Source organism: Coturnix japonica, chromosome 17 (genome assembly GCF_001577835.2).
Source record: "Coturnix japonica isolate 7356 chromosome 17, Coturnix japonica 2.1, whole genome shotgun sequence".
Taxonomy (NCBI): Eukaryota; Metazoa; Chordata; class Aves; order Galliformes; family Phasianidae; genus Coturnix; species Coturnix japonica.
The window spans coordinates 5,929,759-6,201,417 of record NC_029532.1 but is presented as its reverse complement, the minus strand read 5'-3'; the positions used below and the strand labels follow the sequence as shown (position 1 = coordinate 6,201,417).

At 47.7% G+C, this 271,659-nt stretch overlaps 2 protein-coding genes and 2 long non-coding RNA genes across 10 annotated transcripts; all 4 read right to left on the bottom strand.

Annotated features, from left to right (window-relative positions):
• Positions 1 to 70,382: 70,382 nt before the first annotated feature.
• OLFM1 (olfactomedin 1) lies at positions 70,383 to 97,629 on the bottom strand. Of its 2 annotated transcripts, none has more exons than XM_015879357.2 (6): positions 97,017 to 97,629; positions 87,215 to 87,364; positions 82,317 to 82,472; positions 79,798 to 80,017; positions 75,012 to 75,118; positions 70,383 to 72,213 (listed from the first exon to the last, which is right to left on the bottom strand). In XM_015879357.2, the coding sequence occupies exons 1-6, from the start codon at positions 97,080 to 97,082 to the stop codon at positions 71,539 to 71,541; spliced, it is 1,374 nt and encodes a 457-aa protein (XP_015734843.1). In that variant the 5' UTR covers positions 97,083 to 97,629; the 3' UTR covers positions 70,383 to 71,538. The 2 variants fall into 2 exon arrangements, with proteins under 2 accessions (XP_015734843.1, XP_015734842.1); XM_015879356.2 differs by lacking the exon at positions 97,017 to 97,629 and adding an exon at positions 89,037 to 89,517.
• A 1,664-nt stretch (positions 97,630 to 99,293) lies between these two features.
• On the bottom strand, positions 99,294 to 109,761 carry LOC107321689. Of its 2 annotated transcripts, XR_001558627.2 has the most exons (5): positions 109,466 to 109,761; positions 106,185 to 106,312; positions 103,348 to 103,614; positions 101,665 to 101,806; positions 99,294 to 101,279 (listed from the first exon to the last, which is right to left on the bottom strand). It is a non-coding gene; the product is annotated as an uncharacterized LOC107321689 (long non-coding RNA). The 2 variants fall into 2 exon arrangements; XR_001558626.2 differs by lacking the exons at positions 99,294 to 101,279; positions 101,665 to 101,806 and having other exon boundaries at positions 102,513 to 103,614; positions 109,466 to 109,757.
• A 6,434-nt stretch (positions 109,762 to 116,195) lies between these two features.
• On the bottom strand, positions 116,196 to 132,878 carry LOC107321692. Of its 4 annotated transcripts, XR_004309162.1 has the most exons (7): positions 126,428 to 127,239; positions 125,365 to 125,545; positions 124,557 to 124,596; positions 124,374 to 124,460; positions 123,480 to 123,601; positions 120,793 to 120,929; positions 116,196 to 117,935 (listed from the first exon to the last, which is right to left on the bottom strand). It is a non-coding gene; the product is annotated as an uncharacterized LOC107321692 (long non-coding RNA). The 4 variants fall into 4 exon arrangements; XR_004309161.1 differs by lacking the exon at positions 126,428 to 127,239 and adding an exon at positions 132,724 to 132,878 and having other exon boundaries at positions 124,374 to 124,596; XR_004309160.1 differs by having other exon boundaries at positions 124,374 to 124,596.
• Positions 132,879 to 134,285: 1,407 nt separating this feature from the next.
• On the bottom strand, positions 134,286 to 255,530 carry COL5A1 (collagen type V alpha 1 chain). 2 transcript variants are annotated; one of them, XM_015879297.2, is made up of 66 exons: positions 255,299 to 255,530; positions 231,303 to 231,470; positions 226,329 to 226,542; positions 225,564 to 225,726; positions 205,417 to 205,548; positions 203,450 to 203,596; positions 203,063 to 203,311; positions 199,027 to 199,173; positions 198,699 to 198,755; positions 195,624 to 195,665; positions 195,277 to 195,339; positions 190,514 to 190,588; positions 188,887 to 188,979; positions 186,421 to 186,477; positions 186,236 to 186,289; positions 185,924 to 185,977; positions 185,127 to 185,180; positions 183,799 to 183,852; positions 183,051 to 183,104; positions 181,669 to 181,713; positions 179,646 to 179,699; positions 178,543 to 178,587; positions 178,024 to 178,077; positions 177,406 to 177,450; positions 176,206 to 176,259; positions 173,912 to 173,956; positions 172,329 to 172,382; positions 171,118 to 171,162; positions 170,025 to 170,078; positions 168,547 to 168,654; positions 168,207 to 168,260; positions 166,793 to 166,846; positions 163,370 to 163,414; positions 162,938 to 162,991; positions 162,023 to 162,067; positions 161,417 to 161,470; positions 160,791 to 160,844; positions 157,274 to 157,327; positions 156,061 to 156,168; positions 155,787 to 155,876; positions 155,657 to 155,710; positions 154,932 to 155,039; positions 153,797 to 153,904; positions 153,168 to 153,221; positions 152,480 to 152,533; positions 152,183 to 152,290; positions 152,034 to 152,087; positions 151,840 to 151,947; positions 151,396 to 151,449; positions 150,975 to 151,082; positions 149,843 to 149,896; positions 149,527 to 149,580; positions 149,013 to 149,066; positions 148,528 to 148,581; positions 147,701 to 147,808; positions 147,200 to 147,253; positions 147,048 to 147,101; positions 146,612 to 146,719; positions 146,094 to 146,147; positions 145,700 to 145,735; positions 145,160 to 145,213; positions 144,584 to 144,842; positions 144,108 to 144,220; positions 142,717 to 142,785; positions 139,249 to 139,482; positions 134,286 to 137,237 (listed from the first exon to the last, which is right to left on the bottom strand). In XM_015879297.2, exons 1-66 carry the CDS (start codon positions 255,396 to 255,398, stop codon positions 137,091 to 137,093), a joined length of 5,508 nt encoding a protein of 1,835 aa, XP_015734783.1. In that variant the 5' UTR covers positions 255,399 to 255,530; the 3' UTR covers positions 134,286 to 137,090. The 2 variants fall into 2 exon arrangements, with proteins under 2 accessions (XP_015734783.1, XP_015734782.1); XM_015879296.2 differs by lacking the exon at positions 142,717 to 142,785 and adding an exon at positions 142,840 to 142,908 and having other exon boundaries at positions 255,299 to 255,529.
• Positions 255,531 to 271,659: the final 16,129 nt, after the last annotated feature.

Here is a 271,659-nt window from a genome sequence, read left to right as displayed (position 1 = left end):
CATTTTGGGGTTTTTGCAGTGAGGGAGGGATGCTTCATGCAGCCTGGCTCCCGGCAGATGGTCCCCCAGTTCCATTACATTGCTGGGATGGTGGGAGATGTTATCCTGTAAGTCTGCTGTGACATTCACAGCACAGATCTGCCAAATGGTGTCTCAAGAAGAGAGAAGGAGTGCGTTGTGATGCTGCATACATTGCTGCAGATACATCTGATGTTGCATTTCATGGCGGGGTGAGGGGCAGCCTTGTGCTTGGACTCCACAGGGTGCCCTCGCTCCCATTGATGCTCTGTGCCAGCAGACGTTCCCTTTCATGGCAGTGCCCATTCTCTAAGGAATTCTTCCATTTGCTGCTGCACCCCTGAGACCCTCTCACCCAGACAGGCTCTGGAGGACATTGACATTCCCCAGATCTACCAAACCCCAGAGGAGGAGATGTGGACATTGGGTCTCAGCAGAACACATGGCAGTGAGAGGCTGAAGGAGTGCAGGAGAACCCATGTGACCCTTTGGGGTCCCTTGGGCTGCCCAGTGCCTGATCCCCAAAAGGCTTCAAGGGAGCCTTTACCAAGAGATTGAGGGGCAATTTACATTGGATATAAGGGAAAAGATTTTTGCAGTAAAGTTGGTGGATGCCCAATCCTTGGAGACACTGAAGGTCATTGAGGAGATGTAGGTGTCCCTATTCATTGCAGCGAGTTGGATCAGATGACCTCCAAATGTCCCTTCCTACTCAAACAGTGCTGTGATTCTGTGATAAGAGCCATCTGCAGCCCTAAGGACACCACAGCTCATTAAGGGATATTAAGCACACCGGGGAATTTGCTCCAAACTCCAATGGAGTTGCAATGATTTCACGGAGAAAAAGTTAGCTCTGCTTTTCTCCCTGCCCTCTTGTGCCAGGATGATGTGTGTCATCACGAGACGCCGCAGAATCATTTCCATAAAGACTGGAAAAAAAATAAATAGCTTCTGTTCATCACTGTGCTTTGTGCTAATAGCCTGTGCTCTTTAAAGAGAGAGCATGGCCAGGGCTGTTCCCACTTCCATCTTGTAGAATAAAGGATCTCTTTACACTCTGGTAATAACCTCTTTCATCTGACGCTCTCAAAGTGCTTTTGGACATAAATTAATTAAGCCTCACAACGCCCCATTGAGTTCAAACTCACTCAAGGGTTTTCATCATGTGTTCAAACAATCCATTGCATCTTCACATTGGCAGTCTATGGCAGCCCAGGGGTCACATCCAGCTGGGGTGGAAGCAGGCTCTGCTCCACTATTTGTCCCATGTCCCTGCTCCCACCCAGGGCTCAGGCTGCCCTCGGGGTTAATGGTCCTTCTATGGAGCCTGATCACAAAGCATCTCACACCCCTGAGAGCATCCACATGCAGCCATTCAGTCTCACCCCAGCCTGTCAGCAAGCATTGAGATACCCCTAGATGTGGGATTTTTTCCCCATATTTCATCACTTTGGGATCTATGATCCTCTATGTGCCTCTTTGGCATTACCAAGTCTGTGTCCAGCAGAGCCCCATCCCATGCAGAGAATCCCCTTCTGATCTCAGTTATTCCACTGCAGGTTCCCATCTGGAGATGCTTCCAAAAGGCAGCTCAGAGGCTGAACCCAGATGGTGAGGATCTGGCCTCTGGAGGTGCCCCCCAGCTACATTTCCCTTCTTTTTCTCTCCATATTTTAGAGACGTGGTTTAGTGGGCATGGTGGCAAACTGTCAGTGGTTGGACTTGATGATCTTAGTGGTCTTTTCCAACCTTAATGACTGTATGATTCCATATGGGGAAAAAAAGAGCAGATTGGCTCAGCTGAAGCATGCAGGAAAAACCCATGGGGAGGCTGCAGGGCACGAAGCTGTGGAGCTGCACCTCAGGATCCCTCCTCTCCTTTTCTGATACTTTCACCAGGTTTTATTTGTTTATTCCCCACAACTGAGGCAAAACGCTTTTCAGAAGGGGGAACGTGCAGCGACAAATAACTGAAGGTGGTAATTAACGGCACAGCCAAGCGCCATGTAAAATGGAAGGAATACTAAAGGAAAAGTGCCACTTGCAGCTCCGTGATTTAATTAGGTTTGCTTTTTTTCCATGGGCAGGCAGAGCCCGCAGGCATGGGACTTTCTGGTGCTGCTAAAAATACGAGGGAGGTGGAGAAAGCTCTGCAGTTGTTCCCCAAGTAAAACTGCACAACCGCCAAACATTAAAAGGCAGAAATTAGCAAAAGGCCCTTTTTAATATTTTTTTTCCCCCCTGAGCACAGAAGAGCTTTTTGAAGCAGAAACCTTCAATAATTAAAACAAGAAAAGAGGAAAGATAACGATTGTCGGTATGGGAAGCATGTGAAAACAGATCATTGCTCTGAGCTGTCACCTGCACTCGTTACACTGCTGCTGGTTGGAACCTAGATAGCAAAGAGGCCACCAAGGTCAGGGCAGAGCCTGGCAAGGGTGATAGGGGTCTTCTGGTGACCACAGCTCCAATGGGAGCATTGTAGCGCTATAAATCATCCCCCTCCCCAAAGGAGGGAACACATGCATAAATATGTAGATTCAGGCTCCAGCCCTCATGACTTATTCACCAGCAGCATCATCATATTGTTTCTAACTTCGGAGCAGTTCCTGGAAACTGTATGTTCTTCAAATTAAAAGAAGATAGATGGCTGTGCTGGAAGAGCTCTTAATGCTCTCAAGAAAATGCTCAGTTTGCTGAGCTCGGGGCACTCGGTGCCATCAGCACCGCCCTCCCCTAAAGCCCCACTGCAAGCAAAGAGCAGCAACGTGCTCCTGGAGGGTGGGAGTGAGATGGGGTTGAAAGAGGTTGATGGGCTGATGGGCAAGTGCTACCTGTCGGCTCTGTAGCCATTTCCAAGTAAATGAGCAGCCCTGAGAAAGCTTAACTACAGCAATTGTTGTACATCCAAAAATATCACGCTTAATAGACTCCATCAAGTAAGTATTATCCTAAATGGTTCGGAGTGAGGAGGGGGTGGAGGCAGCAGCGATGCGGACATGCCATTTGCAGAGAAATTATGCCTTGTTGGGATTTGTTGGAGAGCTCAAATTGCTGTTAATAAAACCTGCTTTTGCTGGCGCAAGAGAAATTGGTTTTCTCCGAGTCTGGAGGGATCCAAGCAGAATATCCTGGGTACCATTTCCTGCACAGCAGGGATGAGTGCTCCTCTATTCTCACATCACTCCCATTAGCAGCACTGGGATGGTTCTCTGCCTTTGAGGGCTTAACCCCCTTGGACATAACCCCTTATAATATACATCTCCAATGCATTGTAAACTTTGCTCCATCCCTAGAAGACCCTCAGGAAAACCCTCCATCCTCAGCCCCCATTGAGCTCATTTTGCCCTACTCCTCTCCTCCTTGTCTTCCTGCTCTATGGCTGTGTTGCTTTCACCTGCCAACATCCCACATTTCACAACACAAATAAAGAAGCCAGCCCGTAATTCTTTTGCTGTGCTTGTCTTATTTCCCTTGCCTAACTGCATGCCTGATGCATTCAGAGGAGCGGGTGCTACTGAAAATGCTGCGATTTGATTTGGGAGCCATTCTGCTCAGGGGAACCGCCAAGGAGGAGATGGAGATGGCTGGCATCAATAAATTATGACACACAGGGAATTTCACAGCCCTTCGTAGAGCATCACACAGTGTGGGGAGGGCACCCCCAGCCTGTCTGCAGCAGGCATGGAAACACCCGAGATGGGGAATTAATATTTATTCAGTTTATTTGCCTAAGAGGCAAACATTTGCCTGATGTATTCTTGGCAAATGGAGGACATTAATTACTGGGTACCAGCACACTGGAGTGCCTGTAATCCACTCCACGCCTCGGTGAGTCCCTGCTCTCATATCTGCTAATCCAATGTTTGGAAGACAGCCTGCACCAGGAGCATCGTGCAGCCGGAGGTTGTGATTCCTGATGATGCCTTGGCATGGAATGCTCTGTGCTGGCAGCAGGCACCCACCTCCACAGCTTGTACCAGGGGCTGGAGGCTCCCAGTGTCCGCTGCATCACCCTCCAACAGTGGCAGAGATCAGGAGGTGGCTGGAAAATTTCAGAGCAGAGAAATATCCCCCCTCCCATCCCCTTCTCACTCAGATTGAAATGGAGATTGAAGTCATTCTGCAGAGCTGAGCCGCCCTCACCACCACTGCCAGCATAGCAATGACTGGGAGAGATAATTAGTTGAGCATCTCCAACCTTGAGAATTAATTGAACCCCTCCAACCTGATAATTAACCGAGCCCCTCCAGTGCTGATAATTACTTGAACCCCTTCAACCCTGATAATTAATCTAGTCTTTCCAACTCTGTGCTTAAGGACAGCATGCCCCAATGCAGCACCTTTGCATGGAGGGCACAAGAGGGGATTTGGTCTCTGCCCCATAAGGATCTTCCTGCACCAGCTCCTTCCAGACAGCCCCCAAACAGCAGTATATTTGGGATGGGATGAGACAGGATGGGATGGAAGCATCCCTCCTGCAGCCAGAGCAATTTTGGCCAGGTGCTCAGGGGTGGTGGGGCATTTGGCTCCATGCCTATTCCTGCCTAACTGGAGCTGTCAGTCTCTTCATTTCTTGCTCTCCCAGGCTTTGCTGGGGCTGTGGTCCCCTCTCACCCTGCAAGGGCTTTCAGCAGTTTGCTTCACTTTCATGGCTTTGATCCCATAATGTGCTGTTATGCAACAAGACAGGCTCTTTCCCGTCACTTCCCTGACTTCAGCCAGGCCTTTTGCTGTAATAGGCACAGCCCTGCCTTGAAATATTAACGAGTTTTACCTTAATTACCTTTTGAAATTCTCAAGGCTCTCTTCATTTCCCTTCTCACGCTCCAATTCCAGCGACAAGCAGAGGGGCTGACTCTCCCCTCCCACCATGGCCCATCCAAAAAGGGGTGGCACCATATTTTTTGGGGGGGTATTTCTTTCCTCACAATAAATTACTTACCCTCAGAAATCCAGTTGTGGAAAAGACCATTTTCCTGATGTTTTGGACAAATTGCCCCAGGTTCATGCTCCTGGCCTAACAGGTTTTTCACCCTATGATGCTGCACACAAAATGGGGATGTGGCTGGTGTCCCAAGCTCGTGGGGTTGTGTTTGGGGTCCTGCTGGTGTTGCAAGCATTGGGAGCAGTTGCCTCAGCCTGCTTTGACTCAGAAAAGCGCACAGATCAATACGTTCAGCATTAGATTTTTTTTTGCTCTGTGCCTTACATGACTTCTTCAATAAGAGCTTCTGTCGGGGTGATGTAAACCTGCCCAGGAACAACAGCACTGAGAACTACAAACAGCTACGCTCAGAGGGAACCAAGCTGCAAGGGGAGAGGACAGAGAAACCCCAATGCAGGAACAGCAGCATCACTGTGGTGCAACGCACCGCAACCAGACCACCAGAACACATGCATGAGTTAAACATTCCTCTGCAGCTCCTGAGCAATTGTGTCCCAAAGCCCCAGATCCATGGGATGGGAAGTCAGGAAGGATTCCTCTTGGACCAAGTTGAATTTTGTTGGAGGAAAAGACACTGGAGCCATATGACATGCTGGGGACATGCATTGGGTCCACCAGTCCCAAGGGTCTCCATTGGCCCCAGTGGACAAGGAGCTCCCAATGCAGCTCAAGCATCAACTGTCAGGTCTGGGGACACAGCCATCACTGCTGCATCTCTTCCACATCTCCCCATCTTTAAAGCTTCTTTTTCTCTAGCAAATTTTGCAGCGAACAAATGGGCAGCATCTGAGAGCACACTGCCTGCGTGCTTCATTAATTACTCAAGTTATAGGGCTATTACAGCCAAGAAATTTCATTATTAAAAAGAAATCTCTGCAGACACTTCAAATGCGTCAACCTATTCAATAGCTGACACTGGGTCATAATTAAACGTAAAAAGTATGGGCCAGAAGGGGACAAAAAATGGCAGATTTCCTGAATATGGCTAATGGAAACATTATTAACATTAGGAAATTGCATACGAGAAACTACTGGCTCCTGGCCCAGTTTAAATATGCATAAGGCTCCTGACGTGTACCTATGGTGATTAATTGCATTAATGAAAAAAAAAAGGTAAATTAAATTCATCAGGCTAACTTTAACAGCCATGTCCGTGTGGGGATCATAGACTGAAAGGGTCCTTTGTCCCCTTCATCATTCTGGGTCCCCCCCCAACTGCCCCTTGGCTTCAGTGATGCCGTCACTGTGCTGCCCTTGGCCCCAGCCTGGTGGTTTTGTCACCACTTTGTTCCTCTTTCTTTCCACCCTATGAACATCACCGTGCATCCATCTGGCGTCAGGCCTATTCTCCACCTAATATTTCTCAATAATTTATTATCAGTGGTTTAATCCTCATGGGAGCTCCCTCCACGTTAGCAGCCTGTTGTTCAGTCCAGTCATGTCCTGAGCTGGAAGCACTTCCAGCCCTTTGATTTGTTTGTGTTTTATGCTTTCATTGGGAGAGCAGTCAAAGATAGGATTTTTTTTCCCCCTTCTCTTGAAATTGATTTATCTTGGTTGTTTCCTTTATTCTCTTCAATTGAACCATAACTTCCTGGCTCCTCTCATCTCCCTCGGTAGCAGCCCTGTTGCATATGGATACAGTGAGTTGCCAATAGGAAGTGGAGCATGGCCATGTATACTGGATGTGCCTCTGGGGACCACACTGAGGTGTCACCCAGCTGTCACCTGGCCCCCTGTTTCTCCCATCTCCAATGTTTTCCAGCCTTTGCTGCACTTCTTTGCCTTGCTTGCTGATGAATGCAGCCTCCCTGACCCCTTTCAACCCAAATTTGATTTCAGAAGCTTCAGGAAGGAGTTCTGAATTGGAGCTCCCAATAGTTAGGGTGGGCTTGTATGTGCTTTTGCAAAGAGACTTTTCCTTATTGAGACAAACCCATCACTGCCATTGCTGCAGTTGGGCTCTGGTAGGACCCCAGTGCTCATCTCACTTTTCCCAGTTCCAGATGGAGTTAGGACGATTTGCAATGATGATCTTAGTGGTCTCTTCCACACTTCATGATCCTATGATTACCAAAACGAAGCTAAGCAGAGATGCTACCAAGCTTTTCTGCAAGACATAATTAAAACCAGTTACAGAGAATGATATTAATCAGTACTGCCACCCCAGGAGGAATTAAGGTGGACATGTTCTCTGTACTGCTCATCTTACAGCTTTAAATCCTGTTTGCTTTAGGCAGGATAACATCATGGGTGCATCCACACTGTGAGGAAGTCTGTGGCTACAGCAGATGAGGACGAGCCCAAATACAGCAGCCATAGATGTAGAAACCAAGAGAAAAAATTCACTTACCTTTGGAAGGTGTTAAGTAGGCAGGGATCGCCCATGAGATACACTCACCTCCACTGCCAACCCTTAAATGAGGTCTGGGCAGGGGTGGATCCTGACTTCAGCCCTTCTGGTTACTCAGTACATTGCATACACCTGAGCTCCCCTGGGTTGGCCCTGCCTTCCCACCAGGTGCTCAATCACTGCTTCAAGATGCGATTTAGCAATCCCACTACACTACCTTTCCACCTGCCCTCCATCCCCTGCAGCCACTCACACCAAAAAGGTCCATTTCTAGGCTCCAAGAAGGAGAATTGTTTACCCCCATATAAAAGTAGAGCCAAAACAGTGAGGTAGTGGCTGACAGGTCCAACCCATCTAACTCCAGGCTGCTGATACACCGTGGTTATCATCTGGAAAAGCAGCACAGGCACTGAATGTGGCACCAGCAGGGGCTGCAGTGCCAACCTGTTTATCACATGCTTTGCCACGTTGGTGATGGTGCAGAGACCACAGGGAGGGTGAAATGAAAAAGCAGCCAAAATAAAACAACTCAGAAAGACTTTCTCTCGTGGGGCAGCAACTCACCCCTTGTGCCTCTGCTCCCCCAGGGATGTGTGTGCCAACCGAGCAGCTCAAACCAGAAACAGGGGCAGCTGGCTGGAGATTTCCATATGAAATATTGAGATCCTCAGACCTTCCAAGTGGAAGGCAGAGCCAACGCGGCTCCTGAATAAATCATTGGAGCTGACACACGTGCTTCCTCACAGTGACGTCTTCGAGGGGAGAGTGCATGTGTGCGTGGGGACTGGGAAAGAGGAGAAATAAAGCACAATAAAACAAAATAGAGGGCACTTGTTCCCCTAAGAGCTTCTGTTAGGGAAATAATTAGCTCATCTCAGCCTCCCATAATGTGTCAGCCTAAATCTGTTGGCTCGTTTGTCTCTCATCAGCTCCCCATCCATCGTCCTCCTTTGCCTTGTGGAGGAGTGTGCCTGGCACTGGGGGAACATTGCATGGCTCTATGGAAGTGGGGGTTGATATGGGGAGGTCCTGGCTCTGTAGAGCTGCCCAGAACTGGGGCAGATCCAGAGAGGAGCAACAGCACTTGATTGAAAGGATGTTCTGAGGTTTGCTCAGAGGATGGTGAACCTTAAAACCCATTCAGTTCCAGCAATTGTGGCAGAAGTGAATATTTCATTATGGAATGGAGAAAACTGCCTGGCTGCTGATATGCATCAGCATTTTGCTTAGGAGTGAGAATGGGAAACAAAGCTCTGCAGGATCCTGGCTGCTCCACTTCTGCCTGAAGAGCCCAGTGCTGCTTCCCAGGGCTTAGGGGAGAGATGGGAGCATTTCAGAGCCCTCTAGGGAAGCGTGGGGAGGAGAAAAGCAGATCTGGGCTCCAGGGGGTCATACGGAGCCTGAGGAGGGCAGGTGGTTGGTATCAGGGAGTTAATTTTTGTCTAATTAACAGCCTGTGAGGTCTACAGAGGACTGGTTTCAGCTGCTCAGCCCTCCCTGGAAATGATGTTTTCCAGAATTTCTAGCATCTTCCTCAGAACTGTCTCTAGAGTTAAATCCTCCAGACAGCCTCTGGTTCCTAAAAAAGGCATCGCAAGCGCAGCATCCTCTGCACCATCACATGAGCAGGAAAGTAGGCCAGGCACGGCGTGTCCCACACCCTCCCACCCGCAGGAGCAAGGCTGTTGGTGTAGGAATCCCTGGGTCCTGTTCATCTCTGATCCACAAGGATCACGTTTTTGGATACACACAATTTGCTGCCAGCACTCTCACTGAAGGATCTCTGTAAGCTGGCGGGGTTCATGCTGGGGAGAAGGTCCAAAGCTCAGCACCTCATGCATGGAGCTCGAGCATCCTATGGCTATTAAAAGCCATTGATGCTAACAGCCCCATGCTGATGTCTGCCAAGAAACAGTGGTTGCTGAGGACTGACATGGGCCATGCAATGTGGCCACAGACCCCTTAGGGGGCAATGGAAGGAGTTTGGGAAAGGCTGCAGGCTCCTGTGGCTGTGGGATGGGGTCTGGGCAAACCTCCCCCATCAGGGGTAGAGCCAGGAGATGCAGGATCACTCCTCGCATCCCATCCTAAGCTGTTGGTCAAACATTTGTCTCTCTGGTAACTGGGGACGTGTGTTAGTAATGCTGCAATTTAGACTGAGGAAATCACGGAGAAAACAAATGTTGGGCCCCAGTCTGGCCATTTGTAACACATCCTGCTCCTGACAGCCAAAAAAAGCTCCGGCCTTGAGATTTTTCTAGTGCGAAGATAAATGAAGGAGATTCATGTCTCTGTTGGTGCTACATTGTTTTGCTCAGCTGGCTGCAGAGCAAATAAGATACCGTGCTGCATTGATTTGTAGTCTGAGAGCTGTCCTCGCAAACGGATGGGCTCGGGAAAACTTCATTTGTGACTTAAAGCAGAGGAGACAAAGAGTTGGGGGGGGCAGAGCTGGGATGCTCAGTGCTCACCCTGCCCTTGGGGGCTGTGCCCTCCTGCAGCAGAGAGGTCCTGATTGGTGATGGAGAGCTCCTGGCTTAGAGGATGCCTGACCCTATCTCTAGAAGGGAAGATGAGGAGGATGCTCATGGGCTCCCCATCCCACCCCAGCATCCCCCAGTGGATCCAATGCTTCCAAATGAAACCGCCGTGCCCTAGTGGAGTGGCAGCCCACTTTATAGCACAATGCAAATGGGAAAGTATAAATAAACAAGAGCTCACAAATAAGTGCGTGCCTTTAATGAATATTTCATACACAAAAGAAGTCATTGACATTTTGCTGGATTGCTTCAATTAGCTCTTAAGCCTCGTGTTCATGCAAATAATAAGCTTGCTTATCATAATGCTTTGTTAATCTGTTTCATAGTGTGAATTTATGCAGTAGTGTATCACACAGACCTCCTGCTGCATCCTTTATTGGGTATAAATGACTTAGTAATTGCTATTGATCATTAAAGAAGTGCGATGTTATTTTGGAATTAGAATGTGGGGGGGCTCAGGCAGGCTGTGGTTTGTGCAGACCTGGTTTATATTCACGGTGCTGATGGATGGATCCTTGGGAGGAAAAGCCAAAACGTGCCAAGATTGAGTCTGGGGAAAAACACGACTGAAGTCACTGCTGCCTTCACATCATGAAGCGCTCCAGGCTGTATATCCACAATATACATCAGTACACTCCTTTTCACACGTCGATCCACAATCTGAGTCAGGCTTTGCCAAGATTAGCCTGGAAAACACCAGGGCTGGCAATGAACAACAAAGCGACCTCTGGGAGCCCACCCTGCAGGCAGCTCTGCAGCCATCACAGCACATAGTCACCCGATCACAGCCCTGACCCCAAACTGGGGGAGCAGGAAGGTCTCTGTTTCCCCCAGGGGGAACTTCCTTCCCCCTGCTTGCAGGTTGTCTCCCACTTTCAGACCTTCCAGTGTCACCAAGTTAAAATGAGAAAAAATAAAATAAAATCAAGCCAAGCATTTGCCTTAAATTTATACTTTTCATGTCAAGAAAAACTTCTTCCCTTCATCAGAGCTTTTGCTTTTCTTCCAAAGCATTTCCACTGCCATCCCATCTGTTTGCACCAGAGAACCCCTCACCTGTGCTCTGTGCTCCCACCCAGAGCCCTCACCCACCCCACAGCCCCAGGGGGACACCCAGCACTGAGGATGGGGCACTGCAGCAAGGTTTGACGAACACATCCATCTGGAAAATAGTTGGGGGCATTACCTCTTTGCTGCCTCAAAGGAGTGCCCTGGGACTCGGTTAATTAACTTCTTGAAAGGGTTTTGAGATTCCCTCCATGACATTGCTTTTATTAAAAGCCTATATGCGCATTTTTCCCCTTCCAATTTACAACATTTCCCCCCGGAATGTACTTTGATTTTTAAGCAATTTATAAGTCCTCAGGCTTCGCCTGGAAGGTAATTTATACCCGTTCCTGTTTTTTATGTGTGTATACATGTGCTGCAGCTCATCGGGAAGAAACAGAAAAAGCAATCAGCTCTGCAGAGGCTGCTATTGATGGAGGAGTGATTTGCAGGGGCTGGGAGCTCACTGTGTCCCAAAGGGCTTCAAACAAAGGAAACCCCAGGTGAGCTATGGGAGCATGGATGGCCTTCCCTGGACTCAGCATGGGTCATCCAACAGCTGTTCCTGTGGGATGCAAATAGAGCTGATGGCATTGTGAAATGCTCCCAGAGTCACCACGCTGCCCCCCCCAGGGCCAGTCTGATGTGATCTTTAATGCTGTAGAAGCAATTTGTCTCAGGGAGTTTTATTTATGCAAATGCTTGGCGATATTTATGGCATTCCCATCTCCTGAGACAGGGCTTTAATAAAGGCCAGGAGGCAATAGGGTCACACTGATGGGAGGAAAAACACCGCATAGGATGCAACAGCTCTGAATCAACCCATGCATGCTGGGGCTCTGACCCCAGTCCCAGCTGCTGGAGCTGTTTGCATCTCCAAGGTTGCTCCTCAGATGCATAACCTTTCTCTTTCTATTTGTGTTTCAGATCAGACTGCTGCTAGACCCCCTTCTGTTGCAGCCTCCATACCCTGGGTGTCACACTCGTTTCCTCCTTGCGCAGCTACCTTTCTCCTCACCTGCTGCAAGCCTGTGGATAAATTACAGCAGGAGAAGATGATGGGAGCTTGGGGAGCCTTTTCTGGGCTCATGGGCTGTGGCAGCTCTTTTTCCATGGGAACAGGCAGAGCTGATGCTGTGCCTATGGAATAGGATGACAATAGCAGGGTGGCAAAGTCTCTAGCTACAGCAAATGAGAATGAGTCCAAATGCAGCAGCCTCAGATGTAGAAATGAGGGAAAAGAGCTGCTTACCTCCAGGTATACCTCAGGTATTCAGGGATCTACAGCAAGAGACACCCTCACCTCCACTGCCAACCCTTAAATGAGGTCTGGGCAGGGGTGGGCCCTGGCTTCAGCCCTTCCAATCACTGAGGTACACTGCATACACCTGGGTTAGCCCTGCCTTCCTACCAGGTGCTTAATCACTGTTTCAGGTCATGACTTAGCATTTCCACTACAGCCTGTGACACGACCTCCTTTAAGTATTTGTAGATAAATATGGAAGCTTTGCACTCGAGTGCCCAAAGGAGGCTCACAGCCCAGCCCAAAGTGCAGGGCATCAGCACCCAGATGACAGCAGCTCAACCCTATGGATGCAGCAGCCAACCTGTTGGGTCATTCACTGCCATGTTTTGAGTAAAGCTGGTGTTTGGCTCTCCAGGAAGGGGCAGAAGGGGAGAGCTGATCCTATCCAAAGCCCCAAGAGACACAGAGGGTCTCATGCAGGATGGTGCCCTTTGCCCTCCTCCAAGAACTGCTGTCTCTCTCCCACATCCACCATGCTCCAGATATTGGAATTTCTCAGCTCTCTTCTTCCCATCTGTGGGCACCAAGTCTGACTCTGTGACCCGTGGTGGGGAAGAGAAGGATGCAAAGAGGACACCAGTATCCCCCAGTAACAGAGAGCCACCGCCTCCCAGCGATGGGAGAGAGAGCGAAGGAGGAGCTCCGGGGCTGATCTGCATTTAAAAGAGGAGGAATCAGCAGAAGGGAGGAGAAGAGTGAAGCAAGGAGGGGAGCAGAGGGGGGAGATAAAAGGGAGAGAGGCCTGAATTTGCATGTTGTTTTTCCTTATGGCAAAAATCATTTGAAAGCTGATGTACTGCCAATAGGAACAAAAAGAGCCCCATTGGCAGTGCCCCAGGCTCCTCATTTACTCTTTTATAACAAGGAATACTTATAAAAACTGAATAAAACATCTAATAAGGCTGTTTAGGATTCCTTGAAAGATGTCTCCATCAAAGCAGCTGAGGTCAGCATGGCTCTCATGGTACCCACACACCTTCCCAGGGCTGTGATGGCTGTGTAGGGCAATGTGTGCTCCCAGTGGGATGTTCTGGGGGTAGTGAGTCCCTGTTGGCCTCCTGGTTGAGTGAGGTTTCCCAGCCATGAGGATCTGATGCTGGGGCTTTGGCAAGAAGCCTTGGCTGTGGTTTGGGGAAGATGCACCGCGGGTAGGGTTGGTTTCCACGTGGTGCAGGATCCAAACTGGACACTGAGTCCCACTGTGCTGCTCACAAGAGCCAACCAAGGGGAAACCTCTCTCCCATTGTTGGCTCTGCTATATTAGCCAGAGGGGTTCATTAACCAGGCTTAATTAAGTAGGGATGGGCTGTATGAGCTGCTTGCCAGCTGTGACAATGTCCAACCACCCCACATATGTGTGCATATGTCCCCAGCTGTTATTTTTTTACCGCTTTGGTGAGTGTAAGAGCTATTCTTGGCCCTGCAGATCACCCACTGTAAGAAAATGCCTTTTCCATGCTGGTTTCTCTTGGCACAGTGCAAACCTCCACTGCAAAACACCAGCGATTCTCAGCACTGCATTCAACTTGGGAGCTACCACCATGGTTGCAATGATGGAGATGTCCAGCAGCAAAACTACCCAGGCCATAAGCTGCTACTGAGCACTTTGCTGTTTGTAAAGTATCCTGTACAAATGTGCTCCTGAATTCATCACTCTCAGGGTTGGAGTGGGGCTGGGGAGGCAGAGAAAGCACTGCTGTTAATAGGAGTAAATATTCTGGAGTTTTTAATTAAATATGAGAGCCATGATGGGGATGGGAGCAGAGCCATTCTGGAATATGAATTATTGAGATTCCGCCCTCCCAGATGTTCACTGTTTCCACCCCAGCCTGCAGGCGTTTCAGACAAATAACATGGAAAATAAATCCAGGCTTCATATTAAAACAAACCCCAAAACCAAGAAAACAGCAGACACAGCAGCCCTGTGTGGCCTTCGTATGAAAAAGGAAAGCACAAACCTGCAAGGGGAGTAGGTACCCAAGCAGGGGTGCTGCCCTGTGGCCCTGTTGGGTGTGGGCAGCTGGCTCAATTTGCATTAACCCAGCATGGTTCCCTGCTACTGCAGGGCTCTGACTGAGCGGCCTCGTGGTGCTGCTGCTCAGGTAGGAGCAGTGCTTCTGTTCTGGGGCTTTAGGAAGAGGCACTGAGGATGCTGCAGCAGGAGGGCTGGCACACACAGCGCAGCTCCAGCCAGCTGTGCACAATGATTACATGGGGCCTCCCGAGAGGGGATTAAGTGGGTGCAATTGGCCAAGATTGACCTCGATGGATCTCTCTTGATTCACACCAGCTGGGGAGCTGATGCAGGGCGTGCTTGGGCACCGGTTACACAATGCTTGTCCTCAGAAACCAGGGCACAGTTCTGATAGCCGCTTCTATCCAAGGGGGAGCAGCATGCGGTGTGAACATAGATCATAGCAAGGCAAAAATTCAGCCCAGAAATCACTTATATCACTTACCCTCCCCCCTTGGGACAGATGTGTGCATGTCAGAGTGATCTCTGCAACCAGCTCAGCTTTGCTGGCAAAGAAAGAAAAACTGCAAAACTCATCCAAAGGTTGAGAATTGAGAATTGAGAAGGAAGAAACTTGGTTGCATGGAGGCCAAACACAAGATCCATTGTTCTTCCATGCCTTGCAAATTAATGTCTGGGTGATTAACAGCACTTGGCACAAGCTCTGTGCTGGAGCTGGGGGCACTGCAGTGCAAAACGGGCACAGCTGGAGCCATGGATGCTGCAGGAACAGCTGCATCTTCCCCTAGGAAATGCCTCACCTCCTGCATGGAGCTGGAGCCTGCAGCATGTGAGGGTTCTAATGAGGCCATTTGGCAGCCCAACATCCATTATTAGCCTCCTCACTAATGGACTTCTCTAATAAGAGTGCCCTTAAGTGACCTCGGTGAGCATTCATCTACTTCTAATTAGATTTATGATCGTGACCCACTCCTGTATAAGCCATAAGGAACAATCAAGCATCATCAGAAATATCTTTTCACCTCCTGCACAGCTTCTGAAAGAGTTGGTGCTGCCCTGGGGATGCTCCGGACAGAATAAAGGCAGTGCCCCAGCTGCCGTTCCTGCTCTGTTCTACCTGTGCTGGAGCTGTAGGGGCCTTTTGTTCCTCCCCATCTAACAGATTGCTGGGGTGATCCCTCTTTGATTTTGTGGCAAAGGGCTCAATGCAGGGCAGCACCTTTGGTGAGCAGCTGACCCTGGTTGCCTCCCCACCAGCACGTCTGATTCCCTTCTTCTGTAATAGCATGGTTAAAAGAGCTGGGAGTTTTAATTGCTGAAAGCGGCCTGGGGGAGTATTCTTATATTTGGAGCATCCGTAGTTTGGTCAATAGCCTTCTCACCTGAGAAAGTCAGTGCAGCCTGGCTTCCCAGTGGTAGTGATTTTCCATTAGCCTTTGAAGCTGAACCAGCTCCAGAGCTGCGTGGGGATTCGTTATGGGCTGTGTTCCTGATGAATCTGCATCCTGGAGCAACGAGCTGAGCTCTCCACGAGAGGTGGGTTTTGTGGGGATGCAACTCATTAGCTCCCTCCTGAGGGAGGAAGAAGAGGGAAGATGAAGGCATTGGGACAATAATGCTGGGTTCTCAGAACTCTCCAGTCAGCCTTGTTTCAAACTGCTGGTGTGTTTACCTGCACTCAGGTGCAGCAGCAAAGCCCTAAAGGTGAGATCCACATCTTCAGAAGAGGATATTGGAGAATCTCTGGGTCCTGAGTCCCTCCTGAGCTGCCCCAGCCATGGCAGAGCGCACCCACAGCCCCATTGCACTGCACAGCCCTTGTGCAGAAAGGGTTTTTTTCACATGAAAAGCCAAGCTGGCTGCTGCAAGAACTGCCAGCCAGAGCAGACACTGTGAGCTCAGTGCTATTAGCCCAAATGCTTTGGCTCACTTCCTTGCTTTCTATTTTTTTATTCATGCTGTCGGCAAGCAAAATCAACCAGCTCCATTATGTATAATTTATTCTGAATTAGATCAAAGGAACAGTTTACGAGGTAGGTTTGGGCATTTTTTTTTTAACCTTTTTCTATTTTTTTAGAAATATATATTTATTCTCCCCCTTCCCCCCCCCCCCCCCCCCCCCTTTTCAAGACACACACATTCCCTATTGCATTTTTCCATGAGCAAACTATAAATTATTCACCATCCCGTACCAAGCAAGTGCTTTTCAGAACTGGAAACCAAACCAGCACCATCCCCAGCAGGGGGGCAATTCTGGGGGTGTGCAAGGGATGCTCTGGGGGCTCAGATCCTTCCAGGCTATCTAAAGACATGTCTTTGCATCAGGAAATCAGGGTCTTTCTGACAGCAGGGCCATGGGGGAGCACTTAGCTCTCCTCACCTCCCACCTCAGGGTTGCAGGGTTGTTGCAGCCTGAACCATTTGTTCCCATAGCTGGTGAGGGCTGTTTATTGCACTGCAAAGGTGGCTATAAAGCCCTGCAGAACTGTGTGTTCTGGGAATGGGATTTTGGTACGGCAGCCAGTTTGCTGGTGCTGTAAAACCTAATGCTAATTGAGCAGGAAGCTGATCTGGACAGGCATCTGCTCACGTCCAACACCATCATCTCTCAGGATGCGTAGGAGCTGCTCGCTCAGATGAGGCATCAGCTGGAATGGAGCAGCCAGGGGGAGGGGGGAGAATATTTCCTCTGGACCCCAGAGTGGCTCCTTTCCCATTACCAGACCTGGGGGCTGCTGATGGTGTTCTACAGCACATGTTGCTTGTCTGCTTGCTTTTTACTCTTTGGTGATGCTGCTGAGAAAAATGGAGCTTAAGCACATCTGGAAAGCAACAGGGCATCAAGGTGCAATTGTGTAATTCCACAGCTCAAGGGTATGGAGTGCTTGGTCTGCTCATGTGAACCTCTGCCTTTCCCACATATGGAATGGTGTAAAGCCCATGTGCATGTCAAGTGAGCAATGCATGACAAGTGAGTGCCCTGAGAGAGCCCTAAGCCCTGCTGCCTTTCCCCTTCTCACTTTGGGGGGACAGAAAGTAGCACTATTCCAGAAGTTCAGCTAATTGAATGTCATGGTGCAGGGCTGGTTGTCAGGCAGAGCTGACAAGGAGAGGAACATCATCCATCAGGAGGTGCTTCTCTATCCCACGAGCATTGCTGGGTGGAGCAGCTTCCCTGAATGGCTGTAATCAGGGAGCTAAAGCCAGCCAGAGCCCATGTTTAAGGGCTGATCCAGCATGAAGCCATGAAGGATTTCTCTGTATGTAAGGGAAACAGACCTGAATTAGCCCTGATCATGAAGGTGAGCTGCTGCACTCCCTCCCCATTAGGCCAAGGCTCAAAGTGTGCCCCAAACCATCCCTCAGTCCACAATGGGGATGAGCCAACCCATAGGGATCAGTGCCACCGCTGTCCGCAAGAGTTGCTCCTATCCCTTCCAAATAAAAGCAGAGAGGGACCCTTCCAGGGCTGCCTTCACACTGCATGGGCCAGGCAGGCAGACTGAACCCACACTCATTTTCAGGATCAAAAATGGGTCAGAATATGGCAGAAACATCTGCCATTGATCAGTACGTCATGACAGTGCCAGCACATAATTGTCTCTTTGAAAATCCATTATCACCTCCACCCTCTTTTTAGCTAGAAGCTTTCAGAGCTGACAAGGGCTGTGCTTTGAGTGCGGGTGGTAAATATAGCACCATATGGCCGAGGTATTATTATTGGGCTCCTAATGAAATGCCATAATTCTGCTTCTGCATTAATAACTGCTGCATCTTTGGTTGGTATGTGCTTGCATGCACAGTACTTGCTTATTTGGAACCCTTCCCTTCCACGACACATTGCCAAAAGCAAACAGAGCACCACCAACACCTCCGCTGGGCCCACCTGGGCGCGCAGAAGGAATGCTGAGCTGTCACAGTCTCCATTCACCTGGACTTACAGAACAATAGAGTTGTTAGAATTGGAAGGGACCCTTAAAAGCCATCTGGTCCCATTCCCTGCAATGCACAGGGACACCCACAGCTCAGCTGGTGCTCAGAGCCCCATCCCCTGACCTCAGGTATCTGCAGGGATTGAGCATCCATCACCTCTCTGAGCAACCTACTGCACTACCCTCATTGGAAAAGGACTTTTATCTCATATCTAATTGAAATCTACCCTCTTTTATTTTGAAAAGGAGCATCAGCAGACCCTGCAGCCCACACAGGGCTGTGGTGAGACCTCTCCTCCCCATCTCCCTGCTTCAGCAGCACCATTTGTTCATGCTAAAACCGCTTTCTCCTCTGAATGACAAGAGCAGCTCATCCTGGCGGCAGAGGCAGGAAGGCTGTTCTGGGGCAGACAGAGCGCATTCATCACTGCTGGGGCTGAGCCCATCGCTCACCTGACACGTTGCCTTGGGCTCATCACACCTCTCTGCCTTCTTCACACTCTCCCTCCCCCCTTCCTCCAGACAATCCCACTTACTGAAGCATCCCCCGAACCTCTCTGAAATGTGACAGTCATCTCACTGACAGTTGCTGTGCAAATTACCCTGAGATTCATTGTCGTGGCGAGGGAACGGCTTTAGGAAGATGCTCGAACATTTCTCAAGTGCAGGGTTTAATGTGATTGGATTTACAACGGCTTTTTGATCGCTTTCTCTATACCTATTTGCAGTCATGGGGGACATCTCTCTTCCTCCCAAAGATGGAAATGTCCTCTGTGTTCAGTGCTCCAATGAAGCCATGGGCTGCCATTGGCAGCTCAGTAGGAGTCTCCTGATGGGGGCTCATAGAATTACATATATTGGAAAAGACCTCTAAGGTCATCAAATACCCTCATGTCAATTGCACTTCAGAGTAGTCCCTAGACCAGGGCTCTGCTGTGCCTTGCAGCACAGAGCTGCTTGTTAAGTGGTGGCATCTCAGTGGCTTTGGCCATCAGCAGTAATGAGTGGGGCTCCATCCATGCCCTGCACTAGTGGCCTATCAGTTATTGAAGCCATGCTGTACTATTCTGAGCTGATGTGTAACCAAAAGGACTGCTGAAAATCTGGGAGAAGCCATCAGCTGCTCATTAGGTATTGATCAAATGACATTAACAGCTGTGCCGCTTGTTAATGGAACAGCAGCACCACCACCACGCGGAGCCTGAGGGTTTCACAAAACCAAAACTAGGGGGGAATACCAGGAACTTTCTTAAACTTGGGCACATCTAAGCTATGAGAGTGGCTGAGCTGAGAGGTGGCTGCAGCCTGGGAGCTCCTGCACTGAGCTACCCTCATCCTTACCGCCTGCATGGCTGCTGGTGGGGGGAACATGCAGAGGGGCTGCGGGCTGAGCAGAAGAGGGATTGAAACTGATAGAAATATAATTCCTGAGATATACATATATATGTATATATATATTACAGGGGTATTTAACTCCATAAGAAAAAAAAAAAGGGGGGAGGGAGGGAGGGAGAAGAAAAAGAAAGGTTTTTTTTCTTTCATCTGACAAGAAGCAGCAGATTTTCTGTTTCTTCTCCCTACTGGAATCCATTGCCAAAATGGGATGTTTGCAGGTGGAGCTTTGGGCAAAATCCAACAAATTCTTTTATAAACAAGCAAAGAAATGAGGTTGTTTTTTTTTCTGGTAGAAACATGTTTGGGGGTTGGGGGAGAGCAGAGGTTCCAGGGGGGTCACCCTGTTGCTGTTGCACACAATGTTGCCTTCATCCGTGGCTGCCCGATGGAGTTTGATCACAGCTGGGAGCCCATAAGCCGCCTGTAATCCCGCAATATACATAAATGAACGTGCCTGCCCCAAAGCCTTTATCCAATCCATTTTTATCCAGTGCTCAGGGAGATGCTGACACCTTGGGGGCTGTCAGCCCTCTCCATGGAGCAGGCTGCTCTGAAGACAGCAGTATTTATTAGGGTTGCAGAGCCCATGTCCCCATGTCCCACCCATGCTGGGGCTTTGCCCATGAGCCCCGGGCTGTGGGCAGTGAGTGGGCATGAAGGGAATCCCAGCAAAGCCACAGCCACACTATAACCACACATCATTCTGACAACGCTCCCCATGTAAACGCTACTTAAGATGTCACTGGTGATTGATCTGTTTGCTAATTGAGACTCTCGCTTGGAGTGATTGCGGTGGAATTTCATTTCTTCTATTATTTTATGTTATCTTAAGACTGATGTGTTTGCAGTAACGCTTCTTTAGGCTGTGTCAGTGAGTGCCGCGGAGAGGTGGTGTTCAATGCATGGAGCCCAGCATGGAGATGAGCTGCTTTGGTGCCTTAATGCGAGCACCCATGCCTCCCTTTCCTTCCTGGCAGAGAACAGCTCAACTGTCTAATGAGACAATGCACTGACAGCTGACGATGTCCTGTTCTGCTGCAGAAGAGCAAAGCCCTGCTGAAGGGCAGCACTGGGATGGGCAGCAATACTTGGTTATTTTTTACCTGGGGGTGGGGGTTGTTTGGTCAAACAGCTCATGCAGCAAATTAACACTTCTGAAATGCTTAAGCAGAGGATGTGGGGAAGCTTCTGCTTCCTTCGGATCTCAGAACAAATTAGATTTGGCTCCAGCAGTCCAGGTCCATTGGAGGATGCTGCCCAATGCCATACCCATGGCTCAGTATCCAGTGCTGGTAGAATTTTCCGTCCCTTCCCAGGCAGCACCATTCTCGCTGTGCTGGTGGGGCTGCTTGCATGGCTTGCATCTCATCTGCCTAAACAAGGGTAGGGACCCAGGCAAGTGCCCCAGAGCTCTGTATTACAGCCGTGATGGGCAGCAGCTGCCAGGGCGCAGTCGGTGCCCATCTGGTGACCAAAATGATGGTCTCCATCTGCCTTCCTGCCATGCAGAAAGGAGAAATGGATCTGAATGAATGGGGGAGAAAATCAGTAAATAAAGCATGGCTGCCTGAGCTGGGAAGCAAAAGCAATTTTCTTTCATAACGAGCCCATCTGCCACACATCCAGAACACAATCCTTAAAGAAAGAGTAGGCATGAAGGTGGCAGTGCCCAAGTGGTGTCCCAGGACTGTGCCAGGTAGACAGTTGTGCCCACCCAGCAGTTCCCCATCCTTCTCCCTTTTGCACCCCATGATGCTTACCAGCAATCCAGCTCCCTGCTACGCTGCCAGCACAGACCTTCCCCACTGATGGCTTTTCTCTGCACAGTAAGGCCAATAACAAGCAATAAATGAGACATAATGAGGCTTGGCGTGCCCTTGACAGCATAGAGCAGCCAGGCCTTGTGCACCAGCTGCAAGACTGAGCAGGGAACAACCTATAAGACTTTCCCATGAGCAAGGAATGGGTTGGCAGCAAGAAAGAGGAAGAAGAGGAGGCAGTAAGTCTCTCCAGCAGGGCAGCAAGCGTGCTATCCCAAGCATCCAACACCCTGACACTGAGTGGTACCGACTGCCACCACTGCCTAATCAAGTGCAGCTGATAAATGGGGAGTGGGAACTTGAAGGCTGTGCAGCTCTGGGAAGGAGCAAGTTGTCATGGTGATGCCAGGTATTTTTTTTTCCCTTTCCCTTCTTTTCCCACTCTTTGGGGTTGGACAGGAGGAGGCTGGCAGGCTGCATGGGGGATTTATTAGCTCCAAAATGGGTTCAGGAATGGGGGTGAAATACTGCTGCTGTGAGCAGCGTGAGCGTGGCCCTGATGTATGAGCTGTGCTCACTGAGAAGGGCATAAATCAGAGCTGGGCAAACACCGGGGCAGAGCAGAAGCAGCTCGCTTAACTTGACTCCTCTGCAGAGGGGATCAGTGCAAAACTCCTCCAGGATTGAGTGCAGCTGCCAATGGACAACGAGTAGGTAAAGAGGGGAAGAGGAGGGCAGGCAGTGTAAAAGCAGTGCACAGCAGGGAATGACCCTGATCTGGCTTTGGCTCTGCAATGCTGGGTGCCAGCCCAGAGCTATTTGAGGGTCATTTCTGCACAAGATCTGCTGGGGTTTGGCCAAGCCTTTCTGGTGTCATCCTGCACAGACATCCTCTGCTGAGCTGGGCAGGCACTGTGCGTTGTGCTGGGTGCTGGTAGGGGCTGTGCAGGGCAGTGAGGTGAGCAGAGACCCAGGAGGTTGGGTTGCTGAATGGCTGCAGTGCAGCTGAAATGCTCACAGCAGGCACAGGGCATAGGGAGACCATATAAACAGCATCAAATGCCCTAAAGCAATCAAGCAATCAGAGCACTCAGCCAGGGTGCCCACAGCAGTGCCATGGATAGAAGTGGTGTGCCTGGGGTGTGTGATGATGCAGGAGCTCAGCAGGTGAGCTCTCCTAGCAGTTGAAACCAGGGGAGTTGTAGCAGGTTACAGATGGTCCTTCCTGCTGAGAACCACCCCCTTGTCTCTCCTTGGCATATTTCCTGTCCCTGAGGCTGGGGAATGTTGCTCCTGACTGCTCCCCACCATCCTCCTGCCCAGGCCATATCTCCATCTCTGTGCCTCCCTCCCCCAGAGCTGTTCAGGCTGTGCAGCACCATCTCCTCAGCGGCTTGTTTTTCAGCTTGTAACAGTGCTCTCGAAATAATTAGCCTGAGTAGACTAATGAAAGGAAACAAGAAATCCCTCACGGACAGCTTGCATGAAGGCGGTGGGTAGATGGCACTTCCTGCTGCCTTGTTGGCAATGAACCCAGCTCGGGGGGTCCGTGCCATCCCTGCTGCCCCACGAGGCACAGGGTCTCAGCACAGAGTGTGGGATAGCACTGGGACCTGGTGTTCTTCCAGCCCCATATCCCTGTGTTCCTTGACAGCTCTCAGCACGGCTCCAGCACTGCAGCTGCCCTTGTCCCAGGAGGTAGGAACAGACATAAAGGAGCTTTTCCTGCATGAAGGAGAAGGTAACAGGTAGATAAATGGGTTTATCAGAATGCCGTGAAGTTTTTATTCTCTTTTTTTATCCAAGGGCTGGGAGGAGAAAATGCTGATCAGTCTTGAAAGAACACTGTAGAGAAGAAGGGAAGATTACTGGGGAGGATGCTTGAGGATTCACAGCCACGAGCTGGTGTAGATACGCGTAATGCCTTACAACTAAACTGAACCTCTTCCTAATCACCAACTGCTGGAACGCATTTGTTTCAGGTTCCCAGGTTGGCTCCTCTCTTGCAGCTCAGTCACAGCTGCCATGAGTTTGCAGTGATGGGGCCTTTTGTACCCACTGGAGTGCAGTCACTCAGCTGCCATCTGAGACAGTGGCACTCATTGGGGCCACAGTGGGGAGGGGGGATCTGAGCACCTGTGAGATGTTTGATGGGGTGTGTGCTCAGCCCCACAGAGGGATGCCGGCACTGGTATGGTGTTGCACTGTTTCTGAACCACATTCTTCCTTACATCACCACTCCTCTTTCTTTTTCCTGCATTATTCTACTCATTTTCAGCTCTTGGAGTGCCCCAGGGCTGGCTCATTACACACAGTGAGATGCGGAGTGGGGCTGCAGGCTGTAGCGGTGCAGTGCTGAACCCGACTGCTGAGCCAGCCCAGCTCCTGGTGTGAGCTGCATCCGTGGCCCAGAAATTAGTGGAGCTGTGTTGATTTGCATCAAGCCCAGAGCATAAGGAGGACCAGGCCAGATGGTAAACTGTGTGTGCTGCTGAAAACAACAGTAATGGATGCTGGGCTTGTGACGGGCTTTGGTGATGTTAATACATCTCTGAAATGACCCTGCTTGCAGCAGCTCAGACACCAGCCCCAGTCAGGTTTAACTAATAACACCTTGGGGGGAGTAAAGGGAGGGGTTTGAGGGGGTTGGCAGAGCAGGACATGCCCTTTCTGAAGCCACCCTGTATCCATGAGGCCAGTAGCTATCTCTGGAGCTTACCAAAGCATCACCCCGATGTACGAGTCCACCTGTCGTAGGAGCATCACCAGCATCCTCGATGGGTCCCAATCCATATTAACCACTGACATCCCAGGGATGGTCTCTCCCTGCAGAGATGAGCCCCTGTCTCACGGCACAGATCCCCCCATTGCTGGAGGACCACTGCCTAGCGATGCCTTTAGAAGATGCAGAACGCAGCCTTTTGGCTCTGCCTTCCCCTCACTGGTGTGCAGCATCCACAGGTGGGCATGGGGAGCTCTTTGTTTCTCCTCCCTTTGCTTAACCCAAGGTTCATGTGTCCCATCCCAACCCCTGGCTTTGGAGGAGATCCAGGCTGGTAAACACACACATAAACAAACAGCCAGGCTGGGTTAGTCATTATTATCCTTCTTCTCCCTTTGATGAAATCAGACAAAGTCACCTCTCTTTTGCACCACGTCTGTGTTGTTTTTGCTTTATTTCTTATTTGTTTCTTTCCTTATAAAACTCATGTGAATAGGCCAGATGCAGTTTCCATAGCAACCCTCACTCTTCCAGCAGCAGATGCTGGAAAAGGGGTTTTTGGTTTAATCCTCCTGGAAATCTCCCCAGCAGAGGTTGCTGGTATAGGATGATACTAAGAGATGCACAGCAGCAGAGGTTGGCGTATATTAAATCCTGCATGCTTCTTTTAGCACGAAGAGCCTGCCCTTTTACCCTTTGGAAATGGCACACATCACGGGAAGAGCAGCAAATGGATCCTAATGCCTCATCTTATGTTTAATTGGAGCATTTCCCTGAGTGGCTTCCAGAGCCCTTCAGGGCTTTTGGGATAGGAGAAGCCCACCCTATATCGCTGTGATGGGCACGGGGCAGGGCAGCTGCTACAGCCACACCTCCCTAGATTACCCCTGGCTGTCAACACACAGCTGGAGCTGCATGAATGAACCAAAAAACCAAACCAAACCCAAACAAATCCAGAGTGCTTGCCAGGAGTGGCTTCCCATCACACATCCATGGGTCTGATGCAGTCCTATTGCAAGAGAGGAATTCAGTGCTGTTTGTCACCAAAGCGGACCCATTCAGGTCCCATGTGCTGTTTTCTGCTGCCTTGAGTGCAGACACCTGCTCTGTCCCCATCACTCTGTTGCTCACCCGGGGTTGTGTTGCTGCGGCTGCATCAATCACACTCCTTAAGAGGATGGATGGAGGAGGCAGGGTTGCAGCCTGGCTTGTTTAACAAAGATATATCCGTTGGAAATAAAAAGCTCTGGAGCAGAAGCTGGGATGTAACTAGTGCAGAACAAGCTGTTCAGCCTCTCTCTTCAGAAAATAATCCTGTAAGGATGTGACAGACAGTAATAGCCGTTGTATTTCCTGCCCTTTATTTATTTATTTTTTCCTTTAACTCCTTTGGTTTAGGCACAGCAGGCGAATTTGCTCTGATGGATGTTAACTCGGTTTAATTAAAGGAGTTGAAATGGAGTCAATTCCCCACTCTGTAGTACAGAAACACAACGTGCTGCTTCAGGGCAATCTGCCCCAGTAAGGCATCTTCTAAAAGGATGATTTTGCTTGTGTGGTGCAATCTTGGCCTCCTTCACCTCAGATCTAACTGGGGGCAGTGGAAAACACATGTGGTTGTTTCATGTCTCCTTCCAACAGAGTTACATGGGCACCCCTGCGGGTCTGTGAGCTCCAGAGCCCCTCCAGCACACAGAATGAAGGCACAAGGTGTGGTTGCTCTCACAGCTGTGGGCTGCACGATTCCTTTGCAGGCAGAGAAACAGCAGTGGTTTAAGGACAGTAACAGGGAGAAAATGGGATTGAGGACTCAAATTTCTGCAGGAGTCAGACGGTTTGCAGTTCAATGCAGAGCTCCCTTCCTTGTTCTTATCTGTTTGCTTTCCATCAGAAGCAACCACCTCCTTGTGATTAAGATGAGGGAGGAGGGATCTGCACTCCTGGGCTCTGTTCTTAACTCTGCCATTAATTTGATGTATTTCTTTGGATAGACCACATACAATGAAATACCCGGAGCTGGTGCCAGCTCAAAATTCCCTCTGACATCAGGGCAACAACAGGTACTCAGTGCTGAGTGGAAAAATCCAGCCCTCAGCGCTTCCTTTGCCACAGCTTCCCATCCACAATGCAGGTCCACCTCGTGCTGTGGATTTAGATCCATGGAACCAGCAGTGCCTGACCCCTGGCTATAGCCCACAGGCTTCCCCTGATGAAATCCCTCATGGGGAAATTGCATCCACTTTAAGCTCTGCTCTCTCCTTTCTTCTGTGTTGTTCTTGATGTGGCTGCCTGGCAGAGGTGCAGTGAAATCCCCTTGTCAAAGTGATGAGCACAGAACAAATCCTCATCCAGAAGCCCTCTATCTGCATGCCTTGTGTTCAGAAATGGCAGTAGGCTGCTAAGAAAACATTGCCCTGTCCTTATGGATGCAGTCTCCCTTGTTGCTCTTTCCTGTAGAAGGAGAAAGACCCAGCATCTGTATCTGCAGGGAGACGACCATCACAGCCCCCAGTAAAACAGCTCCTGCCTTTGGGCAGAGCAGGACTGAGGTAATGTGTAGCATTGTGCATGGGGAGCATCCTTTGTGCTGAGCATCCCAGTGGCACCCAACCCTGTGCAAGCCGGGGCTGAGCACCCCCCACGCAGTGAGTGACTGAGAATTAGAAGAAGCAAGAAAGGATGAGTGCACTTTCCCAATTAAAATCACATGAAATTAATTTGTATGAACACTGTGGAAGTCCCAGGAAGCTCCCCGCTCCAGATGGCATCTGTGTTTGAGCTCCCTGGGGTGCACTTCGACCCACAGCTCTGAGCACCATTTGAAAGATGCAAACCCACGGTGTAACTAAAGAACAGACCAGCAGAACCTTGTGAAGGAAGGCAAATCTTCCTGCTTAAAAGGAAAACAATTGTGAAAAGCTACTTTTTTTCCATATCAAACCGTACTCCATAATCCACATTTCTCATCCAAAAAGGGGAAGAAAAAAAGAAGGCGTCAGCACAGGGGCAGCTGTAGCTGAAACACGCCGCCAGCTCCCACTTAGCATTATTTATCATCAATGATCTCCAGGCTCGGCCACGATGCATAATTCATTTTCTGTGTCTTGGATGGAGCTGAGTCTCGCGCCTCTCTGCTGCAGCCGAGCTGAATTCCGCCTCCTTTAAAACCACACCGTGGGCATCTCGTTGTGCAGAGCCCTCGGCCTCTTGGTGCCCATGTGCATGAGACAGTCTGGCGAGCCTGCTGCTAAGTTTATCCCTACGTGTGTTACCCGGTGCCTTTCCTCCCCTCTGCATTGCTTGCGATTCGGGCACCGCCTCCCGCTGCTATGGGGAGGATGAGAGAGCCACACTGAGTTCTATGGGCTGAGAGGTGTAAGAGGGAAGGAGTAAAGCTGTGTCTGTGTGTATGTGGGTTGGTATGGGGCTCAGCATCCCTGGGAGCTTGGGGCAGAAGAAGGAAGCAGGCAGACGGAGCTGGCGGCCTTTTATTGTGGGGCCCACTGCAAACGTTCTCTAAAAGTCCGATAAATAATTAATAGCTGCTATCAGCATATTGCAGACATGGGGAGTTTTTGCTGCAGATGGTCATAAGGATGTTGTCAGCAAGCTATTGACTGGAGGGCTGCGTGGTCCATAGCCATCGACTGGCTGCTTATTAAGACATCTATTCATTAACTCTTCGTGGACAATGAGCAGAATATTCATATAAAACAGAACAGTCACCACTTGCCCAGAATAAATAGCTGTGCTTTGCATTGGGGAGGAAAAGTTTCATCTTCTAGAGCTGGGAAATGGGAAGCAAACATGGAGGATGGGGTTGATGGGCAAAGTGCTCCAAGCACTGAGTCAGGGCCAGCAGCCAGAGCCTCTGTCTCCCTCCGGCGCCATCAGGGGACAGGTGTTGGTGTATCCTTCCACAATCAATCAGCCTTCACTTAGCTTTGTCTCCTCGGAGCAGACGTCTCGTTCCATCAGTGGCGATAAATATATCCAGCTGAGCAGGACTGAGGAGTTTGCAGAGGAGTTTGCAGAGCTCTGCTTGGGCACTGGGTATAATGGTTTGTATGTAACTGGTCATTACTGGTTTCTCTGCCATGTCACCAGTACTGCTGGGCAGGTTCACATAGTGCCTGGGGTGCCCATGGCTGAGGAAGGGCTCCTGGCAGTTCCTTCCCAAGGCTTAGGAAGACACTGATGATTTATTTCACTCTGGTTCTAAGGTAATTTGGCACCTTAAGATTTCTTTTAGCATTTCTTTCCTCCTTCCAACCAGAACAGCCCATTTGGTTCCAGCCTAGCAAATAAATCTGTATTTACACATTTTATTAAGATGGGTATTACTTCCCCTGAAGACTGGCATAACTCTTCTGCTCTGTGTTTTATGTAGAAGTGCATTTGCACATTAGTTTATAATAAATGTGGTGGGTGAGATGGGCACCCTGGCGCTCAGGGGACATGTCCATAGCGGGACACACAGCTCTGTGTTGGGTGGATGAGGTGTCCTCAACAAAAAGAAATCAACATTAAAATGTCTGGTCAGCTGGATTGATATGCACGGTCTGTATTATGTTAATTTCAACATAATGTCTAAAAGCTGTTTTACTGCAAGCCTGGGTGCACTTGGCACACATTAATAGGTAATAACAATTAGTTTTGGAACAAAATGCAGCTCTGACACTGGCCTCTGGTGGGACAGGCAGCCGTCCATGTGCACACACACAGCTGAGGGTCACCCATCTCTGCACCTCCATCATGTAACACAGCAGGCTTGGGGAATCCCAAACCTAACCAAGCATAAAAACCTGGGATCTGAGGTGTCCCCAGGTGATGTTTATCACCACCCAAATAGACTTGAAAAGAAATAGAAGCAGGACAGGGAGGTGCAGGCTGGGTGCTGGTGGGGACATGGGTTGCTCATTACCCTGCTCTGCCAATGGGGCTGTGGGCTGCAGGTGGCACTGCCCAACTCATGTTCTCTTCCCACATCAGCTTCATGCATTGAGATGCCTTGAACCGAGTGCTGGGTTCCCATACCCCATCCAGTTCCCTCTCCGCTCTGCTGGCAGCTCTTGGCCCTTGGTTTCCAGAATGGTTTTGCTGGAGCAGAGGCTGCCCAGAGCCTTCCTGGTGGAACACCTTCCTCCATCCCTCATCCCAGCAAAACACGTCCATGTGTGCCTGGCATTAAGCAGTGCTCCTGCTGGCTTTAAGGGGACTATCTAATCTCCTTTAAATTAAGCATATGATTGGGTTTTGGCTAGACTGGGGCCTTGGGCCTTAATCTCTTTACGCCCCACTTTTTCAATCTGCAAAATAGTAATTACCTGCTTCATGGGGCTAAATTAATTTCCCATATTTCACTGGCGCTTGCATTGGCAATAGGCAGGTTGCTGTTCTCCCAGTGATTGCAATTTGCACGCTGCTCGGCACAGAATGTCTTATAGACCTAGATACACAAATGTGAGCCTCAGGGGAAAACACCTGAAGGCTGTGATGGCCGGGGTGGGATGTGAGCAATAACAGTAAGGATAACAAAAATGCAGTTTGGGGATTCGAAGGATTTAGTGGCTGGAGAGTGGTCTGAGATGCATAAAAAGAAGGGAAGAAACTCAGCAGAGTTAAGAAGTAATGAAAGGACTAATGAATATCAAACAGGATGGGAGAGCTTAATTAAGAATTAACTTTTTTTTTCCTAGTCTAGCTGGGAAACGCTGACTGCTATCAATGCAAAGAGTGAGGAGAGGAGCAGAGGTGTTACTTTTAGCCCATCCGTGAATGCTGGGGGAAAGGAAATGGCAAAAAGATAGTGCAGATGATCTGCTGTGATCTATGTGGGGTGAGGGGGGTCTGGAGAGATGCTGTTTGTTTTTGGGAGGAAATGTGAAAATGAGAAGGATTTGCCATTGCCAGGATGTGAGGGCATGGCACAGGGTGCTGTTCTGTACTGGTGTGATGTCAGAACTGAGCTGGGGGCAAAGCAGATGGAGGTAGGCTGTGGGAGCTTGGGGTGCTGGGTTCTATTGCACAGTTTGCAGGGGTCTGACACCTGGCTGCAACATACAGAGGAAAGAAATCCTTCCTGGGATGCCTCCATCACGCCTCCCTCTGCCCCATCAGCCCTGCTGCCATGGCTCCCCAGAGCTGCAGCATGCAGCCCGGCAGGGCCTGGTGTGGTTTGGGTTCTACACCTGCCACAGGGATAGTCCTGCTTTGAGCCAGGCTGCAAATAAGCACAGGTTGCACTTGGGATGATGCACCGGTGCAGAAGCGTTGGACAGATTCAATCTTGTTTCAGCGTGGCTCTGTGTTGCATCTCAGCACCACTTTGTAGAATAATGAGGTTTGAAAGGCTGCGAGCTGGCACTCACTGGAGCACTGATGTTCATTAAGATAAAATCAAAGTCAGCCTCCTGCTTTTAGTTTTCCAGAAGGACTCCTACCATAGAAAGGTAAGTAATAACCAGAAAAGCCCTTACACAGCAATCCTTGTGGGAAGCCGCTGGCTTTGCCATCCCAGTTCTCATTTTCTTTGTCCTACTGCAGTCTGCAGAGAGAAAAAGAGCAGAAAGGAAAAGGGAGAAGTCAGAAAGTCTCTCAGCAGCACCAGGCAGTCGGTTCCGATCCTTTGGCTCCATGGGGAGCAACGGGATGAAAGGAAAGGGAGAAGAGAAGCAAAATAATTGAAAGGAGTAATTCAATTTGGGAAGAATTATTCTCCTAATGATTTATGGCTTCATTAATGACTGATTGAATGAATCATTTTTTCCTCTTTCTTTCTTTTTTTTTTTTTTTTTTTTTTTTAACTTATTAGGGATTAAGGCTGCTGGCTGAAAGGTTATTGGATGTCACAGCTACAGAGACTCATTTGTCTCCATTTAAATACTTAATGATCTCTTTCTTTCTCCCCCTTGGTCAATGAGATCTAAAGAGATCTGATGCAAACTTTCCTGGCTTCATACAAACGTGACCTGGTGTTGCAAGGAATGGGTGAGCATCCCTGCAAGCCACACAGTGCTACAGAGATCTGTACCCACAGTCACCCATCCCCACGGATGCATCCATGTGTCTTCACACAGAGTAACTCACTGCTGTGTGTGTTTGATGCCTCACTGTTAGAATGGAGATGCAATAAGTGCAGAGCAGGACCAGCTCACAGAGCACACATCAACACCAACATCTCCTGATTGCAAAAACCCTCTGGGTGTGAAGCTACTGGGTTAGCAAAGCCATTTAAAATTCATTATCTCTCATCCAGCGCCCGGATGCCTACAGGCTCGGCAGTGCCTGCCCGAACCATTGCATGTCCTCCAGATCTCTTCAATTAAGCAACCTCCGAAAGTTCAGGCTCTATTAATTGGTCTCCAACCTGCATAGTGCTGGAAATGGAATTTCTCACTGAAGTGAGTGTGCTGAGGGGGAGCAGAGGAGGGGGACAAACTGCTCCCTTTGGAGTGGCCCTATTAAACCCTAAGTGCAGAATCTCCATTGTCAACCACTCTGAGGAATATCCCACACCACACAGTGGGAGCATGATGGACATGGTCAGCAGGCGTGGTGGGATGGGCTGGGGTTGGACCTGATGGTCTTAGAGGGCTTTTCCAGCCTTTATGCTTCTACAGTTCTAATCAGGTTCTGGAACCCAACTGCAGCATGTTCCCATTGCTATAGAATAGGGCTACAGACTCTCTACAAAAGAATTGAATCTGTCTGTGAGAGTGGTATCTCTTTCCAAGAATAAATTCACTAACAGAACTCATTGCTCTCCCACTCCTAACTTATTTATGTCAAATAAGTTCCTTCGAACAGACTACCAGAGGGAAAACTGGGCTGCGTATGTGGGACTGCTGCTGTGATACAACAGTGCAGCTGTTATCTTTCCTTCTATATAATGCAAAACTTCTGCTAAGCAGAGAGGGAGCTTGCATAGAGGCTGAATGAAATGTCTTTGGTAATTCTATTTTCCATAAACGCAGCTTTGGGGACATCACTACATTCTGCACATTCATGGCAAGCACAGACTTCTTTCTCATGGGAAGAAATGAAGAAGGGTTTTCCCTTTATGAAAAAAGAGTTGAAATTGCTTTGGTAATTTAACTTGAGCTTTCCTTTTCTTTCAGGGTAACTCCTTTTCGTTTGACAATAGCAAAATATGAATTCACGTCACTGATAATACAGATGACTGAGGTCAGTAGAACCAAGGGAACCCCAATGCATCCCAGCACTGAGCTCCTGCAGTGGCTGCTGCTCCTCATCCTCAGTGGCTCCCAGGGTTGAAATCCCCATCAGACCAGAAGGAACAGCAGGGCGGACCTCCTGGTGCCAATTTCCTTGGAGTGGATTTTATTAGTGCTCCATAAATATTTGTCCTAGTGATTACTTCTCTCCTCAGGGAAACGCGGGAGGAGAAATGTCACCAATGTGTGTTTATGCTGCTCAGAGAATGAAGACAGCACAGGCAGATAGAAGGGGGTTTGTGGGACCCAACACATCCAGGGGCTTCTCCTTCTCTCTGTGTGGGAAATTGATAATCACAGCCTGAACCTCTGATTAATCAGCTGAGGCAAGTTTTGGGTCAGCTGTGGGAGCACAGGTGAGGGTAATTCAGCTGTGCTCCAGAAGGGGTGGAGCCTGACTCCATCTCCTCTAGACCTCATTTAAGTGCTGACCACCAGCCCTTAATATAGCATCTCTTTGAGATTATTCCTTGGTGGAGATTGCTTCAGTGTTTTCCAGCAGACTGAAGGCCTCTATTGGGTGAGTCTTTCCTTTAAATAACCTTTTGGATACTTATCACCACCTCTCTTGTACCATCTTCGCGTTATTGTCGCTATACATCACTGTAAATAACTTTTATTTTTCTTGCTGCTTTTTGGCCATGAGATAGGATAGCAACCCCAAAGGCTGCAGGGATGAGCATCACCTCCCGGTATCTGAGGCAGCGCTTACCAAAGCAGTGTGGGAGTCATGCAGCACACTTGGCTTTTATCCCCTGGTTGGCTGGAGCACTGCTGGGTCAATGGGACCAGCACTGAGCCTGTGAGCCAGCCATAAACAGACTGGACTTCAACGGTGCTGCCAACAGCAGCCCAAAGAAGTGCTGGCAGATGGGACCTTTGGGGTTGAAGTTTTGCTTTTTTGATCCTTGAGCCAAATTAGAAGATTACTCTTCCCCTCAATAAGCAAATTCCCTCTTCCCCTTCCTGCTACCCAGACATCTGCCCCTCTACAAAGGACGTGCACCACAGAGAAATGCCTCCTACCATGTGTCCTACTGTCCTTTCTGTGCACTTTGATTGGGATCCTTTGTGCTTTCTTTAGATGATGCAAGTCAGACCCCATGCTCAGATGTGATAATAATACTGAGGGTTCTCACATGACTAAGTGCTGTTAACCTTTTGCTATTATTTGTCTTAGTTTTCCCCGTGTGCTGCAGATACCTCTGTTGCTATCAGAGCGTGAATCCTAGAGGAACGCTATCAAACACGGCAGGGAGTGCACAGCCTTCTGTAGTGGTAATGAGCAGCTGCACGTACCTGCAATCCTGGGGTTAATGTCTGGAGTTTTGCAAACAGGAAGGATCAGAAATGTTATGAGAGATGAGTTTGGTAGGAGTCCAAGTGCACGGCCATGAATGTGCTTGGAAGAAGACCAATGGGTTGCATTGGTTTTGCAGTGTGGGGTGTGGGATGCTCGCAGCTCTCAGTGCTGCAGTTTGAGCAGAGGATGGGGCTCACTCAGCCTGGATACAAAGTGAATCACACATTTACCCTCCAGAGGTGAAACTCTAATTCAACTATGGGCTGGATGCCCAACTGCCCACCCTGGGCACAGGGGATAACTTCCATCCAGTTGGCTTTAATTTCACTACAACTTTTCCAGCTTCTCCTTCAAAGCCAATAAAAATTCGCAAAGGATTCACTCTCCCCTTCCCAGTGTCTTCTTCCTCTTCCCAGAGAAGAAAGAAGAGCAAGAGTAACACACAGACTCCAGAGCAGACCCACATCATACGTTGGGGAGCAGCATCCACATAGAATTGCCAGTAAGGTGGCATGGGGTACATCCATATTCATGGCAGTCTGCCTCCAGTCAGATTCATTCTTGACCCCCTGAAAACAGCAAGGAGAACAGCCAGTGCACCCTGCCCTGCCCAGGCAGATGGAAGGCAGCAGCTTTTTAATTATTTAAATGAGTGCAGCCTTAAAAACAAGCGTCGAACTTTTGGCTTTGCAAAATCATTGCTTTGGTGAGAGAGGCAGTAATAAAATTAACTGACAGAGAGGAATAAACAAGTGGCACAGATGTAAATATTATATAATCTGCATTTCCTAAAATATCCCCGGCTTGGCATCAGGCTTTGGATGTAGAAGACAAGCAGAGCAAAGGATGCTGATAGAAAACAAATAATAATAGCAGGCAAATAGCAATTAATCACTCTGCGTATGGGTGCCCGTGTTTGCAGCCACGCTTTGTGCCAGATGCTGTTGGTGTTCTGCATCCCCTCGGTGCTCAACCCGGGGTCCCAGGGGCTGTGATCCCCTCCACCTTCCCGTATCTGAAGCCCCGATGGGGAGCGGTGTCCCAGCCGTGAGTCACCGCCTGCTGCTGTCACCTGCGGGGCTCTGTGGGAGGAGCGGTGAGTAACGCACCGGGGTGACACACTGCAGGGAAACGTAAATATTGTCTTTCATTATTGTGCCTGCTGTACCTCCAGAAGGAAACCGGGTTTCTTTCCGTTTGCAAACATGAGTCGGAGCGGCTTTGCACTGCCTGGGTCGGAGCTCGACGTGTTGGAGGTGATGGGGCGGTGATGTTGCATGTTGCTGCGGCGAGGTCTGCCCAGCCCTGCGCTTGCAAACCCTTTCACACCGTCCCAGCCTTGTGCTGTGCAGCAGATCTCTGCCCCCTGCCACAGAGCTGCGCCTGGGATCGATACCCCAGAAATGAACTGCAGCCCTTCTGCACCGCTGCCGTGCCCGACGCTGCTGATCAAAAGCCTTTCCTTAAGCCGGGAGACAAGCTGGGAAACTCGTTGACGGCGATCGATGGGAAATTAACTGCGCTTTCGGCCTGATGCCTCCAGCGTGAGGGGGATGCTGCGGGGGATGAACTCATCCCGCTCTGCGCTGCTATCAAAGGGGTCGGTCCCGGCTGGCTCCGGCTTCCTTTTTCCTCTTCAATCAGACTTTAAGCAGTTCTTGTAGCTGAAGGACACCTGGAGCAGAGGTGTGAATGCCCCGCTACCCCACCATCACTGACAGAGAGGTGGTCAGGATGTGGGAACTGAGCTCCAACCTTCCCCTCATAACCTCACCTGCATCACAGAGGGGTCATGGCTGGGGCCATGCCGAGGGTGATGGGGATACATTTCCCAGCCTCATGAGCACCCCTCAATCTTGGTGTTATTCAGATACAGGGCTACAGGCAGGCACGTGTTCTGATGCTTTAAATACTCTTCCAGTCCCATGTCAGACACGTAATCACTGCACATGAAATAGGTGAGGGCCGTGTTCCCCCAAGGCACGGCCTTTATCACGAGCAACCTACGAGCGTTTAGCATCAGAGGGAAAGTGAAATCAAAAGGATGAAAATAAGTAAATGATTATAGGGTGCAGAAAATCTTTTTGCAAAATTGTTCCAATTGCCTTTGAAGTTTCAGCCAGAGAGACGATTTCTTTTGGTATTATTACTGTTTTGAAGAGAAATCTGTATTCCTCACAAAGCAGGTTGCTGCCGTACTTTCTCTAAATGCCTGCAATCTCATCAGTGCCATATTAAAGCAACGTCATGAATTCAAACCAACTACAGAAGTGGATGAGCATAGTGGTAATGGCAGGAATCAGGCAGCAGGGCACAGGACTGAGGCAGAGCTGATTTACGACACCCAGGCAGGAGCGATCAAAGGCATCTCATCACTCCCCACCACCCTGCATGCACCTATTTGCATTTTAATCCTGCTGGTTGGATTTTAAGGCTCACTTCTCACTCTACCCATTGTGACCACACTGTGTTGTTCCCATTCTGCTGTCCTCCCATAGCCTGGAAGCTCACTGGAAATCCCAGAGCAGCATCCTTGAGATTTTTATGGCAGTGTGCCACTGAGCATAGAGCAGATACTAAAAGGTATATTTGACCCTGATGGCCTCACATTGTTGGCACTGAGGGCTCCAGCATGTGGCTGCTGGAACAGGTTTGCTTTCAAAATGCAGCCTTTGGACTTCAGAAATACACTGCATGTCCAATCCTGGTACCAAATTTCTTTCACCTTGTGAGGTGCATTGCTAACCAAAGGGAGAATGAAAAATAGGATTGTTTTACATTCTCCCCTCTCCTGGGGCTTTCTTTTCATGCAGGGGCAGAAGCCAATATTTGCTCTCTGGGTTCTCTCGTGCTCCTGCATGCATTTCAGGCAGCTTTGCCTTTTGCCTGCAAACAAAAGGGAGGTGACACTTGTGCGGTCCCTCACCTCCATCTCCCACCTCAGCCTCCTTCCAACAGCCTGGAACTCAGTATGTGAACAAACAAACACGTGTGGTTCAGCACTTGGCTCTCCTGCTGCTCCAGGGTAGAAGCGATGCTATGGCTATCAGCTTTGCCTGGAATCATAGAACTTTTAATGTTGGAAAAGACCCCTCAGATCCCCACCCCGCTGTACCTACATCTCAGTGCCACATCTGGGCAGTTCTGAAACACCTCTGGGATGGTGACTCCACCACTCCCTGGGCAGCTGTTTCACTTCATCACTGCTCTTTCTGAGAAGAAATAGCCAACCTGAACCTCCCTGGTACAACTTCAGGCCATTACCTCTCATCCTAAAAAGGGTTGTCGGTCATCGCTTTGCCTGCCCTGTGTCTCTTTTCCCTTTATTTCCACCTTCCTAAACCTGTCCCACCTCCTCACTCACGCACACAGATCATCACATAGTGTTAGAAACTTCAGAGGGCCCTTAGATTTTAAAGGATCAGTGGGAAAAGATGCCAGGCACCCGCTGCGTACTCAGGCTTTGACTTCCAGGCTCCATGGCGAAGGGCATGAACCCAGCCTGGGGCTCTGCCACCCGTTCCCTTTGAGAAGTGGGAGTGAGGGAAGCATTTGAGTGCGTTATGTCTGAACATCAGACAGCCCTTGATGTGACTTACAGGCTGGGCTGTGTTGGTTCAGAGATGCTCATCTACCCACTTCTGCTGCCGTGCATATGTGAGAAGCGATGGCACAGGGATTTCTCCTCCAAAACACCCCTGAACAAACTCTTTGTCCAGCAGTGCCTACCCCCAGCAAAAGTACGAGGACATCAGCATTCAGAATGAGCAGACAATTAAAATGACGTCCTTATTTCACCGAAAGGAGAAATACATTCTTTCAATGCACTCATCAGTGGGACACAGGCTCATTTGCAGGCACAAGGAGATCCGTCACGCGGGGCAATGTGCGCTGCTCAGCAGTTCTGCAGGAGATGGGGACAGCAGGGGACACTGGAGGTTGTTGTATCGGCTGCAGGAGGAAGAACAAGCTTCCCTCTGGCTCTCCTGTACATGAGTAGGAGCACAGGACCTTGAATACCAAAGCAGGGCTCAGGATGGGTTTGGAGGTTCTTGGCCAGGCATAATGAGGGAGAAGACACAGCAAAGGGAGCTTTTGTGACTAATAAAGGGAAATGTATGCAGAAGGCTCCTGGAAGTCACACCGCAACAATATCAACCTCAAATAGCAGCTTCCTGATCCGAATCACTAAGTGGCAGGAAATAATGCATCCCCCATCCTGCCACAGAAACAAATGTACCTGGTGGCAGCAGCAATATAACAACCACGTCCCATGCTGGTCGTGTGTCAGGGAGGCTGAGATTTGCAAGCATAGTGGGACCCATAGAACTGGAGCTTGGGGACTTTGAGGGGTGCCACATCCCTGAGCACACAGTGTTGTTTGTACTGAACCCAAGTCAGGGAGAGGTGGTGCCTGCAGCCTTGCAAGCAGCTCTTGCACAAGGGTGCAAGAAGTAAAATCCATCCAAAAAAGGACAGTCTGCATGGGGACACTCCAACACCAGGTGGAAGGAAATCCAGGGCAGGAGGCCCCTCTCAGAAGCATAAACGTTTAATCAATTCTTGCTTAACTCGGCCAACCTTTCTCAGATAGAAGTTTGAGATTATTACCTGGATCAAGATAGCTTAATTAAGCAATTAGGATGTAAAGTTAATGGCCCTTTCAGAACAAGCTGCAGTGCCTTTATTCCAGAATTGCTCATGCATGTCAGAGAGTCACAGCTTGGGAAAAGCCTACCTATTTCTTTTCCTCCTGGCCACAAAACATTAACAACAAATTACAAGGCTGGGTCACATCCCTGGTCACTCAGAACGCTTTTGCCTGGGTTTGGATGCAGCACATCACAAGGTGCAGCAATGGATTGCAGGGAGGCAGTGGCTCCTTGGGGAGCTGCAGCAGACAGGACAGCTCAGCATAAGGCAGCAAACAAGGCAGAAAGATGACTCCAGGGAGCGATGTGCTGCTCCACAGTCAGCACCTACTGAGATCAGCCAGATCATCCTAAGGATTTTCAGCCCCTATCAGGAAGGCCTGAAGTGCATCCCTGGTCAGGGTTCTGTATTCAGGATGGATGGGCTGGCAGTGCCTCATTTGCAGTGCTCTCCATCTTATTTAGGGACACTGCACCCATTGCAGGCCCCAGTCTTGGCAGCACAAACACTCCTCAATCACAGCATCATGAAATAGCAACAGGAAAGCAGTGGCACAGACAAGCCCCCCATTCCCTGTGGCAAACCTGCCTGAGCATGCTTTGAATGAGCCACCTTGACGCTGCGGCCAGCAGTGCTACATGACACAGCTCCTATTGCTGCTGGGTTGAGGAATGCCAGAATTTCACAGAATAAGCCTACTGGGTTTGTAAGCTCCTTAACCTCCATCTCTGGTGACCTAGAAACACCGTCGCTGCTTTAGCGTCCCATGAGCCGCATCCTTTCCTGCCCACGGATGGATCTGACAGCTCCTGATGCTCAGAAGACAGGCTGAGCCTGAGGCTGAGCTGAAGGAGTGGAGCATGACTGAGGGAAGTATAAAGCTGAGTGATTTTGGACTTGGGTCATAAAATCTTTATGGTAAGTAAGAAGAACCCCCTGAGGCTTGAAATTGTAAAATTCTGGTTCCAGGCTGTTGGTCCTGGAAATTAAATTCCCATTCTGCAGTCTTAGATGTGCCTTACGCAATGCTCAGCAGTGCTATGGGAGCAAGGGGGGGATACTGCTGGCCTGTATCCTGCCACAACCCCAAAAACAAAGCACATCCCTTGGTCCAGCACCCACAAACACAGAGGAGACAATAGATTTGGAGCTTACAATAACCACAAAAGTGCTACACTCTGAGAAAAGGAATATTTCTCTGTTACTTCCACTCCTGTAGTCAATGGCATGAGTCCGACACATCCAGTCATGTGTGCCTTGCTCCAATGCTAACAGTGCTGCAATTGCTTGGATGGGTCATCAGCCACACTCTGCCTTTTGGGGTCTGAGTCAACAGTAGCAGAAGTCAATGGGAATCTTACTAAGAGCAATTCCACACCCAACAGATGACGAGAAGGATGAGAAAGAAATAGGCTTCCCTTTGTGAGTGTTAATCCAAACGGTTCCCTTGGGGCTGTCCCTTCAAAGGAGTCTAAAATCATATTTAAGACTGCAGACACAAAACACGGCTTTTTCTTAATATATTTGGGTAATTAAAGCGTGACAGTGGGGGAGGATTAGCACGGGTTATATATAGTATTTCAATTTAAGATTTTTTTTTCCCCCTGATCTCTTGGAGTTTCTACTGATTATTTTTTAAAGGAACTTTAATCATGCTACCGCAGATTTGCAAATGAGAGCAACTGCAGCAACGAGGTGCGCATGGTGTGATGCTGACATGTTTGATTTGGAAGATAATGGGCTGACAGGAGCTGTGAGGGCTGAGGATGTGGTCAGAAAAAAACAAAGATGTGGGAAAACCGATCTCGACCGGAATTAATGTTTTGAAAGCAGCGGTGCTGAGGCTGAATGAGCTGAAACTCCAAACCCAGAGATGGCCCTGCCAACATCACGTGCCCAAGAGATGCCTCCAAAGCAATGCACAGAGCCAAGCTGAGACCCAAAGCAGAGATATGCTTTCCTACTGTGGATAAGGAGAGAACGGCTTGTCCCAAAGCCATCATACAGATGGAGCTTTGGGTGGGAAGAGAACAGAGGCTTTAAGCAGGAAAGTCAGGACTTCAGTGAACTGCTGAGCAGTTTGGAAGCACAAACAAAAGCTTGCAAAAATAGCTTGCAAACTTACTGTCCAGAGGTGTAAAAATAGGAATGAATGCCTATTTATTGCTGGAATAAACACGCTCCTAAGGAATGCCCAGAAGTTGGGGTGCTCCAGGACAGAGCAAGGAGCTCCATTCTCTCTAGTCTTAATCACATGAGGAACAACAGCCTGACATTCAGCAGACAATGATGAATCCTTTTTAGGCTCCCCTGATACAAAACCACTTGAATAATCTATAAGGCATGCTTGAGTCAATAGGGGAAAAACCAACAACAGTGCAGAAGCTCGAATCAGCGCTCAATGGCAGAAAGCGTTTGCTTTCTGCAATGATCCTCCCGGACCGTGCCTGCCTCCCACCTCACCTCAAAAACATCACAGACCTCAAACATGGCGAAATTTGAAACAAAGCACTCAGATACCCAGTGGTTACCTTGGGGGGATAGCAACAAGCACAGTCATTTACCAGCAGGCATTCCAGCTAGAAATAAAATATCAATTGTAATTTACCATGCTGAAAATATGGCATCATTTTTCATTCTCCGTTCCCCTTCTTTCCACCCATCAACAAAAGTGGGTGGAAGTCAAAACTGCTGAGCAAAAATATAATGTATGTACATAAGGAAAGGAAGCCAACGAGAGGGATTACAATTTATTGCAGATACCGTAGGAGGCGTATGTGATTGCACACAAGAAAATTGCCAGAGATGCAGATATTTTGCAGAGCTTCTTATTTACTTTCTTTTTTACTTTGCAAGTAAATAAGACACTCAATAAGAGATGGCAATTTTCTCACTGTATCCTACAAGCAGCTCACTATTTCTGATGATGAGTTGTAATTCCAACGCTTTGCCTTCAAAAGCAGCACACACACAAACACCCGATCTTCCTCACCTTGTGTTTTCCTAAGGGAAAAGGTTTGGTCATGGAAGAAATTTACCCTTCATTTACAAAAACCTTTTGATTACTGAAAAACAATATCACTGCTGAGCCACACTGATGTATGGTAACATGTTTCTGAAGTACCCCAGTTCAGCCTGAGAAATCATTGGGTTTGATAGTCAGATGGCATCAGTGGGTCCTACAAGGACTTCTTCTCATTGATTTTTGTGTTCCTTAAGTTGCATGGGACTGGGAACATCTGAAGCCATTTCTTGGAGGAGCAGTGCAGGGGCACATCTGTCACCCCCCCATTGGGGTTAATCCCACCCAGCTGCTGGAGAAGCCACTTGCAAAGTGATATTTCCAGCTGTTGTAGGAACAGGACAGCACCAAGATAACCCAACACACTGCCAACATCAGTTATCAATGATGCTGAGCCATTGCCAAGAGGAGCGTTTATCTTCTCTCTTTCTCAGAGGAGACCTCCAGGGAAGCCACTGAACCACTGCCACATCTGTAGCAGCCCTGGTGTTCTGGGGCTGTGGGCCCACTTGCCAAGCATATACTCAATGCCTTTATCTGGTTTTAGGAAGCAGCAGCCTGTCACTGCTGGTTCCAAACAGGCCTAGGTAGGGGCTCAGGGCAAGGCTGTAAGAGCCGAGCAGCAGCTTGATGGGTGAGAAGATTGCTGCTAGAGCAAATGTATAAGATGAATGAGATGCTCAACTTGGTTACTTCAGTATTTTTTAGCCTAGAGAAAGGATGCTCACATGGTACAGAGGTGCTCACACAGCTTTCTTTCTCCTTTCCCAACTCTTCAGCCCATAGCTGACCTCAGCTGATGCTGGCACAAAGCAGCCATATCCACAAAGATGAGCCCAATGCCTTGAGCAGCAGGAGCTGAAGCCAATTATGCCAAGCTGTATGCCCAGGCTGTGCCCTGCAGTATGGAGAGCTACCATGAAGATGCTTCCCAGGCACAGCATTAGCTTCCCCCAGCTCAAAAAAAGGCAGCAAATAACATTCTGTGTTCATTTTGATGTTGGCAATCTGGCTGTCATCCAGTTTATCCAAATATTGCTATTTTTGGCTTTGTTTGACTTTCCTTGCTGCTCAGAGGCACATCCCAAGTTCCTGGTGCTTTTGATCTGGAAAGTACTGAATAATTCCCTTTAAAGAGCAATAAAAGAGGAATTTTTTGACACTGCAGCCATAGCAACGGCTGATGTCATAAATGCAGGAGCGTGACTTCATGCAGGACTGGAGATCAGAAGGAACTTTTGCTCATGAGCAAACATTGCCTGTGGAACAGCTGGGAATAGAGAAACCAAGCAAACGTTCACTGCTTTGCATAAACATCACACAGCTCAGTGCTGCTGAGGATGGACACCCCTTCCTGCAGCACCAGGCCTGTTGTTACAGGTAAGGTCCTGCAAGAAGATGCAACTTCGAGACATGATATCTTGGAGATGTCTTTTAACAGGATGAATGTGCAGGCTGTGTCTGCAGCAGAAACTGTCCTTTTGTGAAGGGGACATTTGCACTGGGTTGCATGCAAGTTGTATGGGTGCATAAAGCTGATGGCTGCTGCAGTGGAAGACTCAGCTCCATTTGTTCCTCACTCATCCCAGGGACAGCTTGCAGGATGGGCTCTCTGCCGCTGCTCCTAAAAGGCATTCTGGCCAAAAATAAAATGTACCGAGGCATTTTAAATTCAGCCTGGAGGCGAACTCTGTCTGCAGCCCTTGGTTCACATCACCATCTGGCAGGAGGAGCTGAAATCCATTTCTATCAGCAGGGCTGCCAGCAAGCAGAGAGGAGCGAAGGTGGGAGATGGTTCCTCCAAGAGCCACTGCTCCTCCTGAGCTCCTCCTGTCTGGCAGCCTCCCAGGGCAGCACCAGGGGAGCAGGAGGGGTTGATGCGAGACAGAGCTGTCACTGCCTAAATCTGCCTCAAAAAGCAAACTCAGACAGGGCTCTGTCTCTCCAAGGTTGGGATTTGCTTTCTGGGGTGCTGGCCAAGGCTGGCAAAATTGAGTTGCTCATGGGCTCGTTAGTTACAGAGCAGCAGAAAGAAGCCTTTACTGTTATACAGCAAACTCAAATTTCTTATGAGGTGGTTCCTCTTCCTGAGCAAGCTGAAAACTAGTGGGGACAAGGGCCAAAGCCCCATATCCCGACACAGCATCCCCATGCACAGTATCTGTATCAGAAAGAAACCAGGGGGGCTCCTCTGGATGCTCACGATGTGCTTAAATCCACCCCAAAACGAGAAAGAACAGAACACGAGAGAAAATCCTCTAAAGATACCGTGCACCCACACACATATGTCAGGCAATGTTGTGTCACAGAACACGGTACAACAGAGAGCTGTGTCTAAAGGCAATCCAGTTTCCCTCCATGGCAGAGCCCGACTGCCTGCCAATAACAAATAGATTCATTTATAAAATCTCTGTCACTGTCACCAGGCAGGTTTCTGCAGGGCTGCTGAGAAGCAGGACCCAGGCCAGGCTGCACCATCCCAAATCTTCCAGAGCTATTATTCACATTCACCTAAGGGTTGTGGAAACAGGTTTCCAATAGCTTAACAAATGCCATCTTTGGAACAAAGGCCAAATCCCTTCCGCAGTTCAACAAAGGAATGGCACTGATAGGTGATGCTGCAGTGCTGTGGGCTTTCTGCCTAAGCACAGGAATGAGCTGCTGCCTTACTTTGGGTTTTGGGTTGCCTTGAATGGCCTATTGTGGGGAGGGACAATCCCTCCCCACAATAACAGCATTTCTTCCACTGAATGGAAACAAACGGTCGGACACCAATCTCACATTTGTGTGACCTCCCTGAGATTAAATATCCTGAAATAACAAAAAGGCTGAAGGCAACAAATGGAATTCTCCTGAGCTCTCAACCTCTCAGTGAGAGCTGAGCAGCCCATGACATCTTCCCCTCATGAAATACCAACCTGTTGTGAACAAGGAAGGATGGAAGAGCAGGCAGGAAGGTGCTGGGGGGTTTCCATGTTGCAATAGGTGAAGCTTGTGGCAAAAGACACATCCATAAGGAAGCTTCCACCATTGGGCAGAGGGGAATGGGAAAATTGTTGGGTTAACCCAGAGATTTAGCACCCAGCTGTTGTGCAGTTGGCAGGTTTAAAAGGATATTGCACTCAGAGGTCCTCTGCTATAGAGACCAACCATTTCTGCTGCAATGGGGCTATAGGGAATAGAGACTGTGCTCTGTGGGGCTGATATATGGCTCTACAAAGAGACAAGATCTCTCTATTTTCTCCATGAAGGGAGAGGGCGGTGCACAGCAGGGCTGCAAGAAACTCCATTTGAGCATTCAGGTGTTCCAACATAGCAAAACTAAAGGCGCCTTATTATTGCTATTAATTATTGCTATTATTGCATTAATTTCTAAGGCATCAATCTCCACGCTATCTGGGACCCGTGACATAAATTTAGCACAAAATTAGCATACATTAGTTAAATTAATGTAACGTACCATATGTGGCAACAAAAAAAAGAAGTAAGGTAACAACGTGGAATAAATTACAATAATTTAACATTGACTCTCAGGACTTGATGAGACTGTAAATCTTCTTTAAGAACCAGGATTAAAGCAAGAAACATGAAAAAGTGGATTTGTTGGTTTTTTTTACAAAGGAGCAGCCTTTGCAAACGCAGCGTTTTGAAACACAGTTAATTTAACAAAAGGTTTCATCCAATTTGCTACTTAATGGCATTGCTTTGCAACTACAACATTCCCTTTCACCCAAAGCACCTGCAACACTTTGCAAGCAATGATCTACTTGCGCCACGTCTTGCAAAGCCACTGGAGCGCCAACACTCACAGTTTGGATGTGGAATGGAAACAAAGCATTCCCATTTCCTCACACTCCTCATTTTGGTCTGACCACTGAAGGAGCACACGGGCACACAGAGCAGCATTGCAACCTCTCCACTCACACCTGCTGGGACACAGCAGTTGCAATTCCCCCTCCATGCAGAGCGTTTTGCTGCTATTAGCGCTGCAGAGCTGCGACCCCCGGTGTCCCCAGGGGATGGGCAGAGTCACAGCTCTGCCCTTGGAGCAGGCAGTGGGAGTATATTACTCATAGGAAATCTATTGCTCAGGATGATGAATGCCTTTCCCCACCGTGCTGCTGATAGTTTTTTTTTTTTGAATTAAAACTCAGACAGGTGTTGCAGCTCTGTAAGGACTCTTGTTTACACAGCACATGGCACCGGCCCATTGGAGGGAATGTTGGTTCTTAGTACCAAACTAACCCTGCACCCACCAGAGGCTGCCGGGAGTGGGGCAGAACCATCAACTGCCCCCAAACCTCTCACCTTCAGAATAACAAAGCGTTTCAGTCCAAACCCAAATGTCCTAAAAGTACAGAAATTCAGACTGGTTTAGACAACCATTTGAGTTACCCCACATTCTTTCATGGTACCAACATTGGATTTTCCTGAGGAGAAAAGACTTAGAGTTTTGCTCAAAGTGTTTTCAATATTATGACAGATTCTAAGGCTGTAAAGATGGTGATGAAGGGATATTAACAATATTCTGAAATCAGTGGTGAAATACACAGGTGTTGCTAATAAATCACAGCTGCTGCTCCCACCATTGGGATGGAGGATGGATCAGGGCTCCTTGGCAGACATTTTCTATTGTGCTTTGCTGGAAAAAGTAGAAGAGAGGCTAAAGGCAGTGACACTGTGCTGGAAAGAGCCTGAGAAACTCAGTAGTGATTCATCAACTTAAAACAATGCAGACAGCGACTGAAGGAACTATTATAAACCCAGGAAGGGTAGCATAAAACCTCAGAATTATTCATCAGTCCCCAGCCCAGGCCTCTGCTTGAGCTTTTCATCTTGCAAATAAGATGTCAGATCTCAGGAGGCTTAATTCAGTCTCTGCTTCCCCAGTTTGGAGGACCACATATAATGATTCGCCATTAAATACCCTACGTTTACAAATTCCTACATTCATTGGCTTCGTTTGAAGACATCACGCCTATCCTTTTTATGACAGGAGGAGATATGACAGAGCTCTTCAAAGAGAACCGACTATAAAAGGTGCTAATAAATAAATCAATCTAACATTACAGCACATATTTAGAACTAATTCTACTTGGCCCCCCACACCCCCAGCAGTAGACAGCACACCTAATAACAATGGGATCATCTGAAAAGCTACAGCCCTTGATTTAAAAACTGATGTGCATCAGGGTAATGGGATTAAAAATGAATTGCTGCTCCTAATAGCTTCCCACCAGCATCTATCCTCACTGTCAGGGCTTCCCAAACAACCCAACACAAAAGCTCAGCCTGAAATTAGCTCATTTCATTTTAAGACTCTTCTTAATGGTCTTCCAAATGAATTCTTGCTATTCTGCAACATAATCTTAGAATTAAATATCGGCTAATTTTTTTTTTGTATACACTGATAGCACACAGCGCGTTCCTCACTTAGCAACAGTGCCTTGCAGATGAAAACAGAGTGAATCCCTGCAGTGAAATTGGGCCCTGGGTGCTTTCCTTGCTGAGTTAAGGGAGAACAACAGCAGCAAGCCCTTCCCCATTCCCCAAGGCAGAGCCCAGTGTGGGATATACCATGAACTCAATGGAAACTGGAACTCCCACACATGGAATGCTTCCCCATCTTATTCCCCAATCTGAAGACTAAGGATGCACTGGAGCAGCAGATAAACCCAAAGCAAATGAGGCTGTTGGTTCAGTTCTCGAATTTATATTCTCATGTATTCCAGCACACACTCTCAATTGATGGCTGTGTCCTGTTTTTAACTGCAGCCTTGACACCACTGTTTCTTCAGTGTACAAATCTGTCAGGGGTACTGCCTGAGAATGAACATGAAAGCACTTTTTTCTCCCCCATTTGCTTGAGTCTCAGAGCTTTTACGCATCCAAAGAAGAATAAAAAGATGATGAGTCTTTGATACTCCACGACACACGTTGTGCAAAGATCACTTGGTTCCTTCGTGGTGTCAGCATCCAGTTCCAACAGCCCACCTGCCATTTGAGCAGGGGAGGTGGCTTTGCTCCTTGTGCAGACGTCTCAGAACAAGCACAGATGGAGACAGATCCAAAACAGACACAGGGCTTTGCCTCCCTGCCTGGCACCTCCAGTATTAAAGGAGCTAATTTCAATATCTGTCTTCTAAGGGACTTATTTATAAACAGTGCTGGGAAATATCCTCCTCCCAGCTATGACAAATATCTTGAAGGTAGAGCGTCCTTTTAAACATTAGAAACCTTATTAAACCTAAATTAAATGCTCACTAATGGGCATTCATTGACAAAACACGTTTCCAGAAGTAATGAGCAGGTCACCTCGCTGCTGTATTACTGCTCGACCTTGGCTTCCCCAAGAGACAGCCTCAAATAACGCACCAAGTGCTTGGCTGATGAATGACTGACGAAATGCTCTTGACCTTAGGAGGCACTCCAAAGTGATGAGCAGTTAATGATGAAAGGCTCTGGAAAGAAATTGTTTTAATTTCTGGCCGTAACATGCAATTTTCAAGCCATTGCTTGGGGGAGGGGAAGGAGAGAGGAGGCTGTATTTCAGCATTTAACAGAGCAGCGCAATTGAGTCACTGAAAGGCTCTGCTTTCAGCTCATGTATGCTGTGAGGGATGCACAACACTTCCACCTCTAAATGCTTTAGACATAGCAAGTCTTCCCCCCTCATCTTTGGTGGGTGTTACTTCTCCCAACACACGCTCACCATCCTCCAAGCCATCCTTGTAGAACCCCAGTTTATCCAAGGGGACACCAGATGCTCAAACATCTTGCCCCACCCCTTCATGCTGTGCCACTGTGGGTCCCTTCCCCCCAGCCTACAGCATCAGCCAAGGAACCAAGGAGTCCAACACCTGTTCATCACCTGAGCCCCTCAAGCACTTGTTTTTTCTCACATTCTGAAGGCAATAAAAGTAATGAGAAGACTGATTGTGCCATCTGCTCCTAAGGATTTTCACCTGCTCTGGCAAGGCAATTTGTTTCCTTGACTCCATTATGCACCATCCCTGGGCAGCAGCAGGCAAGCCCAGCAATCTCGGTGTCTTTTCCATCCCAGATGGGATTTCCCAGTAGAGATGCATGCTAGAGACTTGCACCATTTTACATACCATGATAAGGAAGAGCCATCAAGGTATATCCCTTCATCTGGATGGAGAAAGGGTAGAAAAGTTGCTTCTGAGCTGGACATGAGACTGAATCTGGTTGAAAACTGCTTTGTGGCTTTGGGTGACACAACCCAAAATACATGACACTCAGTGCTGTGCCAGTATTGATATTCAAGGAGTTTCCAGAGAGGGATGTGGAGATTTCATTGTCCAAGAGAAAGAGGTACGAAGAGAATGGGCTGAGAGTGGTCACAAAGAATTTGTTCTCTCAGTATGGTTGGCTGAAAAATGAATAGGCAAGGGGAAAAAAAGAGGATGATCTGGCCTCAAAAATCAAGATTAACTTAAAGTGGCTGCAAATACAGTGAAACCTCTATGAAGCCAGCATGGAGCAAAGCTTGTCAGAGCTACAGGTCCCCCCCATGGAGCTAGGCTCAGTGGCAATTGCAGTTTGCATTCACCTGGGGCACTTCATGCTCGGGACCCAAGAGCTCTTTGACAGACACTGTTGAAACATGACAGCTTGCCTTGTGAATTTTAAGCCTGTATGCTTGATATTCTGCTGCCCTCAGGTACTGAGATCTGGGAGTCTCACTCATGGACCCAGAGAGAGACAGTGGTTGCTAGCAGTGGGACCCTTCCCGTCTTCCCCATCAGCTGCCAGCTCCCACTTCATCCTTCTCATCAAGGAAATGAGAGAGATCTCTTTTCCTCCCTTGTAGTTGAATGCAGCAAAGATCTATTGACTCAATCTAAAGGTGCAGCAAATAGTCACAGGGCTTTGGCTCCAGAGGGATTTTCTGCTCTTTTTTTATACCAGCTAATTACATTAAAACAAGTTCTCACTGTTGAGAATGTTGGAAAGTGTCGACTCCAGTTTTTGTCATCTGGCCACACAGTGGCCCATTCTGGCTGGATTTGCTTAACACCTTCATCAGCCTTTCAGGGCATTTTGCTTATGAAACTGTCGGGGGGGGGAAGAACGCATGACTTGGAAGCTTTTGTTCGGCTGCAGGTCCATTGGCCAGCGTCCTGAGTTCTGAAGTGGAACATGCAGAAAGAAGCCTGGGTATCTATGCCCACCCATCACAAACCTGAACCCTCAGGGTGGGATGAACTATATTTATGCTTCTCTCCCCCCAGGAAAATCAAGTACTTTCTTCTGTACTTTGTTGGAAGGACAGGAGTTCATCCTATTCCTTAAGTCATCCAGTCCTTAAAGAAGGGAAAATGAAGTTGTGGTCCTTTGGATGCTTCTCATAATACAAACTATAGGCACCTAACTGAAAACACAAATCATCCTGAGATAGAGAGCAGTAGTGAGAGAGAAATAAATGCTTCCAGAGGGCCATTCTGAGCCACAGGAGACAGGAGGGAAGGACCTTGAATAAAAATCATCGAGCACTGAGCCCATTTCCCTTCCTCCAGGCAAAAACAGCTCCACCAAAACCACTCCTGACAGATGTTGGTCTGATCTCCTCCAGAGTTTCTTCTGCTGCTATTTTAAACCCATCACTTTCTGTGAACACAATGAACTTGTTAAAAAAAATAACAGTGAGAAAACTGAAGCCTCTACTTCTCCATGGAAAACCTGAACATACCTGGTGAACTGTCTTTTCCCTTCAGCCTTTTCTTCTACAGAAGAAACAACCCCTGTCCTACTTGCTTTCCTCTATTGGGGTGATGCTCGGACCATTCCAACTTCGCTTGATGCTATCTTCCACCCATTCTTACTGCCTGCCCTGATGCTCTTGACTTTCCACTGTGTACCCCTCCAGTTTCCCTTCTTCAAGGGTGAGGAATAAAGACAAACATCCCCTCTTCTAAATTCTTGCATGTAAAGGTATGGAAAAGGGAAAATTGAATCAATGCCCTTGAGAAGGAAAGGTTTTGTCTTGTCCTAAGCAGAGACTGGATGGGCAGAGGGCTGACTGTTGTGTGAACAAACAACAGGAGCAGCCTTAGTTCTTGCAGCCCCTTCCACATGTCATCCCCTAACCAGAATAAAGGCAACACAGCTGCTAAAAATATGCAGGAATTTACTCTCTCCCACACTGTTTTCCTCTTAAAAGAGAAAAATCCTCCTGCTAAAGGCTTGTAATCTCTCTGCCATTCCTTGTGGCAAATAGCTGGTGAGTCTCAAAGGGCAGAGGAGCTGACTTCTGCTACTTTCATTCCCGTAGATGGGAAACATTGGCACTGACAGCTTGAGCTGTGCAATGTGTTTTGCTCTGGGAGGAGAGAAGATGGTGCTGCAGGAACAATACAAATTAAACTGCAAAGCAGAGCAAGCCACCAAGCGTTGTCCTCATCGGTCCCCAGAAAACAACCTGACCACTGTGCCCATCCAAGCCACCTCTTGTGCCTCTTCCCCTCTGCAACAGTGGGAGGGATCCAAGCATCTGGAGACGGTGTTGGACCTCTGCCACAAGAAGGACAAGATACAAGAAATCTCCTCCAGCAGGACATGGAGGCAGCCATTTGGCCACTGTTCAGCTTTATATTAATATCCCAGGCTGGGGGAAGGGAAAGCTGCTCTTCATTTCATAGAGAAAAGTGCTGGGAGGAGGGAGAGAGCTTTGTTCGAGCTTTCCTCAGCCTTCAGGCTCTTGCTGCCCTGGAGGGTGTCTTGCAGGGATGTCTGCAGGTCAGCAGGAGGGCTCAGAGCTGTTCAGGTGGTTGGACATGTGTGTAAAGCTCCTTTTTTTCATCATATCTCATAGCAGGTGGAAGTGAGAGGAGGAAGAAATTTGTTTGCTTGATTATTTATTCTTAATCCCAGCTTGTGGAGGTGGCCGATGCTCCAACCAGAGCAGAGAAACTCAGGCTGTTCTGGGGAGTTCCAGGATGAAAAACACTTCTCTCTGCTCCTTCCACAGGGCACAGCAAAGTGGCCAGCAAAGGAGGTATCACCCCCCCAGGTCTGCTCAGCCCACTGTTCCCCACAGGGACAAATTTGTGCTCTAATTGGAGCATCTGAGCTTCATAACATCACCTTCCTGGCAATAATTTGTTTGCAGGCAGCTCAGATACCCCAAAGCTTCTCTGAGAGATTTGAAGTGCAAAGCTACTGGTCAGAACAGAAGGGGGACTGCCAGAAACAGCACCAACAAGGGAGAGCTGGGGTAGGGACACACTCAGTGAAAGTTCCAAGGGTAATGGTTATTTCCAGGCCATTTTTAACCTTTTCTTTTTCACTGAGGTTGGAGGTAAGGCTCTCACAGATGACACCATTAATTTGGATATCAGGAAAGCCCTCCAGGAAGATCTTCAGTGACAGCTCTGCTTTTTATTCAGCTACTGGAAAAGCCAAGGAAATAGCAGAGAGCCCCGAGGGCACAGTAGGATGGACTCACAGCCCTGGACAGCCCACGTGCAATGCATAGAAGGAGAGCTCAGACCTGGTTTGTCTCCATGGAGCATAAATCAGCACGACACCTGGGAGGAGGCATCTACCTTTGGAAAATGTCACCCTCATTCCAGGAGTTCTACGCCTCCTGCACGAAGCAGGCACAGAGCACAGCCCTTCACAAGGCTTTTGCAGACTGATTTAATTTGCCTTTCTGGGGGGGAATCAACTCTTTCTTCCCTTTCTGTAGCTTTGGATGATTAACCAGTTGAAACTTACACAGTGCTGCAAACTCATTCCTTGGGTCCGTAATGGACTCTTGCTGAAATGAGGTTTTTACATCCAAAGAGCATTTAATCTGGGTTCAATACATCCCCCCACAGCTAAATGCCTCACCTTTATTCTGTCACCATCAGCAGCACTGAGCATTTTCCTGCCAAAGCTCAACTAAAGCCACCAAATATCACAAACACAGGATCTTACTGAGCAAATAACTGGAGCCCAGCCAGCTGAAGCCCCAGCAGTACCCAGGCAGCGAGAACGTGGTTGTGCTTATAAACAACTTGCAGGGAACACACAGAACAGCCCTTTCTGAACAGTCTGCTGGAACAGGAGCACATTTTCTGCACCTGCATGTCCATGCCTGTGGCAGGAAAGGGATGTACCCAAGGCCAACTCATTGACCACACCATTGAGTTTGTTCTGACCGGCAGCATCTGCATTTAGAGCTACTCAAACACAATGGAGATGCTCAGCTGATAGTGTTAAGTAACAGAAAGCCAGGCAGTTCAAATTATACAGTCTTTGTGACTGTGTTTCATAGGGACTCTCCTTCAATTGCTACTATTGGCTTTAATAACTGTGATTCCCAGCCCATTCCCTGTGTTTTACATGATATCAGAACACACACAGTTTCCTTCTGACAAAGCCTTGAGAGTCTGGGAAGACAGATCTTGGGGACTGTCAACAGCATCACCACTATCAGAATGCCTTATCAAGCAGGTTTTGTATTGTGCTTTTGCTCAGTGCTGAGACCCCAAAGCGATCAGCCAGGCACCAGGCTGCAGCTATTCCTGCTTGCAAGGAAAAGCAAACCTGCTTAGCAGCAGCCAATACAAAAAAGCAGAATCTGCCCAAAATGGCCCATCGTACCAGCAGAAAGTTTGTGTCTAACAGGGCATAAAAACTACTTCTTGCAGATATTCTCTGTGCCAAGCTTTAAAAATGGCTTCCTTCTCCAAACATGAGACACATCCCTTCCACAGGCAAGAGCTTCATTTCCCAGCAGCGCTCCCTCCTGCTCCCACTCTGCCCACTCTTTCCTCTCCAGAAGGTTCACACATGCCCACCACATTCTCATGCCCATCCCCTGCCAGCCCATCCCTCACTAAGTACACAAAACCCACCACTGCTCTGACAGCATGAACATTTGCAATTTAACTCATGGGCCTTCCCACCTGAGTCCTCTGCCCACACATCTCATCCTTCAGTGCTGCAGTGACCGCTGTATGTATTTGCCCAGTCCATACAACTGCACAGCCCTGCTGTCTGCTCAGACAAGGCTATAGGCTTCTCTTCCATGAAATAAAGGAGCTTACTTTCCTACCCTGTGAAATCACACTGATTGCACGAGGAAAAATGTCACCAGGTCAGACCAATCCATAATAATTAACAGTATTTATCAGGAGCCATGATTCAAGTTAGAGAAAGCAAACCCAGGAGTCAGATAAAAAAGGAAAACAAGCTAGCAAGTGTGTTCAAGTCAACTAATTGAACAGCTCAATTGCCAGATCTAGTCCTTGGGTTCCTTCCAATCATCACCTCCTATAGAAGGAGTTGTGGTCTCTGGTGCGACTACAGAGGACCACAATCGCCCAGTCCAGCAATAGCAGTGCCTTCTGCTCTTGAATACTCCCACAGCTGAAGGCACAGCATTCCCATTAAGTGTCCTCAAGAGCAGCACAGCTGAAAGAGTGAATTACAGAAGCCAGGAGAGAGCCTGGGAGAAGCATGCAGGAGCACTCTATTAATACCTGCCTGCAATGTCATTGGCTTTAATCAGCACTAACAATCCCTCACTGTCAAGAGCCTTTCCACTCAGCCTCTAATTTTAAATAATTATTATAATAAGGATTCTACTAGAAAACATTAGAAACAGCTTCCTTGTCACTAAGACTGTGCCTAGTAATTGAGAAACAAACCAGCGAAGGATTTATCAACCGCACATGCAAGAGAAAAAGAACATTAACTACCGTGCTGCAAAACCCTTTACTTGTCATAATATATTAGGTGTTTCATTACACATCCTGCTGAAGCTGCAAATGCATGGAAACCCATCTAGTGTGTGGGAAGGAAGGGCCTGAAGAGGAAAGATTTGCCTGGCCAAATAAGACTTGTTAGCGCTGTCTTCCTGGAATGAAACAGCTGTCAGAAGGACAGAGCTCCTGCTCAGGAACACGAGGGTTTCTGGGTGTGTGGAAGCCACCCACACTCAGCCACATGCAGCTCACGAGGGTGCGAAATCCTTGACGCACATCAGCATCATCCATAGCTGAGTTAATTTTGTGCACCGACTTCCCCTCGTTACATTAATTCCAGTGTGGGGAGAAACTAGGACACTGTTGCCTTTGAAGCTATCGCCACTAACACAGCTTTGAGACTCTGGTGCTGGAATTTTTGCACCAGTGCTGAAGTGCAAGCCTTGTTAAGACAAAGGAAGAAATGTTGTACTCTCCCTGATCAATTAATGGAGTTTTTGTATTAGGTGGTGCACTGATGGGCACTGCCTACATAGATGGGCATGTGGGCTACCCAGGGAAGTGCAGCAGGAGCTCAGGACTGATTCCATACTCAAAACAACTGCATGAACACAGTGTGAGCCACAGCCAGGCCACCCAACAATACCAATGCACGGTGCAATGAGAGCAGGAGAACAGCAATCCTGGGCTGAAGGAGGAGGGATGGAAGTGCTGGGGAGCCTTCCCAGCACAGTGCCTGCTCCATCACCCCACCTCCACTGCTCAGCAGCACGAGGATGCTCATTTTAGGAAACAAGTGTTCAGCTTTACATGCTTTACAACCGCAGAAGTGGAAGAGCTGCTTGGTCTCTATTCCTCCCCTCACCCTTGGAAGTCAGAGTGGAAAACGAAGCCAATTAATTGCATAAAAACAGAAGTGCGGCATATATCTAGTTATTTTAAACCTGTAAAAATAAAACCAGTGCCTGTTAAAGCTGCTCTCTGCACAGCAGAGGAACTCTGCCACCAGGAGTAACCACAACATATGATTCTCTACCATCCCTACCCAGGTTCTTCAAGTACTTCCCCCACTCAGCACAGTGGCAATATTAAGAAAGATCCCCCTTCTCATTTCATTAATCACAGTTCAGAGGGGACAGCGATTTGCTTATAAACAGGAAAAATTAGGAAAAGACACATAAATCTCACCTCTGTCTCCTGTTTGCCTTCACACAGGCTCAGCTCTGTTCCTAAAGAGCTGCTCTTTATGTGCCACCAGATTCTCCTCTGCTTTTTACTGTCCTTGAAAATGAAGATGCTGAGCTTCGGCTTAAATTTATTATTGATAATAAAATAAATAAGCAATCATTGCAAAAAGCCCTAAAACGCTTTCATGCTTAATTTAAATGCACCAATACCGCATTCAAGATTATCTCATGAGCAGATGTGGGAATGAAGATCACGTAAAATAACACCAGCAAATTATCTAGTCGCCAACACAACTTTGTGATAATAAAAGGTAGCTCAGGACAATTTACCATTGTTTAAGCTAATTTATTTATCCGCATATAACAGTGACGCAGCCTTAGGGGAAACATGGGGGAGGGTGTGGGGGGGAAATAATTGGAGCTGATTTATTTGTATTTATTTGCTTTGAATTGGAACAAAGCAAGAAAAGGTGGAATATTTTATAGCAAATCAGCTCAGGAAAAACATTCTCTTTGGAATCAGCCATGGTTTGGTTGTACACGAGGCTGAAAGCAAATTGGGCAGCAGCAGCCCTATGGGCTCTGGGGAGTGGCTATTTCCACCCTCCCCCACCAGTGGGGAGATCCATTCTTTCCTTCAATAAATCCATTTCTTCCTGCTGAAAATTATGATTTCTGTGAAAAGGCCATTTTTTTGTTCAAATGCCAACCCAATCTGGAAATAACAGAGGCCCCAACAGTGGAAAGCCTGAAAAGGTTAAAGGAAGTCTGAATGCTATTTGGAAACGTGGCTGCCTCTGTGGGGAAGTTGTGTTGTTTCAGAGGTGGAGCAGCAGCACCTGGTCTCTGTGTGAGATGTTTCCTGAAGCAGGCAGAGATACATGCCTTGATGTAGGCTTGACAGCAGGAGATTTGTGGAGAAGAATGGAAAAGCTCAGCCCATACCCAAGGTTTGATGTGTTGAAGACATCTACATGCAGGGAGGCAATTCTGCTGCTTAGTGATTCACCGAGCGATGCAGCTCAGCCCACAAATCCTAGAGGGTTTGCCTGCACATATCAAGGCTTGAACTGATTCCTGAATTGATTTCCACCAATAAGAAAGCAATAAAAGTGATTGCTTTTAGCTGGTCTTGTAGCTTCTAAACTCAGGTCAGATTTAGACTGAGAAAAATACATGCATGAATTTCAGTGAAGCAGAAGGCAATGCTCTTAATTGCCAAGCTGGGAATGTGGTGACAAAAACCAAAAAAAGAACAAAATCTGACAGACCATTTTGGCTCGAAGCTTAGCAGAAAGACTCCTGGTGAGCTCCTTGCTGCAGAAGTTTGCTGTATGAGTGTATTTCATTGCATGGGAGCTGGAAGAGATGCTGTCAGGATGATCACCAGAAACCGATGGGAGAACCAGTGAGGATGGAGAGCTGCTGGGATCACTCTTGGCTCCTGGGTACCCACTTAAGCTTAATTATTTCATGGCATATCCTAATTAATTATTTCATAGAATACCACAAGTTGGAAGGGACCCATAAGGATCCAAATCCTATTTCGCTTCAGCTTCCCTTTTGCACTGATATATTCATGCAAGCAGTAAGACAGGAGTCTTTTAATTCCCATATTATTGCTGGTGTTTCTGCCCCTCCCAGCCCACCACAGAGCTGGATAATGGCCAGAGGGGCTTTGCTCTCTGCATTTTCAGGGTCCCCACAGAACACCCTTTCCAGCAGCACACAGCTTCACTCCAGCTTGGTTTCTTCAGCTGCGCTGTGCACTGAAGAACTGCAAGACACAAACCTTTCCAACACTATGTTTGTTGTTTTCCTTCCTCTGTTATCCATTTAACATCTTTATACATCAAAGCAGCCTATTTATAGTTGCCTTCTGGAAGATCTGAACAGCTCCTTTGGCTGTAGCAGGAACTCTTAGCCAAAGGCCACATCAAGCAAGCACACAAACTGAGAGAGATCTGTCTTTGTTGCAAATAGGAGTGCTCTTTCAACTCTGTCTATAGACAAAGCCAAATGGGAACAAGGCACCCAGTTCTCTCAGGGATTCTCAGCCTCGTCTGTCAGAACAGAGTGCCTCACATTTCCCCAGCACTAGACAGTGCTGCAAGTCTTTTTTTTGCCTTTGAATGAATAAGAAGCAGCGTTTCATTGCCAGACTGCTATGGCTGAGATTGCAGTTATGGGTTTAATTTAGCTTTTCAGATCGTTTGAGTCTAATTATTCCACTAGGTGGACCCAATATTGCTCTCAGTGCTCTGTGCTACCAAGGGCTGATGAAGTTCCCCTGGGACACATTTGGAGCAGAAGGACATTACTGACACAGAGCACTGCTGGACAGCCCTGCCTTGAAGGATTACAACACCCTAAAACACTAAAGTTCCATTACAATTCCTTCTTGCTCCCACATCAACATTACATCCATGGGAAAATGATCCCCTTCAGTCCTTTGCTTTAAAGGAGTGCTACAATAGTTTATTTAAGTTAAACTACAGTAAGAGACTACAGCTTCATTCAATGCATGATGCTCCTCAGGGCTGACTCTCACTCTTGTATTATGGAAGGAAAAAAATGACAAGTAGCAGGAAAAAAAATGGTATTATCCAACTCCTCTGTCTGCCTCATTGCCCACTGTCAACCCAGACATCATATATGCACTTTTCATGTGAACATCTGCTGTGCTGCAGGATGGATGTCCATCCAAACAAGGCATCAAACTCTGTTGCTTTTGGCGTGCAGGTCCATTGGCATCCCTGCTCTCCCATCCATCTAAGAGCTGCAAACAGCATCCCTCTTCAATATTTTATTGACCTCTGCCACCACCTAAAATCCCCAAGCAGTTTAATATCTGCTTTACTAAGTCTACTGAAAGGGAAAGCGCACCCAGAGAGATTTTCAGCCAAGATGACTCAAGACAGAGTCCTCAACTGAACTCCCCAATGGCACAGCCCTTTTCAGCTCCTTTTGCTTGCAAGTGCAGATGAAACAAAGGGACTCATCTCTCAGAAAGGATGGTAGGCACAGCTGATCTCTGCCAGTGGGGTGTCTGGGCCCAGTGCTGGGGAGAGATGATGCTATGCTGAATGTTACTGCATGCAAAGGCACAGTCAATTCCTGTGATATCCCACTTCCCTTCAAAAGAAACTAGAAGTCCCAGGGAGCTGGCGTGGCCTTACTTGCAAGTTAACTGCAGGCTTCTTTCAAGTCTCTTAGAGAATTACCAGAAAAATAGCAGTGCTTTATCTAAAATTCTTAGAGAAAAGCAGCCCACTACATCTAATACCCAATACTATGTCTTGAGCAGAATTAGAGCACTTGTAGTATTGTTAAGCATGAATAAGAGATTGTAATTATAGAATCATTATGGTTTGTAGAGACCTCTCAGATGCCCAACCCCAGCTCACCCCCTCTGAACACATCACTTAATGCCACATCTCCACATTCCTTGAATACTTGCAGGGAGATTAAATTGCCATACCCAGACCAACGCAGCAAGAAGGCATTTCACACACATAGGCTATCGCTCATTGACTAGGAATGCATCACCCAACCTGCCTCACTGCTCAGCATCCTCCAGCTATGTTCACAACAAACACACACCCAAACTGGAGAGAAACCAGCCTGCTTGTTACTGCAGAGGCAACCTTTACCTGTCCCCAGAGGTCACGTCATCACCAGTGACTCATGGACAGAATGCTGGATAGCAGACTCCAAAAATGGCCAGTTAGTCCACTACCATAACCTCCACAAACCCAATACAGCAACAGACCCAGCACTGATGAGCTCTGCCCTTCAAACAAGGGCTCTCACATCAACACAGCAGCTTCAAACCCAGAAAAGCAAAGCAACAACACAACCAAGACCACTCAGCTGGCAGAGCTGCCAGGTACTCACCCAGAAGCATCTCTTCTCCTCGCTCTGGCCTGCAAACAGCAACCAGAACCACCCCCCAATCAGGATACTTATGGCTTGTTGCAGGTGGAGGATAATTAGCCTTTCTCACTCCTTTCATTCTCACCTGTTTCAATTAGCACCTTCTCTGCAGGTGGTGAGGGTGGTGGAGAAACCTTGCAGAGATTTAACCCTTTCTTGACAGCCTCCATCTAGGAAGATGCTTTTCTCTTCCCTGTATCCATGTGCTGGTATCAGATCCAGATGCCTCCTTGCCCATAGTGATGTTTCCCCAGTTGCAAAGCAGTCTGAGCAGATGCATTTCCCAACCAGCATTTACTGCTTAAGGCAACAGCTATTTTCCTGCAAATTCACCCCTTTTTTAGCCAACATGAGCAATTATGTGCATTGTCAGATTTGCGCAGCATCAAACAGAAGGTTTAGTGCAGAAGGAGCTGGAGAATTGCTTGATCACACAGACCTCCCTGAGATGGCTGGACAATAAAAGTGATTGTTTTCTTTGCTTTATTTTGACCTTAACAGCTTAAGATTCTGCATAATGTCTGCTGATGAACAGTAATTCATGGAAACCCCCTGTGATTTAATCTACAACCTCTACCTACATCTTGAGCTCTGCCAATAGGAAGAAATGCTGTCTGTGCCATGGTGGAAATTTACATTCATGGGGATGTTCTGGGGCATCCTGAGTCATCTCTTCTTTATGTACAACTAATATATAGGCGGACATTTTTATGTAGCATCTTCCTCTTTTTGATAGGTTGTAAAATTATCTTAAGCAGAGCCACCAGGACCCAAACTGAACTCCCTGCTTCCCCTTGAAAACCTGTGCGTGCTGGTGCTTATTTGTCTGCAGTCACAGAATGGCTTAGGTTGGAAGGGGCCTTGAATATCACCGAGCTCCATCTTCCAATTATTCCAGTCTCTTGCCTGGAATAATTATCTACGACCCAAAGCTGATCAACAAGAGGGTGACACGGCCCAAGAAAAAGACACAGCTGGAGATGTACCAGTATGCCTGATTCCTCCAACTTGCATGATAATCCTACATCATACTTTATAATGATGAACCCTCCAGCTGTGTTTTTGCGCTCCTGAAATATATTAATGTCAGCTTCTTTGCCCAGCGTTAGGCATTAAAGGCGCTGCTGGATTTGAACTGTAATCCTTGATGCAGAAGTGTAATCCAAGCAGGACGAGTACACGCGTGTATAACTGGCCAAAACACCAGATTAAAGGAGCAGCATCTGCCTCTGAACCGCCTTTGGAATTCCTGTGCCGCTCAGTGCAAGGAGATGAAACAACTCAGGGGTTTAATTTCCATTTCAAACCAACCCAAATCCTCATTTCTCATCTTCTCTCTGAGTTTTGGGGAAGATTACAGAGAACCCATCAGGGTTCTTGCTTTGCCAGGGACACGAGCCCCCGTTCCTCCCCCTCCTCTTACATGGGGTGCAATGGAAGACACCGAATGCAGGGGCTGCTTGCTGGCGCTGCCACAGCCCTCCCAGGCTTTGGGTTTGTGGAGGAGCTGTGTGTGAGAAGCTCCTGCAGTCTGGGGAATCTGCAGGACTGAGTGGAACAGCTTTCAATTATCACGAGCCTCACACATAGTAATGAAAATAGCATCCTGCAGAGCTGCAGTCACTACCAGCAAGGACAGCTTCCAGTGCAGGCAGCAGCCTCTGTTTCTCTCCTGTGTGGCTGAATATCCAACCCACACGTTGTACTGTACAGGCAGTACGAAGGACAAACTCCTTGAAGCAGAAGGGACGAACTCATTTGTACCAGCTGAGGTCTGGCTGCCGGGTGTCATGCCCCTGCTCAACATGGAAATTGGTGACTGGTGCCTGGATCTTTAGGAACAGATGCCAGCCTGTGCTGGAGGCATTTGCACTGAGCTCACAAAGCTCCTCTCTCTCCCAGCATACAAGTCAGTTTGCCATCTCTGCTGCATGCTGTTCCCCCAGTTAGGAGGTGTAAACCACGGCCCCAGAGTTGAGCTGCTTGGTTTGATGTGCGCCTTCCCCACCTCTCCCACCACCCCGACTGCTGTCCTTGGTCAGAGCACAGCAACAGAAGGACCCATCTGCATATCCTCACTACAGTCACTCCCCCTCTCCTTCCCCATGCTCCTCCCCGCACTTTCATTTGCAATTTTCACATGTTTTTGCTCCATCTCCCTGGACTATAAATCAAATACCCGAGGAAGGCAAGCTGGGCTGACAGAAGACATCAGCAATAAGCCAGGCAAGACAAGAGATACCATGGCAGCAGAAAACAGGACAGTGCTTTAATAATAGCATCTATTTTATTTATCATGCCATCTAAAAGTTCTTGCTGCCTGCGCCCGAATGCTCAGTGCCAGGGGATGGGAGGGACAGATGGAATATAATAAGAGCTGACCTGAGCTGTTGTGGAGAGCAGAAACAAAAGATGAATGGGAAAGAATCTGTAGGATAAAAAATAGCCCCAATAAGGCAGGTCTTTAGGTGCTGCCTTCTCTTTCTCACATCTTTCCTGGTTGATATGCAGTAACACAACCCATTGCTGGGTACATCTCCCCATATGGGGCTGACACAGGGTTACCAGATTCTCTTTTATACTTGATATTCTTACTTAGAGCTTAGTATAAAATGCCACCAAGGGAACCTCCCACATGTTTTTCATGGAAGAATAGGACAACCCAAAGTGCCATGGTATGGCAGCCTGATTCCTTAAGCTTACAAACCTTCCTGGAAGGATGTGCTCCTCCAAAGCCTTGTCCTCACTCAAGCTTTGTTGTTGCCTGACACACAGCAAAGTGGAACAGAACCTTCTAAATATAGAGTTTTTTAATGGCTGCGAGTGGTGAAAATATCCCAGATCCATTTATCTTTGCAAGGGAGCACTATGGGGATTTAATAATTAAACTGAGAGCATCCAGTTGCTATGGAGCTTTTACCAGTCCCTGTATCCATCATCCAAAGGAAAGTGGGTCAACATAGCTTTTTGCATCCACCACTTCCCAGACCTGGTTCCTCTCTTCTGGAGCAGCTCTCAAGCCTGTTGTGTTGGCCAATCTCACTTCTCATCATCTCCCACAACAGTGAGCGGCTCTGCAAGTGATCCTTTGGAAGAGTTGCTATTATAGACACAACCCATCCCAGCTCCTTCCTTCCTTTGAGAAATCCACATGCATTTGTTGAGCACCTTTAACTGGGTTTGCAGAGAAGGTCACAGCAGCTGCGTCCTCCCTGGATCCAGGAGAGGAAAAGCCAAAGCAGACAGCCGAGCAGCTGTCCTCAAGGTGGTTTTGACCTTATCAGATGTAGGTAATGCAGGAAAGCGCATTAAGAAAATATTGCTGGTGCAATTAGGCAGATGCCTCTGAGGCTGGGACAGGGAGAGCTCCCGCATGGCCAGCATGGGCTGCAGCACATCTGAAAACCAGCAGGCAGTGGCAAGCAGCGGGATATGTGCATATATTACAGATTAATTATAATCTCTCAGACCCTTGTTTGGAGGAGTTACCATTATGTTCAGCGCAAGAACTTTAAGATTTTCTTTAATTGGATGAACCTCCAGCAGTGATGAGCACTTTGTTGTCTCAGAAATGTGGGAAAGTCTGTCCTGAAGTAATACATGGGTCTCACAGAGCCACCTGCTGAGCCCATCAGCAGTGGAGACAGTGCCAAGATCCCACCTCCATGCCACACAACAGCTTCTATGGGGCAGCAGCAGCCCTGCCCTGTTGGGAGGGCTCTTCCCTTTGCTTAGGGCTCAGGTGGCCTTAACAGAGCGCTAAGAAGAGTTGTATGCAGAAGAGGAACACCAAGGGATTTGTTTCCTTACGAATACCCACAATTCCTCACCAAGATGGTAATTTATAAACCTTGTTATGCCATAAAAATAAATCGGCTGGATGCTCCGAAGCATCGCGGTTTTGATGCAAACACAACAAAGGCCTCTTTTGGATGTTAGCAGTAAGAGCTTGAAGAGGAAGAGGGCCATAAAGGGGTGATGGATGGTGCTGTGGCAGGAGAGCCTTCTGCTGGGTGCACATCCAGCTCAGCCTGAAAGCAGCACTGAGCTACTGCCAGCAGCTTGCAGAGTCCCACACCCAGACTCTCGTTAGCCACAGAGCTGAGCCAGGGTCAGGCTGAGCCAATCGCAAAGTCTACTTAATAAGGCTTAATTATAATGCAGAGCTGGTATCGTCCTGCAGCTGCAGGCACATCAGCTTTGTCATTAGTACTGGAGGGTGCTGGCAATTAGCACAGTGCTGGCAATTGCTTGTTTGCTGCTTGTGTCAGGCTTGCTGCTGTTCTTTGCTGTTCGGATGATGGCTGCAGACCCCACACACTTCTGATTGCTCTGATTGAGCTGGAAACTGTGCCTAGCTCTGGGTTATGCATGGAGAGCTGGCCAAGGTTCGGTATGCTCAAGACACAGGGAACTGCAGGGAAAGAGTGCCTAATTTCAGTGTAAGAACCAACAGAAAAAAGAAATTGAAAAAAACAAAGAAATCCTTCTCTTTGATATTTTCTAAACAAAGGGATGGTCCCAGGGGTGAGCTCAGGCCCCACTGGAGAGGAAGGAAAGCAGATTGGGCAACTCTGAGAGTTTCCAGCACTGTTCTTTGCTCCTGAGGTTTTACCTTGTACATTTATTTATGTGCCACCGACTTAATTAGCTGCTCTCCCATCTCATACAGCAGTGAGATGAATCAGCACTCCTGTGCTGTGCAAGGCCTGAGCTCACAGCAACCCCATCCCTGCCAGGAGCAGAGGCTGTGCTCACCCCATGCAGGACCCCAGGGTCAAGCAGAAGCTGCAGCTCAGGCTGAAGAAGTCCAAGACCCAGAAGTGACAGAGGGATGTGAGCAGAGCTGGTCCTCTCCATCCCCTCACATCCAAGGGGTTCATTGCAGATCAACTGGGACTTATAGGGCTGCAAGTTGCCATACAGAAAGCAGCTGAAAAGGCTTCTTGCCCTTTGCCTTCACTTCTTTTTCTCACGTTGATACTCCTCTCCATCCTGCCCACTATCACTTGAACACATAGACAACCTCAACTTCTGAAATAAGCATCACATTCTCTAAGTCTGCTGCACCCATCCTGCTCTTTGCAGCAGTGTAGCTATTTATCCCATTCCCACCCCATCCATCACACTCAGGTGTGCAACCCACCCACACCTGCAGAGCTGCTCTGTGGACCCAGGTGGGTTGGAGCTGGGGGACATTTGGGTCTGGAGCTGTGCTGGGTAGCACCTATAGCTGTAGGACAGGGCACCCTGAGCACGTGCAGCCACTGCACAGCTTCTTTGCCTTTTCTGTTGCCTTTTGCTAAACCTCCAGCAGAACAGATCTCTTGCTATTTCTTATGTGCTATGCCCACATGGTCATGTTCAAAGTGCTGCAAGCCTGAATGAGAAAGTTTTACACATTTTCCCCATGGTCTGGCTTCACTTTTCATCAGTATTTCCCTGTAGCACTGCCAGAGTTGCATTATGGAGCAGACACATGGCTCTGTCAGCTGAATGTCTGAGCTCCAGTATCCCAACTTGCAATTCCTCCCTGCTCTAGAGAAGGGATGGCTTCCAATTCCTGCTCCAAAAACATGCAAGGGGCACAAAGCACTGAGTAGAGCCAGTGCCTATGGAATGGTGCAGGATGCAGCCACTTTCCCAGCTCTCCCTTCCTTTCGTTTGGACAGGCTTTGTAGCTAGCAGATGGGAGTGGGCTGCAGCATTATTTGATTGCTACCTATTTATGGCAGCCTCACAATATTCTGTTCAACCAGGGCAAGAAACCCATCACAGGGGTTGGACATGTGTGGGAAGGTGTTAGGATCTGCTTTTATTCCTCTCGGGGATTATGCAACACGGGATGAGGCGACCAATGGGCAGCACTTGGCTGTGGGTCTGTCCCATGAGTGTGGGACTGTTATGGGGCTGCAAGGGCTGTGCCACCCCATGTCAGTAGGGAGGTGGGCTCCTCCAAAGGACAGAGCCTCCTGGTGAACCCCACAGGGAGAGGAACTCAGAGGGCTTTGCATAGCCCTGAACACTCCTATCACCCACATCCATCTACCCACGGGCAGGGCAGAGCAGAGATTGGTGTCAGAGCAGCCCTCACACAGCACAGGGACTGCAGCTTTTATTACTTCCACAGCAGAGGCAACATGATTTATTGACGCTTTTTTTATTTCCCAGTAGCTCATCCAGTGCTGTGTGTGTAAGGAAGATAAACTGTCTCATTATTGTCCTGATCTCTAATCATGTCACATTTTCAGATACGCCGCGGTGACGGTGACATGTTGGTGTTTTGGTCTGCTGGGATGCAAAACAAAATACCCCCAAAACCTCAAAGAAAATAAAAGAAGAGGGGAAGGAGGAAGGGAAGGAAATGCAAGAGTGTGATAGTGACCCCAAACCAACACTGCCTTGGCCTTGAGTTGAGGACCAGTGCTACCCATGTGACTGTCTATGAGCGCCCGTGGGCAGCAGCAGTGCTGGATGTGCTGGGGGTGCTGGGACATTGCTGGTGTGGATCTGTGGGCTCTGGCTCACCACCCGCCTGCAAAATGCTTTATATGTAGGGCAAATGCTCCACTGGAAACGTTTGTTGTGTGGTTGGTTTGTTGTTTGTTTTTTTTTTTTTTATGCTATCATTAAGCAAGGGAATAATATGACCAGATGCTCTGCAAGAGACTGCTGGATTCATCAGCGAACAACAGAGAAGCTGTAATGATTAAACATATTAGATAGCGAAAGACAACAGAGGATTAATTTCAGCACTTAATTAGAGTACCTCTAATCTTCCCCTCCATCATGATTTTCCTTCTCTTCCCTTCTCTCTTTGTCCACATGTGCTTCCAGAGAGCATCCTTCGGGGAAGAGGGAGGTGTGAGATATGCCAGTGTTTATTTTAACAGCTCCTTTTTTTAGGGCTCTGCTGTGAAGACGCTCCTCCTGTCGCTTGTTGCTATGGGGTAAAACAATCCACATTCCCTGGTTGGGTGCTTTTTCTCCCTGGAGGATGCTCTGGGAGCTCCCAAGGCACTGATGTTGCTTTGGCAGAGCCTGAGGGTTCCTGTGAAGTCTACAGAGAGGTGTGAGCATTTGACACAGGGGAGTTCTTTCAACACTGGCTTAACAGATGGGAATTACAGTATTAATAGCACATTTAATGTTTAAAATGCAAAACATGTTAGGACGACCCCAAAGTCTCAGGTCTGGTAACCTGCTTCCAGCAGCAGTGAGTGCTGTGTGCTTGCAGCACGAAGCACTGCAGCTCCTCACATTGCCCATCAGATCACAACCCCCCTAGGATTCATCTCTAGGTCTGTAGGATGACCACCCCTTACACAGCTTTACTCCTACATAGTTTAACCTCAGAGCTATGCCCAAGTGCTGGAGTGTTTTACTGGAGTTCTTAATCCCAGAGCTGTGCTGGGGATGCTCTCCCTGGCTCTAAGACGGGTGCAGACAGCACTCACCTGTGCATGGGATGTGAGCATCTGGCAGGCGTGGAGCATCCTCTGTTCACTCACATTATCATAACAGAGTAACGACGCCTGGTAATTAAAAGTCTGACAGTTATTTTCCTGTGCAAAACACCAGTTTATTGAGTTTTTGAAAGAAAAATGTTATGGCTAAAATCTGGGCACAGGGCCCTGCTCATTTCCAGCAGCTTTCCTCCCCTCTGTCATCCCTGGAGTGATGGATACGCTGCGAGCACCTGCACTTGGACAGTGAACACATCTGGAGCAGTGCTTCAGGATGCTGTGTAGGAAACTAGGATCTGTAAAGCACCTGGGCTGCTTTCCCTGTCACTGCAGCACTGCTGCAAGCCAGGCCCCTGCTGGCATCCCCCTCCCTATCCCATGCCCAGCTAACTCCACACTTGCCCATCCTGCAGTCCCCATACTGCCACTGCACCTACACTGAGCCCTGTGCTCACAGCTGCCATCACCAGCAAACCCACGCTCAGCCACTAATTTACAATCCCAGCACAGCCACCCAGGCTCACCCTCGCGGCTTCACACTGCGGAACTGCAATAAAACTTTAATTGAATGCCTCCTTCACAAAGGGGACCTCCACAAGCTGATGTCAGCCCCTCCGAGTTGACCCTTTGCAGACACAGCGTGTCTGTTTTATTATGGCATGCCATGGCCAATTTGATGGGAAAAGGAGACTGCTCAGGCCACGGAGAGGAAACGTTTTAACATTCATTCAAAGTGACAGTGCCCTAGTGCAATATGACTGGTAAATGCAAAATTGCCACAGATGGCAGCTTTATGTTTCCTCTCCCCAAGGTCCCTTCCCTGCCTCGCTGGGGGCTCACTGAGGAGGGACCCACTCTGCTGCTGCAGGTGCTGCTTGCCCCCCACTGGGGCTGCCAGCACTCCCCCATGCTGCTCCCTATGCCAGGTGAAGGGCTTCTTAGGGCTTCTCAGTGCCCTTTACCCCCATGCACAGTAAAGTCATGGAGCCACCAGGACCCGCAGTGCTCACGGATGCCTGCGCAGCAAACGCCTTATGTAAGCACTCCTTTGCATTCCTCCTCTCGTTCCTTTTTTTGGGTTTTATTTGACAGATTTGCTTAAAAAACAGCGTGGGAATACAAACGACATGTTCAATACAGATCAGCTCGCAGCTTTACAACATCCCAAAGAACATAAGTACCATATTATCAAAAGTCCTCGGCGCGGGCTGAGAACAAAGGCCCAGCGCACGTCGCTGCAGAAAGGTGATGCTTGTCATGCACTGCACAGAGCCGTCCTCGGTGACACGTGTCCTCCTGCAGTGATTGGACAATAGCCACAATTCTGTCCCACCTGTGGGCCTGGGGACCGCTCTGCAGGAGGATGGAGCTGTTTGTGGTTGGTTGATGCTCGATGGGCTGATTCCTGCTGCAGACGGGCTGCATCCTTCTGTGTGCTTGCAGGATGCGACATGGAGATGGCCATTGCTTCCCAACCAATTGGGACACATTTTTAGGAGGTGTTAAGCAAAGTGCTTAACCTCTCTGTGTTTACCTTGGGATGAGAGCCACTGCGGCTCCAGAACCGCCTCTGCCCCAGCTCTGCAGATACTTGGAACAGCTCAGCATGGGTTTGTTGAGCAGCCACCCACCTACCCCTTTTTTGGGCCATCGCAGCAGCTCCGTCTGCAGACACACCAAGGAACCCAAAAGAGGCATGTGCAGCTCAGTGCCTGCCAGGAGAGACCTATTTTTCTTCTGTGTTTGTGTCTCAGAGCTGCAAACAGCCTGCACGGCACAGCGACTGTAATCCATGCCCATCTGGCTTTTACTTGTGCGTGAAGGGCCTGATCCTGCAACTTGCTGCCAGGAGATGCTGAGCCTTGTACTCTTGCTGCCCCCCAAATGGAGCATCTCAGCACAAACCTCACCTGGCAGGAACACATCTGAGGCAAATTACTATAAAGAGGGATGTGTACAATTTGTTTTTATAGTTACAGCGCAGTAAAAGCGGAGTTATTAGGAAGTCAGCTCATAATTGCCCTCTTAATGAGCCTTAGTCTTTTTCATTCATTCAAAGACTGTCATCTCTTTCGTATCAGGTATATAAAGCTTCATTGACATGGTTTATGACTTTATTAAACCCAAGGATTTCGTATTAATAACGATCAGCTCCTCAGCTATATTTCCCTGGTGAAGGAAATGTGTGTATTTGTCTAGGTCCAAGATAATTTGTAAACATAAAGTATTAAAAGGCTCAACAGTTCCAAAAAGTTTTAATTGGAAACTCAACAAATTGCTTTGCAACATCTTAATCCTTCAATATGGAGCTCCCAGATAATGAGAAGCTAATTAAGGGGCCAAGATCTTTTTATTTTTTTTTAATGATAACTGTCTCCATATGGGCTCTGCATTTGGTGCTTGCAGAACTAATGAAGGTCAGAGAAGTAACAGCAAAGAGAGAAAGAAGGGAAATTCTGAGCTCTTGCTGTTGTGACAGTGCTAAGCAGCAGCCAACCTTTCTGCCTAGGCTGTATGCAGGAGCTTGAGTGAGCTCCCAGTAACCCAATGGGACAGCCTGGCTATAGGCAATCCCAGTGCTCCCATGCCCCAGAGCTGTGCAGATGTACTATGGGCCAAGCTCTACAGCTGCAAAGGGGAGACTTGTCTTAGGGCAGAAAGCAGCAGAACTGTGAGAGTTGTGGGAATGGAAGCCATCTCTGTTTGTCCATGGTGCTTCATTCATCCCCAGGCAGGTACATCCAACTCAAAGGACACAGGAAAGCAGTAACTTGGCCAGCAAATTTAGAGCTGCTCTGTTATTTGCTCAGCTTCATAACCAAGATGCATGAGGGCTGATCCTGAGCCCTACAGAGCCCTACAGAGCCCTCTGAGCACAGCACTCCTCATCTGACCCAAACACACATTGACACCTCATCAAGTGCCCTTCCATTAACACATAAACATGCATACAAATATACAGTCAGATGTTTCTCTCAAGCATCTCAATGAGTCCCATGACTAAATTTGGACCAGCAAACCCCATGCAACAAATAATTAAGTTACAAGCTATAGAAAGCAATCCTCTGGGACGTACTTGTCTTTGAATGGCTCATCCACTTGAAAAGTAATGCATACCATTAACTGTATGACCATATGGCATCCATTTATAGAACATTGCACTACAGGCAAATAGGACAAAGGTACACCCCTTAAAGCACTTTTCTCATCTCATTAACTTTGGGTACAAGTTACAGGAAAGCTGCTCTGCCTTTGTTGTGTTCAAGGACGTTTTGTGCTGTTGAGTCTCGTATTAAATGAATTGCACTAGGAAAATTAGAGTCTAAATGTAGCTGCGCCCTAAAGCAAACAGCATTATTTTGCCGTTTTGTAATTCAATTTACTTTTTGCAGATCAATATTTTGAAGTAAATTTGCTCTTTTGTCCTCAAACCTCGCCTAATGATAGAAGTGACTTTGGGTAATTAGGCGCATGAAGAGCTGCGCCGGCGCTCTGCCATTGTGCCATGCCTTGTATGTCAGCATACCCAAATAGTCACATCCATCTCCCCCTAAGTGCACAGTCTGGCTTGGATAACCAACAGGAGAGCCTACAGAAGTCCAAAAGAAGACCCATCAAATGCACAGGGAGACGCACACATCTTGCAAAGGGGCAAGAAATAGAGTATGCAAAACCCCATGGAGCCCAGTCTGTCCTACAGCTCTGACCCAGCCCTACATACAGGCCATGCAAGCAGAGGGCTCTGAGCTGGGAGCACACCCAACTTGCTGCAGCCATCACCCCAAAACCCCACAGCGACTCCTCTTATCCTCTCCCGCTGCACCTGGTTGCTCGTGCACAGAACACATAACGAACAAAGCGGGGAAGTCTCCTAATATTTTTATTGTTCCTTAGATAACTGTGGATAGTACAAAGTTTTCCTCTTTAAAAAAAAAAAAAAGAAAGAAAAGAAGTAATTACCTTCACACTTCCATAAACTGGGCTTCCCATGGGAATCTGACGGCACAGAATTTCCACACAGAAGCTATTTCCAACCACCATAATGCTATGTAGATATTATAACAGTAAGAGAATATTCTTGTCATTATCAACATGAAATTGGTTATCTGTGTATAAGGGTGAACACTGAGCTTTTTTTTTTTTGTTCTTTTTCTTTTTTTTTTTTTTTTCTTTTTAGAAACAAAACCATCATTTATTAATCCAAACTACATCATTGCATTTACAACATTCATTGCATAAACTGGACATACAAAGTTTCGCCACCTCTGGTAAATAACAGACATACATTATACAATATATTTGCTGAATACATAAGTTCAAACAATATGGGTACAACAACTTGTTCATAATACATACTTAAACCATCGTGTTTAATAGTTACTAAGACACAGATCCATGAGCTACTTCGGGTCTCAGCACAGTTAATCTAAGTGACAAGAACACAGTTGAGAGACAGTAGCTGCAATGGAAGGCGAATAAAACTAACCTGTGATAGGTCTTGTTCAGACAGCGAGAGCTCCTCACGGGTCAGCTTTCTGCTTAGAAATACAAATCACACATCCATCACAGCTGCCCGCGATGTCGGAAAATGTCCATGCAACCCCCACACAGAAGAGATCGAGTCTCCCAAGGATAAACTTCCAACAGTCATTGCCTTACTTCTTTTGTATGCGCTATAGGTTTGCTATCGGAACAGAAACAAAACAAAACCCCAAACTGAAGTGGTTCTCCAGGTGCAGTTCCAGCTGCAAGTACATGGTTAGTCATGAGTCCATAACACGGGGCCAGACTTCTAGAAATGTAGAGGTAATGCTGATCTGTCAGGTCTATGCTGAATAATCCTCTACAATGTTGGTCTTAATTTTGGCAGCTGTTTGTTTATTTACTTATTTAAAGTGTGTTTCCTCAATATTAGCATTTCTTTTTTATATTCGTTTCTCCCTTTTTTTTTTTTTTTCTTTTCTACATTTTTTTTTTCGTGTGTTTGTTTTCCTAAATCAGTTTCTAAACAAGGATGGACTACAACTCATCAGACCTGATGACGTGGAAGAGGGTGACATTGTAAAGTATTTGGTGCCCGTTGTTCCAGGCATAGAGGGCACGATCCTTGGGGTTGTAGTCCAACATGGAAATGTGCGAGTACTTGTTTTGGAACGGGATGTCGATGTATTCATAGGTAGAGGCATTGGTCTGGTAAGCATAGTGCACCTTGGTGCCTCCCGAATAGCCATTGGTGACATAGAGCGTGCCACAGATGATGAAGGCCTCCCCAGCGCTGCGTTTTGGGTAGCTGGTGTTCCAGGTCTGGAGGCTCTGCAGTGTGTTGGGATCCAGTTTGCTGATGACAATGTTGCCCGCATTCTGGTTGGTGGCATAGACAGCCCACAGCCCGTTCTCATCCACCATGAGGTCGATGTCCGAATGGCCGCCCCAGGCGTAGTGGTACATGTTGTTGTAGCCGGCATAATCCAGGCTGCGAGTCTTGAGAATAGTCTCTGTTTTCAAGTCAAACCTGATAATTATGTGGCTTTGGTATTTATTGAAGTAGATAGAGCCATTGTAGACCACTTGACCAGTGCCTGACCACGGGTGAGGGAGACGGTGAGAGGTAAAATTGTCGGTATTCATGAAATCCGCCATGGATTTGTATTCGCGGACAAAGCGGTTGTTGTGGTAGCTGTCCATGTACCAGACCTGGGCGAGCAACAGAAACACGTGGGGTTAGGGAACAGCTGAGACCTCCCATCAGAGAGGCAGTCATTTGCCTAGGATGCTAAACCCATAGTGAGCTGCTTGGGGCCAACCTCACTGAGACACGCATTGGAGAACAACACACCCAAAGCCTCCTGTGCCCAGAACAAACCTCAGGCTGCCGCCACAGACTCATTAGGGAATGGAGAGAATAGCACAGCTTTCCTGGGGGTAAGCTGGCATAGCCACAGGACCAACACTGTCCCTCCAGAGGGCAAGCAGCACCTTTCTGCAACTAAACCCTATGGAGATGCTGCCTTCCTCTCCTGTAAGCCCCATTACGATCCCACTCAGTAAATCACAGCAGCTGCTGTGCTGAGCTCTGTTAATTTGGCATGCAGGAGCGAGGAACACAATTGCTCATTGTCAGGGAAATGCAGGCAAAGTCCATATTGGTTTAAAAATCACACACTTCCCCATCAAAAGCTTAAACCAACACCGCTGAAAGACAAGACACAAAGACATCAAAAATGTTGCTATCAGGAGATGGGAGAGAGATTTCAGATCGTGATTTAAACGCCAGTTCGCCAGGGACACTGTCTAGACTCCTTATAAAAAAAAAGCTTTTGTCATCTGAAACCAATTCAGAGGCAAATGCTAAAGCGGTGCAGTTAATATCAAGAAGAAATATCCGTCCGGTGAGTGACACCCTGTGTGCCTTTGCTGCCTAAGAAATAAAGAAGATAGCTGCCTTCTGTTATAAAACTGTTTAGGAAGGAAAAGAGGTAAACGAAATGGCAGCGGGGAATGCCTTTAAGGATGCAGATTTCAGTAAGGCAGCAGAGAACATACGCAAAATGTGATCACAGCAGCTCTGCAGTACAGCTGTCTCCAGGGTCCATTAGAGGAGCAGACAAACATTTACACACAGCCTGTGCATCCTGGCTTTGGCTGCAAGGCCAAATGAGGGCTGCAGGGAACTTCAGGCCCCACTCAGTCCTGCACTGGAATGCAAAGAATGAGTGTGGCAAATTGCTCCCATCTCTCCACTCTCTGTGAGGAGGGCTGCAAAAGCTTGGGAAGGAAAGCATGCGTGGCCCTGAGCACAAGGCAGAGATGTGCCAGAGCATGGGAGAGCTTCCATTGATGCACGTGGGGCTGGGAAGCATCCTTCAGTTAAAGAAAAGCCTGAGTTCAACTGAACCAGTTTGGAAGATTACAAAATAACCCTGAAACTCATTGTCTCTCTGCTGCTCACATTTCATCACTTGGTATTAAATAATTAATACCAAACATTCGTTCGGTTTTTAGAGAGGGGAAGAGAAGACCACAAGAGAAGGAAACCTCGTTATCAAGGCAGCGGGATCCAGAGGAATTCATGCTGTGGAGAAGCAGAGGTTGAGGGATGGATGGCCTCACATTGCTGGCTGCCTCTGAGCAGCTTCAGCTGCACTGCCCTGCCAATATGCATCAATCCCTGCACTCAGCATCCGCCGCCGGGCTGCTCCTGTGTGACTTACAATTTTGCCCAGTTGTGTTCAATGATTTCATGACACGAATAAATGACCATGAAAACCACCAAACACCTCCTGGGGTTTGGCAATGAAAGATGGATATGACGAACTGCCCGGCCTCTCCCCACCACCACCAGCTTCTCACTCAGCCAATGGAGTTCTCACAAGTGTGTATCTGTAACACAATTCATTTCATACACACCACACGGTTGTGAAGCCTGAGCTACAGCCCAAAGAAAGCTGCTTCTCTACACACACACCAAGAATCACCTGCAGAAAAGGTCAGGGGCAAAAATAAAACTAATTAAATACTGGTTTGAGATGAAACTCTCTGAAGACATGGGAAGATCATTAGCACATAATTAATGTACTTTGGTCACCACAGACCTGGCTCTCCCTTTGCAGATGTATAAGTCACACCTAACCCCATTACTGCCAAGGGATGCAGCAGACACAGCCCAAAGGGACAAGTCTGTCCCTCTCTCATGAACCAAACGTGGGCAAAACCTTCCTGTTCTACTTCATAATTAGGACTGTCTTTGTTTAATAACCATAGAAGACAGAGGTGTCATACTGGGGAGCCAGTGCCAACCAGCTGGCTGCTGGAGAGACCTCACCCGCCATCTCACTGCTGTTTCACTGCTGCACATCCCCAGGCAATGCACCACGCTGGGGTGGCTTCTGCAGAGCATCCCTTGTGCTCATGGCTGTACAGAGCTGGTGACAAGGCAGGCTCTCAAAATAGCTGCCTCAATAGAGCCCGTGCTGGTGCCTTCAACCTTTGATGAGGGCTGCTTTGTGCGGCAGGGAATTGCCCTGCAGCCAAGGACTGTGGTTTTTGTTATGTCTTGCTGCCTGCAAATCCGCAGCAAGCACTTGAGATATTTTCCGTTCCATCAGTCATGGGAAGCCTGGATTGATTTTCAGCCAGTTATTGGCTTCCTACCTCCTTGGGATCAAAATTGAATGGTCTGAATGAAAGGAAAAACAAAACAAAACAAAAAAAAACCAACAAAAACAAAACCCAAGAAAAAAGACCAAAACAAAGCAAGACAAATCCCTCTGGAAGCAGCCAGTTAATTCCTCACTACAGCTCAGGTGGAGGATGGAGGACAAATGGAGTTTGATGACGTTATCAGGGATGCTGGCAGCAGAAGAGCAGCAATGGCCAACAGCATGGGCTTCTCTACTCCTCCTGACTGCCAAACCCACGCAATACTTGATTTTCCTTCCTAAGATCTCCTGGAGACACCCAGGACCACAGGGATGGAGCTGCCGTGTTCTTACCTTGTTCTCTCCCTCTGGAGCGAGAGGGTCCGTCATCCACGAGCCGAAGCGAGACCCCGAGGTTTTAATTGTGATTGGGTCACTTATTCCTGTCAGCTTGCCACAAGCTGAAAAAGAGTGCAAGGCTGGTGAGCACCATTCCCAACAACACCACGTTGCTTGGGCACACGCTTCCTCACGCTGGGTCTTTCCCTTCCAGACCCCATTGCCCCTCATCCCAGCACCCTGAGAAGCTGTGTTGTTATTTAATTAAAGGTAATTAGGCTGAGAACAACTGCTGGGTGGTTTATATGGTCGTTTCACATCTCTTAACAACAACTGTCCTTATCGCACTGCCCCAAGAAAACAAGCCTTCCCACAGCAGCTGCATGCTCATGCTGCAGAATAGGAAATGAGAAGAGTTAGCCAGGGTCGAGCAGCCAGGTGGAGAAATTAGCTGAACGGCTCTGCTCATTTCTGCTATAATAGAGTGGGTGCAGCCAAGATAAAAAGACAGCGGTGTCTATTCCAGCCCTGCTGGAAGCAACACATTTGTTACAGGTTATGCAAAGGAGAAAGGAGGAAAAAAAAACCAACAACCAACAGAAGTGGGAGATTATAGGTGATATAAATCTCTCTTCCGTGCAGAAACCATCTCAGTATTCTATCAGCCACCTGCCCTGCTCTGATGTGTCTGCATGCTCAGGGGCTGCTGAGGAGTGCCCCTCCTGCACCATTACCACCCCCAGGAGCCAGATGCTTATTTTCCTTTCTCCTTATTTTTACTTCCTTTATTCTTTTTAACATTGCTATCCCCAAACTTCCACCCAAGCTGCCATTCTGTGCTCCCCAGACACCATCATTTTAACATGTGTGCACTCCAGAATGACAGGCGGAGGCACACACAGCGGGATGCAGCAGGATGGGCTGTGGTCAGCGTGGAATGCTCTGTTGCTACGGGAGCAATCATTGAAAACCCAGACACATCCAGCACAGAGCAGTCCTGCAGCAGCACCTCCTGCAAGAGACAACAATGTCTGACAGCACCCAAAGTCCAGCATAGGTTTCCTGATTTCTCCCCTAGGATCTCATTCTATCTGGTGCACGCAGAACCACTCGGCTTGGGATGAAGCACTGACAAAGGGATGCAAAGGGTTACAATAATGAATGCTTAATGTCTGGTAAATTCCCCTTGTAGAGGAGCCCTAATCACAGATCTGCTCCTTGCTGCCTTCTGTTATCACTGCCCCACACTGCTGTCACTTTATCTCTTTCCTTCTATTTCCCCGGGGAGAAAGGTTGTATACAAACACATTGATTAAAAAATAAGAACGTAAAAGGGGGGGGAAAAAAGCAGTGTCAGCTGATAAGGGTAAACTAGTGTTGTCTGCACCATCTCATACATGTTTGGCACATTCACAGCAGCTCTCCAGCAGTGCAAAAAGGCTTCTCTCACACAGGACAAGGCAGTTACTCAGCATAAACCCACCAGAGGCATCAGATACAAGGGAAGATGTCCAAAATGGATCACAGAACCAAGGGCTTCCTGGAGCCCAGGAGCCAGGTCTCTGCAGCTCTCATGGGGTTACTCCTGGGGATGCACAGCTGCAGCCTCTGTGACCCTCCTTCCTGTCTGCTCCCACTGAGGTGCACACCACATCCCTAACACCATCAGCTTTCTTCCCTCTTTCTATGGGGATAGCAACCACCAGTAGAAGGAATATCACTGAGGGCAGAGAGGACTTGGTCTGCTGCTGTTTCCTTTGGCTGTGCTGCAGTTCAGTTCACAGCAGCAGCTCCCAAGCTTGGATTCTCACATCTCCTTGCTCTCAGACTGAGTCTCTCCAATATTTCACTAAAGAGAAGGAAGGCAAAGACTGTATTCACAGCTTATTTTCCTTCTGGGACTACTTTCAGTGCTGAAATGTGACCAGTGAGTCTCTCAGGGATGAATGTGCACCAGGGAAGCATGCTCTGCTGCCCATTACTCGAGTCCATGAACTGATGGGAAGCTGTGGACAGCAGTTTAGGGACACGCCTGGAGGATCTGCTTTCACTCCGTTTTCCCTTACTGGAATACCCAGAATAGAGACCCACAGGGATCTGGACGTCCCTTCTCCTGAGAATCAGCACAACTCAGCTCCTTTTGAGGCCTTGCAGTCTGTCCCAGCTCCAAACCACCTTCCTGCAGCTCCACAGAGCAGCAATGCAACGCAATACAACGCAACAAACACACACACAAACCCTTCCCTTGTCCACACCAGCAGCAGCAGGCAACACATTTTGAGCAAGCTACAGTGCCCACCACCACCCTCCCAGGATGCCAACAGTCCTACTCCATATTTTCCATGAGATCCAGCCCACCAGCAAGTGATGTTTAGCAGCTTGGCAGCAATTTACCACCAACACAGCCACCTGTGCTGTGCTGCCAGGCTCTGCTTGGGCAGCACCCACCTGTCCTCCCCACCTGCTCCCAGCACTGGGGATGTGGGATCATGTCTTACCCTCGTCTCCATCATCCAGCCCATACAAAACACTTTGGGCACAGGCCAGCAGGACCTGGCTTTTCCCAAAGGGGAAAACACATTTGCTTTCTCCATCTATTACGGGCTGGGATTTTGTTGCAAGAGTTTGGGAAAGCTTGTGCCATTGGTAAATATGAGTCTACAGAGCTCAGCCCAATGAAACCCCCCTTGATTCAATGAGTGACAGCCCCTTCCCTCTCCCAAGGCTCCTCTCAGGGTAATGGAAACGTTAAAATCCCTATATAAATAGTGATCTTTAAGAATGTAAACAGCATAACAGATTGAATGTGCTGTTATTGATTTCTTTTTTCCCCTCACACGCACACACAACAGGGTCAGGAAGTGTTTTCACTATTGATCCATCAAGAACGCTTAAGAAACCCTAAATACAAAAAGGACCTTGTCTAAAGAGAACGCTGCTGCACTGCTGAGCATCAGCACTCCCTGGAGAGGTGAGGTGGGCAGGAATGTAGCACATGCCCTCTGCCTCCTGGTCCCCAGCCCTGTTCTAGCAGGTGAACGCAGGCAAGCAGCCTTGCTGCCCCATGCAGGAACAAATGAAGCTGAAATGTGCTACGTGAGACTTCAGTGCATCCCTCTGAGCAGATAATTTGCAGCAAACAACAATCCTCAGCAAACAGGGTCTTACCATGTGCCAGCAAAGTGGCTGCGAGGTTGTTGCCTGAATTTAACTCAATTAACTCCTGTTTGCACTGGTTTGTACTCTGGAGTGATAAACAACATTGGGTATTCAGTCTGTGCTGTTTGTTGCTAAACGACTGAATAAATCACCCCCCTGGTGAGCAGCAAAGCCTCCCGGGAGAACCCTTTTGCAAGAGTCAGAATTGGTCTCTGTGAGCACATAGGGGTGCTGCAGATCCGCAGGGCACAAATGCTGCCCTGAACCACCCCACAGCTGGAGGAGAAAGGAGCAAAGCCAAAACTTCCAAATAAAATCTAAGTAATAATTTAAAAGGGCAACAGAACTTGCTAGAAAACGTTGCCTGCAAGACCTCTCCATTCCAGCTGCCTCAGCCTTACCTGGGCCGCTGGCTTGGTCAGATGTCCCATTGGGAGGATGTGAGCATGGGGGGGATGCAATGAGCCCTGAGCTGAAGGGGTGAAAAAAGCATGGGCAAACTCAGTGTTTTTGAAGCCCTGAGGTCCAGGATGGTTCTGTTGAAAGACCCCATCCCAAGGTGAGCAATCCCACAGCCCACATGTAGATCCCTGGTACTGCTGCCATCCCCTCTCCTCACCACCACCAGCAGCTTCTCCTGCTACCCAAGGGACGGGCTGAAGGTGTATGTGCTCCCAGGGCACCATCTCCTCCCATAAAGCCACCTCTGTGCCCAGGGGCCTCTCCAGAATTATAACAATAGGGGAAGCTTGGAAGGGGAGCAGGAGGCAACAGGATGGGAAGGCAGAGAGGTGGCTGCCTGCGGAGATGTGGGGGTGCCTAGAAACAAGCAAAAGCAATTCCAACAGTGGAGACACGTGAAATGAAACGTTACCTTGCCAAGGGTATACAGTGCTGAGAAGAGATCAGCTCTTCCTTGAAGTTACCTGAGAGTGTAATTTCATATGTGCTACCAAAATAGACTGCAGAGCAGTTAATGTGTTTAGATTACCTAAATTGCTTAACGAGAAAGTCAATAATGGAAGGAGAAATTAAATCAAGGCAGCGCGAGGGCAGCAAGCAGCGGGAAGATGTGCAGTGGGAGGCAGCCCCCTCCCTGCCCCTCTGCCCAGTGCTGGGTGCCCCATCCTGCCCAGCTTCCCAGCCACGCCAGCACGTCATGCTCTTCTCAATGGGGGACATTTGCAAGATGCAAAAGGAACAAAGAAAACTAATTTTGCAGCCTGCACACGCTCTGCTTAAAGCGGGGTGCAGGGACATTTGCTGATGCGCCAGGTCCAGGTAGCAAACAGCTTAGACATTGATGCATAAGCAGAATGGGCGCATGTGTTTGCTTTGCATAAGCGCTACTTGCGTTTGCGCACGTCGCCGTCCGCTTATGCAAACGCTGCAAAAAGTCACATGCCTACTTACGGGCCTGATCCTGAAGCACTTGCACCGTGAGCAACATCAGGCATGCAAGCAATCCCCAGCAGGACAGCTGGCAGGGTGAGTGTTGCTCGCAGCACAGGTGCTTGCAGGATGGCGCCCGGCTGCGGGGCTCCCCTTGGAGATGGCCAAGCCGCATCTCTGCCTGCAGCCGGGAGGTGTGTTGGGACATCGATGGTGTTTAGCCAGTGCCACCATGTTGGTCTGAGCCTACCTAATTTTTGCATGCATGCACGAAGCCTTTCTTCAAGATTTGACACTCTGTTCTGAAGCTCTTCGTAGTCATAGGCGCCAATCTCTTCCTGGAGTTCGTTTAGAACTGACGTCAGATTCTGGACCTCCTCTTTAAACTGCAATACCAATTTTGCATCGGCTTTGTACTCTTCCAACACTGGTATCAAAGGCCTAAGTTCCTCCATTTTCGCTTTTATTGCCTGCAAGGTTAAAATAAGCTCGATTCAGTGCTATGCGTGCAAAAATCTGCAACACTCTGCCTTGACCTGGTTGCTTCCTACGTGAGTGCATCGTTCATATCCCCACAATTATTATCATTAAAATTACTTTAATCGTTATTTTGGTCCGAATGACGTATTGGAAAGAACATATTAAACAGGCTGCAGAACACCAAAATATTTGGGAAAGGCCTTTATTTGTCATTTTTAGAATGCAACATCTTAGGGTTACATGCTTCAGATCACATACACAAAGAGTTCTTTTTTTTTTTCTCTTTTTTTTTCTTGTTTTTTTCTTTCCAAAAAAATCAAAGAAAAAGAAAATAAGATATATATATATATATATTATATATATGCATCGACAAGGGTTTCAAACTATTCATGAAATGCATCTACAATTGCATGCAAAGGAAGATCTCGGTTGTGTGGTTCAAGGTTCCTTAGTGAGATATGGCGCTAATTTGGAAAAGAATCCAAAAATAAATAAAATAAATAAGTAAATGCATGGTGCAAAATGCTCTGTGGCCCTCTTTTCATGGTTACATGGGAGTGAACTGCTTCTTCAGTCACTGCAGCATTGAAAAAACTTGCTTTTAAGTTAGCCCTGTAAGCAAGAAAATGAAATACTGTTGAGGATCTAGCTCGCTAACCTGCCTTATATAGATAGCCATTCATAGACAATACGGAACTCAAGAGAAAGAACACAAGATCTCCAAACCACTCACATCTCAACACTGGCATTAGCAGGAACAAAATGCTGTGCTGTTATTTCAAGTGATGCTTTGGCAGCAAAAGCTCCTGACCGTTTTCAGACTTGCCATGAAAGGCGTAAAAATCCAGGTCGTTATCAAGTTTATTTTGCAGGAATTAAAGCTTTGGGTTTTTTGTGTGTTTTGGCTTTTGAATCAAATGGAGGCCTGGTTTAAAGGCACAGTATGCAGCATTTTGTTGAAGATGCTTTGCTCCAGCAGCTAATGAGCAGACATAAATATGCATGCACCTACCCGTTAATGAAGCATGGCAGCATACAGCATATATACCTTGTGCTCCTGTCCTGACCCCATCCAGAGCAGGGCTCAGACTCTGCCTGGCTGCTGAAGCAGCTCTGGGACTGAAGGGTACAAGTTGTCCCTCTGCATCATTTCTTTGCATCCCATCCCCTCCTATTTAAGCTAAGAGGCTTTCCCTTCTGCACTCTGCACATGGGAAGGGATATCTTTATTTTCCTATTTACTATCTGCTGTTAAGTTCCCTGGCAGGCAATGGGGAGGGTCAAACTCATCAGGAAGGACAAGGAAAAAGGAGAAAGGATCTCATGTTTAACTCTGTAAGATGAGCCTGGCAGGCAGGCCAAGCAGAGGGTCCTGCGGATGGGTAGGGCAGGAGTTGGGGCTGGTGGGAAGTTCTGAGAGCCTTTTATTGTGCCACCTTGGTATTTAACATACTCATTAAGAAATAGTTGGCTTAACAGATGGGTCAGCCTAGGCAAGAGGATGGGAATCAGCCAGTGGGAAGCATCCCTGGATTTCAGTGGAAGTCTCCACCATTTGTGTTTATGATTAACCCAAAATATTACTACAATTTGGCACAAGTGTTACTAACAGCCTCTTTCTGGTAATTTCACTTAGTCTCAATCATGGCACTGAAGGCTTGCTGCAATGGCAGCATCATTGAGAGGGATGATTTTTGCACTCCTAATCTGCACACATCGCTCACTGCAAAGCACTGCCAACACCCTTACTTCCAAACTGGATGTTTGCACATCTTTCAGATGCTCAAAGCTCACAGCCATCCTGAGGACAGCCCAAGAGCTGTAAATTCCTTTTTAAAGTTATTTTCGGTGGGGTTTGTTAGCTTGGCTGATTGCCCGATGGATGCAACCCATGCCAAGGAGGGCAGTGATGTGCTGAGAGCCTGGTGTGGTTTCCTGTGTGCTGCAGAATTGCTTGCTAAGGCTCAGCTGCTGGCTACTGCAAACCTTTGGGTTGTGGTTCTTCCTAAGGAGAACAGGAGTAGGGATGGGGGTGGGAGGGTGCCTGGCTCTGCCTGCCCTCATCCTGTTCCGAGTCCTCCAACAAGGAGGCAGCCCTGCCAGCATAGGAATGCTGAGATTTAGGCTTTTACCCTATAGGAAAACACTCTCTGGCTGTGCTTTGGGTAGAAGGGGGCTGAGGGATGCTGTGAGCACAGCCTGCAGCTGGGCTGCAGCATAGCAAGGGCTGCCAGGCTGGGACACCGCGCCACGCTACGCCTCTGTTAGCAGGTTGGAAAGCAGACATACCTTAAACTGCCTTGCCAGGTGCTGCTTGTGGCTTTCTTCCACTTGCTTAAATTTGGATTCCAGTCCTCTCATCTGGTTTTCCATCTTCTCCACGTACTGGAGGTCTCGCTGGGTCCTCCTGTCCAACACCTCTATCGACTGAGACATGTTTTGCACCTGCCAGACAAGAAGGGACGCGTTACATGGGAGCTGCATCCCCAGCAGTGTTGCAGTGCTGAGCGCAGATGCTGCCCTTTGCCTGGAGCCAACATAGCAAAAGGGTAATCAGCAAATGCATTATTTACCAGCTCATCATCAGCATCTCTCAGCATTATGACTCCATGCTCTAAAGAAGAGCAAACTGGTTTCATCATCATGTTCTCTGCCACACTGCAGAGAATAATTCCACAATCACACGTGCAAATAAGGGCTGTAGTCAACTATAAAGTGCAGTAATGGCCTCTTTGATAGGCACAGGACCATAGAATCACAGGATGTCTGATTTGGGCAAGGTGAGCCCGTAGGGAGCACACCTGACTATGAGAAACACTTCTGCTGAGGTGCACATTATCATTTCTTCATGTGAGTGATGCACACTGATTGCCTAAGTGCAAGCTTTACTCCCAGCTAGTAAAACTTCATCACTCCAACAGCCTCGCTATTTATACAGCATCTGCCACAAGCAGTGCAGCTGCGGGCTGGGGTGGCTGGAGTGTAACAGGTGAAGCTCATGCCCCACTGGTGATGCAAGGAAGCTGGTGGGCTTCTGCTGAGAGAGCTGCTGGTGCCAGAGGGGCAAGGAATAGAGGGAAATGGGAGCTGGAATGACCTGGTTTTGAAAGCTGGCTGTCAGCTGATTAACTGAAATATTTGCCTCTCATTCTCATGCTGAGAAGGTAAACGAAGTGCTGACTTAGGAAAGGACCTACGCACGTATCTAGCATTAAGCAATGGAAGCCACTGATCATCAGGGGCTTTTGTGTTTGTACTGCACTTAGTGCCATCATGGGGCTCAAGGAATAGCTCCCACTGCCAAGGTGCCCATAGAAATGCCCCCATTGGCACTGTAGGGCTGATGCCCATGTTGGAAATGAATCAAGCATCCAAACCTGGTGCCCTGACATCCTCCTTCAAGCCTCTCTGAGCATTTGAGCAAAGCCCAAACATGATCCCAAACAGTCTCTAAGGACACTCTCCAAGCCACTTCCCAGAGCCCATGTGTCTGTCTACTTCCATTTCTGTCCCTCGTGGAGCCAAACGCAGAAAGAAATGGGGAAAGATGTGCAGGTGCAATGCTTTGTCCTGCCAATGGCATTGCTCTGCTTACCTGGAGGGGCAGCACAGGGATGGCTTGGGACACCCACACTGGGAACAGCGCAGGTCAAAATCCCACCTGTGTATCTGCATCTCCGAAGTCATCAAAACGAGCCCTGCCCACAGGCAATAAGAAAACTATCACAGGGAACCATTGAAAATGCATGGACAGCCTGTATCTCAAAGGCCAGCAGTGAGAAAAGCTTTTGTATAACTAGTACCACTGCTCTAGGCTCCCAACAATTGGTCTCAGCAGAAGTGGAGGCATTTCTCTGAGCCCCAGTACATCGCCCAGGCTGGATTTAGGGGGCTCAGAGACCTCTTTGTGCCCCCAGTGGGGGAAGAGGAAAGGCCTTGGACAAGCACAGCTGATCTGCAGCCTCTCCTGATAGATGCTCTTGTGCCAATAATCCAGACCACCCTCCTCTGAGTCACGCTGCATCTACACAGCAAAATTGCTTCAATGAGCTGAAACAGGCACGACTGGTCAGGATCACAAAAAATTGATCTCGTTTAGTCCACTAATGCCCAACCCTGACGAAAGGCCGAGCTGTAGCAATCAGACAACAGCAGTTCTGCATAGATAATGTTGATACACAGCAGCACCCTGGCCCTGCAGGTCCTATCAGATAGAAGCAGACTGCAGGGAATGAATCAGCCCCCCAGCCAGGCTGCTGCTCTGAATCACCTCTGGAGGAGCCTGCCTCTCCCCTGACTGCAGAGGAAATGAGCTTCCTCACACGTCTCTAAACTGAGACAACTAAAATTAGCTGCTGTGCTATTTCAGGATGAGCTCCACAAGTTCAGCCTCCCCCTATTTGCTGCCCGTATTGTTTTCAGGCAGGCAGGATTCTGGCCAGACTTGTAAAAACTCATCTCCGTCATTCCTGATCCCTGACAGCAATGTGTGCTTCATCATCTGGAGATCTACTCATTTTCCCTCATTAGCATATTAAGCCCTTGATCCAGCAAAGTCCATTGGCACACGATTAGATTTCAATGAGACTTCTCCTAGCTTAAACTTAAGCACGTACGTAAGTGCTTTAATCAACTGAGACCCAAGGATGCTGTCTCAGATTCCCTCAGCTCCATCCATTACTTTGCTAACATCAGCCAAAATGCTTTTTGCCCCACTGGTTGAGCACACACTCTCAACATGAAACCTCATTCTCCATCGAGCTGATTAGAGAGACAAACCCACCTCGGGGAAAAGAGTCTATTTTAGCATTCAGAACAGAAAACTGACACAAACAAAACAGCCAGTTCTGTTCTTGCACTCTTGGTTGGTATTGAGTTGTTACAGAAGTAAACCAGAGTAGCTGAGAGTTGGTGTTGGCCTGGTGAGCCTTTGTTGGGTTCACATGGACAGAACCTCATTGTTTTTTAGCTCTGCTCAAGCCTCTCTGCTGATCAGCTCTGGAAGGGTAGCTCTAAGCCCACTCTGGGCTTTGAAAAAGGATGAATGTTTGGCTTGAGCTTGGGATAGCGGGACAACCAGTGGAGCCATAGCAGAAGGCATCTCGAGGGAGATTTTGGTACTCTATAGGAATAGCTGGCAGAGATAGCTGATAGATCGGGACGTGCAAAATCCTTGCTGTAAGGATTGCAGAAGGCAAAGTGAAGGCTGAGATCATTACGTACCTCAGAGCGAATATCAAAGGAACAAGAAGAGCTGCCTAGGCTGGAGATAAGTGCTGGCAAAGAGCAAGCGTTGGCAGGAAACGAAAGCTGGTTCAACTGTCAAAGGAGGAAACCCTCCCAGATAACAAGGCCAGGGGAGAGAAAAAAAGTAATTCTCTTTGAAGATAAAATATAATCTGCTCACGAACAGGATCCCAGTGATGTGTTGGTCTGGAGGCAGGCCACGATGTGGCCTCAGCACCTGACGCACGCAGGGCTCAGCACAAGCCGGCCAATGATGCCAGCAATGAGCTCAGCCACGCAGTGCTGGGGCTGCACAGTTTGTGCATGGCGAGCAGCCCACTCTCACCTCCGCTCCTGCACCTGCTGCTTTTCTGCCCTGTCCCAGGTGACCAGGATTCACCTGCAGCTCCCATGTGTGCTGAAGGTCGATGGGGGTCGGGAGCTGGGAGCCTTCGTGCAGTGATTTTTGCTCTGAGTCATTTGTGTACACAGCTTTCTTCTGGCCCCTAGAAGCATCGCCTTATTATTTCTATAGGTGAGTGCCAGGTCTCCTACTTCGAAAATCCAAGCAGAATTGCCTCCCTGGCACATTCTGTTCCTTCATCTGCTGGCAGTGAGAAATCCGGAGGTGAGAGCTATCACAAAACTGGAGTGAAAATGTCAGGAGGGGGAAAGAGCATCCAGGTCTGACATCCTCCCTGGGGAGCTGAGAGCTCTCCTCTGCGGATCCATTTTCCCTATAGAGAGATTTTCATTCCAACCTCGATCGAGATCAGATGTCTGGCACCAAGAACCCACTCTTTATTCCGGGGTTTTCATATAGGTTAGCGTAGGAGTGAGCTGCAGACAGAGCAGCAGGCAGGTAGCACAGCCCAGAACACACCGCCCCTCAGCCCGCTCCTCCCTCACTTTACTCATTGGCAGCCACAGAGCTGCGTAAGGGAAAAATCCCCTAGTGCTCCCACTGTGCTCTCTGCAGCTGCTGCTCCTCCAGGGCTGCCGCGCTCAGCTCAGCCTGCTGTTAGCAGAGAGCATCGGGTCAAAGCCCACTTGGTTTATGCATGTGAGCAGCTCTAGGAGCATAGCTCAGCTCCAGCACATCACTCAATGCCTTGCAGCCAAACACTCTGCCCGCCCCATTGCTGCTGGTGCTCAGCTGGAGTTTTGGGATTATTTTTAGAAGCCTGTGGCACATCGGAAGTGTTTCAGGGCTAAGTGTTCCCTGGCTGAGTTTATTGCCCTTATTGCATAGGAGAATCAGCTCTGTGTGGGTCTGCTGTGGTGATGAGTGATAAAGCAGCTTTGTGAGAGCACCGAGGTACAAAACATTTGGTCATGCAACACATGCATGAGGACCCCAAGGAGAATTACAGACCCAGAGCACGGGTCCACTATTATGTTAAAGAGAAGAGCATCCCTTTCACATGAAACAGCATTTCTCCAATGCAATTTATTACCTGCAAAGCTTCTTGTTATCAGGAACATGTCCCTAATGAGATTCTTTGATCTCTTTGGACAGCGGACTATTAAAAACTAATCAAGCGGATGTCAACGTTCGAAGATGACGACCACAAACTGTCATCTCTCTGCTATCGGATGCCGACAGCTCGCACCGTTCTGTGCGACCTTTTCTAACATCACTTTGGCTGGGAGTGAATGGGCTTCGTTAAAGTCTCACTCAGGCTCAATCCCCGTGTTAATGTAATGAATAGAAATCAATACATCACTATGCTTTTATTCGTCTTATAAACCAATGGGATTCAACATCGCTGCTTTCGTCTCAGGCCACGGGCTCTTTTCCTTTTAGAAACACTCAGATATCATTCTCCTGCCTGATTACTCCCTGCTGCACCCACTGCAGGGCTCTGCCTTGTCTGGAAACGAAGGCTCAGCCCATCTCTGTCAGCTTTTCACCCCATTCACACCACTCCAACCCACCCCCGTTGCCCAGAACACATTACCTTTTCTAATAGTTGTCTCAGCTGCTTTGTCCTGGCATCACGCGAGCACATCGTCTGTTGAGGTGCCACCACTGTGCATATACAACGTCCCTCGCTATCCTGGGCAGAGCTGTAGACCTGCCAGCTTTCCTCTGGGTTGGTAGGCAACACCTGATTGACACAGGGGAAAAAAGGGGTTAAGAAAATGGGGGGCGGGGGGCTCAGTGGGGGTGGATGAGGAAGAGGAGGGAGAAAGCAGCATAGAGTGGATCCTGGAGCTGTGCATTGAGAGGAGGGATGCTCTGAGGAGGAGTGGGATTCACTTGTAATGCAAAGATATGGATTGGGGACAAAGAAAGGAAGGGTCTGAGAAGAAGAGATGGAGCACACAGGGCAATGCAAGAGGGGAAGCACGGACACGGGAAAGCCACATTGCAAAGGCTCAGCACCGGGTGCATCGGGTGCCAAGCCAGCTGGCAGAGCCCACGGCTGGGCTGTCATTGCCACACACCCAGGGTCTCCTTGACACCAGGATGTGCCCAAACTCACAGGGAGGGCACGGCGTCCTGGCTGAGAGCTGAGCTGTCACTGAGCACCTGCAGAGCTCTCCTGGAGCCAGCACCAGTGATGCGATACGAGGAGTCACATTTCCCCCATCCTCTGCCTGTTCTCACTGCCCCTATTAGACCCATTGATGGGGAGCATAGGACAACCATTGCCCCCCAGATGCTCCATAGGTCGGGACCCCTCAAAGCACACAGCAGCAGAGCATTGCAGCCCAGGGGGGGCAACCACCACAGCCACCAGGACAAGCTGCAGCCCCAAATACTCTGCCCCCCCCATCCTCCCTGTGCCCCTGCTGTTCTCCAAACCTCTCTGATCTTAATTTCCCTTTCATCTGCCAGCACTTTGCAAAATACATTATTTAGCCACCATTCAGCGTCTGATCACTTTGAAGGTACCACTGTTTTGCCAGCCAGAAGGGAAATGTTCTTTCTGCTCTTTCAATGCGTTACAAATAACCTTGCAAACACCCATGTGCACAGGCACACACTAGCGGACAGACGAGTCATTTGATCGAGCTAAAACAACCAGGATAAGAAAAAAATAGGGTCTCATTTAGCCCTGATAAGGTGGAAAAATCCCAGCTTCATTCACAATCAGCAGAGGCACTACGGGAAGAAGCAGCTTCCAAGCAGCAGAGCTGTTAATCGGTGGCTCTGCTGCAAGGCACAAGCGTGCAGCCTGCAGGAGAAAAGGACACGTTTCTTCCTGATGTAAGAAGACAGATACAAGGATCGTTTCCCTTTGCTGTTTCCAACGTGCCCAGCCCGGGCTCCGTCCCAGCCCTCCAGCAAAACAAGGAGAGCAAACATAAGGCACGACCGAAATACGCCGCAACTGCTCGGCTGCGTTTTCCACCCCATTAACGCCTATTGATTACAGGCAGGGAAGCAAACGAGATCTTGAGGGACTCGCACCTGCCGTCCCAAACTGCTTCACACAGCGAAAACAGCCGGGAGGGAAACTTTACACTCTCCTGGATGAAGACGTGGGGAGGCACCAGCCTCAGCCCCGGCACCGGGGATGGATAACCCCGCATCTCCTACCACCCCTAAACGTACCCCGTCATCCCGAGGGACTGCAGCGCTGCCTCTCCCCGTTGCAGCAAGAAGCTCGGAGGTCTTTAAAACGAGACCCACCCCCCTCAACCAAGTGGCCGGGCTGATCCCGGAGCAGGGGGGCAATAAGGCACGGAGGGATGGGGGTGACCCGGGGGTGCCCAGCCGCGGGAGGTAGGGATGCTCCGGGCCAGCTTCCCCCCGCCGCCCCCCACACTTACTCCCGTGCTGCGGTCCAAGGTGCCGCCCGAGGCCGCCGTGAGTTTGGTGGTGTTGAGCCCCACGAGGGAGGGCAGGGTCTGCGACATCCAATTGGTGATCATGGCCATGGTGCTGAGGACGACTCCAATCTTGAGTAAAGGCACAGACATGTCTGCTGGGGGGGGCGCCAGGCACCCTTCATTCTGCACCGGCGCCGGGCTCCATGCCGCTGGGGACGGGCTGCGACAACCGTCCGACGGTCATCACCACCACCGCCGCCTCTCGCCGCCGGCCCATCGTCCGCCTCCTCGCCGCGGTCCTTCCCGGCACTGGGGATGATGCTGCTGCCGGTAGATGTGATGGAAGCGGATCGGGGCTAATTCCCTCCGCCCGCCGCCAACGGGCGCGCCCCAACAGGAGCGGTGCGGAGCGAAACGAGAGGATGCAGGAGGCGGGACGGGAGCGGGGAGGGAGGAGCTGGGGGGGGTGGAAACCCTCGGAGAGCTCAGCCAGCCGGAGCGGAGGGTAGAAAGGGGAGGAGGGGGGAAAGAAGAGAAAGAAGGAGGGGAAAAGGGGAAGAGCAGCGGGGCGGGGGCGGCTCCCCCGGTGCAGCGGAGCTCCGCTGCGGAGCGGCGTTATAACGCCCCCTGGCGGCCGCGGGTGGCGCTGCGGCGAGGCGGGGCGCTGGGTTCGCAGCTCCGGACACTCGATGGGAGATAACGCTTGTTTCTTCCCAGAGGGACAAAAGGAGCTGCTGACAGAGAGGGGGTGCAGGAACAGAGCTTTTCCAGTCATGCTCTCTGCTTTGTGGTCTGTACACTGCCGACTGTGGTCTGTACACTTCGCCCCATCCAGCTCATCGGCAACAAGACCTGGCTCGTTACCATTTGCATGTTCAGAACTGTCCCAGTGGCTTTGAAACCGACATCTCAGCCAACACAGATCTGAGAGACCCCTTTGCGTGTCCTCCTCTGAGCGAACCTTCAAACACCCCGTGCAAAACAAATGATGAGATTATTCTGTCCCTCTGCAGACGATAGGAATGACACCACTTGCTTCAATGCTTCAACAGCAACCTCAGCATGATGAGGTAGCCACCAAGGCTGTGCTGCATGTCACACTGCACTGCTCCAAAGCCCCAGCACCCCCAGCATGTCCAGCCCCCCCAACTGGGGTCTATCAAACCCCAAATCTGCTCCCTCGGTACAGTTCCTCTCCTGCAGGTTGTGGGGTCACAGCTCCCTCCCTGCAGGATGTGAAGGTGCTGAGGGATGCCCCGAGGCTGTGAGCCACCAGCATCTTTGCCATACAGCATCCAGGTTGGTGTGCAGAGCAAGCCCCAAACAGCAGGGAGCTGTGCCCTGAAATGCATTCACTGCATAGAGAGCCGTTTCTGCACAGAGTATGAGGCAGTTTCAGAAAAGCACTGACATGAATGCACATTCAGCAAGTCCACCAGGTGGAGGAAAAGAGATGAGTTGAGAGTGTGAGCAACGGCACCAGGTCGGATCCTGTTCCCCCCAACAGTGTGGAGCAGAACCAGACACTGTTCATGCCACAGGCTGCAGCAACCCAACTGCCCTCTCCATCCCTCGCCCCCAGCACTGCTACCACTGTCCTTTTCCCCACTGCTCAGAACAGTGCATCCCTAACTCAGGTGAGGCAGCCAGCAAACAGATCGACCTGCTGCAATGACATCCATGAGAAGACCCCTCCTGCCTCTGGGTCACACCCTGTCCTACTCCTGAGCAGCCAAATGACCTCCATCCCATGAAATGGGCTTCACTCAGCCCTGATTGCCCTCGAGTTTTTGGGCATCTTTCTCATGGTAAAGCTGCTTTCAGCACATCCAGCATCGTATCTGCAAAGTGGCCAGCAACAAGGAGGTGTTTCAGGCAGGAACAGCTTCTTTAGGCAATAGCCTCATAAGGCTCTGATCCTTTAGAAAAACAATCACATCTCTCATTCTGCTCCAGTTCAGCTCAGGTGCTCGTGCTGTGCTCAACACGGTGCTCAGACCCTGATTGCAAACCTGATTTCATGCCGTGTAACAGTGGAGTGCTATACTGAGATCATCCTGATGTTCACTCTGAAATTAGGTTAGCAAGAAAAGTTTGTTCCTTGTATTTATCAACTGCAAGCGCATGCAAAGTGCATTTGACCTACAGAACCTTCCTTGTTTAATTTGCATTCAGTGAGAGGATAAAAACCCACAGCTTTGCTGCGGATTCCACCAGAACTAAAGACAGATTTGATTCCTTCCATTGCACACGGATGATTTCACCTGTGAGATGCTGCTCTTGGCCCATGCTGTGCTGCGGTCACCAAAGCCTCCTCCTTGCTCCCGTGGCTTTAAAAGCATGAAAACAACACCAACAAAAAGACAACAGACCCCAGCAAGAGCAAGAAGCTTATGCAGAACACCTGGCATTGCCTTCACCAATGCTAGAGCAAATCAGGAGCAATCAGGGAGGACTGACAGCACTCAATGATAGGAATCAGGGCAAAGCAGTGACACATGTTGTAACCACATTGCTAAGCTTGCTGCTATAGCGCTGGTTTTGCTGAGCTGGCTGAGTTCACCTTTATCCTGATTGCTCCATTTCTTACTGCACAGAGCACTGCATTACAAAAGAGGCACCTGATGGCCCTAAACTTTCCCCATCACGATGCATTTGCTGTAAGAGCCCTCCCTGCAAGAGCAGCTGAGAGCAGGCAGTGAGCAGCAGCAGCAGAGGAACTGCTGGGGAACAAGAGATCCTATTTGCATGCATAAATTCAGAATGCAGAAAGAGGAGGGGAAGCAGATAAAGGCAAATAACAGCCTTCCAAAATAGCTGCTTAGTGGAAAATTCCACTGCTTGGAAGAATTGCTTTCCCGGTGGTCGTGCAAAAAATGCCGACCCGCTGGGGTCAATATTTGCCAATGGAAACACACGTGTGTGAGTGTGAGTGTGTGCAGCACACGGCGGTCATTGTCTCCCTCTCCTGGTTGGCTCAGAGAAGAGGTGTTGAAGTTTTTCTATCCCTCCCACGCTTACACGGAGCTTTTTCCCAGTCCCTCAAGATCGGGGTCTGCAGATTGCATGGCAAGAGGGATGGGGCTGCTTTAAAATACATACAGCTGTACTGTAAGCATCTGCTGGCTCCATGCATCTCTCACCCGCATCCTGCCGGCCCCTCTTCCTGCCCCACCTCCAGGTGCTGTGTCGAATAGCAGCACGGGCAGCCCAAAGGCAAGTAAGCAGCGAGGAGGAAGGGACCCCATCACCTGCACCAGGGGTAGGAGGTGTCTGAAATCCCTCTGAACACAGACCTGGAGGGCTGTGAGGAGCCCCCAGCAGAGGCGGCACCCAGCCCTGGTGGGGACAGCATCACACTCACAAGGCAGCACACAGCTTTGAAGCATGGGACAACCATTTGATGGGACCTCAGCAAGTCAGGACCGCTGCAGCAATAAATGCTGCTGAGATTCCTCAATCTTTGAGTCTGACTTCCATACGTCCTCACCCCTTTGGTTGTTTTTGTTGCTCTTTGTGCTACCATCACACACACAAACCTCAGCTCTGGGGCTGGACCCCATCATCCCAGCACTGCACCAGTGCAGAGCTCATTATTCCCCTCCCATCACAGGCAGGATCTAGAAAGCCCACTGCAGCTGCAGGAGCTGGGACCCCTCCTCCTGCACACAGACACCTCATCAGTCTTCCCCTTTTTTTGTCCACCCAGAGAGTAGAAAAACCCTTCAGCAGGAGGAACACACTCCATGTGTCACAGCTGAACAGCCTAAATCCCCTTTACAGGTCTCCACGTTGTTAAATCTGCATTTTGCTAAAGCTGCTCTTGCCATTAAACCCATGCTCTAACAGTGAGTGCCAACACATGTCGGAGCCTCTGGGCCGGATCAGAGTCCATTAAAGTCAGCACAGGTTCTGCAGGCATTTCAGTAAGTTCCTGTTACTCGAATGTTTTGGTTGGGAATGATGATTTTTGTTGGCATGTTTCCCTGGGTCGGTCACACGCCTCCAGTCAGAGAGTGCCTTTACACTGACAACTTGCTCCGTGTGTTCCTTGCTAGGAAACACGGTGAGGTTCTGGGCTCGCTCATTGCTGCACATTCCTTGACCAAAGCTGTGCTAACCCCCTGTTGCTCACCCATCCTGAGACCTTCTGCATTTGGGCTGATTTGGGATGCTGACTTCCAGCTGAGATGGGGACAGGCCTAACAGACAGGGTCTGGGTCCTGAAAAGGGCTCAGACTCCCATAGAGAGACATCATGACCCGGCCTCAGCTTTGGGATAACAGCAGCAAACACTTGTAAAAGAGGGAAGATTCAGACTTTAAGGTGCTCTTGAGGTTGGGATTTGGTGGTGCTAAAGGGCAGCGTGGACTCTGTGATTCAGTTTCCCCAGGTGAACCTTTCACTTTTTGGAGGACAACTTGACCAAGTCAGGTCATCCCAAAACACTCACCTGAGTCACTACAGGCAGCCAGCCCCAAAGGGATGCTCCACGCTCAGGCATCCCCATCCCTGCCCTGCTCCCTTTTGTTTGTGGCATCCTCACAGCAAAGCCAACACTCATCACTCATAACTCAAGAACTCGCTTCTTCCAATTGCCAACGCAACCTACAGCCTTCATCTATCTAATTCACTCAGATAGTAATTAGTTTTGTATTACTTTGTACAGCGATGCTAATACTGATTACAGGGGCTGATAACTCGAGTAATAAATACAACCCAGGGCTGAAAATTACCTTTCTTTTTTTTCTTTTTTTTTTTATTGGTTAAAGCTGAAGTTAGTGAAATGAGACACAAATTGGTTTATGAGATAAGGCAGCTGCCTCCTGTTACAGGCTGCAGATTTGCTGCTTAATCCTACCAGGTTCCGACAGCAGAGAGAAGAGCCCAGAGCAGGGAATGGGAGGAGGTGGGCAGAATGGGTTAAGGGGACACACGGCTTTGGGAGGGGAGCACACGGTGCAATCCCAGCTCAGTAGGGTTGGCAGCTTCTCTCCCTTGCCCTGAAAGCAATCCCAAGAGACCTGCTGTGCTTTTAGGAAAATCAATGGCATTTTTGGTCTGTTTGTTTGATTTCTCCTGACCCTCAGGAGCAGTAACTGCTTAATAAGTCCCTGCTCCAGGGGTGCATTTCTCCCTGTGTGGTTTCAGTGATTATTGAGGAAGCAAATCTGAGCATCAGCTGCATTGTGAAACTTTGAGGAACAAGGTTTCTCTGGATGCAGCCCAGTAAAACCAGCAGCAAGCCTGAGGTGCGACAAAGAGATCAGGTGCATGGACACACAGACAAGCACATAGCAAAGCACATAGCAGCCCGTATCCCTCTCTGCCAGCACTCCTGGCTGTAGTATGGCAGCCAAAACTCTCTGCCCTGGCAACTCTAATCTGCACAATACAAGCAGACAAGGGGGTGGGGGGACAGATCCTTAGAGAGCATAAACTGTCCCTGCTGCTCACAGCCACCAGGAGAGCTGTCCTGGGCTCTCCTGGAGAAGAAACCTGGTCAGTTTGCCTAGGAATCCCTCTGCCTTTGGCAGCAAGGAGTCCAAGAGCATCAAGCAGGTCCCTCTCCTGCTGCCCCCAGGGTAGGGATTTATGCAAAGGGCCGGGATATGGGGCAGTGCATGAGGGCAGCTTCCTCTTTTCTCTCAAAGACAAAACCACCATTACTTCAGGCAGGTCACAGAGCCCTACATGCTCCCAGTTGGAGAGTGGGGGGGACCACTGGAGGATGCTGCAGTGCAACCCCCCGCTGTCCACAAGAAGTTTTCCCAGCACAGTTCTGGCTGCAAGGACAGCCATGTGCTCCCCTTCACAGATGTCCCTCTCCCCATTTCTTTGTTACCGTGGGCTGGCCTGACAGAGACACTGCAGGGAGGGAGAGGAGGGGATGGCAGCAACTTCTGCATTGACAGGGAAGGCTGCCTAAATCAGCAACCTGCCTCCCTGAACCTCAATCCCTCCTCCCCTGGCACAGCATCTCTGTAGGGGATGGGAAGACGCCACACATGCAATGGAGATGTGAATCTGGCACTGAATTAAACACTGAAGACACCGAGCTGGGCGGTGCCCGAGATGAAAGGCATATTTGGGGATTGCATCTGGCAGCTGTGCTACTGAAATGAGATGCTAAAACTCTGAAAGGGCTCTGCAGTGCCAAGCGAGGTAGCAGGCAGGATGGCTGTGTGCCGGCAAGCAGGGCCTGGCAGAGCAGCTCCCTGCAGGCAGCAACCCAGCACGCAGCCCTGGCTGCATTCAGCCCAGCACAGCCACAGCTTTGGCTTCCAGCAGGTCAGGCTGGGAGGTGACTGCTTAGAATCAGCCAGCAGTGCTCAGCCCTGCCGTTCTGATCCCCCAATGCCACCCTGATTTAAAGTCAGGTGCAAAGTTGGTGCATGGTGTGCACAAATAAGGGATGCAAGGAAAGGAAAGAGAAGCCAGGCACAATGTGAGACAGACTGTCTTTGAACAAAGCACAGGCACAGAGCGATAAGAGACTGACAAGGCCAAAAATAAGGGGGCAACAGCACCTGGGATGATGCACCAGTGGGGCCCATGAGTGAGCTGACCATTTGTGAGGCAGGAGGTGATGCTGGAGAGGCAATGAGGAATGGGACAACCCTGCAGTGCTGCTCAGCTACCCCAGGCTGCTGCTGAGGCCCTGCAGGATGCTTCTTTTTGCAGGTCTGCAAGCCATGCTGGCAGCTCTCTGGCTGCTTTGTCCGGCACCACGCATGCGCAGTGCTGCACACATCCTCACACACAATGGGCTTCTCATGGGCACTCACTTGCAGTTCTCATTCCTTCTCACTCCTTCTCATCCCCAGCCTGAATGTCAGTGCCCATCCTATCCATCCCCCTCCCTCCCACCCCCTCCTAATTATTTCCATCCCAGACCTCATCCGGAGGGCTCCATGCAATTAAGGCAGCTCTGACTTGAGCCATTCCATCGAGGGGAGGGGGTGTGGGGGGGCAGCAGAAATACTCTGAGGGTGCAAAGCCCTAAAGGAGAAACTTCAGCAGTAGGGCAATGACAAGAGAACACTGTCAGCTGGAGAAAGCAAGAGATAATCTACATGCAGCAACCAGGATGAGAGCTCGGCCGCTAATTGCTTCTACAAGAAGCAGCCTCTACTCCCCTCCTATTTTAGCATCTTTTTTCTTTCTTTATTTTTGCTTCTAGGCAGCACCACAATTAAACCCCCAATCTAGAGCATCCTCCTGCAACTACTTTTCTCCTTTTCCCACTGGCTTTGAAAACAAAGGAGCACCACCTCTCTGCCTCCCTCTCTCCCCAGCGGTCTTAAGGGAGTCAATAGGAGTTTGATTGCCACTCGCGAGGGATGTGCCGGTGCCTCCCCCTCTCCTGCTCACTCCGTCCAGGGGCCAGGCAAGTAAAAGCAGGCATTAAAATCCCATTAAAAAACAACAAAGAAAGAAAGAAAGGGCGGAGAGAGGGGGACGTACGAGATGCTCATCTCTCCCACGAGCCAGAGATGGAAACATTGAGGGGACATTTAAATGTCACATCAATCTATCTACCTATCTATATATCTATATCAGCAAAAAACTACCCCCACAGGAGCAGCTGGGGGGAGGGGGAAGGAGAGCGGAGATGGGCACCGCGGGGCGATGGGACGCACCGAGAGAACTTCGCCGAGACGGGGTGGGGGGTGGGAGGCACCCACGGCCCCCACAGCCCCGGTTCAGGGCTGCCAGCATCCCAACCACCCCCACCAAACAACCCCCCATCCCCCCCAAACCCGCATCCCGGCCGCAGCGTTTCAGCACCGTGGGGATGCGGGAGGAGGAAGGAGAGAGGGGGGTAGGGGGGGGATCACGGAGGTGCGATTTGCTCTGCACGAGGGGGTTTTTAGTGCGTCTGTGTGTGCGCTGTCGAGGTTTAACAGAAAATGGCGTTGGGGAGAAAGGATGGGGGGTGGAGGGAGAGGGTGTCGGAAAAGCAAGAGAGGCACCTACTTGAGTGAGTTCTGTGCCCATCAGGATGAGGAAGAAGAGGGTGAGGAGCTTGCTTGCCGGTTGCATGTCTCGCGGGCAGCCCTAAGCACCTTGCATGCAGATCGCCGCTCCGCCGCCCTGCGCCGATCCCCTCTCCTCGCTGCCTCCTCGTTCCCTTCTCGTCAGGGGGGATTATAATTACAATTAAAGAAAAAAAAACCAAAAACAAAAAAACAAACAAAGGAAAAAAATAAAACAAAAGAAGAAAAAAATAGACAATAAAAGGCGATTAAAAAAAATAAATCAAAGCAAAATAATCAGGGAGATTCTCCGAACGACTCTCAGCACCCCCGAAAAGCAATGCAAGAAATCTGCTTAGCAGAGCAGCCTTCACTTTGCATATTTATTGGGATCCCGGTTTCAATCCTTGCCGGCTCTCTGGCAATTTGCTTTCTTTCTGTTTTAATTTAATGGCTCCCCCGATCGGAAGGCATTTGAGAGGAGATATTCAGCGGAGCACGGAACGATTATCTCCGCTATTGCCAAAAGTTTGCCTTGAAAAGGGGGGGGGGGTGATGAGGAGAGGACGGGGATTTAAAAAAAAAAAAAAAAAGAAGGAATCGGTAGGGCTGGCTACTAGCAGGGATGGCTGTGGAACAGGATGTGACATCAACTAAGGCGGGGGAAATTTAACTAAACACGGTGAAGGGAGAGGGGGAAAAGGAGTCCGGGGAGCGGCGGTGGTGGAGAGCCGAGGGCCGCGGGGATGGGTGGGGGTTTAACCCCCTCCGTGCCGGCCGGGCCTCGGCTCCACCTCCGCTCCACTTGGGCTGTGGTCGACCCGAGGGTGCTGGGGGATGGAGGGTCTCATGCTGCAAGTGCCAAAATCCCAATGTAAAGGTCCTGCCCAGAGCAAACCCTCCCAGAGGGCTCCGAGCAGCCTCTGCTGGAAGGTTCACACCCAAATTGGTTCAGGGCAGCAAGAGAAAGAGGGTAACCCTCATCTTTTGCTCCCAATACCCCACAAAGGCTCTGTTGGTGTACCAGAGGGAAGGGGACCAGAGGCAATGCCTACCCCACACTGTGTGTGCCCATGCCCTTCCCAGTACCCATGGGGATGATACACCCAATTTCCCCCATTGCACACACTCCAAATGCTCTCCAACTCACAGCTTTCCCAGGACCTCATGGATACTGTTAAGTCCCACAGTAGCTGGCAGCACAAGCTGACAGCACCATCACCCCTTTTTCACATGATGCAGAATGTCTTCCCTTAACGAGTGCCTTAATAGAAATCACTTGCCACTGGCCTCCAATTAGCAGAGGTCTCACAAGACGACTTTCCTCCCTAGAGTGCTCATTGTGAAGCACTTGTGCTGCAGTTCTATGGTGGTGGTCACTGTTGGAGTGGGAGGTGGGCTCCCTGTGTTCCCCATCAATCCAAATGGTGGCAGGCACAGCATTTGCAGCCCAGTGATGCTAAGCTGGGACTCAGCAGGACCAGGCTACTGAGATCAAACTGAACAAAGGCAGTAGGTTGCCATCAGTGAGTGCCCATTAGTTGTGGCTGCAGTAGGACTCAACAGCACCCTGCATCTCCATGGGAAGAAAATCAGATTAGTTTAGAGAGAGCTCAGAAAAAAAAGCAGCTCAGAGAGCAGCTGCAGGAAAGCTGGTGTGCCTGGCTGTCCCCCATAGGCCTCTCTTTAATATACTTCCCTCAACATCTCCCTTTAAGGTCAATGCTTTATAGCCCATAAAAACAGAGGACCTTTAAAAAGCATTAAGCTCCCCTTGACTTTATCAAGAACACTGCACTGAGGCCAGAAGCATCAAGTGTGCAATGAGGTCTGAACACATCCTCCTCTTAAGCCTTAGAAGGCTTTTTTTTTGCCATAGATATTATCTTCCCCCAGCTGGGATTGCAGCAGGATGCCCTGTGTGGGAATGGGCTCTCACCCAATATCAGGGGACAGAGAAGGGATAGAGGGGTGGTACCAGGTTTGCCTGTGAAATTACCCCTTCTCCAAGACAGCACATCCCTCAAAATGGGCCTGTTTTCACACTCTCCTTTGCTTTTATACACATCCAGCTCCATTGACCTTCATAGGTCAATTATGGCTTGCACCTGGGTAAATGACAAAAGCATAAACTCTGTCATTGGTTTTAATTGATTCCTCCTTTACAGCCTTTTGTAATTAATGCCAAGAACGCTGTCACAGAGCCCAAGGCTCCCATGGATAAGGCCCTGTCCATGGAGCTTCCCTCCCAGGTGTAAATCACAGAAACAAAGAAATGAAAAACTGCCCATGGTGACACAGCAATGTAAGTTGGGTCTTATAATTCCCATGGTGTCTTGCCTTGATTCAGAAAACACCTGCAGGAAGTTGGAAAGGACTCAGAGCTGTGAGGTCTGGAGATGCTGCCATGGGGCTGAGAGAAGGGGGTGCAACCCTTCCACCTGCAAAGGGGAATTTCTCTATTGAAGTCAACACAAAGGAAGGCAAAATCTGTCATTTCTTGGGAAATTGGCCCAGTCTGGTAGAAGATGATAATGTGGACACAATGGGTGGAGGCACCTAGACAAAGATGTTCCACACTATACATCCAGCCTGCCAGTGTCCCTTATTGCCCTTTTTCATCCCTTAAAAAGTGAAAATACTTTGGGAAAATAGTTCCCTTTTGCTCAAGTGTATACAGCATATTGTCCAAAGTGGCTCTAAGCCACAATCAGACACAGCTCCAAACAGAACATCTAAAGGAACATATTTCCTCCTGCTTCATTACCAACTTCTGAGGCTTTCCTGGTGAGGATCCCAGCTCAGCTGGGCTCTATTTCCATAGGGAGAGGCACAGGAGAGAGAGATGTGCTCCTTTAAGGCAGGGCTTCATGCACCTCGGGCAGAGCATTGCCGTAACGTGATGCGGCAGTTGCTAAGGTAACAGCACCAACATCTTTTTTCATGAATAGCAAAGCAAATTGTCATGGAAGAGTAAAACCCACATGCGTTGCCAGGATATGTGTTCTGTTGCCCTGGGGTTACAAGTATTTACAGGCTGTTTCTTTTTTTTTTCTCCATCTTGAAAAACACTCCTATGCGTGCCCATGTACTACTGATATCCAGGAACACCTTGGTTGGAGCTGCCTTGATTCACTCCCAACACAGACACCAAATAGAGGTGGTGTGTTTGGCCAAAGCACAGCAAGGGGACTTAATTTGGGTCTTCCAAATTGCCCCCATGTGTGGTTCTTTGCTTCACTCCTTGGCTGACCATGTGTTTATGCCCCCTAATTGTATTGGGTTGCATTAGGTGTCCAAAAGGCACCCAAAGGACTGAGGAAATAGAAAAGAAAAGCAAGATGAATGTATGGATCTGAAAAGATGGCTTGCTTTTTACTAAGTTTTAGGAAACAACTCATTCCCTGCAGCACATCACGTCCCAGCTCAGAAGCAGGTGGAGGACTCAGAAGCAGGAAGTCTGACAGACTCTGCCAGACTTCAATCCATCCCCTATTGCTTGGGGGATACCAGGCAAGAACAGGTCAGCAACCAGCAGTGCTCATCAGGAATGGTGGGAGCCAGCCTCTTGCATTATAAACCAGAAATAAAGGAGCAGCTGAAGAACTGTGGAGGTGCAGAAGATGAATAGGAAGGGAGCTGGAACAGAGCACAGTGTGTGGTTGCAGGACCTTCCTCCAGCACAAGCCATGGGGAACTTCCTCATTAAAACAATGTAGATAATGTTCCTCAGCTCTCTGCCACTTGTTTTGGTGAAGAGATGAGTCCATTCCCATTGCTGCAGGAGTCTGGGATGACCCAGAGGCACAGCCAGAGCTCAGCTGCAGAGCCCCAGGCAGTATGGGGTTGGTTACAGCTCTCTCCTTGTAATTTGCCTTGAGTTTTCTTTTCCTAGTGCAAACAGAACACACACTTCTTGCCTTTGTGTCCTATGAATTCCTGGAGCCTTCACAGGTGTATCCAACATTTCCAGGTGGTAGCACAGCTAGTTCCACTGGAGGCATTGCCTTTCCCTTTGTTTTTTTGTGTGTTGTATTTTTAACTCATCAGATGCTTCTGTTCGAGCCTCACAGTTGGAAATTCTGTTGCACTGCTTTTAAAGAGCAGAACGAAGCCTTTTCTGCTCTGTTCATTACTGAAATAATACAAGGACTTGAGCAAGAAGGATAAAACCTCAGCCAGGCCACGCACTGTGCAAACATCCCTTCCATCCTGGCACTTAACAATGGCTTTGTGTTTGCTTCTTTTGTGCACAATAGATTATCTGCAAAAGAAAAGCAAATCCATCTTAGCAGATTTGAAAGGGTTGAACTCGCCCAAGGATCGATGCTTGCTGACTACTGTCCACTACTGTCCCAGCCAGGCAAAACCCCCAGCATGGTCTCAGTGTTTCAGGCACCTGGAGAGAGCCCAAACTTTCTACACTGTTTTGTATCAACAGTTGGGGTCAAGGAGGGTAATAGCAAACATCAGAGTCTCATTGAGCACGATTCACACTGGGAGGATTACGTCGTGCAGCTCAGTCTGATTGCTTCAAAATAGCACAAGATTGTTTGAGCTTCTTGAGAAGCCACTTGCTTTGTGAGAGCTTTCAGGGAGAAAAAGAGTGGCTGGGAAAGGTGGGAGTCGCACCGTTGTGCAAAGTTTACCTTTCCATTCATTTGCAGCACGAGGATAACAGACTGAGTGGTGCTGTGGAGCTTCTAAATGCCCTCTTGCATCTTCCATGGAGGGAAGGTGATAGCAGCCCTTGCTGCTGCCCAGGGCTCTGCTTGCTCAGGTGTTCTGTAGCTAATGGGAAGAAACCTCATTAAGGTACAGAGATGAATCAAATAGAAACAAACAAGTAAATAAATAAATAAAGAGAGAAACAATGCACTCCTGAAGTGATATTGACTCACTGGGAGGAAAGTGCAGACAACAGCTTATGTTGCTAAAAAAAACCCAAGTTTGTGCTGTTTTGGGTTCAGCATTTTAGCCAACTGTTAGGAACTTCAGAGTAAATCTCAGCATTTCCCAGGGCCCAGATTGCATATTGGACCATATACCCTGAAATGTTTTTATTTAATTTGAGTCCACATTATGCTGCCTACATATGGTGACACACACATTTCATTTTATGTAGCAGATGCTGCTTTGCTATTGAGAATGTAATATACTAGAGTATATTATAGTATCATTTGGTTTAGGGTAACTGCAGTGTTTTTTAACTCTGATTAGCCTTAATTTTAAACCTGATTTCCTGAGGAAATGAAGCTTATGAGATCCTGCTCTCCATGCATGTGGTGTGTGATGTGCATCCCTCTGCTTGTCCATCATTCTCCCATTTCTTTTGAGTTCACCGACCATTCTCAAAGCAGGATGGGAAAACCTGCATTGTTTCCTCTAACTCTGCACAAAAAGACTTCACAGGGGAGATGGAGTTCACCATCCAGGCACACGAGTCCTGTGGAACTGAGCTGACAGAGCACTTTCCCCTAAACCTTAAGCACTTCTGAAAATTAAAGAGCTGAGAGTAATAAGGCCACACTCCCATAGCACCCAGAAAGAGGGATCAGTAGAGCTGAATTGTGCTGCTCTGCACAGAGGCAAAAGCCCATCTCAGTCTTAATTAGAAGCTAATTAAAAACTGCAAGTGATTTTCTCTTCTCTGCTCTCCCTGCTGGCCCAAAGGTTGAGCTGCAGATGCTGGATCCCCATTCTGACAGCATTCACATTGCTGCGGGGCAGCCCCAGATTGAACACCAAACATGGTGCAACTTGGCAACAGCTCCGGCTCCATCCTGCTGCTTGTGTCCAACTCATCTGCTCTCATTTTCAGATGTTATTCCCAGATTTCACTCTTTGGTTGGCTGAGAACATTTTAGAGGCAGCAGGGCACAGATGTGATTGAATTGCACCACGAAAGCCAGACGGCATTTTTAAGGTAGGCAGTGTTGGCAGTATTCTGTAATTCTCCATCACTTCCCAACAAAATATCCTGTTTAGCATGTTAAAATAGCACCCTCTCGCCCTAGGTGCTGCACGGCCCTGCACGCGTGAACTCTTGTCTTGTTACAGCACCAATTCTGCCAAGGAGGGCCATAAACAGCACTTAGTGATGCATAATATATGAAAATGGCTCACGCTGAGCTTTTAGATACAGAAGGATTTCTTTTTTTCCTTCTTAATACTATTACAACATTCTCCTTCAGCCATTCAAGTACTGTCATAAATATTTAAAAGCTTGTTTAAAATACCCAGTCAGTGTGGAGTGAATATTTATGGCCCCCAACCCCCTGACCTTTAGATTTAGGGTATAGCATACATAAACCAGCCTCATTAAAACCTACACCACGGGTCAGCCTGCGGGATCGGATCAGAACTCCAAGCTCCTTCAAGTATTTATCATCGCTGAGGTTCCCAGTGGTAAAGAAACAATGCAACAAATGGAGGCTGTGGTTGGACCTGGACAATATTCCCACTGCTGGGGCCGGCACAGAGATGGGTAGAGCATGGATCTCCCTCCTTTTATTTCCTTTCCTTTGGGGACGGTGACAACCCAAGTTGACCCAAGAGACGGAACAGCAGCACTGAGCGGCCCGGAGCTGTCCGTGGTGCTGAAAGCAGAGAAAACTTTTCTCAGAATATGGCTTTAAGAGCTTAAGGGCCCTTCAGATCTTTATAAAGTCAGAGGTTTTAAGTGTTCTACTGAAGTATACCCATATTTAAAAATAAAGAAACACTGAGAAGATAAACGCAAAGGATTGGAGCACGGTATGCAGTGAGCTGTAGAATCCAAAGAGCAACACCTAAAGAAATCCCATTCAGGTCACTGAAAAAGGCAAATGCTATGAATGTTATATCTGTTCAATATGCCCTGGGGACATAGCAGGTGTGCTGGGTAGCCCCAGATCAGCACTGCGTGTTGGCAGGGCCAAAAAATGTGACTTACGGATATCAATACCCAGTGACTTTCTATAATTCACAGATGCTCCTGGCAAAAATTCACTTAATACCCTTGGCAGCTCCATCCTGATGAAGGTGAGGGAAATCTGGCAAAGTGAACAAGAGTTTAGATTTCTGGCAGTTTATGCTCCAGTTGGACCATGTGGCCAGAGCTTATGTGTTAAATAACCCAAGCCCAGCACGAGTGAGCAAGGCTAAAGTGCCACTTAAAGCTTAATGGGGTTGATAACAAGTGCTGGTCACTCAGTTTGGGCAGTCACACTTAACACTTACTGCAACATGAAGTCAGATGAGCACCACTCAGCTGCCTTTTACCATCCTGGGGGGAGAACTGCTGCAGGGAGCACTTGCAGCCAAGTTTTGTGTGTGCTGCCATGCCTCCAAACACAATTTTCCCATCTAGTTAGTGGTAATCAACACAGCAAAAGTACTTCTTTTGCTTTGCTAATGATGGGCTTCCTATTATTCACACCCACTTCTGGGAGGTGCTCCTGGTCCCCTGCCATATCACTGCCCTAATTGCCCTGCTACCAGTAAATATCATCCAGGCACGTGCCACAAATGATCCATGGGAATTGAACTTCATCTTCTTTTTTTCCCTGATATTCCTAGCTTTGTTAGCTGGAATTGATTCTGCTTCTACATTAACTGGAAAATAAACAAAACCCCAGCCAATCTGGCCTCATGCCTATTGCTGGGAACCTGCTGAAAAAAGACGAAAGATCCAATATTGCAATTAATAGGTCCACAGGGGTGCTTTGAGAAGCACTTCAGTGTCCTCACATTGCCACAACACTTCACAATACCTTCAGTGCTCTCTTTCAGGCCCTAACAAAAGCTGCTGCAGATCATCCCTGCACTACCCAGACACGCTCCCTGTGGGGCCCCACCAGGATCTGCCTTTCTCCTCCTGTTAGTGTCCTCCCAAGGCTGCTGACAGCCTGCAGAGTCACAAGGGGAAGTAGGGACATCTCTCCCCACTCTCTGTGTCTTGGTTCCTGGTTTCCTGTACCTTGGGCAGTCAGAGAGAGTAAAAGCAATGCTAATTTCTTCCTATGTAAAGAGTTGGGAAATGCTCGGATGGGCAGAGTTATACTGATCACAGAAGGCTTTCATGGGTGGACTCAAGCATACAAAAATGAGTGCTGGCTCTGTGGAGTTAAGACTTGTTGGGATCCAGCTCTCACTTGTGGTGGCAAAAGCAAAGGCAAAATCTGAATCCTTGAAATTAGACCCAGTGATGTTCCAGAAGAATCTCTCCCCTCCTCATGCTTTTGGGAGCCTCTTCTTTGCCAAGGGAAAGGTTTTCTCAAAGACATACAAAGGGATGCCCAGGGGAACCCTTGGGAGCCCCTCTGGCTGCCCTGGATTTGTGCTTTCCATGCTCCAGATCCCGAGTTTTCAGTGCCTGCATAGGAAAGGGCAAGGAGCTGATGAAATTAAGCCATTTGCAGGAAGGCAGAAGGTTATGTGCATCAGAGCCAACCTTTATGGGTGTTTGACTAGCAGCTTTTTGTAGGCACTCAGCACATTAACAAGGTTGCTGCTGCTTATTATGCAATGATCACTTTAAACCCTCTCCTTTTATTCCTCTCACACCACAAGAACCCAAATGGAGCAATAAAAATTCCACCTGAGGGTGACAACTAATCACCTTTACCATTTGTCCCTGAGCCTGCTGCTCTCCCTGCTGGGAATCCAGCACCCAAAGCTTGTCTGTGCTCCATAGGGTGATCAGCACAGGGACACCCCACATCTGCTGCCCCTCAGGGTGGCAAAACCCCAATGGAGGACTGAGGGGGACAGCTCAAAGCAATCCTATTCATATCACTGGACAAAACCTCTCTGGATTGAAATCAGCCCTACTTTGCTTCTCTGTCCTTGGGGGATTCCAGAGCCAGGCTGGTGAGGGAAGTTAAACTGTTGTTTGCACTGGCTGAAAGGCTCTCCAATAGCAGTGGTTTTTAAAAATTAAATGATTGCGTCCAATTGTATTTGCATTGTGTAATGTCCTTACCCAATGCAATCACTTCAAATCACTGTTCTTCAAATCCTCCGGGACATCTGCCGTGAACAGAGGGCCCAGGTCAAGTATAAACCTTCTGGTTTATTTGGGAATCTGTGTGTCAGTGCTACCATTGCATTAATGAACCATGTAAATCACAGCCAGTTGTTAAATAACAGACAGGAGGAGGAGGGGAAGGCAGAAGGGAGTTTGTACCTTTAACAGGGAGAGTTTTGCAGTGACAAGAAAAATCTGTGTCAGTGTTGCAACTCGCCAGCTTGGAGGACATAAGTTTCCCATCCAAATATTGCTTCTTCAGAGGCTCTTGTTGCTCCCAGGAGATTCTGCAGAAATTTGTAAAGCTCGATGTTAGCATACTTTTAGAAGGGTATTGCAGAAGGATAATATGAATAGAAATCTTAGATGGTAAAAAATGAGAGGCAAGTTGCTTGTTTCCTTCTTCAAGCTGCATTGGGATGTAGAGGTCAGACTGACATTCACTGCAGCCTTGTCCCTGGTTTGTCAATCACTCTTTGGTTTGCACATGAACAAAGTCCAGTCCTGAGAGGGGATATCTTACATCAATGTAATATACAGTTATTACTTTAATATTAAAGGAAAATACAAGGGGAAACTGGACAATCAGGCATGTTGCTCAGCTGCAATTGTGAATCTTCACTGTTGCAGATGTGCAGATATAGCTCAAACCCACTCCTCTTCCTGCTCCCCTTCTCTGAGAACGCAAAGCAGGTCTGTATAAGGCAGAACTCTTACTTCAGTCACCATTCTCCTAAATCACCTTCACATAGGAGATAGTGAAGGAGAGAGCAGCAGATGAAGGTGAAGCACTGGGGCAATGGAGAACCCAAGCTCACTTGGAACTTTCAAGTTCACCAACCCTTTCCCTCAACAGGTGAGCTGTGTCATAGGAAGGAGAGGGAGAGAAAACACAGAAACTGCAAGAGTGCTTTTGCTATTTTACCCCTTAATTACCAAATGCTGCTGGTACACCAGCTTCCTATAGAGAGCAGCAACCCCAGCTTGAAGCCTGAGAGAACCCACCAGCACAAATGCCATGAGTTGGGCTGCCCTAATTGCCTTCACCCATGGCAGAGCCCTATTTATTTCACTTCACATCCCTCTAACCACACAAACTCACTGCACAAACCCAATCCGTTTCCATCCCCACTTGCCCATGGCGTAGAGCACTGCCACACGTTTTTCTTCCTGTTTCAAAGTTGACACTTGCAAATGCACGCATTTATACACCATACCATCTTCTGCTGAGGTGTATTTTTCTTTTTTTAAACCAAGTTAAATTGAGACAGATACTCATTTTTCTATGTAATAGTGAGATGCCATCAACGCCTCAAGTTGCACATTTTGCATCTGCAGGAGCCAAGCAGTTATATGCTGTAATGATGAACTATCAGCTGAGACATTGCAGAGTGACAGGGATATTCTGCCTTTTACAGCTGTTTGAAAACAGTCCCTGGTCAATAAGTACTGACTTTCTCAGGAGGAGGAGACCTTGTTTGCCACTGATATTTTCAGGGAAACAGCAAGCTTGGAGCTGGTGCAGTGCTGGGCAGCAGCACAGGGTGAGATGTCGCTGTGCTGGAAATTGCCAATGATCTGTTCCATTGATCCTCACCTAGATGTGGCTCACTGGGATCTGGAGTTGGAGAAGTGTAATAATAACAAGATTTTCTATTTTCTCTGCTGAGATTAGCAGCTTTGGAGCTCTATTACCTTACTTCTTCTCCATGATTTAGCTTTAGCTTTTTTGCAGCAGTTGATGTTGTATAATAACCCAGCGTAGGGATCATCATGTACCCCAGAGCACGCAGGTGGAAGAGGGATGTCACCCAATGGCTCTCTGCCTGTGGAGGCTGGACTGGAACAACAAAGCTGGATGAGACCCAAAATTTTCTCTGCCTGAGTGATTCCAACACTTTCAATGGAGCAATAGGAAGCGAGCTTTCCTCAAACAACCCTCAGAGCTCCTCTGCTCCCTCCATCCCCATGAGGCTCAGCCTCATATTTCATTGAGAGAAGCATCAGACATCGGATTCACTCTTACCAAAACAGCTGAATTTGTTGATGAGCTCTTTCCAAAAATGTAACATTTATTAAATCTAAAAGTAAGTGGGAGATGTTTTGAAATGTTTGATAAGAAACTAGTTTCCTCCAGGCTGGCAAGGCTTCCCTTCATTTTCACCCTCTGTGGAAGATTTTAGAGTGGTAAGGATATTAACTACATCCTTATAATGCAGCTTCAGACAGCAAAAAGGATTAAAACTTGACTCCAGAAAAGGAAAGGAAGTCAGATTACTTGTCAAAATTACATTTGCTTTTGGATGCCATTACTTTCTACATTAAAAAGCTCTGGGGATTAGGAGATAAAGAAGCTAAATCCAATCTGGAGACAGGCTCAGAGGGAAACGTCAGCCAGCCAGTAATCCCAGCTCTTTTCTTTAATAGGATCATCCCAGAGTCAAAGAAAGTGAGAACAATTATTTAATGCCATTTTGAATCCTAGTTTCCTTTTCCAACTGACTCAGCAATGCTGTCACAGTGGTAAACCAACCTGTGGGCTGGACCTCGCAGCTCCATGCATATTGGGTGGTTATTTTTCATTCATTTTGTGTACTTTGTTTTTAAGAGTAATAAATAAAACAAACAATACATGGAAGAAGGCAAAGTCACAGCCACGGAGAACAAAACACAGTGTGCCCCAGCATCCCAGCATCAATAAGCCAGTAACCATGGTTGCACCGTTCTCTGCAGGGACAGCTATCCACACAGACACAGATGCATTGACTCAGAGAATGACTTAATTCTTCAACGTGGTACAAAAGATAAGAAAATCTCTATGCTACCCAATTCACTGATTAATTCACAGCAAAGCTTCCTTTAACCCAAGCACCAGACAAAGGTCTTCAGCTGCTACAGCAGGCGGACATCAGCAGCCAGTAAATGAGTCCTTTACAGCCCAATGAGAAGCCTACAATGGAGATAACAAAACACTAGCACATTCTGTCCCAAGAGATAGTGGATGCCCCACACCAAGAGACATCTGAGACCGATGGACAGGGCTCCAAGCACCTGGTGGAGCTGTGGGGTCCCTATTCATTCCAGGGAATGGGACCAGATAACCTTTAAAGGTCCCTTCCAAGCCAAACCATTCCATGACACAAGCAGAGGGTGTATGCTCTAATTATCAAAGACAGGGAGATCAGGGCAACAGTGGAGGATCTTGTTTAATGAAGACCCTGGAGTTCAAGAGATGAGCAAGAAACAAATACCCAGTAAGAGCTTTACTCATAACAAGAGAGATGAAGAAATCATGCACCAGAGTTCAGCTGAATGCATGTGTAACACAATGGAAAATGCATCAATGACAACAAAGCAGCCAAACCCCAGGCTACAGTGAGTGAGGATCCACTTAAACACAACAACCATTAACACAAAAAGAAGGGAATAGAGCTACTTACATTCAGAAGGCCTCAGACACACAGGGATATCCAGAGAAACATCTTTGCTTCTGCTGCCAACCCTTAGATGAAGTCTGGGCAAGGGTGGATCCTGGCTCCAGCCCTTCTGGCCACTCAGTGCATTGCATACACCTGAGCTCCCCTGGGTTGGCCCTGCCTTCTCACCAGGTGCTAAATCACTTCTTCAAGCCCAGACTTAGCATTTTCACTACAATATGCAAGAAACTGTGGGTCAAGAACTATTCATCTAGAAAGTCTCTTCTACTCTGAAAAAGAATAAATAAATTTAAAACAAAAACAAAAACCGCAAAAGCCAGACATAGAAAGAAGTGATGGTGCTCCATCAGGAAGGAGAAAAGCAAAGGCTTTACTATAGCCCAGTAACTTCTGTTGCTTCCTACTAGGATGTCATAGGGGTCTGCAGGGGCAGGGCTGGCAGCTTCCACCTGGCCTTGACCACCAGTGCTTGCCATCCACAATTGAAAACTTGTCTGTTTCCTTCACATCACCAAACCCATGCACATGTATATCAAAAGGACAGCAAGGCCAAATGCAGCATCTTCAGATGCTTGAGCCTGGAGGTATGGTAATTTAAACAAATAACAGGGGGCAGTGAAGGGAATAAACTGCAGTAAGGCCAGCCAAGTGGATGCACTTGAAGGGCTTCTGGAGCTGGCAATGCAGGTTTCACAGCACATTAAATGTTCTGGGTGATACCATGCCCTGGGATGCCACCTCCAGCTGTACCAGTGCCAGTCCTACCCAACAAAGCCAAGGAAGACCTTCATGCCTGATGCATGCTTCTTTCTTCCTTTCTTTTTTAAATTAAACTAGCTGTAGGGAAATATAGCATTTTCCTTCAGTAATTCATTGCCACGGCTCCCCTATTTTGTCATTTTAATTAAAGCCAGACCCTGCCACAGTTTGGATGTTTGCAGCAATTAGCACTAAATCAAGCTCAAGCCTTAGGGACTGGTCCATTTTCTGGCTGTTTTTGGGCACTCACAGCCAAAAAACAGGGTCTGGGGCAGAATGCCTGAAAAGGGTAGAGCAGCCAGCATGGGTGTCCTTGACACTGTCCCCATCCCACATGCAGTTCATAAGTCCAGAGAGCAGCACCACACCCCAAATTCAGCCTAGGCACTCCCATAGCTGAGCTGAATTTTTTTGCCCAGGTACCCTGACTATATTTTCCTTTGGAGAATAGCTGTTTTAATTGCTTCTCATTAAACCCGCTATTATCCTTCATCTTACATACGCAGAGCAATAGACAATTGTCACTACTACAACATAAAGGAAACAGTGGGATCTTGACTGCCCGCCCCAGACTTGGCTCTGGTCGTCCTTCCCTCCTTAGCAATTGTGCTGTTTTGCAGCTGGGATTTTCTTTAGTGCCCAGCCTGACTCTGCTTTTCTTCCAGGTTAAACAAGTTGCCCAGAGCTGCTTTGATCATTGTTGCTGTTTTAATCAGGAGTTGTAAGGTATTCAATGTTTTTGTTGAATGTACATCTTCAGAGAGAGGTAGTTGCATGGGACTCGCACACTTCACCTTAAATAAAGCTCTCATTGTTAGCTTTTATAGTGTTAGAGCAAAGGTGGAAAAGCACGACCTATGAATCAGCTAATGGCTCAGAAATGGAGAAAGGAAGAAAAGACAAAAGTACCCAGGAAAAGGTTTGTTAAGTCTTCTTTTTTCTTTTTTTTCCCCTTATGGTTGAGTGCTTTTTCTGCACTCAACTCAGAGATTTTCCAAGTAGTGCTCAGTGTTTTGGACAACGAATGGAGCCTGGAAGCTCACCATTGCCATGTCTTGAATTTGGCTCCCAGCTGCAGGTTTCACAGAGGGCCAGCACTGCCTGTGAACCCCCCAGTGTTTTCTGTCTCCGAAAGGATCCCCTGGGGCAGCACCCACCCTGCAGCCCTCTGAGGAATCGGCTCCTTTTAATAACACCCCAATTGTTTGGGGAGAGAAAGCAATGGAGACCAACCCTCCGATGCCCCTGTCCATGGTGCTGAAGCAGGGGAATATAAGGCTGGGAGAACGCAGCTACACAAGTAATAAAAAATAAAATAATAATAAAAAAGATAAGAAAGAAAGAAAACATGCATTCACACGTGTACAACTATCTGAATCCAGCCCTCCCCCCCCTCCAAGTCCTCCAATTGCCATGACAGACGGGCACGTCTTCCGCAGCACAGGAGGATGCTCGGAGCTCCGCTGCGGCACGGAGCAGAGCGGTGGCCAAGGGGGGAAGCGAGAAACGGGCAGTGCTGCCAGCCCCGGCTGCTGAGCCCGAGCAGATGGAGGAACAGGAGGGAGCACTGCAGAGTGAGTGAAGATCGTGATTTTGTTCAGGAGAAAACAGTTCTTCTCAAAAGCAGGAAAGAAAATAAAAAAATAAGGTTATCTCATCAACAAGTCTTCAAGATTGTGGCAATTGCAAGCCTGCTACAAGCCAAAGCTATGGAAATGTGGAGTCATACAGCCAGAAACAGGATTGCTGTTTTTTATTTCTCATCCCATACACACAGGCAAAGGAGGAAAGTCAGCTGCAGCCACTCTGTGCCCTGCTCAGGCTTTAACAAAGCACAGGTGAGGGGTCACATCCAGACACTGTCCACCTACCTCACCTTGACACCTAGAAAATGGGATCATTGCACAAAAAAGCACTGAAATCTACTTACCAAGACCTCAGAGAAATAGCAACCAGTTCTAAATGCCAAACAAGGAAGAAAAAGAGAAAGAACAAAATGATTGCACTAGCCTAGAAATGCAAGAAAAAAAACCAAACCCTTCTCCTTTCTTCTACCCAGGCTTCTACAGCCTCCTTGGTAATTACTTGGTACTTAATTAATAGTTGTTAAAGTTATTAATCACACCTGACTCAGGCTTGGCTATGACAAGCTGTGGGGGCTTACTACAGAGGAATGTGTTTTAACCATTTCTGTGCCCAGCACTTCTGAGCTGCTCCCTGCTCTCTGGGATCTGATTGATGTTTGTATTGTGAGCCATACATCTTCCTGTGTCCTCTGGCTGCATCTCATCCACCTTCCTGCAAGCCATGACCATAGTTGGGGCATTGGAGCTTGCAAAGCACTGCGTTAGAATTCTTTTCTGTTATTATATTTCCAGGAGCAGGCAGTTCTAGAATTACAGGGGGAAAAGCTGTTGCTAATGGGGAAGATGCAATATCTCTCTGGAGTATCTGCTCCTCTGCACGCTGAGGTTGTGATCCTTGTCTCTGTTTGCAGTCCTAAATGGAGCAGCAAAGATCTCATGACTGCAAAGCAAACTTCTCATCCCCAGGTGTGCTGTAGCTGGGGTTGGGAACAGACACATGTCCATAACCTGCAGTGCAGAGCTGGGAATGCTGTGGGCTTACAGTGAAATGACCTGAACTGAGCAGGTAACTGTGCCGGCATTCCTGGAGCTTCAGGGTGAAGGGCTGTACGACACACATCTACACAGCTTTATGTGAATGCTACAGAGATGCCTGAGAATAAATTAAATGCATCCAACTCCCTGTAGAATGATGAATCAATCTCATTTGCACATCTCACCCACAACTCTCAGAGTGCTGATGCTGTGAAAAAGTTCCTCCAAGTTCCTTTTTCTTTTTTTCTCCTTGGCTGTTCTCATAGACATACACCTTCCCAGCCTCCCTGAGGGTGGGTGGGCAGCCCTGTGCCAACACTGTGCTGGGAATCCTGGTTACTTTATCACTGGGTTATCATTCCACTCTAACCCTGTAATCTTCAGCCACCTCCGATAAGTTAGATATTTCAGTGTTTTCCCATCTACCACATTAACAGTGTATTGTGATCCCCAAATCAGCTACTAAAATGAATTCTGCAGAGATTTCAGCTGTAGGGACTCTGGGCTCCTATGGTTTATTACAAAGGAATCCGTTTTGCATTACAAAGGCCAGCAAGGAAACCCTTTTGTGCTGGGTCTGCAGCTCTCAGCCAGGCGCTAAAATGAGCTACAGGCTGAGCTGACTGGGAGCCTAAAATATTAACGGCTCATCCTCCTGCTGGCCACGTGGAAGTAATTGCCACGGAGTAAAACAGAGAAAAGATCCATTTATAGCTCTCAGAGAACATTTCTCCCTGAAGGAAGTTACCGCTTCTCCCCAGATGGGTAAGGTTCTGTCTCCTAACATAGACATGATGCTTCTTTTCTCCTTCATTCCTTTTAGAAACAGCACATCTGCTGGGCAGAGAGGAATGGGGGAGAGATGCTAAGGAATGGGATGTGATGTGCATTGCAGCTCTCTGGGACAATGCAGCTCTCCATTACCCATCGACAGAAATCTGGAGATGTGAATGCATGTGCCCCTAAGGAAACAACTCAAGGTTAGAGCTGAGACTCCTTTATTTAGGTCAAGTACATTTCCAGCCTGGAATTGCTCAGCCAGCAGCCGATATGCCCACTGAAGTTGGGAGATAAGGAGATAACAGGGCACAGGGTGAGGGTTGCTGATGGGGTTGCCAGCAAGGGAGCTGGGCAGCCCAGTGCCATGCAGTTACATGCTGCTTTCCACTATTCACAGGCAATGAATGAAAAAAGATGATGTTGTAGCAGCTTTACGGGCTTGGCTCACTGGTACAGAGTAGGAGGAAGCCTTCAAACCCCAGTGCTCGTTATGAGCCATACATCCTTGGCTGTTGTGCGTAATAGTCTGTTCCTAATGAAGCTTGAACTGAAGCCAGTGAAATTGTACAAATGTAAGGGAGAGGAAAACAACAAGCCTTGTGCATCAAGTCTGCATTAAATCTTGTCTGCCAAATAAATATTAAATATTACAGATTGTTTCACACCTGTGGGTGATGAGAGACAACAATGCTGAGCACAGCACCTGTTGTATTTCATGTTCAGGGCCAGCACACCACCAGTCTAAGAGGCATGCATTGGAGAACACATCTCTGCACATGCTGGTAGACATGATCTGCATAGTACCCTGTTTTTCAAAGGTTTTACACAGTCTGTTGATCCGCTGTAATGAGGAGGAGGAGCCTTTACACAAAGCTTCCAGTTTATGAATGTGCCATTTCTATGCAAGGAGTATCAGACTAGATACTCCAGAGTGTATTGGAAGCAGTAAATCACTGAGTACATCATCTCCAAAACCAAGCTTAATGAGACCCCAGGGAACAGGGCAGTCCACGGTCGCTGCCTCCGTCATATCCTTTGCTCTTGACATTGGTTCTTTTTCAGTAGTTCACATGGCAGTGGTGCTACAGAAGTATCAGTCCCAGACACTGCATCAGCTTCCCTGCAGTTATACCCACCAGATCTGCAGAACCTGGTAGAGCAGAGCTGCCTGGGGATGCGCAGTGCTGTTTGTGTCTGAGGGTGAGATGCAGGACTCTGTGCTTTCTCCTACCCATTGGTTCTTCAGGTGAGGAGCAGTCAGTGCATAATCTTCTGTGACAAACGGATTTTCCCCAAGAATCCCATAAAGGACTTGGAAAGGACTTTTATGGCTTCATAAAGCACTTCACTAATGACTTACTTTACCACTGCTAAATCAACTGAAATCATTTAGCACTGTCCTCTTGTAGCTTTCCACATTCGGTCCGCAGAGGGGAAAAAAATTAAGAGTGCTGACATTTGCAAAATACACCTCAACCCATATTAGATGGTGTTAATTAAAATGACTTGCCGGGTAATGAGCTACAAGAGAAGAAAAAAAAGAAATCAATCAGAGTGTTAGTACAATTAAAGCCAGCTAGCCCAGCTCTGTGCCAGCACAGCAGATCCAGTGCTCCTGGCAAGGGGCAGCCATCAGCCTACACAGCTTCCTTCATCTTGGCCAACCTGCCCATAGATCATCCTTCATGCCATCCTATCCATACGGCATCCTCCATCTCAGTCATCCTGTCCATACAGCATCTTTCATTCCTGAGCTGTGATGAAGTTTGTGTGTTTCATACTGTAAACTTGTGCCAAGTGGCAGCAATGGTCCCCACAGCCCTCTCCTTTCTGCTTTCCTTGCCCTCTCTCCAAAAGCAAAGCATTTCATCATAGGTACACACAGGTGAGCCCTGTGCCCCCCTCTCCTCCCAGCACAACCTTCAGGACCTGGCTCCAATCAATATCACTGGATGCCTTTAGAGAACAAGAAAAAAACAATGAGAATAAAGAGGGGGAAATGTGCTGTTTCTTCCCCTAGAGGTGCCTTTCTGGAGCTGAGGTTGCATCACAGATTAACAGCAAGGTGAACGTTTTGTAATACCATTGCAAGCACTCTGTGTGTTCAGAAACTGAATTACAAAATGAAATGTGACCCTGTCTCCAAAGTGGGCAGTTTCAGTTCTGCATCGTGGAGCAGAGCTTGGCTGTATGTTCTCAAAGCATTGTGCAGCTTCTGCTCCAGAATTTAGGTACATACCTGCCTTATCCTAATGCTTCCCTAATACCATCTCTTTGCTGAGCAGGGTTCTATTTCAGAAAGCACAGTACGTGGCTTCTGCCTGCTGAAGCTCTTGTTAAGTATCAGAGCAAAATGAGCAAAACTCACTAGTAAAAGGAGCCCAGCTGACAACAGTGAGAAAAGTGCTTTGACATTCATCCTCTGAACAGGTACATTCAAGGCAAACAGCAGTAAAAGCTCTGCTTTGCCCAGCCCAGCCCTGCAGGACAATGTCCAAAGGCAGAGAGTGAGCTCAGGCTTGCAGACTTCCTACCATATCCCTACAGCTGTAGCAGATAACCATAATGGGCCTTTTCACTCATTCTCTCTTGTGTTTGCCTTCTAGCCCCTACAGTGTGGAACTGCAGCATGGATTTGGGGTGAGCCTGCAGCCAGGAATGCAGTTAATCTCTGTTTGGTTGGGCTCTGAGCGCTGCACAGCCAATTCTCTTATGTCCGTATCCATTTCCCAGACCATCATGTGACACGTTGCATATTGAGTCCAAAGCATTTCACCCTTGTGTCTGAAAGAAGAGAGGGAAGAGTTAAAGTGGATTGAGATATGCCATTTTCTCCTCTCTCCAACTCTCCTCACCCCCAGTGTGTTCAGAGGTACTGCAGAGCAAACACACACTGCTGATTTCTAAATAAATAAGTTATTGCTGCACAAGCACCTGGGTGCCCTCTGCTCTCCCCTCCCTGACTGTTTCTTACTGGGAGGCAGCTCAGCAGGCAGCTAAATGCAGAGCAGGCGGAGCAGAGCATCTCCTGTTGCAGAGCCATCGGAGAGCTTCTCCCATCTCCCACTCCCTCCCATTACTCTGCAGTGTGATGGCTGTGCAGGAGGAGCAGCCCTGGGTGAACCTGGCTAAGGAAACCTTTCTCCAGTAAAGGACAGGAGGAAACTCCTACTTGTCCCCAGCAGCAAAGTCTACATGATCAAGGGGACCTGAGATTCCAGCTGTCAGCAACAACCAGTGTCGTGGCATGGAGCCTTTGCTTCATAATGTGGACCCAAATAATTGATAAGTGCTGCCAGAAGGATCTGAGCAAAGGCAATGCTGCCCTTCCTTATTCCAGCAACGTCTCTGGTGCACGACCCCCTGAATCAGAAGGATGGTCACATACATCCTTCAGCTTTAATTTTCTTAAGTAATGCATTGTTAGGAGGGATGGGAGCTGGGGAAGTGCTTCAGCAAGTCTGTGTGCAGTGATATACTGACTCTGAAATGTCATCACTGTGATACAGCTCTTCAGAGGAAGGGGCAGATCATCAATCCAGATTTAGGTCCATGTAAAAGCAGATCACAAGCAGCAGCCGTCACAGAGAAAGGCAGAGACAGAGAGACGAGGCAGGTCAGATCAGGAACAAAGTGGTTGGGGTTTAAAAAGGAAAAGGGATCCAGCCAAGCTGGGATGAAGTGTTGTGACAAAGCTCCATACCCACACAGCCTAGAGTGTGGCTATGTACCCCCCCAGTGCAGCATTATGGGGATGGAGATGGGTGCCAGCTTGCTCCTCACACCTCAAGAGGGCTGGAGCACCTCCCCCACACTTTCACAGCCAACAAAGACATTCACATTTTGTTAAAGGAGAACTTCAAGCAAACAAATGAGAGCATAAGCAATTCATCACTGTCTGAAAGTGATTCTCTTTGATTTGTGAAGCTCTCAAAGGGTGAAATGCGGGAACGGGCACATTTGGTCACACCTGAGCTGCTCTGCTTTGGGGATGTGTGAGTATTTTTAATTATCTGAGCTGAGAGAGTACGTTTGTGTAACAGGAGGAGAGATGGGAGGATATATATAAACCCCTTCTTTTCAGAATGAGCTTTTGCAGAAACCGAGCCAAGGCTTGTACACAACATCACTCCCATATCCAGACTTGAAAGACTCACACAGGAACACGTGCTGAGGGAAGATGGGAGCTCTTGGCACCGAGCTGCACCTGGGAAGAATCAGACAGACTTCTTCTGCCTCTTCTTCATGGCTGTGAATTCTGTCCTGAAGGGCCATATACAGCTCTCTGTCCTTCAGGGCAATGGGCACTAATGCTGTGAATTAAAAGAGAAGAGACATACATATACACACACGCTATATATATATATAAACTTGTAAACTTGGTAGGACTCTCCTTAGTAAAAAGTACATTAAAAGTGCCTGTGTCATTAAAAAAATATGCATGTGCGAAAGAAATAAGAAGTACGGGCACCAGAAAAGCCTGTTGCCTTCGGAAAACACTTATCAGCATCTTTGCCAGAAAGAAACCTTTTTTTTTCCCCTCTTTTTTGATAAACTACCAAAGAAGATGGGATGCAGAAATAAATGATGAATGAAAAGCCTTAATTAAATACAAACCCAAGAGGGACTTTGGGGCATTGTGCTTTAATTCAGTCCTCTGACAGCTCTTCATAAGCCTAAGGACAGCAGCTCACATTTTGTAATGCAAATGAACTGCTACACCAGCAACCTTCACTCCTCAACAGAAGAGATGGGAGAGTTGAAAGCTTTGGGAAAAAAACACCTCCAAGGGGCCAAGTGGGAAGAGGAATGATGCAGTCAGCAGTTTTCCCAGGACTCAGAAATGGAATCCCAAGAGCATCCTGGCCAGCCCAGCCAGGGTAGGGGGGCCCCACAGAGACAAAGGCAGAGGAAATTTGGCCATTCCTGCAGTATGGAAGCATAGGATGTGGGAAAAAGCACTGATGAGATGGGCTTCTTGTGTCAGAAGACAAGTCCTGCCTGCTGGCTGGGTCCGACTGGAAATAGGGTCGCATGGCTCTGAGCACATTGGTCACACACAGCTGTCAGAGCATCATGAGCTGGGGTGAAATGCAGGGAGAGTACAAACAGGAGGGGGTCACTCAGGTTTAGAGGGACAAAACCCATAAGAATGGTGAGAAATGTTTTCCCAAGCAATTTCAGAACCCTTCATAAATGCCACCTAAAACGCTGAGCCTATAGGCTGGTTGACTTGAAGAACTGCTTCTTGTAGCTGAGAAGGTGGAGGCAAGAAGAAAAGGACCAATGCTGGAATCACCTCCTATTAACATGCAGGGGCCAATTAAAATATCAGTGTGGGCAGATCGTAAATGCATCTCCCAAAGTAATATTTCACCTTCAGTCCCCGTCACATATTGTGCTGTGGGAGAAGAACAGAAAGAGCATTCCCTCTGAGGGCTTTTTTCCCTTTTCTCTCTCTACCACTCCTTCCAGATCTAATAAACAGGGCTAATAAGACAGCTACATCCAAAGACTTACTGCATTTAAACCTGACGTGAGGATCCGGAGGTGGAGCCCTTAAGAGCTGCTTTGTATTCAGCACGAGGCGTTAGCTTGGGGAGCAATGCCAAAGTCGGCACTGAAATTCCTGATTTCACTGTGGAAGACTTGAAAGGCTGCAGGCACAGCATCCTAGGGGAAGGCTTGAACTCACTCATGAGTTTTTTAATAAGACTCCCAAGCTCTCCGCTTAGGTTAGGGGAGGGATTATGGGTTGTGAGAAGAGCAGCTCAAGACATTTTATCAGCAGTTCAAATGGGAAGAGAATAACATTGAGAGGGACAAATGGCAGCAGCCAGAGCTGGTGACAGCGAGCTGACACCCATGGAGCCATTTGCTCCTGTCTCAGAGCCCCCTGAATGGGTCTCTTCCTCCCCAGAAAGGATGAAGAAGGAGGATGCTCATCCACGACCTGTTTGTGTTCTCATTCCCTTTCAATATTTAGAGCCTTGAGGCAATTCAAGAAGCCTAGAAATGTTCCCAAGCCTTTGTCTTCAGTGGTGCTATCAGGATGCAGAGCTCTTCCCCCATACAGCTGATGGAGCACCCTGAGTTGGGTGCAGGTCTTGCAGAGCCCGCATGGAACAACACAGTGAGCGCTGCCCATCCCTGCCCACAGCCATTGGACAGACATACTGAGCTCTCCATCATCACCGTTAATCAGCTCATTTACAAAGGTTTTTAAACCAGTCCCTAAGATAAGAGGAAGGGAATGGAAAGGAAAAACAAGGGATGGAATCTGCAAACTGATCCATTCTCAGGATTGTTGTGCTTTTGACTATAGATTTCTTTCTTTCTTCCACCCAGAGCAGGGTAGGGTGAGACCTGTGCAGTTAAGCAAACCAATTGATGAATTGTCTCCATGACATTCAAGGGCTGATTCCAGAGCTAATCGTAAAAAGGCACTGCCAAGGGATTTTTCATAAATCCCTTTAATTAAGTGATATGTTTTAGAATTAAATTATGATGAAAACTATAAATCCTTTCACAATGAATGGAGCTCAGTGCATACAGAAGGAACAGGGCATCCCTCTTCTCTTATCTTTCCTCTTTCCCTCCCCTTAATACAACAGGATTCAAACAATTAATTACCAAACAATACAGGAAATCGTTCCATTTATCACCAAGCAATCCAGCCTTTTAAGAAGTGAGATTTAACCTTGCACTAGCTAATCCTGTGCTGGCAGAAGGGTTTAATGGCTTTTTTTTCCTATCCACTGCAGTGCTCCAGGGCTTTGCTCCAGAACAGTTCCTTATGGCCAGGGCTGTACAAAGGCATGTAATCCCACCTGGATGTCAGCAGTGGGATGTCTGGAATGCATCACCTCTCTGGTATAAGCCAGATCTATGCCCTCAGTCAGTACAGGGAGACCCTGACCTGGGGCAGCTGAGAACAGGAAAGAACGTAGGTAAATGGAAATCACCCTGGAAAGAGAGGAAAAAAAGGATAGAGCACTGTGCTTGAAGCTTTACCTGCACAATGGGTTGCTTGATTGTTGTGCAATGCATGAGCTGCCCTAGTACAGCACGGAGAGAGTCGATAGGAACTAGAGAGAAACTTAACAGCAAGAGAGATTGCTCCCCAAGACACAGCAGCTGCAAGCAGAGGCTCTTTGTTAACATATTTACCTTGCTCTGTGATCATTTACTTGCTGCATAAATAGAACTGTTCATTTTCTTCTCCCAGCCAGCTCACTGTGTTCTCTCCGTGGGGACATCAGTGCAAACAGGGTACTGGGCCATTGTAATATCCTTTTCCAACAAGGCTGCCAGTGATCCCAGGGATAAATAGAGAGAAGACAAAATATTCAGCTGAAGAGTTGCAATTAGGGCGAGAGAAAAAATAAAGAGAATAATAGAATATTGAGATATTAATAATTATAATAAAACCCTAATAATAGGAATTTGGTTAATTTTAACTTCCCTGTAGTTGCATTAAAAGCAGTTCATTGCTACCATTTCTATAATCCACAGAGGTTACACCACCAACAGTGGCACTTATCACACCATCACTTCTTTCACTTCCCAAAGCACTGCTCTGTCACTGAGCAATTTGCCCCCAACCAGGCAGCCCACAGCCAGATGCATTTTATCTCTCGAGTCTCCTTGAGAAAGAGAAGAGACTCAGAGTCAATAAACACAGACAAATTTTCATCTTAATAAAAAGTTATACATTGATGAGATTTATCAGTTTCCAGATCCTGCCAGCTCTCAACCTTCTGGCTCACCTCCCCTTGGATTCAAGGCCAAATAGTAATCATAGCAAGCCAACACCAACGCTAATCCCAACACCAGCATCAATGCCAACCCCAAATCAGCCTGTAAAAGCAGTGGCTTTTTATGTGGCAAAAGAAACAGGGGGTCTCACCTGGTGAAAGCCTTGTTTCCTACCACGAATTTAACCCCCTCAAATTTTGGCAAATAAAGCAAGTTTTGAATATTTCTCAATGGGAAAGAGGCACAGGTAGCACTGAGGTATCTCACCTTGGGAAAACCTTATGGCTCTTTTCATTGACTTTGCCATGAAGTCTACCCTTTATACAACAGGAGTGTTTTGCACAAGGACATTCAAACGTGTCATCTGTGGGTGGCATCTACATATGCTGCCTCTTTACTGCCAAGCATCCCATTGGGATCATCTTTCTGTGTTTCTGGCCAGACACAAAACCCCACTAGAATTATGAGAAATGCTAAAGCAAGAGAAAGAATTGTATCTGCTGTTTGTTTTGTCCTTAATGAAATCGAGAGTCATAAATTTCCCAGTTAAAACTCACTTGAAAGGTGGCAATTGGTGAAACATAACTTACTGCTGGTAAAACACGGGCATTTTCAATAATTAATACACAAGATACCTCTAAGAAAGGCAGAGGTCTTGCAGAGTAGAAGGTGCAATTATTGTTTCATTAAAGATTGATTGCATGTGTGGCCATTCATTTGAATAATGGCTCTTCTGACACCTTAAATGGAATGATAAATGAGGTTCGGCGTGCTGCTGTGACTCGATGCTCATGTTGACTCATGGACGCCAGTGGGAAACTGCAGCTTCTTCCCAGCCCCAAAGGTCACCTGAAATATTAACGAGCTGAAGATCAAGTAACAATGAATGAGGTCAAACAGAATGTTACGGTGACAGGACTGAAATTAATTGTGTGATAATTGTCCTATGTTTTGGCATTTATTTTCAGCTTGTTTTTGTTACTGAAGGAACCCAGCAGCATGGCCCCACTTTGAAGCAAAATGCAGTGTCTGCCAGCCACAGCAGAATCATTTCTCTGCTTGGAGAGAACAGTGAGGTGCACACTGGGTCCCAAACCCCAGCAATGGCCCTTGTGGTTCATCCCACTCCAGCATTCTCATCCCAGCCCCAAAAGAAGCTCAGAAAGCTCTGGGTGTGATTGCTGAGGGAACTGATGCTCTCACTGGTTGTGCTTGAGACAAATATGTTACAGCCAGATTGTTGTAGGCTTCACACATGTGGGTTACCTGGCTAGAGAGACCTGGATGGCTTGGAGTATTCTTCCCCATAACAGGGAAGGGAACAGCACTTGTGCAGCCAGTGAGGTATGCGGGGCAGGTGTTACTACAAGACAAACTGCATATTGGAAGAAAATACCTTGATTATAATCATGATTGGTTTTACTCTAGTCTGCAGTACTAAGGAGACCTCCTTCTATCAAAGTCAATTAAATGGATGCTATTCTCCTAAAACCTGGTAATAAAACAAGGGCTGTACATACCCATTAAATTGCAGCACACAGCCATTAAGCTTGCTTTTGCTGCTGCAGTTCATTTACTGCCAGGTTTTGGTGTGATTCTGGTCTAATTTACATGAGTTTCACCCTGGTGTAACAGCAGAGGTCTCACAAAGTTGGGCCAACTGATTTACTACAGCCAGGTACATATATCGACACAATTACAGAACAGATGAGACAGGTATTTTCATTTCAAGGACCCACAAAATCTTTTTGTGCATCAATAAACCCAAGAGATCAATGGTTTGCTAAGCAGCCAGGTTACTCTACACACACCCACAGTGGATGGGCTTTGGGCAGCCTGCTCTAGCAGGAGGTATCCCTCCCCATAGCAGGAGGTTGAAACCAGGTGGTCTGTAAGGTCTCATCCAACCTAAATGATTTTGTGATTCTGTTATTTTATGACAACCTTGGCCGAGCGTCCTCTTGTGTCAAGAGCACTAATGTCCTTCTGGCTTAGTGTGAGTCTTATCAGACACCAAAAGCTTTGCTGGATTTGCTACATCCCCACAAGGCATGGAGCACAGCAGCAGGAAACTAAGACAGAAACCAAGGAGTTCTCACCTGGGATGATGCATTTGGTGTGCATCTGGGCTGACCCGGCGTTATAGTTTTCATCCACCTTTAAAGCTGCTGCAAGCACAAAGCAGTAATGCTTCCTGGCAATAAGCAGGACTGTAATGAACCTGGTTAAAAAAAAAAACACAAAAAAACCACAAAAGGTCACCACGCCCTTGTCTATTAACATGGCCCTGCAGAAAGACCCAGAGATTAATTAAAACTGTGGGCTTTGCAGCCAGGAATACTAATCCTTACACCTGCCCTAGCCTTAATTATCTACCTCCACGTGCTTCCTCATGGAGAGGAAAAACAACCTGTGGTCAATCTAATTGGCTTAATTTTTATAACTGTGTTCCCCCTGAGACTCGTTCCTAAAACCATTTGGACCGTTCCTTAAATATCCTTTTTGTGGCTCCTTATGATCACCTCATTCATCCTCGCTCAGAAGGGGGACCCACCAAAGGGAGAAACTGAAACAAAAAGAAGGGTCTTATTGGTTTTATGTAGTGCTCAGTGTGAATTTCCTGACAGCAAATCTCCTAACAGCCCTTCAGCTCTGATTTTGCTGCTGTTTGGCTACTTGGGGTCAGGCAGCCCCGCGGCTCAGGCTGGACAAGGAGTTTGGGGACCAACTCAAAATACAGCAAATATCTCAGAAACCCCCTAAAAACCTCAGAGCTCGTGGAGGGCTTCAGCCTTTCTTGCTCTCCGCTTTAGCTTTAATTATTAAAGACAAAAGGGAAAAATAAATAAATAAATAAAAAGAAAGAGAAGGTGAGAGCTCTGAGATTTATGGCACCCAATAAAGGCTCTGTACACCGTGATTTACACAACCCCAGCATCAGGCTGAGTCCAGGAAGAAAAACGAGCAGAACTGTTTGATTTATGAACACCCACCTGGCATTTCCAAACTTCTCTAGCAGCAAACGGTCAGGTCAATGATTCTCTTAGTGATCACCGTTGGGATGAGGTCAGGCACCAGACCTATTACAAATGTTTATTTATTTGTTGAATCTGTGTTGACTGCAGTCCTTAGCAAGGGCATGAGTTGGCACTGGGGATGCTCCTACAAGCTCTAACCTTGCTCCCTGGGCTTGCTGCGCTGTGGCTGTTGGCACACCTGTTGTAATTGACAGCATGTTAATAAACTATTGAATAAGTTAAACTTCCCTCGTTCCTTGTTTCCACCCTGGAAAATCCCACCACATCTTTGAGTTGAGATGTCCTAAGGCAAAGCAAATCTTCCAACCCTATTGCTATTGCATCCAGCACAGAAAATGGGTTCTGAACCAAAACCCTACCAGCAGCTGAACCCTCCAGCACCTTTCCTTCACAGGAACATTTGCTTCATTCAGTTTGTTTTATTTTAGTTCTGGTATTTATTTGTTCTTCAATAGACTTCATTTTTCCATAAGAAGGACATGTCAGCAAATGCCACACACAGACTGAGGGTGCTGCAAAGCTTCTGTTGGCTCCCATGCTGCTCAGGAAGTGCTGCTTTCCCTCACAGCTCAATTTAAGTGAATGAAGGTGCTCTTTTCTCGTGCAGTATTTCATGCTGAATTCATTGCTGAGGATGGGCACTAGAGTAAATACACTCCAACCCTCAGCCTCTGAGGAAAAGAAAAAAAAGCATCTTCAGGTGAAACTGATCCCTTCATTCCTTAAAGCCTTTTATTTCACACAGGTGAATAATCCAGCCTGGTCTCAAGCACAGCTGGGGACAAATGCAACAACACAGATGGACTCATATTATTTCTGCTCTGTGCAGTCATTGCTATGGACATGGAGATGTCTTCAGAGTGTAACACTGAGCCTGGGACTGGGGAGCACAGCAGCAGCCCCAGCCTGGTGGGCCCTATGATGCATTTATCCCACTGTTACTTACAACATGATGGGAAAGGCTCTGCTTGAGTCTGTTCTGAGGAAGGTGCTGGGGTTGACCAGTTAGGAAGAGAAAAACCAAAGCTGTGCAGACACCAGCTGCAGCAAATGGAAACTTCTCACCAAGTATTCTTAGAGACGTGGATGGCAAAGAAGCCACTCATCTTCGCTTGACTGCCTGTCAACTGAAATTATTCATCGTGAGTGATCAGACATTTGCAAAGCTGCACTTCTTTGGGATTTAAACATATGGGCAGAGGCTCCATTACAGCCATAAATGAACCTCGCCAGATTTAGAAAAGCAGCTAAGCCCCAGATCTGGGCAGGGACCGGTGACTTATTCCCATCTCTAGAGAGGATGGAGGCCATGAACAGCAACAAACACATCAACACACCAACCCAGATATAAACTGAAAGAGACGTTTATCCCCTGCAAAATCCCCGCACAGCTGGACCTCCTCCATCCTCCTGATGGGTCAATGTCAGCCCTGGGAGGGACTCACCTCCCAGCCCTATGGTGCTGCAATCCTGCCTCTGAGAATTAAGGGATGCACATTCTCACGCTGCTTGTCTCCCCACTTCTCATGGGTGGGACTCATCCCACTTCTTCCCTAAATGAGTGTGGTCAAACAGAGACCACAAGCAATGAGGCTGATTCTATGCATAGGATCCTTGCCTTAATTGGTGCAATGGGGCATGGCCCTGCAGCAGAACAGAGAGTGTTGGTGGTGGGCAGATCATGGTTTAATCAAGAACAGTTGAGAGAGCATTAAGTGATCTTCTCTATAAATCATCTATACAACATCCATAAATCTCATCAGTCAAAGGAAGCGATATTCAATGACTTATTTTTACAGCTGGCTGAAAAATTTGCTTCCAAGTATCCTTTCTAGGAGCAAATGGCTTTTTAACAACATGGGGATCTGGAAAAGTTTCTTGCTTTGAAAACCTTCCCATCCAGAAAAGAGCTGTTTGTGAACACTTGCAGAATTGTGAGGACAATGGAATATTTTGTTTTTGTTTTCTCCCCCACCCCCCCTTCTACACAAGAAAATGGGTAAATATACCTTCTGATTCATTTTGCATTACTAGTTATTCTTAGGGGATGGCTTTCAGGGCTTCCATAGCGTTACACTGATACAGGAAGATGTCTGACCTGGGGAGAGTACAGTCAGGTCTGGCATAGAATGGACGAACTGTGAGAAACAGAGGCAAAAGTAACAGGATGAAAAGGCTGCAGGGAAGGAGGGGGTGTTAGATGGGACCTGAGCACACACTGAGCCTCTTTATACACCTCAACCTCCTCATACCTGTGGCACTGTCTCTTAAACCTCCCTCTTTCATGGCAAAAACATCTCCCAAACTTGCTGTGGTCAGAGGTAACGCTGCTCCTACCTGCCTCCTGTTCATTCTTGCTCTAGTAGCTCCAGTTTCTGCCTCTTTGTCCCCACATTGGCTCCTGTATTCAGCCAACACCTTTCAGTGCTGCTGGAAGACGTGGCAGTGGTCACCACCTAACGAGATTCCTATTTCCTCCCACCTACGTTTCATTTTCAGCCTTGATTACTGAACTCGGATTTCAGGCAGATAATTTACGCTCTCTTGGCTGCAAACAAATGGGCAGCTCATATCTACAATTGGCCTTTCTGAGAGGACAGTACCTGCTCTGGTACCAACGGGTTCAAGCAGTGGCTTTTTTTGTACTTCTGAATGATATTTCTAAGCCCTTTCCTAGGCGAGGAGAGATAGCATGTTGGTTATTGATAGAATTTCCATTTAAATTGAGGATGTCACTCAGTACAGCATGTGTACCAGTTAAAGGCGACTTTCCTCCAGCGTACAGCAGCAATTTATATGATGGGGGGGGGGGGGAAGGCAGGAAGGGAGGAGGAGAGAAGCACAAACCTTGATTCTAAGCCCAGCTGGGTGTATGTCTGCAATAAGGATCTTAACACGGCTGTGGGTAAGGATGGGATTACACACCCAGCTCTATGTGCTATTTGCTCATCAGCAGCTCTTTCTCCTGCATGCTTTCTCTGCTCACCAATCCAATTAGCTCTGTGGAAAATTAGAAACAAAACAACACGAAACCTTTAGCTTTTAAGAAATAGAGATGCAGGCAAATAAATGGGTTTGGACCTACCCCAGAAGAGTGGGAAAATCTCCATGGGATAGACCTTTTGGACGGCATTGTTTTTTGGTCTTTAGTTTTGATTTGCTCTGGAAAGCAATGGGAATGCACTGGGGCTTGGGCATCCCTCTCTGCACTGGGAATAGAGCAATATCCCATCCTTGGAGGCATTCAAGGCCAGGCTGGATGTGGCTCTGGGCAGCTTGGTTTGGAGGTTGGCGACCCTGCACATGGCAGGGGGTTGAAATAGGATATTCATTGTGGTCCTTTTCAACCCAGGCCATTCTGCTGCTTTCTAGGACTGCACTACTGTGCTATGTACCTCCCAGGCAGCACACAATCTATACAATAAGCTCTTTTATTTTTTTTTTGCCATTTTCAGGGTCACCCCTGATTCTAAATCACAGGTGTGAAGTAATCGGCTCCATATTGTACGTTGGCGGTTGCTATGGGGGAAGAAGTGATTAATTTATCGCCCATTCTGAGAAGTGAAGAAAGAAAGATAGGAAGGAAAAGGGAGAAAGAAGGAAAAGAGGGGGAAAAAAAATGTAAAAGAAACAGTCCCAAATAATTCTCCCTGAGCCACACGGGGACATTATTTATAGCCCCAAACTTCCACCACCACTCTGAATGCAAAGCAGAATGCACAGAGCTGATAATGCCATGCCATGATCGGATGGAGCAGGCATCAGAGAGAGGGCAATAACTGCGTATTTTCAGCTATCTGGGGAGATTGCAAAAGGATTTTAATTTCAAAGATGCTGAACAAATTGTAGATGAGACTCCACGAGAAGAAATAACGTCTGGTCATAGATCAGCACAAGTTGATTTTCTCCCCTTCACAGTAAAGCATTATCAATCTTCAGAGGGGAGTGAGTTAAAAAATATAAATACCAAGGTAGCAAATGAATTATTCCTCAGCCCAAGCAGAGGAGGATAAAGCAAAACTGCGTGGTCCTTGATGAACAGCCATAAGAAGATAGGGATGCCCCATAACCATGCAAGCACTGTCTGCAAAGGGAGATGCTGCAGCAGTTGTTATGTGTGGGTTCCTGGTTGTTTTTATCTGCAGCATTTCACACAAATATTTTGAGCCCAGAGCGTGGCTGACCTTATTAGTGGTGCCTAATAGCAAACAGCTGGCTTTCAACCAAGGGTCTCAAACCCCAGTGAAAACATTTAGCTAATTAGATTGGAAAACACTCCACCATAGAAATGGCTGTGTTTTGCCAGACACGAAATGAGAGGAAAGAGATAAGGGAGAGAAATATGGAGAAGTGAGTTATACATCCCCCTCAGTCCTACTAAAAATACACACACCATTCCTGGAGTTCTCTGGGCCCTGGAAGAGTGCTAATTAATCCCTGGAGAGCTTTCATGTGGCAGGCTGGAAGCATTGCTGGTCCCTTTCTTGATCTGTGTCAGGGTTGGTATTGGAGCTCCATTGGCAGCAATGGGACACGGTTGCCTGATGCAATTCCTCCTGGTGCAGGGAGAGGAGCTTGGTGTAATAAACACCACAGCAGAATGGGTAGGAAAGCAATTAGCTCTGAGGATAGAGCCCATAAAGACAGAGATGAGAGAGGCCATCTGGGACTGAATGGCTTTTCCGAAGGCATTCTTCAACCCTTATGTTTTCTTACACAGAGCATTGAGGCTTTGGGCTGATTTGTGATTTCTCTTTACTTAATGGATGTGAATGAAGGGAGACTGCAGGGTTTTGTAGCAAACAGGGCTGCAGGAGCAAGGGGAAGGGACAGCTGCACCAGTGCATGCTCAAGGACACAGGTTCCTACTCAAAAATATCGTTAATATTCCTTAGCAATAGAGGGCTGCTCAACAACTACACTATGCATAAGCACTGTCTATCCAGGCCTGCAGGCATGCTGGGCAGAGCCTTCACCAGAATCAGCCACAACACAGAGCTAGGAAGAAAGCAATGGGAGGGGAAAGAAGTTATTTGTATACAAGAAGTATTTAGCTCAGCTTGATGCTTCCTCTTGAAGAAACTGATATCAGGGATTAACTTTCACATGTTCTGCTTGTTCTGCTCATGCCCTTCAGCAAGGTTAATCTCTGCACAATACAAGTTTGAAAATTAAATCCACGGAGCTATACAAACTTCCCATGTAGTTGGATTCAATTTCTTTCATTCACCACCAAAATGATATATGCACATCGAATCCACAAACACTTTCCTCTCCAGGCAGATAACTCACAATCAGGCGCTCCCCTCTGCGCTTCTCCCTGTTGTGTATCTTAATTAATGTTCCAAGCCTGGCAGCTTTTTGATTTCCATTTCAACAGTCTCTCTGATCAGCCTGCTTGAAAGGCAAAGCACAAAGAAGGACATTGAGCTTTCGGGTGGCTGCTCCTGAAATTCAGCATTGCACTTGTGGCCATGATCTGCCCTGCAGTGGGGATGTTTCAGGTCTTGGGTGGATGGGCTAGAGGAAGGCATGTCAGAATTACAAGAGCTGGAAAAGTCCATCTGGAGATCATCCAGTGCAACCTTCTGCTAAAGAAGCTGTATTCAGGGGAGGGGTAGAATATCTTCAGGGAAGGAGACTCACCGCCTCTCCAGCAGCTCCCTATCTGCCTTGAGCTGGGGAACCCAGCACCAGGCCCTGTGCTCCCTGGTCTCCCCAGAGCAGAGCAGGAGGGAGGAGAACTCTCCATCATCCTGCTGGCCATGCTCTTTGTAATGCACCCCAGAGGTCCATTGGCCTTCCTAGCCATGAAAGCACACTGTTTGGCTTGTGGTCAACCAGGATGCAATTGGTCTTCCTGGACACAAGGACAAGCTCCTCTCCATCAGGACATCCTCTACTGATATCCTCATCCCGTACTGATGTTTGTGGTTATTCCTCCCTATGTGCAGGGCTCTACAGACACTCCCATTGAACCTCATCAGGTTTCTATCCACCCAACTTTCCTGCCACATCTCCAGGGCAGCAGCTCAGCATGTTTATGTGGCACAAGACCACGACTCAGACACAATAAGGGAGATCCCCAGCATCCCATAGCGGTCACCATCAGCACAGGTACAATACGAGAGAAGTATGATGGGGTATGAGGGTATGGAAAGAAGATTCTCAGAACTAAAGAGCAGCTGAAAAAAAAAAAAGAAAAGAAAAGAAATAAAAGCAGAACAACGCTGGAAATTTCCTGCAAAGGGGAACATCTCTTTGTCAAATTAACATAGTAGTAATTAGTCAGAATGAGAACGCTAAGTCCCAACGCAGGGCTGGCGGATGGCAGATTTGCTCTCTGCGCTCAGCTGTGTCGAGCAGTGATGCTGGGGTGCCTCTGAGCGTGACAGCCTGTGCTGTACAAGATGTAATTTCAGTGCTTCAGAGCTCTCTTGGTTATGCATCTCTTTAAAAAGAAAACAAGCTTGTTGGCTTCTCTCTGAAGAAGAAAAACAGCTTCTTCTTTAGGGTTTTCACATGTTTGATTTCTTTGGGGTGTTTAGTTTTGCTCTGGGCTATTTGAGAAAACCTATTAAATACAAGCATAAATTGCTAAGTTTTGTTTGCTGGGAAGGTAGAAACACACAGGGTCTGTCTGAGCTATTGAGTTTGTGCCTCTGGAGAAAATCACTTTGCTGCCATGATGCCCCAGGATGGAAAAAACCTGCAGCCAGAAGTTACAAGGAATAAATGAAATAGCAATAGGTACCATAAATAAAGCTACAGCACATTAATGCTCCTCTCTCTTTGGGGATCAAAAGCAAAATAGCTTTCAGTGTAGTGACATAAGGAAAACCCAGTGAGCAACCTAAATCCAGCGGGTTGATTACATGCCCAGAGAAGGTGCTGGGAACAAAGCTCTCCTTGCATTTACACTGGGAAGGGTACAAATGCAGCTATTCTGCAGGAAGGCTGCCATCCCCCCCAGGTGGAAGCAGTAGCAAAGAGATGGGTTGGAAAACAATTCCTCCTAAGTGATGCCTTCTGGTTGAATTCAGACATTGAATTAAGCCTCAAAAAGCTCCAAGACTTTGCTATGTTGTGCAATGGCAGGAGAGCAGCTGGCAGATGTTGAGAACAGCAGCCCAGGTTGGCTGCAAGGGCTTCCAAGCAGCGACCTCACTATAGCCTAAAAGTGGGCAAAAATACATGGGAAGAAAATATAAAAGGGAAGAAAACAAATAAAGATCCCACTGCAATGATGATTTATGGACAATTCTATGTTGAAGCATTGCTGCCCACCTGTTGATTTTGCACTGTGCAAAAACAGAACTGAAAGGGAGAGCAGTGGGCTCAACTCCAGCCTCAGCAGCAGAGCCAGAATGTGGGACCTGGACACAGCGAAAAGCTCTGTTGTGCAGCTCTCCAGGCACTCAAGACCTCTGAAGTCTCTCCTGCTCAGGACACTCGTGAAAAATCACAATAACTTGGAAACCACGCAGATAAACAAGCAGAGCAGAGAATTGCAGCAGCACCTTCCATGTGCGAGGGGCTAAAGGGGAGGGGATGCATCCTTATGGGCACAGAGAGGGCTGGTTTATTTGTTCCCCTGGAGCTGCGAGTCAGCTCAGTTCACAGATCATTTGATTGAGCAGTTATTAGAAAGAAATCAGGTCAAAGCTGGGGAGAAGACACTGGACAGAAAGATGCTGAACACTGGGAGTAATTCTAGTTTGCCTTTTACACCACAAAAACCTTATGCCCAACAATTCACATTCTCTCCATGCTGGAGCTCTCTTCTTTCCCTCCCTGTGACTGCCTCCCACCTCTCTTTGCTGCTTCCCTCTTTCCAGGAGGGCTTTGGTCACACTCAGGAAGCCCAACCTTTCCATGTAAAACACCCATTCACAGGTTTTCTCCTACTTATATATATATATTTTTTTTTTGCCCAAACTCACGAGATCATAGGGAACAAACCCCCAGGATCTGCTCTCTAAATTTAACTGCAACCAACAGTTCTCTTTTTTTGCCAGTTGTATTTTTACCCATCTCATGCAAACGTGGTATTTAAGGAGCTGGGAGCAGCATCTCTCCCAGAGATAATAATAGAGCAGCAGGGCTCAGTGCAACTGATGCTGGCATGTCTTGCAATGAGCAAACAGGGTGTGATCGTGGTGGTGCAGATGGAACTGAGCACACTGAGAACTGGCACACTGCAGTCCCTGCATCTGCCCTCACGTCCATCCCTGCTGAGCACCAGGGAACCGACAGACACAAACTCCAACTTTACCCATAAGACAAACCACAATTAATGCTTTACCTTAAAAAACAGCCTGATGACAAATGTCTGCATCCTCATGAATGGGTAGCTGAAAGGAAACTGCTCTTTAGGCTGTACCCAGCTCAGGCTCAGCTCTTTTAATGGCAGCTGGCAACTCAGATGCTCTGGGTTAAGTGCAGCTCTTGTGCTGGGGTGGGGGTAGAGCATTGTATGCAGCACCTGTGAGGGGCCCATTGCCTGATTCTTTCCTGGTTTCTATTTGCACTGATGAGGTCACCTGGGACAGAGGGAAACCTTAGAGCACAGGACAAAACTGAATGATCTTTGTGCTTCAGTGACCTGCTGCTTTCTGTTGTGGATCTTCCGAAGATTATCCTCCAGCTGCACTTGGCAGAATTACTGCCCTGTAGCTCTCACACCAAACCACGGACTCTTTGTTATGCGAAAAGAGGTGAAAAACACGCCGTGCTTTAACGTCTGGCAGCTCCACAAACAGCCGATCCTCGCTCAGGTCTCTGCTTTTTCCTAATGGCAGATCAAAGCTGCTCTCAGCAGCGAGACCCCGAGGCGCTCACGAGAAGCGTTTGCAACGATCTGATCTATTGCAGAGCTAAATGGGAAGGCAGCCTGGGAGAGGTGAGCATCACCTTCAAACCTCTCAGCATTTGCTTCAATCTTTCAGGCTAGGGCTGTGTAGTTCATGCTGTTTTCTCCCAGGTTTCTTCCCCCAGCTGTGGTATCACTGCATTTTTTGGGGTCTGTTTGGATGAGGATTTGGCCATAGTACGCCAAGGTTTCCCAGACAAATCCTTACCCAGACAGCCCTCTTTACCTGTGATTTACATCTACCTGCAGCCAAAGAATGAAGGGGAGGCACTGATGAGACCCAGCTTGCCACGGTCATTGCAAACTTCTGTGCACAGAGCTGGGTGCATGCATGTGCTTGCATTTCTTGCGTACATACATACCTGCTGCATTGCAACATGTGCAGACATCTCTCCAACCTGCAAACCAGCAGCACCAACCCAAAGGTCTTTGCATGAAGAACCAGAGCATTGCACAACTATCAGCTATGGCTGGTGCTGGTGGACAGATGCACAATTTCCTCCAGCAGTTTCCAAAGGAATCATCATCATTTTGTACATCCCAGGAGCACAGATTGCAGAGGTGCACCCATGCTGCTTTCCCCCACGTGCCAGCAGCACCCGCAGGCAGGACTCTGTGGCCAAGCAACTCAGCCAGCACCTGCAGAACCATTTTGTTTCCTGGCTTCACCTCAGGGTGCAATGAGATGAGGACAGGCTGCGGTGGCAAGCAACAGCTCCTCAGGTCCATTGCTATAGAGCAGAGAACCGGTGGCCAGTGGTCACAGCTCTGGTGCACAGCCCGAAGCTGAAGTCATTCACCTTGCTGGGTACGTCCTGACTGAGAAACAGCATTCCAGGCCTGGGAGCTTTCCCTGTGAGGTCTTTCCTTCCTTACTTTACAGCACACGTTCCCTTTCATCGCCTCCGATGAACTCTTCGTGCATCACCAAGCTCAGGGGTCAGGAGGGAAATCCCTCTGCGACCGACTCCAAGAAGACATTCACATCACGTTGGTTTAGGTGGAAACAGTAAACTTGATTTATTGAAAAAAAAAAAAAAAACCAACCAAAAAAACCCCAACTATTACATTTATTCCTTTATTACACAGGTTTAAAATATTTAAAAATAGCTCTTAACGGGCATTACACTTAAATTTTATGACATGTTTATTGGACTTGGAAGAAATGTACAAGATGTCGTTTGACGGTATAGTTTAAAAAGGGCCTTATGTACTACATTTATTATTTATTATTATTATTTTTTTCCATAGGTTTTATTTTTCTTATCAACATTTGTTCAAGTCAATATATATTAAGGGAAGAGGGGAAATAAAATTACACGAAAAGAAGGTCTGCAAATACAAGTAGTAATTTTATTGCAATAATACCGTAGGCTAAGTGGTCTGGGGGGAATCGGAACAGTTTGGAGCTCAGTACAATTACAACACTGTGGAACTCAACAGAGGATTTATTTATTTGTTTGTTTTTTCTTCTTCTTCTTAAAGCGAGGAAATAAAAGAAGAGGGGATAAAAAAAAAAAAAGAAAAAAAAAAGAAAGAAAAAAGCTCCCTTGATGAGAATTCATCAGAACAGAATCACATGACCTAAACGTGACTCACACATGCGTAACATACATCGAGATATGGCTTATCTGTTGCAGACAGGAACGTGCAACCTCTTTGACCTTCCCACTGCTCCCAGCCAAGGCTCGTGCCGAGGTGAGCAGGAGCTGAATTCGGCACCAGATCAACCGTATCCTTGTTTTCACTGCTTTGCTGCTGGAGTCTGCAGTTTTTTAGGGTAGCACCTTTTGAGGTTGTTTTCCCCACTTCTCCCCTCCCACCCCCCCAACGCCCCGAGTGGAAGAAAAATAATAAGAATTAATGGTAATTCAACAGAACACAATACAAGAAGGGAGATGGATGGACACGGCTCTTGCAGACCCGAAAGCACCGTGCAGCATTGCAGCTCCTGCCTCGCTCCCTCCCCGCTCCAACCCCTGCGGGTTCTGCTGCTCTCTGCTAGGGAAGGAGAGGGGAAAAGACATCATATATTGCCTCCTTTCACAGTAAGTGTGATGTCCTTTCCTTTATGGTGACAGACTCCCCCACCTCCCCTCAGCTCAACTGTAATACTCCAGGCCAAATAATAATAATAATTACAAAAATCCCCTGCAACATCAATTTTCCAGCCAAGAGATTTACACAAGGAAACAGATGGGGAGAAAACAAAGCAACACATGGAAAAGGAATGGGGCAGCAGAGGGTTGTGATTCAGAAAGGCTGCATGGGAAAGAAAGCCATCCTGGGAGCCACCATGGGAAGAGGAAGAGAATGGCACACGCAGCTCCTTCTTCACAACAATTACATCAATTAGCACCACAAACATTCAGCCACCGATACAACCTGGTGTGATCAGCATCGTATAAATGCATGAATACTTTTTGACAAGGCATAAGCGCTTTTAATACGTCCTACACAGGCCATATAAGCTCCCATAATACAATGAAGGAAAAGAAGAGGTCTTCTGCATAGCAAATATGAAGCTGGCATGCATTTATAACCAGAGACCGGAGCAGAAATGTGCAGTCTGTGTTGGAAGCAGCGGTCAGTGGGAGATTGGCCAATGGCAGAGTCCAACCAGTGTAGTATTAACATTACTTGGATAGATAGCACCACGAAGAGACATGTAAAAACAAAACAGCACCTTTTGTCTTTTCTCTCTATTTTTTTGTTGTTGTTGCTTTACACTCGATATCCCAACAGGACAAAGGGATTCTCCCCTGCCACTGCAATCTGCCACTGGGAATAGATTTTTTCTTTAATTATTATTATTTTAAAAGAATGCCGAAGGAAACAAGGAGGCAAGAAGAATTAACTTAAAAGACATACGTGAAGGTGAAAGCAGGGGCACAAAGAGGCAGAGATGCAAACCACAGCCTGCTCGTAGTGCTCTGTAGCAAAAAGAGAGGCTTTGCTTTCCTTATGTTGGAGCATATCATTCCAAAGGCACCGGTGGCTGTGGGGGTACGGCCTCAGCTGCAACCCCCGGTGGGATGGCAGCGGTCAGGTGGGGTCACATGCATGTTTTGAAGCCAGGAATGTGGGAACATTTCAAATAATATACAATACAAATATTTACTTACAAACATACAAAAATATAAGCACCTTTAAGACATGAGAAAGAGATGCCCGGGGTGGCTTTTAGCAATCAAATCGGTCAGGTTAGATTTTATAAGAAGTGAGATTAGGTGATTCAATGGAGATATTACAGATTCTGGAAATGGCCATTACATCTGCTTGCTAGACCTGATGCAAATCTCACAGAAGTCAATGAGATGACCATGAGAACTTCAGCAGGGTTCGCATGAGAGCCAGGAATTCAACGTCAAGCTGAGCGCGGGAGTTTCAAGTTATTATCCTTTTTTTTTTCCCCTTAGAAAGGAACAAAAACCTGCAGAGAAGCACTTGGCATCATTTGGTGGAGAGAAGAAGTCTCGGATGCGTTTCCATCTCTGGACACGCGGGACAGGTCCGTGGGCCACATGGGCAGTGTCAGGTCATGCGATTCTGTGCGGGTGCCGCGGCACAGTGGGAGGAACTGGGGCAAAAACGAAGAACAAAACAAAACGAAGAGGAAAGAACCCATCACTGTCCAGTTTCAGAACGTGCATGTGACGACGAGGAAATCTTTTTGTTTTTTTCTCCTTTTTTTTCTTTTTTTTTTCTTCTTTTTTTTTCTTTTTCTCTTTTAATTAATTAAATGGCGCAATGAGGTTACGAGGTTGCTCATTTGGAGACTAGTTTTCATCAGGTGGCTCTTAGCCCATGAAGCAAGCTGGTCCCACCTCGAATCCAAATTTCTGTGATGCTTCTCCGAAGTCATTGAACATGATGTCAACGATAGGCACTTGCTCGACCTTGGGCGTGTTGATTTCCAAGACAGTCTTCTGATAGCCCTTCTTTGCCTGGTGGGAGAAGAGGGAGAGAGAAGAGCTCCAATGGTACCTCTGGACCCAGTGCCAGCAGATTATCATGAGCAAACATTCACTGGTCTGCTAGGAATGCACAGATGGTGTCACCCAGGCATTTCCTATGCTAATTTGGAGGCACCCAGCACCCAGCTCCCCACTGAGGATACTGGGGAGATGGCTGCCCTGAGCACTCAATTTGGAGCTGTTGCCATGAGGATGGAGTGGTCCTAACACTGCTTTCAGCACATCTCAGAGCTGGAACAGGAGCTCAGCAGCACTGCTGTGGCTGTGGTATAGTTGTTTTGCCTCCCCAAGGACACGCACGGGTTGTTGAGCAAATATAAGCAGTTTAATTTGAATATATTAGTTTGACTATTATCCGAGCACTACCAAAAAGCCCACATTTAAAGTTTGATGGAATTCACAAGGTGATGTTGTCTTTTTATCGTGCCTGCTAGCCATACAGTTATTTCTGAAATATAAATAATTATTGGAGGAGAAGAAGTGCACCCGGGAGCATACAAAGCTGCACAAACAAGTGAATTTATGGAGCAGCTTTTGGCTCTACCTTACCCTCTGATTTGTGTGTCCCAGAAGAACAGGCTGTATCATAGTTACTGAGAAAGGGCTGTAAGATCAGGAAAAACACATTCAAATAATGGCCCAAACATTAGCCCTGGAGCTCCTCTGGTGCTGGCTGCAGCAGCCTCAATCATGGTCAAGGTGGGGCCTCCTGGGGCCTCTGTGGCAATGCCATGCTGGGTAACCAGGCTTCATTTCTCACATTAAGGTTTAACCTTATAGATATTGCCAGTGTTTCAGCAAGGATGACCTGCTGAGGTCCCACAGACACTACAGGAATGCAGGAGAGACAGAGCATCGCTCTGCAAGGCTCTGCAGCATCTTGCTGGGATATGGCTCTGCACCGAATCTATCCCTGCAGAATTCAGTGAGTCCCTTTAGAGTCTTTTACCTCCTCTGCAGAAAGAGGTGGGAGGATGGGCTGAAGCTTGGAAGTGATGCCCAAAGCCCTATACCCCCCCACCAGCTCACCAGTCCACATGGCTCCCTGCTTTGCTCCTGCCAGTCTTAACCTTGCAGCACTGAGGCTGGTTGTGCTGACAGCAGCCGGTGCTACAGCCTCCGGTAAGAAGCAACCAAGCAAATAAACTCAAAGGAGCTCCAGTCTTGTTTCCAGGCAAATATTCCTCATTAAGAAGAAGGAAGAGGAACACAGAGCACCTGAGCAGCATCATTTAACCTAAAAGGGTTTTCATCAGATGCACCTGCTTTAAAATGAGCAGTGTGTGGTCTGAAGCTTCCCTGGGACTTATGAAGGAGAAGGGAGAGGAGGGCTCTTTTTGCTGAGGACGAGTTGTGTTATCAGGAGACACGTGGTGCTTGAAGATAAACCTCCCCACACGACTTCTGAGCATTTTCAGTAGAGGGATGAATGCCCTTTTCCTCCCTTGCAGGCATATTAAAAGAAGTGATTCTAATTTGATTTTTTTCTCATTGCTCCTACAGTAAAAGTGCGTCTGCCAGAACAGAATCACTTTAATCTCAAATTATGTGGAGGGCTTTTGCTGTCAAACATCTCTATCATTCAGTCCCGTGGGCTTCAAGCACTGCAGTTGCAGAAGGTGAGAATTATGCATGTTTTTGCACTGCCAAACTGGGTCTGGAAATAAATGCAAGCAGCACCTACTTTGCCAAACTGTCAGTTCCTGAGGGCAGATTGCTCAGAGCTCAGTCCTCCATCAGATGCCCAGCAGAAGGCAGAAGCAAAGGCTGGATGTTGGGCCACCTTTAGAAACTCTGGACATGGCTTACGGCCAAAGAGAAGGAAAAGAGCACCATGGGCTGCGTGTGCGTGGGGAGGGCAGGGCTGCAGCTCCACATCTGAGCTCAGGGCAGAAACTCAATCCTCAAAGCAACTGAATCAATGGAAATGAGGTGGTGGTTTGCTCAGGGACCCCTCCTGCTATACCGCTTCCCCACATACCGCGCAGCCATCGAATGCAGCTCGGATGTACGGGTTGTTGTCGTAGGACATCTCCTCATCGTTGGAGCCCAGGAAGCGGATGGCCTTGTCATAGCTGTCAGTGGTGGCATCGTGCCAGGCTACGGACTGGTAGCAGTTGTAAGTGATGTTCTGGTGGGCCGAGGCGCTCAGCAGCCTGAGGAATGTCATCTGTACCACTCCGATGGGGTTCCCATCCGAATCCACGTAAGAGAGCTACGGGGAGTGGAGAAGGGGAAACACTGGGCAGTGAGGGGCAAAGCAATGCATTTAGCGAGCTCCAAGGACCACCAGATTTCCCATCCATCCTTATGCCCATGTGCATGGGCACTCTGCCCTCTGCTCCGGGGCTGGATCTCCCTATCCCACCAGGGCACAGGTCCTGCTCCTGCCATGCTGCATGGCACAGAGATGCTCTGGTCCTCCTGCTGCCAGACAGCAGTTTATTTGTGTTTGCTGACTGTGACCTGTTGGTAATTAAACAACATCAACAACAAAGCTAACCAAGGGCAGGAGGAGGAGAAAGGAATGGGGATTTCAGCCCCAGCTGCAAAGTGGCACAACATTGAACAAATGTGGGGATGTCTATCTCCAGGCATAAAGCCAGTACTGAGTGTATTTCTCCAGCTTTTGAGGATAAAGAAGATTTGTGGAAGGGTCTGGAGCTTTTTTTTCTCTGCCCCATTTGACACAAGTTATCTGACCTCTGTAGGTATTTTCTTCTGCACACACAGGGGTGTTTCTCATTTATCTTCCCTGGACACCACCACATTGGGATGTTAAGCAAGATCTCTCCACTCCTCAGGATTCAGGCCTTTCTGTGACTTTCCTTCATGCCCCCCAACAAGGAACCACCTATAGGACCATCCAGAGCACACTATGGACTGACTGCACTTGAGGTGGCACCTCCAAGCCCAGCAAAGTCACTGGAGCAGCTCTTCAAACTGCCCTCTACAGACAGCTGACTTCTTAAAGAAATGGCTGGGATTAAAATACACACAAACAGCACAACGTTCTTCAAGGTACGGTGAAGCATCGGATCACGGTGTGGGCTGCAAACAGTAGAAAAGATTCACACCCAGACAACAAAGTTCTGAGTAAAAAAACATGATAAAGACAAATAAAATATACCAACCGGTTGTCAGGATACTGTTGCACTGTCCTCCTGAGAGTTAAACATGACTGACCATAGAGAGCCACACATGCCAAGGGGAAGAGAGAGCAGAAAACCACCAGGACATTGAAGGATGGAGACTCAAAATGCTGAGTACTCAGCGCACACTCATTGACACATGGCATTGCCCATCGATCTGCAAGAGTTACTTTTCTGTGTATTCTTATTCCAAATCGATGCTTGGTTTGGTAGCCTGACTGCGTGCTAAGGGGGTTCAGTTGTTCTGCTTCTGCACCAGGTTTACAAGCGGACCCACTGGGAACTGGCTGCGTGCACAAAGCTTGTTGGTTTTGCAAAAGAAATCAATCCTTTCCCCTTCTTGTGTGCTGTAGTATTTGCCTGTGGCAGATGCCATATGGCAGTGAGGGATAACAGGATGGATGGGTGGCAGGTCTTGTTAGAGCTACAGGGAATTACGTGCGATCGTAATGCACACAAGAGGAAAGCAGAGGCCAAAAGAAAACATCTGCAACCCCCTTATCCCTCTAAATGCAGTCTGGCTGCATCATGAGGAAGGCTGGGAACTTAGCTCCACGTACTCTGTGTCATTGATTAATGATGGTGGGGAAGCATCAAAACAAAACGGTTTCTTTGTATTCCCCCATTTACTCCATCCATCTTTCTTTGGGTGTCCCAAGAAGAAAGGCACACCTGGTGTAAGCAGAGATTATTATGGGATGTGTCATAGGCAGTGCCATGGCTCCAGGCTGGGCACAAAGGCTCTGAGGTGAGGGCACCCACAGCCATCCTACAAATAGAATTCAACCAACTCACACCCAGGTGAACACCCCCACCCCAGTTTATCAGTCTCATAGTTCTAAATACTGACTGGTACAAAATGCTGCTTTCTTTTTTTTTTTAAGTCAAACTTTGTAGTTTTGGGGTTTGCTGTGGGAAGTCTTCTATGTGCTGGTGGCTTTTTTGTTTTGCTCTTTTGCAAATAGGAAATGTGGAACAGGTAAAAGGCAAGAGAATAGCAGCACAGGAAAGATGGAACAAAGGGCACCAAGTGGCATTGAAATGTCTATTTAAAAAATGGGCCCCAAGCTCTGGGGTTCCCATTCAGCCTCTAAAGTAGCCAACAAACAGGCTGGAAAAAAATAAAGGAAAAAAAAGGCACAGAAGATGCAGAGATGGATGTACTTGTAATATTAATGGATGAAGTGCTCTGTAATTAAGCTATGAGTAGTTGCCCTCCAAGATGCTACGAGGCTGAAGCCTTGGCTTTGCGGCCTTGTTGGATGGTGCAGAAAAGCTGCAGAAGCCATATCCTTCTTGTGGGCAGAATCAGAGCATACGTGTTTAGTGGCAATGAAATGTGGCTGAGGGAAACAAGTCAGCGTCCTCCTTTGTTTGCCCTTTAAGGTGGAAGTTGGCATGTTCTGCAGGAAACCTCTGCCCTGGGCTGTGGGGACCTCAGCATCTCCACCTGCTCATGTCTGCTGAGGTTTAATTCCATCCCTCATCATCCTGACCTGATCGAGCTCATGGTGCACACCCTGCTAATCCTGTAGGAGTTGATACACACGTGGGAGATCTCTGTTGCTGGAGGAGAGCTGGCTCATGCTAATCATGTGGTGAAGGGCTCAGTGGGAGAGCTATCTATGCACAACACGAACGTTCTGCTACAAGACAAAATACTGGAGCTGCTTCCCCTTTTTTTTAATTGTTTTTAATGTTGATTCCTCGTTTGCTTGCTGACATCAAACATTGTTTGACCTCAATAAACCTCAGCTGTGACTACATCCAATCCCAGGCCATCGTGCTTGGCACACACATGGCTTGAAATCTCTTCCTTTGAATCAATGCGTTCACTCCTCCCAAGCTCTGGGAATGGTGTGGGTGCCCTCAGCATGGCTCATCTCCTCCTTAGGGGACCTGGTTATGTGCAGACTCACCAGCCCTGCCTGGGCTACCCCCAAGGAAGTGGGGCAGCAGCACAGAGCTCAGCTCCAGGCTGAAGCATCACACAAGGACTTGCAAGACAAAGCTGCTCTCCCTGGGGTCAGCAGTACAGGGACACCCAGTTTGTAGGCCCTTGCTATGATGGGAGCAACTAAAGAGGCAGCAGCACCCCCCTGCAGGGCACAGAGCTGGTCATCGAAAGTGCCCCTGTGGGGTTTTGCTTCTTTTTCACCTTAAGTATTCCACCTTAAATGTTTTAACTGCAACTTATGATGGCGATTAGTCGAGCATGCAGAGTGCAACAGGTCTGGCCATACCAAAGCGGATGATGTGCTCTGATTCAGACTAGAGGGCCAAGGTTAGCCACTTACCAAAGACCCCCGCTTGTATTGACTAAACCATGTGGAAGGCTGTTCTTTGGGCCAACGAGCCATTTTACTCTGTAAAATACGACACGGGTTAAAGAAAACTGAAAGCACTGAGATGCATCTTACCAGTTTACCGCGCTTGAATTCACTGAACCAGGAGCCTGGGTTTTCCTTTGGCCAAGAAGTAATTCTAGCCTAGTTTGTGGACGGCAATGAGGAAGGAAAGAAAAGAGAAAAAAGAAAGAAATGAAGTTACATTCAGTTCCATCAGCAGCATCTGCACGTTTTATTGAAAATGGCCGACTTGTTTTAAAAGCATGTTTTCTTAATCATTAGACATCAGTAACAAGACCAGCCGGCACAGCCCTACGGTGCCAGCAGCCTCTCAAGCAGAAGGAGATGCCACTGCCTGCACCAGCCTCCTTTGCTAAGGACTAATGATCACTAATTCTAGATACTTTGGATGCAAAACCATCAGCGCAGTCTATTGGCAGGAGAGCTAAAAGGAAAGATACAGGAAAATAAAAATGAATATGAACGGTGAGAGTGCTGGTAAGGGAGGAGGCTGCTGTCATTCTAATGTCAAATCCAGATGCTGTGGGGCTAGGAAAAGCAAAGAGCATCATTAAGAAAAAGCCTCTTGAGTGCCTCTAGAAGTTGTGCAGCACACAGGGCAGCACATGCAGCATCTTCTGACAGTGCTTGACCACTGAGTGTGGTGGAGCTCCAACCAACTGGAGTGGAACAGGGAGTGACCTTGGCAAGAAGGGTGGTGTCAGAGCATCCCTTATGGCCACCCCACTCGAGCAGCTGAACCACTTGTTTTCCAGGCAAAGCACAAGGAAAGAGCACAGCTGCTGTGTGCTCTCCTTCCTCTTCCAAAAATTCCCTCACTTCTGCTGTAAATCTCTCCAAAACCAATGGGCAAACTTTACTGCAGGTGTCCTGGGACTGTCCTTTCCTTACAGTCTGCAAACCATAAAGCAAATTTGCGTGTTTCTACTGCGTTAAGGACGGACGGAAAGGGGATATGTCTTAAACTCTGCTATGGCTTATAATAAAACCATTCATCCGACACTTAATGCTGCTGTGATAGCTGTTCAAGGTCCTCCCTGTGAAAAAAACAGCAGGCTGAGCCTTTCTCAAACTTATGGTACCCTGCAAGAGTAGCACAATTTGCATTTAAGGAGCATCACAGTCTGGGTCCAGCAGAGCAGCTCTGCTGCAGGGAGAGCAGCTCCATAAAACAGCACGTGGATAAGTGACAAAAATTAAGAGTATGGGTCAACGAAGCAGATCAGTACACATTAACACAATCAACACCATGTATATGAATACTCATATTAGGAAACAATCTTTTATCTTCATGATATGAAAGAAAAAGAAAGACTTACTCCTTCAGACTTCTTATCAGGGAAGATGCAAGTCTCTCCACCAGCTGTGAAATTACAGTACACTTTGAAAGAGTCCCTGGAACATCCTTGGTTAGGATCCACCCAGTATTCACCTGGATGCAGGACAGGAGGAGAGCGGAAGAAAGAATCAGCACTGTAAAGGGATATTCAAGTGCATTTCAACAACCATCTTACTCAGGCTCTTTCATCCCCATTGTAGGCTACTATTATATGTATTTTTAAGGAAAATGGTGGTTGATGCCATATAATACTGCAGGATCTTTCACAAACAGCTGTTTTGAAACACATATCCCCACACTTTATGTGTTGCCTCTTTGGTCAGCCACATTCCTCAGGGGACAACAAGGGCCAGGGAGTCCCAAGAATTGTTGTGTTCCTGCACTGACCCATATTCACCAGCTGGAGTTGGGAACCCACTGTGTTTTTCCCTGCGCCCCCTCTGTCCCAGGACGCACCATCTGGGAAATCAGGGTGACACAGCTGGAGATCCTTGCAGGTACGAGCTGGGTTATGTTGAGTGCCCAATGGATGCTTCATTTGCTCAATTTCCAGTTTCAAGGAATTCAGTGAGCCGAAAATCTCCTCCATGCCATCTGCGTAGTCCATGTAGTTGTCAGCATTTCCATCGTCCACCAGCTGACTGGCATCGATGTTTCGCCTGGTCCTCTTGGAAGACTGGATGGGCAGAGGCTGGATGACTTCTCCAGGAGGACCCTGATGGATGGGGGAAGAAGATGCAACTTCTCAGTGCAAATGGGGAAGAGACAGAAGAAACAGCCAAAGCAGCCACCGGTGATGGAGAGCAGCATCACAAGACACACACTAGACATCTGAGTCACCCACGGTGGCATTGAGGAAAACCCCAGCCACCAACATTGGTTCCTTCTTCTCTTGTTCTCCTCTCATTACTAATCCCTCCCTTCACCTTCTGCAATCTTCCCAGCCATCCCTAATGGACGTCACTCCATTGTGAGGACTCTAGAAATCTACATGACAACATCCATTAAGTTTATGTAATGGTCTGTACTTACAGGAGGCCCTGGGGGCCCAGGAAGACCCGATTCACCCTTTGGACCCGTTGGACCCTAGGTGGAAAAAAAGGAAAAACATGAGTGACTCAGTAAAAAGCATTTGTAACTTTAGGAAGCTGCCCAAGAGGAATTTTTAACTGCCTGAATAGGATTTAGATCTAGGATAAAGAATCACTGCGATTCTATGAGATCTGTAACACGAAGCTCAGTTCAGTGTTGCATTTCTCACTGAGTTCCTCGTTCTTTCAGCTTGCCACCTCCTGCTTCACAGTCTATTTTTAAGACCCTCTGCATTACAGTAGTAGTTTTTCTCCTAAGGACTATTCACCGCATTCTTCCTTGTGATCTTTGCTACACTGATGTTCAGTGAAGTACAATGCATGTAACAGAAACCTTCCCCAATTATAATTTCTGAGCTGAGAATTTGCTACAGCCATCTCTGGCTAATTGCCTCAACACTGCTGATACGGAAGAGTCACAGCAGGCTGTGCACTTAATAAGAGACCCTCAGCCTCTTCACTTAACAATGTCTATACTCACTGATGATCCTTTAGCACCTTTGGGACCAGGTGGACCCTGCATAGAGAAAAATACAGAAGGGAGTTAGTATCTTTGTTAGCAGTGAAGTCAGCCTCTCCTTAGAGAGAGACAGAATACATTGTATTATACTAGTTTCAGCATTTCTTTTCTCTTCACATTCACTTCCTTTTTGTGCCCATTCTTTCCCGTCCATTTCAGCACACAAAAAGCACTCTCAAAACACATCCAAGTGCTGGTATTATGCTCAGCTGGGCAATCCCCATTGCCGTTAGCATCATCACATGAGGTCACTCCAGAAAGGCTGTGCTGGGTTATCTGGGAGCCCCAAGGTGACCCCAGAAGGGCTGAACAGTCCCCCAAGAGTTTAAAGGTTACTCTTTTACTGGTCACATACCGGTAATCCTGGCGGCCCTGGGGGTCCGATTGGTCCAGAGGGACCTGTGATACCCTGAAAATAAGAGTAGAACAATATTGATTTGCAGGCAGCGATGCTGGCCCACAACTATGGAATTAATCACTGACCACCTTGTTTTGGGGGACATACAAATCTGAAGCTTAAATTGCTTTTTAAATGTGTGCATGATCCAGACAAGACTATGACCGAGGAATCTTGTTCAAGCACACAGCTCTGTATGTCAGTCCTCCTGACACATACTTGTGTTGCATCTCTCTAAGTCTACTCAGATCTTCTCATGCGACTCTCAAGAATCCAATTGCTGTTAAAGTGGATCATTTTGGAGCATCTCTGTATTTCATACGTAGAATAGACCACATTCAGATAGAAAAGATGACTCAAAAAACTAGCAACGTTGTCATGCTGAGACTGACCATCTCTGCTATGCTAAACCTACTGTAGGGCAGTAAACCCCACACTTGAAAAGCATATTAATGAAGGTCTCACAGAACATTTACCTGTTCTCCCTTGGGTCCTGCAGAGCCCTGGGGGCCTGGGAGACCTCGGTCGCCCTTTTCTCCCTGCTCACCCGGAGGTCCAATTAGACCAATTAAACCTGGATGACCCTAGGGGAAGATGGCAGATGTTAATTACGATCTTCTCTCTGGACTTAACAGAATGCCAAAGTTACCTGTGAAAGACATTTATAGGGACAAACCCAAATATCTAAACAAGGAGATAGGAGCACATAGTTATCCATGACACATGGAAGTAGCAGAGCAAGGTGAAAATACTGCCTTTTTGCAACAGGAAATGTGACAAATACAGACAGAAAAGTGCTGCAATGGAGCACCTGTTCATTTTGTATGTTAACATTCATCACAAGCATTTCCCTCTGCCCCACACCCAGACACAGATGCCAGGCCACCCAATGGGGTCATGCATGGAACTTACCTTTTCTCCTTTAGGACCAGAGTCTCCTTTGAGGCCAGGCAAACCAGGTGGACCCTTTGGAAGACAGGAGGGAAAACAAAGGGGAGAATGAATACATGGAGAAAGCCTTCTCCCATCTCAAACACTCATCAGGTTTGATGGTTTGGACTTACCAATGGGCCTGGGGGGCCATCTGGGCCAGGGGATCCTGGAAGGCCTTGTTCACCCTGTAAAACAGTGCAGTCCTCTCAAACTCATTGTTCACAACAGTAGTGCTCCCAGATGATTATGAACCCACCCTCGTCTGGTCACAATGCCAGAGGATATTTGCCATGTTTTCTCACAGATAAAGGCAAAAATATGAGCACAAAATGAGTATAAATATATCTCTACTGGAAATGTGGCTTCTGAGCTCAATGAAACGTTAATCCAGAGAGAGGGCAAGTAGACCCAGCACTCAGATAAAACATGCTGGGTGATGGTTTCCATCATTATGCCATTTCCACTGAGGATGTTTCATCTACTCTTGGGCACTTAAGCATGGAAACTGTCTGTTTGCTTGTCAACAGCATCTTATGCTGGGAACAAAAGCATTTTCCAAGGCAGATGGGTTACAGCAACACAACCCCACTGCAAAGCTTTCTCAGGTGTGAGGAGTATTTGGGAGTACTCACAACTGGACCAGGAATTCCTCGAAGGCCATCAGGGCCAGGCTTCCCTGGAGCACCCTGGGGACCAATTGGGCCTGTCTTCCCAGGAGGCCCTTCCAAACCAGCTTCACCCTGGATGCAAGAGACAGCATGGTTTAATAAGCATTGGGGCATTAAACCATCTTCTCAGAGACACAGCAGGATATCACAGAGTAAATGCAATTCCCTGCACAGCATACAAAATTTTCCATCTGCTGACTTTCTTACTGCTTCCTTATCCTCGATGTGCTGAAGAAAAGCGTTCTCCCAAACAACTTCACTTTTCAGAGTTGCTGATTTACAGCAGGAACAGCCTTTGCTGCAAGCTCTCCAGAGCACAAAGCTTTCTTTGCTCATGTCCTGGGAGATGTGCTAGCAGAGCGTGTCCTCCGCCATCAGCATTCCTGAGGCTGCCATGACAATTGAATCTGTAATTTGCAATCCCGCTTTACATTTCCCCCATTACCCCTACTGAAATAACCACGGTCCAATAATGCTGTGTTAGCTCTGGGATATGATGTAGGACTCTGCGTGCCATTTCATTTACAGCACATTAAATTGCCAAATATGGCACTCTGTCATTTCAAAGCAAGAAAAACACTCCCGTGACCTTACCAAGCTCTGATTATCTCCATGGAGTTCATTAAAAGATGAAACACACATTCAGACTTGAGGCCAGCGGCCCCAGATTCAGGCTAATTTGTTGTAACACAACAAAGATCAAATCACTGTCTTTCAAATAACAATGTCAGAGGGTGAGTGGTTTGGCACATGAAAGACACGGTAAGAAAGAAATCCCATTCAGCTCTCACCTTGGCTCCTTTCTCTCCTTGCCTTCCTTCAGGACCAGCTGGACCAGGAGGGCCCTAGAAAATGCACAAAATAGATGCAAAACTCAGTTAGATGCAACGCTGTAATGGAGCTACCTAAGCAATGCCACGGCCACAGGAAGGAAGGCAACACAGAGGCAAATCTCTGAAAAGCTTTACGGATTCACTTCTTGCTGCACAAGCCCCTGGGCTCTACCAGCAAGAGAGGAAATGCTGGAGCAACTTTTGTTTCCTTTTGGGTCTTAGAATCTTAAGAAAACAACAGCAAAACCACCAAGAACAGAATTCAGCTCCAAACTTCCCATTGATTTCCAATGGCTGTGGATGGCAGACTGCTTCAGTTCTTTTGTTCATGTTACTGCTTTACATTTACTTTAGACTAGTACTAAAATTAGCTTTAAATATATATATATATATATATAAAATACCAATACATGTGGAAAATCATTCTTAAATGACTTGCTTACCCTTTTTCCTGGGGGTCCAGAGGGGCCTGGTTCTCCTGTAGGACCTGGGGACCCCTAGATGGAGAATGGAGATTAAGTCATAACTGCACCATGAGACATGGGAGGAACAAGTAAGCGTGTAAAACTCAAGCAGAGATACAGAGTTTGTTCCAAGCCAGGGTGTGGGTGGTCGGTACAACTCCTGACACCTCCCTAGGGTGCAGGTGGTATCCTGTTTTATCTCTTCCCACCATGTAATACCATAAGGCATGGAAAAATTAAAATGAAAGGCTAGATTTTGTTTTTCTAGAAGCTACTGTTTGCTTTCTGGATGTATTGCTGAGCAGCCTGGGTGGATGGCAGCAGCCAGGCTCACATAGACAGGAGAGAGGACAGGACTGGGAAGGAGCAGAGGACTTGCTCAGAGGAAGCTGGTGGGAATCAGCTGCTGTACATCATTCTGCATTCAACTCTTTGCACCCGCACACAGTAACCATAGGAACTGAACACAAATCCCATCCATCTGGTTACTCACTGTCTGACCAGGTTCGCCATCGTCACCTTTGTCACCAGGGGGACCATCTTGACCCTAAAACATGAGAAGAAAAACAGGCACATTGAGGGTACGAATGGAGCTAAATAAAGTATTGGAAGCTGCAGGTGTTGTTCAGCTTGTTGTTAAGCTTTACACTGCTACTGCCCCAAAAGAAAGTTCTTATGGTGGGACTTCCTACCTGTTCCCCAAGTAAAGTAAATGACAGAAGAGCTAATGGTGAATGAACAGCACACAGTCGTGTTCCACAACATCAAGAGGAGGAACACGACTGCCCCTCTGTGAGACAAACACTTACAGCTGGGCCAGGTTCTCCAGGAGGACCAGGATCACCAGGGAAACCAACTGGACCCTGCAAAGAGAGGAGAGACATCCCCAGGTCAGAGACTGCACCTGCAAACCTGCAGAGCACTCATACCCATCACCCTATGACCAATGTGTGCATCCACCCTGGGGAGCAAAATCCTTACCCTCAAACCTAAGCTCAGTTCACATCCCAGCTTTATGTGCTCAGTAATTTCAACCCGTCACGGTTACCAGTTCAGCTCTGCAGCCAGTTTACACAAAGCTCCAGTATCAACATGGGATTTCATCGAGCTTTTCATAAATATATTAGACAAGTGACAGCAGAATCCTCTCAGCTCTGGGCAACGCGAAGATTAGAAGGTTTTGCTTTTCCTTTCCATTTAATGTGTAACATTTTTCACCTGAAGATACTCTCAGATCATTCGATGACTAAAATAACTTCACCACAGTTCGCCCTACAATCCTATTGTGCACTTCAAATGATCCTCAGAGCACCGCTCAGACAATAGGTTTCAACCAATAATGTGGCATCTCAAAAACCATCTGTTAAGGGAGATGACTAACTCCCCTGCCTCCTCTGCTGCTTCGTACCATCTTTGCTTATCACATGATGAATTTCTTCAGCCAACAAGCATCAAAGGACCAGGGAAGACAAATATCGTACCATTGTCATCTGGTATAAATCAGTACAGCCCTGCTGGCTTCAATAGAGCTACAACAACTTGCATTAGCAGGGATCTGACCCTGGAGATATGGCTCCCAAATTCACATAAATCTCCTCTAGGCTATTTTGGAAGCTTTGCATTGGTGCAGAGGACACTGGCAATGTATAAACTCCAGTGCAAAGTAGATGTACCACCTTCTACATAGGGATGAATTTCCTGGTAGCCTGCAAGAAGAGCCTAACATTTCAAGTACTGCTGGAAGACAAGGTACAACTGGGTCTTTTCCTCATTAGCACTCAGAAGTAATGGGCTTATCATTGCGTAATATTAGATGGGCAATAATCTGGTTGGTAAATTATTTCAGATTTTGCAAAAATCTCTGGAGAAAAAAACTTCCCATGTGAAAATCTCCACAAGACAAGACGAGGAAGAACTCTTTTGACAGGAGAGGGTACTTACAGGGCTGCCTTTGGGACCATCATCACCTGGTGGACCTTTAGGGCCAGGTGGACCAGCAGCACCAGAGGGACCTGCTTCACCCTTTTCACCTCTTTCACCTTTTGGACCCTGTGAAAGAAAAAAAGGTGTTTCTATTACTATTGCTGATCCCTGATTATCCTCTAATCAATTCTGAAGAAACCCATCTATATCTTAAAACACAAAGACTCAGTGGTGTTGACATTGTCATGCACAGCTTGCATTCAGTGACCAAATTTATCCCATGAACACCACAGAACATGGCAGTGTCTCTGCCTGATGCCCACCACAAAGGACACAGCTGGTTCAGTCCCTACAGCCCCAGCAACATCTGTGCATCTTTGAAACCCCTTAAGCCAATTTCTTGGTGGAGAAAAGCTCTCCTCCACAGCAGCAGACTTACCGGCAGGCCGACCTCACCAGGCAGACCGGGCTCACCAGATTCACCAGGCTCACCCTACAGGGAGGAACAGAGGATGCCTACAGTTACACCTTGACATGCTCAACCCCTTTGGCCTCCAAGAGCTGCAAGCTTCAGCAAGTCATTGGACATTGAGCATCACTGTTTTCTTTTTCAGGTATATTTCCACCTCCTTGGCTTATATTAACAAAAATGCACAGTATACATGAATCTGTTTACTTAGCTGAGAAATGATCACTAACATAAGTACCTCCCAGACATCACTACATGCACTTCAAACTGGGAGAAGCCTCCTCCCTTCAAATGGCACCTATTTATTGATAGACTGCATGAACACAGCCATGCATTTACCCCATCACCACCCCACTCACAGCAAGTGTTGGAGCAAACCTGCAGCCCTCAGTCAGGTTGGGGTACATGCTTTACCTTCTCTCCTACAGCACCAGGATTTCCTATTCCCCCAGCAGGGCCTTGGGGTCCATCTGCTCCTGGTGGACCGGAGGGGCCTCTGGGCCCAGGTGGACCTGGTGGACCCTGAGGGACAGAGGAAACATTTCAGACAAGCTCCTTGGAAAAATGCATACATTAATGATGAAAACAGGAGGAGAAAAGCTTCTTACCATTTGCCCAACATCACCTGTTTCTCCCTTCTCACCTGGAGGTCCAGGCAAGCCCTGTGGGGGGACAGAAAGGGATAATTGTAGTTGTGAATACATCCCACAGAGCCTCAGCCCTCATCACCCCAGACCCACTGGATGCCATAGCTTACCTGCAAGCCCACAGGGCCAGGGGGACCGGGGAAACCTCGAGGTCCTTCATCACCCTTCTGACCAAAGAGGCCTTGCTGCCCTCTAGGACCTGGCTCTCCATCAGCACCCTATAAGGAAACAGCCTGATTCAGCTTAGCATGGGCACATGGCAGGCAAAAAGCCCATCCCCACCACCTCCACCTGCAGCTCATCCGCATGCACTGGGTATCAGCAGCACCTGGCAGAAACTGCTGTTCTGTCCAGTGCTTCTCAGCATTGATTTTGGGGTAAGAAGAATTCCTGCTAACAGTACTTACAGCTGGACCTGGCTGACCGATCGGACCTTGTGGGCCTGTAGGACCTGGTGGACCCTGTCAGGAAACAGAATTGCACAGTCACATTTAGGTATAAAGAGTGAAAAACCTCACCAGTACAATGAGAGGCCCTTGAGCATAGCATCCATTAAATCTGCATAAACTCTTGAATGAGAGCAGGGGGAGGATGGGGTCAAGCCCCCTGGATGCACCAGGGTTCTGACAGATCACCCTTAGCCCAGCATCACCTTCTGCATGTAGGTGCAGGTACCTACTTGCAGGGCCAAGAAGCCAAAACCAGCTTAACCTGACCTCATCCTTCAGCACATTTGCAGGAGAACTTGTGCAATTAATTTTCCATTCCCCAGGCTCTGAGCACACAAAGGGACCTTCAGTGTGCCATACGCATTTGAAGAAGCAATTGCAGCTGAACGCCCAACTCCAAAGGCAAGTGCTGCTGATCCTTGAGATATTTACATAGCATATAGGTGACAGGGAAGCTTCTCAAGGGAGCTGGAGGAGGACACTTCAGCAGACACACTCATTTTTACGCTGTGTGTGTATTTGACAAAGCAAAGGAGAAGACAAAGGAAAGAGAGGAAGAAATTAAAACAGCACCATTCTCTGGTTGCAGAGACATAACCACACGTTCAGCTAAAAAACAGCCATAGATGACATCCATCACACTCACCTGCTCCCCTTTGTCACCCTTGCTGCCCTTCTGGCCAGGCTCCCCGATCTCACCCTGCCAGGTGCAAAGAACACTGTTAGCTCACCTGGGGACCTCACACCCCACTCAGCAGTAGTCCCATGCCCTGATGCTGATCCCCACAGAACCAACCCAGCGAGTTCTGAAAGAGGCCAAAGATTTGGCTGCTCCAGGTGTAACCAAATCCTTTGGCATCCTTAAGCTTTCCTGAACCACTGTGTGATGCAGAAGCATCATCCCATGACCTTGTTAGCAGTGATGAGTGATACATCCCAGCTATCGTTTCCTAAGAACTCTCCAGTCCAGAGGGTCTTAATGAGTGTGTGGGGAAAGGTAATTAATTTGGAAAGGCCAGGCACCTGAGGGCAGGCCACCTGCTACAGTCTATGGGGAGGCTAACAGCTTCAGCTGAGAAGTGCTTGCAAAGCAATCAGCCTCATTCTCTCCCAAACCCAATTCCACTTGTCCCATGGGACTGCAAGTGCCATAAAACACCCTTGTGTCACAACAGCCTGCATGTTTGACCCAATGCCAGCAGAGTGGCCATGGGGTAGACAACCCAGTTCCTTCCCAGTGACACTGCACAACACAGGGAGGTTGTTTGTTCCCACCTTGTCTCCATCCTCGCCGGGGGGGCCAACAGGACCTGCTGGACCCGGGAGTCCCACGGGTCCCTGGATGCCATCACGACCTGCTGGTCCTTGAGGACCCTTCTCACCCTGGAAGCAGAAGGAATAGGAAGGTCATGCATCCACTCTCCAATTGACTCATTAAAGGCCATTAGCATTTTATTCAGCTGCTAATGACCCCTGCCTTGTACGGGCATGTGTAGCAAGACTGGCCTCCAGCTGATATCTCTCTGTGCTCCCTCTCTGAACAAGACAAAACTTCTATCTTCAGAGATAAAACCCAAGCAAATCTAAACGGTGAATACCCAGATCACAGCTGCAATTTCACTGCCGTGGCAATATAACTAGATTTAATCTGAACCCTCTGCCGTCTCTCTCTGGATGATAAACAAGTCTCCAACTAATTTTAATTCCCACAAGCCAGTGCTTACTGATGCTAGGGCTGCCTGTCCATGGCTAATCGCTAAATAATAGCCCTGAGCTCCCTCCTGAACCTCTGGACAATGGAAAATACATGAAGCAAATAAAGCAATCTCTGCTGGCCTCCCAGTTAACATCTACTTGTATTCCTCAAGCCTGGAGCCTTTGCTCAAATATGTTTGTTTATAGGAGTCGAACAGTAGATATTTTTCAGTTTCCTCATATATAATTTAATTGCATCTGAGACTTGGTGCTCTCTTCTGAATAATTAGATGCCACATAAATTGCCTATTCATCTGTCCAAGAGCATATCACATAGATACTGGGCAGGACAGATGTTCATAAGGCTGATTCACTGGGAAATGCTTGCCTCTGGACTAGCTGCTCTGAGCTGCTCAGCATCAACCCAAGAGCAGCATCCCACCCACTGCCCTGCCTGCTGCATCTCACGCTTGTGCTGGGGGAGCAGAAGATGTGACAGTACGTGGGCTGGGTGCTGGGCAGGACCATATGGCATAGATCTGCTCACAGCATCTTTGCACGGGTGTCAGCAGACGACCAGCACGCTTCGTGCTTCAGGAGCGTGTAGCATCTTCTTATTTTCCTTCTCCTTTTTTTACACCTCGCCCAGTCTGTCTCCATGCTCAGCTCTATTTCTACAGGGCCCATATCCATTAATCTGTGGACTGGTACTTACTGGGGCTCCCTTTTCACCTGCAGGTCCTGGAGGTCCCTGTGGACCAGGTCGTCCTGGTAAGCCAATGGGGCCAGCTGAGCCCGCAGGACCTCGCTCACCAGGAGAGCCCTGCGTGGGGAAAGAGGAAGGAAAAGATTACTGGAACATCAAGTGCTATCAACATATAGAAAGAAATCCAGCAGTAGAATGCTTCAAATGCACAACTCAATAAATGAGAACATATGAAGGGGTGACTTCCATGTGATGGCTTGATACCATCAGCCCAAGGGGTCCTGCAGATCCATTTCAATTGAAATCCCTGGAATGGCTGGTGCAGGAAGCTCAGTTCCTGGGTGCACAGTATAGGTTTGGAACAAGTGCATGACCACTTCATAGTTAATGCAGCAGGGAGGGTTCCACAATGACTACTTTCTTCCAGAAGGACTGTACTGAGCAAGACTCTTGAGTGGGAACAATTTTCAGAGGGAAAGCTGGTGACTTAGAAGCAAAATACTGGATGTCCTGGATCATCCTTGTTCCCCCAGCTTGTCACGTATATTCACAGCTAACACCATAAAATAACTGAGCAATTACACGTGTCTGGTAAAATAAAGCAATATCCAGCAAACCACTCGTTAGTGCAAAGGGAATAATGGATGAAGCCCTAAGCTGTGACTAACCCACTAACTTAGCTTGCCAAGCTTGTAAACGTGTTAGGTGGTGCCTGGGAGGGCAAGGATACTCACTGCAGGACCAGGGGGGCCTGGGGGACCTTCGTTGCCTTTCAGCCCTGGAGAACCCTGGAAGATGGGAAAAAAAGAGTCATTTGGGGAGCTGTGTACTGCACTGCCTGGGCATCCTATTGCTGATACTTACAATGGGGCCAGGCAGACCTCTCTCTCCAGGGAAGCCTCGCAAGCCTGGGGGACCATCCTTCCCTGGGAGGCCAGCAGGACCAGGGTCCCCCTGCAATGATAGGGACAAAGATCTGAGGATATGTGGATGCCACAGAGGTTCAGCTCCTCCCTCTATGCTCATGCCTCAATGAGCCACTGTGAAACATCATTTCTTTCCTGTATCACCCCTCTCCACCTCTGGCAGAGGAGAAGGTGTACAAGGAGGGGGAACCCAGCAGGCTGTGCATCCCTACCTTGGTCCCTTCCTTCCCAGTGAGGCCAGGAAGACCTTGTTCACCCGGTGGACCTGGAGGACCTGGATGTCCTCGCTCACCCATTGGACCAGTTTCACCAGTTGGACCCTAAAGAAACAGAGATCAGGGAGAAAGCAGTGGTAACAGACATTAGGCACTGGGAACTTCTGCAATGAAATCATTCACACAAATGAGATACTATTACCAAAGTTATCATACTTGGGACACTTCGTAAGTATTGTACTACCACGCTGGTTCATCCTTATACGGGGCATAAGTAACTGATTAGGCCTATACTACATGGCAATTGCTGACATGTGGGCACTGATGGTGATGAGTGTATGCTAAGGCCCAGCACAGAAAGCTCCCAAGCGGCCCATTCTGGAGGAGAACAAAAGGCACATGCATGGGAGTACAGCATCCCTGCACGCTGGTGTCTGCTGGGACCAAGGTTGTCATTCATGTCACGCTGCACGAAGCCACTTGACACCAGCAGAATAATAACACTGCCATCGCTCAGCAGCCATGAATCACACCAACTGCACATCACCGGGCTGAATAAAACTGCCACAGAGCCCAGTTCTGCACTTGAGAAGACAAACACAGTCGAGGAATTACCCCTAATCATGGATTTCATCAACCAGGGAATTGACACTATCATTAAAGAGGACAAGTTAATTATTTTGTAATTAAAAAGCAACCTTCTTAGTAGTTCAAGAAAGAAGACTTAACCCAAATCCAGTGCTGCTCAGCCTAGGACTGTGATTATCAAACCAGTGCAGAACCCTGCATGCCTGTACTTAAGGGGTACAAATTCTGGTGGTGCAGTTATCATTTCTAGATGATAAGGCCAGGTTGGATGGAGCCCTGGGCAGCATAGCCTGGTATTAAATGTGGAGGTTGGCAGCCCTGTCTGCAGCAGGGGGATTGGAGCTTGATAATCTTTGAGGTCCCTTCCAACTCAAACCATTCTTTGAATCTATGACTCCAGATGGCATAGAGTTCATGGCAACTAACATTTAGAAAAGACATTAATTAAAGGAATAGAGCAATTACTGAAAGAATCCAGAAGCGTGTTACATAAAACGGAGATGTGTTTCTTCGCAACAAAATGGAACAGCACTCCAGCCACATCAGCAAAGGGGTACAACACATCATACTGATGAAGAGGAGCCACAAAGGACCGGTGCAAACACCAATGCTTGTTCCTTACCTGAGGGCCTACAACACCAGGGGGGCCAGGCGGGCCAGTCTTGCCTTGAAAACCCTGTTAGGAAAAGGGAGAGAACAAAGAGATGACGTCTATGCCATGAGGTGCTCCCCAGAGGGACCCAGAGTGCTGCCTGCCTGCTGCCCCCCAGCAGAACCACTGACCATGGATGGACACCCAAAGGCAGGAGGAAGAAGAAATCAAACAGGAGATGCAAAATATGAATTCGTACATTGACAGGGGGAAAGACAGTGGTAGAAACGGGCCTTGCAGCTCCAGTGGAGGGTTCTAGGTGCAGCCCCAGGGGGGGAATGGATGTTTGGGTGGAAAGCCATCAGATCTTCAGTTCATTTCTGCTGTTATGATGGAGCTACCGTGGTTTGGCTGAATGATTGGCCATATACAAATACATATATATATATTTATATATATATATATTTATATTATATAATATATATATGATATATATATATATAAATTGCAATACTCTTAAAACCTACAGAGGAAATGACTATTAAAAAGTCAAAACGCTCATTTTTCTTAATGTTGAGCAATTCTTCATAGCCATTCATTTCCCTTCTCCCAGCTCTGCTGTGACTCCTGCTCCACTTTTCACCCTACAGGAGCTCTGGGCCTGGGTAACCACCCTGCACTCCAGCACAGACAGAGCCACTTTCCAGCCCTGCTGAGTTTTATTTCCTTCCTCAGCATCTGCTGAAAGAAATCACAAATGTTCTTCTCTCTAGATGGCCAAACGATGAGTAACGAAGTCTCCACAGCAGCTAATGATAATGACAGGAAGAGTGACAATAACGAGCTATCACCGCTGCAGTTGTTTAACTCTCCTAAGCCACTCCTTAAACAGCACATTAATTATCACTGCTACTACAGCACACTGACAAGCCTGAGAGATGCCATTCAGGGCATCCAGGCTATTTTCTCATTGCCACAAAAGATGATGGGATAAGACCCAAAGCCAATGGTACTGTGTCGTGCTACAAAGCCATTCAGTGCTATTCAGCTGTCTGCAGATGGCAGAATATCATGTCACCAATGGGAAAATGGCAAACCATCGCTGTGAAAAGAATGCACAATTCAAACCCTTATCTTAGTAAAACACCTCAACCAGCTCTGTGTGGGACTTGCCTTTTTAATCTGAAGAAAGGCTTTCCCTGTTACCCTTTTTAAACCATGAGCACAGAGCTTTTAGGGCTCTTTTTTCTTGTCTCCTCTAGATCCTGTCTCAATAAATCTAATATGGCCCAATATTTGGCATCCTTCAGCATGATTTGTTGCTCCTCAATGAAAAGTTAATTAAGGGGAGCTATTTGACGGGCAGACTTGAAGTCTAGGTTCTCTTGCATGAAGGCACAGAGCGTGCTAGCAAGTTTACTAGCATGGAAATGATATTTAATTTGGTTTTATGTCTATCTCCTCCCTTTTCAGCTCTGTGTAAGGAAGGAGAACAAACAAAGGGTCAAGACGAGGGCTGGATGGGGCTGTGAGCAATGTGGGTTAGAGAGAGGTGTCCCTGCTTATAGTATGGGGATTGGAAGTATGTGATGTTAAAGGTCCCTTCCAGCTCAAACCAGCCTATGATTCTGTGGCCTAACACTATGATTGTGTTTCTGGATATATTCCATGGTGATAGATAGGCCAGTTACTCCTGAATTGACAGAAAACAGCTACCAGGGAATGCTTTCAGACCCCAAATAGCCCATTGTCCACTTGTATTCATACAGACTTGGGAATGTGATGCTTTATTCCAGTCTCAAAAGATGAGAGCTGCAGATGCAAGACAAATTTTTACTGCTTTTTCCTAATCTCAGCTTAAGTGTCCTGGATATTTCAGATAACTCAATAAAGGAAGTGTAAATGTCACAGTCAGACTCTGGCAGGTGAGAACTCTTCTCTCTACCTTGATGTTAATCCCAAAGTGAGGAGTGTGCCTTCAAAATACCACAACCATCACCATGAAGTCAGTCTCCCGGAGCATGAGTAAATATCTGGTGTTGCACTGAGCAGTGTTTGCACTGCTTCCCTTAGCAAATGCCAGGGAAGTTAATTAAACTGTTGTGTGATAAGTTGAGGGGAAAAGATGCATAATGTGCAAAGCCTCTTTAATGCTCATTTGCTCGGAAAGGCGGTGGGGAAAATAGCAAAGCTGAATAGAGGAAGTTGGGTTTCTTTCCTGTAGAATAAACACAGAACAAAGAATCTATCTGCTAACATGCAGCATGCAGTGATGGGAGAGTGATGTACCAACAACAGCAAACGAGCTGGGTTGTAAACAGCCGAGGAAAAAAGAATCAACATCCCCCAAAATGCCAAACAGAGAGGTACTAATTACTGCATGCAGAAGAATACATGGCAGAACAGTCATTTTTTGCTTAGGGTATCCTTCAAGCAAAAAAAGGTGCACAAAACAGACCACCAGAGACGCACGACAGCCATCATACCTTCCGCATGCCTCATCACTCTCCTCTGGTGAGAAAGACTGATTACATCTGTGCAACAAAACCTTTTAATATTGACAAAGCAGCATTGTGTACAACACGATAAGGGCCCCAGCAGCTGCTCCTTGGGGGGGCAGCAAGAGAGATGTGCTTGGGGAGCCCAGTGAGCTGCTTTGGCTCAAAGGCGGTGTCAGCAGAGATGCTGGTGTGCTAAGGCAGGGTGGATACACGCGTGTGCTGCAATAACCAGTGTGGGCAGAAAAGCTAGAGCAAAGCCATGGCACCACTGATTCTGGTCAGGAGCTGTTTTCCTCTCAAAAGCAGCACTGCAGCAATGGGGCTGTAACTTCTTTGCTGTGCTGCTGCTCTTGGTGCTGGCTGCACGATGCATAAAGAAGGGAAAAGTGTTTATTTCTCCCCATGGCATGCTCCTGAGAAAGCAAAACTGCCCTGAGCTAAAGCAACTGAGTGCAGAAAGCTGAATGCTGGCTTGTGAAGGAGGGAGCCCATCTTGCATCTCTGTTCCAACAGACTTAGACTTACAACATTACACCTGCTTATTTCCAAAGAGAGGAGTGGGGAAGAAAGCACAGCTTCACCACTGTGCTACAGGAGCAGAGGTGAGGCACAGCTTTACCCCAGGAGGGCATTGGGGAGCCTGTGGGGTGCACAGCACGGGCCAGGTCCTGGTGTGCTGACTCACAGCATCCTCCCACCCATCCCCTGCAGCACACAGAGCCTCAGCTGCTCCTGTGCCACTCTGGCCTTGCTATCTCCCCACTCACATTCACTCCATATGAAATGCACATCACCCCCAAGTGTACCACAGGGACAGAGAGAGGGGCCGGTGTGTGGCCGTCATGCAAATCATCATTAGCCTGACCCATCCTGCTCAGAAGGAGGTTGCTTCCTGTAGACCACCCCGTGCAGCTGGAGACACACAGACCTCTGCAGAGAGCAAACTGGTGGCCCCATCTCTCCAGCTGCACAGGAGGGTTTAGAGAAACCAACCAGCAAGATGAGGCTCAGGGCTAATGATCTGCCCAAGAGTTCTGGCTACTTACGGTTTCTCCTCTCTGTCCGGGGTGACCAGGCAATCCATCCTTCCCAGGAGGACCCTACAGCAAACAACCAAGGTGAGAAAGAACATGGCTGAGTGTTCATTAGTACAAGTATGAGAAGGACTGAATCACAATTACTTGCATCTTTGCATTAATCTCCACCCATTGTACAGAGAAATGGGGGGACTCAGAACCCTAAAGGACACGGCCCTTTCTCACTCATCTCCTGGTGATCTTACAGATATACAGTCAGCTGTCACCACAGGGAAAGAAATCACTCCAAAAAGGTTCCTGAGGCTCCCCCTCAGTGTACAACAATTGCATAGACAGAAGCATTCCTCCGTTGTGCTTTCCTCCCAACACACAGTAGAATAAAGAACAGAGCAGCCACGAAAGATCCTAGAGATACTGAGTCATTAGGAAACGAACATTTACAATCAGCTGCAATTTACTCAGCTATTTAAAAGCTTAAACCATCGAGTTGTTATCGTGATGTCTCAGTAATGCCTTTTATTGGGCACGGCACCACTCGTCAGAGAAGCAGCGAGGGTTGAGCTGGCACAGGCAGTCACAGCTGGATGGAAAAGATCAGATGTATTTCTCTGCACGTTTTAGGAAGCGTTACTCACAGGGGGGCCTTTTGGTCCAGGAAATCCAGTTGGTCCTTGAGGCCCTGGTGGTCCCTGGGATACAAAACAAGGCAGAAAAACAGGGTTAAGGAAAGCATGTACTTTACAATGATATTACAGCTCTGTGTGAACATCAGGTGAGTGCAAAGAGATGCTAAGCTGGCTTGTTGTGCCCCAAATAAATGCATGTTTAACCAAGTGTTCTGTCCAGCTGGGGAAAGCAGGACAAACACCAGGAGAGCCATCAGCCACTGAAGAGCTCTGGGTGTCCACACAGACAGCACAGGGAGCCTTTCCCTTCTTTACATGGATCAGTATTGACATAGGACACCCAAAATCTCACTTGAGCCTCGCCTGGAGAACTCAGAAGGGCTTTAAAGAATTCAGGTGATGTTGTGTGACCTCTTTCTTTTGCTGACTGAGGTGTGCTCAGCCATATCCCAGCCCAAAGAAGCTCCCCACTGCTCTCTGATTCACAGTACTTGGTAGGACACTCATTGCAGCAAGTCCTGAGCTCAGCGTTGTCAACCCAACAACCCAACCCTTCTACTGTGTGAAATCAACAGGTAGCATCGATCCCTGCTCTAGTCTCACATGTGGCCTTACCCGTTCTCCAGGAGGACCAGGGGGGCCGTCACCACCAGAGTTGCCCTTTTAACAAACAAACAAAACAACACACCATTACAAATACATCGATCACCGTTTCGGCTGCTTCAAATGGCACCACCCCAGATGACACCCATCCCACCGACTGCCTGGTCCCTCTCTATCAAACAGCTCCATACCGGGAGCCACAGTGACAAATGAGTAACTGCTCATCTCCCCCCACCCCCCCAAAACAGCTTCGCAGATATACAGGCAAGATAACATCAGTGAGCTCAGGATATTTCCACCCGATAACGGCCGCCCTCTGAGAGACAAATGCAGCAGCAAAGCCAAAGTATTTATCAAAAATTCATGCTGCTACAAAGCCGAGACATTTATTTTTAAAGCCAGCAGCGTGGCGGTGACAATGCCTCATTACGGCAGCTTCGCTTCCATTATGCCCAGCAATTGATGGTCACTTAATTGGTTTCTGCAGCAGGTGCTGGAGCTGAGCTTGCCTCTCCATTGGCTGGCAAAACAATGTCTATTGTCATCGGCCAGCAGGACGCATGCGAAGCAGCTCGGCAAGGTGTAATGTTGTGCACAAAATAGGGCTCAGGGGAAGTGGGATGTAGGGCTGTGCTGTCCCCGCTGCAAGGTATCCCCTTCCCTGCTGGGTCTTTGTTCACATATGAGGTTGATCTCCTGCTGAAATGAAGGCCAGCACGTTTCTAGGAGCTGTGTATAGACTTCACAGTTGGCTTATGAGGGTATTTGGCTGGGTAATGAAGGCCAGGAAGGCTCAGCTTTCAAAAGGCAAAATGGAAAAGGGAGAAAAGGGGAATGGAAGGCAATGAAGCAGATGGCCTCTAATGCTGACACTTCTAAGGATGCAGTTTCTTCCTAATTGCCATCACAAGCTCCCCAGAACCTTACCTTTGGGCCAGGTTTCCCTGTGCTTCCCCTAGGGCCTCTTTCCCCACGTGGACCCTTAGAAAAACATAAAAGATGACATTTTAGTGCTTTGGGTAATAAGAGCAGCTACAGTGACATCAGGCAAGCACTGCAGCACCCCAACTGCACTGGGACAAAGAGCTGTCCCACCAGCAGCAGCAGCAGCAGGGTGACAGGAACCTTCTTCACTGTGGTTTCAACCTATTTTGTCGTGATATCAAACCAGAACCAACAGTGAACCCCATCCCCAAATCACTGCAGCCTCTCCGCTCAGCATTAAGGCTGAAGACTTAGTGAAGACATTAAGTCGTAAAGGGCTGGATCCCACCCAGCCAGGACATGAACCAGAACATGCTTTCTCCTGGCATTAACAAGACTTCAAAATGCAAAAAGAAGGAAAAGAAGCATCGTTACCGTTGGACCGCGCTGCCCCCTTGGACCTGGTTTGCCAGGTGTCCCCTGCAAAGGAAAAGGAACACAGATAAATCTCTGGCCAGCAGTAGCCACAGGCCGGGCTTGCAGCAGATGCAGCCCAATGGAGACCCGTTGCTCCCCACACCTCTGCATCTCTCACTTATAATTAAAACAACACTAGCAGTTTTACACGCAGCTCTTGACAATGGCATTTGTTTTCTTTTATAACATTTGGATGCATGTGAACCCTCCCAGGCTGGCTCACGGTGCACAGGGCACAAGCTGATGGCATTAAATATTTAAGGAAAGGCAGCAGCAGAGCAGAAGCCCTCACCTGCACTGCTATTTTACGCTACACGAGCCAATTAAGCCGCCCCACATATTTACAGATCCTTCTTCATCTTTGCAAACCTTGTGCTAAACAAGTAATTTAAGACATTGCTTTGCAGCCGCAACAAAACAGCAGGCTTATGAGATCTGACAGATGCACTCAGTTTCCTGTAATGGGGGACTGTGATTAATTCTGACAGAAGAAAGACAAAGACGGCTGGGTCCTAAATCTGGAATTACGTTAAGCTCCATTTCCACGTGCCTAAAAGTAACAGCCCACAACTCGCTATCCGAAGGCTCTATTTTGGCTCGTGTCATGATCATAAGGGCACCAATAGGTTCAATTTTATTCCTCTAGGCAGACAGTCCACTTTTCTTTTTAACCAATCACAGCTGAAGGAAGAGAGACTTTCTACGTAAGGGATGTAGATGCTTAAAATACCATTTGCCATTTTCTGCCCCAAATCCATCATCTAACAATCTCGCCTTCTCGTGTTCAGCACTCATTAACCAGGTGAGCAGAACACAGGAGCTGGGGAACTTTCAAGTCAACTTTCTTCCAGCTGCTATTATTAGCCCTGCTGAATCCTCCTTGCTCTGCAGCTCCATTTAGTAAACACCGCTGCCACGCTCCTTCAATTAATTACACAGATTATCTCAAAGCACCCCATCTGTGCCATGTGAGGCTGAAGTCAGATTTGGCACCATCAGAGCTCAGCCCCCTGCAGGTCACCCCCACGCTCCCTCCCTTCTCCCTCAATTCTATCTTCAAGCTAAATTTCCCCCCTGCTTATTGCTACCATTAATCATGCATACAGCACTGTGTAGCGCTGCTAGGAATTTATATAGCACTGTAAACACACACCAGCCTATATATTTCAGATAGGGAAGGAAAGGCATCTAAATTCAGATTATTTTCCCAGGCACACAAATAGATGGCCTGGATCTCAGCACCGCCCTGAACCCTGTGGGCTCTGTCAGATGGGGCGAGCAGGGAGATCTATTATCCCATGTTAATGGCTGAGGTTTATTAGCTCCAAAAATAAAGACTGCTTACTCACATTCCCAAATACTGACTTCACAATCAGGCTCTGAGGGTACCCCAGCCAGCCCACCTGAGCTCACCTCTGGTTGCAGGGCACCATGATAAGCAGCCTTGGGCCAAAACCACTGCCATGTTAGGTTGTGGATGCCCCATCCCTGCAGGCATTCAAGGCCAGGCTGGATGTGGCTCTGGGCAGCCTGGTGGTTGGCAACCCTGCACATAGCAGGGGGTTGAAATAGGATGTTCATTGTGGTCCTTTTCAATCCAGGCCATTCTATTCTATGGTTAGAGAGGATGCTTCTATAAGACTTCCTCACTCTTGACCTGGTTTCAACTTTGGGGAGCTTTAGGGCTGCCAGCACTGGTTGGGGGACTACCCATGTTTGCTAACATGGAAAGCTTATTTCAAGCCCTAGATGATGCCAATTGCCAGAATAAAAAACCCAACCAGTGATTCATATTATTCTGGACACATAAACAACCGTGTTGAGTATCATAATAGTAACGCCTCATAAAAAGAAAAGACAAACAGGAATGATTTTGGGTCGTTTCAGCTGCAAATCAGGTTACTCCACAATGCACCGGAGAAGCAAATCTTCCAAACTCACTTTCCTGACTGCGTGTGGACATGCTCATAAAACAGCAAATTTACTGGTGTCGGGAGAAGCAGAGCGTAATTTATCAAGTCTAACTCAACGAGGCTTAAATTCACTTGATGGTCTCCATTTGGTTTGTGCAGTGCGATCCTCACTCAGTCTATTGTTCTGTATATAATCGCTTTCACTTGTTTCAAAGCAGATACTCAGGAGAAAGGGGAAGGAAAAAAGAAAACAGGATACCAAAGCAGTCAGTGAAAATCTCTATTTCTGCTACTCTGATCAATTTTTCAAGCGCAGCTCCTTTCACTTAAAGGAGAGATTTGTCCATGAAGTGTTTCTCTCTCTCCATGCAGACAAACACGGTTATAAAACACAAACAAGCTGCCGGACTGGGTTCAGAGTGGCATAAATGGTCCAAACCACCACTGGGGAGAACTGGAGTTCAACCAGCAAGAGGGCAGCAAATGCTCAGGGTTACACAGCAGCGCATCTCCCCAGGGCTGTGGTGTTGTTGTCCTCCTTTAAGCCACCTGAAAATGCAGCCCAAGAATTTCTTTGCCCACTGGGTAATGCGGGTAGTAATTATAGGGCTACAGTAAATGTGAGGCTGTTGTGGCAGCTGCCTCCCTCCTGCTGCCCACATCCAGTGCTGGAGCTGAGGGAGGGGAGTTCATAACTCAGAAGGAGATGAAAATTACTCAATGAAGAGAGAGAGAGAGAAAAGAGGGATATAAAGCAAATTTTAGTGGCACAATATTAATGCAGTGCAAAGTGATTTATATTTTCTGCACTCCCATCAAACATGTCTGTTAGAAGTCATTTGTATTTAAATGAGAGGAAGAAGGAAATGAATTCTGCTCGCCCTCTTTGCTCCCCTCCATCTTCACCCTGTGACCAAAGCCGGAGCACAGAATGAGCTGATGTCGGTGCTCTCCATCCTCTAACTCAACGTTCTTATCCTCAAACTAAGAAAGGGAAATAGGTAGATAAAAAAAACACTGCTGCATATAGGCAAATTCCTGTTACTCAGGAGCAAAGATGAGAGGGGTGAGAGGTAAAGCACATCTCGGCGGGTTGGGGGGGAGGGGATCCATCCCCCCAGTATTTGAAGAAAGGTTAGGAATCTAAGATAGCTTCACTTGTTAAAAAGAGACACTTGTAGGTGTGTTTCCAACACTCCATTTTGAATCTCCAGTTAGGATGAAGATGGTTCTGAACAGAATCACCCATCCCCAATAATCACCATTAATTACAAAGCTCCTTCACTGCCCAACGTCTGGCAGTGAAGGAAGGATTCAGGTTCAGAGGAATCAACTAAGACATCTCAAAGGGAACCTTCCCAGTGTGTAATAGGGCTGGAGCATCCCGTGTTGGGGACCACAACAGTCCTGCCCCAGGGCTCTCCTCTGGAAGGAGAACTCAGCCAAGTGAGCAGAGAGAAGCTCTTACCCGTGTGCCCTTCTCGCCGTTGGCGCCTGGAAATCCTGGGAAGCCAATGGAGCCCTTTGGGGGAGAGAAAAGGGAGAGGGGCTCAGGACATCAAACTCAGCCTGCCCACACCAGGCGCCCACTGACCCGGGATAACCCCGACCAACCCTGCTGATGTCTGCATCTCCTGAGGCTCTTTTTTTTCTGTGCTTTTTGCTTTAAAACCTTCCCTCTAATAAAAACAAAATCGAAGACAGACCTGGAACGACCTTCAGAAGCCAAACAGGCTCCAAAAACAACAACCCGATATAAAAAGGCCCATGCCTTGCTGGAAGTGGCTGCAAAGCCCAAGCCCACAGTTGCACCGGGTGCCTGGGGAACAGCAGGCTTTTGTGTTTAGCTCCTAAGTCACTACGGTGCACATGAAAATTTAACTCCTGGCTTGTTCCTTTCTGATGGGAGCGCCTGGAGAATAGCAGCTGCTACTGCTTTTAGAATATGAATCGGATGAAGGAAAAATAAATGTAAAGGGAGGGTGAAAAAAAAAAAAAAGCAAATTAAAAAGTAAAGCAGCAACACCACAACCAGGAAACCATCTCTTGCACTTAATTATGTCTCCAGTGTTAAACATGCCTGCTTGCTTTTTTTTCCCCCAAGCAACAAACATGAATAATAAAATATGATTCTTAAATAAAAAACCAAAACAACCCTTAAATCTTAAGGCAGGCATAAGTTCCCAGAGCCTCCAGGGTGTGTAGCTGGAAGCCAGGCTGCAGCCTCACTCTGTGTAATGGAATTCACAGTTTGAAGTTGAAAAGGAGACTTGAAAATGGCCCCAATGAAGGTGGGCGTGTAGATAAGACACAAAGCATGCTCACGAATCTGCAAATAGCAGTTCTATTTTAACTTCAGGGAGACCCTGAGTCATTAGCTATTCCCCTTAATTAGTTAGCAGTAGCCCCGAGCCTTGAGGATTGCTCCATTCTACCTACTGCCAGCACGGCAGTTCTCAGGAGCCCATCTCAGCACCCCATACACCTGGCAGGGGCTGCTCTGCACACTCAGCACTTTGCAGCCCCTGTCCCCTTCATCTCCTCGCAGCACCATGCAGGAGATGATGCAGGATGTGGCCCACCCCCCCACCTCCAGCTGAGGGCTGGCAGCTATTTTTACCCATCCATAAATACATCCTCTGCATGTGGGGAGGAGGGATGGAGTGGTATGAAATGCGAGAAAGCTGCACACCCATCAGCTCTAAAAGGGAAGGCAAAGGGCTTGGCTTCTCATCGCCTTGGATGTGAAAATGTGTAGTGCCACAAGCATGGCAGAGCTGAGACACCAGCCCTGCTCCTCCTGCCATGTGTCCCTCTGGGTCCCTCAGCCTGGTGCTGTCACCATTCCACCTCGTCCCTGTGAGCAGAAATCCCACTGTTACCTTTGGGCCCTGCCTGCCCGGGTAGCCGGGCAGCCCTGGCACTCCGAGTTTCCCCTGAAACACAAAGAAAATCGGGTTAGTGGGGACAGCTTCAAGTTTATAACTGAAAAAAAGAGAAGCCAAGCACTGGAAAACCCTGAGCCATACAGATGCTGGGTGGACACAACCAATGGATCATTGTTTTCTCTGTAGTCTTTCAAAGAAGCTCCCACATTCCCATCTGTCTGCCCCAAAGCCACCCCTATACCCCCACCAGGCATTGCCACCCCTTATAGCAAAGTCCCAAAGAAAAGAGCTGTGCTGCAGAACCAGCCTAGGCAACCCCATCCCATCAGCTCACCTTCTCTCCAGCAGGACCGAGAGGACCGGGGTCTCCATTGGGACCCGAGCGACCTTTGGGGCCTTCAGGGCCATCCTCACCCCTGGGGCCTGGAGGTCCAATTTCACCCTGTGAATGACAGGAGAGCTCACAGAGACAGCATCAGAGACTGCAGAAAGACTGTCGGAGAGAAGGCATTCTGTCACCAAGAGACACACAGAGCGTTATCAGAGCTCTCATTCTTGGCCGTGCCATTATCCCCAGCAGCAGCCGTCTTTCCGGTGGCCCAATTATCCCATCTCCGTGCGGAGCATCTCCACCAAAACAGCCATCATTAGCTCTGATTGCAACGCACCCTTTTACCCACTTCCCGCTTCCCAAATTGCAGTTTGATGTGCAAGCAAGCCCTGGGAAGTGCTTAATTGAGGGCTGAGCTGGGCAACCTGAGAATAAAGATCAGGCTGGAGCTTTTGTGCTGAAAACCATTAGGAAATCTGAGCACGGAGAGGAATGAGCCATTAACATGAATTGTTACGACACTGCGGGCTCCAGCACACACAACAACGTTGTCACGCAGCACAGCAGGAGATGCTGCCACACCAACACAGGCTCACAAGGAGCTGGGTGGCTGCAGATTTATCTGCGAGGCTTTCGAGTACCCTTGGCCTTTCATAGCATCATAAAACACAGGGAGAGTGCTGGTGGGAAGCAGAGTTGTGAGCTTATGGCTGTCTGCAGCAGCAAGGACAGCGTGCCACCTTCTGTCCTTGTGCCTTGGAACGACCAACTCCAAGGTGACAGGTGGAGCACCAACCTGATCAATTATCCATTGAAATGCCAAGCAGAGATGGAAGATTTGATTTATATGTTTTATGAGCCTTCATGCAAGGCATTCATTTTGTCCTTTAAGTGCAGGGATGGATGAGCACAGAGTGCTCCTGATTGCTGGGGGATGTGCTGAACACCAAGCAATGCCATCACCCAGAGAGATAGGATGGGAACACAGCTCTCAGTGTCCAGGTGCTGAGGACAGACAGCAGCTAAGCATGATTTGGGGTTTATGGTGACCTGCACGTTCCACTGCTTTTAAAAGCTTTTGGAGCTAAAGATAGGAGTAACATAAACCCACACCCCCAGCAGCTTTCACTGCTCTGTGTTTGTGGTAACTGCACTTCACACTGATGGCACTGGAGGCACATAATGCTCAGCAAATAATGCCTACCAGACCCCAGATGTAATATTATGGGAGAGAAGAGATGCTGGAAATAGATACGATACAGCAAGATTGTGCAGGATTCTTTGCAATCAAGGCAGCAAGACAGGGATCCTCTATTACTACTCTGTTTTATTTTACCTTCAGGACAAGACTAGGGAATATAAGGATTTATAATGCCTGTGCCTGAAGTGAATAGGAGTTCTCCAGAAGGACCCTGACAAAAACCTGCCTTGCTGAGCTGCTGTAGGAGCACTATGAGACTTCACTGGGTGCAGGTTCTTACCCGGTCTCCCTTGATGCCCATATCCCCTTTGAAGCCAGGGAAGCCATCTTCACCCTAAATACCAGAGAGAAAAAACAGACAAAGCGTATAGATGGAAGAAAATAAAACACAAAAAGAATCAAGGCTCACCCAGTCTTATTGTATGTTCCCTACCCAGCAAGAACAACATCAGCTACTGTAAGACCTCAGTGCATACAAACAACTGTGAGAACACTCAGATGAAAACCCAGGCAGGCAGCAGCCACCAAGGTCCCAAAGGGCTCACAAGGAAGGATTCCTTCACATCCCCCACTGCCTGCCAGCCAGGATATCACAAATCTGGCTCAATGTGACTAACAACACCTTGCCAGTACCGGGAACCAATTATTTCTGCAGTACAACTGGCTTTATTTTCATGGAGGATGTTTTACACCACGCTTCGAGGGAACCTCTAGGACAGTGGCAGTATTTCTTTCAGCCAAGAAGGTTTAATTGCAGAACTCAAATCAATAATGTATTTCATCCTACAGCAAATCTCTCATAGGTAATGAGGACACCATTCCCAGAAAGACCTTTAAAGTTCGGAAGGTCCCTGCCAAGATTCACTAGCTGAATTGCTTAGATTTGGTGCTGATTATTGTTAGGGCTGGAGCTGGAGACTTTTCCCCATCTCGTTTGTGAGAACCCAGCTGCATCTTTGACACACAAACAGACAGACTGGGTCCGCTTCTTTTCTGACTTGGGTTTCACGAGCTGCTCTAATGACCAGTCTGGATAGCACATCCCATATGTTGTACTCCCCAGGTCCAGCAATTACCCAGCTGTAACACACCACAAACCCTTCATCTTCCATGGAATCGTGCCCAGAAAACTCAAGCTGCAAATTCTGTCAGAGGGAAATCATCCCAAAGCTGGAGCTGAGCTACTGGTACCAACTCACAGCAGCAAAGAGCCCCGAACCTGAGCAGGTGATGGGGCTGCATTGCTCCCAGGTGTTCATCAAACGTTATTCCCTTATGTGCGAGTATTTCACAGGCAAAATCCTGCAGGATTGGGTCTGCAAAACTGCTCTGGAGCTGCAGATAATCAATCGAAACACAAAGCACAAACCCACCTTTTCACCTTTGGTGCCTTTCAACCCACGAACACCATCCGCTCCCTTGGGGAAGATAAAACAAGGTGTTATGTGGCACATGTCAAGCCAAAGGATAATTAAAAGCACATCGAAACGTGTGCAGTAGAACACAAGCAAAGCATAACCCAAACATTATTTATAGCTGCAAACCCAATGAGAGGCATTTTTTTCCCTCAGAACTGGAGGTTCTTTCAGTTAATAGGATGCTGCTTGTAGGAAGAAAAACCTCTTCTGTACGCACCATGGATTTGGTGCATGACACATTTTCTGCAGATCACTGTAATGTGGAACAGTTCCACTTTAGTGGTAAACACAATAGCAAGCCATTCCCTAATGGACCACTGCAGCTCAATCTGTAACTTTGCAAGAAGTGAGATGAAAGCTTGCTTTGGCTATGTGCATTCAGCTCAAGTTTAGAAGGCAGAACGGGAAATGGGTTTCTGCTATTGAAAAAAGACAGAAGGGGCTTTAAGAGGGTTTAACTCTACCCATAGACTCCAGTCTGTGTTTGTATCCATGAGCACAGATCCTTGCTGATTCACTGGGAAGTGAGATGCAACTGCACCTGAACCAGTACGTGGTGATGGGGTGGAACAGCCAGAGCTGCACAAGGAAAAATCCCCGCTGCCTCCTTATCAGCAAATGCAGCCAGCAGCAGGAATGAGGGGAGAGCTGGGATTCAGCCCACTGAAGGAGCACATTGCTGAGACACACAAGCACCATCTCACAAGGTTTTGGACTGGGAGCATGAAAAGCTTGCTTTGTTTTAGGAGCAGGCATTTTGTTTTATTAACAAGCCCTGTTGAAGCCTTCACATTCTGGCTGAGATTTATTTTGGCTGTAAAGTGGAAATGATTGGAAGGGGACTGAGTCGTGTTCGAGAAGAATTAAGAGAGCAATCTCTCCTCAAAGCACTGAATGATGCTAGAAGGTGTTGTTGGAAAGCAGAAGGCTTGGAAGCCTACGAGAAGACACAAGATCAAGGCTTGGTCAAGCAACAAACATGTCGTCACTGATGTAGCCCTATGTGCTAGGGCACTAAAAGCACACTCAGCTAGAACCAGAGCACACAGAGCACCCTTCCCTAGGATGCTCAGTACAACCAGGAGCACCTTGACATCTTTGTCTTGTGCAGGAGATGGACAAGTTTGGACAAGCAACACAGGGATGCTGCTTTGGCACCTTCTTACCTTGACTCCGCGTGGTCCTGGATAACCAATGGGGCCCTGAGGGCCTGGTGGACCCTGGGGTGAATAAAAAACACAAAGAAAAACACATCAAATCAATGCAAAGGTGCAGCAATAAAGAGAGTGTGTGGAAATCAAATATCCCATCCGTCTGGCTGTTTCAGACTGGGCAGAAGTGGCAGCAACCACCTGAAAATAGCTCAGAACAGCACAGGAACATCACTGGGAGCAGATGTGCACAGCTCAGCCAGCAGCAAGGATGTGTATGGTGGGAAAGAACAAAGACAAGGGACAAGACAACGACTTCTTGGTAGAAAGGGATTTGTACAGAAGATAGGTGATTTGTGCATTGGGTTGGAAAGAAAGACGACTCTGAAGGAGGAAGAAAGCTCTTTTTCTATTACCAATCCACTCCCAAACCAGCATCCTCATTCAGATGAGACACAGCTCAGGGCGGTATCACAGGGAGCAGTTATTGCTCCAGGCACATGCCTGGGGTGCTGCCCTTCTGCCTCACCGCACTGCAGAGGAGATGCTTGCAGTGCTGCGAGCTGCAAAGCACCAATGACACCGTGATGCTGCATGCATGCACCCTGCAGCAGCTCCATCACCACCCTGCTGCCTCGCTGTCCACCAGTCACACTCTTTACTGAACCACTTGGTTTTTACTTTGCTTAATTAGCCAGCTAAATAAACACCCTTCCACTTCCTCCAGCCTGACACCAATAAGCATCCAATGCTGCTAGAGAAATAACTCACATAGAAAGCTGCACTCTGGCCCTGTAATCCTCCTGCTGACTCCCTGGTATTTGTTTCATGTCCTCCATCACAGCCACGCTTGGGTTTTTACATTCTGCCACGTGGGATGCATGGATAAATGGGCACTGTGCTGCATGGGGACCACAGGGCACTGGGCTGTGATCCTGCACAACCCTGCTGATACATGCAGCGTTTCTCAATTGAATGGGACGCAGAGGGAAGGCAGATGGTAAATCTCCCAGACAGACAGACAGCTGTATAATTCAAGGACTTTGGCCTCTGGCAATATTCTCAAATATATTGTTAAATAGGGACTTTGAGACAGGGGGGAGAAGGAGAAAATGGAAAAGCAGAAATACAGGCAGAGTTATGTTCTGCATCCCCCTGCACCACAAAGGATATTTCTTTATGTCTGATTAGGAGAAGGCTTCCCTCTGCAGCTTCAGGTCTCCCGTTACTGACCCAAGTCCTGCTGTCTCAGCTCCCCAGCTCAGGCCTGACCCCACCAGCACCTACATCCTGGCCCCGGCTTGCAACCTTGGTGTCCGCAGTGACTCCGTGTCAGCCAGGAATGAGAAACTGCTGATACGACTTTGCTAGCAGAATCCTTGTGCTGGCAAGCATCTTCTTAACAACACTGTTTGTTTTATTTTGGGAAGAACCACGAGCCTTAACAGCACAACCACTCACTCCTACAAGCAGCAGCTCACTGGCTGCAGCACTTCCATGCTGCCCTGGCTATGAATCTTCTGTTTTAAATCTAACATTAGATTCTTAATTCATATTTTGCAATACTTAACGGTAACGAAGAACTCATTGACACCTACCTGACTCCCCTTCTCTCCAGGAGGACCTTCCTTGCCAGGATGACCCTATTAATAAAAGAGACAAACAGAGTTAAAAATGGGTTTAGTGCATGTCTAACGCTTTGGAGGCCAACAGTCTCGTTCAGGCAAACTGTTTTGCAGTGTTTGTTGCATATTAGGACACCTCAGTAAAAGCAGCAGCAAGCAGCACAGAAATGCTGCAGGTGGGGAGGGGGGTTGGAAAGAGAAAATTAACTCCATGTGTTAGCAAACTTGTGAAGGTCACAAGATGCCCAGACTGGTCAGAGCCCCCTCATTAATTTCTTAATTCCTGGAGTCAGTTACAGGATCTCATGACAAAGGCGCAGCTAAACTGCATCCCTGTCCAGTGGTGGCTGGATGCTGGCCAGCATTCCTCTTGGGATTTGATGCTGAATAACCAGTGTCCAAGAGCTCCCACCACGTCCTCAATCACAGCTTTGAGAAGCAGCCCTTTGCTGGGATTTCAATCAGCAGAAAGCAAAAGTGCGAATTGCCTCAGGTACAGCAGGAGGGATTAGTGAGAAAATGGGGAAATCCATGGGAGCAGTTTGTAGTGTTGGTTTTCCTACTACAGGAACCAAAATGAAGCCAGGTCAGAAGATGCATCTCTGTCTGGCAATGTCTGTACAAAAGCAATTAACTCTCCTCAAGGGCAGTGTTGCACAGCCAGGCGCCTTCCTTTCTTTTTTCTTTTAAATATGAGAGCACATCCAGCTCCTTTTGCCTGAGGAGGCTGTGGATGCCCCATCCCTGCAGGCATTCAAGGTCAGGCTGGATGTGGCTCTGGGCAGCCTGGGCTGGAGGTTGGTGACCCTGCACATAGCAGGGGGTTGGAACGAGATGATCCTTATGGTTCTTTTCAACCCATTCCATTCTATGGTTCTATTTTATGATTAAAGCCTTTTGCAGTGGTTGCTTTACATATGAATTCTTCCTGAAATACACAAGCAACTTTCTAGCAATACAGCAAGAAATCACAGAACTATTTTCCCCAATCAGTCTTCATATCAGGAATGTCAGACAAGCAGGAATTCATAAAACAAGTGGGTTTAATAAAGAAACAAAACGACAGCTGCCAGTCATACATCAACAAAATGGGGAGAAACAGCAATCTGAGTTTGTCCTCAGAGTTTAAACAGCACCAACAGCATCAGTGCATTGAAAAGGGGATGGGGGGGGGATACATAACTGCTTGCCTTGGGCTCCTGACATCTGCCTGCAGCCCAGGGGAATCAGAATGATGCACAACAGGACTTGAGAGGCTCCTACCCATTCTACACTCAATCACCACTGTTCCCCAAATGCCCATCTCCATTACTGTCACTAAGATCAAAAATTGATGAGCAACTCGGCTGGCTCTCACAGCAAGGTGCTCCAGGCCCTCAGGGATTTTCAGATGGCTTTCAAGACCAATTTCTATGAAGAGAATATGGGCAGGTCTTGTCCTTGGAAAATGCAACAAACCTACAACCTGCTGCAAACTATGTGGCTACCAATGGCCATGTATCCATGTAGGGTCTGTCCATGCTCAACTTGCTGATCTTACACAGCCTTCAATGTGAGCAAAGCAGACCTTCTCCAGTTGAAGCTCCCTGGAGGATGCTGCAAGAACTTCACATTGAAAGCTACAGCCTAAGAGATGTTCTGGGCTTTGCTTTAGCTGCTCTATTGACTTTGCTAACAATCATAAGCATGTTTGAAATGCCTTCGTATGAATGATAAGCCCAGGGTGGAAAATGCATTTATTTATTTATTTTGGACCGTGCTTTCTATTTGCATTAGTGGAATGCAACTCTTTCCCCATTTGTCATCCACAAAATCAGGTGTCTCAGAGGTGTGTAGAAATGAGGTCTGTTTTTAAGGCCACACACCAACTGCTGGAGAAAGGAGCAGATGTTTTAAGTTGGATTAAGGAGGAAGCTGCAAGAATCCAGCTGACGAGCCACTGCAACCTGCTGTTATTCGTGCTCTGCAGCAGCACCCAGGGAGATGAGGACCCTCTATGTTAGCAGTACCCATACGAGACCACCCTTACCTCTGTGAACTGCAAACCCACATGAAACAGAGAGGAGAAACAGGAGGATGGGAAGGAGAAGCCCAAAGAGAAAGCACTGTGAGGCCAAGCAAAGCTCGGAGCAAGGCCAGGGCTTCTCCAGCTCAGACCCCATCAGCCAAGGGGAAACCATAGGTCCATGGTGCACCCAGGATGGATGGGTGCAGGATCAGCCCCACAGCCCCTGTGCTAAGCAGAGCCCTGGGGACAGCAGACTTACCGGAGGACCATCTGCACCAGGCATGCCAGGAAGACCAGGTTTACCCAGCGGCCCCTAAAAACAGAGAAAATAAAATCAACAGCTGCAACAGTCAGTGCCCCCAGAACATCATTCTTGCTTGCCCTAGTTGTGAAAGGCTGCAGACAAAGGGGTCAGCTGGAAAAGCTGCCTTGATCTGCAAGGAATCTGCTCACATCTCTGGGCAGAGTCACTACAGCAAGCCAGGATGGATCCCACACCTCAGCAGACCCAATATAGAAGGGAGAGCTCAGTAGGAGCCCAGGCACAAGGCTTGGGAGCAGAGCCAAGGCTGGGAGCAGCTGCAGCCCAGCTGGAAAGTATTCCAGGTACAGGTAGGAGGGCATCAATGCATCTGTGCACCAAGAAATGCCCATTCCTTGATGACAAATGGCAAGAAGATTAACTGGCAAAGGAAGAAAATTAGAAGAGTGGAGCTGCCCCCATTGACTGTGTCTTGCTGCTTTAACATTGCTAAGTGATTACCTTTCTAATTAAGCAGCCATCTGATTTCTTACCCGACTGCGGAGTGTTGCTACTGCTGCAAGTGCCATGACTCAGCATTTAAAGCCAAGAGCCCTTTAGCCACTGGAATTGTTAATACTCTGCTCCTCTCCTCCTGATGGGTAACTGCAGGATGGGATTCACCCCATCCACACATCACAGATCCCCTGCCAACAAGCACCTGGGGAATACAGCTCTGCCATCCTCATAGGAGAAACCCATGCCCTTGTCTAAACCCTGATGGTCTCAGGGCTGATGGGGGATGTAAGAACAGCATCTACCCCATGTCAACAGCAAAGAAAAGCCACAGATTGCTGGCACGGGTCAGGAGAGGGGACAAGGAGCGTGACCCAAAACCACAGCTCTTCCCATTACCATCCTGCTCAGACTTACAGGCACTTAGCCCACTGAAAGAGACAATTTTCAGCCCTCTCCTAATGTTTTGCCATAGGCTGCCTGCAAAATGTTTCTGTTAAAATAGGAAATGAATGCAAATATTATGAATTAGAGGTAAACTGTGTTTTCTTGTCTCTCTTCTGTCTGGAATGAGCCACATTAGACTTTCATAGACACGGCTGCAAACAGATGTTGCATATGGGGTAGAGAAGCAGCTGAAGCAGCAAATGCATATTAATGGTAACAGTTGTCTTAAGTCAGAGCAGCAGCATTTCCACGTACCTTCTCTCCTGGGGGACCGATGGGGCCTTGTGGACCTGGAAGACCCTGTGAACAGAAAAAACCTTGGGTCAGTAAGGAACAAGCTATTCGTTCCAAATGCATTTTGGCAGTGCTTCAGCTGAGCATCATTCCAGTGCCTGCGATGGCTGGGGACTTCCCTGGCTCCATTCATTCTCAAAACGTCTTGTGAGGGATGATAAAGTTTTGCTTTAGAATGGCCCCTGGAGAGCTGCCCTGCTTTGTGCTTTGTCCCCCATGGTGGGAATGGGGATGCTCTGAGGAGTGAGAAGTGCCCAGAGGGCGTATGATGGGACTTGGATATCTGCATCACTGCTATGGCACCCAGTGACCCAACCATGGGATGCTAGAAGTCATGAATGACCTACACAATGTGACTCAATCAAAGAAGCTGCTTGGACCTGGGCTTGGCTTTGCATCACAGCTGGGAACTAGCGGTATCTGAATCTGGGAGCACTTGCAGGAAGATTCTGGACCATCAATGTACATCATGCCAATTCCCAGCAGATCTTTTTGCTGGTCCCTCCATTGGCTGGTGAGCAAAACATGCCAAGAATCAGCATCTCTCTGTGCTACCAATAGAAAAAGTTTCCCTCTTACCTGAGCACCCGGGTTGCCCTGCTGGCCTGGAGGTCCCGGCTCACCCTGGGGACCCTGTGAGGAGGCAACAGCAGAGCTGAAAGCAGGAAAAGAAGGAGCAGAGCAACCAGTTCCTGCCTGGCACCAGTCCTCTCATAGCATCCTGAGCCTCTAATCTGCAGGAGTCCATTTCATCCCAGCAGTGTGATGTATGAGACACATAAAGATCCATCCATCCCCCCCCCCCATCATTTAAGCTACAGCACTTCGATATTCATTAGAACAGCACACATCTCGATGAGAACGTTTGATCTTTCATGGGGAAATAATGTGTAATTCCATCGGAAATTATAATAAATTAACAACCATTTGCTGTAGGAAGATACTCTCAGTGGTTTTCACAGGCTCTGATAGGAGTCTAGACCAGACTAAAAACCAATTAGCAAATCTAATTGAATAGAGTACATTTCACATTTTGCATACACACACTCTCTCTATGCAACGCCTGAACTGTCTGTAAAATGGGCAGCAAGAACTTACCACGTTCCCTTTGGGACCAGTTTGTCCATCCATGCCAGCCACACCCTGGGAAAGGATTTAAGAAACAGCATGAAGAAAATATCTGCCTGTTTTGTACCACAAAAGCAGGGGAAAATGCAATAAAAACAAGAAAACATCAGGAGGCCCTTTGGACTGCATGGAAAAGCAACCATTTACTATTTGGTCAAATAGCCAATCCTGTGATATTGCACTTAAATTTACACTTTAAAAGTCTTTTTGGTCTTTTCCCACTGGCTTAACCTTCCTCAAAAGCAGAATCAGCACCTGATTGATGACCCCCAGCTGGATTGCTTCCAGCAGCGGCACAGCCTGGACACAAAAGGGGTCATGAGCTTCCTAAGCATCCCCAGCAAGGTCTATGTGGCCAAGTGCAGACCTTGGGATGGGGTTTCTGCTTTCACCACTTTGCTCCAGGGCAAGTTGGCTTATCCATTCCTAACAGCATGCTCATGGGAAGACCTGGCAGTTTTGGAGTGGATCTTCAACCCACACTGAATTTCAGCAGGACTATAGTTCAAAGTGAAGATATCTTCATGTCCCGGGAGGGTTTAAGGACCTCCTAACACTCACTATTAAAGCACTGACCCCTTCAGCTCTTGCAGCAGCACAGGGTTCAGCTCTTAAGTCTGGGGACTTCAGTGAGCTGCAGTGATTTGCAGAACGAGCCCTTACATCAACACTTCCCTGGCCAGCAGGGCACAGCAGATAAGGTGACTGCCTCCTGCAAAACTAACTGCACATTCCTGCCTTGGCTTTTACCCAGAATGTGAACAAACCACTCTAAAGGCTCAACAGCCCTCAGGCAAAAGTTAATAGCACAAGGCACTGTGTTAATAGCTCTCATTCTTCTCCTTTCACCATGAGCTAGGTATTAATTTCTACTCAAGTGGGCCAAGCCCTGAGCTGCCTTACATAGGTGAGACAGCACAGAAAACAGGGCAGAATACAGCCTTTTTTGCAATGCTTCTTCACGTGGCACAGATGTACACAGTTACACAGGTGTGTTATGTGCTCAAATGATGGATGGGCACAGGGTGATGTTGCTGAGATGCCCAAGGAAGGAAGCAGCCCTGGGAACTTACCGGTGGCCCTGGTGGTCCTGGTGGCCCCTTGGGTCCAAGCAGTCCTCGGGGACCCTAGGGAGAAAACAAGCATGGTCAGTGCTCCCCATGCTACCCTAACAAACATCACACTGCCCAGCACAGCCTCAGGGCTGGCCACTGCTTTTGCACTAACAGCATCTTCCTGTGCTTCAAAACCAGTAAGAGTGCGAGCACCCTTGAAGTGCTTTTGGAAAGATAAATAATATGCATGCAGACCTTTCTGTTTTGGATTGGAAAAAGGCCAATTTCAGCCACTTCTTTTCTTTTTTAATAAATAATTTAATCATGTTCCTGGATTACCCTGTAACGAGCACAGTGATGCAGAATACATTGCAGCCAAGTCATTCTAGCTGGAGAGCGTGATGAAAAATGAACCGATTCCACTAATGGATCATTAGGGTTAGCATTTCCAAATTGCTCCAGATTTAATTTTAATCATTGACAATCTGTACAACCCAGCAAGGCTGGAAAAGGTTTTCAGCCTGCAGCACAAATGTACATTTTCAAAAGGCCTTTGGTTCTTCAGCTACAACTGCTTATCGTGGTGCTTTCCTTCCAGTTTCAGCTTCCTCACCAGCATCACACCTTCAGGGAAATTCAGGGACATATGAGAACTGCATGGCAAGAGAACTGCCTCCATTTGAGAAGGTAAACTCAACAATGAATGCTTCAGTTTACCAAGACTGACTTTGCAAAGCACACCTGGCAGCTCCCCTACCTGGTGGCTGTGCGGCCAATAAGAAGCATTGGTAGGCAGCCCCTTTTCAGGGGTCCTTCCATGCTGCTCTGATGCTGATACAAACCAGCTCTGGGAATGGAAGGCCCATCACTGGTTTTATTTGCCATTATATTTGGGAAGATTCTTTTTTGGCTTAGAGAAGATAGAAACAAGCAGATACAGGATATATACTTAGGACCAAAAAGTTTCTCGTAGTGCAATTAAAACCTCTCCTCTGGCCATCACAGATATCTTTTTCTTGCATTACTGCTATAAAGATCAACTTCTCTGCATGTGTTATCAGCATTTAACTTCCCCTTTTGTTACCCTGTTACCTTAGCACATAAATGCTTTTAAGAAGTAATAACGCATAAGTTATTGCTTAGGCTTGTGCTGAGCAGATAGCTGAGTTGATTAATCTTCCCCAGAAGTTAATCAGACATCTTGTCTGTAATTTAGTTCCAACGAGCCCATAAATGCCAAGCCTTCCTTTCCCACGTGAAGCGTGTCCAGCAGTTCCATCAATTACTCTTGGGCCACCACACTGTGCCTTACAACAACAAAATAAGACACCTTGAAATCAAAGCTGATGGCCAACGGCAGATGGTGAATGTTCTTTGTATAATGAAGGAAATGCATTTTGGATATAACGAGCAGCCAACAACGGCATTACAGACTAAAGTCTACAGCCAGCCAGAGTTTATTACTGCCAGTATCACCACAAACATTTGGTTCTTGAGGCAGAAAATGCTTTCTGAGTCTGAAACTGAAAACTCAACTGTTGCTTTTTGGTGGGATATTCTGACAACACAGTGAGCTGCAGCTCCATGCAAGTTGAACAGAGCACCAACCCATTGGTCCCAGGGGTGCTAGAATCACACCAAGATGCAGTCTTAGTTTGCACCCACAATACCCCACATTTCACATACATCCTTTGCTCCCCAGCTCACGTAATTGGCTCCTAAATAACCCAGAAGGATACAGGAAGGAAAAATGAGATTGACCTGAGCCAGGTTTAAGTTTAGCCACTGAGCAAACAAGATTTCACTCATCAGAAACCAAAGCTCAGAAATGACTGCATTTCTACAGTAGCCAGAGTAAGAAAAGAGGAGCAGACATTAGGGCAGACCCTCTGAGCGTACACTTGGGTCTTCAAGCCAGGGAAGCTCAATCCCGGCAGGACCTCAGGGGTCCTCAGCACCTGAAGAGCTGCCCCATGGGACCCCTGAGTGCCACGATCATACCCAGCCCCCTGCCCAGCATCCTGCAGAAGGAGATACTCACAGGTTCTCCGGGCAGCCCTCTGGGTCCAACTTCTCCGTCATCCCCCTGCCCAGCAGCAAAGGCACAGAGAGACAGAGCACAGCAGTTATATTTCAGTCACATCACAGGTGTTTCATTCTTGTTAAATAATAATCACACTGAAAAGCAGCTTCCCCGGAGCAAGGAAAGGGTAGCCGTGCATAAGGGAGGCCTCGTAAGCCGCGAGACTAATACTGCGTGTGCAGAATTTACCAAGGATTAGAAATGCTGTAAGGATACTTCATAATTCATGTCAGTGTTTATAAGGATGGATTTTGCTAACAGACAAGATACTGTAGGAACAATTCAGGGCATGTGAGTCAATAACCACAAGATTTAGTACTTAACAGAGTGGGAAGCCAGCATGGGAATGCTGTCCTGGGATCTGATGGAGCCAGATTAACCCATTGGCTCCTCAGATAAACCAGAGGGGTCATTCCTCATCTCCCTACACTCACTCTCTCTGCTGATGCCCACTGGGGAGAACTGGACATAGATTCAAGTCACCTTTAAACCATCAAAAACACCCCTAGGGACACCTTGTCAGACCCACCTCACTCATTCTTAGGCAATCAGCCTTAGCCAGCACTTGTAAACTCTCCTCTGCTGCCAATAAAATGCATTCTATCATACCCAGCTAACGTCCTCTGAGCTTCTCTGCCCCTTACACGGTTCTTTTTCACTTTTGGCTCTTCCTCTCTTAAAAGACACGTTAGGTATTTTCAACTTCAAAGCACTGCACATCCACAACGAATTAATCCTCCCAACTTTGTGGCGAGGGAGGTGTTGTTATCTGTGTTTTACAGAGGTAACAAATAGCCAAAGGTGGAAAGAGAACATTGTGGAGTGGGATTAGAGCCTGGGAAATCCATACTCACCCCTCCAATTAAACCACACGTATCTCTGAGCTATACATTTGCAATCTCTCCTCTTGCACCAGACCTCCTAGGCCTGTAGTCACTTAGTCTGAGCTTTGCTAAAGGCCTTCTGATTATTGACTACACAGTGTTAAGGCAGCAAACAATTTCATCTTTGCCTCCCACATCTGTCTGCAATTTCTTGCTACAATTTACTCCACCTTAGAAAACAAGCAGCACAGCCAGACGATGGAAATGGTATTTTTTTTTCCTGACAAAACCAGAGCTTTCTGAGCAGACCTTTAGAAAACACATTCCTCACAAGGTTTCCTCCCACCAATGCTCTGCTCCCGCTATGCATGAGGTGATGTGCTGCACTCGATGGCAATGAGGGACACGTACTCAGTGCTGGCTCCCACCACGTGTCTGCCTGGCATCACATCTGCTTCTTCTTTGCAGGGCTTAGTTATGAATTCAAGGGACCGCTGTGTCAAGAGATAAACTTACCCTCTCCCCGTCCTCTCCGGGTGCCCCTGGGGGGCCATGGGGACCTGGCTCACCCTACAAAGGAAAGGCAAATAAAACCTCAGAGGAGGAAGACACAACTCTAGCAATGGAAGATATTGGGTAGCATTGAGAAACCTGATGCTAGGCTTGACTGTTGTGTCTGCACCACGTGCTGAGGATGCTTGTACCCTTGCATTCCCTTCTCCCTGCTCTCTCTGAACATACTCAGTGCCACAAACGGGCTCCAGCAACTTCAGTAGAGTGCAAATGGGGCTCTGCACGCAGCCAGACCATCTTCCAAGGTGTGTTGGCTGCTCCATTTCTGGCTGATGAAGCATCTCTCTCAGGCATTGTCTTCCCTTTCCTATGCAGCTTGCAACCTCTGCTGCTCAAGCACTCGCCTTCTTTATAAAGCACTGTCTGCTCCCTCTGGGGAGAGGAGGCATGAACAAACCTGCCGAAATAACAAGCTTCTTGCTTTTTTTTCCCCATCGCTTAATTATAAGCCAAAGAGAAGAATCCCATTTGATCGCTGGCAGTTCCCATCTACAACAGCACATGCTTTGCCTCTTATTTTTTTACCCTCTGTTTTGTTAGAGTGATTTCTGCCCCCACTTTCAGGCAGCCCCAGATGGGTGTCACAACTTCCAGCACTCTCCAATAGGACACTCCTGTCCCCAGCATTGTTGCCCTCCTGCCAATGTTTCCTTACAGACTGCAGCCAGAAGACAAGTGGGAGAGAACTCACCCTGTTCCCCTTCTCACCAGGCAAACCAGCCAAGCCATCAAACCCTCGGTCACCCTAGAAGAAAAACCAGGTTAATGCACGTTTCCCCCCTGCTCTCGAATGAACACCTTTCTGATTTGTTTCCTTTCTGTGTCAAGGAGGGATCGATTTTCTCTGTCAGACATTTGGCTTTCACCTCCCATCAGACTGGCGATGATTTCACAGTTACAGATTGAATAAAGGAAAGAGGAACAAGCTGAAATAAAGCCATTTTGCCTCTCCCCTCTTCCTCCAGCACCTACTCATTTATTAGTTTTTCCACGTGGATTTTGGAGCCTATCTATCATTGAAAGCATCTCACTCCCAGACATGCTCTTCCAGTCCAAGGAGACTGATGTATAAACAAACAAACTCTGGGAACTGTCTTAATGCAGCCAGGCTCAGAAGGCAGATCTGCTTCACCCTATAAGGAGCACAGTAGGCTGGTGGACTCAGTGACTGCACACAGATGCTGCCACAAAAGGGGTGACCCCATGGATCTGTAACCAGTCACTCCTTTGTCTTTCCCAGGTTGTGGGACTCTGCTCTGTCTCTGCACACAGCACTGTTAGCTCGTTTCCAGCCCTGCTCGTTATTCTGTTTTCCCTTCTTCCCTGGTATCCACTCCTTTGGGGGCAGTCGATGCTCATTAAAGCACTTTACTGGATAAATGATTCGCAGTCTCCTGTCTCTGTATCAAAACCCCCCATCTATTCCAGCTTTAAGTACCTACATAATAAAGTACTTAAACCTTTAATACACGATTCCCCGAGCAAACTTTCCCTGCATTCATTTTCAGTGGAACAGCTCCTCTCTTGCTGGATAATACCAACAGATCTCAGCTGAATGAAAGGATTTTGTCTCAGATATAAATACAGCACATTAAAATTCCTCACCACGCCTTCTACATTTTCTCACCCAGTTATTAGGTATCTTTTTTTTTCTTTGGTAGTTATATTTCAGGATATTTCCTACTGCTCATTCATGTTTGTTTTTCGTAATTAGGATTCCAAAGTATTTGTTCTACAACTGCAGCCAAGGGAGCGTGTTTCATTCTTAAGAGGATCCAGCAATTTAATAAAGTTACATCCAAAAAAAGAAAGAAAAGGCAATCTGTTGCTCTTCTGCTTTATAACTGTGTGCTTAATTTCCCTCAGCTCTCAAATGCAGAGCCCACATCTTCATAGGTGTCCTGAGATTGCTCCAACCACCTCCTCCAAGCAAGGTGGGCTCCCCCTGCTAAGGGCCCTTCTGTTCCTGCTTGCTACAAGAGATGCACGTTCCCAAAGCACACAGACACACGATGTTACCTTTGGTCCTGTCTGCCCTGGCATTCCCCGAGCTCCATCGCTGCCAGCTCGTCCCTGCAGGAGGGGAAAGCAAAGTCAAATGCAAAGCGTGAGGCAGGGCAGCGGGGACATCTGCTCTTCGGTTGGCAGATCAGGGAGCTTCTGTTGAAGCCATAGCTCTGTGCTTGGGCAGTAGCAGACTTTGGTAAGGGGGAAATGCTTCTCTGCCCTTGAAGCTCAAGGCTGGTGCTAACCAGGGGCTGGGTTCACTGCATGGGTGTTGGGAGGCAGTCTGCAACTCTGGTTGGAATAAATGACCTTCCAGTACATTGTAAGAAATGTCGGTGCTGATGTCCATGAATCAGAATGAGATAAAGGTTTATTAAAGGCTTTCTCATTTCTTCCTCCAATAAGTCGACACAAAGAGCCTGAGGGCTGCCTAAATTTTGCATTTGTGCCATGGGGACACCAACAGAACAAGTCAGCACCACTTTGACTGATTCCCAAAACCTGCAGGGGCTGGGACCTCATGCCCTGCAAATACGGGACTGCCCAAAGCAGCAAACAGGACTCCTACACTTCCCATCCCAGCACTGCAAAGCCAAAACCTAAGGACAAGAGCTCTGGAAGCATGGCCACGCAGCTCTCCCAGCACCCCTCCTCCCCCCGCATCCTGAGCTCCCATCCCCACGTCAGTCTGCCCAGATGGACCGAAAGGGCCTGGAGCAGCCCTGCTGGCCGTCAGCCTGCTCTTATGCAATGCTCTCAGAGCTCAGGAATTGCTTGGCAGTGGGATGGAGTGCTCCCGGGACACTCACCCTGCGGCCAGGCTTCCCCGCCGGGCCGGGAGGGCCCTGGATGCCTCGTGGACCCTGCAATGCGGGGAGAAGAAAGAAAGAAATGCTGTCAGGCAAAAGCACGACAGATGGAACCTGTGCTGGTCTGAGCAGCTGGCTCTATAGTATTTACACGGCCACCCACACCTCATCTCTTTCCCAGCCACGTTTGTAGCAAGAGAACAGCTGGGACTGAGAGCACAACAAGAGGCTCGGTGTGAACCTGCTGTGCCCACACTGCCCTCCAAGCACACATCTCCAAGTCCCCTCACCCCCCTACCCTTCCATACACACCTGAGGTCCCATTTCTCCAGCTTCACCCTTCAATCCTCCACTGCCTGGGGGTCCCTATGGACACAGAAAAGGATCCGTTGCATTTGGTCCCAACAGAGGGAAGACCCAAAGGTTGTTAAGGAGGAGGCATCCATGCAGGTAACAACTGAGAGCATCTGCTGTGCCAGAATTGCTTTGTCACTCACCATGGGGCCGGGCCGCCCAGTCAGACCCATTGGACCTGCTGGTCCTCTCAGCGCCAGCTGCAACAGAAAGAAAACCATTGCTTTAGTTGTGTCCTTGCTTTGCTACAATGGCACAAAGCCATTGCCATGCCTTGAGCTGGGTTGTGCATTCTCTTCACTCCCTGAGATGCACAAATCCTTGCATCAGTTTCCACCACCTTAATGAATTTACTCCAGAGTGTACCCTGTAATGTCAATTAACTCCTTCCTGCATCCATAAATGGGCCAAGCCCACAGTCACATGTAATATCTCACAAACAGAACAACTCTATTTCCAACGCTGGGGGCTTTAGCTTGATAAGGGGTCATGGAACCAGACCTTAGGTCAGCAGTTTCCATGGTGGGTAATGGGGATGTCTATGCATTGTAACATCACCGGGCACTGTGCTCTCTCATGACAATTCATCATTTCATAAGAGTTGTAATTATCTGTGCTCTCTGGCAATTAAAATCTACCCATGATTGAACTTGAAAGTGCTTAAATATTGCAATAAACGTGGGATTATGTGGCACCATTTCGCAACTCCCCTTTACAAGGGAGCTGCTCAGAAACACTGCTGGCTCAGACAACGCTCGGTGACTACTGAAAGCCAAATGGAAGGGAATAAATCAACCCAATGATGCAATTAACAACAACAAGAAGAGGAAGGAGATGAACTTCCCCTACTGGACTCCTTTCTCATCTCTGCCACAGCCTATCATTTCCCCTTGAGAAATGCCTTTTATCTCCCTATCCGCCTCTGGTATCAGGGATTTCAGCTGAACTCATCTGATGATGGGTTGATGGTAGCCAAGAAATGGATCTTTTTCTTTGCGGAAATATTCAGCTTGTCTTGCACAGCTCTCAGCTCACACAGGATTTGGGCTGTTCTTTTTTTTTAAGCAAACCTTTATCCAAAAGTGGTTAACAAAATAAAACAGAGGAAAAGAGACTTTCCTTTGTGTATGTGTGTGTGTTGGGGAGGGGGCACTTTGTTTGTAAGGCAGAAAATAACCCAAGAGCAACACAAAAATGGGCTCTGAGAAAGCAGATGCTCCCCGTGAAACATTTGCCTGGTCAAAAAGTCCATTTGCCAGCAAAATAAATACTGGAGGAAGAACTGCAGGCAGCCTGGAAATTAAGAGTGACGAGGTAACACAAGAATCATAATCCACCAATGTTACTCTCAGAGGAAGGTTAATGGATAGGAAAATGCAGCGGCTGGTGGCATCAGGGCCCTGTGCTCTGCCTGAGCATGTGAAAAATTGAACTCCTCAGATAAAGGAGAGCTGGATGGAAAGCAAAATAGCCCCAGCTGAGCTCAAGTCCTCATTATAAGCCTGAAAGAGGGAAGTGTCACCCTGCTGGTTGGTGATCCCAATGGACTTGATTCCACTCAGAGGTGAAAGGGATTGGTTTTTCAGTCCATTGCAGCAGCTGAAGTGAACGCAAGCTGCTGGGAACAGCAGGCTGATGGCATTCAGGGCAGAGGAGCACAGGGAAGCCTATAGTGACTGCATTTGGCTGCGAGAGGAACAAAGCACCCATGGCTGCATCCCTCTGCTTACAGCCTGCCTAAACCATTGTGCATCTTCCCCTTGGCTGCTCACAGCCTGGATGGGACTGGAGCAAATACAGCAGCAATGTGCTTACAGAGGGGTGCCTACACATTGCTTTCAGCTGTAATTGTGCCAGCTGCTTTTCTGCTTTTAACAAGCTAATGATCAAAAGTAACCTCAGAGAAGCACGCATGAAAGGGAAGATTCAAAGCTGTACCAGCTAGAAATGAAGTCTTGTTTTGAAGAGATGAGTATGTACAGCCTGATACGCTGACATACCCATCCAGCCACAGAACAGGAATTGTACTGGGAACGTGCATGGCCGATCTCGTTTCACCAGTCAGCTTAAATAATAAACATTGCTGGGGATTATTTGATCATCAATCAGTAAGGTCATCTGAGGGGAAAAAAACCCCACATTGCATGGATATCCATCACGCAATTTCAAATGAACACATGAAAGGAAATAGCGAGCTGCCTGCTGAGATTCATGGGGCTGGGAACAGCTTACATCTGTGACATACATTCAATTATTGAGCGAGACTTGCTGGAAAAAGAAAACGAAAGAAAGAAATCCCCTACAGCATTTACCGCAGCTTTTCATATAGACTCTCTAAACTGTCAGCAGAAGCAGTGAATGCTACAGCAGGGACTGCTATGTCTCCTGGCATCAGCAGAAGGCCCACTCCTGGCTCTGCAGATAATGAAAGACTGAGGTTTAAGCCCAAGCCATGCAGGCATCACCACCTCAAGCCATGTGGCCGTCCCATCTCAGTCAAGCTGAGAGGCTGCTACCACCCTGGATGGTGAAAGCATGCAGACAAGTGCTCTGTCCAATTGGTCCTCCATTTCAGTGGGTTTCAATAGACCCCCCTTTCATGCACTTACCCTCGCCTGCTGCAGGATGGCCTGGGCTTGGGCCTCCTGGGCAGAAACCATGGGTCCTTTGGAGCCAGCATCTCCTCCTCCACTGAAGCGGAACTGGTGGGAACAAGGTAGAGCACAGGTCACTGGTTGCTGTCACTCCATGCAAGCATTGCTCCTACACAGCTCTGTTCAGCACGACTGACCCAAACCCACCGCTGTTCTTCTTGCTGCCCCATTAACCATAGTACTCTCAGGTCACAGCAGCTGTTTCCTACCAACACACCCATGCAGCAAATTCTGCTGGTTCAAAGCAGTGCACCACAGGAGGGCCTGTGGGCTTTGCACTGCAAAGACCTCACACAGCACAGCTCCAAACAGCTCTCCCAGGCTTGGTGCTCCCTATGTAGATGCCAGGAGACCCCTGGGGATGGAGACAGGGTCAGGTCAGGATGCTGGGCTGCATTTCCCACTGCATTTCCATGCAGTATTGCCTGCTTGCCACAGGACAGAGGCTGTTTTCCCATGTGTGGCTGCATACTTCAGAGAACAGAACTCGTCCCAATGTTCAAACCACAGCCTCTCATCACACAAAGGACTTTTAAAGCAGAAAGCATTAGCTTTTTATTTTCCTGAACTTGAAAGAGTTTACTGTATTCTTCTGCTTCTTCCACCCCCAAGGGCTACCCCTCTGGGACACACATCCTCCTCCTCCTTTGGCTACACATATCCTTGGGGCTTTGCAGGAGGGACTGCAGAGCACAGAGCCTCCTTGGACCGCTCATTCACCTCTATTTCACCTCAGCTCCGTGCCTGCTTGGCACTAGGTGTACGACCACACAAACTTGGCAAACAGGTTCAAAGAAACAATTTATAAGCCTACAATTGCTTACCATCGGGGCCAACAAATGCATTGTAATGGCCAGCTGAGCTCCATGTCGAGCGCTTGGCCTGGGCTCTCCTCGGCACCCTGCCAGTATCCTACATGCATATCACCCCACAATTTGGAGCCTGTACAAAAGTGCTGCGGTTTTTCACTCAAAGCTCTTTCCCTTTGGTACCTAACCACTTCTTTCCAACAGCTGGTTTCCTCAGGGAAACCTCACATCAAAGCAGACACAAAATATAACCGCTCGTTTTGTGTCCCAGGACCAAGAAAGCTGACTTGGTGCTTGATAGCTTCGTGTAAGGGAAAAGGACATACAAATTAACCCCTGGTCACCAAAAAAGAGCAGTTAATTCAGGTGCTGACACCTTCAATACCTGCTTTGAAGACCCATTAGATGTTCCTCACCCTAAAGGCAGGGTTCTGCATAAAAGCTGGCCATTGGAGGTGTCTTTAGTTGTTTCCTTACAACTTTCTCCCTCCCACGTCATGCCAAGGCCTAAGCAATGATGGTTATCATTGCTTTCAGGAATTTAAGCTCACCTGCCTGGAGCTTTTGACCTATGAAAACGTGCCAGTGCTTGGCAAAAAGTAAATTCATAAGGGAAATGATCCAAATCCATCTTTTACACAAGAGAAAATGTGCCCTTGGTGCATAAGGGATAGGGACTTCTGCAAGAACAGGCTCTCGGCAGTAGCAAAGCCAAGAAGTGAAGCTCATTTTAGTGCTTTTTTTGTTTCTTTTTTGGCTTCATTTGTACTTACAGGCAACATAAGCATTGTCCCTGGTGGTCCCGGTAAACCATCTGCTCCTGGAAGACCTGGGCGGCCAGGAGGTCCCTGTCAGAAAGAGAAATAAAAATAAACTTCTATAGCATCATCTTAGCCATGTCCATACACAAGTGGCCAAGGCTGTACAGGCATATGTCACAACACAAAGGGCTCCCTATCTCGACTGCTCATACTGAGCATGCTGGCATCCGGATGGTCTGGCAAACTGTGTGGAAGTACATCTGTAAGCGCACATGGTTTTTCTTAGTGATTCCCTCTTCTTACATCCTGGCTCCCTCGTTTTCTGCATCTGCCATAAGCAACATTTGAGTGAATAATAAAAGCCTCTGCCATGTCCCAAAGCAATGGAATCAGTGCTTAGTTGGGTCTGTTAAAATCTGTTTAAAAAGGTACGTGAAACTTCATAACTCAAGACAGTGAAATAGAGATAGTGGAAAAATAAATACGTTTCTGTACATGTTCAGTCACCTGGGTCATTCCATTTTTCTCTCTTCTGTCTTTTCTTGTCCTATGAGACCACTTCTGTCTACAATGGAGTGATCCTGTCAGCAGCCATAAATCAACAAAACTCCAAGGGCCTGAATGGAGCTGTGTTGATTAACATCAGCTGAGTGTCTTTAACTCACACTAAAGAAACAAGTATGCAGTAAAAGATGTATTGATGAAGCTATAAATAATCAAATATGGCCAATTTTCCTACGACAGCCCACGGGTTATTTGCACTCCCAGCTGCATACTTGGCAAGAAGTTTAAACTAACCCAAATTTGCACATCCATCCATAACCCTACAAAGGAAGAGGAGAAATACACCCAACCACTCAATGCATGTGCAATAAGTGCAACTTTCACATCAGCTTAAGGAGCTGAAAGCAAGAGTGAATTGATCTCATCCCAGGGAGGCAAAAGGAGCCCTGGTGCTCATTTCATGGCAAGGCAGACAGGACAACCTGGCCAACAGCTCAGGTTTGAAGGCTTGGATACTCCCCTGCTCAGTAAATGCCAATAATAAATTCATCTTTGGGGAACCAGCACTCTTGGAAAGGCCATTCCTTCCATATCTCCTTTAACCTAACACCCCCTTTGTCACCTCCCTCCTAAAAAAAGGAACCCAAAAGCACCAAGCCATAAATTAAAGCCCAGCTCTGGGATACGAGAGCCACGGTTACTCCACCCCATGGTGGAGTATGGCTATTTCTGTGCCCTGCACCACAATTACAGAGCAGCCAGCACCAAGGCCAGCCCAGAATAACACCCCAGCATCGCAGCTGGTGACTGATCAGCACAGCACACAGCAGCTCCCTCAGCACCAAAGGGAGCTGTGTAACATGCCAGACCATCCATTTTTCAAGACAAGCTCGTGGTGTTACATTTGTGCTGTTTACTTAGCCTGGTCGACACCAGCATCCCCAGCCCTGCCGATGAGGTGCAGAGGGCAGTTCCATCTGCTGCAGCACAGCACATAAATAATTGAGGCCAGGTTCACCTTTATATAATAAACTTTCTTCCCCCTCTCTCTCTCTCCTCTCTTTCAGCTCTGGTCCCACAGATGATGGATCAGGAATGGGGTTGTTTATCTCTCGTTGTGTGCTCTGCCCAACAAACAGTGAGGGAATGGTTTTCTGCATCAATGCCTCGTTTTGTTCCATGTTGGGTGTGTGAGGTCTTCTCCTTGCAGTGGGGGGCAATGGAGGGAAATCCAGACCATAAAGCACTTGGTAAACTGTAATTCAGGCTGGTTTGCAGAAGCCTTAGAATGCCTTTGAGAAATGCAACACGCCAGACTCTCAGTCGGTGTAAATCTGTGTTGCTCTCATTATGTAAATAGAGATTTGCTGATGTATAGCAACTAAGGATGGGGACTTCAGCTTTCATTTGGTGCAGTGCTCTAAAATGCCACGCTGAGCGTAAGCACTCATGCAGTATTTCAAAGGAATGCTTTAGCTGAAATCTTACAGCATTTGTTATCTGGCTCCTTGAGTAGGAGACAGCAACAGCTGATGGTCTTCAGAGCAGTGCCCAATAGCACAAGCCATGGGCCCCCATTAGCCCAGTTTTGAGCTTTAAATCACCTTCACAGATTATTTTCCTCCCATTTTTGGTCTTGGCCAGAGAATTAGACAAGCAAAGTATTCAGGGTCTTCTGTGCAAAGCACCACTTGAGATCTGATGGAGGAACTAAAAGTTTCAAGACCTTCAGAACTGTACAAAAAGGGCATTAGGGATCTATTACACATCTATGGGGTCAGTGACCAAGCTGTGGTCTGTTCCAGTGCTGTAGAGCACCTCATTCAAAAGAACCATGTTTTTCTCCCACTTTCTTAATTCTATTCTGGAATACTCCACATTTCCTTCTTTCCATCACTGGAAAGACCCCCCTCCCCTGCCCTTCAGATCACTCCTCCCACAAACAGGCTGTCTGCAGCTATACTGGTATCACAAGCTCTTCTTTGTGTTGTAAAATTACAGGGATAAATGAACCAACCAACATAATGAATAAAACAGAGCTAAATGAGTGTTGGCCAATATTAACATAGCTGAATATTGTTGTTGTATTAATTCAGTGCACCTGTCTGATTGCAAATACAAAGTTTATCAGATGCAATGTTCCTCACTGCACGCATAGAAGCGCCATGTAAATTCATGAGCGATGTGCAGGGTTAATAATAAACAAATTAAAGAGGAGCTGCTCTAATTGAAAAGGGTATTTTTAATACATTGCAGTTCCTGGCTTTGCAAGTTTATTACTTCTCTACATACAATATGTTGTATGATATTCTGTTCTGGACACTTAGAAAAAGCAGGATGTGCACACTGTGCTTGAATGGGAATTAAGCCTCTTATTTCAAGGTGTGTAACAGTAACATCAAGGACTTTGTGTGGCCATTCAAGGGGAGCCTGGAAATGGCCAGGAAATTTCTGCATGTGCATGGATAACTGGCAGAAGTACCAGCCCCCCTCATCAGCAGGGTCAGCATCCATCTTATAATGCAAATGAACTGTTGGGAGCCAAAGAAGAGCTACAAAAGAAGAGCAAATTGGACAGCACATAGCCAACCTCTGAGCCGCATCCTATGGGTTAAGTCAACCTCTGTGCAGTGATTCATGGGTTAAACTAACTTCTCTAAGCAGTGGCTCAGCCTATCGCTGCATATTGACTTTCTGAGCTCGCAGACACCGATCAATGGAGCTCCGTCAGGGCCTCTCGTTCTCAATCATGTCACAACCACAAGAAATGTTATTACTGTTCCATCAAAAACCAATAAATACACCTGGAGCGTAAATGAGGTGTACGGGGTGGGGGTTGCTTTACAGAAGCACACTGGGGGGTTTGCAGGAGTGTGGTAGCTTACGTACTCCAACCAAGTCCCCAGAGATGAGCACTGTAACAAAGAGCTTTAATTAAAGGCCAGGGCTCAAGTCAGGGTCATCGCCACAAGAATACACCAAACCTTAAACTATCTCCTTAAATACACCTGAAAAATCCAGAAGAGACACCTCCAGTGTGGGCCAGCAATGGGTGGGATGGAGATGCAGTTTGATGGGTGGGAGAGAAGGGTGAAAGGGTGATGCATCACATAAGCATTAAAAAGTGAGTTGGCACCGAGCTCCTTTATCATGTAGAGATCTCGTCCTGATTCTCTGTAATGGAGCAAATTCTCTCTCGTTCATTCTAGGTCTTAGGTTATGCAATTAAAGTTGAAAAATTAAGTGAAAAGAAGAGATAAACAACAACGCCACATCACGAATCCTTAATAGGAGCTGCAGCAATTAACTGTGCTAAGATGCATCAGAACAACACAACACCAGTTATCTGTGCAGACCTTCCCACTCTGCATGGACAGAACTCAACAAAATCTAAGGCCACTCCCCATAGGAATCTGTGCTGTTCCAAGTCAAAACAAATCTCATTCACTGCTGATGGGAGAAAACATATACATCCCAAAGAGAAGTTCATGCACAAAGTGTCTTGGGCATAAGAAGTGCCCTGGACAGAATAGCAATGTCTTAGCAGCTATTCAGAAGGCATAAGTGACTGCACTCAACATAATGATGCATTAAGGCATTGAAACAGATGTAGAGCTCCATGTGCTTTGTTTATGCAAGCTTGCTGAAATCAATGATTCTACCTATACAAGAGGTTGGCTGCACCAAGGGGGATGCCTCCTCCTCCAAAATCAAGTTCAAGCTGCATCAAAACCAAATGCACAAACCCTCAGGTACAGCACTGCTAATTCACATCAGTTACTCCCTAATCCTTGCTGGTTCAGTGCAATAACCCAGCCAGTGCAAAGGAGAGGTGTTGCAGAGTGATCCTCCCAACGTGAGCAGTATGGGACACGAAAAAGGTGGAAGGAACACAGCAAGGGTGATGGAGTGACCCCAGAGGTTGTTCTGAAATGCAAGCAAACCCAACCCACTGCTGCAGTGAAGACTCAGTTGTGGTCCCCAGCTGTTTGTTCCTGGATGCAAAGGTTGCCTTCAGCACGGCACAAGCACCTTTTAGGGCTGGCAATCTCTTTGCCTGATTTTATCACAGAATCATCATAGAATCATTGAACAGCTTGAGTTGGAAGACACTTAGAAGACTGTGAGGTAGTAAAACCAAAGACTCAGAAGGGATTGCTATCAAATGCCTTGTGCAACCAGCAGCATTCAGGACTCCAGTGCTGTCCCAGTCGGAACACACAAACTGATGACAGGCATCAGCCAAACAGGAGAAGAACAGGGATACTCACTCTCTCCCCAGGATCTCCCATTAAGCCCACAGGTCCGGTTGGTCCTGGAGGTCCTGGAAGGCCCTAGCATAGAAAAGACAGAAAAAAAAATAAAATATAATAAGCCATCAAATGGAAATGTGGCATTATTTGTAACATTCATGCAACAAGCAGGAAAAGAAATCGGGCTTTCTGTTTATTTTGAGTCCAGAAAATCAACCCCAAAGCTTTTGCACACACAAACACACACACATGGCATATGGAAGCAATAGAGCCTGGGACCAGCTGAATGCTGAGCCCCATCAGCCCCTCGTAATGCATGCATCCAGCTCCACCAAGCTGCAAGGTATAACCCCAAAACCACTTACTGCGGGGCCTTCGGGACCAGGGGGGCCTTCCACAAGCATACCCTAAACAGGAGGAAGGAATAACAGTGATTAGCACATCCTCAAAGCAACCCCAACTTCATGGGTGGAAACCCAATGCTTTCTTTATCCTTAAATAGCTCAGGCCTTGCTACCAGCTTCCATACTCCCTCAGTGACATCACCAAAGCCAAATACCATTCATTTGGATCACACAGGGCATGGAGAAATAGCCTTTCACCCCAGCATGCAGCTGCCTTCCTGCCCACTGCCTTCCTCCATTCACTAACGGGCAAACCTTGGTTATGGAGATGGGGAGATCTCCTTTGGGGTAGCAGCAGTCTCTAAGACCCAGCAGCTTAGAGAGAAAAAACAATAGAAAGTTAATAAGCAAACTGCAAGGGTTTTGGTTAGGTCTGAAATGACTTTCCTAGCAGGCTGCACACCGTGATTTACTCTGTGTACTCAGGAAATCACTGTGCAGGCAAAACAGCAGAATTATGTTATTCCATTCCTTTTCATCGAAATATTTTGTCCCGACTTTAAATCAGGTCTAGCACATACTCAGTGGAATTGAGCTGTTTCTGTTCATTTATTTATTTGGTTGTTCTTCCCCCTCACGGCTATGTAAGAGGCAGGAAAGAAACCTCCCATTCAACCAGGCAAATGCTTTCTAGAAGTAATTTCACTGCTAACCATGGAGGCACTGCTCTCTTCATGGCTGGGAATTAGAAGTAATCCCTACACAACACTCCTTCAACCCACTTCAACTAAATACGAGCTCCTTGTTGAGGGCTACCAGGATGGGGCAGGTGATTTTGATCCCTCAGGAATGACATCCACAAATCCCTACCTCCTTATCCATGGAAAATCCACAGCAAACATCTCCCCATACAGGAACCACAGAGTCCATCCCCACTGAGACAAATGATGGTACATTGGTGTGTCTCAGCCTCCAATACACACCCTGACACCAACTCTTCCCCTTCTCTGTGCTAACAGTGTCTCCAGTCTGATGCAGAGAACCCCAGCCCACATCTCTCCCTTCCAGAACATTTGGGGGTGCTGTCAGGGTTACCACAGCCTGAGCATGCACAAGGCTGAGCTCTGCTTCCCACGACCGGCTGCAGGATGCTCCTATGCACAGCCTGGGCTAATGAGCCCATTCACGATGCAAACATCCTTGGCATCTTCCCATATTTATCAGTTGGTTTATGTTGAGCTCCAGCTTTAGGGACATCTGGAGATTCTCCTCGGCAAGAGATCGCTGCTGTTTACATGACCGCTCATCAGCACAGGGGTGGGGATATGGGAGGTTGTGGGACCAGCTGGGGGCATGCCACTAGAGGGGACTGCCTTGGGGGCAGCAAGCAGAGCACATGTTTGGGGCCATCCAGGGGAAAAAGGGATGTCAGTCCCCCCGACACCCAATTGCTACCCACAAGTGAGGCTAACACTGCAGAAAAAGCACAAAAACTGGCTGCACTGCATGGAGGAGCCGTGCAAAGGCTGATCAAACCCTCTTTGAAGGCAGCTTCGAGGACCTGAGTCTACCCTTAAGCAGGGAAAGGCAGCTTATCACCCCCCAGCTGGGCCATGGGGACACGGGGGGTCCCAGCATCCTGGCCACATCCCCGAGCAGCCTGTGCTGCCCTGCTGCTTCCAGTGAGCGTCAGCACAGAGCAAGGATTGAAGGACAGGCAGCTTGAAGGCAAAGATGAGAGAATACAGCAGAACCCGCCTTCGGTTTTTTCCCCCCTTCTCTCTGCTGCAGCTCCGATCAAAAACCAGATAAAGAGCGCAGCAAATGCGAGTTTCTCTCCACTACAGAGGAACTGAACAGAGAAACACGGCAGCATTTGGTCTTGTTTACTCTCTGGCAAAAGCTATACGTGCTCCAGTGTTTTGAAATAGCAAAGGCGGCCAAATTCTTTCTGGATGATTAAACTTAACCATTATTTTGTTCGCTTTGTAACATTTCAGATTGGTTCCGGCCCAGGGTGGGCTGCTGAAGCTGTCTTATCTGTGTTGCTGCATGGTTCAGCAAAGAGTTTTTGCTCCTTGCCTTTGTCTGCAGAGTGAGAGCAGGACCCAGAAAGGAAGGAGGGAAGAAAGGGTTGGAAATGCTTTCATGAAGCAGTGGTGGAGGCCTGTGAAGCCCCACTGCTGCCCCCAGCTCCTCCCTTGCTCTGCCAGCATCAGCAAAGCCTCCTTGAGATAGAAATGGAGGAAGAACTGGAAGAAAAAAGAATGGACTGTGGGCAATGGGAAATACTACTGCTTTGCTGGGCACTGCTTGGGCTGTCTGCCAAGAGAAACTGGGTTAACTGAGCTGCTGGTGGGAGCTTGGCCCTTTGGAGATGTGGCCGGTGAGGTGAGCACAGTGATTCCCAGCTCAGCAGCACCTTAGCACCTCAACAGAGACACAGACATGGACACACACACATGTGCCAACAGCCCCTTGTCTTCTGAGGGCACGTTAGCAATGCTGGGGAGTCCCCGGCTCCATCTGCACCTATGGGATGCTCCACTGGGCACCTACTCTTTGTGCACACTGCACAGCTTATAACCATTCCTTAGAAAGCAGAACAACCCCAGGAATGGGTCAGGGTGGAACTGTAAGGAAGGAAAGCACTGATGTTCCCCCTGGGACAACACAGGGCTTCTCTGGAAGCTGCTGGGACTTGAGAGCAGGCAGGTCTGAGGGCCTTTATCTGCACAGAGCCAAACCCATTGGTTGCACTATTAAAGCCATCCCCAAGCTGAGGGTTTGGGTCAGAGCGTGGTCTGGCCCCAGGCTGCACGAGTAGCATTGAGGGGCCTCTGAAACCCCCACTGAGGTGGGGAATGGCCTCTGCCACGCACTTCCATTTTGGCAGGTCTGGGGTTGGGCTATAGCAAATGAGATGTCATGGGAAATTGAGCACTTCCTTCCTAATTTAAGCTGCTTTGTGAAGTGTCTTAAAAAGAAATAATTGGAGTATTTTATATTAAAATGGACCGAGTAATGGGATATTTTCTTCTCAGCTGTGCTACTGAGAGCACCACACCATACAGAATGCAGAGAGCTTGTCCTTACCGGCTCAATAATGGCAGGCTCACCCTTCTGCCCCTTCTCACCCCGTGGGCCTCCAATCTGCAGCATGGAACAGAATAAAGACAAGCAGTCAGACAGAGAGCATCACCTGAACCAACAGTCCTGAGCAGGAACAGGGAGCAACATCTCAACACCTGTGCACAGCACAAGTAGGTCATCACCACCTGCCCTGAGCACGGTGATGTTAATGGCAAACATGGCCTCTTGGGTGGATGAACCCAAGTGGGATGGGATCGCCACCTTTTGAATTGCTCATCTTGAGCTGTGGGGGAAGAAAATTGTTTCTGATGGAAAAACCAACTCCCTTTACCCCCTCATAGATGGTGTCCTGGTTGGCAGGCATCCCAGGCCCGATGTCAGGAGACACTGTTCTGTCATAATAGTAGTAATTCCCATCGTATTCTTTTATCGTTTCCTCGGTGAAGTCTTTATCCAGGTCATCTCCTCCTTGAGCAGCCTGGAAGTGAGAGAACAGCAATGCGTCAGGGCTGCAAATCTCTGCAGGATGTGCATGCTGAAAGCCCTGGGAGGGGCTGGACAAAAGGGTTTGGGTAGGGGGGCTGAGGGGACTGTGAGGTTTGGGTAGGGCAACAGCCTCATGTTAATGGCTGCCAATAGAAAGCACAAGATTAGTTTAATTCTGAAGTTTTAAGGTCTCCAATGAGTCTTCCCCAATGGCAGGCAAGAAGAATGGAAGGATCTTCATACAATTCTGGCCTTCACCAGCAGCTATCACCCTTAAGCAAAGAGTAACAGTGAAAGTGCAATGGTCCGAGTGAGCTTTCCCAGCTTTCTGCTGGGACATCCCCACAAACTCCAGAGGCTTTGAGAACTGTGGAACTGCATTTTCTTGCTCGCCTGCCACAGCCCAAATATTGGAGCCATTGGTTGAACAAGCACCAAATAAATAAATAAAACCACATCCCATTCTCAAAACCCAAGTCAAAAACGCAACGTGTCATTGTGAGAAGTTAATTACAGGAGGAAATGGGGAAAAATCCCTGTTTGTTTATACAAAGCCCTCCTGTTTGTGTTGTCTGTGATCCAAGTCCACCCTGCTTTTGCAAAGAGCAGGAGCAGATTTTACAAAGCTGATGCATTGATTGCCAAAATCCTTTCTGCATCTTTGCAGCAACAGATACTACAGTACACAAGCAGACACCAGACATGCACCAGAATTGCCTTGCTTACATCCATCTCCCTGCCCTCTCTGTAGGCACTTCTCTCCCAGCATCCTTCAGTTGGAAGAGCACCATAAGGAAAAAAATGTGCTGATAATCATTTTGTTTCCTTCCCGTCTTGTTAATGAACAAAATGGTCCATAAATTGAATTACTTCCAGTGCTTCCCGGAGAGATTATCTCTTCACTGCTATGAATTCAAAATCACTTAAATGCCACCATCATTTGCAGACCTTGTTTCTGTGCCAGAACTGCTCAGAATCCATGAGCACGAGCATCTGTATCTGCATGCAGGAGGGTTTAAAGAAGAAGCCTCATTAAATGGCAGTGTACTTCCTACCTCCTGCCCACTTTTCATCACTTAATCAGCAGGGAGAACTCATGACAACTCATCCCATCTCATATTTTCCTGATTCAGAGCATTGAAAAGGTGGGGACAGAGGTAAAATCCAGAAGGGCATCACTGAATTCCATAGTCCTGCTACAAAACAGTTCCCAACAACCCGCCTCTCCTCCCCTTTCCTTGCTATGCTGTTGCCATTTGGGAAATGTCTGATTACAGCAACAGTGAATTGTCCATTCAAGGTATGGAGCAAAGAGCCTCAAAAGTAAATTTCTTTGCCCAATATTTCACAAGAAATCTTCTAGGAATGATTCTTAACCCAAAAGTCTTGATAAGGCCAAAAGTGGGTGGCAGGCACTTAACCAGACATTGACACATCTCATATGTAGTCTCTATGAGTTCCTGTAACAAGCATTTGGCAGCACAGAGCTAACGGATCCAAGCTGCTCCCAGATCCATCTTCTGACAACATGATTCTAAAAGACTCCTTTCCAAACCACTTGATGGTGGCTCCTGATAAGAAAGCTTGGAAAGCTTCGCATCAGTTTTCATTTGCACCACACAAATGCATCAGGTGCTGTCACACCTCGGCTGTCCTGCTAGAACTCTTCAATCAGCATTTGCACTTTGAAACCTTAAAGCTCGTTCATCTCCCTACAAAGCTTTTAGAGATAACACAGCAAACTTCCTCAAATTGCATTTCGTGACACAATCATCAGAAATGCCTCCTTTGATGCTTTGATATCCCCAAATCAATTTGCTTGGAAAGAGATAATACACTGAATAACTGGGCAGAGCAGAAAGAAAGCTCTCTGTGCTGAGATCTTCAGGTGCTTTGGAAAGAGAAAGAACAATAAAAGCAACCTGGATTCAGAACAAAGTGCAAAAAAAAAAGAAAACAGGAGGTCAAAAAATCATTGTGCAAAGTACTGTGATGCTCCATTGCTGATAACAACCTCATTTAAATCATCTTTTAGCCTTTCAAGAAAGAGATGCAGCTCGGAAGCTTTTGCTGTATGCATCTGGACAAGCAAAGCAAACTGCTTGATGAATAGCAGGCAATGAACAGAATATATCTGTCCCCAGCTCCTTGTGCTCACAGGAGTATTGCTGCCTACTAAATCTCAGCATTGCTCTGCCGGCATTTATCACAGTCATTAGCTGTAAGAAAACCCAAGCCTAGGAGAGCTAACAGACTAAGCCTGCCTCCAAAACCTCTTCCCCCAACCTCCTGTAAGACCAAGTCCCCTAGAATTGCAACCTGTTATATAGACAGGTGAACTCAGCGGTGACATCCTCACATCCACACTGCCCAGATTGCTCTGCTTCTGGATTAAAGCATTCAGCTTCACCAGGAGCTCATGGTTGCAGATGGAGCTCCCAGCTTCCACCCTGCAGTGCTATATGCACTATATGCTATATTCCACCCTTGGCTATATGCATCTTTCAGGGCTCTGTCACACTGCATCAGCCCTTGGTACATGGGAACCTCCTGCAGCTGGGCAAGTTGTGTCCCCTCTCTGCTCATCACTGCAGGATTCAATGGAGCCAGCAGACAAAGTGGAGCTGAATCCCACCCCAGGCAGTCCCATGGCCTTTCCCATTTACATGCACCTCTGAGCTGCTGGAGGTGGGCGGCCTCAGGATGCTCTGTTATATTTGGGGAGAACAGGTTGAGTTTTCACACAGGAAAGCTTTGCCCTGCATTTCCCTACCTGAGCTTTGCTCCTCTTCTGTTTGATTTTCCTAACAATTTAAAGAGGCCCTTAAGCCTTTTATTTCTACTTCCAATTCTTAAGATCACCCTGCCCAATCTTTAATTCCTCCCTATTAGAAAGCTCAAGTTTGGCCAAAGATTTCTGGCTCCATGTCAGGAAACAGAAACATTTCCCATCCTTCGGTTCCCTCAGGCTGGCGCTCGGTCCATCCATCTGCTGGAGTGCTTTCCTTTCTCCCTGAGCATCTCCCCACCCCACTCAGCCTTCTCCCAACAGCTCCATCCCATCCATCTGGGCTCAACCCCCGTCACTGTTCAGCTCTTCCTTGGACACCTTCCCTGACACCCTTTTAATTCACGCTTTCAGGCCCAGCTCCAATTATCTTAGCCAGCTTTTGCTGTCTCCTTTGCCACTCTCTGACACCTCCCAGCAAGCCTCGAGTTTCACAGTCCCATCGCTCACTTCTGCTCTGCTTGAGGAAGAACCACAGAGCACTGCCAAATCCCACCCCAGGAAACCTCATCCTGCCATCAAGCTCTCCATGCTGATGCTTCTGGGTAACAAAGAAGTTGCCTCATCAACTAGAAAGTTATTTCCTTGCCTGGCGAGCTACACGACACAGCTGCATGACAGCTCATTCCAGTCTCATCGGAGGATGAGATGAATAGAAGCAAAAACTGGGCAAGCTTTAAGGGCAGAGCAGTCTCAAGTGTGACATGGTGACATTAAATGCAGGGAACTAAAAATGCAACCGCTCCAAAGAGTCTCAGCTGTAGGATCCGGGTTGATCCCATTGTCGGTACATCTGCAACAAGACAGAGGGCCTCTGTAGGCAAACGGGATAACTCAAATGAAGGGGCTTGTCCCAGTGTTGAAGTCTATGGTTGGTTTTTTTATGTTTCTATCTGAAAAATGTGAAGGTGCCATTTAAATATCCCACACCCTGACACTTCCTCTCACAGAGCTGCCCGAGCCACCTTGCATTTACCATATGGATCACCACATATCCTTTGCACAGGGCTAAGAAACAGCAGAAATAATATATACATATATATTAAAAAAAAAAAAAAAAAGAGAGAGAAAGGGAAAGGATTCATTAAATTACATCAGTCTCATTGTAGGTGATGACAGTACTCGTGGGGAGCTCTGCTTCCACTGCGTTTTCAGTGAGCCCTCCTTGGGGGTCTACTTCTTCATTGTAGTTGATGTCTTCATAGGGCAGAGGCGTGAAGTACTCCTCGTTGATGGTTTCATAGTTGTACTCATCCACCAGGGGGTCGTCCACGGGTGCAGCCCCTTTGGTCTGCCTGCTGGGGTCCCCTGCTTCAGGGGATGGCGTGGGGGAAGGATAGTCCTAGTGTGGAAAACAAAAATCAAACGAGTATATATGAAAAACACCACAACGGGTGGAACAAAGGAGATGTTCTGCATCAACCCCAGGTTCACAGCTCCATGAAGGTGCCATTTATCAACCAGGATCTCATGTGAGTACCTGCTTGGTTTCGGGTCTCTCTCCAGCAGCCACTCCTGGGGGTGCAGGTTTGGTGGTGGGTGCTTCAGGCTTTACAGCTTCGTCAACGTCTTCATAGTAGGGGTACTCATAGTAGTAGGTGTCCCCTTCTCCCTCCCCATCGGTATACTGAAGACAGAATATAAGTAACAGTAAATCAGCTGGTGGTACCCAATGCATGCCCAACAGCCCATGCCACAGTGCATGCAGCACTACATTTCTGCTATGGAGTGACCACAACAGTTTCCCTTCCTCTCATTCTTCAGCTTCTGAAACACCATAAGCCTGACTTTGGGCTGCTCTGTGCTTTCAGGTCCCTGCTAATCTCTCAGCCCAGGGGGACTAGGGAGAAAGCAAAGCCACCAAAGCAGGAGTTCGGTCACCCCCAGCAACCCTATGAAACAGAAAAATGGTTGTGTTGTTTTTAGCACTTAATTGATGAGCCCTCCTGTGTCACATCTCAGATCTGCAGCAGGCAACGTGCATCACACCACCGCTCCAAGAAACTGGGCTGCTCTTTTCTCTCCTAATAACATGCCTATGATTTCCTATCTGCCCGTGACCCGCAGGCAGGAGGGGTTTCAAGACCCAGATATTTTCAGAGCTTTCCACAAGGCGTCAGTCATTCTTCAGAATGAAATACAAACCAAATGTTTGGTTACAGCCGGGCACAGCCAATCTCTCCACCAGCCCATCACTTTGGCTGGCAGCAGATGCATGGATGAGTTATTCTTACATGGAGCAACACAGCCCGGAGACAAGCCAGCCCTTGTAGCACTGCTGGCTCCAGAAGAAGAGCTTTCTTTTCCTACTACCATGCACTTTGATCACACCACATAGTCTATCCTCCAGCAGCGCTGGCAGCATGATTAGAGCTTCCATGGGCTGCTCTGCTGCAAGATGCACTCTGCACCCCAAAGCATCTTAACCCAAACCCCAAGGTGTGTGAACCAGAGCACGGCTATGGTACTGCAGATCAGTGGGGAGCAGCTGAGAGCAAAGCAGAGGGCACTGCACTGCCGCAAACTGGGCAGAAACAGCAGCCAAGGCACTGAGAAGTGCCTGAGGGTGCCAGACTCTTTAATTGCTGTGAGCTGAGCCTGAGACCTCGTCTAAATGTGTCAAATTTAGATGATGGTCTTCTGGAAATCAGCCCCACTCAGACATTTCCGACTGAGCAGCAGAAATATGAAGGCATCCCATTTTGTCTTTTTTCCCATTAATTTTTATAAAGAAAGTAAGCCCTGACTGTAGGGAAAGCTGCTTTGCACAGCCCAGCACCTCATACAGGAGAAATCATTACAGATCAGCTGGGACCACTTCTGCCAAAAGGAAATTCAACAGGCAAACGCACAGGCAACAAAATTCCTCCTTCTGCCTTTGACACCTGTCATTTCAAAGGAGCACCAGTCAAACAAATAAGTGCTTAATCTGGTTTCAGGTTTAACAGCTAAAATTGGCTTTTAGAAACAGGTGCATGTTTTGGATGGGGTTTGGTGCTTCCATCAGCTCAGGCTCAGTCCTCTGCAAGGCTCTGAGCAAACCTGTACTACATTCATTGGAGGAGCACAAAAGGGATGGGAAAGCCATGGGGGCAGGAGACCAGGACTTCAGGATCCTAAAATCAACCTCTGCTTCAGCCACTGCCTTACAAAGGATTTACAGGCAGATGGGACAGGAGAAAGGCTGGCTATAAGGAGGAAGTTTTTTCCTATAAGGGTAGTGCAGCACTGGCACAGGTTGCACAGAGAGGCAGTTGTGCCCCATCCCTGCAGACCGGAGGTGCTCTGAGCACCTGGTGGAGCTGTGGGTATCCCTGTTCATTGCAAGGAAGGGGAACACATGGCCTTCAGATTGAAACAAGCAAGCTAAGCTTTGCAACCACAGCACAGAGCCCAATATCACTGCCCCCAGAGCATCCCCAACCACAGCCATGAGCTCCTACTCACGTATTCATCCTGGTTGGGGTCCTGGGACTGCGGAGAGTCGGGGACAGCAGTGTCACAGTCGGGGCTGTAGTGCTCACAGTAGTCGTGGGCTGCCCTGGGGTCGGATACAATCAGCAGCTGCTGGATGTCACCCTGCAGGGAGGGAAGCCAAAGAGAAGGTTTAATGACAGCACCAAAAGCAGTTTACTCACAGCAGACAGTCGCATAAGGAAAAATTTTACTGCTTGGACTTTTGCAGCTGATGGTTTAGTTAAGGGGGAAAAAAAAAAGCCTTCTTTAATGATAGAAAAATACTGCGAAGGCGTAGGGGGAAAAAAAAGGAGCGTTACAGCACAACTACTTGGGCACATAATAGGAACCAGAAGCTCAGAGCCTGGCCAGAATGTCTCAAAGCCCCATGGAAAACCAAAGGCTATTTTTGAAACAAGAGGTCAGGCTCAACTCCATGCATGCACTCCAGCAGTGACCGCCTTCCGCATCCACATTACCCTAAAATTCAGCCTTGGTTTAAGCCTATTGCTCTTTGTGAATAACCTTTAGAAAATGAACAGAAAACGCACCCCATCACTGTAGGATACCCAGCCTGGCCATGACAACTCGCTTGGAGCTCCTGACGGGAATAATCTTCCAGCTGTTATATCAGATCACAAGAGCCCAGCCACATCTACCCCCCTGACTCCCATGTGAAGACACTGATGCCCTTCTCAACAAGGTGCTTAAAGCTTCCCATTTTGCACGAGGTTATGAGGAGTGCTGGTGCTGTTGGAAGAAGTTGAAATAAAACAGTCCCAACAGCAGGCTTGGTCTTTGTCTCCAAGAGGCAGGGAAGGAAGGCTGAAAGCTTTTCTTCCTGATAAGGTGGGATTTACACCTCAAGGAGAGCTGATAGTCTGTATCCTATCGGAGACTAGAATTAAGGTTGTGTTTTCTTGAGGAAGAGATAAAACAAAGAAAGGCATGTTGGCTAAACACGGTGCAAAAGGTTACACAGGAGAGAATTTGCTATAGCTGAGTTCATTTTTAGCCTCAGCTGACAGCATCTCTTGAGCTACATGTGGGACAAAATCTTGTCTCAACCACACTCTGCTTCCAGCAGCAAAACAGGAGCTGAGAATCCCCTTGCTCAAGATGTTGCAGCACATGGAAGGACATCACTGCAAGTCCCAGAAACTGTGGACTCAAGCTCTGGAGAAACCCCAAACTCAGCACAAGACACTGGGGGATGTCATTGGCCCAGTGAGGAAAACAAATGATGCTTCCTGCCACCTCTGGGCTGAGAGCTTAAGAAAGTCAGCATGCACCTGAATGACTCCAGCACACAAAGGGTGCAATGACAAAGCACAAGCTGCCTCAGAGAGCTCAATCCAAACCAACCACGCTCCACAAGCATCACTCACCATACCTCCTATTATCCCATTTCCTTTCCAAACCCAATCAATCACCCTGCCCAGCAAAGCTCATCCTTCTCTTGTTCCGGCAGCAGTGTGCAAGCATGCAAAACCAGAAGGAAAAGCAATGCACCAGATTTTGGAGGAATGTGAGCCCCAGGGAGCATCTGAGCTCAAGTGCACTGATGTGGGTCGAGCAGCTCAGGGGCAAGGGAAGGAGAAGAGCTCGTGAGCTGCTGGACTGTTCATCTTTGTTTCATTAACAGCAAGTGGGCACCCCATGTTAACATTTGTAAAACACAGACAGGAGTGAAACCTTGTTAGCAAAATTCCCAGTCAACTGACCTCATCCCTCAGTACAAAACAATAACATGGGCTAATTTAGGCCCTAATAAAAGCTCCGCTATCTGAACTTCACAAAAGATCCACAAAGCTCTGCTGTCAAGAGCCCCATTTCTTTGATTTAGAAAGGTGGCCTTAACTAGAGCAAGCAATGCAGGGAGGTTTGCTGCTTGTGTGTCCTCTCAAATGTGTTGCTGCTAATAAATCACCCAGAGCTGCCCCCAACCCCAGCTCTGCTCCTCTGCACAACAAGTGCTCGCTCCACTGCTGTGGTTACACACAACAGCCATCCCTCTCTCCTTCCTACTTCAGCATCTGCTTTCTTCAGCACGAGCAGAGATAATGAAGATGCCATAAAGTTAAATCTAACCTCCCTGCCTTCCACACCCATGCTGCAGCTGCAGATTTTCCACGAGGACTTTGCAAGAGGGGGAACACTCTCCACTGATGGCTTAAAGACTTTACCAGCCAAATCAGTGAGGTTTGAAGACCGAGTTTCAAATAAAGGGGTATCCAATCCAGGGAGCATCCAACCTCCAGCCCCATGTCTATAGTGGGGGAATCATGGACACATGGATAGCACGGAGGGCTCTCAAGAAGGCTTCCAATGCCGCAGCCCAACTGCTGCCTATCCCAGCATTGCACAGATAAATCGATTCTTTCTTTTCTTCTGAAAAGAACCAATATTTCACCTGCCTGTAGAGCCAGTGTTTCTAAAGGAGAATAAATCAAACGCTGACCTTTATTCCAACAACTTCCTGCAAAGGGGAAGAGGCAGCACAGCACGCTGATGGAAATGATTCTGAATTGGGAGGCTTTTTTCTTTTTGCTCCACCAAACAGATGTAAGTGCTAACTGTCACGGCCAGTAAGAAACTGCTTGACATTTATGGTAAAGCCATTGGTGCCTGATGACTCATTTGCTTTATGGATTAAGTTCCATCAAGGCGGTTGAACTCAGCTCCCCAGCCAGCTCCCAGACAAGACTGGAAAAGCTCTTCAGGAGCATTTTTTAACACTTATTTCTATACGTGTGCAATAATGTCACATCGCTTCCAATGACATCAACTTCAGTCACTTGGAGAAATTGCTGTGGTTCAACAAAACAAACAGCTGGCGAGGATAAGCACTGTGACTTCATCTGGCGTTGGCAGCAGCTCCAGAAGTACTGGGCTACTTCAGGGCTCCCACACTAATAATTACATGGACTGTTGTTTCAGTGTGTTGCCACAGGCACATTAGTGACACCGAGCATCATTAAGAAGAATTACTGCTCGATGAGCCTTTTTAAGCTCCCACATCTAACTCAGCCACCAAAACCTGTATGTGGCTGTGATATTAAAGAAGTCTTAATTATTAGAAGCAATCGGGACGTTGCTGAGTTTTACTATGACAAACTCACTGGTTTCACAAACACAGACCCAGCCAGCCGGATTAAGAGTGGCAGTAGTTCAGCATGGCTCTGCGATGAAAGCATTGAGATCCCAGCCACCAGCAAGCTTCCAACAAACCTAATCCCTGTCTCAGAGACGGCCTGCCAGCCCCAGATGTTCCGCTTGATAGAAGCTGTCATCAGCTCTTGCCCAGGGATGAAGGCTCGCTGCTAAGGACACAGTGTATTGGCATCACCCAAGGGTCCATCCCTTAAACACAACTCTGCAGCCAAATGGCAGCAACAGGGTCACACCCTGACCTGCATCCCAGACTGCTCTCACTGGACCAGCTGGAGCGACGGGCATCTTTTGGGCTTCCAAACATGTTGCAGTACAAAAGTGGAAGCCAATAGTTGGAGAGCTGCCTCAAAAAAGAAAAGAACACAAAAAAATAAAGAAGGGAAGGGCTTGACTCTCACACACAGCCGTGAGTCAGCTGCAAATACTTGGTGGCTGGGATAAAGGCAACACGGATGTTTGCTTCCTCATCCTGCGCAAGGGGGGCTGCAGGAGCAGACAGGCAGTTTTGCTGTGAGACCTCCACTCTTTCCCCTCCTGTGCTCAGGTCACCACACAAATGGATCCCTCCTGGCTTTTGGCACTCAGATGGGAGCTTCTTCTGAGCCCTTTTTAGAAGAAAATGATCTTGCAAAGAAAAGGGGATGGATGCCTCGCTAAAAACAAATACGCTTTCAAGCACAAACTCTTCTCAAGGACTGATGATGGCTTCCAACCCCCTCACATCATCTCCTCCTGGTGGGTTCCTATGAACAGGGATGTTCAAAGCAAGGCGACTCTGTTCCTTGCTTGCACAGACCACCACACAACACAATGTCTGTTATGACAGGCTGCAGCTTAACATTGCTATACAAATTGCAAGCTGCTTAGCAACAGCTCCTTAGTAAAAGAGGAGGACAAGCAAGTATCTCAGAAGAGAGCAAAAGCCAAATAGCTTTGCTAATTCTGGAGAACTCCCCTGAAGAAGCCATTGCTCTGCCAATACCCAAACAGCACTCAAGGACTCAAGTTGTTAACAGAGTGGGAGGCACTCATACAACATTGACTTCCAAGCAGATACCATTTTTCTTCACTAGTCTCAGTTCTAACAGCCTCCCAGTGTCAACAACATCCCATGCTCATGTAAACACTCCTTGTGCAGTGGCTGCAGCCCCAGGCATGGTGCCGAGCACCTGTGGAAGTGGATGAAGCAAACGCAGAGCCAGAGCTCACAGCTAAGTCCATTTTTGCCTAAGTGATAACCCAGCTAATTCCCAAAGACAATATACACAGCATTCATCCACAGTATGGATTATTTACACAACAGTGCTTTGCAGGCAACAGACTCATCCGCTATCCCCGAGACTTTCCTATTTGTAATGGATGAAAGATTTTCTTGCCTTTCCAAATGCCTGAGTTTGTCACAGCCATTAATCATTCCCAAGACTTTCCATGGAATCCTCACCAAATTCTGGCAGCCTTTTCCCTTCCCTATCCCACATCCCTACCCCCAAGCCCATTCACAAAGCTCACATCCCACCCTTAGAGCATCTCATGTATGGATTTTCAATACCATGAAAAGAAAGGGAAAAGATGAAAAAACCCAGCCATGCTCAAACAGCCATTCCTACGCCAACCTCGCTCCAGCCCCGGCACGGCGCCTAATTGAAGCCCTTGTCCTTTCAGAGGGGACATCTAATCACCAGCTTTAAGCTTTAAGCTCCCAGGCTGTTTTATTCTTATGGGCAATTGCACATAACCTCACCCAACCCTGAACCTAACAGACTGTGATGGGGGCTGTGGTGGTCAAAAAAGAGCCCTACGTGTGCACCATGCAGCTCCTGGCCCCATAAACCCAGAATGAGCATTGCTTCCAAAGCACCCCATATCCTTCCCAGCTTAAAGCCAATACTGAGACCTTGGAGAAAAAGACCTGAGGATGGACATGGGCAGCACATCAGAAAGTGGACTGTGGTTAAAAGCTGAGCTCCTGTGGGAGCATCCCGGGTCAGGCAGTGGCTGTCCCACGCACGTAGTGGGGTCAGGGCCAGCTTTCCTTGACTCATGTCTGGGGCTGTGAGCAGCCAGACAGCGGCTGCGTCGCTGAGCCGACAGCTACTCTTAATAATGATTACGGCTAATTGCAGGAGGGAGCCAGACCCACCCTGGGGATGTGGTGATGAGAAATGACTCCTGGTTATTCTCACGCCCTACAGCTGCCGGCATCAGTTGCTCTGACTGCGGTGGCATCACCGCCAGCATCACCACCATGCACTGCAGCCCTTTGGGACAGAATATTTGCATGCTTTGATTTTTCCCTTCCACTTCAAGCTCTCCAGATCCCCCTTAGAACTGCTGCCTTCCATTGGGGCCAGTGTTCTGGGGGCAATGTGTCTGTGTTCTTCTCTGTTGAGTGAGCACAAACACCGTAACTCCGGTTGGGATGGGAAGGTGCAGGCAGGGCAAAGCAGCCGCCAAGCAGCAGGGACGGCAGGAAAGGAAAAGGCAGCCAAGCTGACTTCCAAAAAACTATTAAGCAAACACAAAAGATTGCTGAAACGCTCCAAAAAGAGAGATATCCTTAACTCACCAGCCATCGTGCCCGGCTCTGTTAGCTATTTTTATACATTTTAAGGCTTTTTAAACAAAGCACAATCTTATCTGCTTGGATTTTCGGGTGTGAAGCAGTCAGTTAGGGACAGGGAAAGGGAGCTGCCACCAGACAGCTTCCTCATACTGCATAACCCAGCCTGGAAGGAAGGACAGACGGGGAGAGACCCGTCTTACAAAAGGCTGCTTTATATTCGCTCCTCCTTTACAGCCCAGCCAAGCGCTGCGGTAACGCAGGCAAAAATAATATGAGAGGTTTCCGTGGCTATTTCAAAGAGGGGGGGAAAGAATAGAGCACAGTTCGGAGTTTTATAAGGCAAAGAAAGAAAGACAAAGAAAAGAAGAAACACCCCGACAGCCCCAACATCTCTCTACCTCGCTACACAGGCAGGATATGACTCCCAGATTTCATTTTCTTATTGTAAAGTCAGTCTTTACATGTGCAAAAATGAGCAATTTTAAACTCTGGGTTTTTTGGTATATCGTATGCTCTGGGCAGCTGTCTGAACCCTGCAGCAGATTAGAAACACATGGGAAGAACAAGGAATCCAAACCACACGTTCTTATTAAACTGCGTGACTTCTAGTTCAAATCTCATCACGTTGAAGTAAATCTTTTCTCCCTAAAGCAGCAGCTGCAAGTTAGGTTATCCCCATGAGATGCTTCATATCTGCACATACAGGCACACACTCAGGTACCCATCTACTGCATGTCACATCCTTGCTGATAAGCCCCAAAGACATCAACGTGAGGCCATGGGGTACTTCCACTCCATGATGGAGCAGGCTGCCCAGTGAGGCTGGGGATACCCCCTCCCTGGCAGTGCTCAAGGCCAGGCTGAATTGGGTTGTAAGCAACCTAGTCTAGGAGGAAGTGTCCCTGCCTATAGCAGGGGGTTCAAAATAGACCATCTGAAAGGTTCTTTCCAACCCAAACCACTTTATGATTGTGACTTGAATGAGCCCATCCACTGACAGAGGAGCTTTTCTGGAAAGCATCCAGATTTGGGCCCTTTTGCATCTCTCTATCGATCCCCCTCTGCCTTTGCATACCTCCTTCCTGCAGGGACACCTTCCCAAGCAGAGAGAACAGGACAGCAATCAGAGCCCCTTGGCTCACTGGGGCTGAGCCACCAAAGCCCAGAGCCATGGGATGGAAACCTCACAGAGTGACCCATCCAGACCATGCTACTAAGCAGGCAGGAACGGAAGAAATAAATCTTTCTCTGAGTTATTTCTGAGCTGCTGGCTGGGCAAAGGTGTTCTTTCTATTTCTGGGACAGGGTGAAAAAACAAAAAGAGAAAAGATAAAAAAGCCGGCTGCAGAGGAGCCCTTCCAAATCGACTCCGTTTTCTTTGGCTGCTCCAAAACTCCCATGAATGTGGTAAATAGCCTAAATCTCTTTTTCCCCTGTCTAGTTTTGACTGAAAAGTAGGAAAGCTGAGTCTGAGAAGAGCTGGAAGGAGGGAAGAACAAGTTTAGTCTTTGCACACAGGGCCAGCCTGGCAGTAGGACTTGGCACATACATGCCACCTTATAGGGAATGAGAGGCATTAAGGTCAGACCTAGAGGAGATCCATTTCTGCCAATACAAGAATCTAGAGCAAATCCAGCCTTGTTATGACAGGCTGGGTACATCCTTCATATGAACATGGTGGGGGAAACACATACACTGAAGCATCAACCTTCTAGCCACCACCACACCCCCAGCAACCAAATACTCATCTCTGCTGCATACGCCAGAAACCACAGAGAGTTATTTAATCTGAAGATTTAAACTCTAACACGTGAGGAAGCATTCCCCTCTAATGGATTCATTAGGACAGCAATGCATTTTTTTGGCTGGTTTACCCCTGAAAGCAAGCCATGTGTGATCCGTGCAGCTACAGGTGTGTCTGTCTGCCTCGATAACTCCTGCATCTCAACACTGATTTCAATCACATGTGACAGAGGAAGAAGGCTCGAGCTAATTAAATTCCTATAAGCATCATAGAAACAGGCAGCCAGGTAAAAGAAAGGCACGGTAGGTTGAGGGGAGGCTTTACAACAGGTTCACGTCTGATTGGTTATTGTAGAATTCAGGACAAGGCATCTCTGTAATGTTCCTGCCATAGGAGAAGCTGCAAGTGACCACAAGGCAAATTAAAAGGAACACCAACCGCACTAATCTCAAGGCATCTTTGAGGTTCCCAATTACAACAGTAACTGGAAAAAGATGAGCTGAAGCACCACTAAATGAGCAGTTATTGTATTTCTGCCTATACATAGCAGACATCCTTCTTCTCCTCCACCTTCCAAACCCAAGAAGAGCAAGAGGACAAAACCAGGTCTCAGCAAGGCTGTCAGAGGAACAGCATGGGATACAGCAGAGCCCAAAGGGTTGACACTATAGGACATTGGCCATGTTCAGGATGGCATTGCCATAAGGTGACCACACCTGAGCCTTCCCTCACACAGTGCCATCCATCTACATAGCAGACATGACGTTGTTCCTGGCTCTCCATCAAACACACCAAGACCAAACCATGGAGGTTGAGTCTTTTCCCCCTGTATGACCACGCAGCAGTTTGCCACGCTGTGATTTCTGCCTTCAAATCATCGACGTGTCATAGCCCATGCAGACAAATTACACCTCTGCTCCCTAAAAATAGAGGCCCTACAATCACTATGTGCTCTGCTGTCCCTATTCCTGCTTCAAGCCCAGACACAACCTCTAAACCACTGCAGGGTTTTTTGTTGGTGTTTTTTTCCCCCCTGAAGATTACAAACGTTCAGCCAGAAATAATGCAAATCTATAGGATAACTTCTAAAGGAATTCTTTACGGCCTGCTCATAGATTGAACCGCTGAGTTCCCAGCCATTCCTTTTAATGAACATAACCATCGTCCCTCTACAAAGCCAACACCAGGAGCTGAGAGGGACTCCCTAGCAATAGATTATTCAAAATGACTATTTACCATTCTATCCGACATCCATGAAGAATCACTTTTGAAGTTGGCTTTGGTGGGTACACGGGGCAGATCAGGATGCAGTCACCAATGGGATTTTAGATGGTCAAGGTAAGAAGTTTCCATGGAAGGATGAACTGGGGGCAGCACGCAACGAGGTGATACACTACCCTGCAGCCATTGCTTGCAGGAACCCAACTGCCCTCCACAGCCTTGCCCACAGCTCTGGGGTTGCCCATTGGCATGGGGACCCATGCAGGTTGTTCATCGCTGCCAGGACAGCCCCACAGGCATCATCCCACAAAACTGGCCTTCAGGCCCACTGGAAAACTATTAACCAATAGCTTGCATGGAGTGGGAGACATTTCCATAGCATCAGCCTGTCCAGAATTTAAAAGAAAGAAAGCCCAGCCCAGGCCTCTGAGAAGTGAATGGGACAAAATGAATGGATGTCATTGTCTGTCACAATCGGCCGGCACTTAACTAGCAGTTAATAAAGCTGAGAGGAGAAGATGAAACAATGAACAGTTTTGAAATAAGGCCCTCGTTTTGTGCCCGGTGTATCGAGCTGCTATTCCCTTTACCCAGCACAGCTCCTTGAGCACATCACTGCTCTCTCCTCCCAGTTCTCATCCTTTGGGGGTCATTCCCCACCATGCTCGACCTAAGCAGCCCCGTGCCCAGGCTGAGGGCTCCGCACTTACAGCCAAGCTCCATTTCTCATGCAAAATGAGAAAACAGCAGAGTTTTCCTTGGAGAGGAGAGACAGCCTTGGGGAGAGCGTGCAGTCTCTGCAAACTTCACATAAACCCAAATTAGAGAGAGGAAAGGCTGCCAAAGGCTGCCCAGCCTTCAAATTTCTTCTTGTGGTCTCGCAGACCTGACCACATACTCAAGTTCCCTGTTTTCTTTACTGTTCCATTTACTGCTGCATTCCCCCCATCCAAGCTCACCTCCTGATGTCACCGAGTTACCAAGTGCTGATCACACTGTTCCAAAGTTTCCCCTCTTCATCCAAATCAAATAATCCACTAATAACCAAGTGAGGGGTGAGCTTTTTTTTTCCCCCTACACAAGTTATTCTTCAATGACATATGTGCGAACCATAAGGGATAGCTTAAAAACAGATTCCCCCTTATTACAGGCTGCGGCACAGCACATCGTGGCGTTGCTCTTTTGTGCCTTCCCCCCTCTGCGCCGAGCATGGCTGTTTCCTGGCTCCAGTTTCACATTGATTTATTTCCCTTTCGTCTATGGAAAATGAGGAACGAGAGCAGCTTCTGCTCTCTGCGCCGCCCACACAAAGCTGGAGATGCAAACAGCACACGGGGGACTCGCTCGGTGGAAAATAGGCGGTGAAGAAGTGAAGTTGCTGGCTGAAGTGGCACATTTGAGACCTCAGTGTCGGAGCCACATTGAGCCCCATTGGAGTCTGTCACCGAGATCTTGCTGAGCCCCACATAGGCAGCATAGCCTTGGGGGATGTGGATCCCAGGAAGCTTTGTCCCCAACCCTACTGATGATGATGGAGGAAGATGTAAAGAGAAGCAGAGGGCTGGGGAAGGGGGTAAAGCGTCCTCACCTTGGTACAGAATAGGAAGAAGCTAGAAAGGAAACCAAAGCCTCCAGCAAACATCTAGACATGGCCATCCGTGGTAATGAAAACACACCTCTCACAAACAGGATGCTTTGCAGTTCTGTCAGACAACGCACAACTCTGCTACGAAGGCAATGAGAACAAGCAGGTGCTGCTTCTTCATGGGTTACCTTCCTGTCCTCTCCTCTCTTAACACTTCCTAAACTTCAACAAGAAACCCCAAGGGAGCCCTCAGGCAGCTCCAAAGCCCAGGGCTCACTCCACAGAGCATCAGCCTCCTTCTATGGACTCGCACCCACTGCCCAAGGGTGGCTGTTTGCTTCCACCAGGGCTTCCTGCTCCCAGCCCAAAGCAGCTAGAGCTCTTTTAAGCACCCAGGTAAAAAGCTGCATGCCCCTTGCTTCCATCCCAATTCTTCTTTTCTCATAGCTGGATGAACCTGGAAGTGGAGCTGCTGTTCTCAGCTCTGCTGAAGGGCATTCCATTGGCACCATCACCACCTCGAGATCCACCATGAGGTTTTACCCTGGCCCTCCCTGCTGAGGTGGCTCGGGATCAAGGGGTTTTGTCTACACAGAGGCTTTTAATCAGCACTTGGAATGTTTTCTGCCCCAAGAGGTAACTACAGAATCCAGGTTTTATGGATTAAGGGGAATAGGGGAAAATTGACCTGGCTGCCAAAGTTATCTCAGGATGTAAGTGGGATTACATGCTTAGCCATGGGGATATCTGCTGACACGCTCAGAATTTAACTTAACACCAAATTTTGGTTGGGAAAGAATTTTCCAGTGCTTGGCAGGCAGTGGTTACCAAACGACAGAGAGCTGCATGGGTCACATCTGCTGGGACCACCCGAGGAGGAAACTTTTGTGCAGGTTCCCATTGCTGCTTCCCAACACTCCTGCAAATGTGCCCCACACTACTCAGTACGGAGCTGGAAATAGAGAACAGAGATATGGCGCATGTGTATTCCTAACCCTTCCCATCTGCACAACTTTTCCTCCCTTCAGCAAGACAGGACTGCCTGCCCACTGCATTCAAACACATCTCTTCTCCCACCTTAAATACACCATTCCAAAGCCTTGTGTTTAAAGGCATCATCCTGCTCAGCTCCTCTAACAAAGCTAACTGGGCATCTGCCAAGCTTTTCACCCCAAAAGAGGAACTGGGTTGTGCTACCCTATGGCCTCTGTGCATGCAGATGTGACTCTCAGCCTAGGAATGAGGTTACCTGAACAAACCCATTACAGACCAGGGATGGCTGACCATCACAGCTCAGATTCCAGCATTCTGAGTGGCAAGCTGGAAAAGGGTATCTGCAAATTATCTTTACATTTGCTTATTCAAGGCATCAAAGCCAGGAAAACCATGCTGTGTTTGCAGACATTCCTGAGCAGAAAACAGTGCACAAATGTAATATTCACCACCAATTCTCTCGTCTCCTCACACATTTCGCTTCAGTGACCTGAGCACTGTTTGTTCAAACAGGTTCTGACCTCCTCAACCATGGCCAGCATGTGGCTACGTGGGGAGAACAATGAGCCCACGGTGAGAGGCTTTTTTCCGTGTTCTTGGAGGGAATAGAAAACACACATAGACACACAAGTACACAAATCCCATCCAACACTCTGCACAACTCATTAGGAATACCCTCTTCCAGCTCCCATCCCCAGGGTGATATATTTATTGTGAACACATACAATTCGATCCCGCTCGGCTCTGTGGAAGTAAGCAGTACACCTGCACACCGGGGATGTCTGGAGCAGGCTTGGATTTTCCTTTGGGCTTTGGCAAGCAGCCCAGACTGCCTCAACAAATAAAATAGAAGAAAATAAGAAGGGCCTCACCCGTGAGCAAAGAACATGTGTTTCATTTGTTCGTACCTAAATGACAAGGGAATGGGTTGAACACCAAGTCAACTAAGAGAGGCTCTCAGTTAGAGGACAATTTTCTGTGCCTTAAGGAAACAACAGATTGTTGATGCCCCCCCTTTAAAGCAGAGTCCTGCAAAGGGAGGACAATGGTAACAAAGTCCTAAGCTGCAAAGAGACCTCAGTTTGAGCACTGGTGGGTCAGTGAGGATGTGAGCACAGCCCCTGCCTGAGCAGCACACTGCAGAGCTGGGCGCCTGTCTCCCTGCTCCTCCAGGCACCAGTTTGGCTCCATGGAGCATGCACTTCCTCTAATGACTTGCTGCAACCATGCAAAGCAGGCTTTCTGTATATGGAAGAGAATGGCTGCCTGTCCCCAGGCCTCGGTGCCAAAAATTCACTTATGCAAATAAAACTAATTGGTGTGACCTCCCACACTGAACAAGGTTTCCAAATTAGCAGGGAAGGGGAAACATGCACTGATTTGGGCCAGTGGCACACCATGGCTCTTCGCTGCTCTCAGTAATGGCTTTTACATATTGTGCAGCAGTGCTGCCAGCAAAGCTCAGCTGGAAACTTCTCCCCAATAGCATGAGTATTTGGCTTTCCCCCTGTGCTCGAGGTGAAGAAAATCTTTCCCAGTCTCCCAACGTGTCCATCTGCTCTCATGCAACGTCTCCCACATCCCAGGTCCTCTTTCAGCTTCTCTGTGGCTCCCAGCAGGCACCCACGACCCCCACACCACTGGGAGCCCTGGCGTGATGTCACTGGAGCGGAGCAGGCTTCCAGCATTACATCACCCGTCTGGGCTCTGCATCAGCCCTCTGCACCTCAGAGTTTCCATGGAAGAACCGAGCCCCCTTCTCTTCCCTCCTTCCCTCCCTCCCTCCCACCAGCCAACAGGGGAAGTGAGCTACAAAGGAATCCATGGGCTGAAAGAGTAATGAGGAGGCTCCAAACAGCATCCATCACGTGTAATGAGCCTGCCTCGTCGCTGCCTGCCAGCATTTAGATACAAAACCTCTGCCAGGTGAGCGCCAGGAACAATCAGACAGAACTCTGCTCCCCAAGCCCCTCAAGCCCTGCAGTGGATGGAAATTATACTGAAGGATGAGCTTCGCCTTCCAGAGACCACTCCGTTCCCATTGTTAGCTGTCTGAACTGCTTATTGCTCTCTGTAGGAGGGTTTCCAGGCCAGGGGGAGTTGGGCCATAGCCCTCCTGTCCAGGCTGCTGTGGCCCAAAGGGACAGCAGTGATGGAGAGCCCTTCATCACTTGGCTGCTGCACAGTGCTGCTGATGCATCCACTGTCCTGAAGCAGGCAAGGAAGCCAAGAGGTCCCCCATCCACAGCAGGACCTCTGCCCTTCATTTACAAAAGGTATTACTAATAGATTTTAAATGACTGCTAATTGCTCTGTATCTTCGGCATTTGCCACGCTCTGCCAGCAAAAGCACAAAGAAGGACCCCTCCAGAAATTCCTCCAGTTGGATCTCCTCCCATTTACGTAACACAACTACCCTGTTTCAACACCTGGGCACAACTGCAAACTGAGTATCGCTGCGCTACCTCCGTACAGCCAGCATTTCAGATGCTCAGCTATCCAAATACAGTTAATTACATGTTAATCAACCAATAAGAGCAACACATTGCCTTGAAGCTAGCATCCAATGGTACCCATGCCAAGGATAAGCCTGTGCCATCAAGCCTTGTTCTACTCTGGCTACAAGAGCAGGCCTTGGCTCAGGCAATTGCATGAAGCGATGCCATAGAGTTTCCCAGGCCTGGGTGTGTATCTTGGCTGGATTAAAAGTTACATGATGCACTGCATTGCTGTTAAGCATCAATAAAAGCACTTTTATGGTCTGTTTGAACTATAAAGCACATCCCTCCTTGCATTGGATGTAGTCATCAGCCAGAAGACACAAGATACCAGCAAACTCCAGTAATGACCTACACGTGACAAGCACACAGTGTCTTTTACAGCTAAAGAAATGGAATTTATCACTTACAATAAACAAGAAGAGCTAAAACAGTCACGATGGCACTTTATTAGCCGTAATTACAAAATACACATCATGACAGGCAACCCTGACCCAGTCACAAAGCTTGACTGCAGTCCAGGTGCCTGAGCCACCAATTACCCAGAATATCTCAGCAAAAAAAGAGGTATCTGGACAAAGCACATGCAAACAATTAACCCAGTGTTTCCACCCAAATACCTTCACTCTCCTTACAGGGAGCTGACAGATAGGGATCATAAAGAATGGTGCCACTTTAGGGATGAGAATAAACCACCTTAAGCACAGGCTGCAACTTTCACAGGCTGCTTTGCAGTTCTCCTGCATGCACTCACAGACACACACTGATAAAACCAGATGACGTCCCTGGGCACCTGGGTAAGACAATCCCATACACGAGAATTGCCAACCCGAGCCAAGTATCACGTTGGGGTTTTGATTAAACTGACTGCATCGCTTGGCCTCTGGCACAAAAATCTCACTATTAATTGCAAAGCCATCCGGAGGCAAAAGCTTCAGCAGTTGCAGACATATTCTAGGCAGCACTGCTATTCTGGAAGAGCCTAGAGCTGTGATTCGATCCATATGTCTCAAGTGCACCATTTCACTAAAGAGGATCCCTTTGGAAAGAAAGAAAAAACAAAAACACACACACACACACACAAACCAACCCAAAAGCAGAAGAAATGACGAGAAAACCAGCAACTAAATGGAGAATTATTAGGAGACTGGGGAAAGCTACAGACATCTTCAATAAAAAACCTTAATGCTGGCTCAGGACGTTTCATTTTCCATCATCTCACACCACAGTATAAGCTGGTGGTGTAAAACATCGACTCTTTGCACTCCCTGAAAGGCTCTACAGCAAAAGAGGTGAAATCAGATTTGGCAGGGCCAGGAAAGCAGGCAGCCAGAACTGTAAATTAACTTCTTTCAGCAGTCTGCCGAGGCAGGGCAAAGTACACGGGAGCGCGAGTCTGCAGCGCATCTCGACAGTGAAATCCAGGTTAGTATATGAGCGTAATTAATTCTAAGAGTGTTTTTTGAAGGTTGACAAGAGCTTAACCACGAGATTTGCCCAGTTCCTTCCTGCCCCAGACCGTGCAGGATGCAGCTCCTGGTTTAAGGATGCTGGGGATCTTGTTGCTTCTCCTTGATAAGCGCTCCCAGCTGCACCAGCGCCTTGTGCATCTTGCTCTTGCACAAAAGGGCCTGGACATGAAGGATATTTGGAGCTGATGCCCTCCCCCACGAGGTGAGAAAGCCTGCAAGCTTTGCAGTTACCACCAGCCTGACTTTCCCCAAAGCCCACTGTATTAGTAGCACAGTTACCCTCCTGCAGGAGCAAACAGAGGCTATTTGACATGTTAACAGCGCATCTGCCTGCAAAAGTGAGCCCTAAATCTGTCTTCCAACACCAGAAAAAATACAGTAAGGTGCATTTGTATGGACAGAAAGACTATTTTCTGTGGTGCACCTTTTGCTAAAGCAAAATTTATTGATCCAATCTTGCAGCCTTGGAGGTAACTGGAAAAGAAATAACGTTCAGAAAAGGTAAAGCTAAGAGCTTTCTCCAGAGTGAGAAATGCTAAATCCAAGGGCACAGGGAAGGAGAAAGCCATGAGGACAGGGAAATGGAATCTGGGATTATCAACTCCAGTGATAACTGCTTTTGTCTAAGTGTAAACAAGGCAGAAGATGAAAAGAAAGCTGGCATTTCAACCCAAGAGCACCCGAGCAGCACAAACGTCTCAGCTGAGAACACTGAAGCATTTGGTGCCCTAAGAGCAGCCCCAGTGCTCACCCTCCCTTCATTTCTGCTACCTTCATGTTGCTGGTGGTCTTCAAACACAAACAAAAATCAATAAAAACACAAAGGAAAAGAGAGCATAAGTGCCATTCTCTTAGCACTGTACACCGTGTCTCATCCCAGGCCAGCACTTGGCTTAAGCCGAGAGCAGATGTTTCTACCAGCCCTCAGCTTCCTTGCATTGGCTGAAAGGTACATGCAGGTGTTTGGGAGACCCTCTCACTTCACACCTTGTTTGGCAGCATCAAAAGAAACCATTTGGTTTTACGGTACCAACTGGACCAATAAGACACAGTTATGGTACTCAGCTGCACAAAATAAGCTCCTCTCATTCCCTGAGAAGCCAACCTCAAACAAGCAGCACACACATTGAACCTTTCTACTCATGGGAAAACTCATTTCATCTACACCAGCACCAGCCATTATTCCACTATTATTACTTGAGGATCAAAATGCCACTCTTCTCATGGGACAGTCCCCTGAACCACAAGCAATTCAGCAGGACTATGGAAGATAAGACACACCTGGGACTCTGGTAAAGGTTGGGCAAACTGCTTGTTATTCATCATCCTATTGCTGAGTGTGCTGGGCTGAGCAGTAGAAAAGGGCTGGGTCCCACACTGCTGCAGAAAATGAGCTTCTGTGGGTTTACATGAGATGGTTCAACACAGCACTGCAGAGGCTGTGAGTTCACCTCACCCAGCCGTGAAGGTAACGGGTACCTGCCTCAGACGTTATGCAGCACTTTCCATTCATAAAGAACCTCCAGCTGCAGGTTATGGGATTTCTTTGTTCACTACTATAATACAAACACTTCTGGGATTGAAACACAGCACCGGTGACCTTACAGAGCCAGGACCTGAACTTTGGTTCAACCCACATCTGCTAAACCAGACCTTCTTTAGCCCAGGCCTCCCTTCCCCAGGACCACCTCTGCATTGAGCTGGAAAAGCCATCCCATGGGAGATGCTGTTCCCAGAGTCCATGGATGCAGCAGTCAAATGGGTTAAATGAGCAGCATCCTTTTTGCGCTACACACAAAGCCTTGTGGGGCTCTGGCTTGGCACTGACATCCCCCAAACCCAGCAGTGAGCTGTGCATGGAGCAGAAGTTACCTGTCAAGGGCATATTCTGTGGGCAGCCTCTCATGAAAACCCACAGAGCATCCCAACAACCTGGGTGAGGAGCAGAGCACCAAGAGGGGTCACCACCCAGCAACATCACAGTGAGGCTCTGGAACAGTCCCCCCATGTTTGGTGCTCAGCCTTTGGGTGACAAGGAGACCACAAGGAATTTGCATTCTAACATATCCAAACTGCAAAAGAAACGGCTAATCCTAACAACGAGACACATCCACGTGCCTTCCGACCTCCTCCCAGTGCTGCCATAGCCGCAGGAGCGCCGCTCACTGCAGCCTGCGTGCCAAGAGTTTCTCCCACCCCGTGGGCTATTTCTTTGCTCTCTCCCCCCTGCAAAAGGCCTTTGCAGTCTCACAACAGCAGCCTCTCACTCACAGCTTGACGCCAGCCGCTGCTGCCCAAGCCTGTCCTGACATTTGTACACTTCTGTTGCAAACAACAGCTCGGCACAAAACTTAACTTGTACAACCCAGGCTTTCAGCTTGGCCCTTCTTCAAACCCACCCGGAGTTCCCAGAGCCTCACAGAGACCCACTCAGCCTCCCAGCTAATTGCATTTTAATGAGAGGAAGTCGTTTTTCCACCAGGAGAACGCTGCGCTACAGAAATGTTTTCAACCATCCCCCCCTCTCTCCCCCAGTTCCTTCTGCCAGGCTGGGTCCTGCAGCAGAACACAAGTGAAGGCATCGCCATCCACGCACCCAAGTGACCAACACAACACAGCTGCTTTGCCGTGACCCCTGTTTAAATAATTATGACTTTCCAAACAAGAAGCAATGGGGTTTTTATTTGGTTTCAAGCCCCTGCCCGGGGTTCAGATGGATGGGAATTCCCACTACTTAGTGCTCTCGCTGATCCCAGATGAGACAAAGCCTTTCTAAGCCCTCCCAGCCGCTGCCTTCCATCCCACAGCACCCAATGGGCTGGAGAAACTTCCACAGTGGGGACAGACACACAACCAGGCTGCAAACACACTGACCAGCACAGCAGCATCAAGCCAAGGTTGGCAGGGCAGCTGCCTGCAGGACAGCAGCAGCTTCAGCCCATGGTTCAGCCCAGAAGCAATCCAGAATGCACAGCATTCCAATCACTTGCACCCCTTTTCCCATTGGCCTGAGCCACAGTCCTTCCCCACACACTTTCTGCTTAGGCGTGCAGATTGCAGAGAAGAAAGGAGGGCCGAAAGGAAATTGAGTCACTGAGATATAGAGGAAATTAGGTTCTAGTCCACTGCCTTCATGAAAACTATTAATTATGTTCAGTTTAAAGCTGCTGGTATCTTGATTAGTGTGTGTGTGAGAGTATATGTTGAAAACCCTCTTTGTTTGATGAGGATGACAAGAGGAAAGGACAAATTCCAGTACTGGAGAGCTTGCTTCCCTCCCCCCTTCCTCCAAAGCTTATACTGATGCTTTACAACATAGATGTGAAGTATACAGGCAAAAATAAATAAACAAACTTGCTAATTGTTCATGTCTGCTCAAATTACCAGAACTGTTTCTCAGCAAGTGCCCACAACAACCCCCATAACTGCATCCTGCACCCAGGGCTGATGGCAGCGCAGCAGCCTCCAGCAAAGGGCATTGCTCTATTGCTCTATTTTACATCACCTTCCAGGACCTAAGAGGGGTCCACTGAGCACAGCCCTCTCCCTCGATAGAAATAGTTTATCTAGGAGTATTTCTTCTGCAGGAAGGAAGAAATGGTCCTCACCAAACAGCAGCATTTATCGGTTTGGATGCGACACCCATTTCTGCACATAGATCTCCCAGACCCCAGCATGTCCCCATTGGAGCGCACCTCTTTAGGTAGCAGCTCCACTTAGAATACAGCAACCAGTGCAGCATTTCTGGCAGCACATTCAACGCTTGTGAGACACTCCAGCACCCGTTAAACCCAGCTTTTACTTTCTATTTTAATTGTCAGCCTTCCCAGGGATTGCCTATTTATTTAATGAAATGTAGAAACTCGGTGCTAGCTCCCTAACTGGGATTTTGGCAGCAATGCTCAGTCCTTGCATCCCTGCTCTGTTTGTTGGTAATGTTACAGCAACTCTCCCTCCAAGTGACAGCACTGTGCAGGCAGGAGCTGGCCTGGCTGCAGCTCTAATTATCCCCCAAATAAATGTCTCCTATCCCTTTGCTGGGCTGGGAGGCCCATGGGATACAGCACTTCCTCCGTGTGAGTGCAATAAATAAGGAGGTAGGGAAGTCAACAGACCTTGGTTTACACTCCATTGCACCGGCGCTGATTTCAGAGAAGCAATTCTAGCTTGCAAGCAAGATAAGAGACAAGATTACTGTACACATAAAAGCCTCAGAAGTACAGCAGAGCACAGAAGCTGAGATTGCTAGCAAAATGCACGTATTCAACTAGCAACTATGGGAAAAGAACTGCTACCATATGTACCTCGTCTATAAATAAGCCCGTATCTCTTCGCTTAAATCATAGGAGCTCATGGGAACATTCCACCCATCGTGATTTGGGGTTGCATTTGAAAAAGCAGTCACTGTGTGGGAGGTGACGGGGCTGCCAAACAAGCTGTCAAGGAGACTCCTTGAGTCACAGTGCAAGGAACCAGAAATCAATGACCAACACACGGGAAATGAGCAGATTCCTATGGACTTTGAGAGAACTGATTTGCAAGAGAGACTCCCCTGTTTACTGCCCCTCAGATAGGGTTTAAGTCATAACACAGGGATAAATGAAGTCCTGCTACTTCCAGAAGCGGAGCTTTTAACATCAACACAGAGCACAAGAGCTACAGACCCATAGGAGGGAGATTCTCCAGTAGCCAACCTGGCCCATTGCTTGCATCAATACTCCATGAAACATTTCCATAGTTAGAACACGATCTCTAAGAAACTAAGCTACATATTAAAGGATTCCGTGCAAAAATCCAATATAAGTTTCAAAACGGAGCTGTCAATCCCTCAAAACCAAAACCCAGCTCTGCGGAACACCTCTAAAGCTGCTCATCATCATTGACTTACCTCAAAGACTTCCTCATCTAATATCCTCGTTCCAAATACAATGATGCCATTGACGTCAATGATGGGATGGTCACTTCGGTCCAAGAACTTGGTTATTTTCTTTTTACAGTCCAAAATCAAGGTGACGTTTTTCTTCTGCACGCTGATGGCGACCCTGTGCCACCTGGAAGAATGCAGCCCACAGATGTTACACAGAGCTCTGGTCTTTCAAGAGCAAGCCAATGATTGCAATAACAATGAATCCCTCGTCAAAACTCTCCTGCAAACCTTCATGCCCAGCTATTATCTGCAAATGGATGAAAATCAGCTTAGGGCAGACTCTATGTGAATCATTGGAAAGAGAAATGACTGTGTTGGCAGATGCCATTTGCTTTTCAACCCTCCAAAGTAGCTTGGAGAGAGCCTGCTCTTGTTTCAGTGAGAGGCAGAGAAGGGGTAAAATACCCTGATAACTTCTTGGCTAACCCTTCTTCCACACTCCTTATGTCAAGTGAAGGATCCAATGGGGATTTTTATTGACAAGAGTTCCCTTTGGACTCATAACAGAAGCCAACAACGTTGCTATCTCCCATAAGCATCAACACAGTTTGCACTAACTGGTACAGGGTTCACCTTTTTCATACACAATGTTTGTCTGCCAAAGGGTACAGTTCAAGAATGGGATGTATGTATATACATTTGTATGACTCCAATTTTACACAACACATGCTGGTACTGTTATAAACAAAATACTGTTTGTTCCTTTGTGCACAAAATTTCACTTACTTGCCATCTGCTAGGTTAATGCCTCTAAAGAGAGGATAGTCTTCTGGGCCTGGCTTTCCTGTATGGTCTTCATACAGGAATACAGGAGATCTACCCATCTCCACACCAATTTGCTGGATCCCTTGCTCATTGTAAATTGAGATCAAGAAGGACTGACCTCCTTTCTTCGCTTTTACAGTGGTTAAAATGGAGAAGTCCTCTGGGAATGGGGAAGCTGGAGTGGAAAAGCAAAGAGGTTAGTCAGGTTTCCTTGACAATGAATCCCTACAGGAACAATGGGTTGCCCAATGATCGCTGATCGTTCACCCCTCCAGATGTGTGTACATCAGCATCTCCAAAAGCACACATTGGGAAACTGCTGCCAGTCAATGATCCATCTTTTCCCCCAAAGCCTACCAAGGTACAGGGTTGAAACCTAAAGCAGATTGCACCTGCAAAGCCAGAGCAGGGCACTGCTTCTCAAGGGCTACCTACAGAACTGAACATCACCAAGGATCTCTCATTAATTATCAGAATTAATTATTATTATTAATTAATTATCAGAAAGCCTTTTTCCAGCCCTCACCCCACTGCCATAAAGCCAAAAGCCACTCTGTATTTCAACTTGCAGCACAGCACAGTTCAAAGTCTTCTAGGGTGAGAATACAATGCTAGGCTCTAAAAAAGCTGTTATTGATCAAATCTATTATTTGCACCAAACCCCTCCTCGATGTGTCCTGGAGAATTAAGGAAGGAAGGTGAAAACTTCCTTTATTTCATTTATCACACCACCTCCAAGTTAACTTAATACATCAGAAAAATGGAGGGAGCTAAGCATTCCATGCCAGTTAGGCAAATAAAACTCTTCAATACTGTATGTAAAGACGTAAGGGAATTGCATCAGGTTTCATCTATTCTAGGCCTAGAACAGAGCATTCTGTGGCTTTGGCTTTCAGTGCTGGTACAGGGGGAAAAAAAGACTTATATCTGCAAGCAGAAATAAATCTGGCAAACAGCAGGAAACGCTGGTTTGTCTGCATATTGAGCTGCTCACAAGTTTCCATGACTTCTCTCCACTCAGGAAAGCAGACTGCTCTGATCTCGGGTGATATCTTTCCATTTTTGCATGGGAAGGGTCTCTCCCCTGCAATTCTGGGCTGATGAACTCCATGTTTCAAGTGGGCACAAACATCGCCAAGTCATGCCCTGAGCACGACGCATCTCCTTGGCTTGTGTTTTCTGTGCCATTCGTACAGAACCATCACAAACAGAGAAGCTCGGATGCACACGCTGGAGAGGAGGCCTTAAAAACTCCAGATGCATTAGAAAAGGAGTTAGTTTGATCAAATTCTTGTGGATGACAGGACCTACAAAGAAATGAGGGTACCCTCCAAGGCATAACCTCATTTCAGCAGTGTGAGACGTGCAGGGTATCTTTCCTCCAAGGTCCAGGCTTTCACAACAAGGATTGCATTGTACTGCTGGGTATCTGCTTGGGAAATCTTATACCAAGCACAGCAAAGTGGGGCAGCCCTGCCATGGGCAGCAGGGTATGTGTGTGTGTGTGACCATCTGCGTGCGGCAGGGCGCAGCGAAGGGAACAACAATAGAGCATTTTTCAACTGCAGATTCGCAGCCATATAAAACCACAAAAAACTGTCAAGCTCAGTGCCCAAAAGCTTCCAGTAGGTTTCCTCTGCCCCCACAGGCTTTTCTTAGATGGTATCCCAGCGGTACAGAAGGGATTCTGACCCAGGTATGGGGGCGTAAGCAGGGAATTCTTCTCACTACAGCACAGCTCACAAGTTCAAAAGGAAAGAGGCCATGAAATCACTCTTTTCTTCTGCCTGGGAATTGCTCAAACTTTATTAACCACTCCTGCAAGTGGATTTGCCCTCCAGCAGAGGACTGCACTGCAGAGCAATGGAGGAGGCAGGAGAAGAGATGCAAACAGTGCAAATGGGGCACCAAGTGGGCACCTGGGGACACCTGCAACGACACACAGCCAGCATCCCAGTTAGACCACATTTGTAAAGAAGCAGAAAGCATCTTCTGAATGGAGGAGTCAGTCAATAATCCAGTGCTGTGGTTATCATAGCCAGATTTTCCTCCTAAGACACAGACCCAGATATCTGGCAAAGGCAGGCATCTGATCTCGGTGCCTCCCCTAGGATGAACTGAGCTTTATCTCCCTCTTGCTGAATATACACAAATCCTCCTGTAGTGTTCAATCAAGACCATACGCCTTCCTGGTTCCAATTACAGCCTAAAGTTTGGGGCCTTTTATGTAAAATAGTTCATGTCCAAAATTTCATTATGAATCCACAATACAGTACCTTTCAACTTGAGCAAGCTGCCAACTCATTAAAAAGCTGCTTTTAATTCTCTTTTTTTTTCATTATTATTAAAACGTCTCCATGGTGACGTGAGTTTCTCAACCCAAATAACCATAACAGATGAATTATAGCTGACATTACTGTTACTGCTCTGCTGTCCTGGCAAAATAACAATGCCTTCACTGTCACAGAAGTGACCCAGGCTATTGAACGATGTATGAAAACACATCCACATGGATAATATATACATGACAATAAATACATGGAGTACATAGAAACTGTTCCAAATCCCCTTAAAGACAGGGAAGTCATCCCCAACGAGGGGTTTGGGAGTAAGTCTTCATTTTCAGTCCACTCAAGTGAGCTCATTACACATCCTTCTCTCCTCCCAACAGCCCTGCACTAATGCTGAGTTTGGCTCACTGCTCACTTTTATTTTTACCTTCAGACCAAAGCCTTTCAACTTATCAATGTCCTGAAAAGCAGCGAAGGGTTCAGACCCCCATTCTGCAGATGGATCCATAGGGAGAGCTGGCACTGCTGCTCCAGCAGACAACACTGAGATGTAGGGTGGGCACAGGGGTGGCACGGCCCCAACACTCATTGCTTCACATGAGCAGCTGGCATCTGCAGCGTGCTCTGCTGCACACAGAGCAGCAACAAGCCCAGCTTCTTCCTTCCTAACACTGGGACCAAGGATGGCAGGCTCTCATGCAAGCTCAGCCTTCGAAACACAGACACCAGGGATGCTTTCATAGTGCTGGTGCTGCTGGTGTAGCAGAGGGGCCTGGCAAAGCCCTGAGTCTATCCAGGAAGGACTGGAATGCTTTAGCCATATAACACCAAAAAGAAAAGCCCAGCAAAAACAATGAGCTGATCGAGTTCCCAGTACAACCACAGAGCAGAACTGTTGTGCAAGATGGTGCCATTCACAAAGCCACTTCTCAGAGCAGAACAGCTTTTTGGTGGTGTCACCAAGCTCCAGCCTCATTCTTCATCTGAGAAAACTTCCAGTTTTGAAATGGATGGAGATGACTGAGTTATAATTCTTCAGCTCTTCAATGCATACAGATCTATACATACAGACACCCACAAGCAGCACAGAGAAGGCAGAATTTGCTAAAAGAATGCAAATGACATTCTGCTGGCTGCCACTGAAAAGCCTGCCTTTCTCTTGCCTCTGCTGGAAGAGCACGGTTTTGTGGGGAAGCAGAACTTATTCATGGAGCAAGGACAACAAGCATCTCAGCAGATTTTCTCCCTCTTGTGGGTTTGAAAAACAGACAGGCTTTATATATATATAAATAATATATATATATATATATATTATATATCTTGCTTCGCTGGCGGTAACTGCAGAAGCAGAATGCAAAGCCCGTAAAATTACCATCTTAGAAAAACACCAACTTCTAATTAGCACAAAATATTATGCCCTGTGTACATTTGCCTGTGGTGCTCAAAAGCAAAGAGGGCAAGTTTTTCTGCAACACATGAAGTCTCCAAAGCCACATTTTCCCTACTACACCACGCTGCAAGCACTTAAGGGCTTTACCTCCGCTCTCTCACTCATCTGGTGGTGTGAGCTCATGTCACAGCTCGTTATGGGGATGTACTGAGCAAACAGCTGTGGATCTGATGGAAAACAGCAGGGGTTCTCCTCTCTGCTCTTTCCATCTCCTGAGCAAGCAGATCAGGTTATTTCATAAGAGTCCAGAGAGAGGTAGAGCTATTTCAACTGCTCCATGGCTGTCCAGTGGAAGAGATTGAGAAGTTGCCTGATGACATCAAAGAAACACCATCTGCATCTCACTGGTGAAAAACAGCAGATGCAAGCCAAGAACTCAGAGGATGTCCAAACAGCAAGATGAGTCTCATGTGATATGGAGTTATCCATTGCAACCGTCGTTCAGTTCTTCATGCTCTTGGGTTGAACTCCCCGAAGCAGGGGCAACCAATCTCTGCTAAATTGGTTAGAAGTCACTACTTTTCTGCTTTCTGCACCAAAAAAAGGCTGTCAGACAAGACCTCACAGTGGCTCCAGCAACCACTGGGAAGCTCTTAAATCCACCCTGTTCCAAACTGGAAACATTTCCTCAAAGCAGCGCTCTTCAAGGGCTCTGTAAACTCCTGTGTCTTTTGTGGCTTGCTCTAATGAACCTCCAGCCTCTTCAAACAAGCTTCTTGGGACATCTGTTCTTGTGGGGCAGCCTATTCTTTTTTATGGCGCTTATTTGTGTTATGAGACACCACAGCCACAGAATAGGCTCCTACTGTGCCTGGCATTCTACAAACGCAGAGCACAACGCGGTCTGCGCTCCTTTGCATCTTCCAAGTCTCTCCCAGCTGGATGTCACTGTGTGATAATGAGACAGCACAAACTTTCTAATATAGGAGGGAACATATGTGGAGGCATTGGCTACATCTCCCTCGATGAAACCTGTCACTACATGCAAATGCAATGACAAAAGAACTCGCTGCTGCGTTTGACGGTTGTGAGTTTGCAACCCGCCCCCAAAAACAGCAGAATCACTCATTCTCTGCCAAGGGAGCAGACACAGGGAATAGGAAGGAACTGTGCAGTGCCCTGTATGTGGATAGAAGAGCTGAGAAGAAGTATCAGGTAGTTCTACATGGCTAACACAAAAAGGTGCGGACTTACCAGGATACAGCTGCTTTGTCGGAGCGCTGAGCTGAGCATCTTTTGTTACTCTGTAAGCAACATCTGCTTCTTTCGAAGACCTTCTGCTTGTGCAAAACCCTGTTGTTCTTGTGATACCATCAGGTAAATTGTGAAAATCTAATACCTTCAAGAGGTCTGCAGGTTCGGCTGCAAAAAGAAGAGCAGAGAACAGGGTTATAAGTAAGCTATAGCAGGATCATCCCAGCATGATGTGTCACAGTGCTCATGCTGCTCCTGTAGGCTCACTCAGAACCCAGAGGGTTCTGTGCACAGCACCCAGCCCTGCCTGGGGCAAGGCAAGGAGATCTCCCCTTTGGCAAGCATTGTCTTGTGTCAACTGCTGCACAAAACACGTACAGGCAGCAAAACACAAGCTTGATGGAAGGGGAAAAATCTAGTTATGCCCTGGCTTTCCAAAAAGGATGTTCTGGTTTCTGTGGGAATTCAGGGCACGCAAGGAGCCTTCACCTGAGGATGACCTGAAGCAAGTGTACAGGCACAGAACAACAGCATGAAGCAAAAGGCTCCTTGGCCTCAGCCCTCCCTGTGCTTATCCACCAGGCTCGCATCCTTACAGGGCAGCAGAAAAACCTCTGAGTAGGTAAAGGAGAGGTTCTCACACCCAGCACACCCACAGCAGCAGGGTTACTGAGGTCTCTAGTGATTCAATAATGTGAGCGATCCATCTCGTTAACTTCCTCACCCGGTCTTGCTCACACTGGGAGAGATGGCACCTCCAGAAGTGCAGTAACCAGACTCAACTTTAAATGTTTACAATAAACTGTTTTGAATCCTGAACTGATGCTTGCAGCAAAGTGCTATCAGAAAGATGAATCGCCCAACTCAGCAAACCCATGGCAGCACCCAAAGCAAACACCTGCACGACAGCTTCATCTAGCCCTGCCTGAACAATATATTACAGCCGTATTCCTTTTGCCCCATGATCCATTCTTTTCCATGAAGAGCATCATTACTCAGAGCTCATGGACAGCCAGGCACATTGACATTTGCAGTGTCCCAGGCTGCAGCTTCCACCTGTGTCCCATCCCACACATTGCATCCCATCACTGCAATGGCCATGAAAGCACCACCATCACCAAAACGGCAAAAAAACCCAACACAATAATTAAGAAATAAATGATCTCCAAAAGGACAGGAAGGTAACAACAGGAGAAAGCTTTCAAGGGAGGGAAAAATAATAATACTATAAAAAGGGCCTCGTCTTGGGCTCAGGCATTCACCAGAAAGACCAGAGGAAAGGATTTACAAGAGAACATCCAAAGATCCTGCACCTTATGCTACTGACTGCATCCGTGGGGAAGGGCTACAGCTCACCCATCAGCATTGAACACACATAAAAACCAGCAATGGAAAGAAATACAACGAGCAGATCTATTACAGCAGAAAAAGCTTTGGTTACCAAGATGATCCGCCTAATATTTGCATGGAAAAGTCATGTACATTGTTAGGCAGCTTTAAAAAGTTTCCATAATCCTGAGAAATTGGGTCCTCGCTGGGAGATTACAAACATATGGCAGATCCGAGTCAACGCTGCAGATAATAAACCAGCTGAGAGTCTGGCCCAAGCAGCACACAGCTGTAACGTTTCCTCACGTCTCATTCTTGTTAGACACAGAATATGGATGACATTTGTCTAAGCTGCCTTTACAGCTTGGATCTTCCCACTGCCTTTGACCAAGCTTTGTTTCATGCAGAGATTTCTACATGCTCACAGCACAAGCCGCCTTTAAGCAACTCAATTGCTTATTCCTCCAGCTCTGCTTCCAACCCCCTCCCTGTGCTCCGGGAGATTCAGATCAGCCAGCTCCCAGCCACCTCCAGAACTTATTTATGGAGAAGAGGGGAAAAAGGCAGAGGCAGGGGGAGGGGATGTGAATTCCAGACTCCTGACATCAGCCGAGCTCCCCAGGCGGCTGCAGGGGATTTGGAGCCGCGCTCATCGCGCTGCTATAACTGTGCAGTGCACAGGGAGGAAGAGCAGCACGAAGGCACAAGCAGCACGTTTTGCTTGCTGTATGCATTAGAATCACACCGCTTCCAGGCCTCCAGCTGCTGCTTGGAGCCCCCTACCCACCCTCACCCTCCATCGTGGCACTCTGTGCTGCACTCCTCCTTTCTGAAGGATGATTTCAGCATCTGCTGCCCCACGCAGATCTCAGGCTCCCAACACAACGTGCAATTCATCTTCATTTGGAAGACTCGCCGTACTTCTCTAACTATGATGGATGAGCTCAAAGCGCGATGTTCAAGTCTAACAACAACCTGGGTCACATCAGCAAACAGGAGAGGAAAAACATGGGTCAGATGTGTACGTATCACCTCTGCTCATTCCCAAAGAGGCAAGGAACCAACTGAAGCCCTCAGCCCATTCCCACTGCACCACAATCTCCTGTTAGGAACTCAAATGGAATCACCCCAGAAGGACAGAGCCCAGGCTGACCAGGACCAGCCCTGCAGGGTATTTCTTACAAGCTTGCACCAGGCTTGGCCTGCATCCGAGAGCTCAATTAGTTGTTGCTTCATGAAAGCTCCTTTTCCTTTTTTTTTTATGATGTTTTATGAATAACATCACTATGCCACGTTACACACTGGATCATTCTTTCACCTGAGATGCACAGGGCTGCCCAAGAAGAGCAGCAGCTCTGCCCTTGCTGCACCAGAGGAGGGTGGCCATAAACCTAAATGGCAAAGCAGCAAATGACAAACACCCACCGTCAGACCCAAACTGGGGCTTTCTTGGGCCTCAGAGTGCCCCAAAAGCAGCACCTGCCATAGTGGGAAGCCCTGTGATGAGATAAAAGAGCATCACTCCCCGCTCTGCACAGGGCAGAGATGAAGGACCCTCTGCTGAGCACACAGTGACAAGAGCAGGAATGAAATCCCTAATTCCTCCACCTCTATTCAGGGCTTAAACCACAAGACCAATATGCGTGTTAATCAGGTTTGTAATTACTTAATTACATGCTAAAGCCTGGCATAGAGGCAGCCGGTATTAGGTTTATAATACCGCCCTCCGCAATGCAAAGCAGCAGAGAGTGAGCTGTCAGATCCAATTCCACCAAGCTGTTAACCTGCACCGAGCTTTCCTCAGGCTGTGCTGCTTTCTCACCAGGTCTGATAGCAAGCCCAGGCTCTCCTATGTTTCATTTCCCCTGGCCAAGGCATCTTGTTTTGCTTTTACCTGCACGAGTTGAACTTCTCAGCATTCCTCTGCTCACCCCACTCCCCAAAGCACTTGGCTGAGCGTCAGGATATATAAGTTGCTTATACATTACTTGTGGGTATCTGCAGCCCCAGTGTCTGAAAGATTACCTAATGACATGTCACAAGACTCAAACCAATTCCTCCCATCATTTTTCATAGCACTTCATTAAACCCATTCACAGACCTCTATGCATTTTCCAGCAAGGATGCTACACAACAAAGTTTGCTATGGCTGAAAACAGACCTGCTTTTCCAACCTCCTTTTGCTCATCACTGAAATGATCACAAAGTCCCCAGAAACCTCAATGGAGCAGAAGCTGAACAGGTTTTAACACAATAGTTTAATGAGGAAAACTTGTGTGCACACACACACGTAGCTGTTGTGCAGGTGACTTCTTATGGATAGCAGTGTCTAGAAGGCAGGGTTAAGAAAGCCTTCCCCATTCACTACATACCATTCCCATCTTAAGGTACATCCAGAGCTTGTTCAGTGTTAATTTATAACATGGTCAAAGTATAGGAGTCAAGGAAACACCCTTTCTTCACCCTTTTGCTTTATAATATCCTTCTAAGTGAAAATACTCCCCTCCAATACCATGAAATGCAGTTATTCTGCACAGCCAGAGTATATTCGTATTAATGTAAAAAAATGTGACATTTGAGTGTCTGGAGAATAGGTCACCAACCCACCATGGTGGAGAACCATTCTTCTATATTTGGTTTCTTAACAGCCAAAGGGCATCCAAAGACTTTCAGGACTTGATGACACAGCACTGAGTCATACTACAGCTTACATGCAGCTATTGCCAAAGAGTCGAGGTCACAAGCTGAAGAATGAAGAGGTATTTATGCTCCTGACTGATCCCAGGTGCCCTCTGCAACTCTCTTATCACTTAATATGCAACCCACCAACCTGGGTGTTTGTATCCAAGTGCCACTTTGCTGATGGATTCAGGCTCACTGGGAAGGAAAGCCCTTCTATAGGAGCAGGCAATTAAAAAGAGAAAACCCACAAGTCTCTGCCTTCAGCACGTAGCAGCACTAAGCAACGTGAATGAGGATTATTTCCAAAGCAGCATCTCCTTGAGAAGATCCCTGAGACTCAGAGAAAAGTGGAAAGAACTGTAAGAGAAAAAAGGAGGAGATGCACTGCTGTTACCCTGCTCACAATCACGCAGGGTGAACCAGCTTAAATTGCCCTGCATCTCCTGCTTCAGACCTGAGTTGCCCTGGATCCCCATCACCACCACCAAGAGCTGCACAGGGCCCCAAGCATGAGCAGATCCAGCTGCTGCACAAAGATGTGCTGCTGGTCACACACAGCACCTTGGCTGAGCCACTGAGCACCAGGCATGCTGGAGGATGTAAGGCAGATATGAAGCTCCCCAGCTTCAATGAAACAAGGTTTACTGATGGCAGAGAGGCTGCTCCTTAACATTCACATCTCATTTCTCTCATCTTTAAGCCTCACAATCACCAACATCTGTTTTGAGGAGGTTACAAAGCATCATTTGGAAAGGATTCCCAGGTACTCAGATGACAAATATGACATTATTACCATATTTCGCCCAGTTAATAGCGCCAATACATCTCACACAAACAGCACTATGCAGAACAACACCACATCTCTTATCTTCTCAAACAGGCAGGGAAGGTTCTGCAATGTGCAGCAAAAAAAACACCCCTGGGAAGAGATGGAGAGATTATTGCCTGCTTTTAAAGGAAAAAAGTGATTTCCAACCAAAGCCCAAAAGCCCCCAAGCCGTGAGTTAGTGCTGCCCTTCAGCACAGCTTTCAATGGGAAACATGCCCACTTCACTAGTGCTGAGGGTTTTCTTGCTCTCAAGCCACTACCCAAAGGTTTACATCAATATGCAAGATTATAGCAGGAATTATTCAAGCACCAACAGGTAACTGCTCCGGCACTGAGATCCAAAAGAGAGCTAAATACAGATGGGAATCAAACTGCTTCCCTGGGCATTGTGCAGTCCATACCTGGAGAATCTCAACATCTATTCACTGCTCACCACCACTGAACTTTTAGCTGCAGCCCTTGGATAATTAACTAAACAAACAAGATGGCAGAGGCTAAGGCAATATAAACACACAATAACATTCAGCTCTGGTTGCCATTGTTTGAGCATCCTTTAGGCTGAACTAAGAGCCCCCTGAATTCTTCAGCATGGCAGCAGCCCAGTAAAATGCAATGACATTTGGACAAAGGAAAGGCATTTTAAGAAGGACAAGTGGGGAGGCTGAACCATGGGGCTGAAGTTTGTTCCCTAGAAAGGGGTATAACATGGCAAAAAAAAGGGCCGTTTACAAATATATGCTCATCTGGTGCACATCAGCTCGGTTCCAATAACCACAACAGATCTGTGTCAATTCACATTGCTGTAGATTGCTGAATGTTTCACCAGTGACTCAAGTCATCCCCTTGTGGGGTTTGCAATGGCCCAAATAGTCCCAACTGTGAACAAAGGAAACCATTATGCAGAGTCAGATTCGAAAGATCGTGTGCTTAATCCCAAAAGGGACAGAAAGAAACCCAGAACCGACACCGGAGCTGCACAAGAGCTACACTAAAATCCAACTGATCAAATAATCTTTGCTCCTTTGAGCATAAATAATTGTTTTTGAAGTAATCAGCCATCCGGGTTCCTCACAAAGCCGTGGTGTCAGCAGCAAAGAGCAGCCCTTCCCTCCGCAGAATATGATTAAACCACGCAGAAAATCCTTGCTGCAAATGCCACGCAGAACTTAAGGGCAATTCACAGCTAACAGGCAAGCACTGAAGACTGTGGGGTGGAAAAAAAATCCCCATTCAAGACAAGCAAATATCCCATTCATTCCAAAGGATGGAGTGTTTCAGATTCTACTGTGGAAGGAGGAAGGCAAGCAGCATCACTTCTGTGGGGAACCTTCCCCATTCCCCACCACTTGGATGGTGTTCTCAGTCACTGTGACATTGTGGGAAGCTTTCCAGCAGCAGTTTGGTTGCTGGCAGGAGCATTGCCCTTTAGAAGCAGTGAGGGTGAATGGGCTTTAAAACTACCCAAGTTATTAGAGCCGCAAACACTCAGCAGATCTGCAGAAGGAAACGGTGACAGTGCATGACTTCACCTTCTGAATGATGAACGGTGTTCTTAGAGCTCAGTTCTGCGAGCAGATTCTGAATGGCAGCCGTGAATGGATGTAAGTGAGGTTTATAGACACCCTTTCTCTCCATCCCCCTGAAATTATCTGGGTCCTTTATACAAAAAGCAAACCACCTGAATCCCTGTAAGGCTGCAGATTGCTGCAGTGCTGTGGGCACATGGGCAAACAGGGATAGAAACCTCATCCTCAGGGTCTGCCACCCACCTGAGCACAGCATTGAGGAAAGCAGCTCTGTGGGTATTGCAATGATGTTTTCTGGATTCAGGGAGGGAAATAACTGATGCAAGAACTGTCCCCTCCCTGCACAGTACCTCTTTTTCCCCATAGGAAGCACTGAAGACCAGCATCTCTGCATAAAACCAACCACAGCTCATATCAGGGAGGACCCCCCATCCCTGGGCAGCATCTCTCTGACACCAAGCTCACAGCTCAGCCAGCTGCAGGCAGCACAGAGCCCAATGCAGGTGTACTGCAGGGGGGAGGAAAGCACAGCACTTTGTCCCCACTCTAAGGAGCGGGATGTGTTTCCAGACACTCTGGCACTTGGACAACATTTGCATTATCAAAGAATTTCATAATGATCAACTAATTAATGCTCTTTACAGTCCTCAATTAGGGCCCAATCCAACAGCGCATTTAAGTCAGGAGTTTTGCAATCGGTTTTAATGTGCTGCAGAATTGTTCCTCCTGCAAGGAACAAAGCAGCTGGCATGTACATCTCCCAGAAGGGGCAGAGAAGAATAACACACACAAAAACTGCAATAACAACCTCTCAGAGCATTGGCATTGCACATCAGCAGCTGCCAGGGCCGCCCATCCATTCCAAGATGCTGGATGTCAAGGCAGAGAATACCTTGCTTCCTCTCTTTCCTATCCAAACCAACTTGGCACTGAAACCAGAACAAGGGCATCACCTTGTTTGAAACCATGGAGACATGGATTGCGGCCACTGATCCCCTCTGTGTGAGATCTTGCTCAAAACCTTCCATTAAGAAACAGGCAGCAAAGGAACAACCCTTAGTATATTTCATGCAGTGAGCACCCCACCACATGTGCAAGAAGGAACAAAAGGACAAGGTCTGCATGCTTAAAGCTTAAACATCCACCACTCCAAACTGCCTTCTCTGCTGCTTCCTACAGCCAGCACAGCCCTTAAACACCCTCGGTCCTTCAAGCATCATACCCAACCACGAGCCTAATTAAACACATTAACACACACAACCACCTCATTACAATTGCTTCCAACATGCTGCAGCTACAGGTGGGGCAGTGATTGGCATCACATCACCAGAGCATCACAACAGACACTTAAAAGGGGAATGAAACCACAGAGAGGTTTCCTCCAGACACGGGTGGCTGCAATGCTTCCAGATCAGCCACTGAAGACTCATTTTGATGCACTGCAGGTTTTTTGCTGTCCATAAAGTTTACAGAATCGAGCTTAAATAATTTTTGATTTCCAAATGTTTTATTGATTTTTTATTGTATTTTATTTTTAAAACCCAACATTGAATTAATTTCAGCACTAATCTTTACTTGGGCGTTTTGGAAATAAATATAAAACCAATTCTTCCTTTCAGACGCTCCAGTCAATGAAACCTTAGCAGCATTTGCTTAATAACCATATCTGATTTGCCCCAGACATGGAGTTGGAAGGCAAGTTTCCAGTACCTGTTTCCCTTCATTAAAACCATTTCTAAAGCTTGTTTTCCAGTGTTAGCCACAGACCCACGGCCATGAGCTCATCAGCTCTCAGCAACCGCAGCAGTCTGGATGCCCTCAGGGTAGGGAGAAATCCACTGCTTACATGGTCACCTCCTTGTGGTGCTCTCAGTTCCAACCCACGCTTATCCAGATCCCATTCCTGATCCAACATCTGCTATTTCCAATAGGGAACGAGCATCGTTTTACTTCAGACCACCAGAGGGTTTTATGGACCCGTTAGAATAATATATCATCTGCCCGCGTCCAAACATGCACAGAAAGAGAGGCTCATCCAAACACAACACTCAGCTTCCATTCCTTTCCAAATCAAAAATCCTATGGTACGTTACGTATTTCCCTACTGCCCAAATTAAGTAACAGCACATCGGGGGAGGTTTTGCAGTCATACCATTCTGGGATGAGCAGAATTCCTCCACGTCGCATCCTCCCAGCCCAGGCAAAGGTTGGAAGGGGTTTTACTACCATCAGCTGAGCACATCAAGTGGCATTAGTGTGATATCAAGAAGCTGGTGTTTGGCCTCCACTGCACCTTCCAATCTCTGACCCAGGGTCATCAGAGGAGAAAGCCAACCCATTAACTTCCTCATGCACTCAGAGCAGCAGCTCCATTACAAACAGCAATCAGGAGGCAGATAGGAGCTAATTACCAGTCATGAGCCTCCCCCTACCTGTGTGCAGTGGGAGACAGCAAAGGTACCATCACAAATCTCACTGCTCCTGCTGAGAACTGATGGGGTTTTGCTCATGGTGCAACAGCATCCCTATGTGATCACGGCTGTATTGGCTGGGAACCCACAGGGGCCATGATGACCTTTTGTAGCATTGACCAAGATTTGTGTGGGTCAGCACCATCAGTTTTTCCCCTTTCGGATATTTCCCATTAAATCTGATTACACTGATTTGCACATTCACTGCTCAAAGGAAATATCTGCTGCATTTAGCAACTGAAATTACTCCTCAGGTCTTCTGTTAAACACGAAGGAGAATTCAGACCCAAAGATAGTATCTAAATTGACATATTCTACTATAAAAGCTAAAAGAAACATCCAAGATAACCATCCAAAAAGCTTTCCCAGGACTCTTAACACTGGCCCAGACCAATATTTACATAATTATTCACATTTGTTTGTTTTAAATAAAGCCTTTTATTATTGTTACTTGGGCATTAACCAAATAATTAGAGGCCAGTGACAGTCACAACACCTGCTGCAAGCTCTGTGCATCTCTGCCTTCACTTTTCAGCCTAGTCTTCCCCTAAACACATGCAGCCTGCCCAGCAAAATGGGCTTCAATTCCAAGGCCCTACTCTAGCATACAGGCATAACAGGGCTACAAGCAATCCACTTAGCACAGAAAATCAAGATAAATGCACGTCAAAGTACCCACAGCGGCCTTTACCATGAATAAAATGTGCACAAGCCAGTTTTAAGGTGAGGTTTCAAGTACATTGATGAAGCAGAAGATAAGAACAGCCATTCCTGGTGCAGAGAGGGGCAGCCAGGAGACTGAGTCACTCCTGTGTACCATCCCCAGCCACACTGCTGGAGATACACTGCAATCCATGCACACACACACACAGGTTCCTCATGTCATTTCCTCCTGAACCCCTTTAAAGGACCAGGGCACAGTCCTGCCTTTGGGTACAACCTGTTTTCATCACAAGAAGCTCAGGTTTATCCTCTCATCTCCCCTCCTCAGTGCCACCTTCACACCACCAGCTGGCAGGTGGGTGGCAATAGATGGCTGAAATACATCATTCACTTCATCAGCAGCGTTCTCCTTTGCTTTTCTCAGTTTTATTGTGCTCACAAGACCTTTAGGACTGGGATTCCAGTTACTGAAAGCAAGACAATCCATCAGAACACAGTAGAGAGAACAGAAATGTAAGAAAGGAAATACCTCACTCCATCCCATTGATCTTTCCACCCCCAGGATGGATGCGAGCACCTCAAACCCAGCACATATTTTCTTTGGAAGCTGCTTCCAACAGAGATCAGTGCCTGGTCACTGGTTGCTCAGCCCAATACAAACCTGAAGATGCTCTTGGGGAGCCCAATGCAAAGGTTGGGCCCTATTCACACTCATAAGGAAAGCCTGACTCACTATAAGCCCATTTAACTTGAGCAAGAAAGCAATTAGTGTTCCCTGCTAGTAAAACGGCAGATAAATGTAGGGTAACCTTCCCATGAACCAGTCCCATGGCACCAATAAAACTTCTCTAGTAAAACACTCTCAGTCTGAATTCAACCATACTTGAAGACCCAGTTTCCAAATGGATTTCTTCAAAACCAGAGTCCTGCTACTGCTAAAAACACACACAGCCTAGCAGTAGTTTCCATGCAGCCACATTTGATGGCTTAAAGCAAGCACAAGGATTTCCTTTCAAATCACAAGCTATAGGTTGCAGGATACATTTTGCAGCTGAAATGTTTTCCTCTGCTCAACCCTTCCCATGCATGAAAGCAACTGCTGATGTTGTTGCAGCAGGTAGGAAATGAGGGTTGCATGTGGGTAGCTCCGCCTGCAGGACACCTTTTCTCAAGCTGCCTCTCATCATACAGCCCACTGCAACGATGTTTTCCATATCCCAGTACATACAGCACTGCAGGAAATACCTCCAGCACCTTGGCTGCTAGCAACCAATTTGCAAGTGAGGAAAGTGCTTGGACCCACATAGCACAGTGCTCCCCACAGCAGGGACAGTACTATAAGTGAAGGCTCCCAGTCTTGTTCTGACACTTGGCACCAACGAAGGGCTGGTTTTCTATCAGACAACTGAATTCTCTAAAGGGAAGCAAAATTCCACCTCTGTACATAACGTGGCTCAGCAGAGCTGAGGTTTGCTGCAGATGCCTGGCACAGCCATATGTTCCCCACAACTCTTCCAGGCCCTATTCCCACCAAGGAACAGTATATTACGCTGCTTTCAAACAACCCCAATATGTTCAGCAGCAATTTGCTTAAGGGAAGGTGATAAAGCTGGTAGAATCCGTCCCTAAGAGGCAGACAATCAAAACTTAGATTTGTGGCAGAGCACAACAAGCAGCATTTGCACAGTGTTAAGAAATGCAATCACAGCAGGCAGAGCACTCCAAGCAAGCTATGATAACCACCACAGGCACCTCCAGCACCTGAGCTCTAAGCAAGAGAGATGCATCTTGTGTATCAGGTTTTCTACCTGCACAGAATACACTGACATGATAAGCTAATTGTAAATGGTTTTCTCTGTAGCACAATATACTTACATTGGCATTGCCCTTTTTGTTTGCTTCGAGGGCTCATCACCTTGCTTGCTGGATTTATTTTCTTCCTTTATCAAATGCAGGATAATACAAGTGCCCCTGGGCAAAGTCACAGCAATCAGTGACAAATGGAGACAACTCATCTTCCACTCTGAGCACTGGCCATTACTGACTTGACCAACCAATACACTTCCCCTTTATCACCTACATTAGAGACTAGCAGTTAATTAAGCGTGTGCTTTATCAGCTTTACATTGCATTTCTTGCCACTGCTACTCAGCCCCAAAACATATCTTAATATCCCACTCTAATGCATGCAGGAAAACCCACCTCAGCTGCACAGTCCTCCCACTGCCACCCCCACAATGATGCCAGCCAACCTGCAAAGACCCAACCTGCTTGCCCTATTGCCCCTTAGCAGTCTAATAGGATCCCAAGCAGTGCAAACGGGATGAGTGAGGCAGCTTGTTGCACCTCTGATCCCCAACAAGCCACCAGCCAGGATGGATGAAGATGCCACCAAATAGACTACTTCAAACTCAATGACAACAGCAGCATTTAAACACCCACATAGGTGGATATTTGAGGGAGCCATACAAATAGCCACCAGTCTTAGGCAACAGCATATGGAAGAGCAATCTGAACTATGAGCATGCAGCCACATCCCAGGGGAGTCTTACAACACACAAGTGGGAAAGGTTTGGGAAAGCTTGCAGTCTTGCAATTAAACTTCCAACTCAATCCAAAGAAGGCTTGTGTGAGCCAGCACAGTTGGATACACGCAGGTAGAAAGGGAGCTGAAAGCATGTTCAAAAACATACTCGCTGCAGTAAGGAGAGAAGGGTCAAGGGGAATAATACAGGCAGGATCAAGACTAATTACAGGCGCAAGAATAAGTGACAGCTACAAAAAGGCAGGGGCTATTTTCATACGGAGCAAAGGGTCGCTGGCACATTTGCTGAGCCACAACACCCAGAACACAGGGAGAAAAGAGGTCCTTTGTAAGAGGGATGGGGAAGCATGGGAACGAAGAAGCCCCAGGGTAGCTCAGAGGCATTACTGTACTTAATACAAAAGAGAGAGACAATAGAGGGCAAGAGGAGCCCTGGCTGTTTATTTTTCTGGGTATGGACGGCAAGGGAGGCTTCACACATAGTGCTGGGAGAAGTGGCCACTAAGGAAGACGGTGTCAGGCCCCGATAAGGGGCTTAAAGGCACGGAGACCACGAGGTTAAAAACAGATTAATCCTAAATTAGCCGTCATTAGAAATTCTCTGATAACAGCTATTTCCCTATGGTAAGCAGCAAAGCAGACTGGCTTACAGCTCCATCTGAAAGAAGGAATGCAGTGAGATGCCAGAGCAAAGAACCAGGACGGCAGCACAGCAACCACAAGATGACAGCAACAGTGCTCAACCCAATAATTGCATTCCACCTTCTGAATGCTGCTGCTGCTGCTTTAGTGCATGCAACCTCACCCCACACCCGGCCAACTGAGACAAGAATCTCCCCATCGCTTCAGTTAAGTCTGGGAGTAATTAATTTCATTGAGTTTGACATTTGAAATAAATGAAGGAACATGCTTCCACCATCTGGAAAAGCGCCGTGCTGACACTTCCAATCATTTGTGCATCCATTCGTGAACGTGTGTAAGGAATGTATATGGAGAGAGAAGGTAAATTACACATCGGGGCATCAATTCATGCAGACAAGCAGAGCAGGCCAGAGCCACTGGTCACACAAATGAGCAAGAGGCGTGTTGAGTTGTAGAAGCAGCCAGATGAGGTAAGGAAATATATGGGAAGCTGGAGACGGGGAAAATGCCAAGGAGAGTTACCTGCATGTTTTGAGAAGATTGATCTATACGTGGAATGTGCTTGATATTCTCTCCATCAAGAAAATAAGCTTTGTGCAAGGTACCTCGTATGGGGGGGATATTCGCAACAGCTTAAAAGCAATCTGCGCACACTTGATGTGCCATCATTTATTACTCAAAGGGAGGACAGACCTTCCATAGCTATGGGAAAGCGAAGTTTTATCCTTGCAAAAGGGTTACAGTATGTTCCTCCCTTCAATAAATCTTCGAAAATACCTTGAGGTTTTCAAGGGAGAGCCATTCTGTTTGGCATTCAGACAGACATGCATCAGCTGCATACAAGACCCAAATCCATGATAGCTTGAAAAAGACTCTGCTCTTTGCTGTGCCATCGTGGCTACTCTTGGTTTCTGCCCATTGCAGCCAAAAGCCACCAGGACAAGCACAGAGGAATCCAAAAGGTACAAACACTTTGCCTTCCCAAAAGGCTCCCCACCTCACTCACATCCATTTCGCTCACTGAGAGACTTCACACTTGATGAGACATCCCTGAGTGCAACACCAGAGCTGCTCCCTCAGCAAGATGCTCTCACAGACCTGCAAGCTTCACTTATGCCAAGTGCTGATCCATCACTTGGCGGATCTCCAAGGGCACAGATGAGGACTGTTGCTTGTCTAGAGCAGGTTGTTTCACCTCCCCAGCTCCCAGGTGATTATTTCTCACTACGCTTTACTTCCTAGAAGAATTTTCCACATGCCTTATTTAATCCTGTGTCAACTGATGTTGCACAGGCGTGACACACCTGCCTGCTCTAATGGCCCCCTCTGCTATCGTGCACTGCTCACTAACATAGAAAGAAAGGTATTGAAGCGTACCTCCCCCAGATGTATTACTTGGGGACACACCTGCAGATTTGGATCTCAGCATGGGAGAATCTGTTTCAAAGAGCTTCAGAAGTTGGGATTTTCAAGTGATCTCAAGGCAGCTACACCCTAAAAGATACCAGGCCATTCGTAACAGCTGGACTCCCATACATCTGCATTCCTAAAAGCTTCAAGCTTAAGTCTGTAGCTGTAGGGTGAGCCTACAAGCATGTACATTAGAACTACTGAGTATCCCAAGTTGGAAGGGAACCACAGCGATCACTGAGTCCAACCCCCACACTCCACACAGCACCACCCAAACCCAAACCCTATGGCTGAGAGCAGTGTCTCAATGCTCCCTGAGCTCCAGCAGCTCAGGGCTATGCCCACTGCCTTGAGAAGCCCATGCCATACCTGTGCCATACCCATGTGTTCCACCTTTAGGCCACAGTCTTTCCAACCCCCACCTGATGCTCCTCAACACAGCTCCACACCATTCCATCCACATATTTTCAGCCCTTCTATCACTGACAGAGATTTACTGTAAGAATCTGCATTTCATCACCATCAAAAGTAATCAAGTTAACTACCCACAGCACAGCAAGATGTACAGGCATGTAGGGTCCAAATCCCATCCTGGCTCCTTAGAAGCAACACAACCTGTAGCAAAGACGTGGTGGAATTCACACACCCCCAAGTTCAGATCTTTCAGCTTCATCCCTAACTCCCCCACCCCATCCATACCCTGCAGCAGGCAGCTTGAACTCAGCTCTATTTCTGGGCTTGCAGGACTCATGCCCATTTCAGCAATGCTTTTATTTAGGATGTGTCCCCAGGGCAAGGAGGGCCCCGGCTTGTCTGGCCAAGGCTGCAGAGCAGGGAGCTGCAGACAGGGAAGGGCTCTGGGTTGCTCAGTTAATTCTGAATGGTCAGAACACATCACTTCTAGCACGAGCTGGAAGTTTCAGAGCACCTCTAAGTTCATTGGCAATGCATTTTTAAAACTAACTTTGGAAGAAGAACCCAAAGTTCCAGATTTGGTTCTGCTTCATGTTTTATAGGAACCCATTCCCTAAGGACAGGATTCACACTGCATTTCCCCAGATGGAATCCCAATCCAAGCATGAATGCTGTCACTCCCTGGACCAACTATGGCACGGACCAAGTGCTGCTGCCTTCCTTCCATTCACAGCCTTGCAAGACAACAACCTCCAGTACAGAAAGGATTCGCTGCTTCCTGATACAGCTCTTGTAATCATGAGAACAGTGGGAAAACTAATGTTTCCAGCACAAATATGGCCCTTATTGTTGTTCTGCTCTGCATCCTGCAGGGAACCAGAAGTGAAGTTTCTAAAGGAGCCGGAGCTACAAACATTGCTCAGTTTGCTCCTCCCAGTCCCCACTCCTGAGGTCAGCAGGGAAAGCATCCAACAGTTGCAAAAAGACAGACTGTTTTAATTTAAACATTTCAGAGAGGGACTTTCTCCGAAAGTGTACAAGACGTGATAATACGCCTCTCCCAATCCCTGCAAAGCCTTACAAGAGAACATTCCTAGCAGTTTTCCCTATATGAGTGCTCTCCTGCCTGTGCCAAAGGCAGCGACAAGGATGAAAGGCGCTTCCTCCTCCCACCCTCACGTTGCTTTCGGATCACAGAAACAACAAGGGGATTCTTTGTGATCTGCCCTCCCTTGTTACAAGAAGCAGAAGACCCAAAGGGATGGGGAGACAAACAGCATCAGCCTCGTTAAGGAAAGCATCTGCAGCCACAGGGCTCCTTATCCTTCAAGGAATCGACAGCTTTCCAAGATGAGACACTGAGCAGCCCACAGCCAGGGAACAGTGATACCTATAGGGCAGACAGCCTCGCATCTCTAAGGGGAAATTCTCCCCATCTATCTGCAGAAACCTCCAGCTTCCACGTCGCAGCAACTCATCAGAGCCAAGGCTGCAATGCACAAACCAGGCCCAGCTTACAGCTCCTTCCTGCATCTGGAGACCAAACTGTCCCATCAGTAGTGAAAGAGTCCAGGATCCCGAGCATCTGACAGCCAATGGAATTTGGGCGGAGCTTTCAAGCCAGCTTGGATAAAACTTATAGCAGCAAACTCATCCAAAAGTTGTTCCTGGAAATCACCTTGCGTTAAGCAGGCAAGTAAAATGGTTCATACAGTGCCAAGCAATTAACCAAACTGCACCATTTCCTGCCTGCACTTCAAGAGATGCTGTGCTAGGGTAGCACCTTAGCACCACTAGCCTCAAGTGCTGGAGTAAAACAGCCCAAGTATTAGGGTTACCACACTAATGTGGAGGTGGTCTTTTCATCTGGGTATACAAGGAGGAACAGGAGTTTAGTAACCCAACCAGCTCCAGCTTTTTGTTTTGCATATAAACTGCAGCAGCAGCAGGGCAGCCACAAGCCTACTTTGAGAATATTATTGGGGTTTTCAGCGCACAGCCTGTATCAGCACTCAGTGTCAGCACCCCCTGCAATCACAGCTGCCAAATCCCAGCCCCTGCTAACATTCAGGTGCCTGAACATTTCAGATTTCAGCTAAGATTTGGGCTTGTAACTCTAATAGTGCACTGAAACAGAGCTGCTTGGCACCAGCTGAAACACCTGGCTTGGAAGCTCCTCTTTTTTTCCCCCATTTTTTCTAAGCAGAATGACACTTGTATTCACAGTGACTCATCTCCTTGACCTTTCTATTCACTTTTAATGGTGCAAGCTGGAAATAAGGGCACACAAACAATGCATTCATTATTCAGTCGGTGAACTGCAACCCTCAGACCAAACCTCTACCCTGCAGCAGATGAGTACACAGGGTGTGTGTGCATCTCATTCCAGAGCACCGAGGATGAGCCCCCTCAAAGACCAACCTAAACCCACCACTTCTTGCTGTGCAGGAGAGGGGTGCATCTGGAGGGGCTCATGCCTTACTGTTAAAAAAGCACGGTGTAAAATGCTGCACGAGTGCAAGAGATCCTGGGAAACTGGCAGCGTCACCTCCAGGAATTCAGCTGCAACAAATTCTTACTGAAGTATTGTCTTGGAAACAGAAGAGGGGGTGGAGGGAGGAACGAGGAGGAAGAGGGGCCAGCAGGGCTCTCAGAGAGGACACATGAGCTGCTCTCAGCTGCAGCACGGCTTTCCTGTATGTCTACACACACACACATACAAAATAGCAGCTCCAGCTGACATGTCAATGGAACTAAATTTGGCCACTAAAACTTCCTGCCAGCCCCCTAAAGCAGGGACTCCAGCAGACCCCTGGGTGACCCCCCCCCCTCTCTGGGAGTTTCCCCCTATTGACTTCTTGCAGCATTTCCAGCAGAGCTGCAAAACTTCCCCCATCCCTTCTGCAAGCTGTAGCACTGAAGTGCACAGAGGCAAAGAGAGAGAAAAGGGCTTTCAGCAGTTTGCTTAAAAGCCGAGCCAGGAAAGAAACTCACTTTATTTACTCTGAAAGAATTAGCATCTCCCTGGCTGCAGATGCACAGCTTGATGCAAGCAGGGATGGCACGCAGGGTCACCTCAAGCTAACAAACATTGAGCTGTGTTTAAGCCAGGCCAGCACTCAGATCTTCAGCAAGCTGCAGTTTCCTTGGGAGAACAGACAGCCTCTGAAACACACCTCATCCAAACAGGGTGCCCAGCTGCTCTAGGTGAAACCCAGACACTGCTCAGATGAATGAGAAGCTGCCCTTGAGCACAACAGGATGACAGCTTGGCCTTTTTCCTGCTGCTCCGGGTTCAGTGGGCAGAGCATCAGAAGAAAGGCAGCATCAGAAATAGGAGACTTAGAATGGCTTGGGTTGAAAGGGACCTCAGGAGAATTCACACCAAACACGCTGGGGATGAAGACAGTCCAGCACTGGCACAGGGGCAGAGCATTCCATAGCAATACACTGGGTTATATCAGCAAAACAGCCAAAGACAACCAGCTGAAAGCCAGCTGACAAACTGACAGCAGTGTACCTGACCTATCCCTGCTTCACAGCACAGAGTTAACACACAGTACCCCACACCAGCACCCGACTGGAGCATCCAGCACCCCACCTCCATCTGCATCCCTCCAGCTTCCAAAGGGTCTTTATTCCCAGTAAACCAAATTACATGTTTAGCTGCCTGGTAGCCCTTCAACCTGCATCAGGTTTCATTTCTGGACAGTGCTTCATAGAGCACCTGATGTCACAGGGACAGGCCCAAAAGCCAGGGAGCTCAGGAACCATCCCCGGTGTTGCTCACTCCTTACATTCAATCCCTAAACCAGCCTTTTTCTTTCCCACTTATTACACAATCCTGAAGAAAAAAAATATCCCAGCACTGTAAACACATTAATGTCATTTCCCTCCTTTCAAAAAGGGAACGTCTCAACATCGTGAAGGCTTCCAGATGATGCTGAGAATCCTGTTGGCTTCTGGAGGGAGGGAGAGCTTAGACTCAGAGCAACCAACCTCAAAAATGCCTTTTGTGCAGCTCCTCCGTTTATTTTAGTTCTAAAGGCTTTCCAGACATATCCGCAAAGCAACCACGGCATCATTCGGATGCTTCAACTCAGCTCACTTCAAGAGCCATTAAATTTGCCAGCAGTAACCCGGTGGTGAATTACACCACATTGCCAACCTCAGGTTTTTTCCACATAACATCAGTTTGTAACCATTTTTCCATTCTTTCATGTCTCAACTTTTTTTTTCCCCCCTTCCGGGTTTGGTCACTCTTCCCATAATGGGATTTTCTCTATTTGTTCCTTTTGCACAAAGGTTTCAAATTTATTTTAAAGAAATAAACTGCCCTTTTGCAAACTCAGCACATACCCCACCAGCTCCTGCCCAGCTAGCAAGGCACAAAGCTTTGATATTACACAGCAGAGCCAGGCTGCAGCTGCAGGAGGCGGATCCAGCAGCCTCTTGAGCAAGCCAGGAGAGAGAAGGAGAAGCAGGAGGTAAAAAGCAGCTAAAGGGCAATGCTGGATGGCAATAGAAAGCCTTCAGATGACAGCATTCTGCTCAGCTCCATCAAAGATTTGTACCTACAGTGGATCTGCAAGCTCAGGATGCTGCTGTGTGCTTGGCTGGTGCTCAGTGCCTAGCAGTGCAATGAGCCACTGGTCCAAGGAAATTCCAGCTTGCAGAAGGCTTCAGCTGTAAACAGAATCATCCAGATATTCCACACTCAGCCTCCAAAGTCTACTCAAGTCTCAGATTTTCAGGTAATTTAATGCTGAAGGATGGGGCTCAGGAGGTTTCAAGCTAAGGGTAAAGCATGTTGGCAGCTCTGCAAAGCACAAAGCAGCTCCTAACAAAAGGAACTCCACATGAGGGCAGGAGCTTTGCCAAATCAACCCCTGGAACACAGCTGAGCTCCCAGCTATGGGCAGAGCTGCACTGCAGCTATCACCATGCACAGCTGTGGACATGAGGCTTCCTGCTTCCTCCAGAAGCACAGCACAGGGCTCCCAGGAAGGTTTTCCTTTCCAAAAACCCCCTAAGGCCTTCACAGAAAGCCATCCTCCCATCAGCAGGGAGTCAGAACCTTCCTGACAGCTCCATACAAGAGGTGCAGAGGTCACAACCCAAAATGAGAGCTACAAGAGACACCAAGCAACCCAGCTCCAGAACACAACCAAGTGCAGGGAAACCTCCACAACTCAACCCAGTTCTGCTACTCTAAAGAACCTGAAAGCCAACAGCACTGACAGACAGCACAGGGAAAGCAGCAAACTTCCCAGCTACATTGCAGGAGCACACTCACATGCACAGCCCTTCATGGCAACGCTGGCACTGCTGGACAAATACTGAAGATATTAAATCTGATCCAACATCAGCAAATGACTGAAAAGCCTCAGCAATCAAAGTATCTGCAGTCACTACCAGGCCTGCATCAGTATATTCTGTATACATGAATAGAAATCTATCCTGGACAGAAACACAGCAAAGCTTTAAAGCGTAACTTCCACATTCCAAAATATTCATGTTGAAGAGTTAATTGTTTTCAAACCAAACCCAAATAATTTGTCTGGAAATAATTTGATAGAACCACACTGTTTTCAAGCAAACCTCCTGCTAAACAAACCAGGCGAGCAGACGTGGGTGCATGTGAACATGGGCTGAAGTGCCAAATTTACACTTGTAACGCAACAGGGAATTCCCCATTCATAGAGAGAATTACTTCTGTAATGCAATGGAAAGCACAGCAGTGACAGCAGAGCAGCAATGTCCCAGGCTGCAGCATGTGAGGATTTGCTCCATTGCAACAGCCATAAGCACAGAAATAAAGGAAAGAAGCTGCTTACCTTCAGAAGGCCTCAGGTAGGCAGGGATCTCCAGCAAGATGCCCTCACCTCCACTGCCAACCCTTAAATGAGGTCTGGGAAGGGGTGGATCCTGGCTTCAGCCCTTCTGGTCATTCAGTGCATTGAATACACCTGAGCTCCCCCGGGTTGGCCCTGCCTTCCCACCAGGTGCTCAGTGCTTCAAGCCCAAACATGCAGCTGCTCTAATCAAATCAGACCTGGGCATCCCTGCATCCAAACTATAGTGTATGCAGAGCAGCCTATCTCAAACACAAGAGCAAGCCAGCAACAAGCTGAGGAATCAGGGCATAAGACTCCCTGAAAGAAAGCAGTAAAAAGAAACTGTCAAATTCAATGGTAACTTTGCTTTCCTGCTGCAGATAAGTAAAATTCATACTGAAGAACCTTTTCCTAGAAAGCACTTCCACCAATTTATTTCTAAGTCCAGACAGAACTCAGATTACCTAAAGATGCATCTACAAAGATCAGCAATATGTAAGAGGCAGTGGACAGTACAAGGCAGCACATCCCTTTGGCAGTCCCTCCCTATCTGTTCTAGGGCAGACCATCAGCAAGCACTGTGATTAGCACTGGTTGTGTCTGTTGGATTGCTTTTGCTTTTTAAAAGACACTTTATACAGGAGGCACCAGCACTGGAGAGCTGACACAGCAACACCAGCAAGTGGGAGGACACCCACAAAACCATCAGCCCTTCAGCAGTTTGCCTTAAGAGAGTCACACCCCAGCAACCCTTTGGTCATTATGGTCATCATGAAGTGGGATTTCTCCAGTCCCCTATTGAATCATTGCCCAGGCAACACAGCAACACTGAAGAACCAAAGTCACCATTCCATTTGGTAGGAGCCAATGCAACCAGCTCCTCTACTATGGGTCAGCAACCAGCACTGCAGGGGGGTGAGCCCCTAAAGGAAGGGTCTACAAGGGTTTTAGTCTTGACTCCAGCTCACAAGGAAGGATAACAGATGACCTAAGCTGAATGCCTCTATGCATCCTCTGGACGGAGCATGGCCAACAGCTGGGGTGCTTTCATGCTCAAGCCCCGTTCCAACCTGGCGGTACACAGACAGCACAGTCCAGGTTTTAGACTGGAAATCAGAGCTACCATCAGTGCCAAACTTCAAGTCATATTTCTCCTTGTAAAACGATATCAACACATTCAATTGGCAAAATATTAAACAAAAGGCTTTTAATTGGCTGCATTAAGATTTCTTTTCTTTTTAGCTCATTCTAGATGGCTGGGGAAGAGCCAAGGAGAGAAGCAACAGATGGTAACAGAATACTTCATAATTTCCAGCATTTTTTCTTTCTTCTAAAGAGCACGCCATGTATTCTTATTACACTTCTTCACCACTAAAGGAAACTGCTGCTTCCAAAAGTTTTCACCCAAAAAAACCCAATCCAACTTTACAGGCATTTGTAAAAGCACTGACAGGCTCCAGCTTTGTCTGTGGGTTAGATTTTTGTGTGACATCATCTGTTAAAATATGGGAAAAAGTGAGCTGGAAGGGCAGCGCTCAGAGGCAGCTCAGTTCGTGTCACTTTGGGCATTGTGATTGCTCTGTTTGCTCTGGAAACCTTCTCTCCTGGGTTTCTTCCCTCTTTCTTTGGAGTTTTTGATGGATCCACATCTGAGAACGAGCACAAGCGTTTTGTTTCTCCACGCACACACACAGAAAGTGGCTAAAATGAAAACGAAACAAACAATCTGGGCTGAAATACAACCCAAGAAAACTTGGACAGATGCTAAGAAAAGCTCCAAAGTCTGTTAGCCCACATCATCAAGAGTCCAAATCTGACTCCTCCCTCATCTAAATTAGCTGATGTCCTATTAGGAGGTTCATTAGGAAAGCTCTTTGCAGTGAGAGCCATTAGGTGGAGCAGAAGCTGGCCCTACTAAAGCTCTCCAGCCACGGCGGCATCGCTGCTCCAGCTGGATCAGACTCCTGCAGCTGCAACCCAGAGCAAGCCAAGCGTTCCAGCAAGGTTACCTGGCGGCTCTAAGTTAAGGGCATTGCAATGAAGCTGGCTGAAGGGCAGACCCTGCTAAGCTGCAAAGGATGCCCTCAAAGGGTTGAAACACCAAAAGGGGAAAAAAAGAAAACATTGTGAACTTTCCTTTGAAACAGTTGCGACTGTGTTAGTTGAAAACTGAACCACCAAAGTCAAGAGAGCCGGCTGCACCAAAAGGAACCAGGAGGAGCCAGCATCAACCCAGTGTTCTTCTGGTCAGAGCTCCATCACTCTGACACTTCTGCCCTATGACAAACTCCAGCAGCAGCTCCATTCCCTTTTCCTGGCAGTGATATTCCACAAGCATTTCACCCCCTGACCAGCAATTCATTTTCTGCCCCGCTCAGATTTGCAAGCAAACCAGCAATGAAAGCACTCCTACGTGGTACTTTTTCTAAAGGTCATTTCAGATACACTGAAATTACAGCCATTAGCAAACAGGCTGCTATATACAGAACCCCCCCAACCTTCAGTGTTAGTGCTGGTACCACACAAACAGCCCCATAAGGCTCTGTAGGAAAGATGCCAGCCCTGGGGAATGGAGCACCAACATCAAAACCCCAGACAGCACAGCTCCATGGGGCACTGCTTTGTTTCAGGTCACCCTGCCAAACTCCATCTTCAACTTTTCAGCCTTGAAAACGAGCTTTGCCAGCAAGCGGCTCCTCAGCCTTTTCCTCCCTAATACGACTTCAAGAGATCCCAGAGCACCAATAGCTCCAAGCATCTGCTAAAATCCCAGCAAACACCCTGGAAACTCTCACAGCATTCCCACAAGCACGCAGCCTGCTCTGGCATTTCACATTCAGCCCGGGGAAGGCAGACATTTGGAAAGCAGAGCTCTCAAAATGCACTCCCAGCAAACCAAAGCGTCCACTTGGTGAATTCCAGTGCTCAGCCCCACTTTTGCAGGGTCATACAGATGACATTGTGGGGTTTCTCATTGCACTGTGCTCTATTTGCTGCTTCACTGTGCTTCCTCACATCCCACTCAGGAGTCATCATTTGAAGGGGAAAGCCCATAAACTGGGGCTGGGATGGGAGGAAAGGGCAGAGAAATGAGCCTTGAGGTGCAGAGCAAAGCCTGCAGGCTTTCGTGCATGAGATGTGCACGGAGGGGAGAGCAGATTACTGCTGGACAAAAGTTTCTTCCCCCACGGGGAGAAGAGCTATACGAGAAGTGAGGCTTCCAGTTGATTAAATACAGATCTACCCACAGCCACGTAAAGAACCACAGCCTTCAGAAACACCTCCTGGCTTCTTTCTTTGCTCCGAAAGGAAAAGAGTAAAAAGAATAAAGAAAAAAAAAAGCAGCACAGCAACAGGCGGCTCCTCTTTAAGAAAGAAGGAGAAAGCACTGCTCGAACATTTCCCCCCCTTTTACGGGCCCCCTGACAAACGGCGCTCGGACCCGAGCTGCTAAAGTCTGTCTGAGCGTGGACTTTTTTCGGCTTCTTTTGGCTTCTTTCTTAACTTTCGATCACGGACACACCGCGTCGCCCACTGCACAAAGCCCACCCGGAGGGCATCGCGTCTCCCCGCTCCGGCTCAGCGCTGCAAGCTCCTGGGGTTGGGGGGATGTATAAGGGGGGGGGTCCCGGGGGTCCTGCCGCTTACCTGCCCGGCTCAGGGCCGCGGTGCCCAACAGCACCAACGCGACGTGCAGCTGCCAGCTCCGTATCCAACTGCGCCTTTTCCATCGCGTGTGCGTATCCATGGTCCACACAAAAAACAACGGGGCACCAACTCGGGACAATTGAAGGGGAAGCAAACAAACAAACAAAAAAAAAAAAAGCAGCGAGGAAAAGTCGCTCGGGATTTCTTCTCTTTCTCTTCTCTCCCCCCACCCCACCCCGCCACCCACCCCCCGGGAGCAGCCGCTTTATAAAGCCATGGGACGGCCACTGAACTGTCGGGGGCTCTTCCGTGCTCCGCTCCGCCGCGCTGCCCCCCGGCCCCTGCCTGCTCCTGCAGCGAAAACTTTCTTTCTCTTTCCCCCCCTCCCTCCTTCCCTTTTCTTCTTTTAAACCCAAGGCGAGACTTTGTCAATCTCGGAGCAGCGCAGCAAATCAGGACCGGGCGGAGCGGCCCCCGGCCCGGCCCCCCCGCCCACCCCCCGCTCCCGGCCGGGCGGTAAGTTTGAAAGCGGTCCGGCTGTCCCGGCCCTCAAACGATCCCCCCCTTCCCCTTTCCCTGGCAGCTGACCCGGGATGGAGCGGTGCCGATTGCCCCCTCTCCATTCCCAGGCCCGAGCGGGGGGTTTAGAATGGGACACGGTGGCAAAACGTGAGGATATGGCAAATAAAATGAAGCAGTCACTGCAAAGGAGGGCAAGGAAGTGATTTCACTGATAGACTCATGCCATCAGCCACACCAAAGCTTTCCAGCCCTCCCCAGTCTTTGCTGAGCAGCACCTTGAGGGCCTTCATTGCTTTTAGGGGATAAATCAGTGCTGTCACTCAGATTCCTGCACTGTCTATGGGTTTGGTCATTCAGCACTGCACAGACCTGGGCAGCTGCTGGCCATTTCTGCTTGTATAAGGAAACAACACATAGTTCAGAGGTCATCCATCCTGTTCCTTGTTTGGAACACCTGTAGGAAGAGGTCTCAGTACAAGAGGGGTTTGCACAGAGCTCCAGCAGCTTGCTCGACATCAATCCTTACCCTTAGGAAATACTTCACCTCAACCTGTTGAATGCTTTCCCCTTCCCAGCAGCCTTGCTGCAAACCTGGGGAGGCTGCAGCACGAGCTGCAATGCGAGGAGGTTGCCTGATGAAACCAGTTCACCAGGGAGGTGAGAGACACGTGGGCTGCCCCACAGCAGGAGCTGGGAGGCACAAGGTGAGCACTGTGCCAATGGCACTCCCAGGCACGTCTCAGATGAAAGCCTCTTCCAGGATACCCACCTTTCATGAGTAACCGTGTGGCAGGAGGCTGGCGAGACAAATTAAGTTGTGCTCTATACTCAGGAGGAGCCTGGAGGCACGTTCTTTCAGTACAAATAACACCTGTGCATCCCTGCAAACACCAGCACACAGCACGTACTGGGTACAGCCCAGCCATGGCAGCACCCATCAGCACTGTATGTCACACTCACAGCTTGCCATGGGTTCACAGGTGCCTCTGGCATGGGACAGAGGGAGATATTGACTTTCCCCTCTGTCATATGAAGAGAAATCATCTCAGGTGTATGCATGCAGACCTAGGGCAGCTACAAGGACAATACATCCTGCAGGTTGCACTAGCTAACCAGTAACCCCTCTTGCTGTGATAGCAGAACAAAGCAATAACTCAACCTGCAGTCTTTCTATGGATGCTTTATCTCCTGCATAGAGGCTCAGAAGCCCTCACAGGGCACTAGCATCTGATTCTATAGAATGAGAGATTTCAGCCTCCAGAGCACGAATGCCAGCACCCCTCATCTTCCTGCTCCAGATGTTGCTGGCATTTCAGACCTCACAAACAGCTCATTGTTTGGGAATGAAACCCCTTTTTGTCTTCTCCAGATGCAAGTGAAAATCCCACTAACACCTGAACACTAGCCCAGGTGTTGAAATCCCCAACCCTTTCATAGAGGCATACAGCAAAAGGAAGGATTTCTGGTACACTGAAAGAGCTGCAGACAAGGAAATCAAAGCAGGTCAGAGCAGTACAACCCTCACTTACAACCATACTCCAAATACTCCCAAAGCCCCCACTCCAAAAGCAAGCCAGAATACCCAAACCTCAACTTTCATCAGATACAAAGCCACTTTGCTTTACACAGCAGCTGAGAACACCCAGGCCCAGGGAGCTTTGCTGAAAAGTCTGAGTTTCCAGTTGCTTTCCAGGTGATGTAGAAGCTTGCACGGACCTGTTTGCCCCTCCTCAACAATAGCAGAGCAATACAGCATTAAGCTTGTAATAGCAAACTGGAAAATTCCAGCATTCACATGCCAAGTTTAAAGAGCCAGCCCCTGCCTTGGTCTTCTATATGGTGCTGCAAGCTCCCAGCACCTTCATACCATATGGGTTTGTTCACAACTCAGACCCTCCAGCAATCAGTCAGGGTAACATCCCAATAGTCACCAGCAACTGCAGCAGTTGTGAATGGTCAAATACCTCTAGTGAATGGCAGCTGTCTATAACTTGTTTTTGCAGCTAAAAGCACCTTGAGCTCAGCTAACTATTGCTTACAGGATGGGAGATGTTGGTGAGCTTTCCTCAAGACCCAAGAGACACGTAGGTAAAATAAACTGATAATCAACCCATGTGCCACGAAACCAGTCAGACACAAGCATTCTGCCAAAGCACTCCAAAGCATTCAGTGATTTGAAAGCAAATATTGGGATAACCAGAAAAACTCCAGGTTGTACTGATAATAAGTTAATTCCTCTGAGTGCCTGCCAAGAACAGGCTGAAAATGAAACTCTTAGAACTGCCTGAGCTGTTGCATGAATAGCCAGGAAAGACAAACTGAAAGACAATGGTGACCTGCAATCTCCCACCTCTCAGACTCAATTTCTGCTACTGATATGCCCCCAGATGAAATACAGGGCTAGAAAAACTTCCTATATTTATGACCTATCCATCCCAGAAAGCCAATTTGCAAAACAAGAATTAAAATAGCACCAGCAGAATGAATGTCCAGCATTAAACACCTGCTTTGGCTTTGCAAGGCTGGGAGTTGGGCGGCCCGTTCTTCCAGCCTTCAGTCATTCTGTTGGAAATTCAGATCTGATTTTTGCCATGAGGTGGCACCAGGACAAACCCCATCAGGGGAGAGAGCAGCCAGCACGAGGTGGGGCTTGTTTTTTTGTGCACTGAAATGTTTCATAGTCAAAGAAGCTTGTTTAAGAGAGGAAATAGCATTATGAAGTGAACAGACTTTCCACTCCTCCTCTTTTTCCAGCGTTGCTGCCTTCCCCTCAGTTCAATGTGAACAACTCCAAGCCTTGTGTTTGAATGACACTGACATTAAGCATAGGGACAGAAATCACACCACAGTGCCTGCAAAGGATGAACGCAGTTCACCCCACATCGGTCTCCTCTCTGCATCCAGTATCAGCCTGAGTGACGGACAGAAGAGCTGCTCTTCCTTCTCCATATCCCCACATCCCATTTCCTCATGCCCTGTGATCTGTGGCCAATGGCCCAGGCTAAACCCTTTATCATCTGTCTAGATTCCAGGCAGATAATCCTTGGTACTGCAGAAAGCTTTATGTTAAGGCACAAGGGCCTGGAACTTACCCTCTGATCTTCACAAGGGCCAAAAAAAAATGAAGGCATTCCTTTGTTTCTCAAACTCTGGGAGACCTTAACCCTAACATGGGCTTCGTTGAGTACAGGCTACAAAACTCAGTTCTGAGCTCTAGTTTGTCCATCATAATCATGGCTGAAGATTAGAGGTGAGCCCAAGCCACAAGGCTTGTGTGCACATCCTCAATTCCCCAATGGCCTCCAGGGTCAGCCTTGTGTGCCATTAGGAATATTTCCATCTAGACCACCTGTGTTTAAATCCAAGTGCCTCCAGCAGGCAGACTTTCAGCATTCTCCACAGGGATGAAAGGGAACGGACAGGACACAAGCAGATGACAGCCTGCAATCCATGCATCTCCACTTTATGCACGTTAACGATGGTCACTGGGACATGCTTTTCCCCAGCAGTCGTCCTGTTTCTCATTGCTATTCCAGGAATGCTGATGAGCAGCTGTGCTGGGATAGCTCATTTTCCAGAAATGAGGCATCCCACCTCCCTGCTACCTTACATTCCCCATAATAATGATCTGCACAGATGTTAACTGTGATCACATCCACAATCACTACCAGCCTCTTTGTGCTACCATCATTCTGGTTTAGCCAAATATTCCACTGCTAAAGATCAGCTTTGGTGGCTTCTAAGTACAAACAAGCTTTGTGTTGTAGCAAGAAAAAGTCTGCATTTCATTTTCCCTCACCACAATTAGCTAATTACATCTTTCAAGATGGCCCTCTTGCTTCATCAGAGATGAGCTGGAATCCTTCCCAGGGACATCCTGAACCTGAAGCAAATTGCTGGAAATCTTGGGGGATAAGCTGAATAAGAAACGGGGAGATACTAACCTTAACCCATAGGATGCAGAATTACTTTTGCATGTATAGCAGTCCATGTTTATGGGTATCCACTCTGCAGCCACATGTAAAGTTGGTGATTCCTTTCCATCACAGCAGTTCTTCAGCTCTACACTGGCAAAAGCTGACATAATTCAGTCCATGCCACCTGAGAGTGCTGCATCAATGGGAGAGTGCAGCACCCAGCAAGTGAATGAGAAGGAATGGCTTGAATGAGAACAGAATGGAAATTAAATGGCATAAAACTCAGTCTAAGGTAGAAGGGAAATGATTGGTATATTAAGGCCTCCTTAGTTGTGGAAGGTCAATTAGAGTGCTCAAAGGAAGCTGTGAGACATCCAACAGTGTGAATCACATCAGATAGGTCTGCACAGAACTCTGCATAGCTGGGAATGGTCCCACTCCAGCATCAGTGGGCTGAGAGAGACACCACAGAGACCTTTTCCACTGCTGGTTTCTGCAGCTCAGTAATACGGCAAGAATTTGAGTGAATTTCACAAGAATGAGTGGTCACAGCACTGCCACGGAGCAGCATCACTTACGCATTCCTCTGCTGAGTTCTAGTAACCCATCCATGCATCCCAGTACACTTTGGTCCCACCAGGCCACAGTCCTTTCTTTAGACCTCCACCTGAAATAGAGCAGCTCAGACCCAAGGGCTTTCATCCAGACTTTCCCTTCTCTAATATTCCTGTCAATTAACCCTATAAACACAATTTACAGGCAGCTATTTTCACTTCTAATTTCGCTGCCTTAAGGACACTAAAAATGACACATTCCCTAGACTCCCCTTTGATTTCCTAAGATTACAGGTTCGTTCCACTGAGGGCTTCTAGAGTGACAAAGCCCTTCATTTGGTTGCCTTTTATCCCCCCTGGTCCAAGTAGTGGTTTAGAAATTATGAGAATACAAGGATGCTATGCGTACCACCCAGCCATCAAAAAGCAATCCAGACAACGGACCACAGCTTAAACTCTATTCTAAATAAAGAGGGGAAATATAACGTCAGGCAAAGCAGTCATTTTTGTGGATGAATCATGCAAGGAATCCTACCCAGCCACCAAATGGTCTTTGACATGACTAATTTCTACTGCTGTCCATTCAGTGTTTCCAGTAAGTCACCTTTTCAGACACACCATCACCTTGCCACAAGTCCCTACAGTGACTGTAGTCCCTCTTCCCACTGATGAGATTCCCAGTTTGGGTAACTCTGAGGCAAACCAGACAAACTCACTGCTGTTGGATTTCCAGGTTGCAGCACCCATGTGCTCCCTATAGTCCTACAGCAGAAACACGATGCCTATTTGGAGGATGATCCCACACTGATGGCTTCCTAACACCTACCTGCCCAGTGCCTTTTATTTACCTCTCATGCAGCCTTTTCTTCTGGCAGGAGTTCCCCATGGCTTTGTGTTCATAAATCAGGAGGCCAGAGGGGATTGAGTTTCATAGAGGCCAGGGGGCTTTGCTGAATTATGTCTTGTTTGAACTAAAGTATCTGTTTTAGCAAACCCAGCAAGCTTCTTGACCTGACTTGTACTACAGCAAAACAGGGGCAGAAAACTCCTTATTTTGCTTGAAAAGTCAAGTATAACAGCTTTGTCACGGTACAGCTGAGAGAATGGAAGATCTGAGGAGAAATCCTCATCCCAGACGTTCTGCTGGGTCCAAGGCTGATTTATGTAAGGGCCCTTTATACCCTTCTGGCAGCATGAAGATGACAGCATGAAGAGACCTTGAAGAGCCATCATTACTTTATTGCTGTTGGAGATGCCACGTTGGGGTCATACCTGGCCTCAGCAAGCAGCTTTTCTCCCCCTCAGTCCCTGGCTTCAGCAGTAGAAATACGTACCATCTACCTCAGATGCCCAGCCAATTTCAATTGACATAGCTCTAAAGGCAATGAAACTCCACCTTTCCTTTGAATGAAGCTGACTGCTTCACCACCAAACATTACAGTATTTAATTTCCAAATCCCATAGAAAAACTCAGCCCTTTTCCAGCAATGCATTTCTAACCAGACAATTTGTGCTCCACACGTGGCTCGTAGGCAGGACCCTGCAAACACTTTGATCCATTCTATGGGCAACATTAAGCAGCCAGCTGCAGAAATGGGGTACCCATGGCTTAGCTCACACAATGCCAAAGCAAGATCAGAAATACCAGGGCTATTCAGCCTAGGCCTGTGCTGTGCTAAGCTAACTATTCATTTTAGGGATATTTTAGTACAGATTCCACTTCTAAGCGTATGTGTATTTAGAAAGACAGAAGAGACTTCAGATGAGGGATTCGATTGACAAAAGGTCACCAGCAAACATGACTAATCCATTACGCTGTTAAACAACTCAACGTGCAGGGGTTAATCAATGCTAGCCCTCAGCCTAATCCTTCTTTCTGCTAAATAACTCACTGAAAACAAACTTTGCCTACCAATGTTCTGGAAAGGAAGATAAATGCATACGAGGCTTGAGAAGGTTCAGTTTTCAGAGCTCTCAGTTGCTATAAAGCCTGACCAATGTCAGTCTGGCCAGATGTTATTTCCATCCTTGCAGGGATAGGGATTAATGGAAGGTTGGTGGGCACTGGGCCAGCTTACAAGAGTCAGAGCACCAAGCTCCTTAACCTGGTTAGCAGGGCTGTCCTGCACAGACAAAGCAGGAGTCTCCATTCCCTCAGGGTTTCTGCACATATTCCAGACCCCTATTTATAGCCGTGATTTGTGCTTTTACAAGACGGTAATTTCATGCTGCTCATAAATCTTCCCCTGAAAACTGGTATTTGTAGGTCAGCTCGGAGAGGAAGCCAGCAACCAAAATTGCTGAGCTTCTGCAGAAACAGTACAATTGGACCACAAACACTGAAATGCAATTAGGAGGAATCAAAGAAGCCTGTGTTGTCTCTCAGGTTGGAAGGGGATGTGTTTGTTCCGTGAGGATCTGTGGCTGCTGCCTGCACATTGAGGAGGTTGTTTGGGACACTGCTTCAATACACCAGCCAAGTTTGGACTGGCAGGTCCCATCAGTGACATCATGTCATAGGGTCCATCTCCTGTTTTCTTTGCATTTCTTACCTCTCTAAGACTACATACACAGAGTATTTCTTTAGACATTTAAAGATATTGGGAGGAAACAATAACAGAACAGACATAACATTGGAAAATCCAGACATGGATGCTGACCTGTCCTTGATACCGCATCCCAGTGGCTCTGGGACAGCCTTGCAGAAGCCCATTAGAATGAATGGAATGAATGAAGCCCATTAGAATGAATGGCCAATTGCTGTGGTCACATCAAAAGCAGTTACTGCAAGGCTGGGATCCCCAAAATGCAGAGTCTCATGAACCACATTGCTTCCCCTATTAGTGGTTACAACACTAATAACTACAGGAAACTGCTATGGCCGTGCCCACCCTTGAATTCATCATTGCATTCTGTATCATTGAAGGAAAGCAGCTTTCACTCCAATTGCCTTATTTTTACAGGCTCTTTATAATTAGCACAGAGGGGCCCCACTTCCCAAAGAGAAGCAACGAAAACAAACTATGTTCTAAGTTGCACTCAGATGCAAATGCATTCCGACTTCCAAATCACTTCACTTCTCATTGCAGCAATTTTGCCTGCCTCTGATTAGCTGTAAGTGACTCGCAGGATGTTTGCTGCTTGGCTAAGCACCTCCAACACTTGCTGTTTTTCTAAGCTAAATGATTGGGGTTGGTTTCTTTTTAATGTGCTGCTGGAAATTACAGAGCTCACAATAGAGCTCCTCAGTGAATCTGCTGCTTGTTCACTCTGCTCTTCAAGAACACCTGTTATAGGGCACATCAGAGGCACCCAATTAAAAGGATGCAATTACAAAGCAATGTGTTAATCCAAAACTAAAGATTCTCTGTGTTAGAAGTCTCCTCTTAAAGAGCCTACAGCTGACCCCTGCCTACTGACACACAAATGCGTTGGTAGAACTATTTAGAGGTAAAGAAATCCTATTGCCCGTGAGCTTCTACTTGGCTTCACTGATTGGGCTGCTGGGTTTTTCCTTGTGCAAGAGGGCCCAAGTGCTGAGGGCTGATATTTGAATAAGGACAACCAATCCTGGGAAGTCAGCATGGTCTTCTTGTATGTGGGTCCACCATCCATCCCCACTCACTCCAGGCTGTGGCAGCAGCAGCACAGCCCCCCATTGCCCACTGCTAGAGGGGGTCTCTGCTGGGTGGCCCCATGGGCAGAGCAGGCTGTGCTCCTACATAGCAGCCTGACCCTTGCTAGAGCAGGAGGCAACAAATGCGGAAAGCAGATGTGAGTGGAGTGGAGGAAGTCAGGTTTGCAGATGACAAGGAAACACCGAGAAGCCAGCAGGAACAGCACCTGCCCCACTAAAGCCAGCTCCTAACAAAATGCCTCTGCAGCAGAGGCTGTCACATCAGAGTTCTCTCTCTCATATCCTCTCCTAGTGTCTTAACCCAGCAGGAAGCAGTCTAGCCTCTCACAGATACCAGGAGACAGCAATAAGGATAGGGCTGAGGACTTCCAGCATCAAGACACGCACAGCTCCCAGCTGGACTGGGAGCTCACTGTGACAGCCAGGGGAAAGCACCTTCCCCAAGGCAGCAGTTTGATCATAAGAAGCCTGAATTATTTCCCAGCCCCTTCACTGGCTCTTTGGTGGATCAGCCACTGAAGTTCAGCATCAGTCCTGCACTGGGCTGCAAAACCACTCTGAGAGAACCACTCAGTCTCTCAGGTACCAGGGACTCAATTCAGTCCAAGTTCCAGTACAGGCAGGTGTCAGTCATAAGTTCACATACAGTGAGAGTCACATCACAGAAAGTTCAGATTCTGGCATTTTAGCTGAGCTGTGTCCTAACCCTGGGAACATCACAGATGTGAGAGTTAAGTTTCCTAATAGAGCTCTATGCTGACCTCTCCAGCGCCTGCATTTTTGCATCCCCAAATGAGTAACGAAATACTTCTGAATATCTGTACTTCTCAAGTCTATAGTTTGACCATGGGCCATTGAGCAAATTCTTCAGACAAGTTGGAAACACGTTTATGGAAATATCAGCCTAGAGTCCACTGAAAAGTCATTATCCCCCACACAAATCCCCATGGCTTCAATACAGACAAGCCCAGCTTACTCTGCTTTCTCCTTGCTATGGAGAAATTCTCTCAAGGGCTGAGAGAAAAGGATGTTGCCTCCCAGAGTGCAATTCAAAAGCAAGAGCAGCCTCCAATCCCAATAGTGGCTCACCACGCTCCATTTGCTTCAGCCTCACAGTCAACACTTACCCCATGTAACATGGCAAAAAATCTGCTGCTAACTGCAAGCTTCACTCCCTGGTGAGCCACAGCAAGTCTGATATGTGATACTTGATAAAAGCCGCACATGCATCATCCTTATCATCCTCTGCTCTTCATGTACTGGAGTCTCATAGTCACCAGAGCACAGAAGGAATCCTACCTTGCAATGCACAGTTCATCCTTCAGAGACGCTGAGTGCCTCAGCTCACAGAAGCCATGCAGCTTGTCAGCACAGATACCATCTATTAGCAGGATTGAGATCAACATTTGCTTATCATAAGGCAAAGTGTGGCAGTTCATTCATATGTGGGTCCTCTCAGAGGCTGAGGTTGTAAATCCTGCACAAAACTGAGTTTTGCCCAGCAAGCTTAACACACACAACAGAGCAGAGACGGCGCTTCTGATAATAGCAGTGGCATCACAGCAAGAAAAGTGAGTGGGGGGAGATCAAATTTGGGTCATTTTTACAGAGCCCTGAGGACAGATGGGCAGAACTTGTCCTGGTCACTCTGAAGAGGTGCACAATGAATATAAAGCACTAAAGAGCAGAGGGGGCACAGCCAGCGATGGGCAGCAGGGCTGCAGTCACCTCCCAGCAGGGCTCTCCAGCTCTGGGTGGGAACATCACCATTTCTCATGCAGGCACTCTGAAGGTTGTACAGTAAAACAGCATGTTTTCATCATTGTGCTTAAGCTGAAAGGCAATTAGCTGCACAGGGTTATTCATCCCCTTGCTGGGTATGCCATGCTATGGAGTTAACATTAGGAAGTTAAACAGGGGCTCCGTTGTTTCCTGGATGCTGCAATGGCATCGATAGCCCTGGGGATGAGAAGAGCTGCACTCTCCAGCCACCACTCCCTTCCTTTTAAAGCACGGTAATATGAATAGAAGATAATCTACAGGCTTTGTTAACAAGCAGGCAGCAGAACCCCACCTTTGTGGCTTTTGATAATTCTACCAGCATCCTTTTCCAAACAGCCCTTTCTATGCACAGCATCCCATGGGGCTCTCACTATTTGAGTCTCCCATTGAAGAAGGGCCATTGCCCTGGTGGTTTTTGCCCCTTTCCCATGTGCATCTGGCCTGACGACCACAACCACTTCTGGGGGTACTAAAGACAACTACTAGCATCTGCTCCCAGCTCATGTATTGGAGGAACCATGAGCTCTAACAGCTATAATAGTGGCACACAAAAGAAATATTACTGCCACAGACACAAAGCTTTCACTAGGTCTGATTTTTGCCTGGTTACGCTGCAGGCAGCCTGCACGCACTGCAACCAGCATGGAACACCTTGGGCTTTCTTTTATGCCTAGGGAAGAGTTAAACATGAGAAATTTCAGGCTATTCAATAAGGCTAACTGAAAATAAATCTCCTGCAAGAAGAAGAACAGCACAGTATATCAACTGCCTCCTAAGAGCTGAATTACTTTTGGCTTCGCTGCCTTCATCACTTATTCTATCCAGAGGGTTTGAAAACAGTGCAGTTACAGCTGACAATACACACTGCATGGAGAGCTGGGGCCAAGGCAATCCCACTCTATGGGACATGGGCCATCATCTTCACCACTGCTTTCCAGAACGAGCCAAGCAATTTGCATTTCTCATACATACCGTGGCTTTCTTTTGACACAAAAAGGGGGGTGGGGTGGAAGGGATTTCTGGCCATACACACCTCACAGCTCAAAGGCATCCTAACGAGTCTACCAGATCTTTAATGCACAGGGAGGTATCAGATGGAAATAGCTCGTCCTTGGGACTGTTGGACAGGTCTTACTTTTTCCCCCCCTTGTTAGACCTGAGGTGGACATGTAGAACAGCTGGGATGTTGTTTTTAACCAAGAGCAACCAACTTAATGAAATGTGAAATTTATGAGCCAGTCAGCCTTAGGAATAATTGAGTTCAGGAACCCTCTGGGGTCCAGAGACTCTCAGTAATGGAAAATCAGCCATCTTACTATAGAATCTATAGGCTGCAATGAAGGAACTCATAATGCCTTTGTACAGCCCAGGGATGGTGTACCATAATGGGTATCCCTACCCAGAAGTGAAATCCTAGTTGTGAATTGGAATACCAAACTCCCAGCACTTCTACTACAGCACGCAGCTGGCTTTGTCATTTTCATCTCTGCTCTTATGTTCTTAACTGCCTCCAGTGATGCGAGCCTGGAATTTTGTGAATCAAAACTGCAGCAGGAGCTGCGAGTCCAATTTCAACTCAAAGAATGTAAATGCAGCAGCAAGATGCATGCAGGCAGCAGCACGGGGATGGGAAGGGCCAGAGTCTGCATTCAGGGGGAGAGGAACGTAGGAAGAGGGGAAAAACTGTTTCCTTTGTACTCCTTTCAGTTCAGCACTTGGTTGGTTTTGCTCATTTTTCACACGGGCAAATAAATTGCGACACTGCAGCAGGGAATGGATTTACAATAGGGAAACTCATAGAGCACTGAGATGTGAGAAGGGGCAGAGATCCCTCCCCATTGCCCAGAGCTGAGCCCTCCCTTGTGGCACTGCTCCAGACACCAATTTACAGGAGAGATACATCTATCCCATGGGTTAGGGCAGCAGAGATCACAGTGCTGTGTGACACTGAGCAAACACACGCATCGAAGGCCAGAACCTCCCTAGCACTCCTCTGCAGCAAAACAGCAAAGCAAAACAAATAACTGTAATAAACACTGCAGCCTCCAGAAGGGACAGAATTAGCCAGTTCCACATAGTGGGATGTATCTGGTGCTCACAGTGATGTCTTCTCCATTTAACCACTAAAACATTGCATTGCTATGGCACAGAACCCAGCAGCCACAGCAAAGGGCATCTCCAGCACCTCCCAGGATACATCCAGCAGCACACCAGCAACTTGCAGGCTCCTGCTGCTCCTAAACCAGCTTTCATATCAATGGTGGTGGCTGCTGCACTGCTGCGTGGCCAAACACTCAGCAAAACATTTTGCAGGAGCAACCCCCAGGGTTCCAGCAGAAAACCAAGCAAAGCTTTAAAGTGAAATGACAATTTAAGCTAAGAAGATTGTCCCAGTAGCTCCTTGCCCAAACCCAGCTCCCTGAAACCTTGGCCAGCCATCAAGGCAAGCAAAGCAAAAGGGATTACAGTGCATACGCTGGCTCCAGCCCCAGGGCAGGGCCTTCGTTTCCTGGCCTGCTGCTGCAGGTGATGGGGCTGAGACCTTCCCCAGCAAGCTGAGAGCATTTGGGCAGCCCATCCCTCCTGCATGCACTGCCCATCTCCCCTCCAACAATACATCTGTGGTCCGAGAGCAGAACTCCCATGTTTCTACCATCGCAGGAAGAACGAGGTTTTAGTTTTCCCCTTTTCCCTCAATAAGGTTCCCAAAAAAAAATGTTAAAGAAATAAATCACACGGTACCTTTGAGAAAGCTTAATACCTGGCATTAATAAGGAGCTGCCAAGCCACTCTTATTTCTGAGACAGAAAACAGTCTTCTCAGAAATCCCAGTGCAGTAAATTAATCCCAGGAGGGAGCAGACTGAGCTTTTGCTACTGTAAATAGACTTTTTCATTATTCTGGAGCACTTTGAGGCCAAAAGACTGCCCCGGCATATTGGAAAGTGTAAGTAACTGTCTCACTTCTCTGCAGAAGAGGAACATTAAACAAGCAGAGCGGGACAGATTGATTAGTTCTTCCATTCAGCTGGCAGGCTCTAAGAGTAACTGTTGTTGCTGCTCTTACTAGGGAGAGAATTCACCCTCCCTATAAGCTCCCAACACGATGGAAGGGGTTGATTGCTGGGAGAGCCCAGCACTGGGTCCTGCTCTCAGCAGCAGCACACTGCAAGGGCTGGTAGCATCAGCACAAGCCCATAGGTTTTCTGCTCTCAGCTACAGACACTGCTGTCTCTTGGCTAGACACTATGAGGTGACACTTATGCAAGCCCTGATGGAACTACAGATGGTTTTTCTCAGAGCTCTGCTCACTCTTTTCCTTTTTTTCCTAAGCAAAGAGGTGATGGCACTGATTGTCCCAACAGGGAATGGCTGGGGGAGACTAAAGCACTCCCTGCTCCATTGAGTTCTTCACAAAGCTCAGCACAAACACCCCTGCATCTTGACAGTAATGCATCAGTCTGATCCCTTGCGCAGCAAGTGCACATTTAGGAGACAGCTTTGCTGCATTGAGACAAACAGCTCAGTTTCTCTAAAGCATCTCCTGTGCCTCTTCCCCTCTTAAATTACAGTATGGCAATGCCAAAGGACTGACAAAAAGCTCACGTAATTCCAGAAAAGAGTAAGGAATTATTTCAGCATGAAATCAGAGTAGGAAGCTAAGCAAGTTTGGTAACAGTTAATGATGATTTACTGTGAAGCTGCTCCATAGGAAAGTATGAGTTCAGGAGCCACAGGACTACAGCAATCCATAAAACAAAGACCAAACACTACAGGAGTGTGGCTGAAGCTGGGTAAGGGGAGCTGTGTGAGTCTGCGGGCTCAGCTGCTCTGGAAGCACAGGGCAGCACCCCTGGTGCCTGATGAGCAACAGCTGCGCCAGATTTAAGAGCTCAAATCCCACCTATTTAGCAACACTGCCAACAGTGCTTTTTTAACCACATACTTTCCACCAGCTCCAGTCTCCCCCACACCACTTCCCAATTAAATTCCCCAGGCTTTTAGCACCGTTTTCAAGGGCCTGGTTGGCAAACAGTATCATACAAACTGCAGTAGTATCACCCTATACCCTTTCACTGTTCATTTGCTTCAGCACAGGGTGGTGCCAACCCACCAGCAGCTCTGGTTCCCAGCAGGCCCACAGTCACCACCCCACAGCCCCTTCAAGGGGAAGCTGACAATCATTGGTAATAGCCATTGTGAACTAGGAACACAGGACAGTTGAGAAGAAAGCAAACCAGCCCTCCAAAAGTCTGAGCACCAGAACAACATCCCAATGCTGTGAGCACCCCAACCGTCCTCAGTAATTAAGAGCCGTGTATCTTAACTGTTCATACAGATACTCACCATCAGTGGCACTGTGAAGGGATGCTGGTTTGTGCTGTGCTTGGACTCAAGGAACTTCTCAGCTTCAAACACTGCGTGGAGTTAGCAGTACTAAGCCATCCTCTGCAAGTAGTTAGAAGCCACATATTTGGGTTATCTTTAATTAATGTTGAAGAAAACACATTGTCTCTAGTTCCTGGAACGCTACTCAGTGGTCACATCACAAATTACTCTAATTCTTTAGGCTGAAAACCATCTCCTCTCCTTGCATACGTCCCCACAACTCCTCAGGAACTCAGCCTGTACCCAAGCAACCAACACCAACTTCCAGACTTAGGCTTCAAATGAGCTTCCATCACAACAGGCTCACATGCAGACAAGCTTACAAGTGCAGGTGATGTATATATACACTGATTTTACCACCAACAGCCAATGGGAGCATTCCCCTCGACACAGGTTTCAACATTTTCCCATCAGCTTCAGTGGGAAGCACACATGCCCCCATGGCTCCCCTCCCCAGGGATCCCAGCCATCTGTCAATTAGTTTCAACCTGAGCAAGTTCACACCCCTTGACTTTAATGTGGCTTTGAAACTCAGGTTGAAGTGAATCAAACCAAGGTGGGAGCATGTTTTGCACTTCTCTGTCCCACTCAGCCACTATAGACACACAGAAGTATGTGTGTGATTTCTAGATCACCCAGTAGCAAGCTCGGTCAGATTCAGGCTGTAATATTCAGCCAGCTGTTTCTACAGAGCTATTCAGGGATTTTAGCCTGTCATTACCCACAGTATCCAGCCCAGCCCACATCAAAATCATACAGGCTTTTTTTAGGTCAGCAACCAAAGAATACATAAAATCCCCCTAAGAAAGAAAACATTCCCTTTTCCTCCACTCTGGCTGTCCTGGGCAGATCTGTGATCCCCAGGGTCACCCATACAGGGCAAGGAACAGAGCATTGCATGGAGCATCCAGAGAGCATTTCCCACCTTCTGTTCCCAGTGAGGAGCCCCTAACCTCTGCTAGCACAATGCCATACAATGGGTAACAATGGGATTGCATAGCAGGGTTTGTCCAGCTGTCCCAGTGCAGGCAAGCAAGGGCTCTATGGCAGGTCTCCAGGTGAGCTGTAAAAAGGATGGATCCCCCAAAGGCACTGCTGTGCTGGGAGGGAGAGCAGAGGGAACAGCCAATGCTCCCCTGGTTAATTCCCACATTAGGGATGCAGCTTCTGTTGACACAAAGTCTCTCTGGTTTAAATGAATGCAGAATTGGTTTTTTCTTATTCCCAGCCAACTGCTGGTAATTTTTTCTCTCCAGCATCATATGTATAATTCATCATAAAGTGTCATGTCAGAGCGTGTTGGCTCTGCACTGCCACCATGCCACTGCTTTGCAGGTTCAAGGAGCATCTGTTTGTTGCATTCCCCATCTCTGCCTCTTTCCTGTGTGCCATTTAAGCTGCTTCATGTGGTCCAAAGAGAGACAATTGCACATGGCAGTGCTGAGAAATCCCGTGTGCAGTCAGCTTGGAGCTCTTATAGAGCACAGAAATGCTGGGGAAAGGCTGCACTGTGCATCAGCATTCAGCTGGAGGTCTGTGAGGCTGTTACACAGCCAGCTCC

Bases quoted from the DNA above. Each gene is read 5' to 3' on its own strand.
- OLFM1 (XM_015879356.2), bottom strand. From the start codon at position 89,186: ATGTCTGTGCCTTTACTCAAGATTGGAGTCGTCCTCAGCACCATGGCC. The intron at 87,365-89,036 runs GTAAGTGTGGGG...TGTGTCAATCAG, and splicing joins CCTTGGACCGCAGCACGGGA to GTGTTGCCTACCAACCCAGA. The intron at 72,214-75,011 runs GTAAGAACACGG...TTGCTCGCCCAG, and splicing joins CTCCAGAGGGAGAGAACAAG to GTCTGGTACATGGACAGCTA.
- COL5A1 (XM_015879297.2), bottom strand. From the start codon at position 255,398: ATGGATACGCACACGCGATGGAAAAGGCGCAGTTGGATACGGAGCTGG. The intron at 160,845-161,416 runs GTGAGTAACGCT...TGTTTGCTGTAG, and splicing joins CTGGACCAAAAGGCCCCCCT to GGTCCTCCTGGGAAGGATGG. The intron at 155,877-156,060 runs GTAGGGATGCAC...CTATCATTGCAG, and splicing joins CTGGGAAGGAAGGGACCAAG to GGGGACCCTGGTCCTGCTGG.